The 288,358-nt window shown below is 40.9% G+C and overlaps 10 protein-coding genes and 1 pseudogene across 19 annotated transcripts; 9 read left to right on the plus strand and 2 right to left on the minus strand.

The window, feature by feature from the left end:
- Positions 1 to 4,481: 4,481 nt before the first annotated feature.
- On the minus strand, positions 4,482 to 184,509 carry DHRS3 (dehydrogenase/reductase 3). Of its 4 annotated transcripts, XM_031042445.2 has the most exons (13): positions 184,412 to 184,509; positions 128,861 to 128,928; positions 126,152 to 126,400; positions 124,669 to 124,822; positions 65,172 to 65,296; positions 63,714 to 63,770; positions 49,040 to 49,110; positions 41,514 to 41,632; positions 16,460 to 16,603; positions 16,053 to 16,172; positions 15,281 to 15,519; positions 14,132 to 14,257; positions 4,482 to 12,992 (listed from the first exon to the last, which is right to left on the minus strand). In XM_031042445.2, exons 9-13 carry the CDS (start codon positions 16,544 to 16,546, stop codon positions 12,908 to 12,910), a joined length of 657 nt encoding a protein of 218 aa, XP_030898305.1. In that variant the 5' UTR covers positions 16,547 to 16,603; positions 41,514 to 41,632; positions 49,040 to 49,110; positions 63,714 to 63,770; positions 65,172 to 65,296; positions 124,669 to 124,822; positions 126,152 to 126,400; positions 128,861 to 128,928; positions 184,412 to 184,509; the 3' UTR covers positions 4,482 to 12,907. The 4 variants fall into 4 exon arrangements, with proteins under 4 accessions (XP_030898305.1, XP_033924163.1, XP_033924164.1 ...); XM_034068272.1 differs by lacking the exons at positions 41,514 to 41,632; positions 128,861 to 128,928; positions 184,412 to 184,509; XM_034068273.1 differs by lacking the exons at positions 63,714 to 63,770; positions 65,172 to 65,296; positions 124,669 to 124,822; ... (1 more) ...; positions 128,861 to 128,928; positions 184,412 to 184,509 and adding an exon at positions 89,886 to 89,958.
- On the plus strand, positions 44,814 to 54,637 carry LOC101879519 (arylacetamide deacetylase-like 4; annotated as a pseudogene).
- LOC101879687 (arylacetamide deacetylase-like 4) lies at positions 60,712 to 65,957 on the plus strand. Its single transcript, XM_013130835.3, has 4 exons — positions 60,712 to 60,867; positions 63,299 to 63,515; positions 64,294 to 64,357; positions 65,180 to 65,957. The coding sequence occupies exons 1-4, from the start codon at positions 60,712 to 60,714 to the stop codon at positions 65,955 to 65,957; spliced, it is 1,215 nt and encodes a 404-aa protein (XP_012986289.3).
- Positions 74,687 to 81,132, plus strand: LOC101878489 (arylacetamide deacetylase-like 4). Of its 3 annotated transcripts, XM_031042440.2 has the most exons (5): positions 74,687 to 74,742; positions 75,197 to 75,264; positions 75,515 to 75,731; positions 79,114 to 79,177; positions 79,449 to 81,132. In XM_031042440.2, the coding sequence occupies exons 3-5, from the start codon at positions 75,560 to 75,562 to the stop codon at positions 80,221 to 80,223; spliced, it is 1,011 nt and encodes a 336-aa protein (XP_030898300.2). In that variant the 5' UTR covers positions 74,687 to 74,742; positions 75,197 to 75,264; positions 75,515 to 75,559; the 3' UTR covers positions 80,224 to 81,132. The 3 variants fall into 3 exon arrangements, with proteins under 3 accessions (XP_030898300.2, XP_005141742.2, XP_030898301.2); XM_005141685.3 differs by lacking the exons at positions 74,687 to 74,742; positions 75,197 to 75,264 and adding an exon at positions 74,899 to 75,149; XM_031042441.2 differs by lacking the exon at positions 74,687 to 74,742 and having other exon boundaries at positions 75,132 to 75,264.
- Positions 82,693 to 87,212, plus strand: LOC101878656 (arylacetamide deacetylase-like 4). Its single transcript, XM_005141686.2, has 4 exons — positions 82,693 to 82,869; positions 85,017 to 85,233; positions 85,631 to 85,694; positions 86,438 to 87,212. The coding sequence occupies exons 1-4, from the start codon at positions 82,693 to 82,695 to the stop codon at positions 87,210 to 87,212; spliced, it is 1,233 nt and encodes a 410-aa protein (XP_005141743.2).
- LOC115945249 (arylacetamide deacetylase-like 4) lies at positions 89,612 to 92,249 on the plus strand. 2 transcript variants are annotated; one of them, XM_031042447.2, is made up of 4 exons: positions 89,612 to 89,677; positions 89,914 to 90,130; positions 90,535 to 90,691; positions 91,320 to 92,249. In XM_031042447.2, the coding sequence occupies exons 3-4, from the start codon at positions 90,663 to 90,665 to the stop codon at positions 91,918 to 91,920; spliced, it is 630 nt and encodes a 209-aa protein (XP_030898307.1). In that variant the 5' UTR covers positions 89,612 to 89,677; positions 89,914 to 90,130; positions 90,535 to 90,662; the 3' UTR covers positions 91,921 to 92,249. The 2 variants fall into 2 exon arrangements, with proteins under 2 accessions (XP_030898307.1, XP_033924165.1); XM_034068274.1 differs by lacking the exons at positions 89,612 to 89,677; positions 89,914 to 90,130 and having other exon boundaries at positions 90,466 to 90,691.
- Positions 90,192 to 97,449, plus strand: LOC101879851 (arylacetamide deacetylase-like 4). Of its 2 annotated transcripts, none has more exons than XM_031042444.2 (4): positions 90,192 to 90,456; positions 95,215 to 95,431; positions 95,632 to 95,695; positions 96,380 to 97,449. In XM_031042444.2, the coding sequence occupies exons 1-4, from the start codon at positions 90,424 to 90,426 to the stop codon at positions 97,152 to 97,154; spliced, it is 1,089 nt and encodes a 362-aa protein (XP_030898304.2). In that variant the 5' UTR covers positions 90,192 to 90,423; the 3' UTR covers positions 97,155 to 97,449. The 2 variants fall into 2 exon arrangements, with proteins under 2 accessions (XP_030898304.2, XP_033924161.1); XM_034068270.1 differs by lacking the exon at positions 90,192 to 90,456 and adding an exon at positions 93,437 to 93,610.
- CFAP107 (cilia and flagella associated protein 107) lies at positions 97,819 to 100,759 on the plus strand. The gene is made up of 4 exons (XM_013130833.2): positions 97,819 to 97,953; positions 98,745 to 98,858; positions 99,657 to 99,834; positions 100,458 to 100,759. Exons 1-4 carry the CDS (start codon positions 97,819 to 97,821, stop codon positions 100,757 to 100,759), a joined length of 729 nt encoding a protein of 242 aa, XP_012986287.1.
- Positions 126,842 to 140,529, minus strand: LRRC38 (leucine rich repeat containing 38). Its single transcript, XM_005141693.3, has 2 exons — positions 139,905 to 140,529; positions 126,842 to 128,928 (listed from the first exon to the last, which is right to left on the minus strand). Exons 1-2 carry the CDS (start codon positions 140,527 to 140,529, stop codon positions 128,648 to 128,650), a joined length of 906 nt encoding a protein of 301 aa, XP_005141750.1. The 3' UTR covers positions 126,842 to 128,647.
- PDPN (podoplanin) lies at positions 157,125 to 172,459 on the plus strand. 3 transcript variants are annotated; one of them, XM_031042448.2, is made up of 6 exons: positions 157,125 to 157,336; positions 167,800 to 167,879; positions 168,459 to 168,591; positions 170,278 to 170,313; positions 170,685 to 170,796; positions 171,371 to 172,459. In XM_031042448.2, exons 1-6 carry the CDS (start codon positions 157,261 to 157,263, stop codon positions 171,375 to 171,377), a joined length of 444 nt encoding a protein of 147 aa, XP_030898308.1. In that variant the 5' UTR covers positions 157,125 to 157,260; the 3' UTR covers positions 171,378 to 172,459. The 3 variants fall into 3 exon arrangements, with proteins under 3 accessions (XP_030898308.1, XP_030898309.1, XP_005141751.1); XM_031042449.2 differs by having other exon boundaries at positions 170,685 to 170,790; XM_005141694.2 differs by lacking the exon at positions 171,371 to 172,459 and having other exon boundaries at positions 170,685 to 170,842.
- A 103-nt stretch (positions 184,510 to 184,612) lies between the features above and the next one.
- On the plus strand, positions 184,613 to 240,456 carry PRDM2 (PR/SET domain 2). Its single transcript, XM_013130834.3, has 9 exons — positions 184,613 to 184,670; positions 192,079 to 192,152; positions 200,837 to 200,954; positions 202,216 to 202,319; positions 206,085 to 206,237; positions 211,221 to 211,347; positions 232,074 to 232,181; positions 232,611 to 236,979; positions 238,879 to 240,456. Exons 2-9 carry the CDS (start codon positions 192,144 to 192,146, stop codon positions 238,889 to 238,891), a joined length of 5,001 nt encoding a protein of 1,666 aa, XP_012986288.3. The 5' UTR covers positions 184,613 to 184,670; positions 192,079 to 192,143; the 3' UTR covers positions 238,892 to 240,456.
- Positions 240,457 to 288,358: the final 47,902 nt, after the last annotated feature.

Below are 288,358 nucleotides of genomic sequence, written 5' to 3' on the forward strand. Positions count from 1 at the left end.
TTCACTGCTTGACCAAGCCACTAGCACTCTCTTTCATGTTTAGTCTTGGACTCCCAAGAATCAACACACTTCTACACTCACCTGCTGGCACTCACTGCCTCTATAGTGAGTTAGGATGCTATTAGTAGAGAAGAATAAGTATTTCCTGTAAACCTTCACTTCTACTTTACTCTTTGACCCACAAAAGGCCTTAAGGCTGTTCCACAGCTTTGATACACCTAAGCTGCTTTAACTCATGTAGAAATCCTCACTAACAGATTATTATTGTTACTAAACTGTATCACCACAGTGCCCCAAAACCCCATTACAGTATCACTATATACATAGAGAACAAAGCTGCTGTCCCACTGACTGAGGGAGCAGACACAGCCTGACAGCTTTACGTCAAGTGGAAATTCCTTGTGGTCTAAGAAAAATATTAAACTTGCTACTCAGGATCATCAGATGGCCTAGCCTTGACATATGGTTTAATTTCTCTGGAAGCAGTGCAAACCAGAGTAGTTCTGATGTGGTCACTAATTTAGCGATACCATCCATTTCAAACCAAGGTAGCAAACTCCCACACCAAGGTAGCAAAAGACCAGTTAGCAACAAAGGGTCCTTGTTACTAAAGGAATCCCGAGCCCTTATTACAGAAGGTGATTCAGCATCCCCCACGTAACTCCTGCATATTTTCAAGGCATGAAAACTTCTAAGAAGAGCCAAGTGGGGTTGTCAGGAAGACATCAACCTTCAGACTGCTACATAAGAGAACAGGGGATACACACCAAACTCTCAGCCCACACTGCATAACTCAACAGTACCTGCGTTTCTCAACAGCAGGACCACAGCAGACACCCACATATCACTGCAGCAGAATAATTACACTATTAAAATAACAGACAACCGTCATTTCTAGACAATGAGTTCTTTGTGCAAAATTTCAAGGCCTTTGTTAAGAGGTTTTAACACCTCTTCCAAACTGTTGAAACCGTTCACACACAGGTAAAAAGGCAGATCCAGTAGATGACAAAGACAAGGCAAAAAATCAACCTCAAGAGTTCAAGTGCTACATATGCCAGTCTTTGGCTCCTTCCCTCCACCACAAAGGAAAGCAAAAATACTCCAAAAGATACCACACCAGCATGGGAAAATTACAGACAAGCTGAACTACAGTGCAGCTCAGATAATTTACAACTTGTGGTTATAAATTACCTCTTTAAATAAAAATATATAAATAAATACAATCCTTGACACAGCGATTTTAAACATTCAAGTCAACCCCCAAAACCCAGCGTTTGTTAACAACAGAAACAACTTGTGAAAACCCAGGTGTTCAGGGAAACAGCTTTCACCCTAAAATGACAACATACAGGAGGCCAATTAACAGGTAGAGCATTAAAGGAAACAAATAACCTCTTTAAACGCTTCTACAGTTTGTGGGGGAAACAACGAACAATCAAAAATCTCAGAACAACCAAACGAAGCAAACCCAACAGCTCTGCCCCTTCCTTTCAAACTCTTCTCATTATGAAAACGTAAGAGGGCAGAAATCAGAAATTCGGCATTTTGGGATCTCTGGTAGATTCTTTTGTCCTCGCAAATTTCATCAATCAGAGGAAATGTTTTCCCCTGCAGTCGCAGACCTGCACAAACATAAAACCCTCCGCTTAAGTTTCAATGCCCTTCCACTTCTTGCTTCTGTCGCGAACCCATATCTGGATTAACAGCAGACCCTCGTGCTTCAGACGAGTCTGATTACCAGGAGCTTCAAATACAATGCTTAAAATGAAAAGGAACTAAAGCCAAAGACATAGAAATCACACCCCACCCCTCCAGAGCAGGGCTCCCACCAAAGCCCTCCCCGGCAAGCCGCGGCTCAAGCGAGTCACCTGCGGCTATCCCAACACATCGTGGTGCTGATGCACCTTCACAAGCTGATAACGCCCACTGCGCCGGCCCCGGCAGCGCGGGCCGCTCCAGCCAGGCCGCGTTGCCCCGTGCCCTCCCGCCTCCCACCCCGCTTCCCCATGGGCTCCGCTGGCCGCCACGGCACCGCCTCAGGGGCGATGGGAACAAGGAGTACGTGGTTTTCCGGGTGCCGGGTACGATGAGGGGCATCTTCCACAGCCTCCGCTCACCTCACAGCCGCCTCTGGAAGGTTCTGTGGCGCGCGGGCACGTGACCCTTGGGCCCCGCCCCTCACGGCTCTAACGGGTTTGACTGCTCATCCCTTCCTCTCCCCTCACCCCAACGCTGAGGCAGCTTCCAAAGTGTGCAGCCTCGGGTTTGCTGCCTACTGATCAACCCCGATATTGGCAATTGCCCACATGTGGGACCCATTAGGGCGCTCAGAAGGAATTTGCGTTCGTTGTTCCACTTGAAATGCAAAGGTTATAAAATTTAACGGCCGCATGACAAGGAAACTATATGAAACACTCGGAGATTTACACATTACATTCTTCAGGCTTGTGGGCTGAGAATCGCTTTGCAATAGACGATGCAACCTGTGGTTTAGAGCATGGAGGTTTTTCTGGCAGTTTCCTTGTTGTCCTTTATTTCCCTTTATTTTTCGACCTTGCAGCTTGGTATTCAGTTACTGCGGCAGCTCCGAAGTAAAACAGAAACACAGCTTGTATCTTCTTTCAAGTATTTATTTCTTTTGTCCTGTTAACATGCAATAATGAAAGGAATTGCAAGGATTTTGGAGGGGAGGGGTAAAAATGAAAGCAGGAGAATGGAATAAAACCTCCCAACATAATGGCTTGATTTCTCACAGCATGTGCAGCACAAATGAACAGTAAACACGTAACACAGAAAAATGCAAAGGCAACATTTGCTAAAAGTTCCAAGGGAAAAAACCCATCATGAGTGCCCCTGAGCAAACTTTGTGATTAAATCCTCAGGGCCTTCACTTTCCTGAGCCCGTTTAGCACAGCAGATACCTTCCCCAAATCCACCTTGGGAGAACAAGGCCGCCTTGTCCAGCGTGGCTTGGTTTAAGGCATGGAAAGGCTGCAGTTGTGGCCCTGAGGGGAAGCTGTAATCTGAGGTACACAGATCAAGTAGGAGTGGGAAAGCCCCATTACAAATTTGTCACTGGGTTTGTGTGTTCAGGGCAAACTAAGCAACAGTTCATGGGCACCTAATTTTGTGGTGCTTGTCAGATCTCTTGGCAGTGGCAGAACTTGCCTTTGATCCATAAATTGGGAGCTTCCTTTGCAGACTGCTATCATGCAAAGACTTTAGAGTGACCCTAAGGGTTGTACCATCAGTACAACCATGTGTTGTCTCATTCTGTGACACTGCAAGACTGCACAATTTTCTGCTTCACCCTTGCCCTGTGCATAGAATACAATGGAAATACTCTGGGAAGGGCAAGGTTGGCAAAGGTGTCTGTTAAGGTACTGTCCTTGAGGTCTGGAGAGATGGGTTTCAAATCTGTACCCCAAAATCAGAGTGAAGAGGGTGAATATAAGCATCAGATGAATGGAGTTATGCTCTGCAGCAAGCACAACCTTCTTCACCAGTGTTCTCACTGCACTCAGACTGCTTCTTTTTCTGCATTTGCTCACTTTCCAGATTGGAGTGGCAGATTTATAACATTTGTGGATTCATTTTCTGAAATGAACTAGGGGTGAGTATGCAGCAAAACAAATCCCAAGGAATCCTAATGTCATTCCCCTCATATGGATATGCCATACCCTGATGTCAGGAGATCACTTTTATGTTAATTAACTATTTGCAGGATCATCCCTACACATCATTCGCTGATGATCTGAGGCTGAGAGACATGAATCCAGTGAAAGAAACAAAACTGAACCGTGAAAGTAAAAACAAATGCACTTTTGACAGTATCCCAAGTTAGATATTTCCCTTTAAAATGTCTGTAAGCACATTTTTGATCACAAGATTGGAGTATGTCATGAGAATGCATTCAAGTATGCATTTGCATTAATTTTGCTGCCAGAAGCCATCTCACAGTCATCCCCAGACATACTGGAGCCCCTAGAAAGCTTTCTGTGGGATTGGAGGACATCCAGCCTGGGGAAAGCAAAGCCACCATGGGATGTGGATGGCCAGTTCCACAGCAACACTACACACTAATGAATGGCAAGTGCTCAAAGCAGTAGTTATGGTGAATAGCTTGCAAGAAAATCACTGGTTGAGAATTTTTAAGTCTATAAATGTTTGATAAATGAAAATTTGAAAGAAGTCTGTTAAAAAATAATTCACTGAAAGCAGGTTTATTTTGTAGCAAGATTTTCCATTGCACACAGTAATACTAGCTATAAGGATCACAAGAGTAGGAGCTGCCCATCCAGCCGTAAACAGATCCAAGATGATCCATACTTTATACTGCAAAAGGACACTTTTAGGAATCATCAGAAAATCTGTGTTCATATTCCTGAATGGTAAATTGTCAGAATGAATCCAACAGCAGTGCTTACTGTGGGTAATGGAAATACAGGGCTTACACCTCAATTATTCAGACCAATGGAAAAGGTTCATGTGTCTTTATTTTCTGTTGAGTACGGATCTATAAATGCCAGTAGATCTACAGTTTGAGTCCTTGTCACAGAAAGTAGAGATGTTGCACTTACACATACCATTTGCACCCTCTGGACTTTTCATGCAGATACTGCCCATTTCAGCAAACCTTCCTGCTTTAATGGTTTGAGAATTATAGCTCATGATTCCCCCTTCAACCATAAAGTGATGTTCTGGGCAGCCACTATGTAAGAGTCTTCCCAGTTCAAACTCAGATCCTGTAGGTATTAAAAAGAATGTGCAGTTCTCAACTTGTTAGGTAGAAGTAATGCTGGCTTGCTGGGATTTTTGTACACTTCATGCTTTAAAGGAAGCTAATCTCAAAGATACTTAGGGCAGTTTGCAGTATTAATGCATGAGAAGGTGTGAACACCAGCACACACAAGTGAGAGACTTCTTGGAGGGAAGGCACAGGGATGAACAACCTGCATGAATAGCATTCTGGCTCAGAAAATCTCAAAACACAGTCTTCCCCAACAGGAACAACTGGAAGAGACAGCCAAAATGCTGAAAAATGAAGGAATCAGCAAAAATCAGACCTAATATAAACCCAGCTAAAATAAACTCAGCATGGCTCCTGTGGCTCATTCAAAAGAACAAATGCCTTGTCTCCTCTGGAAGTTCATTTACAAGAACTCAGTTCACTGAAGAAGACAGGATATAACTTGTCTTTTCTATGCTGTGAGGAGCCATTGGCAAACCTGACTGACAATATGAAGAAGTTTTAAAGGGAAATACTGAAGATTGCAACACTACCTACCAGGTTGCATCATAGAAAATGTGACATCTCCAGCCAGAAAGCCTCAGTGCTCCTAAATACTGGGCTTAAGAGTTTGACAGAATTAAGATTATTTTATTATTTGATGTAGGGATTGAGAGCTGTGAGGAGTAACTGCCTGAACTGAAAAACAACTTATAGTTTTAACACAGGTAAACTTACAATTCTATAATTTGGTTGAACAGAGGGGATGTGTATTAGGAAATCTGGTTTTAACTGGAATGCAGATGCATCGACTCTATGTTTAAACCAGTCAAAGGGAGGTCAGAAGGCTCAGTGCTATAACCCTGTAATGATGCAAGTTGAGTAGTCTATTGAATGTTTAAAAACAGTTGTTGGTACTCAACTTCTTTGGGTTTTGATATATATAGCAACTTTTGCTGCAGGACATCAACGCTTCTTGTTTTCATTACTTGTCTGTTTCAGCATCAAGATGCTTCCTAAAGAAATTCAACACTGTATTTCATTTGATGTTACACTCCAGAGTTTAACCTCACACTATGTTAAACCTCAGCTACGTCAACAGGACAACAGAGAAGCTGAATGTTTTAGGGTTCAAAGGTATTATAATAGTTGATGTGGGTGAAGGAGAGATTTTTGCAATAGCATACAGTTGAGAAACATGTCAGATCACTAATACTGAATATTCAAGAATATTAGAATACTGAAAGTTAGAGACTATTCAGCTGCTAAAGCACATGCACTGTTGCTTGCCGGTGTCTCTCTGCTGCCTTTTGCACAGCCCTTAAAAGAGTGACAAACTATTGCCCAGCTCTGCAAGTATTCTCCATGAATTTGCAGCCCTAGTGGGAATCCAGAGAAGACCACAAGGTATTTTGTTGCTGGGGAAAAGAAAGCTAAGGAATAGCTCACAATTGTGATCCTGTTTAATCCTGTTGCTGATTTGAGTCAATCATATTCTTCTCACTTTATTTATTATTTCCCATAGGGAAAATATGGCCTAAGAACTCAAGGAATAAGCTAAGAGCTGCTGTAGCTTCTCTTTCTGGTATCTGAGCAAATTTTCTCCATTTTCTAAGGCTGAGATTGAAGAGTTGCTCTGTTCTCTGATGGATTTTTTTTAAATAAGCAATTATTTTGCTATATTCAACAGTTGAGTGAGCAGGGACTTGTCACCTCTGCTCTTACTTGTAACATGCAGAGTTGCAGGGGGTGTAATGACCATGTGAGGGAACTGACTTCAGTATGGCATGTCTGCATGAAATTAGCATTCCCAGCAGGCTCAAGGAAGAGGACCTGTGTGTTGCACTATCACTTGTTTTCCATTATGACCATTTCCATCTTCTGTTTATGTTCTTCTGAGATGAGCCCTTTTTATTATAAACTCCAATTTCATGTGACAGGATATTTCATATAGCTAAAATATTCCAGAAACAGTATCGCCCCTTCACTTGTTGCAGTCATTTCTCTGCACAAAGGCACTAACTTGTCTGGAATAGATGGCAATGAATTGTCTCCTTTTCTTACAGCTAATGTTAACAGTGTAATGTGGCAGAGCAGTACCTAGGAACGCTCATCAGATCAAGAGCAATGCCCAAAGCAGAAGCCTGATGTTGAAAAGGAAGATGAAGCAGCATTTTGGTTAACATATTCACAATGCCCAGTGTTTGCACAGAGTGGTTCAAGGGAAGGATCTAGTCAGGGTTGAAATCTAGGGCAGGGCTTCTGGAAGTCATGTAGGCTACTCTCAGACACCCTTAGGTGCCTGACCTCAGTGCAATACTTGGTTCTATACTGGCTATCACATGTCATCTCATTCTTTAATCTGTGTTTTTAGAAGCATCTTGTGGGACCACAAGTTTAAATCCATTTGTTCCATGCTTCTACGTACTGCAGCTTTCCATGCCCTCTTCCTCTGTATGAGTGTACTTTAATAGGGTTTGATCAGGTAACCAGTAGCAGTGGCAAACTGCCTCAGAAGATCTGTAGGTAGTCAATTTTAGAAGCCAGGGTCACTTTCAGTCAGAAGTCAGAAGGCTTCTGACATGTCCAGATTTAAGGCATTGATATTCCAACAGTTATTTCCTTCCAATAATTCCACATGGCTTTGGGAATGAGAATGCTTGGGGAAGATGTCAAACAACAACTTTTCACTTTTGTATTCTTTTCATTATCATTTGATTAACATAGACAGAGAAAATTCATGCCTAGGATGCTTGTCTGTGAAAAGCCTGAACAACACAGAGGCAACTCTTTCAGATTAATAAAACTTGAATTAAAAAAATGCTTTTGAATAAGAAAAAAAAACAGGAAACTGAACCACATCTACTTGGGAGCATGTGGTTAGAATGAGTATTAACAAAAGCCAGAGAACCGCATGTCCTTGTAATACCTGGGCATGATGGATGGCACAAGAGAGCAAACAGTAACTGGCTACGAAGCTAATGAACTGCTTTTTAGGGCATGATGACCTGTAAGAATGAAGAGTAACAACGTGCCGCTTTTATAGACTTTGTGTTTGGATGGAAATCACATGCCTTTAGTGTTAGCTAACTTCAGGAATACAAGGTGGCGTCTCACCACTGTCTGTTTAGGGCCATCACACTCCCTCTAGAATTGTATCTATCCTCTATTTGGTTTTCTTGTATGCTTACTCATGCTCAGCTCAAACTGGAGTGTTCTTCTCTCGTTTAAGGAGGAACTGTTCTTTTCTAGATTTATGCACAAATCAACATATACATTTGTCTCAGGGTTTCTTTTCTGCATTAGTATGTGACAATGCCCATAGCAAAGGTGAGCATACAGAACTATTAAGTTTGGACTCTGTGCCCCCAAGGGTGTGAAGATACAAATTGTTTCCTCAGAGGTCTAGGCTTGTCAGTTGTACTCAGTCCACACTGTTTCTGCTAAAGCATTAGAGGCATCTCTTACAGAAGCAAAAGAGGGTATTATGTTTCAAGGAAAGATGACAGAAGCAGAGGAAACTCACTACCTGCCATGGTACTGGCAGCACTCAGGTCATCCATAAATAGTCTACAGGCTAGGGTAGCTCAGACCCATCAAAGCAGAGCCTGGTCTCCTTCACACATTACCTTGATGATCTGACTCTCCTCAAGAATACAGAAAGGGTTGTTTCTGCTGAAGCTGCTACTCCGTGAGAGGATTGAAGAAAGGTACTGAGGTGATTCTAGTAAATTAGAGGGTGAGAAGAGGGGCAGTTTATCAGTCAGAAAAGTGACCAAATTGCCAGCTTCTTGTAGGAAACAGTGGATAAAGGAGAATGACTAGCAGGGAGAAGATGAAGTTCTGCTTTTCTTCATGTCATCTCCAAGTTAGTTGCTGAAACCTGTGAGAGAGCCAGAAAGCCTCAGCAATCCTAAATCTGTCATTATTCACATCTCAAATCCTCCTTTAGAAAAGCACTCTAGCAAAGAAGATTCTGTTGACTAGAGAATTAACTGCTGCTTGTGGCTGACAGGTTTTGCTCAGTCTCCAAACTCCAGCAGGGTGAGAAGCTTGGAGGATCTTAGCACCAGGGAGGTGAGCGATACAAAGCCAGTGCAGAGTATTCTGATTCTTGGGGCGGTTGGTTGGTTGGTAAAAATGCAAGATGACATTTGGCATACTCTTGCTTTACCCCCAAACTTATGAACAAGTTGTTGTCAAAAAAGTTGCTGTCACCAAGATTAAGTTTATTAAAGCTACGTGAAAACATGAAACCAAAATAGATGATCCAAGGTCACTCTGTATTCTTTTCTCAACAGCTGCAGTTCAGCTCAAGGAAAGCATGGGTCCACATTAATGTCTGCTACAAACAGACATATTCTCTTCAATAGAAATGCACCCATTCATGCTTTGCCTGTACTGAGTCTGTGACTGGGTTTTTATGAGATTTGGCAAGTGCAGCACTATCTGCTAATATCTGAAGGTGGGAGTGTTCAGGGAGTTGTCTGAAAGGAGATGGGATCATACCCACCCACACTTATTAACACCTTACATGAAAGTACAAAGTTCCTCTTTACGAACATCAGAATCGCTTGCCCAGGCACTTTCTGTGAAGTTCCCGTCTTCAGGGCTTCCTTCTTTTCTTCATCCTGCTAAAACCAAGCTATCAGCAGGGATATGGCTGGAAGAGCCTTTTAAATTTCACCAAGGTTGCATAAGGGAACATGATTTTTGTCTTTTCCTCATTAAAACCAAAATACATACTCACATGAGGAATCAGATTTACTTACATAGGACTCCTTCTCTCCCTGCCCTGCCTCGCTGATTCTGAAAAACACTTTGTATGAACACCAGCCTGTGAAAGCACCTGGAACTTAAAAATCCTCCCATTAAAACATGGTGTCTGAAATCAAGAGAATGTATGTCCCAAAACAGCTAACATTTCTCTGTAGTTCATACCTTAAACTAGCAACAATCTCCTGAATAAAAATGATGGTAAGAGGTCTTCTACTTCTTCACAGATTGGAGCAAGTAAAACTAATTTCATATGAAACTTAAGTGACATGTTCCTACAGCTTCACCTAGACTCCTCCAACAGGATAATAAATACATACAAGGATTTCAACTTACTCCAGAGTCTTTGTATGACATCTGGCTTCAAGATGGTGGCATGGAGAAGTGCAGTGATGACACAGGAAAACAGAAGGGAAAAAACCTAGTGCAGTGGAAAGCAGGAGGCAGTGGAAAGAGCAGGGAAAACCAAAATTAAAGTAAGTCAAAGGGCGGAAATTCCTCTGAGAAGGCCTTAGGCTTCAACAAAGCTTGTGGACATTTGTAGCACTTTGAGATTACCCAATACTAACCTTATGTGAAGGGGAGAGTAGACCTCAGCAGGCATTCCAGAGGAGCCTTTCTATAAAAATCAAGTCTTCAAATGTATGCATCCAGATTTGCAAGTAGCTCACTGAATGAAGAGCATTCTGTCTTGCAACACTCACAAGAAATTCTCTTACCCAACTCTTCCTTACTATTTGAAAAGCAAAGTCAATGTTTTCCTCATTATTTTCTGTTTGCTGCATACCTCTCCCCCACTGTGACTGCTATTTGACCTGCTGTCCGCTCAGAGACCCTGAGGGGAAGAGAGAGGGAAGTTTGTGTGCATGTGCATGAGAGGAGTGAGATGATGAGAGTCTCAGCTATGTTCTGACTTGTTTATATTCATTAAAAAGAAATCAACAGCACTTGGTATGTAAGACAACCTCTGATGATAGGGAATGTCTCTTATGCAGCACAGGAAAAGAGCAGATTCATCTGAGGATTTGGGAATGTGTGGGGACTTAATTTCAGTGTGTGTACCAGCTTTTACCTCCCTTTTGCATTAGGATGTTATCAAATAATAGAATCTCAGCATAAAGGTTTAATTAAAGGAAGACTTCACCCTCTTTCACCAATTCTGTTTGCTCTTGCATCTACAAGTCTGGCACACTTGTGATTAATGAGAAACCAGTAAGGATCAGAGTGCAGAAGAGTAGGTATGTCTGATCATCCCTTCCCAAGTGCCTTGTGATAAATATGGTACCTTCAGTATTCCTGGCAGATCCTTGAAGGGTTCTCCCTTCATTGCACTTGTGTTTTCAATGAACTGGGTTTCTTCTCAAAAAATTGACAAAAAATAAAGCTGAAAGAGTCTATGAGGGTGGGTGTCAAAATCACAGATCAAAGTTACTTTTCATCCTCTCCAGAGAGCCTCAGACATCTAGGAATTCAAAACAAAACTCCACTGTAAGAAATGTTTCCAGAGCCAGCACAGTGCTACAGCTTGTATGTTCTGCACTTAGAAGGGAAGCACTGACCCAGCCAGGAGAGCTCCTCAGAACACCCCCACAAGCAGCAGGGCTTGTATCAGTGGCACCTTGGGTGCTGTCTTCCTCTTGAACTGCTCAAGAAGATACGTAGCTACTAGTTTTTAACATTCAATTCACATCATTGTACCTAAATCACTGATCTTCCATTCTCCATGGCAGAACCAAAGGAGTATTTCAAATACAGCTCACAGCTTTTCTGCTGTAAATCAGGTCTCTCAAAGGAAATTATATATTTAGGCATATGAGGGTTTTCCTCTTCTAAACTTCTGTATATAAGCTCTGGCTTTATGAAGAAATACTTTTCCTTTCTAGAGCATGTTCAATTTGAATTTGCTGAGGTTTTAGCAAACATTTAGGTAGTCAGACTTTCAACTTTGAGGTAGGGACACACTAGAAATATCTGCTTTGCAGGTCAGGTTTGAAATTATGCAGTTTGCCTCAGGTTACAGAGGACATTTACAGAAAAGCTTGAAATTCAGCTCAGGAGACTTAAATTCATTCCTTTAACCAGGTGGCCTTCCTTGAGGCACTCATTCAGGTGTTCTCCAGTTGGGTTTGCTCCTTCCTTGTATTGCAATTATATTAATTCCTCTTTTAGCAGTGTTCCAGCTACATTACTGTGCCTAGTGCTGCACACTGCATCTGGCAATGGAATGCAGTGTTGCTCTTACTAGGCTGTCAAAGAGAATGTATCACCACAAAAATAAATAATGTCTAGCTGCTTCTGGCATTTCAGTCCGAGCAGTATTTATCACTTCTGGCTGATCCGTGCCTGACTCAATGCCCCTAACAAACAATGGATATAGTCCCAGTCGAATTCAATGTGCATTTAATCAGGTCTTTGCTAACTGTGCTTCCAAACTTCACATTTCATAAGGACTAAAGTACTGTCTCTTTTGGTTTTAGACCATTATTCAACTTACTTCACTGCTCAGATTCAAACAATGGATTTTCTTCTGCATGGATTAGGTCAGTGAATGTATGTTTGTATAAGCAGATTCTAGTTTTAGTACTGGATTTAGTTCCTCCCCAGTGTGATGCTGCCTACCTGGCAATCTGGGATTAAAGCTGAAAATATGTATGTATTTTATCATAAATGAACAAAGATATCCAGAAAGACAATTAAATTTCATAGATGAGTTCAGTGACAGAAAGAATCTTCCACTATTCAAACTGTCTGCTCTTTTGACTGAGCATTCCCCTCCAGCCTTCTCAGGTGAAGTAAGACAGCTTTCCTGAGCCCAGCACAGTCCTTCCAGACAGAAGTCCTGGGTGGCCCTTATCAAAGGAAACATTGCCCCACAGTTTGTTCCTTCCCTGATGTGACTTGGGAACAGCTTCATGAAGGGATGTAAAGTGAAGGAAAGGAAGGAAGCTTCCATTAAATGTCCATAACTTTTAGTTCTTCAAAGTATTTTTTAAATTCCTCATTGAAAAAGCTGAAATGAAACCAGAAGCAGTTTGTAATTGCAGTTCCTCTGAAGAGGGCAGAAAGAATGCATGGGGTGTGATGTGCTGAAACAGCCTACAGACGCTTTAGGAACAAAAATTACATCTTAAAACTATGAGTAGATTTAACAATTTAAAGAATTAACCATCATATAAACATTTCACACTTTTTGTTTTTCTTTCCAAGGGTCCATAGTCTAGTTATTCAATCTTGTGCAAAGGTCATGTTACTATGGATATGACCTGCAAGAAATGTGTTGCCTCAGAGCAGCGCAAGTCACATGAACAGGCTGAAAGCCAAGACTGCTGATTCACAGCCTTGTCAGGATTTTCATGCTTGTGCTGGTTCCACTGAAGAACAGTCCTTGCACCATTAAGTCTATGTTCGTCCTTTGAAAGTATTCATGCAGGTGTAGCTCCCAGAAAACTTGTGGATTTCTTCAAGTGCTGCCTGAGGGAGAATGCTGCAGGAGAAGCAGAAAGAAAATAAGCAGACCAGACAAACAAACCTCTTAGTCTGTTCTAGTAAGAGGATGTGTAAATATGCATTTATGTACACACATACATAAGCATACTATTCTCAAAATGAACCATTGAGGGTGCACAGACAAAACATGTTGAGTAGGTCTAAAGGGAGAAAGTTCTATCAAGTTGCTCTTTCTCTACAGAAATATTTATCCAAAAAGGTCTGTAAAAACTGCAGATTGGAAGATACCATCATGTTTTATTCCTCCCCGCTTCTGTGTAGAATCTTGGACTCTGAAATATACAGATTTAACCTGAATGCTTTGGTTAACCTGCCATCTGTTTGTGCTAGGCATGTGCCCTCGTTATCATAAGGCATGTGTATAGATCTGATTCCTGACAACTACTGTAAAGGAAAATGGATTATTAATTCTTACATTACAGGAGAAGGAGAATGGCCTTTGTTCAGTCTGTACAACTTCTGGGAACTTTTGAGAGTATCACAGAGCAAAGCATTTATTGTGAATTACTTTTCTTGCTTGCAATGCAGTATTGTAACTATTTTCCACAGAAATCTCGTGCCCTTATTTCAGTTCCTGACTGAAGCAGGTTTTCCAAAGGCTTTAATGGAAAATTTCATGGAAATAAAATTTTAAATGTCTTTTCTCTTTAGTTGTTTCAGGATATGAAGTTATGACTTTCTTTCCTTGGGGACTTTAAAATTCCTGTCCTAATCATACACAAAAATACTTTTTTTTAACAGTTTGATTGCTTTAGCACAGGGAAAGACAGCTGTGATGTACATATCTTGTTGCGCAGAAATCCTTTATAACACAGAGCCTGGAGCCCAAACAGCTCTGTGCACATGTCAAGTGTTAAGAAATTTCCTAGATACAAATACTAGTTCAGACCTCAGGAATTCAAATTTGGGGAGTGAAACTTGTTTCATAAAAGGGTCATATCCAGGGAAAACATCTATGAAGGGAATCTCAAGACGTTTTATGTCTTTCTTGGGAAGGGACGAACAAATCTGATCCTGGATACTGGGTTACAGCCAAACTGTTTGACAGACATAGAGGGACTGTAAGCTAGTCTTGCCAAATTGGTGAGGCTATTGCTGGGCAAAGGAAATATTTACCTCTTTAGGATGACAAGAACATGCATTGTCCATGGAAGGAGCAGGAAGGCTTGATTCATCTGAACTGCTTCTACTGTCCTCCTAGCCACTGTCTCTGGCTTGAGAGGAGGAAAAAGGTTAGGGAACCTAAGTAAATAAAGTAAAAAATAAAATAATTATTTGTTAACCAACCTCCTGCTTTAAGATATCACTGCCCAAGTCCTGTTACTCACTAAGCTATCGCTGGTTTCTGGCATTCAAACATGCCCCAAAGCAGGCTGGAAGAAGCAGAAAGTTCCAGTTTCAGCCAGAATGATGGAAGCAGAAAGCTCAGTTCCAACCAGTACTGCTGGTTTAGCTAAATGTTATGAATGTACATGTTGGTGCCTTCAGGAAGAAGTGGCAGAGTGTGCTCAGAACCTTGATTCAGGGATTTTCTTAAACTGCATGCAAACTAATCCCAAAATGCTGTCATTTCAGTATTGTCCTTTTTCCTCTTCTTCTCTATTGCTCTTTGCTCGATTCAAATTCTTGACAGGTGAAAGGCATTGCTTTTAATACCAAATAGAAGGCTTTTCCCAGCTCCAGCAATAGCTTGACACTGCAATTTTCTTGTCTAAGAGAACACTAGCACTAACTATATTAATAACTTACTTTGTCCATTGTAAAAGATTAATTTGGTCAGCTTTTAGTCTTTGAATTTAGCTTGTTTTCTTAGATTGAGGTTGAAAGGAGGTACTGACAGCTTTACTTCAGGAAGTGGCTGTCATTCCTTTCAGTGGAAAGAATTAAGAATTTCAATGAATAAAGAAGGAATTTGTACTGTTAATTCTCAAGTAATTTGTAGACTGCGCCTCTTAAATGACCTCAGCTTTCAGATTAACTCCCTTCCCTCTGTGGTGACTGCATATGGCCTAAATACACTCAGGGAAAATAACTTTTAGCTTTCTATGCAGAAGCAAATGTCTCACTCAGTAAGACAGGTTGTGTGAATATGACAGCAGCTGAAGGAACCAGTCTGATGAGTCCCTGCTGGCCTAGAGTGACCCTCTGTTTGCAGGCAGCCAAATGAGACATCAAATTCTCTTAACTAAATAAAGCATTAATTAGGAGTGTATTGTGATGATTCATTTAAGATGAGATGCTTTATTCTAGTTCCCCTTGACTGACCTGATTCTCATGCCCTGAAACATCTCTGTGCTGGTGTGGAAGGGCAGGACTGTTGTGGCATTCACTCCAGGGCAGTCGAGCAGCCCTAAGGTCAGGCTCTCCATAAATGCAAAGGATGAGGCTTTGGAGGTGCAATAGTCAATGGCACCAGGGATGGCTGACAAGGCCAGGACAGAGTTCAGGCAAACAATGTGTCCCTTCTGCAACTCCAGCATCCTTGGCAGGAATGCTTTGGTGGTCTGAAGAACAACAGCGTTAAAAAAAGAAAAAAGTTTGTTCAGCAGAGATACAACAAAAACAAGAGTTACTTTAAAAAAATAATGTGACAGAGAGAACAAATTGTGCTGTTCACTATGCTAGGGAGAGTGGGGCAGGACCTTGTTGCTTTGTAATTCTCTGAGATTCTAAACAGGCACAGTTTGTATAGAAACAAAACAAAATCTCTCTCCTCTGATAGTCTACACACATCTCTGTACAGGGCACTATCCTCTGAGAACTCAGGCTTTCTCAAAAGAAATCAGATGTTTTACTGGAAATCACAGAATGGGGCTACAAGAACATCAAATACTGTTACTACTGGGAAAAATCAAAATTTTAGACTTTTTTTCCCCTTGGCTTTTCCCCTCACATTGTTTTTTCTGTCTCCTTTTCACAACAGACTCATTTTACCAAGCATTGTTTAAAAAGACCTAGTAACAGCCAAGTTTTTGCTGGCTCCTGTCACTCACTCCCAATTCCAAAAGCATGTGATTGGTACAAGAGCTCCTCTTACCCAGAACTGTCCCAGGGTGTTTATATGTTGTGATTTGAGCAGTGCATCATCATCACTGTCCATCAGGCTCTTCCCATGGACCACAGCAGCATTGTTCACCAGGATAGTGATATCACCCACCTGCAAAAAAACCCAAATTCCTTCTTACAACTATCTCTCCTTGTGAACTGGCAGTTACTGCTAAATCTCAGTATCTATTATTACCTAAATATGTTATTATTTTCCTAGCTTTCGACATTCTTACTTATAGGGCTTGTAATCACTACGACCAGTAGCTGGACTATGTACAACACAATCTGGATGGTCACCCCTCTTTTTTTCCCAATTTGCCAATCTATTTTCTTCCTTATCAGTCAGAGTCATTACTCAGTGCTGTCCACAAACAGTGCTTCTACACAGACACTAACCTTCTCCCGCACAGCTTTGGCCTGCCGATAGACCTCCTCTCGATTTCCTACATCACAGATGAAATAGTGACATTCTGTCCCCATCATCCTGATTTCCTCTGTGGTCTCCTTCAGGCATTTCTCAGTTCGACCCCACAGGATGATCTGCAGCAAGAAACTTTTGTTAGAGTCAAACTGCTTCTGCTTCAAATCTAAAATAATTAAAACATGCTTTCTAACTTCAACAATTTGATGAATATCTTTGTTGTGTTTTCACTGCCAGCCCTTTGCGTTGTTTCATTTAGAACTAACAATGATCTTCTATTACATGGGGATGAGACTTGAGTATCCTGGAGGTAGCTGCATCCCAGTGCTGATACACTATTTCCAGGTTCTTTGGAAGCAATAGAAAATGCCACATCTTTAGCCTAACATGACAAATCTATGAAACACTTGGCGAATTTTCTGTATCACAGAATTTCAAACCTATCCCTGATTCAGCTATACACACACAAAGATAAATTTCTTCTAAAATCCCAGACTTTCCTATATATCTGGTATGTCATCTGCTTCTTGTTCTACATTTTGAGACAGCATCTGCTCTGCAGTAAAACATGATTTTTTCAGCGTATCATCTGTAACTGCTTGCAGTGCTGTTTGCAGGCTGGTGTCCTAACTGCAGTTCAAACAAGAGATTCATCCTAATACATATATCTGAAGTGAGAAATTTCAAGCACAAATTTATTTTGCAACTAATATATGCAAGATCCCTCTTGCCACTCCCATTTAACATAGGAAAGATGATACAATACTGCTTGTACACAGAACAACTGTGAATATCCATAGAAACAAAACATTTGGTGCTTCCAGCACTGTATTTCAAACATTCATCTACCAATAAAAATATTCAACTGAAACATTTTTTCCTGGTATATAACCTTCTTTTCTATTTTTTTTAAGGTTACTCAGCTGGGTTCTCAACCCTTTCCTAATGAGTTAAATTTATCATTTAATATAAATCATTATTATAAATAATAATTTAATCCCATTTATAAGTCATTGCCACATCTGTGATCATAAATACATACAGACTGATAGTTATAGTCTCAAAATCACCAAAGGGCTAATGAGTTGGTTAACTAGAAACTTCAGAGCATGTATAAATACGCCAGAGCCACTTCATGGGAAATCTTATGTCAGGTGAAGTAATTTTCAAGGAAAAGCCCATTAAAACCATTCAAAACTGCAGAAAACATCTGGCTAAAAATGGAGCTTGTGTATTGGCCTGTCCTCGAAAGCCTCAGCACATCACCCGTAGCTACCAGGCTTTGGCATCTGCACAGAGCTTGTAAAACCAATGGCTATTTACTCACTGCTGAACTCAGAGCTAGACTGGGGGATAATTCTTATGCCTACTCTGCAGACTTGACAGGAAACCAAGAACATGTGAGAAATTTCACAAGTTTTCAGGAAATATTTACAAAATACCATTCAGCTACAAGCACACACATACTTGCTCTCTCTTTCACAACCTACACCTCTGTTGGAAAGGGAAGAAAAAAACCATTACAAAATGTCAACCTTAAGCATCAAGTCTGATTTCCACTCTGAGTTTGCAACAGGTTGAACTTCAGCCTCTTAGGACTGGATCAGTTAAATGAGACAGTAAAAAATGAACTGACAAGTTGAAGACTGATGGAAGGTAGGAGAAGAAGAGAAAGAGAATCAATGTGGCAGACAAGGCCAGATTGGACAGACATGGGCAACATGGTCTAGTGTGAGGCATCCCTGCCCATGGCAGGGGGTTGAAACTGGATGATCTTAAGGTCCTTTCCAACCCAAACCATCCTATACTTCTATGATTTTATGACAAGGGGAATGAGGCAACAAACAGACCTCACATACCCAGCACTCCAGGTTTCCCACTGCTATTGCAAAATAAAAAGTAGATCCCTCACTCTTCACTTTAATCTGTTTCAAACATCCACACAGCCTCCTATTCCCAAGAGCTGCCACTGATGCACCGAATGTCAGGAAAGATACATGGAAGAATCGTAAGCAAAGGACAACCTGTCAAAGGAATATCTGTCTAATGCAACTCTCGGACATAACAATTTTTATGCCCCAACAGTTACTTTGGGACCTTTAATATCTACAGGCAAGTCTTGTGAGGTGACCCCATTAAAATCTGGGCCTTCTGGGGAAGACAGGATTTGCTGGTTCTCCTGCTGACAGCATTAACTTCAGCTCTGATTTTTTTTCCATGGGAAGTTTTTGTGTCCTTGATATTGTTCACACTAAGGTGAAAGCTTCAACCTGAGTAAGAAAAAAGCAGCAAATGAAAGGACATTCTTTAGTGAGAGGGGAAAGTTCCCCAGTGACACAGGAGGTTTCCTGCCGTCACTGCTGCTACTTTTTACAGATGGATAAAACTCAGAACCCAGTACAACCTGCTTCTGGTCCAAATTCAAGCTTCCTACAAGACGTATAAGACTTTTAATTTCTCTCTGACATCTCGCCAAATTAAATTGTCAAGAGCTTCCCTCTGGCTTCTGAGGATATCACATCTTACAGAGAAACGAGACTTTTAGTTGCTGCATTAGCCTCCTGAGGTTTCTGTTGCTCCTGAGCTCTGTCTTTACAGAGGGCTTTGGCTTAGCGTTTGTTCCTGTGTAGGCAATACTTGTCTCCTCTTGCCTGCAGCAGTTTCACCGAGGTTCTCCTAGGTCTACTACTGTGGCCTGAGATTTCCTACAAACCTCCCTGCTCTCCTGAATTCACCTCCTTCTGCAAAACCTGCAATTAGGTGAGTTGCTGCTTAAGACTTGGAACTCATCAGGTTAGATTATTTGTAACATTCTTACTAAATTAAGAGTCAGGGATAATTGTGCATGTTCCCAATGCTCCTGAACAAACCCTTCTGCTCACTGGAGGCTTAGGAGAGAACGACTTACAGACAAAGAAATTCTTGCTTGGGACAGAGGAAAATGCGGAGAAATAAAGGAGAAAAGAGACCACGGTGTCCTCTTTACACAGCTTGTCAGGATGTTGCACAGCCACCCATTCACAGTTAATTTAATGGTGGATAGAGAAATACTGAATTTGTGTTTCGGGTAAATTCTTGGACAGACAGTTTTCCGCTCTGGAAAGAATCCAGCCCCCATTTCTTCTCCCCTTTCAGCTCTCATCATAGTGTCCTGCCAGCCCCTCCCTACCACACTAGACACGCTCTCCTTTCAGAGAGTTACTGACCAGAAAATTGCAGAGGGCAGGAGCCCGGGGAGGTGGTTTAATCCCCATGGCAGCTCCTGGAGGCTCCCTGCCCGCTGGTTACCCCTGGGTGACCTGGGCGGTTGGCAGCCAGGGAAGCAGGTGGAAAGTTACAACAATCCCTTGTGCTAAGGCTGTGATAAGAGTGGGGAAGCAGCAGCAGGGCAGGCATCTTCCTACTGTTGGGTGTAGGAAAGCAGAGATTTATGGTGACAGAGGAACTTAGCAGGGCCTCCTCTTCATTAACTTCAAAGTAGGCAAGGGCTGTGACATCACATCTTAGTGCAGATTTTCCCAGGATTTATTCATGAGTGAAGTTTTGCAAACCAAACCTTATCTCTAGATCTTCTCCCCTCTGGCAAGTCACAGAGCTCCTTATCTGGCTTTAGGAAAATCATTTCAGCTGGAGTGGCAGGCTCTGTAGACACTGCATCCTCTGCTCCCGGAGGAATCGTTTAACTTTGGACTTAATCTGCTAATGAGACATGCCCTGAGGTCGGAGGGGAGTCAAAAGGAAGGTTTTAGCTGCTGTTGCACTAAGGGAAGGCTTTCTGAGAGAGGCCTGCGTTGGCTCCTGGCCAAAAGCCCCAACCCTGACTGTAGGTTTAAATCCTGATTTGCACCGTAATAGAACAGTTACACTTTTGAGTGGCCACAAAATCAGATAAAGCCACTAATTTATATAAACAGGTCTAGACTGAAGTTACTATCAACCACAATATACACACATGACCTATGCTTCCAGAGTCTTAAGTATATTACTGGTGCCGGAGATGAGGTTAGAGCTAATTTTACATCATTTACAAGGCTATTTAACTTGTTTGGTCTGATTTTATTGCTAGCACAATTCATGAGCAGCAGCAAAGGAATGTTGCCCTTTTACATCGTCAATTAATTTGGCACTGTATCTTCAGCAAACCCGCTGTGCTTAGAACTTATCCCTCCAGTGAACTACACCAGTATTGGAAAGGTGTCCCACAACAAAAGCATGTCTGAGACTGAACATGTGCCATTTCTTGATACTCCCCTTAGATTACCTGGGTTGTACTTCAGTATGGACTTGTTCACTCTTAGTCTTTTCCAACACAACAACATGTGTTGTGATTAGCAGATAAAAACCTCCATTCCAAAAGCTTCTGCAGTTTATGATTCATGAAGCAAATTTGTATCAATTTGGAGACACTGAAAGATGAAAGTGTTGCAGAGACACTGCAGTGCCCTTCCTGCCTGCTCACAGTATTGCTGCCAGGACAAATCAACCACAACTCCTAGCCACGGATCAGCTGAGATAAGTAGCTGGTACGTCAACACATTTCAGCCTCCTTCCTAGTCCAGTGAAACAAAAGTTGCTGTGTTTGAGCTGGTACCTGGAATTGCACAGCCACCTTTGTTCATACAGAGCACCCTTTTGCACCCAGAAAGTTCCTGCATGCTTTTAGGAAGTACAAAGTGGAGATAATCCATTGAAGTATGTCAGTCTTACTCCATGTATTTACAAAGCCTGGTGGTACCAACTCCTAGTTGGTCCTCTGAAGAAATGCATTCCAGTGTATCCCATAATCCTGGCTGGGTTTTGAGAAAAGCCTCATAATCATTCATGTGTTTTGCCTGTCAATGGCATGAGGGTTTTCTTCTCCACCTCTTCTCCTCTCTTGCCCCCAGGGCAAAGCCAGACAAGTTCTGTCAGGAGCTGGGCATGGGAGAGGCCTGAAGAGAGATGACTGGAAGAGTGAAAGGTGTGGCCATGCAGTATGAAACACCAGCCTTTGCTTTGGAAAGGAGAAAAGAACCTGAGGATGCCTGAAGTAGATCAAAATACTTAACCCAGCCCCTTAGTGAAACTTACATAAAAGTGAGCAAACAAAGCAGGCCGGTGGCAAAATCTTCCCAATTCCCACAGTGGGAATTGACAGAGCTGCAAGGAATGGGTAATAAGGAATTTACAGGTAGGCCTGGGGGAATCAGGACAGTAAGCCTGTTCTACCCACAAGCTTTTCTAGGTTAGTATTTAGAGGCTGTAAAGACATTAGACTATAATAATTGAATTTAAATTTAATCCTGTCACCATGGTAAACACAAAACACAGACCTCATTATAAACTGCTTTGAGTTCAGGCTGGAAGTAGTTTTTAAGAGAGAAGTGCTAAATAATTACTGTTAATATACAGTAATGAGATTAAAAGTTAGGTCTAAAGACACTTCAGAAGGCGAGTAAAAGCGTGAATTCCAACTCCTTTAGTCTAGAGTCATACCTTTTATTACTTTATATGTTGACTTAGCACTCAATGGGATTAACATTATTCACCTAAACCACAGCCAGTTCCATTTGTAGCCCAGCCACCCCTTTCTTCCTCTGAAGGAAACAAAACAGCATCTAAAATCAGCAAAGTATGTGAACACCTGCCTGCTATTCGACAGAGACCTTCCTTGGAAAGAAAATGTGTAATTTGCTGTCTGCATTGAGGTATTTAAGAGCAGCTCCCTCTAAAGAAGCAAACAAATGCCTACTGTTCCCACAGTCAGGACTACTTAAGGACAGGTGGCCCCATGCTGACTTTTTTCCAGTGGTTTTTCCAATTGCTTTGGTCTGCAACATGAACTGGGACTCCAGACTGCCTTGGGAGCAACACTTCCCAGCTCTGTTGTGTAGAGCAGTTGAGGAAGGGGCAGGGTGAGGGGTTGTTTGCAAGAAGAGGTCACGCAGGAGTCAGCCTTTACAATCCTATTAACGCTGGGACAGGGTCAAATGGAGTGCACGTTCCAACCAAAGCACCAAGTGGCCACAAGCTGTCACCCTGCAAAGGGTCCTGGAAGCTTTTGTGGGGAAAAAAAAGACAGATTTTTAATGGTGAATGTCTGCCACAGCACGTGTTGGAACCGGCCTCTGCTCCAGGGAACCAGAGCACACAAAGAAATACCCAGCCATAAAATCCTCTGCTACAAAGCAGAAAGAAGTGGCCTATCTGGGGGATGGGGAGAGGGGTAAGGTTTTTCAAGCTGCATATTTGAGGTAGGGCTTTGTAGATATCTACCAAAAGAAATACAATACTCCACCCTGCAAAAATAACTAGTGTGCAGCCGCCTCCGTTTGCTTGGCATGCCATCCAAATAACCCACTTCCATATGAAAATGTCCACAGAGATCTCAGGAAATTGTGGGGAGGGTAAATATGCAGGTGCAGAAAGGCCTTTTGTACTGGGAACACAGCAGACGGGATGAAGGGATAGAAAGCCAGTAAATAACATTTCAAAGGGAAAAAACAGAAATAGCTGGATCTCTGTAACAGAAATGCCATGGTCCAACAGGGTAGAAGGTTTGCACATTTCAAATGCAGCAGAAGGTTTGCACATTTTCCTTCCAAAAACCTGCATTATTATTTTTACTTACTGCATACACTGCTCAGGGTAACTGGTTCATAACACAGGGAACCTTAAATGTTCATGTAATACAGTTAAACATTTACTAGGACAGAAAGTTATGTTGACACTGAACTGTAAGAGTGTTTGTTTTTGAGAGCTAAAAACAATCAGAAGTTTAGATCACAGGGTAATGTTAGAGGTAAAGGGACGTGTGAAATTAAAAATGTGGATCCAATGCAGTGTTATTTCCATCACCTGAGTGGGTGAAAATAACTCCTAAAATTGCCTGGTTCAGCCAACGGTGAACTGAAAACTGCTGCATTTTAAACTAACCAAATGGAAAAATCAAGATCTAACATAACTTTATGGAAAAGAAGAATTAAAGAGCAACAAAAAGGGTGCCAATAGACCTGGACTGTTAGAGTTTGCCTTTATATTTCTGAGATGAATTCTGTAAGAGGGGCCTAATCTTAATCTGTTAAGTGGTTTTAACTGGAGTGGCCACTGCATTGCCTCCTTGGAGACAGCACTGAGACTGTTGGGGCCAGAGCCCTGGGCAGCCTACTGCAGGGTCAGTGGTGCTGGGTTCCCACTCCAAAATGGGCAGCTTTAATTCAGAATGGGAAATGCATTAGAAGCTATGAGGAAAGCCACAAGGAATGTTTACAAGCCTGAGGAAGACCTAGCAGCCAGACAGCCCCAGCTCTTGCAGGAACATCACAAAAAAGGAAGACAAGGGGAAGTGTTTCAATTTATTAAACTGAAAGAAAACAGACATGGAAACCAAAGGATGAATAACATTTCTAACACTGTCATTATAAACTACCCTCCAGGAAGGTCTAAAATATGCTCCAGATCATTCACGTGCATAATATGATGCAGCTCTCGACTGAAAAAATAATTTCTCCCACGAGGCTACTGGAGAAGTATTAGGAGTTAAAATAGCCCACATTAAATTCGTACATAAACTGAACACTGGTAACAGCTCCAGACATGCTCCCTAACACCCTCCTGTCTTTGCCTGCAAAACAGAGAACTGCTTCCATTAAAAAAAATCTAAAAGCTGTCAAAAGGAGCTTTTCTTATAAGTATTTTAGTCAAAGAAATCAAGCATACTGCTTAGAAGAAAGCAATATTTAAATGCTTACCAGTTTCCTGTCTTTTTATGTACCTTTCTAAATGTTATTTTTAATGGTGGCTGTTGCTATGCAACAGGGCAGAATTTCTAAAATCTATTCATTGTACAAATGACAGTTTTCAGCACAGATTTAACTCTCTCAGCCTAATAACTCAAAAAAGAAGGATGGAGCCTGCAAGCTCCCAGAGTATGTTTCCCCAAGGGGTACAGCAGGGTGATAAGGGTCTTTCACTTATTACTACACCAATTTTGCCAATACACTGTTAAAATGAAGTAGCTACCCTGCTTGTAAAACATGTAAACAAGCACAGCTCTAGTTAAATACGATATCAACATGTAGAAACAACAGTTCTCACCATTACTTTTGCCCAGAAATGATCAAGCAATTCTAATCACATTCTGCTTCAATGACACTATTTAAACTGACTGGGCAATCATAAATCAAGCTGCAGCATATCAGTAAGTTACAGTTCCCAGGAAGTCACTATCCTTCAGATGTGGCTGTCTATCACAGGTGTGCTTTTTAGGCCACTGCAATGCAAAATGAAGCTAATTCACTTTAACATGAACATAAAATTAATTCAGGTATCACAGAACATGAGATATTGTCCAGTACAATATATAATGTAACCTGGTCAGTACCTAGGATTTAGCTGAGGAGGCAGTAATATTATATTGAGGCACAGTAATTCCTTGTGTTCAAAGTCAGTAACAAGCAGAGCTTGATGCTATGAGGGTTTTCTGCTTACCAGGAGACTGTAGAGCACTGGGGATCTGTAAACTACCTCAATGAAGTGTGCAAAACTGATCTCTAAAAACCAGGCCTAGTTTGGGTTGACTTGCATTCACTGTAGAACAATCTTTACTTCCACTGGAAAATATTTATAGGTACACAAAAAAGATAGACACAGATGACCTAAATGACACAATTTGCAGGGGTGCTGACTGACAGCAGGCAGTGGAAAATCTGGACCGAATTGTCATGGTTAAAATTGCCCTTAGTGCCTAGAACCAGAAACAAGTAACACTACTTGGCCTAAATTTGTGACTCAAAAGCAAACTGAAAATACTTTAACTGGCGTTACTGATTCTAGTGGCTAAAGCAGCCATTCTGACTTCATGTACTGCAGCACAGTTCATCCCCATTACACTGACTGCCTTTGACAGGGATCTTTTTTCAATCTACAACCAGTGTTCCGATTATTGGGTTGTACAAACAATCTCAATGACAACAGGAAATCCTGTTCTTGTAATAGAATTTCAATGGTTAAGAATTTTCAATCCATTGTTTTCCCTTTTAAGCCATTCAGGAAGAGAAACTGAAAATTACTTTACAGAAGGACACTTTTTGAGCTTTCTGGTTTTGCAGAACTGCTGGGCTAAACTAAGACGAGGACAGTGGCTGAAGCCCCAGCACAGCACTTTCTCTGTGAGAGCAGTAAACAAGTGCACTGATATCACGAGGAGCTGGCTGACCCAGTGATGGAACTCAGGGCTGTAAAGGAGATGCAAGGTGCCAGATCACTACGTGCACAAGCTTCCCACACACATGTGGACACACATGCACATCCTCACAGCAGAAAAGGTGTCACAAAGTAAACTGCACTGGTTGTATGTCATCATCTAAGGAAATGAAACCCTGAAAAAACCCTCTGATGGCTGAATGTTCTGCTTTTGAAGAGGCAAACCTCTTGCTTCCAGAAAGTGCACATTCAAATCTAAACACGACATAGACAATTGTCTCCAAGGGGCCTGAATTAAAATCAAATAACAAGCAAGACAAAGAACTCTCTGCAACACTGCACAACCAGCGTACCTCAGAACCCCAAACCAGACAGCTCTGTTCACTGAGACAGGGCTCCTGTGTTTCCCAAGAGTCTTGGAAATGTTCTTACATCATTTCTGACAGCTCACTGTGGTCGGAGCCAGCCCTGTTCTATCACCACTTTGGGAAAGAAGCACTTGTACCAGCTGGATGTCTTTAATATTCTACTTGGAAGAATGAGCTCTTCTCTTTAAAGGCAGTAAGCTGGGTTTTGTCCTCACTGGTAATGGGTTTTTTTAAGAGGTGGGGCTTACAGAATTGGAGTTTGTACTCAACATAAAACCAAGCTGCTGGAAGCAAACATCAGGATTTCCTATCCCTGCTCCAAAATGCCACAGCCAAGTCTCACCCAGTGAATATGCTGATCAGAGAGACAACTTGTCTCTGTTTACTACTAGCAAAGAGATTAAAATGACAAGTCTGAGACAAACACTAATTTAATCTTCACATTGAAAACTTGTGATTGTCTACTGTCATTGTTGATCCATTCTTTCTAAGGGCACTTAAAGGTGAACTGTGCAGTATCTTTACAATATCCACTCCCATTAAGTTATTTTAACTCCAGTATATTTGAGGTTTTCCTTAAGGTCCATTTAAACAATTGTCTAAAAATTCCTGCTTTCAGGTAATGTGGTGCAAGTCTGTACACTTAGGTGTGATTCAAAGGACAAATGGAAAAGAAAACCAATTATAATTACTTAAAATACTGTGCTTTTGTTGAGTGGTAACTCCTGATTTCTTAATGTAGGCCTAGCTATGCAGGAACCATCTGCTGTTCAGTGAAGCTTCTAAGAAACACTGAAATGAGGTTTTGTTCAGTGTCTGAAGTTTGCACCTGATACAAGTCAGCACTCACAGACATTTGGCTCACAGTTTCAGTCCAGGACTCACTAGGAAAGAAGATGCATCTAAATGACAAACAGTACTTGTTGATGAAACTGGTGGAGCCTGGTATCTGTGCTGACCAAGAGGAGGAATGCTGGCAGTCTAGCCTGAACTCCATTTGCACCTCTTTTAAATGGCTGCTTCATTTAGATAAGGGATGAAATATATTATCCAGGTCATACAGCTACCATCCCACCTTTATAGCTTACATAGACTCATCCTAACCTGTGGCTAAAAATATGTTATATTACAGGATAATCACGCTGTATCAGGCCAGGATCTTTCTGGGCATCGTTTTTACACCACCTCACAAGATGTATAATTGTATGTTGTTTAAGTGTACTCAGAGGTCCAGCTGCCACTGATTACATATTGAGAGCCAGCTGTATCTCAGTCACATACATAAAGCATAACTGATTTCAGCAGAGCTGCATTTGTGCTTTCAAACACTATTTTATTGCTATAAGTGGAGCACTGCCACATCTGTTCAGGCAGTGTTAGAAAACAGAAACCCCAATATTACTCAAAACAAGCTCTGTGGCACTGTATTCAATAACTTGTAATTAAGGTGGCAGCATAAGGGTGGCTGTCCACAGAATCCTTCTGTAATTATGCACAGTTTATGCCTAAGCTAATAGGATGAACAGTTTAAATTCTGGCAAGGTACCCATCTATTCCCAAGTCTATGAATTAGAATCAATTTAATCTCCACTGGAATAAAGGTCAAACAACGTGGATCTGACCCTTTTCTGCTGGCGTCAGTGTTATCAGCCAATGGATCTGGCAGTGCCTGGGTCTGACTTGTTTGACTCTTTAGCATGTTGACATAATGCTTTGAAGAACAGGGTCTGGGCCCAGCTAAAAAGATCTCTCTAATAATTTCTGCATTATATTCCTGATAAGCACACAGGCTTATGAATTCCAGTTTGCTCTCTCTTGGTGGGCAGCTCTGAGGCTGTTCTCAGTCTCCCTTTCCTAGACAATACCTTACAGGAGCAATGGTATTTGATTTATATGTTCAATTCAGTCCAGAAATCAAAGTGAAAAATGAACATTAAAAACTAACCAATATTTGGTAATGGATCTTACAGCAAGCACTCAAAATCAATAAGCATTAGCTGACATTTTCAAACCATCCAGAAGGAAAGTTACAGAATTTCTACATGCTTGTCCAACTTTTGTGGAAGGAAACTGTCTGTTTTATTTCCCCCATAGTTCCTGTAGAATTCAGTGGAGTTCATCATCATCATCATCCATTTGTCCTAGTTCTGTTGGGAAAAATGTCCTAATACTTTCATACCTCTCAGCTTACTACATGTAAGGCTGTGTTCCTGGTCTGGCTCTAGGATGTAAAATCAGCTAGCTCTTGATGTCCTAACCTTGTGTCTGTTCTCTTTGAATGCTGCTGATCTGTTTGAGGAATGTAATCCAGAGTCTCTTCAGAGTTTTCTAAGTGGATTTGTACTACCCACTGTATAATATCACCCTATCAAGACAGGTTTCCACAGCAAGGTAATAAATAAATAAATACATCTACCTTTGATTCCTTCTAAACATTTTAGTCAGAATGCTTAGAAATGTGCTCAGGGCTTATGGTCACACTTAAAGCAAATTGCTCTGCCAGACTAATGAGACATTAGCTCAACAGCATGTTGAATTTATTTTATAATGCAGTAAAACCTACCTATATAAGTCAGTGCTTCAGATGGAGATAGTACTACATATCTGAGACAACTTCTTCCTAGCCTGTGCCAGACTCATGACAAAATGCAACAGAAATACAGCAGCACATTTACAAGCCACAGTGGTGATGAAAATACACAAATAAAAGAGGAATGGATCACTTCAGGTAAGCAAGGTGAAACATCATAGACCAAACCCATCTTGTCAGCCATGCAATTCAGAAAAGCAGCCTTGTGCTTTCTTGGTACAAGTAAGATGAAGATCACAGAATGACAGAAGGGTTGAGGCTGGATGGGACCTCTGGAGGTCATCTGCCCCAACGCCCCTGCTCACAATCCCGAACCTAGATCACTGCTTCAACCAGGTCAACTCTCACTTTCAATCTCCCTGCCTCCCCCTTTAAGCTTTCCAGGTCTAAGCTTCTGTATTAGCTTTCAATGCTGCTATCCCCACATTCCTGATCACCTTTCATTTAGCATCAGATCTCCTATTGCAGGCTTTACCTCCCAGCATTAACTTTTAAAAACCCCTTTGTGTTTTCCACCACGTTGAAAACATTCTCCAAAACTCTTTGTTGTTGCTCTTCAAATCCCACCTTAAAACTTCTATTCTGTGATGCATTTCCAAAAACTTCAGAACAGCCAAATGAGTGGTGCTGAAACCACCATCAGTACAGATTCCTGTGTTTGTATTCAGTTGTTGCCTTTTGTTTCATACCTGTGTTGTAAATCCTGAGGTAAGCATCTTTCTAATGTCCTTATACAACTCATTTAATATCTTTATGCTAAATAATTTCTGGTGCATGCGTGGGTTTCTGAGGCCCTACAACAATGTTAATATATGACCTCATCTTACTTCAGGATTTCTTACAGCATTGACAGTCCTTAGCATTTGTGGGAAGCCTCATTTAACTGTCTTGGTGCCAGCCCTTAAGCATTTTAAGAAGTGCTGGCTTTTGGTGTGCCAACACAGCACAGTCTCACTGGGACAATATTTTCACTTGACATCACTGTATCCTGATGTGAGATTACAAGCCTGTTACTCTGTAAGTTCTACTTCTTGTTAACATTATTTATTCTCCTTACAACATACCCAGTAACAAAAGACAGGTATGTTCTAAATTATAAACCAAAACAGCTCTGTCCAGAACACTGCTTCAGAGACATCAACAGATCTGATAGCAGATAATTTCTGGCTGTACTTGCCAAACAGAGACATTTTGTGAAGGTGTGATTCAAAGGGATGGCCTTGGCACAGGCACACACAACAGGCTCAGTGCCATCTGAGCCCGGGACTTGGAACAGGGGTTCTTCTGCCCATCCTTAAATTGAATCAACAAGGAAGCATGCTGCCAGCAGGAAGCTGTTAAATAAAGCTGCTGTCAGTATAGAATCTTTATAGAAAGAAAGCTTTTCTAGAGACCATAAAGCCACTCAATCAAATCTATGCTCTCACAGTTTACCAAATGTTCCAAGTTAATACATTATTTGCATGACATGGAAAAACATTCCCTTCCCAATTCTTTTCATGTACTTCTGCTTACTGCTATGTTATGACATGCTCTAATAGCTCAATGTAAGATTAAGTGCTTACATTTAAATAAGATTAAAGTAACCATCATTAAAATATGCCTGAAACTGTTCAGTTCCTCTGTTTGGGGGTTTTTTCAACCACACACATGACAGGAGAGATTAATTACCTAGAACCTGATGTGTGCACTACTGGTAAATATTCTCTTACTACTACTACTACTATTTTCTTACCTACAACATAGAAAATGCAAAATTCTCTTTGAAATTACAATATTTTTCAGTTTGAGACATGTCAGATTGCCTTTTCAGATGCTTATTTGCATCTCTAAATCACTACAGAGAAATCCATTAGCTACACAGACTGTATGTCATTCTGGTATCTCAGCAGGGCATAAAAAGCATTCAGGATGTGGACAGATGGTCTCTTGACAACACTGTCTTAGTACTGGAACCTAAAAATACATATGTAAATTTTATGCTGAGCCTTTTAGAAATGATCATGCACCAGGCCAACTCAACATCTGTTTGTGCAGCACGTTCACATACTGCATTGGCATGGGGTAAAGTACATTGGAACTGTGTCCATTTCTTTTAACATACTTTTAAAGGCTTTCTGATTTCTTTACGTTACAGCATGGTGCCTATTAAAACCAAGTACATGGGGATTAATTGTCTCCCAGGAAAAATCAGTTTCTCTCAGCTCTGAAATGATGCAATTTTAAATCAGCTCTTTTCCTTCTATCAGAACTCATCTCAGGGTAGCCAGATCAGGTCTATCCATGTTCTGCACTCAGAATGAATTGCAAAGTACATGTCAGAAATCAGTTAGTACTTGCAGAACACAAGTGTCTACTTGATGGCTGGCCCAGATGCACTACATTTAAAACCTGACAGGCAGCAAGCAAAAGGGCTTCCTGAGTTCACTTCAGGTATGCTCTCCTCTCTTCCCAGCTCCATTATCAGCAATGATACACTCTTGTACATGACCAAAGAAATGTTTTTAGGTTTGTAGTCCAGCTGGATGGAACTCCATGGCAGATTCAAATTCCTGGGCACTAAGAATTTGATGTCAGGTTCTTATTTAAGCAAGAGCTAACTCTCAAATACAGTATAGTGAGAGTATTCTACAGGATCTGAAAGTGAAATCAGGGATGAATGTTGAGAATGACCAATATTTTAAAACATTTTAGATTAAGAACCCTTACTGAAATCTGTGTGAGATGCTGTTAGCTATTGTCCTACACATTTAAAAAGGTCACAACTCTGAATGACTTTGAGCATCAGTCTCAGTATTTTGCCATCTCTTCAGAAGATTAGTGTTCATTTCCTTTCCAGCTCTAGTCAGAATGCAATTAATCTTTCATCGTATAGCATTGGTTTAAGTTATAAACAAGTATTTGAAACTTGTATGTACTTATACAGACCAGGACAATGTCAACATGATTCATAAAGACCAAAGTGAAATATTCACTGAACTACAGATGCTGTGTAACTAATGTGGGAGGAGCATGCCACTGGAAAAACTCGCTTCAAAACTTGCCACATCTCCCATTACTGGGAATACAAGGCTAACATCTAAGACTCGATACCATATTTTACATAACCTCTCTGCAATACTCTCATCCTAACCACCATTTATAGTAAAAAATCTCAGGTAGCTAAATCTCTCCAACTATACAAGACTCTCAAGCACCTGCAGCTCCACAGTCCTGTTGAATTCAGTGGAACGCTGTGGGAAACTGGCCCCATTTCAGCAGTGGTGTGGGCTTGCACAGCTTTCATCCCTTCCATGGTGTTCCTTCATCCACTGACTTCTTATTACAACCCAGTTGTAAGTGAACTGAAAGAGGACAGCACACTCCAATGACAAAGTATCTTCCTAAATGAAGACATTAAGGTCTGACTTTAAAAATGTTGTGGAAACAATGACGGAAGGAACAGTTGAGATTTCAATTTGGGTTGCTTTTTTTTGTAGCCTGAACAAAATCGGGAGTGATAGAAGCACAATACAAACCAAACCACTGCCACCAAAAATGCCTGATCGCTTTTCAAGGCAAAAGTTTAAGAATTGCCTTCAGGATCTTTGTTTGCTATCCCATAATCATCACTGATTATTGCATTTGTGGTGTGCTACAGCTGCTCATCACATTGCCATCCTGTTAAAAGCACCTTGCAGACAGAACTGTCCAGACTGCAGTGATGACAGAGCAGGGTCATGGCTCTCAAGCAGCACATTCCACATGAGAGTGAAGCTTCTATTTGGTGCTGGTAGTGGTGATCCCAGCTCTCTGCCATCCTGCAAGGGTTCCTGGCTGTGCTGCTACTCCAGACTGCTTACCTTATTACTGCACAGGCATGCAAACCCTCTGGTCTCAGTCTCCTACAGGACAGGAAGTGGATGTTCAGAGGACAAACCAGTGACAGATCTTCCAGTGTATTTATGAGGTAATTTCTTGCACAGCGAGGAATGTGAAGAACTGCTCAGCTCCTCTCTGCACTACTGTCATGCTGACCCAAGGGCTGCCCCTAACTCATTTGGTATTTTGGAGGCATCTCTCATGCCAGAACACCCCTGATTCCCTAGAAGCCCTCTGTTTCATTCAAGATCTACAGCTACCGAAAAGCTAAACATATCACAGCTGGAGGGCAAAAAAAGAAAGCCAAATAGGAGCACAGAATATACAAGCTGTGAAAGAAACTGAGACCACAGAAGTGAGCACAAAGGAACTCTATGAAAGTCCTGCTGTATAAGATCCCTTGTAGATATGCTGCTGAAGATCCATACTGCTGATTTCTGAACTCAGAGCCCTCCATGTAAATAAAAAACCTAAGGAATTTTTGACCAGTCTCCCAATAAGAAAGGCCTAAGAAACTCTTCCAAAGTCACCGTCAGATAACTTTGAATACTAAAATACATACACACATTGCAAATCTGTTTCTATCCTATAATTATATATGTTTCAGTTACTTTTTTAGGTTTTGGTGACATTTAATAACCCAGAATGTCTAAGAACCAAATATCTTTTTCCTGTTCAGCCAGACCTCAGATTAAACAATGTGTGAACAAAATAAGTAAAAATTACAAGGAATGTTTTTAGACCTCAAGGAAATGCCTGAAAACCTGACAAAGAGCAAGACATGCAAACGATACACAAAGGACACACGAATCAAAATTTCATCACTGGAGATCATCAAAACCAGGGCTGACAACTCTCTGGCAAAGAGTCTGTAACAGAAAATGCTGTAGGAAAAGCAAATGGCTTAGAGGAAACCAGAATTATTTTTCCAACACTTAAGCACCAGTGAATGAACCCATTGAGCCCCTACGTCCCTCTGTCTACTTACATCTGTAGAAGGCTGTTCTTCTACACAAGATATATTGTTCAAAGGGGCCAGTCTTTCCAACATTAACTCATTTATGCAGTATATTCTTTGCAAAACACCATTAGGCTTTGGAACTGGGTTTTTATTTCATAGGCATTAAATCATAAACTCATAAAAATCTCTCCTTCTCTTGTTTCATTAACACTGGTCTACTCTGCCATTTTGGCTCACCACAGAAAATCAACAGGTAAGAGCTTTAACAAAGCTCCCAATGTGTAAGCCTCAGGCAGAGACTGTTCATCAAGTGCTTTTAAGGTGTAGCCAAAAAAATCTCAAGAGTTAAAGCCTACAGTAGTGAAGATCTTGAATGCTGCAAGCAAGCAAGAAGGTACCAAAGGCAGTAAGTACATTTCTCCAGTAATTCACCCACAGCAAAGTAGCTCCTCAGCAAGCACTTCTGAATCTGGCCACATCTCTGAGAAACAGCATGAAAGCTGAATTACAACACTTGAGTACTTCCAGAGAGCATTCAGTGCTATCCATCCTTCATAATAACACTAACATGTCCCCTACCATCTGTAAACCACTCTTCCTCTGCATTCAGCAAATTTGCATGCTTTTGGTTTTTGCTGGAAGTGCTGCAGGAAGCATTTAAATACACAATGCCTCCCATGACCAAGGAGTTTCTGGAAACTTCTACCTGAAAGTAAAAAGGGAGCTCTGGATCCTTTGAGCTCTTAGTATACACCTGCACAAGGATGATCTAATGATTAAAGTTGCTCATTGCCAAAAAATCACTGGTTGTTTTAACTGAAAACAAAACAGAAGACATACACTTTCAAAACTGGAAGTACAACTGCTACCAACCACTTTGTCCCCTTGCTGACCATCTCATCAGTGAGGCCAATGAACAACCACGAGAAAAGACACAGCACCTCAGAAGGAAATGTCTCCTGGACATTTCTCTGCCGAAGTCTTATTGAAGTTACAATGGCAGAGCAATGGATTAAAGAACAAGATTAGAGAATGGGAATCAAGATGGATTTGCATGATCATGCCCAACAGACTTCTGTTGGATTGAGAATTTCAGTCTCCATGCTCAACTACGGAATAACAGAATGAACCAATTTGGAAAAGACTTCAAAGATGATCCAGTCCAGCCGTTCCCCAGCCCTGCCAAGGCCACCACTGACCCATGGCACTGAGGCCTCATCTCCACGCTGTGTGAATCCTTGCAGGGACAGTGACTGCAGCCCTGCCCTGAGCACCCTTTGGAGAAGGAATTGTTCCTCAGCTCCATCTAAACCTGCCCTGGTGCAGCTTGAGGCCGTTTTCTCTTGTCCTATCAAGAGGAGGTGGCTGGGAGAAGAGATCAGATACCTGAAAGGAGGATGGAGCCAGGAGGTATCTATCAAGCAGAAGACACTGTATTTCCATTTATATGAACTTTTTTGGAATTTATTTCTTGCCATCTTCACAGCTTTAAATGCAGGATCAATTTTTACAGTAAAAAAGTAGCAGATGTGACTATTCATAATCTTAGTCTGATACAACACTTGCCATCTGACGCAAAAACTGCTCAGATACACCCCATTCACGATTAACAAAATCAGCCTGGGAAAACAAAGATAGAGTGCAAAATGTGATCCAATCCAGTCTAATTATCAGAGGAAATTTCAGATGCTAACAGCCTCAACTAACCTATCTTTCAGAAGATTCTAATCTCAAAAATATGGTTATATATCGCCGCCTACCTCCAAAACTCTGTCACTATGTCTGTGTGCGCAAGCGCATGGTGGGTTACGCTGCACACCCCCTATTAGAACCTGAACCTATATGTTCCTGTTTCTGCTCTCCTCTAAGTAACAGTGTGCTTGGCCTCAGAATTTCACGCCTTTGGTGTACATGCTTTTTTAAACTTGGAATATTGTGACTATGAATCTGCCATACTATGAATCTGCCATTAATCATTAATGATGCTCAATAATTCAAGCTTTGCTGTAACTGGAAAGCAACCATGTAAGAAGACAACAGAAAAATACAATAGTGACTTTTGACAGGCCTCACTGAGGGATGACTTGCTAACCACTTCAAGCCTTATTAGTTTTCTTTTTGATTGTCTAAGGCAAAGCATAAAATCAAAGAGTAGCGCTGAACAGAGGTCTTGTGTTCTACGTGGAAACTGCAGCACATTCACAAAGTCAGGGCTGAGCACAGAAGGCAAGAAAGAAATGAAATCTCAGCACAATGGGAATGGAAGCTACCACATCCAGGTAAAACTGTCCTTAAAAATGGGAAGGAAGCCAAGAATAAGCCTACTTTAGTGTTGCAGGGAGAATGTCACTACCAAAGGCAGAAAGGTAGTGCCACTGCCAGAGAGCATCAAAACTTGCTGAGTGCCATATTTGACTTACTGGATAGCCATGACGGAGCTGAAAGGAGAATCTAATCTCAACTCAGTAAATGCAAATACTGGATCATCTTGATGACAGACATGAAAAAAACGCATACTACAACCCCCTCTAAGTTCTAAATAGTAACTAGGAACCACACAGCATTTGACAAGATCACAAGACAAGTACAGAGGTTCCCAACAATCATTTTCCTTTATCTTTCCTTCTAAGATACGTAGAGATGTTATAGATAAGACATACAAATGAACTACAGTCTGTAGTTGTTTACAGTCATTTCATCCTCGGCTCTGTATCTTGAAGAGCTCCCTCTCCTTTGGCCCATGTCACCAAGTTCATTAGGGATGATGGCTATTGTTCAGTGTCCAGCTCAACTGCAGCTAAAACAGCTCTGCAGCTAGCTGGAGAAATGGTGGTACTTGAGTACCAGAGCTCAGGCTAGCAACCAGCCAGGCTAAATAAATAATGAAGCATGGCATTCTAACAGATAATATAAATACACCTCCAGCAAATTGCTTGGGTCCAAAGGTCAGGCAACTTGTTTGCTCTGTCTTCCAAGAATTTGTAAATCTCAACATGATGTTTAAACACAAACATCTACAAACATCAAAGTTCAATGCTGACATATTTTACACCTCAAAGTAGCATGCCAGAATAGCTTTATACCACACAGAGAAAACTGCAAAGCATGTGTAAGGAACTGACAAAACACTATGCAAATTTTTCTTTAAATATCCTCTCATTCTGTATTTTTCTCCTTCTTTATTCTCTCTTGACTCTCATTCATCCTTTCTCACACAGGAGTATTTATGCAGCCATCTAATTTCATGATTCCTGTCTTTCATTTCCATAAAGGGGGAGATGAAACTTTAAATCTCAAGCTTTGTCTCAGGGTATGTGTGGGGTTTGTATTCCTGATTGAGACACACATATGGAGACACCTGTACTTATGAAAACACAAGGTTTGAAGGTAAACCATCAGTTCCTGAGCTAGAGAATGGACACACCAGCTACACAGGCATTTCCAGGCTGTTGTGCAGACAGACCAGGCTCTGATACTCTCCTTTTTCCTCTTCCCTAAAGGAAACCTGCAAGCAATCTCACAGCTCCTACTTACATTGTGTTTTTCTTCCTTGCTAGGTTCTCATTCATCTTATTTTTTAATAGCTCTTGACTGGCCAAAAGCAAAAGACTTCAGAAAGCACAAGAAATTAGTCTTGCAAGTGGAAAACCACTGGGGTGAAACTGAACCCTTCTCCCCATGTTTGCAAGAGCCAGAGCTGCATACACCATCTGCCCCTTTCTGAGTCAAGACCCCTTGGGGGTGACAAACATAGTGTCACATTGGGTGACAGGCAGTGGCAGTCTGGCTGTGCCCAAGGAGAGCCTGAGGCTGGCACCAGAGATCAGCTGCACCCTCCCTGCTTGCACCCAGTCTTAGCAACCAGGATTGCCAGGAAGCAGCCTATGAATAGAAATGCAAGTGAGCACTAGCTTCACACTTGGGGATCACCTAGCTCTCCTCTCCCTGCCACAAGAAAACTTTGGCTGGAGCAAAACCCTCCACTTTGTCAGCAGAGAATCCACAAGGGAAGCTCTTTCTCACAATCATATTTTCTTTGATGAGCTGGGAAAAGAGAGGGTGCAGGGAAGTAGGACAGTGGGCAACTTCTGAAATGTAAGTCAACGTAATGGCTCAGCACGCTGGGTTTTCAAAAGATTAGTGCCCCTTCTCCCCTCTCCAAGGTGATCCCATCAATCCCACCCAGAGAAAAGGCTGTTAACCTCTGAGTGGAAGGCTCTGGAGCAGAGCAGAGCAGCAGGTGGGAGCTCCCCTCACACCCATGCTCACCTTCCTGGCTCCTCGCTTTGCGAACTCCCTGGCCAGATGCCGGCCGATGCCTCTGCCGCCGCCGGTGACCAGCACGTTCTCCCCAGACAGGTCCCGGAGCTTGGGTGGCAGCACCATGCACACGGCAGCTTTCACCACCAGGTAAACCATCTGCACAGGGAAAAGCAGCAGAGCGCCCAGCCACTTCCAAATCATCCTCTTGTTCCAAGCAAGCCAGGAAGGCAAAATCCTCTTCCAACCCTTCACGAAACCAAGTTGACAGAGAAAGAAATCCAATACCCTTCCTGCACCCCCAGATGGGTGACAAGTCTTCCACCCCCTTCCAAACCTTGGGGGACGAGAGATTCCTGGACTGACAAAAAGCCTTCTCCCCCCTAAAAAAATTGGGGTAGGAGTAAAGTAGTACAGAAGACCAAGTCACTCCCCTGTTTCTTGATGAGTGTCCTCTGGGATTGTCACATGCAGGTAAAATGGTTTCCTTGCTTTTTAACTGGAAGACAGGTTTTTTAAATTAGAAGAGAGGAAAAAAAAGTGAAATTAAAACTATCCATCCCTCAGCTTCAAGGACCAACACAAAAATCCAATATCCAAATGGAAGGCTTTTATATTTGGAAAAATAAAATAAAGCAGCCTGTCTCCAAATTTCAGCCTGCAGTGCCTTCCAGGCAGCTCATTTCTATTCTTAGACTCAGGAAATTGCTTAAATAAGAGAGAATTGCCAGGACCTTCTTTTTACGAAAGGCTCAACTCAGAGTAAGGTTGTTGGTTTTGTTTTCATATCTATAAATATCTGTAGCCGTTCTGTCCTGAGCCGGTTGCAGAGGTTGAGCTGATAACCGCCTCTCGCTGCCCCCTCGCCTGGTTTTTCACTTGGAGTATCTGAGATCACAGACGCCGTGCACTATTTCAGCGCTGGCTCTTGCTCATTTCTCCTTATGGCGCTCTCTGGCTATCACAGCCGCGGCGCTGGGGAGGTTTTTATACCCCATTAAGCCTGATTGACAGTTGAAGTGTTGGGGAGCTCTCACTACTGTTGCTGTGAGTGGCTGGCTCGGCTCTCCCCTCCCCCGAGCTCTCCCGCAGCCGCCGCACACCAGCTCCAACACGCAGCCCGAGGCGGGCGCTGCCTGCGAGTCGGGGCTAGCTGCGTGCTGCCGCGGTCCCTGGGCTCCGCCACCCGCGCAGGCAGCCCCTGTCCCCCACCCTGACTCCCTGTCCCCGCTGCCCTCCCCCCCGGGACCCCCTGTCTGCAGCCAGACCCCCTGTTCCCCCACCCGGACCCTCAGCTCAGGAACAGGCAGGGTTAAGGCTGAGTTCAAACCTTGGAGCTCGGGTACAGAAGTGTTGACCCAGGATAAGCTGGTGTGGAGGGGAATGGTTCCTTCAGCGCCGGATTGCCAGGCTGGATCCAGCTAACCATCAAAATCTAACACTAGACCAATGTTTTTATGAACAACACAACTCATGGATTTTCCGTGCTGGAAGATGCTTGCGCTGCTGAAAACTGGTGCTGGAGTAGTGGGACAATAAGCGGCAGGCTCGGTATGAAAGAGGGAGACACTTCCTCATAACAAAGGATGTTTTTTTTTCTCTGTACTTTTCCAAGCCCTTTTTGTCCAGTTAGGAGGGCATAGTTGCAACACAAAAAGAACTCCGTAGCACTTTGGACTCTGTTGTAACAGGAGAAAGAGCAAAGGTTCTTGCAACACTGCCCCCCAGCTTGGTTGTTGGCACTGTAAAGTACGAAGCAGGTATGATTTGTTTTAGCTGTACTGATGAAGCCTTTCTGAGGATCTAACTGCACATCTGAACTGAGAGTGCTGCTGGAGCTTTGACAGCGACCAGAAACAACCTGATAACCCAGTATGCAAAGCTTTGAAGGTGTCACAAAAAGCTCAAAGGTGTCAAACCTCCATTGCTGTCTTCACAGCTGAGCTGGAAAGAACTTAGACTTTATATCTGTATATACTATTAAGAATGTGCTAAAATGAATCCAATCCCACAAGTTAATTCAGGAGGTCGGGTCTATATCCACTGTCCTGGGAAGCCATCTAGTGGTAAAAGCTACAGTTGCTGGAAAATTACACGTTTGAAAGACACCTTCCAACCTTACAGTTACTAAAGCACCACTGCAGTGGAAGTGTATGATCTAAGCACTTACATAGGTAGCCAAAGTATACTACACAACCAATAGAAATTAATTAGGAAGCTGAGTCTCTTTGAAGAGAAATTCAATTTTATGCCGTGGAATCAATCACATTTCTGGAAGCAGGCATTGTTCACAGGGGCCACAATGTAAGTGTTCAGGGGTTATTTGTTCTCAAAGAGAAGAGCAACCGAGTTTCTGGTGTCACCCACATTTAAAACCTTTATCACACACAAGATTTTTAACATAAAATATGAAGAAGATGTAAATCCTTGAATTTCAGCTCTGTTCCACCAAAGTTTTCAGAAAAAAAAGAAAATAAAATTTAGAGAGAAACTTGCAGAGTTCTTACCTTTAAATGGCAGGTTTCCTCATAATAAATAAGCCATATGACTATCACTGCATCATCACTGAGTGTCAGGAGAGAGCTTTTTGGAGAGAAGAAGATGAAGCTCCTAACCAGAAACTGTAAGTCTGGACAGATTGTTGGGATCAGGTGGTACTCCCTAACTTAGCTGCATCTGAAATAACCGGAGCTCAAAGACTTTCCATTGCTGCTTGGCAGCATTTAGCACCTCTGTGTGTTTTTACAGTAATACCTTTGGAAACGGAGCTAGGGGAGGACCTGTCATTCTAATTTTCCTCTCAGTCCAAAAACTCCGTGGAGGAGAGAGAAATTACACAGACAGCTTAGTGTCTGGTTTAGACTAGAATGACTCAGTGTCTGGACTGGTAACAAATATAACAACTTGCTGGTACGGACATAAGGAGCAGTGTACAAAATGAAAGGATATGAAGTTCATAAAAATAAATCTGATTTTTTTGATTCCTGAGTTCAGTCTCTTTATGCATAAACCACCGCAGACACATTTAAAATAGGAAAGTCAGTAATATTACAATTAACCTGTTCATATTAAAATCAAAATTCAGTGTTTAAAACATTTGCAGATCCTTTGAAGCCAGTGGGAATGGAATAACCTTGTGAATATGGATTTCAATCTCTTTCCAGCTTCAAGAATACCTTAAAATGCATTGAAAGTATTTTTCATTCATTATGATTTTGGTTTATTGAGCTATGTGCGAAGTTGTCACCATTTGGAGTGGAAGTAAAAAGACAGTTCTAGATATTTAAAATTTTCCTCTTAAAATTCCTTGGAAGTATGAACTATTTTACTTCTTTACTACATTACTTTAGATTTACCTTGAAGCACTGAAAACCAGGAGCCACTACCTTGTACAAATGTACAAAAGCAAGAAGCAAAAGCAAGACTTCTAGCAAAACTGAAGTTGCTGCATCTTGTCTGTAATAAATGTGGTGAAATGTACATGCAAGTTAGGAATTCACCTACTTTGGCCCACAAGTCAAATAGCTTCAAATTCTACACATAGTATGCAGAACACTGAGAACAGCTGAGGTTTGTCCCTCTCAATTACAGTTCCACTCTGAAAAGTGGGGAAAAATAGTATTGTGGGCTTGTGCTCTTTTTTGGCAAGAGGACTTTTCCCAAACTGTCACCTTTACAAAACCAACATTGCTTTTGTTCAGAGTTGATCTTTGGTTGCTTAACCCCCTAACCAGACCTCCATGTAGGTTTGGTTGTCTAGACTCCTTACAGGAAACATCTAGTGCAGACAGCGAATTGGTACATACCTTTGTTGATAACAAGGATCTGTCACATCACAGCAGTTGTTCCTAACTGTAAGTTAGAAGTTGTCCCAAAGTGAATTCCTTCATGTTTCTGCTCACAAGTCTTTCACCACTGCACTGGCCTGTTAATTTTGTAAAACTGCATCAGTTGCTATAGCTTGGTTGCAGAATTAATTTTGTACTTTGGATAATTGCACAGTACTCAACTATTTGTTTCCTATACAGACACAATGAAGCATTAATTGAAAAATAAAAAACAACCCAGAAACTTGGTTTAAGCCCTTTTCATGGCACCTTATAAACTACTAAACTTTATTCCAGCCAGCAACAAGGGAGTCATAATACATCTCAGCAGTAACTCATTCAGTTTTGGCTTCCACTTGTCTGTTTAAATTTCTGGGCTTGTACTTCTTAGGAGAAGTGTAAAGGAATACAGCTTTAACGGAGTTTTATAAATCTATTCTGAATTAATAAGTTCAAATTTAGATTATCCCTGAATGACCCACACCTGGGACCACTGCTCAAAAGATGCCTTTATGCTTTCTGAATATTTAACCACAGTTGTGCCTAATTGTAATAGCTCAGTTTAAAAATAAACCTGTTGTTCACGTATAGGCAAGCTAATTTACAGGGAGGTTAGGAAGGTCTTTTGTAACTGAAACCCAGCTTTTGGATCACAGTTAGTGTAGATTTACTCATACTCTCAATGAGTCATAGAAACCTACTTCTTTTTACTTTCCCAGTCTTGAAGGAAAAAAGAGCAGTGAAAAGGTAACATTTACTTCTAAAATAAGTTGAAACACTCTCTTGCATAACACACTCACATAACATACATATCTTGCATACACATCACTTGCATACACAAAGGTCCATTTTTGCAGAACAGTGTTACATGGATCTATGAAGAGGTTTGGGTAGAACATCTGAATGCTTATAGCTTCATGTTGCACCTCTGTATGTTGGCAGAACTCTGCATTGGCTCACAAAGCCTTTGCAGCCAAGTTCCTAGCAAACTTGAAAATCTGTGCAAATCAAGTTGCTAAACTGCAAGAACTTTTGACAGTAAAAGGAGCTGGAAATTAAAAGCGTGCTCAATGCATGTCTGAAAGCTATTTGGGCTAAGAATTCCGTGTTTTAAACTTTAAAAAACTGCACCCAAATATATATAGGACATTGGTAAGCAGACGGAAAAAAAATGGGAACACAGAGCAGCACTGTCACACAGTGGAAAGTCTGCTACTGGTGTGTTAAGAAATAACAGTTTTTTACATCACTGCACAGTTCTTTACCATGGACAATCTATCACAATCACAGGTTAAAAGTAAACCTGCTTTAAAAAAGGAAAACCTTTTGCCAAACTGGTCTGGTTTTTGTTACATGAAGCACTGCTGTCAGATTTGGATAAATCAAGAGCTAATTTTTTTGCTTGTCAATTTCATTCTTCCTTTGAGTTCACATTTTCCATTTGAAATGTGTCCCAGTGGTTCTTTGATTTCACACTGGCCCTGTGTGTGCTATTAAGCATTAAGAGTCTGATACTGTTGCCTTGTGAGTGGAGCTTTGCCATGGACTAAACTCAAATGAACACATTTCTGTTTAACTTTCAGCCTTGACAGAGAAGTCTCTGTCCAGCCCTGTGTGAAAAGCTACATGCGAATGTGTCACTACTCTTCCAGGGTCTCACAACAAAGCAGTATCATGAATAAAGACATAACAAATGTCTGACTAATTCTAAATTCTAGATGACATCCCTTTCTAGATTCAAGATGTGCTACAATAATTGTCTTTATAAGCAGTACAGTGTTTTCAAAGTGTACGCAGGTACTAGCTGGAATTCAGACAAAGGGATGCAACAGCAAGAAAAGAAAACATCTTTCAAATTCTTAGTCATCTTAGTACATGTAAGATTTTGTCATTTGCACTAATTGTCCTTCTTTTTTCTTTAATGCTTTGATTAGAAGCCAAATCTGTCTCAATCTGATATTCTGCTTCACACTGGGAGACAGAACAGTGAAAATACCACATGTAAACAGGAATGGAGTGACTACATTTTGTTAGACTGATTGACTCATTTTCTCTTTATTTACCATTCCTTCTGACTAATTCCTCACTCCTGACAAAACTTCTAAGACACACAAGGATTGAGGGAGGCAAAAGAATAAGTCCAGAAGGCCTTCAAAATCAAAACAGCTTATTGTTTCAAGAGTCTGACTTGAAATCCTACCACACCAACATGATATGGATTTTGACAAGACCAGGACAGGAGGTTAATGCCTGCAGTAAATTTGCACTCGAAGCCTGTAAACTGGCTTAGGAAAAAACCTTCAGACAAAATGTTCCCTGAATCCTTTCTATCAATCTGTTTCTGAAAAAATTCATTACAAGCAGCTGTAATTTCTTTCTGAGCTACTAGTTCACTACTGCAGGCAGAGGTGAGATAATTCAAGTCCTCTAACTGTCACAAGCTTCTTCAAACTTGACATCTCTAGAAAGGAAGCCCAAGAGAGGAGGAAAGTTAGGAAAAGAATGCTGTTGTCAAAGCCAAATTTGTTTGGTTAGAAGGCTAGGAGAGGTCAGCTTTAGGTGTATGAATTGTTGGGATGGAATAGAACCACAATGTAGATTGAGGACGGGAAAAGATCTCTGGAGAGATTCAGCTGAGCTAAGGGAAGGCACAGAGGGATGCTGAGTTGTTCATTCAGACAGAACCTACAGTACTTTCACTGATGGTCTGAGCAAAAGAAAGATTTGGATTTTTAGCAACTTAATCTGATATCTCTAGAGGTTTACTCACTGTTAGCAGTAAGACACTTTGCTCTTGCTGAATCACTGCCATTACCCCTACAGATTGGTATCACTGAGCTTTTTAAGGGACAAGCAGTTCTGGAGAAGGACACTAGAGCAAATGATACATGGGGTAAACAACATAGGGCTTCCAAAGGTGGCTGATCCTTCAACTCATTTATGGCGCCTGCTGCCTCTTAAAAAGTTGTTTTATCTTTCCTGACATGCACAATGGCACAGGGCAGTGAAGATCAGCTGATTCTTTGGAGGAAAAAAGATCCATTGTAACAGTAGCATGCATAAATCCAGATGTTTCCTAAAGGCTGACGTATAAAATAATGACCGGAGATGCTTTTTTTCAGAACACTCTGCCCTCCCTTCCAATTAATGACCAATTAAAAAAACATCCCTTATGTGAACCAACTAACCAGGAAGTCCAAGACCCCTCTTCAGAGGCCTCATACCTCCCCTCCAGTTTTTCATTAGATTCTTGGTTGCTGGTCTGAAAGTCTTGACATCATGGAAAAGAAACCCGTATATATTGAGAGCTCCTAAGTGATTTGGGGAAATCTGGATATGCCACAAGCCACAGTTGATAATATATGGGGAGTGTTTAAATCTACCACAAAGAAACTAAAAATTAATAAAGAAGAAATATCCTTGTCCTTTCACTTGTCCTATTTAAAAGTATGTTTATATGGGGACGTTCAGAACTTAAAACCTATTACTTTTAGGAAGTATTAGTAAAAATCATTAAGCTGCAACCCAGATACTCCTTCTCAGAATATAAAAGGAGACTTAATTTTTGCTCTAACTTACATGGTTGGTTTTTGGTTGGTTGGTTTGGGTTAGGTTTTTTAATCATTCTAGTTAGTGTACCCCGTAGGTCTGGATGGAGTAAGAAGTTGGAAGGGAGCAACTAAACATCCTGCACCCCACGATGATGGAAGAGTTCCATTATTCCCCAGCTTAGTAAAACAATTTGAGTCAGTATTAGATTTATATTCAATCAGTTGTACTTGCTCACTTCCATTAAGTTACAGATTAGACCTATTCTCTTTAAAACCCAGCCTGGTCTCTCATCATCTGGTACTTTCTTTTGGCTCTTCTTGTTTATTCTCATTCCACACAGGTAAGTATTGGTTTACCTTATTGACTAATTCACATGAATGTTTCTCACTCTTTTCTATAATGCATATTTCAAAAAAATGGGATTTTCCCCAAGCAGATACATTTTATCTGCTTCTTTTAAGGGTATAAGAAAAGCTAAAAAGGTCTCACCAGGTTTTGAGTCAAGATCCTACTTTCTGAGGGAATACTACTACAAGTCTGTTAACCAAATGCAGAATCTTATGGCTCATAGAGAGGAGTATTTCTCTTCTATGACCACAATTACAAGCTTTTAAAAGGGTTTTTAAATGGACTATCTAAGAGATTAGTGGGGATGAAGAAATAGTTCAGGGTATTCAGGGGCTAAGCATAGGTTGTACTGCTTATATCACAATGAGCTGGTGTTTCTTTGCTTTTTACTTTTATCCAAACAACTTTTTTCCAGTCACACGGTGGACAGAAATACAGGGAGTTACACCTAGTCACACATTCCTTTGCTATCATCACCTCTCTTGGTACAAGCATTTGGCTGGCAATGTGGCCTGATCACAGCCTAAATAACAGCAAAGGGTAACATTGAGTTGCCTCAGCAGCAAACAGCAAACTAAGAAGGTGTAAAGAGATCAAAATCCTTTATTTAGAATGAATCAGAACAGAGGGTTAGGGCCAAAGTTCTCCAAGTGAAGGTGAAGTTTCTCTTTCATATCATTGGTAAGCCCAAAGATCTCTGGACAGGGAGTTTCCACATAACTGATAGCTCTATGTGAATCTGTAAAATCTAATTCTTTTAGAGGTACTTCACAATGTCTGTTCTAACTGTTGTGGCCAACAGAACAGTTATGTTCTAAGCTCTCTGTTCGAAGCTGTCTGTCTCAGCAACATAGCAGGGGAAAACATGATCAGCACTAAGCAAAAGCCTTAGAATCATACCTCAGATCTACTCCCAACACCAGGACTGTTACAATTTCTGCACAGGGAGACTGGAGTTCAGTCTTTCACAGGTTCTTAAGGAGGGGTGGTATCATTCTGTACTAACTAGTACACTTGGAAAAAATTCCACCTAGCTTTTGAGGCACAGAATACAATTAAAGCAGCTAAAAAATACAGTTGTTTTGAAATTTTGGAATATACAAAATAATGACATTTCCTGGATGTGAGTCTTCTATGTATTAACTCTGACCATGCTAAAGGAAGCTATAATAGCCAGACGTTTGGATGCTGCCAGCATCTGGCAGCTTTGTAGAAAGAGGGTGGAGGAGTTCTGGAATGCAAATGACTTCTCTGTGGAGTCAGATTGAAGGATATAAATATTGACAGAATCACATCACATCACTGACAGAATCAAATAACACTGTTCTCTAATACATTATTCCCACAAAAGAAAAATTGAATCCTTTTATGTGTTGGCTTTAATAGCAAGAATTCTGGTTGCTTTTGTATTACTGATTTTAATTGAAACTTGTAATTCCTTCAAGGTAGATTCCTCCTGATGCTGATCAGCCACTAAAGCTCTGCTTCTATCATTACATATATATTCTGATGGGAATTCTGGTGAGTTTATCATGCTCTGTGATATTGTGATTTTCAGGAAGAGAAAACTATGAAGATATGCATCTAAATATTGCAACTGTGTGTAATGGGAACCACACAGTAACGCAGATTTAAAGATCAAGGCCAAGGTTTGAGTTGGTATTCTACACATAGAAGCAGCCAGTGTGAGGTGAGTTCTTTTAAATATGGAGATACGTATTCTTATACTGCAATTGTAATTTTGTTGCCTTCTACAATGAAATGACTGGTCCTCTGGATGACAGGAGGGCTGTGGATCTAATTCACATGAATAGTAATAACCACCCTTCTGTATCTCAATGCACTTTGATATATTTAAGGTGTTTTCATAAATTTTGAACTATCTGCAGTAATTTTCTTACCAGTGATTCTTTCCGCAGTGACTGAATTACTGTGTCCTAGTTATATACTTTAGAGTGTGTATACATATATATATATACATATATATGCATATATATATATATATATGCGGTGTCCTAGTTATATACCATGGAGGTTGGAGGGCACTTCCAGAGGATTATCTAATCTAACCTCCAGCTAGAGCAGGGTCAGGTAGACCTGTTATCACTTATTATTTAAGTACTTGTAAGCCAGACTCACTGTGCCATGTGCTTTGCCATCAGAGAAAGAAACAGCTTGTGCCCAAAAAGCTTTCAAAGAAGGCAGCAGGAGTACATAAAAGCAGCCTAAGCTGCTCTGCGTTGTCTGGCACAAAAGAAGAGTCTGCTGTCCTTTACGTATCTCACACTGCTTTTCATGTTAAGCTATATATAAACTTAATATAATAATATGACTGTATGTTATTAAGTTCTCTATGTTCCCATACTTGGTTGAATGAAAAGATTCTTTCAGGTGATTTTTTAACCCACTTTTACAGCTTCTAAGTGGCTGTTACTCAACAGTACATACTCTATCTTCATTGATACGTTCCAGAAAATTCAGTTTCCTATTCCTGGATGGTTTTAAAGATGCATTTTACCATTTGCTGTGCACTGAATCCATTCAATACCTGATTTCCTTTCAAAAACCTTTAGACATCTTCTGGTACTTTTGGTGAATTTCTGGCTTTATGTTTCTTCCACAGAAATAACCGTCATAGTGATGACTTCACAGGGTTCCATAAAGGAATATGTGCACTGAACATGTGCAATCAACATATCCTGCTCATTCTGACAAATGCTGCTCTTCCTGTGCCAGTGATGTGTCTGTTTGTATGGTATGTTGCAGTGAAGACCTCTTTTAACAGTCTTTTCCTTTTTTCTTTCACTGTATTTGTGATGTCACAGCAAAACTGCATCAACAGTTAAATGTGTGCCTTCTACAGCGTAAGTATCATACATGCGATGCCCCTGCAGAATCTATCCACGTACTCTGTCATAAAGACATCAATGACAATCTCAAATGAAAAAGATGAGAGAAAACCTCCTAGCTCACATCCTAGCTTTTGTTTTAATTCGTTCATACAGATCTGCATTTAGACTAACTGATCATATTGCACTGTGATATAAAGCTTTGATGATAATTATTATTAGTGGTGGACTTGGCAGTCCTGGCGTAAAGGCTGGACTTGATCTTAAAGGTCTTTTCCAACACAGCTGATTCTACGGTTCTATGATTTTGGCTGGCAAAGCATAACACTTCAAAGTGACTGACAGAAAGACTGTCTAATGTAGTTTAAGGTCAATGAAGTTCAAATTGAGTGTTTTTTGCTGGTTAGTATGTGATTCTGTAATTATTTTTAAAGTAAAAATCTGGTCCCCATATGGTTTTCCACATAAAATGCCAGTTTGTGCCAGAATACAGGAGTTCCAGCAAATAGTTTTTCAAAGACCCTATTTCACAAGAAAAGGTATGCTGACATAGTGATCTAGGTCCTCTTTCTCTTACACAAGTACACATTTTAGAACCTGGCTTATATAAAATGTTTCACCTACTACTGATCACTGCAACACTGAGCACATTTGTCTAGGAATACTCATACCTTTCATTTTCTGAGTGCATTGCTATTGGTTCTGAAGTGCTTTCTAATTATTAAACTTAAAGAAGCTTTTCAACAGAATACATACCAAATTCTCTGTTCTTCTTCATGACAGTGTTAACTCTGAATTTGGAGATGCCTCTGTGATGTTAGGATCTCCTAAGAGAAGGAAAGAAAAGAGGATATTTAGATAGAATGCTCTGATACCAAGTTTATCATGTATATTAATGGAATCTGAAAACTCTGTTAAAACTCAGGGATGTTCAAGGCCAGGTTGGACAAAGCCTTGGGTGGCATGGTTTAGTGGGAGGTGGGGGGCTGGAACTAGATGATCTTAAGGTCCTTTCCAACCCTTTCTATTCTATTCTATTCTATGATTCTATTTTAGAAGGTATAGATGAGAAATGGCAGTTCTGCCAACTTCAACCATCCCAAAATCACAACTCTGAGAAAAAGACTGACTTAAGAGCCATGAGAGGTTTTGGAAATTGCCCTTTGGTGAAGGTCATATTGACCCTGTGGTTTCTGATACAATTGCCTTGGCTCTTACATTTGTTTTCCCTTTTGCCATGACAACTACAATAAGGTTTCTAGGCAAGAACTGTATCTATCCATTTGTCTTTAGGAACTGGGGCTTAAAATACCCCAAGACTGCTGGCAGCTGTGGCACAGAATGTTGTAAGAAAACTGCAGATCATGTCTACGTTCTCATGTATGTTTCTAAATGATCTTCTAGAGAGAAGATCATGGCTCCATGGCTCATGGTGGTTTCCTTTATTACTCCACACCCAACTTGTACACTGTAGCCTGGTCTAGATTATTAGGAAGACAGCTTCTGTGTTGATTGAGAAAGGCCTTGGTGAGGAACTGGGTGTTGAATATACTTGAACTACATGACATTTGGCCTCCTATGCACATGATAGCTGGGTTCATGCACCCCAGGAAGTTCTACCTCCTTGTCTTACTCAGGCATTCTTTCATGGCAAAATCACCAACTGTTGCTCAGGAAAGAACAATACAATTCGCAAATTGCTTCTGATATTGTCATCATTCCAGAAGAATGAATTATCATAGCCTGTAAGGGCAATTAAGTCACCAGTTAATGGGAACTGTTGTCCCTAGCAGGAAATGCATCCGTGACAACAAGTGTTCCAACTAAAGGGGGATTCCAGTGTGATCTTCAGGCTCTCTGATTTATCAGCAGTTGACTAGCCTTAGATAAGAAAATATTTGGATACATGTGACAACCTCCTCTTCTTCAGAACATTTGTTTTCCTTGATTAGATGTAAGAGACTGACTGTTGAGCCATTCCATGAATACCTATGAGATCTTTATAGAGACAACCATTTCACTGACGGAGTTAGGATTCAGAACCATTCTCATCAGTTATGCATTTAGGTAAGCAGCCCTTCATTATTGATTATTGGCACAGTAAGCTTGGTTTCACTGATCCTGTGGCATGGGGATGACCCAAGACCAGTGAGTTCCCAAATCTTGCACACCAGCACGAGCCTTTTTCTCCCAGTATACTAAATGCAGCCATGCTAGGAACATGTTCATGACACCTAACCTTAAATACCTTAACTGAGGCATCTGAAGTACACAGGCTCCCTTTCTAATCAATGGAGATGAACAGACACCTCCAGAGCATGACTTGACACACCTGAAATTTGAGCTGTCCTCAAGATATGCGTCTTTCTTTTCACTGATTACAAAAGGAGCCTCAGGCCTCATGACTCCTGACTTCCATACCTCAGCAAGTACCTGATGTTGCTCGTGGTAAATCCAGATCATGGAAATTAGAAGGTGTTTATATAATACATCTTATGGAACAAGTATTACAACATTCTCCCAGAAATAATGGTGCCTCAAATCATGAAGATGCACATTTTTCACTTTCATAACTGAAATCACAAAGCCACTAGAGTTACTTGTGATAATCCTGTAAGGCACCAAATAACCAATACAATTATCCTAAATATAGTATAGAAAATGTAGCCTGTGGCATTTTTAGAGTGGGAAGCCCTGAATTCCTAAAGTAATTCCAAGTTTTTCCTGTTATATCTATCTATGCAAAGAACTTAGAAAGTTTGGGTGTCTTTGAGGAGCACAAACTTAGAAGGTTGCTTGCTGCTGGACTGCCAGCATGCAGGGATTCAAAATGCTTCATAAAGGACCTGCATTTTGATGAGGTGCCAGTGAGGATTTACTGCCCAAGAGCACCAGCTGCAAATAAACGGAGAGAAGTCATCATCTTCCATGGAGGATGTGGGATATTCGGAAGCATAAGTAAGGAACTGAGAGACAAAATACAATTATTTAGGATTCTTAACTCAATTTTTTTAATAACTCTCCTGAACCTAGGAAGTGACTGAAGATTAGTTTGAGGGATTGAGAGATAGAAAGTACTTACTGTTTATTTTACTTTTAAAACTCTCTAACCTGCTCTTATTTTTGTAGGATATTGCACTCTTTATAACATATATTCCTTACAGGAAGTGGTGCTGCTAAAGAAATATATTCTTTTTTTTTTTGAAAACTAGACAGAAGTTGTTAACCTCTGCATTCCTCCCTTTGGTCTCTAACTGCAGCATGTTTACTGGGACTTCTGTAGTGCTCATGGCAATTCAGATGGTCTGAGAGCAGCCATTTAAAAACATGTGTCCATGATGCATGTACTTCAGTTGTCTTTCTTCCCCAGTTCAATTTATTAGAGAAACCAGATAACTGCAAACATGTAATTTAGAAAGTTACAAAAGATCCTGTTTCTACAGGCAGGAGACATGCACACATATTAAATGGCATTAGAATTCTGTAACTGAAAGAACACATCACTGAGCATATACCTGTAAACCATATCTTCTAAATGCAACACACCCACAATTAAGGTTGAATTAAAATTCAGTGTATCTTTAAATACATTAAAAGAGGCATATTTCTGCCCACAACCTTACCATGGAATAATTCTATTAGACAATTTACAATAACACAATGTGCAGGTCTCAGATTTCTGCCTGAATTAGCCACACAGAAATGTGCTGACTTCACAGGGGCACATTAGCTGCACCCTTCATTCTTCAGCAAACAGTCAAATCTCTGCTTCAAAATTCATTTAGACTCAGCTACAGTACTACAATTAACATTTCCACAGCAAAATGGTATGACATACCTACGCCAGCCTCAGCCTTCCAGTTACTTAAAACAATGTAGAAAGCTTTTACAAGGATCTCAAGCTATTTTAGCCTTTACAACCATCCTAAGCAACAGTGTGTAATAATCCTCCAATGGTTTGTGTTGGAAGAAACCTTAAAGCTCATCCAGTTCCAACCCCTGCCACAGGCAGGGACCCCTTCCACTGGAGCAGCTGCTCCAAGCCCCTGTGTCCAACCTGGCCTTGAACACTGCCAGGGATGGGGCAGCCACAGCTTCTCTTGGCACCCTGTGGCAGTGCCCCAGCATCCTCACAGGGAAGAACACATTCAACTGTGGCAATAAGTCATAAAAAAAGAGATGATATTGCTTAAAGTATTTTCAGATTTAATTACATCGACAACATTTGTTCTTCGGGATATGCCGGTACATAGCCAGAAAGTCTGATTCAGTGGTTGTGTCTGTTGCGTAAGTAACTTCCATTCAGTGTTACTCCCAGGATTAGTTAGTTCCCTCCAACCCCCCCTTAATGATACTCATTTTGTATTTACATTTCTTTAAATATAAGAGAAGCTGAGCTCTAATGTTGTCTACCCCTATGCTGTTAATATGTGTGAGCAAGCATGTGCCATGAAATGGCAGTGAGAAATACCTGACACAGGTTCATAAAGTTACAAAAGTCATATGTATGCCGGCTCTTTTCAGAGAAGCAGATCTGTTTGTTTTGTCACCACAAAAAATCATTGCCTTTGATAATAAGGAATTATAAGGCGTATTCCTAATTTCAGTTTCTAATATCTTTTTATTCCCTGGTTATCAGAATGCTGATTAATCCATTGAATTAATTTCACAGAACAGTGAAAAACCAGAGAAGCAGAAGCAGTGTGCCTCTGCAAACAGTGAAGGGCTAAGAGAGAATGCCCACACTGTTACCTCTGTAGTATTTACTTTCTTATTAATATTAACCTTCTCCAGAAAGCCATAAAACCATGAATACAGAGAATAAAGAAGTATGCCTATTAAAAATTTAGTCTCAAAGTATACTTAGATGTCATTGAAATCAATTTACAACACTTTAACTTGCTTAGGTGTCTGACTGTTACATCTGCCTTGATTTTTAACATATAAAGTAAGTTAGTAGTTAAGAAAGAAGGGATTGTCACTGTAACATCCCCCTTTTGTAATTCACTTGTTCCAATTGATACCATAAATAAAAGTATTGTCTACAGGAAGCTGTTTTGTCACCACAGTACATTTACTGTATGGTGGTTTATAATGTTATTAATCTTTCTATATTAAAATGTGGTAATAATATACAATACTGTACCAATATAGAATAACCTAATAATCAGTGTCCCCAGTGTAAAAAGCTCAGGAGCCACAACTTGGCTGGATCTTGTGGGTTTACACAGGATTACTCACAGCTATACATACATCCAAAGTCAGTCTGAGTGGGACAACTGCAGACTTCCCTGCAGGCATGAATCTGGATCCCAGGTGGATGCACCTGGATCAGGAAGGGAGTAAATGTAAAATGTGGGGAAATCGACCATAAGACTTAATGCCTCACACATTTAAATTACACAAGAGCATAGCTCAGTGCTGATGGTCTTGGGGAAGCTCTTCTGTTTGCTTCAGCAAGCAAAACTTTAAAGGTAATACTAGTTTGGGTGAGTTTTGCAAATGCATGGGGTGCACGTAAGATGAGCCATTCAAGCCATTTGCAAGTAGATGTCTAATACTAGTGTATGTGTAATACTAGTTCTTTTATGCATTTCAAGTATGTTTTATCTCCTGAGCATGAGTATCCAGTCCCAACTCTGGACTGTCCTACTGCTATCATGCACTTCTTGAAGACAGCAGAAAACTATGGGGTGGATCCTCATTGGATTATTGTTTCTGGGGATGGTACAGAGGGAACTTTTGTATGCCAAGAACTAGGGAACAGAAGAGATATCCCAAAGATATGCACGCAGGTACTGATCTATCCATTTCTCCAAGCACTGAACTTCAATCTGCCATCTCATCAGAAAAATGCTTTCACTGCCTTCCTGTCCTGGGAACATAGTCAAGTTTATCCTGAAGTACCTGAAGAAGGGCTGCTCTATGAAGGAAGCGGTTTTGGCAGGTTCTCGCATTCCTGAGAGTATGAATTTGACATACAAGAACTGGATAAATCCAGATCTTATCCCAGAGATATATAAGCTGGGTTATAAACAGTTGTTACCTGCTTCATTTCTACCTCAAGTCCATGAAGAAACAAAGGAACTGGTTGAGACAAGACTGTCCCCACTCTTAGCAGAAGATACTATTGTTTGCTGCCTCCCTGATGCTTGTATCATCACCTGCGAGCACAATGTGCTCAGAGATGATGGACTCTTGTAAAAGAAACTGTTAGAAGAAAACAATGTCAAAGTTACTTGGTTCAGCATGGAAGGTGGTTTCCACTGTGCACTGGGATTTTTTGGTTATGGTATTTTTCCACCACCAAGTAAAAAAGTGAACCACACTGTAAACTTAATAAAAGGCTATTAAAATGTTTTCTCCAGTATAATGTATTGGTATGCAAACAGAGGGTGTTCCAATTAACCAGCTACTAGCTATTTGTATGTTAGAACATTAGAACCTAGGTAACAAATAATAAAATTAGCATGGTCTGTTGAATTCTGATTTTCAGTTGCTATTATTTGGGAGCATAATTTATTTTTTATCTTTTCCCCCCTTTTTTAAAAAATCCCATTATTTGGTATATCTGTTCTGCTGTTCTCTTTTTACATTGTAAGAAGAGGCATTCTCTTATGTCAAAGAATAAAAACTCAACATAGTAAAAGAACATTTTGAAGCATGCCATTAATGAGTAACTAGCAATGTGCATCCACATCGTCACGTAATACACACAAAATCAGCACAAAATGGCCCCCCAAAGCCTCTGGAGAGTAACAACACCTTTATGTCCAGCACTTCTGAGACGAGTAGTAATCATTGTCAAACTACGTGTCTAGGCAATCAGTAGCTTTGGACATGGTTGTAAGATCTGAACAAGGGAATTGGGTATATTTACAAATCTGATTTTAAAAGGAAATGGGTGACACAGAGGGAGTACAGAAATGCCAGTTGTGTGAGACGGGTACCTGTATCTGAGACTGGTAGCATAAATGCAGTGCACAAAAAAACCTGAATGTCCTCTAAACTATTCTATAAAGTTCCTTTCTGAGAAGCAATTGGTTGTATTCAGGGAAGACAGAGACATAGTGGGTTTTGCCTTTTTGTAATCAGACACATCATCAACTATTTTACCTGGAATTTGGAGAGAAAGTATTAAAACAGCATGGAAGGTGCCCAAATAATCTCATAGAATGAATCCTCCAATGGTTTGGTTTGGAAAGGACCTTAAAGCTCCTCCTGCTCCAACCCCTGCCACGGGCAGGGACCCCTTCCCCTGGAGCAGCTGCTCCAAGCCCCTGTGTCCATCCTGGCCTTGAACACTGCCAGGGATGGGGCAGCCACAGCTTCTCTGGGCACCCTGTGCCAGCACCTCAGCACCCTCACAGGGAACAGCTTCTGCCTAAGAGCTCATCTCAGTCTCCTCTCTGGCAGGTTAAAGCCATTCCCCTTGTCCTGTCCCTACAGGCCCTTGTTCAAAGCCCCTCTCCAGGTTTCTTTTAGCCCTTTTAGGCACTGGAAGCTGCTCTAATCCCTCCCTGGACCCTTCTCTGCTCCAGGCTAAACAATTTCTGTGAATGAACTATTGAACTATTTCTGCAAAGATACAAAACACAAAGGAAAAGAAAAATGTCAGCTGAGTTGTTACATTACTCATTAGAACAGATCCACCTTCACTAAACACAGGGTAACTGCCATTGCATGTCAAAATAGCTGGTCATTCAATGCCTACGAATTGTAAAATCACTCTTAGGCAACCACCTTGCACTTGCAATACCTGAGCACACACAAACATGGAAAGAGGTTACTCCCTATCTTCATTCTCTGTCAGCCAAACAGTGAGTAGGAAGAAAATGCTGGGTTAAATTCTTCACGTTGTCACCATGTTAATTAAATATGACGACAACTTCACAGGTACACATCTCTGCAGCAACAGGTTGTTACTTGTGAATTCTTGCTCTCCAGTTCCTTGCAGCAAAATGAAATGATGTTTCATCATGCTCTGTTAACACAAGATTGTTTTCTTTTTCCTATTGCAGGTATTAGCAATTTACACTTCAAGAAAATAAATACTTCCAGGGGTAAATAATATGAATAAATTCCAGATATTCCGTGGTTTGAAGGTTTCAGGATTTTCCTCAGTTATGTAACCAGATGTGAAAGTGGGGATTAATTGTGGTTTCTGATCTCAACATGTTGGTAGCTGAAGCTAGGCCAGCAGAGTAGTTGCAGCTAGTACCTGCTGCAAAAGCTGTGCAGAAAGCTGGCTAGTACTTGTGCAGCCTGGTGTTCTGCCTTGAACAAGCTGGCTTAAAGCTAGCCTGGGTACATCTCCATGCACTTCATCAAACCTGTGACAGTTATTAAGCTTATCTTTATTCCGGGTCATTTTTATCCACATTTTGTTCTTGTTTGCATTTTTAGTACCAAGCTTGTTCTTTCGATGATTCTTTGCAGGTAGAGATGATTGGAAGTGCTAGAACTAAGGATGCCCGTACAATTCCACCTTGTATGTTGTAAGTTATGATCTCATACTCTTTTACACATACCTCATTCAGCACAGCATGTATTATACTCTTTGTCCATTCAGCAACCCAATACTTGTTTTCTTTCCATTATTCACTTTCTGGATTTATGCCTCATTTATAGGCCAATGTCCAAACTCTTCACTGATCTCCTCCTGAGATTTTTCCATGGTCCTTTATCCGTAAGTCTTTATTATATTAGAAATATTAATAAAATTATAATACATCAGCAGTATTATTACTCTCTTGAAGACATACATTTTAATATGCATTGAAGGTTATAACCATGGCAGTGCAGATGGGTGAGTACGGAACAGCAAGTCCTAAATTCCCCTTTTTTAATAGTGACTCCCATATTTTCTAAAATTTAGGCAGTCACAAGATGGAATTGTCTCCATGGAACTTCCTGTCCTCTACTTTCTTTGAATTTATTCCAGCTCTGCTGTGTTTTGCATTGCTAAGTTAGGACATTTGTTCATTTGAAGATATTTTATACTTTCCAAAGCATGGAATTAATTTTCAAGTACTTAAAACACAATCAGTGATAAACATGCTACAGAATTATGCACACCAGTGACTTTCCACAAGGAGTTATCCATACGGATACAAGTGTGAACAGCCAAACTAAGCCATTAACGGATCTTTTCAGTGCTTCGGCACTTTAGCTGATAGCTAGTGGCAGTCAGTGTGTTGGTGAGGACTAATCAGGGTGCACACTACAAGCACCAGATGGCCCTCCCGTTCTGCAGAACTCACACAGGGCCTCTCAGGACAAGCAGCACCCTTTCTGGGAATGCTTCTAGATATCCAAGAACAAGCATCAATTCACACCTGCTGTGTATGAGTTTAAGCAGGTCAGTACCTCGTTAACACCTAATAAGCACCAGATACAGGCAGAGAGTTCTTGGGACTGCTTGAAGACTAGGTGAGGAAATAGTTCACACCTGAGCAACTGGCTCAGTCTATTTCCCCTACTACATGTAGCTACACTAGAGAGGAAAAGCTTAAGGGTGCCAACCCAGTATTGACAAGGTTTCAGGTACAACATTTAGCTCTTCACTGGAAATTAAGGCAGTTCCTGGAGCAGGAGAATATGGCAGTTTGTCTTCACGAGCCAATTCCTTTGTTCTATCTCACAGAAATAAACATATCTCACATATATCAAGAGATAAGGTTAAAAAATCAGAAGCTGGAGAGAGCATACATTACAAAGATTATTTAGGGAGTGGTTCTCCGTCCTGGGATTCAAGCAAGCTTGTAAATCCCTGAGACTATGCTTTTTAAAAACATTAATAGTTACCCTGTACCTGTAATGCCCAAGGAAAAAAAAGAATGTATTAATTCAGGAATCAACTCGTTTGTTTCTTCTATGGCTGATAGCAGATTCCAGCACATCCAGTCTTTCTGTGGAGCCTCTTGTGCTGGTGGTTTGGCTGTGATGTCTGGACCTAGTTAACATGACTCAAAGATCTTGTCCAAGACCGGTTGGTAACTGGTTACCTCAAGGACTGGCACCCAGAAGATTTAGAAAACAGATCAACAATAGGTGCTAAGAACCTTAGCACAAACAATCTGTCACAAATGTCAGAAGACTTCTTAGAACCCCAAAGGCACCAGATCTGATAAGCATACTTACAACACAGCTAACTTACTAGGACAGCACAGTTTAGCATGAAGTTGATTCCTTTCACTATTAAAACATGAAAGAAAGGAGCTGCAACCATGTTTTGTGTAACAGTATTTCCTAATGATCTTGTCTGAACTGTAAGAGAGCTGAACCTTCTATGCCCCTTGGTGCTGACAGGTTTGAATTCACCCATTACGTTTTCCAAGAGTGGCCCAACCACCAGCATGCCTGTCACCGGCATCCATCACCCAGCTGGGCAATGTACAATTGCCATAAAGAATAAACCAAAAGGAAGCAAACTTCATCCTCAGCATGTAAGCAACCCTTGGAAAGGCAGGGAGAGGGAACAGGGTCATTGGGTGTCCTGGGTTCAGCAGCAGCAGTAATTTTTTTCTCCTTCTTAGTAGCTGGTGCAGTGCTGTGTTTTGACTTTCAGGCTGGGAACGGTGCTGATAACACGTATGTTTTGAGTTACTGCTCAAATGTTTACTCTGGCCAAGGACTTTCTGAGCCTCATGCTCTACCAGGGAGGAGGGGAGGCCGGGAGGAAGGAGAGACAGGACACCTGACCCAAACTGACCAAAGAGGTATTCCATACCATAGCACGTCATGCCCAGGATATAACTGAGAGTTACCCAGAAGGGCTAGGACTGTGGGGGGGTTGGTGGATGTATGGGTCGGTGCTCAGTCTGGCCAGGGTGGGGTGAGTTATCGGTCAGCGGGTGGTGGGGTGTCATATTCTCTTCACTTGTTATTTCCTTTATCATTATTATTATTGGTAGTAGCAGTAGTGATTTGTGTTATACCTTAAACTGTTCTTATCTCAACGCGTGGGAGCTACATTCTTTGGATTCTCCTCCCCAGCTCTCTGAGAGTTGGGGGAGAAAGGCGGGGAGTGAGTGAACGAGCTGAGTGGGTGGGTTTAAACCGAGACATTGGGTCAGGAAAGTCTGCAAAGAGGCATTGGATAAAACAAAGAATCAGTTTGAGCACAGGGAGCAGGACATGGGATCAGCTACTTCTCAGAGAGTGTGTTACCAGGCTGGGAAATTAAGTTTCTTCCTGTTTATTCTAAACAATTAATTTCTGAAGTCAGGAACCAAGCCTGAGGACATCTTTCCTATGCAGGTCATAGATTATGCATTGTAAAGCTATGAGGTTCTCTGTACTTAGTTTCGTTTTAATATACATCTCCAGGTTAGCTCATTCCTTGCACTCAAAGTGTTACACAGTCACTTTACCCCTATGGCTATTTTTCAGAGTAAGAATTTGTTGCCTTCACATTTTGAGCTGACTGGTAAAAAGACACCCAAAGGTAGTATCTTATGAGCTGAAAAAGCTTTGCTTTACAGATTTTTTTGTTTCAGGTTAAATCTCATCACTAATAACCTGTGTACTGAAAAATCTGTTCATTCCAGAGGCAAGCAGAGATCTTAAAACTCACCACAGAGTACACAGAAAAGAGTAGGCTACCAGCACTGAAACTATGAAGTCCAGCTCTAGGCTTCATCAGCTGCAGTCACATTTCTACCTGGAATGACATCTGCAAGTAATGTACTCATGAGAAGGTGGAGACTGCAGTACTGTAAGGTTCAACCAAGCCAAACACAAACCAACCAACCAACCAACCACAACAGTTGGTTACAGGCTTTCACCTCCTGGAGAAAAGCTATCAAGGAGGATGAAGGAAGATGCAAACCACTGACACTTCAGGCTGCAACTGCTTCTGGTTCCATTAGATTCAAGAACATAAGAGCATAGCAGGGTGCAGAATCAGTCATCAAAGGTGATTAAACATGTTTGTGACACTGAAACCTTGATTTCACTAGAAGTCTACAGAACTAAGGAGTGGAGGCGGAATAAATCAATAAACTGGGCAGCTCTGAAGATAATTGCTAAGAAATCCTGTTCAACAGGAACTCGAGAATAATACAGACCTGAGTGCATTCAAGAACTAGGGAGAGATGTAACAAATTCTTGTCTTATAAAACTGACACTACAAATGATACACAAAGCACTGGTTCTATAGTGATGGGCACAGACCCAAAACATGTTCACTGCAAATCCAAAAACCTTCTTATGCAAGCTTCTGCCAGGACTAATTGTTACTGTCTAATTGTATGCTTTGATTGCCACATATTTTCATCTTCCTATTGGCATTTTTAAAAGCTGGATGATGGGATATGAAAAGAATTGCTAATCCCGTGCCTTTAACCTTCAGAAATCCTTCAAAAGTCAGAGGGGGGAGGAAGCCACAGCTGGTTCTTCAATTTGGCTCCTCACAGTACACTGCGATGGGATTGCTTCTAGTGATTTTTCTTGCTGTTTTGACTTTCTTCGTGGCAATGCCATTCTACTATGAACACCCCAAAGCAAAAATCCCTCATGGATTTAGTCAGCGCCGAAAGCTTTACATTTTTCATTATGCCGTGAACTTTGGGTTTGGCCTCGTAAGTAAAACTTTATTCAAGCTGGAGTTTTTAATTTCATTTATGATAAAATGTTAATGGATTAATGAGGGGGCTTCTTTTAGAATCAGTGTTTAAATACATTGCAAATATGCAACTGGATTAATTTGGCAGTTGTGAGCACCATTGAAGATACCTTCAGCTCAGCTGGGTATAACAGACCCTGCTGCTTGCTTTACAGCACCAACGGCAACAACATGGAAAATAAAATCCTGGAAACTCTGTAATTCCTAGTTTTTAAGTATGCTTTAACTTTCTGATCTGTTTGCCCTAGTGCTCAGTGCAGTGCTGGAAGGCTTAAGCAGCTTACTGCACTGTGTATGTGGAACTTTTGCTCTGTGTAACACTGTGCTTATTTAGACAATGAGCAACTAAATGATGTCTGTGATCTCAGTTCTCTTCTACAACTGTAACTCTCTACTCCTGAGCCATCTGAAAGACATTGTCTTTTGCCTTTCAATATGTCTACATGGCTCGCTTTTTTGAGAGAGTATACATATGAAAACTTTCTTTCTGTGTCATCACTTTCGGCACATTTTTGATCCTCCCTTGTTTTTCACCTTCTTTCTTTTCAAAACTAAAATGAGATTTCTACTTGTCTTACCGCTTCACCAATTATCCTTTCCTGGATTAAGTGTTGCCACTACCATTTTAAAAACACTTCTTCTGTGAAACCTAAATCAAGCTTATTTTCTTTTGGTTGTTTAAACTGAAAAAAACCCTTCAGTTTCTTTGGCTTGTTCATTGTTTCACCTCAGCTCCACCCTCCAGCAGTTTCTTCCCTCCCTTTCTGTGCTACACTGCTTGTTAAGCTTTGTCCAAGCAAGCCAGTAAACTCCTAAGAATGTGACTCACGGGTCCCTTGAGAGGTGCCTCACAGAGGCCTCAGTATTGCCACTACACTAAAGCAATGCAACAAAACAGGGGAGTAACAGAAGTCAAATTACATTTTCTTACATCTACTGTACAAAGTGTACTTCCACCTTTCCAAAACAGTGTATGAAGACTCCTTATCCATCAGACCAAGTTTTATCTTTGTATAATTCATTTGTAAAAAGCTAACCTGCAGGATTTTAAAATTTAGTGGTGATTCAGTATCCTTTCTGCTGGCCAGACAGAGGCCAGTGCTGTACCACATTACCTCAAAGGAGCACAAAGATAAGAATATTTATAGAATAACAGAATCATTGAATCATAGAACAGTTTGGGTTGGAAGAGACCTTAAAGTTCATCTAATTCAACCCCTTGCAATGAGCAGGAACATCTTCAACTACACCTGGTTGCCTTGAACCATGTCCAGCCTGGCCTGGACTGTCTCTAACATATGGTTCTACGAAAGTTTAAATGCCAGTAAGGTCTGAGTCATGAGGCAACTCTTGGTATTGCTGTTAGGCCACTTACTTGTGCCTACATAGCCAAACCCTTTCAAGGGATGACAACCCATGATGTCAAACCTGCAGGGGACATTAAAGTTTACCAGCATATCCGGTCTTCAGCCAGGACAAAAGATGCATGTGAAGTCACTGGAGACAAACCAGTTAGAAGTATTTGTGCTTAAGGACAGATTTTATGAAGAAATGACTGCATTCACCTGTAAGGATCTGCTTCAATAAAACCAGCTGCATCTTAAGGTTAATAGAACTTCTTCACTGAAAAATCTATTAACTCATCTTTCATTTTTTCATTTAATTTCAGCCTATAAGAAGCTACACAATAGCCAGGGGACTTATGACTGATCCTGTCTGGGAAATAGGCTCATTAAATTATGCTACCTACTGTGTTAATAGTTCTGTGAGCTGCCCGTACCCAGCATTTAGTCAGGCTGGCACAGTGCAATTCTGTTGAGTTCTGGGCTGTACCTGTGTGAAAAGCACAAAGGACCCCTAACGCCAGGGATATTTTCCTGCTGATAAAAACTAAGCCAGACTTTCACCACTGAAGAATTAAATCGTTTGCAAACCACCATGCTCTCATCTAACACTTTTAACATAACCTAGAAATTACCACCAAAGCTAACCCTATGTTCTTCCACATGGCACTGCTAACAGTTTTGCTAGAGACCTGAGATGGGATTAAAGCGCCAAGTTACTGTACTTCTGTGGAGGCAACCCTCAGGCAGGCTATCCTACAGGCTCAAAGGCCTTGCTTTTGGAGAAGCATGGACACAAGGCAAGTCCAGAATATAAAATCATCTATTCCTCTCCAATCTACTGCTCTTTGAACTTCAAATGTTGTTAGGTATTACCTTACAGTTGAGATCTATCCAGATCATCTCCGTAACTGGCCACTTCATTGTAAGAACCATCAGGAGACAAAGTCTGAACTAACCATGGAATTGTAAATGTTTTGCAATCAACCTCCAGGTAAGAAGGAAATGTGCACTGATTTATGGTTTCTTTCCCTTTATGAACAGGCAAAAGTTTTGGAAAAAGTAGGTATCACTTCAGAGGTGGGTTTCCTCAGGGCTGCCATGGATGGAATACCACCATTAAGAGATAAACAACTTTTTGTCAGGGACTTAAGGTTTGAAAAGGTTGAAGTAAGAATTTACCAGCCAAAATCATCAACTACTGGCCAAAGAAGAGGAGTCCTGTATTTTCATGGAGGAGTTGGACTGTTTGGAAGTATTAGTAAGTAACACAAATATGAGCTATAACTACAAATAGATGTAGTTTCTGATCTGATACAGTATTTCTTAGATGACAAGAAGAGTTATTAGGTGAAGCATTACATATAATAAAATTAATTTCAGGGCAGCAGAGTAATTTTATTTTCATGTAGTAGGTATGTAAATTAAGAGTTAAATTGTCTTTATGCAGGTAGCATACCTAAAACATTTTTTCTCTGGTCATTTATGATTCCTGTTTTCTTCCTTCTTCTCATTCCTGCACAGAAGAAAAGTTGAAAATCTCATTAGAATTTTATTTTTTATTTTAAATAACCCAATTTGTGTTGACATGTGTGTGCAAGCTTGTGTGTATGTGTGTATACTGCAGTCTGTCTTAATGGCAAAACAAGGAAAAGTACATTTTGGCATTTGAAATGGAAAAGCATAAGGGATTAGACAGTGGCTCACGCACAAGAAAAATCCTTGTGCTGGATTTAGCAGGGGGTTTGGTTTTGTTTGAGGTTTTTAAACAGCTTCTCACTTTCAATACTACTTTAGAAGTGGCAGCATTCATTCTATTCCTTAACTTCCCAAAGAGGAGAGTGAAGCAATGCATTCGTGTAAATTCCAGGTTTCTTACTGCCAAAAGATCCTACAGATGTAATATTGTGAACCATGTCCAGATCAGACCATGCCACAATAAGAGAATCACAATAAGAATAGAGATAAGAATTTCAGAATACTTGTATTCTACTCATTTTTAAAGTAAGCTATAATTCCACTGAAATACTGTTTTACAGGGGCCTATGATAGAACATGCCGCTATTTTGCCCGACAAAGCAATTCGGTGGTGGTATCTGTTGGGTAAGTGCAGTCAATCCAGACATACAATGTGACAGCCATTCACGCCTCCTTCTAGGCTTGTAAGTCTAGCAAACTGCAGCTGAAAGCCAACACTGTGTTTCCAAGTGTCACTGCTTTTGCTAAAAGCACAGTTGCCCAGAGTACTAAATACTCATCTTAGTAGGCGTTCTGAAGAAATGGTGGGGTATATCCACATGGATATCCACATTTAACCTGCAATCAACCTGAGATGAACATTCAGTCTTTTTCTGATGAGCTATAATGCAGTTTTAAAAGAACTGATTGGTAAGCGTTCAGGAAAAGAGTTGATGTTTTGGAAATGCATTAAATTCTAGCAATTACTGTTTACATCCTAAAATACTTGAGGAATCATTAACTTTCACTGATTCTGTATATAAAGAATTCAGCTTATAGAAAACCACTGAAAACCTTTTGAATTTTCATTATCAATGTTCTGTGCTGATATTCCCTAACAATTTGTTGGGAAATGTTCACTTGAATGTCTAAGTGGAATTGCTGATAACTGATTCATGCATACATCAGATCAGGTGCCTTGCCACCTAATCCTACAATAACTCAGCACATGCCTAGAGTCAGCTAAAACATAAGTGAAGATGTATTCTGTAAAGATAGAATAGTGGACTAACTCCCCAAACATTAACAATAGTAGTAAATAATCCATTAAAAGCAGTAATTATCATCAATTCCATTGCTGTAATTATTATCTCAGAGTACTTCCTATCTTCAGAAATACATGAATGAAGAGATGACTAAGGGACATTCACTAGATATGACCATGTCTGAACACTCTCACCCGTTTAGGTATCGCTTAGCTCCTGAGCATCCATATCCAACACAGTTTGAGGATTGCCTTGCTGCCACCATCCACTTCATGAGGACTGCACAAGACTACGGAGTAGACCCTTCTCGCATTATTATCTGTGGAGATAGTAGTGGAGGTACAATCACTGCTGCTGTGGCCCAAGCACTGGTCAACAGACAAGACCTCCCAAAGCTGAGAGCGCAAATCCTAATATATCCCTTTCTCCAGGGTTTGGACTTTGATTTGCCTTCTTATCAGCAGAATGAGGGGGTGCCCATTTTGTTAAAGGAACGAGCCCTTTCTCTTGGTTTGAAGTATCTTAATATAGAATTGCCTTCCACAAAACCAGTATTTAAAGGCAACCATGTTCCAGAAGATTTGCTACTGAAGTATCAGAAATGGGTGAGTTCTGACATCATCCCTCCTGAGTTTAAAAGAAGAGGCTACACACCGCGTACAACATATTCATTCTCAGACGAAACCTATGCGCTGGTCAAGCCTATTTTTGACACTGTTTTTTCACCACTGCTAGCTGAAGATAGTGTTGTTGCTCAGCTTCCTGAGGCTTTCATTTTGACCTGTGAATATGATGTGCTTAGAGACGATGGACTGCTCTACAAGAAGCGATTAGAGGATCACGGTATAAAAGTGACCTGGTGCCATTTGCAAGAGGGATTCCATGGCACAATACTATTAGCTGTTTGTGGTGCACTTTTGGCATTCCAGTCTGGAAATAAAGGCCTGGAAAATATAGTACATTTTCTAAGATTGATGTAAAATTCCACTTCTTGCTTTCCTTTCCTGGTTCAAACGATTGAATCTTTTATTGCTTACAAAGACTTTTAAACACATCCTCAATTTTCCTTTTCTTAAATCATAATAATGAATTTCTACATTGCATCTGTCCTTTTTTTACCCAATAAATTGATTTGTTGATGGCTTTCACTTAATTTTCTCTTATGAGAAACAAAATCAGATGAACTTTCCTTTCCTTCCTCTACCACTTCTTCAGCATTTTCTCCTATACCTGTAAAAGGTCTGCCCCCATGGCAAGTATTCTCCAATGCAGTTTGCCTCAGCAAAGTTCTGGTAATATTAAAGCATGAACTGTGATTTGAGGAGAACTTGGGGCAGGTAACAGGGCATGAATCTACAGGTTAAGTGTGTAATGAGCATGGTCAATGATTTACAGGTGAAAGCTGATGAAAGCTGAATTTGAGGCAAGCTTAAAGAGAACTGAATGCAGCAGAACAGATTTGAGCTAAGACAGAAAGAAGAGGAGGGAAAGGGAAAAAGGTCAGGAAAAGGGAACTGGCCTGAAACTACACATATGATGAAAAGTACTGTTTAAGGAACACAACATCCATTAGAAGAATCATGCATACACCTTTTATATATAGATGGGAATGCACAGTAATATCAGCTTATAAAGAGTTTGTATTAACTGGAGGCCCACACTGTCTGAAGCAGGAAGCGCTTTGTTATAAAGTACTGTCATGATTTAAGCCCAGCCAGTAGCTCAGAACCATGCAGCCACTAGCTCACTCCCCTGCTTTTTCCTGCTCTGTTCCCCGAGGGTTGGGGAGGAGAACTGAAAGAATGTAACTTCCATGGGCTGAGACAAGTGCAGCCCAGTAACTAAGGTATAACACAAAACCACTACTGCTACCCCCAAAAACAATAATGATAAGGGAAATAACAAAGGAAGAGAATATAAAACTAAAAAGGGAAAAAGAAAAGAAAACAACAAACACAAGTGACATACAATACAATTGCTCAGCACCTGCTGACTAATACCCAGCCTGATCCAAGCAGTGACCTTCCACATAACTCCCCCCACTTTCTATAGTTTACCAGTGCTGCTCTCATACTAAAGTTGAAAACACAGCACTGTACCAGCTACTAAGAAGGAGAAAAGAACTGTTACAGCTAAATGCAGGACAAGTGCCATGGCAGAGAAAGGAGAATGAAGGAGAAAGAACCCCCTCACAAACAAAACACAAAAATGCAAAGTTCACATTGATCTTAAACTTTCTACAAGACGAGAGTAAGGATTAAGTAAAGCAGTACAAATAAAATGGCATAATAAATGTCTGAGGCTTTTGTCTTGGAAATGAAAGTAAGTTTTGCCAAGAAATATCAGTAACTGTTTTGATGACACATTTCTCCTGAGGTGAATGTCTGACAGTGTAACGGTTTCCTCTGTTTTACTGTAATCTTTTAACCTGCATTATAATGATTGATGTCATTAGATACTAATGCCTTAAATTCTTCACTGAGTTATACTTGGAGGCAAGATGCATTTACATGCAGAAATGGGAGCAGGGCAAGGAAGCAATCTTACAGTCAAAACTTCTATCTTTGCTTAAATTAATACCTGGAACACCATGAATTAGTTTTGTTCTTGTCAGAGAAATTTCTAGCTCTGGCATTTAGAAATAAGAATCTTTTTGCTGATATTATTGTATGTGTTTTCTGCCCACCACTGGCTTATTTAAGCTATAATCAAAAGCAAAGCATGCTGCAGACAATCATGTAAGGCAAGTGTTCAGACAGAAGACACACTACAAAGGAAGGATGCTCTGTAATGCTTGGCACGCCTGTGTTAGTTACATTCAGTGTATGAGAAAATAAAGCCTGCCAGAACACTATCAGTGACATCTAGTCACACTTATTCAGTATAGGCAGGAAAAAGAAGTTTTACAGGGCTCTTCCATGTGGCTTTTCTGTATGAATACAACCTGAATAAGCAAAAAGCCCCCCAAAAGTCTTCCACAGTATTTTAGAATCATAGAATAGTTAGGGTTGAAAAGGACCTTAAGATCATCTAGTCCAAACCCTCCTGCCATGGGCAGGGACACCTCACACTAAACCATGCCACCCAAGGCTTCATCCAACCTGGCCTTAAACACCATCAGGGACGGAGCATTCACAACCTCCCTGGGCAACCCATTCCAGTACCTCACCACCCTAACAGTAAAGAATTTCTTCCTTATATCCAATCTAAACCTCTGCTGTTTAAGTTTCAACCCGTTACCCCTTGTCCTATCACTACAGTCCCTCATGAAGAGTCCATCACCAGCATCCCTGTAGGCCCCCTTCAGATACTGGAAGGCTGCTATGAGGTCTCCACGCAGCCTTCTCTTTTCCAGGCTGAACAGCCCCAACTTTCTCAGCCTGTTTTCATATGGGAGGTGCTCCAGTGCCCTGATCATCCTCGTGGCCTCTTCTGGACTTGTTCCAACAGCTCTATGTCCTTTTTATGTTGAGGACACCAGAACCGCACACAATACTCCAGGTGAAGTCTCACAAGAGCAGAGCAGAGGGGCAGGATCACCTCCTTTGACCTGCTGGTCACGCTCCTCTTGATGCAGCCCAGGATATGGTTGGTTTTCTGGGCTGTAAGCACACACTGAAGCTGGCTCATGTTCATTTTCTCATTGACCAACACCCCCAAGTCCTTCTCTGCAGGGCTGCTCTGAATTTCCTTATTGCCTAGCCTGTAGTTGTGCCTGAGATTGCTTCGACCCAGGTGTAGGACCTTGCACTTGTCATGGTTAAACTTCATATAAGGCTGGCATCAGCCCACCTTCACAAGCTTGTCGAGGTCCCTCTGGATGGCATTCCTTCCCTCCAGTGGATCAACTGAACCACACAGCTTGGTGTCATCGGCAAACTTGCTGAGGGCGCACTCAATCCCACTGTCCATGTCACCGACTGTCGTGGTTTAAACCAAGTCCCCCAACTCCCGGAGAGTTAGGAAGGAGAATCCCAGGAATGTAGCCCCCACAGATTGAGACAAGAACGGTTTAATAGCTAAGGCATAACACAATAATAATGATACAGCCAATAACAAGTAAAGAGAATACAACACCCCACCAGCCACCGACCCATAACTCACTCCACCCTGCCCAGCCGAGCACCGCGTGCTCCCTCCTCCATTTTCCTCCAGAGCTCCACCCCTCCTGCTCTCTCTCTCCCAGTATGCATCCTGGGCATCACGTGCTATGGTATGGAATACCTCATTGGCTAGCCTGGGTCAGGCGTCCTGTCTCTCCTTCCTTCCGGCCTCCCCTCCTCCACCTGGCTGGAGCATGTGCTCAGAAAAAGCCTTGAACAAAAACACCCCCAAAACATGCTCGCTATAAAGCAACTGTTCCCAGCCCAGAAGTCAAAACACAGCACTGCACCAGCTACAAGAAGGAGAAAAATGACTGCTACAGCTGAACCCATGACACCGACAAAGATGTTGAACAAGACCAGTTGCAACACCGATCCCTGAGGGACACCACTCACGAGAAATTTTCCTCATTTACAGGCAAACATGCCAGTTAACATTGATTTTTGAATGTTACCTGGTTTTCATATGGGCAACCTATGCCATGAATGCCAAGATTTACTCACTTCATTGACATTAGGGGCAATTTGTCCATAAAGTGATACAATGTTACATTCTTAACATAGGTGTTATCAGTGCTGTTCCCAGGCTGAAAGTCAAAAACACAGCACTGCACCAGCTACTAAGGAGAAAAATGGCTGCTACTGCTGTCCCATTTAAGGAAGCATACTTGTTAAGATTGTATTTTCCTAAGTTCTTCATAGGCAAAGACTCCTTGATAACATTTAAAAGAGAAAGATCTGCAGCATCTTCAGCATGTCTTTTTGAGGGGGTTAATACCCATGAGAGATTTATCAGTTTTAAGACTTCCTCTTTGTCTGACTACATCTGCTCGGGTTGGGCTGGGTATCAGTTGGCGGGTAGTGAGCGGTTGTATTCTCTCCCCTTGTTATTTCCCTTATCATTATTATTATTGGCAGTAGTGGTTTTGTGTTATACCTTAGTTACTGGACTGCTCTTATCTCAACCCACGGAAGTTACATTCTTTCAATTCTCCTCCCCATCGCTCTGGGAGCAGGGGGAGGGAGAAGAGGGGGAGTGAGCAAGTGGCTGCCTGGTTCTGAGTTACCGGCTGGGCTTAAATCCAGCAGGCAGTTACTTACCACCTTGACAAAAACAGCTGCTTCTTTCCAAAAGGGAAGGTGAGTATGCCTGAGGCAATAATTTACTCTAGAGTTTGCATCCTGAGTAAAGAGACAGACCATGCTAGACCATCCAGGCAGTAACAGGGTGTGGACAAAGCTAGTTAATAAAAGCTGGTGCTATTATTAACCCCAAATAATGTGGACATGAGCTGTTTCTTTAGCTGGTCTCTATGCTTTGGCACAAAGGCAGTGTGACACAAATAATATGATTCAGAGCAGATCAGAACACTGTTAAGACCCAAACCCTAGTGAAATGCTGGAAAGATCAGTACAGCTGGAAAGTCTTAACACTATTTGAGCAGCTATGTGTTACAGAAGAATCTAAATGAAGGGAAAGCAAATTGCTGTGCACCACCACCATCACCAGATGTCAGTGCACAATTGAGTTTTTAATGCCAGCAGAATAACCTGGTAAACTTCTCTTTGTTTAGGGCGCCAAATCTGAGTGCCCAAAACACATTACAGCATGTTGATCTCTGGTTTAGATCAGTAAATATTTTAATATACTAAATATTTTTACTGAATCTGTTGTTATGCCTTCATAGACTAAAGCTGTATGTTTAATAATAGAATTTTAAAGTTAGGTTACCTGTTCTACACCAATCATGTTACAATTGTCTATTACAGAAGTCTTCAGTTATCTTCTCCTTTGCTATCTTTACATCACTTCTTTGTACCACTTTAGTTAAAAGTCAATATACAACAGCAAGTTGCGTATTTTTATTTTTTAAAATAAGCAGGCAATCAGAAAATATTCCAAATTATGTAACTATATTATTTATAAATAATATTATTTATTTAAAAGCACTTAACATTATTCTCTGCCTATGATGCCCATTCTCTATACCACTCCTGAAATAAACAGACATAATCCTGCAAACTATGGCTGCTTTTAATCCTGTCAATCTTCTTTCTCTAATTGCCAATTTCCTCAGTGATTCACTATGTTTGCTGGCACTCTCATGAGCATGAAGAAACTGCTAACCTATATATTTGGTGTAATGAGTCTCAGACAGATCTGGCCACAGCAAATGAAGGTCAGTTGCAGTTTTTATATCCACATTAAAACTACTTATCATTTAATAAGAATACACTTTGGTGTGGTGACCTGTCATGAAATCCCAGGTGGATGTTCCAGAGCAGCTTATCTGGAGTCCATTTGTGTGGAGCAGAGTTTACCCATTCTTAGGAACAGAACTGCACAGTTACCAAGACGCATCCAGATGTTTAATCTAAGAGTCATTTGGAAGACATACACTTCAAAAAATAACTTAGAAAGGAAAGGTTAAAATAACGATGCATGGCAGACTAAATGGAAGACAGCTTTTAGTCATGAGTAACAGCAAAATGCATAGGGAGTAGCTACTAATTTGGGTGGGGAGATGGAGATAACTAATAGGGAGGAAACTGAAAGGTAGGTAGGAGGCTGGCTAAATGGAGAAGGAAACAGATCCAGCAAATACCTACCACCTTTAAAAACTAGTATAATAGAGCACATATTAAGCTGTAACTATCACTGTAAAGGGCACACTAAATCCATTTTATGACACAGATCAGGAGATCAGGAGACCAAAGCTTAAAGGTATGAAGAGGTCTGAGGTGGTTTCAGTCATTTGTTTACATAAATACAAGAAAGGAAATGTGAACTAGAGGACTATGATTTTCTTACATGCTCCACTTGGTAATACCAAGTTAAGTTGCACTATGGACTCTACTAAATTACCTAGATAAATAGTAGCACATGACATTCAGGTAAGTCATTAGCTCCAACTGCCCTGACACTTTTGCCCTGATTAATGTTTGGTTTGAAAGCTGCCCACTTCTGCTGATAAACAGTTTACGCGACCTTGATGAGTTTTACATTCTCAGTGTGCAAAGAGGTCTGATGCCACAGCTACATAAGCCTCTAAAACCTCACAGGCTAAGCCTGGGAAAAAACAGCAAATATTTATTTGAATATGTACTGTTATAATACTTTGCCTTCCCATCATTACTATAGCCATTACAAATAGACTGAAAAATTAAGAATGGATTTTAGAGGTGACTAACATCTTGCATAAAGAGAGGCTCGCTGATGAGAAAATGGGAAGAATTGCCTCAATTATTCTCATTCTGGACTCAGCAACTGATAGATTAAATAAATCAGTTTCCAGCAACACTAAATTCAATGAATAAAGTATCAGTTTTGTGAGCTATGAGCTGCCTGTTTGATAAGAATAAAGAACCATAAGTATATCCACAGGGCACCTTATAATGCCGAATGTCAAGCTGTGTTCATTTCCTCCAGTTTAGTGCAATCTCCTCAACCTTTCTCAGCTAATGTAAGGCTGTTCTTACCTATGGACAGGCAAAGACTCTGTGGGAGCTGGGGTTTTGCACTGAGCTTGCTGAAAGAATAGAATGGATGTAGCAAAACACATCAGCAAACATCTACAGTTTAAAGAACTACTACTAGTAGCTTTGTATCTGGGATGGATATCTATCTACTGCCAGAAAGAGAAGCCTTTCTGTTTGCAAAGCCATGAAGTACTCACTTTATGGAACGGACTGAAGGGAGATTAAACATTTTTTTCCTAACAATTTAACATGTTAAAACCAATTAAAAAAGCCCACCCAAAGCCCCACTGACTGTTAGAAATGTGCCAGTCTGACAGTGATCATATAGATATCTCTACCCCTCTATCAGCAAGAACAGCCTGACCAGGCTGGAAAGACTTGAAGCATCTCAGAATAAGCATCAGCACAAAAGTGACATGCAGCCACAGGAGTATAGGAGTTGCAGGAGCATTTTGGAACATAGGGCACTGAGGATCTTAAAACAGTTGTGCATATGAGCATCCCAGAAGGACTGCACAGCAATAAGACTGTAAGATTTGCTTGATGATGGAAAAACATGGAAACTGGACAATAAAGAAGGAGCTGATTTAGAAGACAGAATATGCTCCGATTAGGCATACTCAGAGTATGGTCTAAGAGTAAAATATTAGGATATTAAGAGATTAGAACTAAAACATGAAGAAATTATTCTGAAACATTACTTAACCAACATTGCTTTAAAGGGCTATAATGCACAACAGAAAGATTTTTGTTCAAATTGGCACAACTGTACAACAGATACTTCCTGAAGGCAACTGCAGGAGCATGACATCAAAAAGCAAATAAAAAAACCACTACAAACTGTCTCATTCTCAGTCTATTTTTTAAATAAAAAAGACAGTCAAAAACTACTCCTTACACTCTATCAGATCCATCACAGTTTCAAAACAGAGGTGGCATCTCTCAGGTGTTTTGGTTTTGATTAATGGTGTTTAATTATTGACTCACTGAATACTGTGAGGAAAAGGCTCCTGCCAGTAGTGTCAGCAATAGATTATCCAGCTCCAGCAGATACACATGTTCTCCATGGCATGAGGCTTTCATAATCTGAACTGCTCTATTCCAAACATCAGGTATTTCATTACATTGTTGTTGGTTGTTCTTAAGAGTGTTGTTTACTGCCACTGCAATAAGAAGTGCCTCTGTGAGTTTACTATTCTTGATCACAGATCACTCTGTGCTCCAAGGAAGGGGAAAGGCAGCCCCAAACCAGCCAACCTCAGCAAAGAAAAAGCCCTTACTGTGAACAACTGATGATTTGCCCATTTCACAAACTTTGGTGTAAATTTACATTGCTTTATCCCACTGTTATCTCCACAAGCAAAAATTGTGCAAATCAGCTGTCAGGATTGCTTTGTTTTAAACACTTGCCAATGAAGCTAAGGACTAAAGCAGTTTTCAGCCTGGATTTCCCCTGTAAAAGACAGGTCAGGAAAAAGTCTTGGGAGCTGTAACTTTAAAATTGTGTGGAAAATGAAATTCCAGTGAGAACAACATAAGCCATAAAAATTATTTCACCACAAACTGCCATCAACTTCAATCAGCCCTTACTAATACACATGTATTCATCATGCCTCTACATTGAGCTACAAAGAATCGCAATCAATATAAAATTCTGAGCGTTTAATTGGTGAGAAACTTTTACCAGAAATAGTCTCCAAACACACCACTCTGTATCTGAAGAGACCTTATTGTACAGTAAGACACACATTCATGCTTTAATTTTGGTTTAAATGAATACCTGTGCTCAGTGTATAACCTGTGATGTATGTACTACATTATATTAGCTGCACAAGATGTTTTATGCACAGATATCACTCTTCACACTGGAGTAGGAGTACAAGTAAGATCAGTGATAGTGCAAATCTTAATGTACAGTATAAAACAAAGTTTATTAAAAAATATTATTTTTAATGAATATTTTTCTTCCCAGAGAAGTACACACCTTGATGACAAATGCAAATAGCCCCACATCACTACAGTTCAACACTGCAACAGGAATGTCCATCCGTAATGAACCCACAACAAAACAAACATTGACCATCTTTAAATAAGGACTCCTCTGAATTATCGTTTCTCATTGCTAGTGAACAGCATGGTACAAGTCGATTCCATATACTCGGAACTCCACCTTTTGTAAAGGGTAAACTGTCCCCCTGCCCTTTTTTTAAGTATAACAACTTGTTGCCAGCAATATCATTAGCAAAAGAAGGGTGGAGAAAAATAGGATGTTGCAACATTAATAAACTTTTCATTTCTGCTTATGAAGTGAGTGCTTAGTCTCCTGTGAAGACACATCAGAACCACTTGAAAACAAGGCTTAAGGCAGCACAGGGTTTTCTTAGCATCCACATCTACTGAAGTGAAATGGCATCTGTTTATGTGACATTAGCAACAATAGGGATGGTTTTCATCTCTCCTGTTATAGTACCAGCATTGTTTTTCTGGGGGGTATTTTATGATCTTTTCAACTCAGAACTGCCACTCGGAATTGACCAACCTCTAAAGCTGCGGTTTTATCATTCAGTGATGATTACAACCATGGTCTTGGTAAGTGAACTTTCTTAAAACTGAGGATTTTGCTTTTATTTTGATAGGATAGTTTGGAGCTGGAAGATAACGGCTTAAGAGAGAAAAGAAGAAGCAATTCACCCCCCTGAAACCTGTAAGCATAGTTGTATGAACCACATTATATTATCTCATAAAACTGATATGACTAAAAAGCTTACTTAGATTTTTCAGTGCATCTGTCAAACTGCAGCCACTTTACATTGGAAAACCATTTCACACGAAAATTAAACCCCCCCAACTATATGTATACTGTATCTAGTGAACTGCATGTATATATAATGATGCTGTCTATCAGAAGCAAGCCGACATTGCTCCTCTTCTTCAGAGTTCATTCTTTTCAACAGGGAAAGATTTTGCAGAAGCTGGGAATCTGCAGTGACTTAAGCTTAATGCGAACTGTGCTCGATGGAATACCACCATGGAGAGATTCAACACTTCTTATCAAAGACCTCAAAGTAGATGAGGTACCATTGAGGATTTATCAGCCCAAATGGCCACCTACCGGCAAAAGAAGAGGAATACTGTATTTTCATGGAGGCGCTGGCACATTTGGAAGCATTAGTAAGAAAAGAGCAAGTTTTATTTTTAAAATCAAATTCAAACCTTTACATTTTTACCTTCAGATGCTGTCAATATCTCACCTTCTCTTCCTACTGACAACAGCCTTTGCAATCTCACTACTAACTGCCTTGCAGAATTAATAGCCTAGTGCATAGTTAAGGGGACTCACATTTCTGCTTCCTTTGGGCTACAGGCTAAGTTGAAGAAAGCAGATCTGAGGCTTCTAAATCCAGAACTGTGTTCCAGAACCCCCTGGGTCAGCTGTCAGCTAACAGCAGAGGGACGCCACTACTCCTCCTGCTGACTGAGGAAGATTCAGTTTGCTGGCACAGAAAAAGAGAGACCATTGAAACAAAACTCATAGGTCACTGAGTGGGAAGCGGAGCTTACAGGATGTTCTTGTAACTTAACTAATGACTAGCTGAAAGATACAGCAGCATCCTGGAGTAAGGGTTTCAATCAGGTCTCTTCCCTGTTCCTCCGTTCTCCATCTTTGCCAGAAATGCAACCTAAAATCCTTTTAGGCTGATGCACAAATGAACCTAGATTTACTTTCAGAAATTATTACATGATGAAAATGGCAATATTATTGCTAAAAAATACATTCTGGCTTAACTCTCTGGAGCAATGCTTTGGTTATTTCCCAAGGACAAACTTTTAGGTTTCAATCTCAACTGGACTAAAGCATTTTCTCTAAGTCTGGATAGGGCCTCAAAGTGCGGAATTTAAATACACTTCTGTGCTCAGCACACATCTTTCATATAGAAATGCTATGAAACTGTTTCTCAACTTGCAGTCTATGCATCAAAGGAAAGTCTAAAAGGTATAACATTGCCCAAGAAAGAACTTAAAGGATACATTAAAAATATATCCCCATTCAGCAAACAAGGAATCAAAATCAAAGAAAATATAAATAATAAATAAGCATCAAAAATAGAACCAATCTGGGGAAGACCTATCCTTGTGGTAACACTGCATAGAATACATTAGTTCTTTTTCAGACAGGAAGACAACCCTTTGATTGTCTCAGTTGCTACTCTCAGCCTCCTCTTATCTATTCTGGATCTCCTCCTGAGCGGCCGAATCAGTGTGTGCTTTGTCTGAAAGCCAAAGTACTTAACATGGAAATGCAGACTTCATTCCAGGGGTCAGACAGGGAAGTTTGTGGGGTCTGACTCCTATACTATTTCACACAGTAAGTCTCCACTACACTCCAGGCAGACTCCAGTTATCTGCAAATGAGTTTGAGAGTCTACTAAGTTTTGCTTAGCATCATGCATAAATAATAATGTAAATGCCAGGAACTGAGGTTTCATTCTGCACTGTGCAGAAATAAGCTACCATTGTTTTACTGCAGAGCATGTTAGTCTGGGTGGAGTGTGAGACTGGCACTACCTGGGACACTTCTAGTTCTAGAGCTACTTTGGGTGGCACTGAGGACTCAAGATAAGCTGCTGTGATCTAAGTGAAAGGTGAATTCCTTTCAGTGGCAGAAAAACCCCCACACCATAGTTGTAGTTGCCATAGTGTGGTGGCATAATTATTGCTGTTCATGTACCATTAAGATAATAACCACACTGATACACTGATTGTAGAATGTGACCTTTCACCTGAATTCACACTGGTACTTGGCAAAAGGAGAGCAACTAACATTGGTTCTTCCCTGTGAGGGTGCTGAGGCGCTGGCATAGGGTGCCCAGAGAAGCTGTGGCTGCCCCATCCCTGGCAGTGTTCAAGGCCAGGTTGACAAAGGGGCTTGGAACAACCTGCTCTAGTGGAAGGGGTCCCTGGCTGTGGCAGGGGGTGGGGACTGGATGAGCTTTAAGGTCCCTTCCAACCCAAACTGTTCTGGGATTCTACGATTCTATGCCAAGCTTTTTAAAGGACTTGTGGAATCTATATCCTAGTAAGCCTGAAGTCTGCAATTAGCAAATTAGCAAAAGCTACAATGAAGAACAAAATCAGTGGACAGGTAAATATGGCTTACTCCTTAAAATCCATACAAATGGAAGTCATACTTCACAAATCAATGTAAGCTTTTTTAAATGAGTCCGTAAATACAGCAATAAAGGAGACTGAGCTGATAAAACCTACTTTGATTTCCAAAAGCGCCTCTTAAAGAGGCTATATACCCATGATACAAGAGGGAAGGTCTTTCATTTAGATAAAAACTGATTAAAAGAGAGAAAAAAGATGAGTTCTGGGATATTCCTGGGAGATTCCCATAAGGAGATCTGTGCTGGGGTCAGTGCTAATCAATTTAGTCAGAAAAAGAAAAGATGCTGAAAACTGATACAAAGTCCTCTGGGCTAGTAAATGGATGGCTGAAAACCTGCAGAGTGTCTTTATGATAGCAAAGGATTAGACAATAAAATGACAGGTGAAATGGTGTGTAGAGAAGTCAGACATGAGCACAGCATCCTACCTTAATAAATAAACCAATGGGCTCTAAGCAGTCTTTTTCCTTGCAGGAAGATAATCTTGGGATTATGGTAGAAAATAGCCTGAAAATGTTGAATTAGTGCCCAGCAGCAGTCAGAAAGCAAATAAAATGCAAGGGATTATTATTAGGAAAGGTCAAAACTGGGAACTTCTTTATACCACTGTAATAATTCCATTGTGCATGTAAACACAAAATACTGCTTATAGTTCTGGTTCCCATACCTCAAATAATATACAGCAGTATCAAAAGAGAAAAGTGCTGCTGTACAGAGAATGAGTAGACTATGATCGTTCAGGCTCAGATAGATAAAGACAGATGCACTAAATGTCTACAAACCATGAGACGGAAGAGAAGTTAAACAGGCAATAATTATCACCATTTCATACAGCACAGAAGTGAATGTCATCAAATGGAAGTAGTGAAATCCAGGCACAAAGTGAGCAAATAGAAATGGTTTTTTACACCTTTGTAAGCAAGCCATGGAATTCTTCACAAAGTTGTTAATGTTCAGATCATGGCTTCAGGAAATGGTTTAAGTAATTCAGGGAAGAAACATTAACCAAGGGCATTTAATATGAAGACACAGTTTCTGTCTCAGAGGAGTGCCCTGAGCCTCAGCTTCTTGTATGCTTCTTATTACTTATAGATGCTTGCCCTCAGGTTATGCTTCTCCTTAGAGAACAACATCTGAGATGTGATACCATCCTAGACAGACATCTGTTTGTCCTAGTACAACCATTCTTAGGTGCTTATATTATGCCCTAACAGCCACCAATCAATAACCAGAAAATACATTAACAGGTAAAGACTTGAGCAGAAATTACTCATGGGTCTCACGTTGCAGTGCCTTTCACAAAGCTTATGTTCAAGGATCTAAATTTCCATTTCAAAAGGATATTTGATTTTTAACATATCATTTCTGATTAACTTTCCCTTTAGGAGCCTATGAAAGAATATGCCGCTATATGGCCAAAAAATGCAACTCAGTGGTTGTGTCTGTGGGGTAAGTGCTACTTTTACATCAAAGTATTTATGGTAACACAGTGTACAGCTGAAACCTATCTGAAACCTATGCTGAAAACATTTACTACTGTAAACTGTACTCCCTAATTCTTCACTTTAGCCTTTCATTCCATTGAGAAATGTGATTGTAGGACCAGTATTCCAAAATAGCTGTAATACCATTAGTTTGTCTTTCCAGTCTACACTGATTAAAACTAAATTACATTTTTATACTCACTTTGACAATAAACACGGTATCTTTGACATTCCAGTTATCGTCTGGCTCCTGAACACCCATACCCAGGGCAGCATTTTGATTGTCTCAATGCCACCTTGTATTTTATGAGGAATTTAGAAGAGTATCATGTGGATCCTGCTCTCATCATCCTTTGTGGTGACAGTTGTGGAGCCAATTTTGCTACAGGTATTTGCCAAATATTGCTGAATAAAAGAGATCTCCCAAAAGTACGTGCTCAGATTTTACTTTATCCAGGACTGCAGGGCCTGGATTTTCACTTGCCTTCCTACCAGCAGAATGCTTCAGTGCCACTGCTGTTTCGGAAGTCAGTTGTCTACTTCTGCTTTCGCTATCTTAATAAAGAACCATCAGTTTTGGAAGATGTTCTCCAAAACCGACATGTTCCTGAGAGTATGAAACAGAAGTATAAGAAATGGGTAAGTGCCGACATTATTCCTGACAAATTCAAGATGAGAAACTACGTACCTCAGAAACCCACCTCATATAAACCTGAAGTCCATGAAGCAATCAAAGAAATGTTATCAATACCATTTTCCCCACTCTTAGCTGAAGATTCCATTATTTGCCAGCTCCCGGAAAGCTACATCTTGACCTGTGAGTTTGATGTGCTCAGGGATGACGGGCTGTTATACAAGAAGCGCTTAGAGGACAATGGTGTTCAAGTAACCTGGTGTCATTCTGAGAGTGGTTTTCATGGAATTTTGGCCTTTTTTGGATATGGGATTTTTTCCTTTGTAACTGGGAAAAAGATAATGGATAGTATTGTGAATTTTATAAATAACTTATAGAAGTGTTTTTCAGAACAAAGATGCAAATCTTACTTTATCCTTGGTGAATTTACACTTGGCAAAGAATGTAAACACATTTGACACCGGATTTTGACTGCATTTTCCACTTTCTAATTTCTGCTTCTGCAGTGGCTCTCAAAGAAATGTAAAAATTATTTAAAGCATCACCATTCCACAAACCATGATTAGAAAACACCACCATTAAGATCAAGATGCAGAAGTAGGCACCTGGCACATACTGTTTCACTTCAACTCTAGCAATTGTAGTGTCTTTGCATGCCTGGCATGCCTTCAAGAAAAGCAGCAAGAACATCTCTTCTTGACGAATGCTGAAGAAAACAACCAGGGTCTACTCTGGCCTTTGCGAATGACAGAAGGTGTTCAGGGTATCAGATGAAGAGCCAAATGATTCAGGTTCTGTGAAGTCTTATGTCTTGTAGTGAAATTGCAGCTATGCATTTTAATTCCTAGGCTTAGTTTGCAGAGACTACACTGTTCTTGAAAGTTTCTTCCTTCAGGAGAAGCGTAGTCAGAAGAAAGGCTTCTGTCTGAAGTGGAAGTCCTGAACTGGAACTAGTATGCAGTTGATTCTGTTTGAAATCTGAGAAATGATATTTCATTTTGGAACTTGATTCTTGAACTGGAATCCCTAAACTGTAATGAGTGTGTGCATGTTTCAGAAGGGCAGAGGCAAGACTTGGTTTCCTTTCTGTACTCTTTTTCTCTTACGATTATGCTCAAGAGGACCTTTTATGTTACCTGTTATGCTATGTTTATTGAAAAAGCTCTGAAGATCACAGAGGTAAGAGAGAAGAAAAGCACAATATTGTATTCTCTTATCACTGTAATAGTGTGGCAATTGTGATGTTTTCAGTAACAAAAAAAAAATAAAAACTAGCATTTCAAGTACTTCTATTACAACAGCAAGTTACCTGCTAAACACATACTCACTGATAAACCTAAATGAACACCTCGTGGTAAGAGGAGCAAAGCAACACTGGCAGACAGAGACCACACTCTTGCTAATCCTACAAAATTTCATTTTAGAAAGTTTTCTGACTCAAATGACATGGTACTTCCCCTATCGCTTACAACTTAACATAAAAAAAAACCCCAACAACAAATTATAACATGGCTGCTTAATGAAGTGACATTTTTACCTTTCATTTCCCTGAGAATCTGCAATTTCAACAATGTTCTGACTTCCCAGTTGTTTGAGGAATTGCAGACTTAGATTCACAATTAGTATCTCAAGCATCATTCAAACTACAGCATCTCTGCAGTAGCATGATCCCATTCTACATTAGCAGACCCTTCTACCTTAGCACAACCCACCTCTACATTAGCACAATTCCATTCATTTGCACAATCCATCTCTACATCAGCATACTCCCATTCTACATCATCACAAGCCACCTCTATGTCTGCACAATCCAATTCTACATTTGCACAATCCCATCTCTATATCAGCACAATCCCAATCTACATTTGCACAATCCCATTCTACACTAGCACAAGCCACCTCTACATTTTCACAATCCCATTCTACATTTGCACAATCCCATTCTACATTAGCAAAGGCCACCTCTATGTCTGCACAATCCAATTCTACATTTGCACAATCCCATCTCTGTATCAGCACAATCCCAATCTACATTTGCACAATCCCATTCTACACTAGCACAAGCCACCTCTACATTTTCACAATCCCATTCTACATTTGCACAATCCCATTGTGCAAGAAGGTAAACCAGTTTGATCTGAAACTCTTTAATCGCTGATTACCTTAAGTCATTTTACATGCTACCTGCTGCACACTGAGAGTTACTGAGGTTATCTGGCATGAGGTAATCTTGATGATGAATCGTATCTTGATGATGAATCTGAACTCAACCTCCTGTGGGTTTTTTAACTATATTCTCCTTTCAGAAGAATACACAAATACCAAAAAATCTGAGATTGAGGTAATGACTTGATTTCACAAGTGTACCTTTCCAAAAACACATTGGTGACAATCCATCTGTCCCTTTAGAGTAACAATTACCATCTGCAGGATCCTGTCTCTGCATAACCCTAGAGAAACACAGTTGCTTTATAGTATCACAAACTCCAACTACATAAATGCCCTGTGTCCATTTTCAACCTCTAATTAATTTAATATTAATACAGTTTATTCCTAACACTCATCTCCCAGCTAAGGACTGCTTTCTTACAACAATTCCAAGAGTATGCTGGCATAGTTCTCTTAACGAATTCAGGAGTTTCACCAACTTATCTTCTGTGAAATAAAGGGACAAGAGAGAGAAAGTGGGAGAGGGCAAGATACCAACCAAGGTATTTGTAAAAAGGGAGGAGGAAGGTTTTTACTAGAGCAACCTTATGACGAACACAGAATCAGGAAGTAACAAGCCAAAGATATCTGGGAAAGTCAAATCAAAGACATTTCAGACCACTTGGCTGCTCAGCAAAATGGCTGTTTTATACATACTGCTTGTACTGTTCTTGGCAGTTTTTGTTGCTGGATTTGTACTGCTGGTCCTGGGAGCAATGAATTTTGATCTCTCCAACTCAGAAATTCCTCCTGGAGTGAATGAGCCGGTAAAGCTCCGAATCATCCACATCATGTTAATAAGCAGAGCTATGGTGGTAAGTTAAGCTGGTGCGGTTTCTGGTGGAAGCATGGTGAATCTGCAGATCTGAAACTTAATGCAATGCTAAAGCCCTTCTTGGAATTAGTTTCTAGAGAGGAAAGCAGGGCATTGTTATCATGCTGCATGCTAGATTTAAAAGCTTGGTTTTCCTAGGGAAACCTTGACCAGATTTTGACACTAAGCTACATTATTACAGTCCTGCCTGGCTCTGACACTAGGCAGGATGTAAATGCTGCCTAACACAGCATTTGAAAAGTCTGACTGTGTCTCTACAATGAATTATGCTAACCTAGCAACAACCTGATTAAGACCACTTCTGCATGTTGGATCATTTGTGTTTCCAATATGGGATCAGAATATAGCAGATGTCTTTGGACCATGCCTTCAAGCTTTCCTTAGACATGGGAATGAGGAGTCATCTACTTGAAGATAAAATCAGAAACTGAACATTTAAAAATCGTTTTGGGAAAGGGGTATTTTTTGTCACACAAGTGACAAAATCAGGTAATGTTGCCCAAGAGGAGGTGGAAGAAGTCCATCTTCCCTGAAGATATATTTGTAACTCCTGCAGCAACTGAGCAGGCTTCTCTGATAGGAATGAGGGGTTCTGGCCAGCCCAGCTGCTTCAGGTGGACAGGTCTGGAAGAGAGTGGGAATTGGTCCACAAGAGTTGAAGCTCTTGTCAGCACTCAACTTTTGGTGATTTCTGCTGACATAGGAGCCCACTGAATCAGGAGAATTTCATGTAATGATAGGTATATAGATGCTGTGGTGACAGAAGGTGTTAGAAACACACAAGATAGAACAGAAATAATGTATTTAATAAATCATTTAAACAACTCCAAAAGGGAAAAACTATTTAAAATGTTTTAGAAAAATGAAAAATCTCTGTCAGATATATTCTAGATTACAGCAGACCACAGTAAAGAATTATAGATCCATGTTCTCATGCTTTGGATGCACAGAAGTTTTGATTAGAAAGAGATCACTTAAGCAGCTGGAAAAGCCAGTTCTCTCCTTATATTTATACACTGCCCATTAGTAGCATGAACCAGAATTGTATGCTGCAATGTCAACAACACAGGCAAAAAACCCCAAGTAAATTGAATGTAAAGGTGATAATACTCTTTGTAGTTATTTCTCCTTGGAAAATAGCAAATACCAAAGAATAAAGAATAAATAGTTGTATCATGTTTGTACCCAATCAGAGATACTAAGACTAGTTTCTATAATTAAAATCAGCATGTTGCAAAATGCATTAGTTTCTTTATCAAAAATATCAGGCATAGAGAACATTATAAGGACTTGGAGTCACTGTAGAAAAGGTCTTTCATAAGTAAATACACTTCAAGTCACAACACTCTGCTGACAAGCCACACAAATGTAGTCGTCTAAGAAGAAATAGTCGTAACAAAATACTGAATAATAAAAGCTTGATCCAAATCTTTGTAAGGACCTAAGTACTAGTCTGACATAACTAAAAAATGTATTTCAAAACAGAGGTTATGTGGTTTTTCCTATTTTTGCAAATTTATATTGTACCAGTAGCTCTCATTTGTATTCTTTTCATCTTCTGGTGCCTGGCATGAGTATCATGATGGCATGGAGGAAGAACAGAAGTTTAAGCCTACTAAATATCTCAGGATGTTCTTGCTAGTGCATTGCACACATCAGTGAAGATCTCTGACATAAAATCAAAAAGCAATTATCAAATATATTTTTCAACTTAGTCAACTCTACTTTGGGCAAGTGTCCACATGATGAAAATGAGCACCAGAACTATCACCTTTCACTATGGTTCCACATCTCCTCAGGGGCAAGGACAGAATATTCAGTGAAAAGCAAACTTGTTTCCAATGTTACCTAAAGGATCCGCTGAGAAAGCGAAGGGATATATTTCACCACTGTGTTAATGTTGCATTACTTTGAGATTATGTTCTTCAGTGAATGCTGCTGCTCATGCGTCCTCTCATGATGCTGCTATTTGTTCAGTCGTACTATACCTGTACTACTCAAATATTTTATGGTTGCCCTGAAATATACAACATAAAGATCAGGAGTATACTGCCTCATACAGTTTCTTTACTTTGGAAAATACAGAATCTCTTGAGTGAACTCCCTATTCTCCTTGCCTTTGAACAGGGAAGGATTTTGGAAAATATTGGTATATGCAGCCACGTTAACTTTGTCCGGTACATGCAAGATAGAAAGATTCTACAAGTGGACCCAAAGCTCTTAATCAAGGACCTATGGTTTGAAAAAGTGCCTGTACGAATTTATCAGCCTAAGGCTCCATCTGCCAGCCAAAGGAGAGGAGTCATGTTTTTCCATGGAGGAGGATGGGTATTTGGAAGTCTTGGTAAGATATCTAACAGAAAAAAGATATTATAATGTAGTTAAAGAAGTATCTACTTCATAAATGGTGAAGTTGATTGTTGTTTGACCTATAGCACTTATGAAGTTGGGAGTATAACGACAGATGCAGCCTCCTTGAGTCTGCCTGTGAGAAGAAAGAATCTGCTGTCCATTATGTGCTTTTTCTTAAGGACAATAAGATATAAGGGGGAAAAAAAACAAGTAAGCAAATACTGAAATAAGAAGATGAGGTGGTGCAAAAGAACTGAGAAGATATGTAGGAGGGGGCAAAGAAACTTAAGAGTATTTTCTTCTTGCACATCTTTGACTTATGCAATAGACAGAATTAATACTCTGGCAAACCAAACCAAACCAAACCCCACCAAATCTGTTTCTTTCAGAGACTCACGAAAGGCTATGCCGCTCTATTGCCAGAGAAAGCGAGTCTGTGGTTATATCTGTTGGGTGAGTCTCTCCTCATGCTGTTCATTATAGATTATTTCCTACAGTGTAAACATAACCTTACAGCTTCCCTAACCACAGCAACAACCATTCTCAGAGAATGTTTCTGTGGGGCTTGTCAAGCATGTGATTTACAAATTCACTCTGTTATTGTTTGGAGCCACTGAAGAATGACTCAGGCTAAGTTTTCACTGCCCGACTACATCACAAATAATGTTTTGGGATACCCACCTGGAAAATAATGTTTTGAATCACTGTTTTCAAATTCCAAACTCAAAACTGATAGTAAATCGATAGTAAGCCATATATCCTACTTAATCTGTATTCGAGGAAACTCTGATGCTTACAGATGCACATTATGAATGACAAGCTAATATCATCACCAATATACTGACATAATGATTTGGATTATGAGGATATAGTTACACTATAACAAAGTCATAAAGCAGATGTATTGTCATTTCTATCTGACCCATGGAAAGCTAAAGCATATAATGACTAAAGGATTGCTGATAAAACATAAACATAGCTGGCAGTGGACTACTATTGTGTTGTCAAATACCTGGGAAACGCCCTAAACAGATGATATCCCAACAGGTTAATCTGCACCACCTGGTCCAACAACCTGCAGTTTATTTTATGATCAAAGAGAAAATCCTGCTGGTTGCAGGAACCAATGTTTTCAACAATACATTTAAAACTAATACTTCCTTCTCTTACCTTTGTTGTCTCTTCCTGTGTGCTAGGTATCGTTTAGCCCCTGAACACAAATACCCTGCTGCGTATGAAGACTGTCTTAATGCCACCGTACATTTCATGAAGAATGCAGAGCACTATGGTGTGGATCCTGCCAACATAACTGTCTGTGGGGACAGTGCTGGGGGCAACCTGGCAGCTGCTGTTAGCCAGACCCTTGCAGGTAGATCAGAGCTCCCCAGCCTGCGTGCCCAGGTCTTGATCTACCCAGGTCTGCAGGCCCTGGACTTCAATTTACCATCCTATCAGCAGAATCAGGGAGTCCCTCCCTTATTCCGAGAATGTGCTGCTTTCTGTATGTTACAGTACCTAGATGGGCATGCGCTTCATATGCAAGAGGTTTTGGAGGGCTCCCATATTCCTATGGATATAAAATTAAATTATGGGAAGTGGGTAAATCCAGATCACATCCCCCAAAAATTTAAAGTCAGAGGCTACAAACCACATGTGCTACTTGACTGTTCAACTGAGATTTATGAGACAGTGAAGAGATTCTGTGAGCCCAACCTGTGCCCGCTGCTGGCTGAAGATGCTGTGGTTCAGCAGCTGCCTCAGTCTTTCATCCTGACTTGTGAGTATGATGTGCTGAGGGACGATGGCTTGCTTTACAAGAAGAGACTGGAGGACAATGGTGTTCCAGTGACCTGGTACCACCTTGAGGATGGATTCAATGGAATCATAAATTCATTTAATACTGACTGGTTGTCATTCCCATCTGGAAAAAGGGGTCTTGACAATATTGTGAACTTTCTAAAAAGCTTATAGAAACAATTTTCTTTCCTTCTGCAAGAACTGCCAATTTGCTGTAGTCTTTTATGCTTCTAAATTCCATATATAAAGTTCAGATAGGACTTCTATAAGCAATTATGCCAGTGTGACCACTGGAAAAGATATTTCAAGAATGCTATGAAAGTTTCTTTTCAGGCTGTTTAAAGTACTCCACGTAAAGTCTGCCTATTTTAATGATCTATTTGGACTAGAGGCTTGCTATTCTCTTAGTAAATATTAAAGATGAAGTAAAAATTTTAAAATCAGTCTGACCCATTTTATTATATTCTGATCAACAGCTTAATTCTTCTTAGAAGGCTTAGTATCTTTCTCCTTTGCCAAAGGTTTATTTTGGCAAAGGAAAAATATACTGATACTAAAATGCTATAATGCAGTGCCTGTGATATATGCTACATGTAGCATCTAAGATTCCCAGTCTCCAGCTATGTCTATGGGCTAGGAAACTGGTACATTAAATGAAGTGAAAACTGCAACTGTCCACAGCAGCTATGTTTAAATTATAATGGAAGAAATTATGTGTTTTCCTATGCTTAACAAACTTAGAAGTATGTTGAAAAACTTGTCCTCTGCTTAAATACTCTAATAACAAAATAAGACTGAAATATTTACTTTTGTAGAGCAGATTAGCTTCCCCACAACATGTTAGTTCCCATTTTCTTTTCTAGATGTCCTTGTTAAAATTATATACTCTAAACCATTTAAATAATGTCCACAATACAGGAAGCAATATACTGTTGCTGCAGATCAACCAAGAGATAATTTATGTAAGATGCAAGAGACAATTTAACCTCCACCTTAGTTGGCTTTTATTGTCAATAGCAACCCATCATAAACTAGACCTTCCATCAGTAATTAACTGCTATCTCTGAACAATCATTTGTATCATCCGCATTCCAAGAATAACATAGAATCATAGAATAGTCAGGGCTGGAAAGCACCTTAAGATCATCTAGTTCCAACCCCCCTGCCATGGGCAGGGAACACCTCACACTAAACCATGCCACCCAAGGCTTTGACCAACCTGGCCTTAAACACCACCAGGGATGGAGCATTCACAACTTCCCTGGGCAACCCATTCCAGTGCCTCACCACCCTAACAGTATTTCTTCTTTATATCCAATCTAAACTTCTGCTGTTTAAGTTTTAACCTGTTACCCCTTGTCCTATCATTACAGTCCCTCATGAATAGTCCATCCCCAGCAGCCCTATAGCCCTGGAAGGCTGCTATGAGATCTCCACGCAGCTTTCTCTTCTCCAGGCTGAACAGCCCCAACTTTCTCAGCCTGTTTTCATATGGGAGGTGCTCCAGTCCCTGATCACCCTCGAGGCCTCCTCTGGACTTGTTCCAACAGTTCCATGTCCTTTTTATGTTGAGGACACCATGTAGAATGCTATGTAGAATACCTGGCTCTGCACCAGTCCCACAACCAACATAAAGGATATTAAATACATCCTCCTCTTGACTCTTCCAATGTAACGCATGCAGGCACCTTACACAACGTTTATAAGGACCTGAAGGTGTGTGGAACCCAAGAGATCAGTTGCAACCTGGACTGCTCTAAGGCTTACTTTCAGCTGAGAACAGTGCATCAAAGACAGGCATAAAGACACCACACCTATAGTTAAGCAAAATGGCTTTTTTTTATATGCTGCCAGTGATACTGCTGGTGGGTTTTATTGCTTCATTCATACCAGCAATTAAGGGAACAATTCAATCCAATTACTCAAATTTCAGTATCCCTCCTGGAGTGAATCATCCTGGAAGACTTCAAATTATCCTTGCTCTTGTGACTGGTACATCAGCTATGGTGAGTTACTCTGCCGTGATTTCTATCAGAAATGTGGCTTAGGTGTTATTTTTGTAAGCTTATGTGTAAATACCAGAACCCTGATGGCTGCATCAATACTTAAATGATGGCTTCCATTTTTGGGGGGCTGACTTTAGAGGACAATTTTGGTAAAATCATTTGTGCTACACCTCAAAGAGTTTCAGTCAGGCTTTCCCTGTTACATAGGGATGAAGTCAACCTTAAGTGTTCAGCAGAACCAGCTGGCCTTCCTTAATTAACTTTAAATTGATTATTTATAAAAAGTGAGACTGGTTTGAATTCCATTTCAGCTAAGCACAGTGACAGTTTTAGGCCATTCCTGGGGCTTTCCAGTAACACTTCAGCAGATAAAACCAGAGACTCACAGGAAACCTTAGAGGAATGACTTCTAGGTTGTATAAGGCTGTAAGTGATGGGAAGCTGCTAGGAAAGCACAGGACTTGGTGACACTGAGATGGAAACTCTTCTCCCCTAAGCCATTTTCCCTGACTGTGAGTCGGACGCGTGACCCTATCTCCCCAGGCGCACAGCGCCACTGCAGCCCTGCTCGCCCAGGCGCAGCGCCTCACAGGGGACCGCCATGGCTCCATCTTCTCCTGTACCAGCTTTCTGGTGAGGGCTAAACCAAAGCGGCCGCTAAAGGCCAGGGTAGAGGCGAGAGGCTCTGGAACAGGTTGAGCCCCATCAACACGAAGCCCGGGTGCTCCTCAGGCCTCGCCAAGAGCAGGGTCCCCCCCAAGGCAAACAGCCTAGCGTGGCCTGTGGCAGCCTCCCCTAAGGCGGCTGCTGACTGTCCCCGCGGAGCCCGCCCTCCGCTCACCCGGACTCTCCCCCTTCCCTTCGGACAGGTGAAGCTGTTGAAGACTGGGCTGTGCAGTGAGATCACCTTCACCCGCTTCGTGGTCTCCGGGCGGAAGCCGGGGCCGGACCCACAGCCGCGGCTGTCGGACGCTCGGCTCGGCCGGGTGCCGGTGAGAACCTACCGGCCCCGCGCGCCTCCTGCCGGCCTGCGGGCAGGCGTCACCTTCCTCCACGGCGGCGGCTGGCCGTGCGGCAGCATCGGGGGTAAGGCAGGGCAGGGCGGGCCGCGCCGCAACGCTCGCTCCCCGGCAGCGCTGCTGCAGGCGGTGGGGATCATTGTACCCCGAAACCTGGCGGCAAGTCCTGCATCTGGGGGAGCATCGCCCCCATCCGCGGCCAGCCGAGCGCTCCCGCGGCTGCCGGCCCTGAGGGGAGACGGCGTGCGGGGGTCGGGAAGCGCGCGGCAGGGCGGGAAGAGGAGGCGCCCGCCTTTCTCTGCCTATGGCCTGTGGAAAGGGAGCGGGCACACAGCGATCCCCCGGCGTTTGCAGCTTCCCATGGAAACATGTGCACGTACGCTGCCACAGAAGGTAACTCGGTGGCTGTACTAACTGGGGGAGTCACGCTGCTATAACCCCATGGAAGTCTTTCTGCTTCTTTTCGCTTAGCACCACAGCGTTACGCATACTGTGGGAACACTGCCTCTCCTCGGTAACCGTTTCCCCAGGATCCCAGATGGTCAGACAGAATTCCAAGGGGATAGTTTTAATTTCTTCCTCCCCACACCAATCTGCTAATGCAGGGAGAGTGCAAAGAGACTCCAGGGTAAGGTTCGTGTACTTTCCTGCATGGAGCTATGCTGGCAGCACACGAAAAGAGGGAATCCTTTCCAGAAGACTTTTGTAATGTGCTGAGAACTAAGAAACCGACTTCAAAGGTTCATTCAGTGATCTGTTTAGGTAAATGTAATCCCTCTATAAACTTCAAGGTACTTTCTAACAGTAAGAATCAATTACTAATATATTCTAATACTAATAGTACTGAATATCTCTGTCCCAGTTACTCAAACACAGAAAAATAGAATAATTCACAAGGGGAAATATCCTAAATACAGGTGAGGTACAGATTGGTTAAATTACTTCATCCACAAGCCAAATGCAGTCTACACCAGAAGTATAACAGGAACCTGTATAGTTTAAGTTCTGATCAGAGCTGTTCTGAGAAGATCCCAGCTATGCCATGTCCTTGCAACTTCAGCCTGTAGGCTATCATTTATCTGTGATAACCTGCTGGACAAATACCTATTTAGCTGATAATAACACAGGTGTTTGTTATTTTCCTGAAGATGAAATACTCCAAACATCACAGGGAAAGCCACTGTGCTGTAGGAAAATTGTATTTACAGTGATGGAGTTCCCTTCTCTTACTTTTGTTCTCTCTTCCTGTGTACTAGGTATCGTTTAGCCCCTGAACACAAATATCCTGCTGCGTATGAAGACTGTCTTAACGCCACCATACATTTCATGAAGAATGCAGAGCACTATGGTGTGGATCCTGCCAACATAACTGTCTGTGGGGACAGTGCTGGGGGCAACCTGGCAGCTGCTGTTAGCCAGACCCTTGCAGGTAGATCAGAGCTCCCCAGCCTGCGTGCCCAGGTCTTGATCTACCCAGGCCTGCAGGCCCTGGACTTCAATTTACCATCCTATCAGCAGAATCGGGGAGTCCCTCCCTTATTCCGAGAATGTGCTGCTTTCTGTATGTTACAGTACCTAGATGGGCATGCGCTTCATATGCAAGAGGTTTTGGAGGGCTCCCATATTCCTATGGATATAAAATTAAATTATGGGAAGTGGGTAAATCCAGATCACATCCCCCAAAAATTTAAGGTCAGAGGCTACAAACTTGACTGTTCAACTGAGATTTATGAGATAGTGAAGAGATTCTGTGAGCCCAACCATGGAATCATAAGCCTCTATGATTACTGTGGTTTGTCATTCCCATCTAGGAAAAGGGGATTGGGTAGAATTGTTAAATTCATAAAAGGCCTGTGAAAACAACTTTCCTTTTTTGTACTTTTCCCACTAACTGTTTAGGTTCCCAGTCCTCTGGTAGCACTTGTCAGCAAAAATCTGATACCCTTTGATGTGTAAGAATACTTATGTTCATATTCATGAACTTCAGATCTGGTCTTTGTCCTCGTGAGACTCTTGTCAGTTCAGTCTCTACAGCTTTAGTGTTTTCTACATACTGTGTTTCAATCTCTTTTCTTTCAAATCAGTATCTGTCTGATTGATTCCTTGTATTTCATTACCAAATTACGTACTTCTATATGAATAATGTCCGCGGAATGACTTGGATTAAATAACTCCTGTGAATTGCAGCCAGGGTCTTTGTGATGTCCATTTCATAAGCTCCAAAGCAGGACTTAATTTTATTTAGCTGAAAACTACAAGGTAGGCACGTAGTGAGCTGTAAGAAAGAGTTAGAGAAAAGCTCTGGAAATACAGGCAGATGAAGTCTTGGTAAGGAAAATCAGCAGATTTTCAGTGGGCATGACAGATCCACATCTGCAAGAGCACTAGAGGCCTGAGTTAACTGAGGACACCTTGCATGAGGCGAGTAAGGGCTGCCCTGAACTTGAACTAATGTTAGCTCTACAGACTCCTTAACTTTGGGATGTTTCTATTATGCCACTGAAGCTCAGGACAAGACATACTGGTTGAGAGGGACACAACACCGGTTTTAGAAAGACAGTAAGGGTCAGTGAACTGGACTCTTGATCTGTGTATACTGGAAGGTTTAGCTTAGAGACAGAAAATAAGAAGCAAAATGTTCTCCTGTTCTTTCAAATAACGGTTCCCCAGTGTTATATTTTTAGAATTTATGCTGTGATGTTTTTAATACTTTGAGTTTCCATTACAGGACAAGGCAGTGTATTCCTTGACATGATGTTCCATTATATTCTGCTGATAAAGCAAGGAGAAACAGTCATGAGCATACTCAAAATAGTAAAACAGAGAAATTAACAGCCTAAGGAAAAGATAATCCCCAAACTGAGCAAATCAGAAAATTCTTACAAAAAGAAACGTTGTCACAGTGCAGAGCAGCCCTTCCCTCAGCTTCCCGCACGCTGCTCTTAGACAAAGAATCCCTAAATTTAGGGACAAACTACAAATTACCTACTGCGGGCGGTTTGACGATGGATCCGTCAGGGACACAGGATGCCCTGCAACCCGCTGGCGCTGCTGGCTCCCCCGTCTCTTTGGTAACGGCAGCACCGGGCAAAGCGCCAGTCCCGCTCGCTGCCGGCCGCACGGCTTTGCGGAGCGCCTTTGCCGGGCGCGCAGGTCACGCACCGCCTCCTCCTTGAACCGAGATTACTGCGCGGCTCCGCGCGGCCTCCCCCCGGGCTCGCCGCCGCCCGTACCATGACCCCGCGGGCGGCTTTGCGGAGCTGTCACAAACGGCCCGTGACGCCGCCGGCCCGGGCCGCGGTTCGGAGGGGGGCGGGCGGGAGCTGCCGGGCCCCGCCGCGGGCCGTGAGCCCCCCGGGGCCGCCGCCGCGCCATGGCGCTGCTGCCCGCACTGCTGCTGCTGCTGCTGCTCCTGGGCCTGGCGGCGCTGGCAGCCGTGCTGGCCGCGGTCCTCCTCTCCCTGCCCAGCTACGACATCCCGCCCGGGGTGAACCAGCCCGCCAAGCTGCGCCTGGTCCTGGCCGTCCTGCTCGGCACGGCCGCCCTGGTGAGTCGCGCCCTCCGCCCGCTGGTGGTTCCGGGGACCGGGGACTGCTTCCACTGAGCCCGGGGGGGGTCGCAGGTCCGGCCCCTCGCCGGGCATCCCCTCGCGGGGAGGGCGGGCAAGCCCAGGCCCGCGGGCTGCGCAAAACCCCAGGAGGCTGGGTTCAGGTCCGCATGTCCTGCTCTGGCTGCGGCTCCCCGCGGGGCAGCACCTCACCGGCACCCACCTCCCGGTCGGAGCGGCGTGCTGAGGCGCGTTAGCGGAGGTTGCCTAACGGCGGGGCTGATTGAAGTCTCCAATTGAGAGCTGAGCTGGCGCTTGGGCTGATAACTGCCCTCTGGCTTTAGGCGAAGTCACCTTGCACAGAGAATATTGCAGCCCTTCAAGGGCTCCTGCCGCGGCTGACATTGATGGTACACAATCCGGTTAGGGCTGCTTTACTTAATCCGTGGACTCCCTTTTACAGCATTGCATAAAAGGCATTAGAGCTCCCCTAAACTCTTCTCATGTCACTAGTTGTATCTTTTAATGGTTTTAAATCTTCAGTTTTCTCCTTTAGCCAACACATCACTTTTGCTATTATAAAGACCTTGTTCTCCATGCTGTTTCATACCTACACCGTTTACATCCTCTTGAAATACTGACAAGGTACCTAGCTCTCCTGAATCCCACTACCAGGTGACAGTAAGGGAGTGGATAAAGACAGACTCTAGCTGAGTATTTAAAATCTTTTAGTAACTGAACTGTAACAGTTTGTTTGATTCCATTAATTAATTTGGTTCCCAGTTTCTTGTTTCTTCACTTTTCACATAAGATTTCAGAATACAGTGTGGAGTAGCATTGCAAGAGCATCAGGAAAGGAACTTGACAGTGCTCAGTAAATGTGCAAATAAAAAGTGGTAACTAATTTGCACAATGCAACTCAGTACTTGAGATTTGCAAATTCATTGAGTTTTATGGTCTAATTCAGGAATATTAGTTTATGCAATGAAGAACTATTAGAGGTTTTATTGCTGTTTCAACATAGGACACTTCATTGTTGTTGTCATGTTGCTAACACAAAGGTGTGCAGGACAATGCTGACAATTGTGTTCTCCAAGGCAGCCACTTTGAATAGCCTGTATCAAATTTCTGATGTGACATAGGACTTAGGTAATGCAAGTAGATTTTTTACCGTCTGAGGATACAAGAGCTTGGGAAAACTGTTGTAGGTTTGGATTTTTTTCTGAATCAAAGGGCTTTATTTTTATCAGACAAGAGAAATCAAATTACTGTATGTGAAGACTAGATTTTTCAGTCTGATTCTTCACATTCCAGTGATTCTGATATGATAGAAACTAAAACTAATTGAGGCAAACTTAAATACTCCTTTCTGGCTTTCTCTCTGGCTCCTCTCAGTGAGGAGATCTCTTACTTCCATAAGATTGGACATTCCTACCAAGAAAACCAACTGTGGAGTTACTTTTCCTCACTGATTTACAACATTACCCTTCTTCTGTGTTTAAATTTTCCCTCAAATACAGTTCAATATAAGTATGATGCAGGGTTTTTTAAGTTGGCTAACTCAAGACTTGTAAAGAAGCCTTAATTTCTTTTACCTTTAACAGGGAAGGATTTTGGAGAAGACGGGACTTTGCAATCAAATCACATTTGGCCGATACGTGCGGCAGGGACGGAAACTAGGGGTGGATCCAAAGCTCTTGATCCAGGATCTGCAGTTTAACAAAGTACCTGTGAGGGTTTATCAGCCTAAAGCTACCTCTGATGGGCGAAGGAGAGCTCTCATCTTCTTTCATGGAGGAGGCTGGGTATTTGGAAGTCTTGGTAAGATACTTTCTGGAAGGACTGTAGTAATGTAGAAAGAACATTCTCATCTTTCTATAAAATTGAAATAAGGGGAGGGTTCAGCATGGGATTTGGGAGGAAATCTGAAGACAAATGCATGCCTTTCTGGATGAACATTCCCCAGCTGTCCCAAGGATTAGGGCAATAGCACAGCACTAATGAAAACATTTCTTTTCCAGATACCTACGAAAAAGTATGTCGCTACCTATCGAGAGAAAGTGTCTCAGTAGTTGTATCTGTTCAGTAAGTGCCTGCCCTCTTCTACTCTTTGGAGGTGATTGTTGCTGTGGTGTCACAACAGAGCTGCACTGGATTTGGAGATGTGCTTTTTTTCAGAGAAATTTCTATTGAATTCCAAGAAGTCCATAAAGAGAGAAATAGTGATAATGGAGATATCACAGCTCGTGACTGTTCAGGCCCTGATACACTCAGAAGAGACCCAAATGGAAATATTTGTCACGCTAAGAAAATCTATAAAAGTCAATCAAAAACATAGCAAAAAAAAAATCTTCCTTGTGCTGAATGTATGAATAAGGTCCTCAAAATAATTGTATTTATAGAAAGAGAATAATCACACTGCATTACTCCCACTTTACATATAGGAAGCAGAGGCACAAAATCATTACATTATCTTCTCAAGGATACACAGGGAGTTTTCAGCATGACTAAGCAATGTACAAAGTCTCACTCAGACTTGTTATCAAAAGAGAATCCTACTTTACTGAATCCTGGTGATTGAGTTTATAGTTTACAGCCTACCTGCAGTCACTAACTGAGGAATGCCTGCTCAGGGGGTAATGAGTATCCTCACCTAGAGGAAAAACACCCCAAAATGATAGGGCTGGAAGTCAACATAAGATACAATTTTCTGAATAATGCCAGCAACACTTCCTTCTCTTACTTTTGTTCTCTCTTCCTGTGTACTAGGTATCGTTTAGCCCCTGAACACAAATACCCTGATGCATATGAAGACTGTCTTAATGCCACCATACATTTCATGAAGAATGCAGAGCACTATGGTGTGGATCCTGCCAACATAACTGTCTGTGGGGACAGTGCTGGGGGCAACCTGGCAGCTGCTGTTAGCCAGACCCTTGCAGGTAGATCAGAGCTCCCCAGCCTGCGTGCCCAGGTCTTGATCTACCCAGGCCTGCAGGCCCTGGACTTCAATTTACCATCCTATCAGCAGAATCGGGGAGTCCCTCTCTTATTCCGAGAGCGTGCTGCTTTCTTTGCTTTGCAGTACCTCAATGGGCATGCACTGCATATGCAAGAGGTCTTGGAGGGCTCTCATATTCCTCCAGATATGAGGCTGAAGTATAGGAAGTGGGTGAGTCCAGATCACATCCCTCAGAAATTTAAGGTCAGAGGTGTGAAGCCACGTAAGTCCACTGATTTTATTGCTGAAGTTTATGAGACAGTGAAGAGATTCTGTGAGCCCAACCTGTGCCCGCTGCTGGCTGAAGATGCTGTGGTTCAGCAGCTGCCTCAGTCTTTCATCCTGACTTGTGAGTATGATGTGCTGAGGGACGATGGCTTGCTTTACAAGAAGAGACTGGAGGACAATGGTGTTCCAGTGACCTGGTACCACCTTGAGGATGGATTCCATGGAATCATAAGCCTCTATGATTACTGTGGTTTGTCATTCCCGTCTGGGAAAAGGGGATTGGACAGCGTTGTAAACTTCCTAAAAAGCTTATAGCAAACATCTTGGATTCCACGAGTCTGTTCATGCCTCAACTTAGGAAAATGTCGTTTTAGGATATTGAGTATCAGGTGATCGCTAGTCAATCAAGAGCAGCACTAACAATGACATACAAGGCTCATCAGAACCTCATTCCAGCTCTTAGTTGGAACATGGAATATGCAAACCTTCTACAAGCTTGTACCACACTGCAAGCCCTTATCTTTAGTTATGTCAATAAACAAGAATTTAATTTTGAATGGACATCCTGGTTTGTTCCACTTCTTTAAAATAAAATTTGACCATGAAGAGAGACTGTGTGTGTGCAGGTGTGTGTAGTGCGGTCTGTAGAGGAGTATGTGCTTTATATCAGGGTGTTGAGGGACAATACACTGTGCTCTGATTCTGAGCTGTATTAGAGAAAATATCCAGGTGATTTTTCTGGGTTAGGAGCCATTGTTTTGGTCAACAGGAAGTAGAATGTGGTTACTGGAATGACAGTCTCCATGGGGATAGCAAACACAAATGGTTCCATGGCTACAGGGTTCCATGCCTCACTCACATCACCCAGCACATGGGCAGGCAGAAGTTGAGCCCCTTTCTGCTCTAGTTTTAGTGCTGGGCTACTGAGTAATCTTTCACCCACATAACTTGAAGGACAATTCCAACAACCACTGCGGTGATGCTGTTGAGACGAAGACGTGTGATAGCATCACAAAACGACAGCCGGGACTGGTGGAAAGTTGAACCCAGATATTCCACTAAAGTTCTCATTGGAAACTGGCTGGAAGAGAGGAAAAGGGAAAGATCCAGCCCTGTGGAGGTAGTGTACTGCTGCGGTCATGAGCTGCAGCCCAGGCTTATCTCGGAAGAGTAAATGAAAGGGAGAGGGATGAGCACCTTGCTTGGCCTACATCATTCTGTTCATTATCTGCCATTCTTCTCCCTAAGTCAGGACAGAGCAAAGCCTGAACACAGGTTAATGTGTGGTTCCCACTGCACGTAACCTCAGCCAATTAAAAATGCTGTAGTTCTTTTGGCAGTCACTTCAGGCTGCTTTACAGCTTATATACAACAGCATATATACCAACATTACATAAAAAGGCTTCATTAACCTGTAAGTTAATACTTACTATTACTTGTATCAGAGAATGCTGAATTTCAGCATTAGACATTTAACTTTGTCAAAACATGTCAGTTGGATTCAATAGTAGAGCTGCAGAGGGCAAATCCTCCTGACTCTGCTAAAATGACTTCCTTTAGATTTTTTTTTCCCCTGGAGCAAAATGCTAGACTGTACTGCAGAGGCTGAGCTGCTGGAGCAGAATGACAACAAAGGGACAAAACAAAATTCCCAAAAGGGTTTATTAGTTCATGTGGCAGGGGTAAGTGTTTAACACCATGAATAATTCTTCCAGAGCTGTGCAGTGTCTTCCATTTACACCAAGGAACCAATCAGAATTTTACAGTGGTGGGTTATACCAGCTGACTTTACCCTCTGAGAAAAAGAACATAGCACAGAACTCTGTCCAAATAAGTGTTTTTTAAATGCAGCTCCTGTAATTATCAGCTTGCCTTAGCTCTACTGAGTGTCGTGTATCTCTCTAGTTCAGGAAAGACACTGGGAAACTGAAGCACAGCATATACAGAACAGACTTCGTTTACTTCCCAGATCATAAACCGGACCAGACACTAAGGAAAGCCATGGTGGAAAAACTGGAGGTAAGGAAAAGGAATAACAAATTAACAAATTCACATTTTCAAAATGTGTAAAAGAAGATGCTGCAGCTCCATGGCCAGTTCACAGGACCCAGAGCTCCCTCATATGTTTGATTCAAGCAGTATGCCTTCCAGAGGTAGCAATGGCACATGCTTCTTGGTACTCTGGTTGTTTCCCAGCTACCTTGGTGGGTAGCCAGGGGACATGAAGAAAACCAGCACATTACTACCACCTAGGACTGGGGATTGTGTCTTCAGGACATTCCCTGGGCTTTAATATGAGCTTGCTGATAAAAGAGGATTATTTCCATCAGCACACCTCCACTTCATAGGAACAAAGTGCACTTAAACATGTCCCACATCTTTCACTTTTCCCACAAGGATCATCTGCTAGAATGTGCCTTTCCTCCAAGGTGCTTCTCCATCACCAAATATTCTTACCATCTCTCCTGGCAGACAGTTGGAAGGCAGTAAACGTAATGCTAGTGCATACTGAAACACTTAAGCAGCACCAGACAATCAGCTTTTCATTTGCAGGCTTCTTAGATGTATCTGCAAATCTATGATGCATGTGCTCAAATGAGACCAATCAGTTCTCATTACATACCGATGTGGTTGCTTAATTTAACTGGAAATTTACTTTACTTGAAATGCAAATGCCATTACTTTCAGGGATTAAATTCTAAGTAATGTAAGTACTGGCCAAGTTTTGTGATATCATTGGGAGGGTTGTCTGCCTCTAAAGCATGCTAAGCCAGCTGAGGCCTGTGTACAAAACCAATCAGTGTGGTTTCATTTCAGGGCCTGCCAAGGCAGCACCTTTTCACCCATCATGAAGAGCCAAGGAGCCGCAATTTAGTATCAGAGTATGATGATAAATACAACAGACACAGTTACAACCCTGTGCTGCCGCCCCTCCGCAAGTGGAGTGGACCTAAGTCTTCCTGGGTTCCTCAGAAAACAGATTTCCCCATTACTGGTAGGTTTTGGCATTATTAATTCAATCAGATGGAACATGGTGCAGTAGTCAATATATAGACTTGGAGCCAGGAACCTGTTTTAATTCTGTAATGGATCTTGTGCTGAATTCTGGCTGATTTCTTACCCAGTCAATAGCTTGTTTTTTTGGTTGATGAAGTGAAAATGTTGCCCACACAATACTTAATCACCACAGGAAGCAGTGAAGGGTAGTGCAAATGAACAGATTTCTCTCCCTTATTCAATAATACAAGACATCAGCTGAAAACAAGGAGAGCTGTGAGACAACTAGCAGTAGAATTCACGGAGTATTACTATGTTTCTGAATTTAAGTGTACGTTAACATACATCTCTGTTAACTTTTTAAGTATCTACCCCAGAGGCTATAAAGAATCAGGACCCATTTAATTTATACAATTAATGCTGTCATATCAATATTTAAGAGTGATTTTTCCCTTCCAGCTGGAGGGTAGGCACACATGCCTGAGGAACAAAAAGATCTGTTTTGTCCTTAATCTCCTGTCCAAATAGTACAAGTATTCCCTATGGCATCTGTGGAGTAAAAACACCAGGATCAAAAGTTTTATTCTATCATTCCTAACATTCAATCATTTCCTGTCCCAGAACCACCCACTAACTACGGCCTTCTTGAGCACCTGATGAAAAAATGGCACAAGAAAGAAGCTGGAGTGATGAACAGTGTCTACACTATTTCCTATGAAACCCCACCGATTCCTGCTTTTGCTAATCCTCATCGGAGACGACCACCTAAAACCCCTGGTCTCCCTTTCATCCAGGGAAGTCCTCCCCAAAATGTTAGTGGAATCCTGGACTATGAAAGGCTTAGAAATATCTGCAAGTCATCAGCTGAGACTGGTGAGAGCCAGCAGAGCAAAGGATGCCTCTGTCTAAACTGCTTAGGGTGATCTTAAGTACTACTTAATATAGCTTCTCTCATGGACGTGGGAATGATCTGTTCCATGCAGAAGCAATGAGAATTAGGTTATCTAGGCGGAGGGCTGTCTACTAGTTAGAACAAGTTGCTGGCTGCATTCTGACCTGCAGATGGCTGGGAAATTTTCAGAACATATTAAATCACTAAAAAAAAATCTAATCTGTTGGTTTCTAGTCAATTAATAGTTGCAGAAAGGAAAAAACCAAGAACAGGACTGAACTTGAGAGGATATAAATCTCTTAATTGCTTTGTCCTTAGCTGTGTTTTCCATTTTTACACAGCTTGCTATCCACTTGCTTAAAGAAAGGGCAGAAAAGGAACTTGTATTATTCCATTATGTGCCTAAAACATCGAACAAAAAGTAAACATATGGAATGGCTGCCTGCCTAAGGACAAGGGGAACCAAGGTTTCTCCCACTGCATAAACAAGCAGACCTTGATTGCCCTTGGCTTTACATCCTGAATGGCACTTAGTGGTAGATAAGCTGCAGAGTGAACTGCGTTAGCCAACCTTACATTAGGAAACAGCAAACCTAGAAGAAATTGCTGTGGGTGTCTTTTGTACTGCTGGATGGGCCACCCCGACACTTTACTCAGTTGAGAAAGCATGGGAAGGACCTATGTAGAAAATGCTGGCAGAATCCAAATTCTTATTACACTGCTGTGCAACTTCTGCATCTAAACCACATCTGGTCCTGAGGAGCTGTCTGCAAGGTTCAGCTACTGTTGGTCTGAGGCTTAATTAACTTGTAGCAAGTTAAAGGCTTAGATTAAATATATCTGGATTTAACTGAGTACGTATTTATCTCTTCATCAGTTTTGCTCAAAACTAGCTGTTATATATTTATTTTTAGTAGCAAGATAAAGCATATACCTTAGTCTTGGCACGGACAAGCCTCTAGCCATGGTCTGTGCAGTTTTACTTCTGCAACATTTCAGTTACTGTGGTTAAGGTTTGCTTTTTCAAGGTTGAATTTTCAACTGAAGGACACTGATGGTTCAAATGTGTGTGTAGAGCAACAGTGGCACCTATTGGCAACGTGATTCCTCACCAAGCTGGGAGAGATCCCAAACTGTCTACGGGGCCTATGAATCACAAAGCAGCTTTGGTAATGAAGTCTTCTAGAGATGCAAGAGCCCTGCTAATAGCAAAGCATTATCTGGCATTACTTGGGCTTCAAAGCCCCAGGGAGATCAAAGACAATGAGGAAAATCTGAAAGCAAAAGAGGTGAAAGCAGCCATTGAAACTCATCCAGCTATTAGTGCTGTGCTGCAGAAAACATGTTCTCTTGACAAACAGCTTTAAAATCCATAAAGAAGGCATTCCTCACAATGAGACAGAAGTTGGCAACTATAGAAATTCTTGTAGCCACAAGGAAGTCCATCTAGATTAACTTCATCACTATGGAAATATGACAATTAAAAATGTATTTTTCTGTTTATTGCCCTCATGCTAAGCTTTTAAATTAAAATACCACTCAGGCATGCATCCTAATAACACAACAAAGCCCATATGATATGTAGAATACAGCTTAGAAAACTACACAAGGATAGTCTTTACTTCATTGAACTCTCAGTTTGCTTAAAAATCTGCTCATCAATCATTCATAGTTATTAAATATTTACAGTAAACTGTCCGTTTATGGTTATTACCTGCTGTGCTTCTAGAACCAAAGCTTATGTATGGAAAGAAATGGCTAGATGATGTACAGGGAATTACTGAGATGCACAAGTCCCACCTATGAAATCTCTGCAAACATTAATTCCCAATCTGGAAGCTGGGCAGTGCTCCCCAGTGCAGGGCTAAGCTGTTCAACTGATGAAGCATTTATCAGTAAAATATGAAACTAAAACACCCAAAGGGACCACACCAAGCTCAGTAGCTAAATAGATGAAATGCATTTTGATAGGAAGCTTCTTAGACAAATGCACAACTCCACAAGACATGTCAGTTGTGATTAATAACACCTGGGAGCAAAATATCCACTTTGAAATGTTTAACTGATCAGCTGTTGTCACCTCAGCAATACTGAGCATCCAGCTCAGATCTAAATCTGATGAGGAATGGCTGAGGGACCTGGGGGGGTTTAGTCTGGAGAAGAGACGGCTCAGGGGCACCTTCCCACTCTCTACAACTGCCTGACAGGAGGTTGTAGTGTGGTGGGCTCCATCTCTCCTCCCAAGGAACAAGAGATGGGACAAGACAAAACGGCCTCAAGCTGCACCAGGGCAGGTTTAGATGGAGCTGAGGAACAATTCCTGCCCCAGAGGGTGCTCAGGCATTGGAACAGGCTGCCCAGGGCAGGGCTGCAGTCACTGTCCCTGCAAGTGTTCACACAGCGTGGAGACGAGGCCTCAGTGCCATGGGTCAGTGGTGGCCTTGGCAGTGCTGGTGCAAAGGTTGGACTGGATGAACTGTAAGGGCTTTTCCAACCTGGTTGATTCTGTGATTCTATGATCTCTAGTGAGCTTTTTGGTGACTCAAGCCTCAAGTTGAACTGATGACCTAGTTCAGGCTTCTCCTTCTCTTATCTAAGTTCAGTGAAGGAGGAATCAACCACCACCCAGCCAATAACCAAAACTGAATGAATGTATCTCAAACACATTGCTCAAATATTCTACAAGACAAAATTTCAGACAGAAGAGCACTGATAGTGAAGCTTCTTCCCCTTTTTTTCTCCCTATAAAAGGTAGTTGACCTAGGTTATTCCAATCAGAACACCCCAAAACAGTAAGGTCAAACCATTGCTGAAACCAATGCTGCAGACACATGGCTACACCAAGAATACCTCATTGATATTTTCTTTCTGACCAATTTTATTAGGTCGGTCATAGAATCATAGAATAGCTAGGAAGTTAGGACTGGAAAGGACCTTAAAGTCATCTAGTTCCAATTCAAGGGTCTGATCCTGTATGTCTGTTTTATTCCCAATTGGTAGAGGTAAGAACATGCGCATTTTTTTCCCAACTATTATATTGCATTTGGCATAAGTGCATTGAAGTAGGAAAGGCAGATAGAAATGGACATCTACACCTATAGATAAAAATGAAGGGTATCTAAGCTAATTCTTGCTGAGACAAACAATGCTGTTTTAATCAGTTACAATATTGCTGTGCTAGAGATTCCTTCAATAATAAATACCCTTGTTGTGTCTAACACAAATGTGTTTCCCAACTCCCTCAAATGTTCAGAAATTAAAGACTTTTATTCAAGGTAAACCCTTGATGATATTCAAGGGTAAACCCAAAATGACAGAGGTCATTTTGCCTGTGCTTCAAAAACAATTAAAATGTTCATAGCTGACATGGAAAAGAGGTGAGAAAATGTGAAATGTCATCAGTAAAAACCTGCAATAACTCAGAAATCCATTTACTAGTAATTAGAAAATGAAGCCAACTACTGACAATGTACCACACAAATGGTGGGTTACACTATGATGATGCACACTTTTCAGGAGGAGGGGATATTAATGATGAAAACAGCATATCCTTACAAAGAAAAGAGATCAGCTTGAAATATAGACCTGGTGATGAACACTCTTGAACTTGGAGACCTCTGAACTATGGATCCATTTCAGAACATAAGTATATTTGTATCAGAGAAGTAGGTGATGTTTTTACAGCATGCTCTGATGCTCTAAAGCATAATTCACTGCTGTACAACAAGCACTCTGGGATTCCTGGGAATTGTTACAATATGTTAAGGACTACATTTTGCCAACACATCAGATTTATCCAAGCTTTTTTTGAGGAACTCTGGTTTATTCTCAAAGCCTTGTGGTCCCTTGTGACTGGAAAGAGTGCACCAGTCTCTTCAGGTTTTCATGGAGTAAATAGAGCTTTTGACACAACCTTCTAGACAGTCTTGACTGCATGAACTCAGACTCATATTTGAACTTCTGTGACATTAAAGAGGCAAAGTGGTAGCTGGAATTGATGCACATCTCTCAAAGCAAGCGTGGTTCTTGCCTTGGAGGAGAGCGATGTCAGCCTGGATGAGCTGCACAAACAAGATGACAGATTATTTGGACTGAGCATCTCAGTCACAGTCAGGACTCCAACAAAGAACACTGATTCTGTCTGGCAAGGTCTGCAGTAACTGGGACTGTGGGTGCCAGCTTAGGAGGGAGGGTGGTCACAGAGAGAAAATGGCAGGGATTCAGGGAAAAGAGAAACAGGCCATTGACAGGAGGGTGTTTGCATGGTCAAGAGGCCTCTTTCAGAAAGTTATAAATATTCTTTTGGAGGAATATTTAGGTGCTCATAAAGAGATATCCAAGTCAGTTAACCGGTAAAACAGTTTCACTGGTCTGAATCCCTGTAGTGATGCTGGGGATGGACTATTCATTAGGGACTGTAGTGATAGGACAAGGGTAATGGGTTAAAACTTAAACAGGGGAAGTTTAGACTGGATATAAGGAAGAAATTCTTTAGTGTGAGGGTGGTAAGGTATTGGAATGGGTTGCCCAATGAAGCTGTGAATGCTCCATCCCTGGCAGTGTTTAAAGCCAGGTTGGACAAAGCCTTGGGTAGCATGATTTAGTGGGAGGTGTCCCTGCTCACGGCAGGGGGGTTGAAACTGGATGATCTTAATGTTCTTTCCAACCCAAACTATTCTATGATTCTATGATTCTATGAATTTGAGCACTGCCCAACAGTGACAGAATGGCTGCCACATTCTGTCCTCAAATCTGCCTTTTCCACTGCACTGATTTCTCTGAACAGTACATTTAAGCACACAGAGCACCTGGGATTCAGGTTCACCCAGCTCCCATAAGAACATAAAAAGCTTTCTTTGATGGCAGTTACACAAGGCACACATACCTGGCAAAGCTTGTTGTATATTTAGACATACAGTTTTCATATTGGTGATGAAAACATCAAATTGCCATTAATGTAACTAGTCTTCCCCTTGTTTAAATTTTTTAGTTTGCTGAACTGAGCTGAACTGATCAGTTCTTAAAATGCACCATCATAAACCCATGCACTGATACCCTTTCCTTCCCCATAGGGCTAAGCATTCTAAACAGATGTCATTTGCAGTACACATATGATAATAATCATTTACTGTGAGGATGCTGAGGCACCGGCACAGGGTGCCCAGAGAAGCTGTGGTTGCCCCATCCCTGGCAGTGTTCAAGGCCAGGTTGGAGCAACCTGCTCTAGTGGAAGGTGTCCTTGCCCGTGGCAGGAGCTTGGAACTGGAACTGGATGAGCTTTAAGGTCCCTCCCAACCCAAAGTCGTCTGTGATTCTATGATCTTACTGCCCAATGGGGTTGTAACACTTCAGGAAAAAAATTATTTTAATGGCTTGTAAAAATAATTAATATTTGGTCAATCTTTTCTAGACAGCACAGCTTTCCTCATAGAAACACTGTTACCCATTGACAGGAACTACAGCTCCCATCAAGACTTTCATCAAACAAAACAAATACCTGAAACCAAGGGCTGTGTTACACCGCTCTTAAGAGTGTCAGAAAGGACCACATAGGGGCACAGTGCCACTGATTTCAGTAAGACTAAGTTAAGCATTAAGCAGGTTTAGGTCCTGCTTACTCACCCCAACAAGAGTGAATAAACTTCTAAAAAACCTGAGACAGTCTTTGCAGAAACGTCTTACTTGGTCTGCACTCCACAATCCTGTTTCAAAGGAGCCACTTGTCCTCAAGGAGCAGCTACAAGCCACAGAAATGCAGCAGCTTGTCACAGATGCAATCTGTGCTATGAGCTGTTTCTAATAAAGACATTCCCTGGGTTCTTTTTTTTGGTCTTATTTTCTTATAATTTAAAATCTACACAAGTTTTAAAGGTGATTTGTGGGAATTCACAAAGGAGTAAGTTTGGGATATTGAAGAGCTGTAGAACAGAATTCTATTTGTCCCTACGTAACTGTGAGTAGCTCCTAAACTGGCTGGTGTAGAGAAGAACTCTGTCCTGACAGCATATAAAGGAAAACATTTTGTAGCTGCAGTGATGGGGGCATTTGCTCTGGGCATGAAAGGACACGAGTTCTATTCAGCAATGACCCATAAGGAAATCATTATATAAATAATATACTAGTTGTTTGGGGGCAATAACCCAAACAATAACTCCTTTGCTAAGAAGGAAAAAATCTCTAAGCACAATTATTTCATAAGGAGTTGCTCTTTATTGTCACATACATCTATTCTTGCAGCTGGAACAGCCCCCAAGGATACCAGTGTTGGTGTGCAGGACTTGGATGTAAACAGACCATACAATAGACAGCCCCAGCCCAGAGAGCTCCCAAACCACAGCCTGTTCCATCAAGATCGCAAAAAATACCTTGAATAAGCTAATCCACTTCTTTAAAATAAGAACTCAGGATTGGCTGCACAAATATGTACTTGCTTCAGCACTGGAAATGTGTGACTTAGGCTGCTGCCTCATGACATATTTAGTGTCTAATTTAAGGAACTGTATATTTGGACACAAGGGGCTGGATGCCTGTCAGGTAAATAGTACAAGCTGCAAATTTTCACAGGAGATTTAACACTAAATTTAGTCAGCTCTATATATAAAGAGAACATTGACCTGGTGGTAGCCCTTGTCCTTGACAGTGGCTGGCCTGAGAGGTAGTTAAGGATCCGTAGAGGAACGCTGCTCAAGTCTCCCTTAAGCTCCAAACAGCTACATTCTGCCATGGCAACCCTGACATCCTTCATGTCAAGGACTTCAGCAGCTTCTGCTGGCATGGAAGCTTATAGCTGTGTCCTCCCTAGTTCACCTCAAGGTGGGGAACACTCATACAGGACAGGGAAAGGCTTATGGAGAAGAGGCTTAGAGGCCTAAGCTTCTTGTGTCTCAGCCTAGAGCCAATGAGAAACTCTTGGACTTTTGAAATTAAAAAATAAAGCAATTTTGAACTCCTACAGTGAGACAGAAGCTGTGGCTTTGCACATTGCTGATAACTGCCCACAGAGCAGGCTGTCTAATTTAAGCTCTTTGAGATATCTAGAGGAAGGCTATAAAAATCCACAGGGGAGTCTGCATTTTATTTCTGTTCCCTCAAACACTTGAGTTTTGAAAGCAGCTTCAGCTATGCCAGTGCTCCCACTGGACAGCCCACTCCTCATCAATATTCCTGACATTTTGTGCTATCAATAACTTTACTTTTAAATACATACTTAGCCCAATCCAAGTGTTATTTTTTGTAAGAGATGTGGACATTCTTCACCACTTCCATCACTACATACTCCATGGTCACAACATTACTGCTGTTACTTATAAATATTGAAAGCAAATCACTTTAATCTAGCCTCTCACGTTTTGGTCTTAAATACAGAAATCCCACTGGTAAACACAATCTCAGCACAATCTCCACCAGTTTAGGACAGACCAAGGCTTAGTGTGTATTGACCTGAGGGCACTGCAGGCCTGCGGGGAGGCAGCAGGTGGCACAATTCACTCTGAGACTGCACCAGGGTTCTCCGGCATCTGATTCCTGGTGAGGAGCTGCCTCCTGGCCTCTGAGCTGGTACCCAGACCGTATGCAGGCATTGAGGCTCACTGCACAGCGTGCCAAAGTCCGAGTGCCAGCCGAGAGCTGCTGGCCAAGCATGTCCTGGGCTGCACCCCCACAGCGTGAGCAGCAGCTCAGGGAGGGGATCCTGCCCCTCTGCTGTGCTCTGGGGAGACCCCCCCTGCAGCCCTGATCCAGCTCTGGGGCAGCAGCACCAGAGGGACCTGGAGCTGTTGGAGCGAGGCCAGAGGAGGCCATGGAGCTGCTGCGAGGGCTGGAGCAGCTCTGCTCTGGAGCCAGGCTGAGAGAGCTGGGCTGGGGCAGCCTGGACAAGAGAAGGCTCCTGAAGAGGAGACCTGAGAGCAGCTCCAGTGCCTAAAGGGGCTGCAGGAAAGCTGGAGAGGGGCTTGGGACAAGGGCCTGTAGGGACAGGCCAAGGGGAATGGCTTGAACCTGCCCGAGGGGAGACCGAGATGAGCTCTTAGGCAGAAGCTGTTCCCTGTGAGGGTGCTGAGGCGCTGGCACAGGGTGCCCAGAGAAGCTGTGGCTGCCCCATCCCTGGCAGTGTTCAAGGCCAGGTTGGACACAGGGGCTTGGAGCAGCTGCTCCAGTGGAAGGGGTCCCTGCCTGTGGCAGGGGTTGGAACTGGATGAGCTGTAAGGTTCCTTCCAACCCAAACCAGTCTGGGATTCTATGATCTGGTGTAGTCACCTCTTCTCAGTTTAAGGTACCCCCTCCTTCTTATTGGGAAGGAATGTCTACATGATCCTTAAACCAGTTCAATATATCTGTTCAGAGGACGTATCTTTTCCAAACGTTTCAAGATCCCCAGAGATGAAAGTGCCACTGTTACTATTCTTTATTTCTACTAGATTACAAATGAGGTCAAAGCAGGGTTGGCAGTAAACTGTGCTTGATTTCATGCAGTCAACAGAAAAAGCAGACCTTGGCCCATGTAGTTATTGCTTGGTACATGCCTGATAGACAAGGCAGCAAGAGGTCTTGCTCCCCCTTATGAATAATCCTTGTTTTCTGGAAATAGTCTATGCACTTACTTAGAGAGTACATGGATGACAGAAAACATTGATGCAAATCAGCCCCGAATGACCTGCACTGTTTTAAGATGAACAAATTGCACTGCCACACAAATCTATGTGGTTTACACACTGGTCACCTTCACCTTTCATACACCATGATGTGATTTCTGAAGACTGTATCCGAGAAAATCGCTTTTCAGGTGGAAACCAGCCCTTTGTCAGTGATTACACAGAGGCAAGGTGATTTGCCTGCAGCAGGACGGATGGAGAAAACTCATAACAGGGATTTTGATCCTTATTTCCATATTTTAAACCCTTGACTAACCTTTCCAAGACCAGGTTGGATGAAGCCTCGGGTGATACGGTTTAATGTGAGGTGTCCCTGCCCATGGCAAGGGGGTTGGAACTGGATGATCTTAAGGTCCTTTCCAACCCTAACTATTCTATGATTCTCCCTACAAAATGCAAGTGTAGCCCAAACTGTCCTGCCTGGCTGCCCAGACAGTGCTGTCAGCCCAGTGTTAGGCAGGTTATTGGTCTGTACCTGTGTCCCTGATTCATGACTCTCTAGCTGGTCACTTCACAGAAACAGCTTTTTATTTTCTACTTATAGGGACTATTTGCAAAGCCACCTCAGTCAGCAGCACAGAAATCCCATGAGCATCAAACTGGTACAAGGAAAAATATGTCCCAATTAATATTAAATGTGAAATGTGCTATTCCCCCTCCCCTTCTTTCCCCCTTTTTTGTTTGCAGAGCTGCTAACAAGAAAAATCAAAATGGCATTTTCCAGTGCACTGATGACAGATTGAAGGTGTTAAAGTTTAAATGTGAACACAAACAAAGCACTCTCGTGCCCCCAAATACTAACCCTGTTAATGGAAAAATGTCAAAAATGCCTGTGAGGTTTCAGATGGCCTTTTCAGAAACCAAACACTGGCACCAACCCCCTGAAATAATGGCCCAGCTTGTTACCAAGCTGGAATAAACCTCATGTTCTTCTGAGGTGAATGTAGTTTTGGCTGATGGTGTTAGTTCCACAGTCTTAGAGACAAGTCATCTGCTTCCGCCTGGAGCTATGACAGCAGGCGCAGAGGCAGGGGGAATTTATTCACAGTGCTCTAATTTTGTTCACATTTCTTAGAATAAAAAGTGTATTTAGCTTCAGAGAGTGAGAAATAGCAGCTTTTAAACCCTGTCTCGCCCAGAGCTGAGTGCTGTGCAATAGAAACTGTGCAACTTGCCAGCTTGAGAGTTAAAATAATGTTTTCCTTTCCTTAAAACACAGAGTCACAGCAAAGTCCCAAAGGCCTATTTTATGGAGTCCCACCACTTCTAATTATTGTCTTCCCCTTCAAATTCTGCAACAGTAATTTCCTTATTTTCACATATTTGATAGAGTCCCTGTATCAAAAGCACAACAGACTGCCTATATAAAATAAAGAGACATACAGATTTACTGTAGTATCAGCCACTGTATGACTAAGTTGAAATACTTAAGCAAAAATTTACTGTGAAACTAGAATTTAGCATCATAAGTCTTTAAACTCTGCTGGAAATGGCATCATCTATATATAACACAGCAGGGACTTAAATTATATTTCCAGGGGGAAATTAGGAATTCTGCAGCATGAGGTGCATTACATATGGTCCTAAGTAAACTGAAAACAATGGAAAGATTTCCAACTGTTGTAAACACTTGGGTCAGGCTGTCCTCAGAACTGCAGCTCTTGGGACTACAAATAATTCTATTTCTAGACTGTGATGATTCACAAGAAATCCCCCTTTTCTTGTGTTCAATTGTACACTTGCACTTCAAAGTCCTGAGGACATTTTTCACCCTCCCCTCTTTCTTTATAGATTAAATCACACACTGTGCAATTAACCAGCCTCAACCTTTAAACAAAGAACAGTCATGATTACATTATGGTGGCCTGCACAGAACCACCAACTGTTTCTCCTTTGGTTTCAGAGAAAAAGCTGGATACTCTCTTTGCCCTCTTATTCTCCCAGAATCTTGGGACTTTCCAGAAACAACCACAAGATATTGTAACAAAAGATACTCACTGCAATTCATCTGTGTGTATGGAGGAAAGCACATGGTGGCATTGATGTAGACAAGGGTGGGTCTACAAGCAAGTCACTGGTGTGAGTAAAGTATTGGGAATGCAGCAAATTTAAGCAGCGAAACAAATAAGCTTCTGTTTTAAAGAAAAAATCCTGCAAGTCTCCAGCTCCTAAAACCAGGGATCAATTTTCTGCTTGTTGCACACCAGCTGCAGTGCATGAAGCTTGACTCTTGGTGGGTTTGCAGCTTGTGCCACATGCTGCAGTCAGACAATTCCTTTGCACCAAACTAGTTAACACTGCAGTTGCAGCAGTGGGATGTCTTTGATCACTGCAAATAGTAATAGCACTTAAACTCCCAGCTTGTAACACAACACAGCACTATCAACTTCAGCACTAGCTTTTCTTCTCCAAAAACTTTCAGGTGACATTCTTGCCCCTCTAAAGTCAGAGGCAAAAGTCTTATTTATCCAAATGCATTAGACATGCAAAAAGATCCTAAATTTGCCATTATTTCCCTTTCAGCTTCGCCTTTCAGTTCTGGGTGCAGCAGCACAAGAGGGACATGGAGCTGCTGGAGCGAGTCCATAGGAGGCCATGAAGATGCTGCGAGGGCTGGAGCAGCTCTGCTCTGGAGCCAGGCTGAGAGAGCTGGGCTGGGGCAGCCTGGACAAGAGAAGGCTCCTGAAGGGGACACCTGAGAGCAGCTCCAGTGCCTAAAGGGGCTGCAGGAAAGCTGGAGAGGGGCTTTGGATAACAGCCTGTAGGGACAGGCCAAGGGGAATGGCTTGAACCTGCCAGAACAGGGGAGACTGAGATGAGCTCTTAGGCAGAAGCTGTTCCCTGTGAGGGTGCTGAGGTGCTGGCACAGGGTGCCCAGAGAAGCTGTGGCTGCCCCATCCCTGGCAGTGTTCAAGGCCAGGTTGGACACAGGGGCTTGGAGCAGCTGCTCCAGTGGAAGGGGTCCCTGCCCGTGGCAGGGATTGGAACTGGATGAGCTTTAAGGTCTCTTCAACACAAACCAGTTTGGGATTCTATGATTCACAGACAGGGCAATACTGATCAATTCACTTTGTACCAAAGCTTTGCCATCATGAGTTTGATTTCAGAGGCAATTGCCTTCAGGTTTTACAGCAAAGTGCAAAATACGTGTCTGAAGATATTCAGCTTCTCCATGGTACAAGATGTCATGCAGGAAACAAATTTCAAGAACGCATAACTTTAAAACATAACCTTTTATCAAGACTGTTGATGCTACACATCTAACCTCAGACAATTGGTCGCTCAGCTTAAACCCAGGACAGGCTGTGGCCACCTACACATGGAAACCGTATCACATCATCAGCAACATGTGTTGGTGTTACAATAGAGGCAGAATACAAATCCCCTTCAAGTCTCCTCTTACTAAACTAAGAGATCAATTCCCTAATTCAGCTAGGAATGGTAATCAAAGCAGACTGGAATAGTCACATTCCAGCCAGCAGATAAACAAAACTCTATTGTTTTTCCTAAAATAAACATCATGTGAATGCTCTACTTGCCAAGAAAATGAAGATAATTAGGAAAGGGAATCGCCATCTTTTGTATCTTGATCTATTGATTAGCATGTTTTGCCTTAGCATAAAAGTGTGCTAAGAAGTGACAATTACATGTGTTTGGGGGCTTTTAAGAGACAAACTTTTCATCTTTGCCAGTTCAAAAGCCTCACACAGACCTAAGGGGTTCTACCTAAACTACATGTTGTTATATGTTATATGTTGTATTCATACTTACAGGGATCAGGTGTATTTCAGCCAATGTTTAAATAATATTATAGAATCATAGAATAGTTAGGGTTGGAAAGGACCTTAAAATCATCCAGTTCCAACCCCCCTGCCATGGGCAGGGACATCTCACACTAAACCATATCACCCAAGGCTATGTCCAACCTGGCCTTGAACACTGCCAGGGATGGAGTATTCACTACCTCCCTGGGCAACCCATTCCAGTGCCTCAGCACCCTAACAGTAAAGAATTTCTTCCTTATATCCAGTCTAAACCCCTTACCCCTTGTCCTATCACTACAGTCCCCCATGAAGAGTCCATCACCAGCATCCTTGTAGGCCCCCTTCAGATACTGGAAGGCTGCTCTGAGGTCTCCACGCAGCCTTCTCTTCTCCAGGCTGAACAGCCCCAACTTTCTCAGCCTGTCTTCATACAGGAGGTGCTCCAGTCCCCTGCTCATCCTCGTGGCCTCCTCTGGACTTGTTCCAACAGCTCTATGTCCTTTTTATGTTGAGGACACCAGAACCGCACACAATACTCCAGGTGAGGTCTCACAAGAGCAGAGGGGCAGGATCACCTCCTTGGACCCACTGATCATGCTTCTTCTGATGCAGCCCAGGATACAGTTGCTTTCTGGGCTGCGAGCACACACTGAAGCTGGCTCATGTTCATTTTCTCATTGACCAACACCCCCAAGTCCTTCTCTGCAGGGAGTGCCTCACCTATCAAATTGATTTCTCTCCAATTTAGAGACAAGGATGTCATGTGGGACAGTGTCGAACGCTTTGCACAAGTCCAGGTAGATGCCACCAACTGCTCCAACCCTGTCCATCATTTCTGTAGCCCCATCATAGAAGGCCACCAAATTGGTCAGGCAGGATTTCCCCCTAGTGAAGCCATGTTGGCTGTCACCAAGCACCTTGGTGTTTTTCATGTGCCCTAGCATGCCTTCCAAGAGAATCTGCTCCCAGGTTTTGCCAGGCACAGAGGTGAGACTGACTGGTCTGTAATTCCCCGGGTCATCCATTTTCCCCTTCTTGAAAATGGGGGTTTTATTTCCCTTTTTCCAATCATCAGGAACTTCACCTGACTGCCATGATTTTTCAAATATGATGGCCAATGGCTTTGCAGCTTCATTCGCCAGCTCCTTCAGGACCCGCGGATGGATTTCATCAGGTCCCTTGGACTTGTGCACGTTCAGGTTCTTAAGATGGTCTCGAACCAGATCCTCATGTACAGTGGGCCCAAGGTCTAAGTTTTCACAGACCCTGCGTCCGCCCTCCAAGACTTGGGTGCTGCGGTCAGAGCATTTGCCAGTGAAGACCGAAGCAAAGAAGCCATTCAGAACCTCAGCCTTCTCCAAATCCTGTGTAGCCAGTCCCAAAAGCTTCCAGAGGGGGCCTACATTGTCCCTAGTCTGTTTTTTAGCTGCTACATACCTATAAAATCCCTTCCTATTATCTTTCACATTCCTAGCCAGGTTTAGCTCTAACTGGGCCTTAGCTTTCCTAACCTGGTCCCTAACTTCCCAGACAACATCCCTGTATTCATCCCAGGCTGCCTGTCCTTGCCTCCACCTTTCATAAGCCTCTTTTTTCCCCTCTAAGTTTCCTCAGCAGCTCCTTATCCATCAAAGGGGGTCTCCTGGCCCTCCTGCTGCACTTCCTTTTAGTTGGGATGCAACACTCCTGAGCTTGTAGCAGGTGATCCTTGATTGCTCTGCTCTGGAGCCAGGCTGAGAGAGCTGGGCTGGGGCAGCCTGGACAAGAGAAGGCTCCTGAAGGGGAGACCTGAGAGCAGCTCCAGTGCCTAAAGGGGCTGCAGGAAACCTGGAGAGGGGCTTGGGACAAGGGCTCAATTGGAGGGAAGGAAGGAGTAAGATGGAGATATCTGAATTTGCCACACACCTAATTTTACCCATCAGAGCAAATGTGTTTGCCTGAGCAAGGCAGACAAGACAACTGAAATCACTGCTTCACTGAATGAAGTGCAGGGAAACTGTTACAACTGCTAAATCTAGGGCACATTTACTACAAACTTGCTTAAAATAAAACCAATTTGCCTCAATATCTGAGAGCTATAGTCCATATCAAAATCAGGGACACTTGAAAAAAGATGTTTTTTTTATTGGGGTTTTGCTGGTTGTTTGTCTTCCCCTATTCATCAACCTAATCAGATTCTTATACATGCTTAGCTCTCTTGTAACACCTTGGGTATAATACAGAACAAAGAGCAGCTCCAAAAAAATGCTAAAATATAGCAGAGACCAATATTTCTGCACTTAGGAAGGCAGGATATGCTTGAATTGTAATTTAATATGAATGCCAAGTCATCCTTAAGTCTACATGAAAAAGAAGGCACAGGCTTTAGTTAAGCAGTCAGAACATTGCTTATGGATGCAGTAATCACAACCTGCTGCTGTTACAGCTAATAAAAGCAAGAAAAGCAATTAGAGGTTTACTTGGGTTATCATAACTGAAGACTTTATGGACAAAGCCTAGAAAAAGCAAAGTACTAATCATATTTATTTATTAGGATATAATAAAGACTCATTTCCCCATGAAAATACCTTGCTGCCCATTGGTGTGATGAAAATCCTCCTGTAAACCTGAGCATTAACTGCTTGCTCTTTTTTACTTTGCTGATTGCATTGAAAGGGAAGGTGTTTGGAGCAGGGACAGTTTATCGCTTTGTTTTAACACAGCCTTGGATACTGATAATAATTCAGCAGCTGGGTTACTGCTGTCCTGTATTTTACAGATGTGCTTTTTCTGGCAACTTCCATGACTGCATAGCTCACAAATCACCTGTTTCCCCTCCTACTCCTGCTTTTGTCACAATTCTTTGTATGACTCTTACTCTGCTTTTAACTTGGGCACAGTGCAGACATAGGAGATCCTGAGTTTTGACTGGAATGGGGAGACAGAACTCCTGTAGCCTCCTAAAGTGAAGTGTTAGAGAGGAAGGACAACCTCAAGTGATGATTCCTTTTGAGTGAATCACTGGCAATCATTCCACTGAGTCACCCGAGAGGGGGTGGGGGGGTGGGAACCTTAAGAATTCCTGCTGAGCATATTTTCCCCTTTCATTTTAGAGAAACATATAATGTTTGCTCGGATGTACTCAGCCAAATGGCTTATGAATTGGGAATCTCCCAAGCTTTTTTATTTAAAGAACTCTTGCTACTTTTTTCCAGTAAGTCAGCATTACTGCAGTAAACATTGAGCCTTTCATAACCTTCCTGAGTGTGAGCCCTTCTCAAAGTCACTCTGCAATCAAACACATTGGGATTTCATAATAGTAATTTGCCATACTCAGAAATACACTTAATCGTGCTGGTGTCACTGGTATCATGTGAACATCACTCAGTATGCTGTGCCCTTCAGATGAAAGCCAGTGGTAGAGAGAAAGGACAAAAAAAGGAAGAGTAAGAGAACATTAACTCTTTCAAGTCAAGTACAGCCTCAGTCTGAAGGAGGAAGCTGCACAGCTGCTGTCTATGGTGTTCAAACATCAGGAATATTGACTAGGCGATAAAGTCCACCTGAAATCTCTGATACATCTCCTGTTGTCCCTTATTCTCTGGAGTGAGGCATCTACTAATTTCCAAAGCCACAAGAAATCCATCATCCCCAATGCCCACAGGCTGTTAGCAGATCTTGACTAGTTGGCCAGGTTTAAAAGATTCACTTGCACCCTTTTCTGCCTTTTTGCAAATGATTTTATGAGGAGTTTCTTAAGCTTTTCTTGTAAAAGGTCTTAGAGATCTGGAATTCACAAGAAGAGCTTTAATGAAAGCACCAGTGGGCAACATCCTTTAAAAGTGGTTCTCACCCCCACACTCACACTGCTGAGCGCTCTAAAAACCTTATCCTACCAAGTCACACCCCCAGTAAAGCCTTTAGTCATTTCTATGGTTGTTTCAATGAATCAGGGAAAAAAGAATCACCATTTAGCTGAGATTGACCAAACTACCTTGAATTATAGGAACTTGAGTGGATTTTTGCTGTGGCGAGTGTTACTGATGATATGATTGCTCTTAAAGATTATCCATGATAATAAGTCCAGTAAATCCAGTAAATAGAGAGAAAAATATTAGTTTGGTCAATTCCACACATTCTAGCAATAAGCATAATCTACAGGCTTAATACTGCGGGGTTGTTCCAGCTATGAATTAGGTGCATTGTGTCTCATGAGGATGTGTCTTGGAGGATAAAGCTTTAACCTTTGCAGCTGTTCAAGGTATTTATGAACTGCATGGGAAAGAAAAGGAAGAGGAAAAAGAACTCACTAAATCAACTAAATCCAAAGCTGTAATATTGGAAATGGCTCTAATGTCTTAGGTTATATTTTAAATGCTTTTCCCAACAGAACTCATATTATACAAGAGATCAGGTCTTCAGGTAAAGAGGCAATGCTAAATTTCAGGTTCAGGATTTTCAAACATACTGACATTATTTGGATACCTCCAAGTTTTAGCATTTTCAAGGCAGCAGGAGCTCAGCACTTTAAGGTCAAATTCCTCAGGATATCTCAAGCTGCACACTCAGAATCAGTATTTTAAGTCACTTGGTTGTTTCAAGAATTCATTTCATAAATTGTCTGAGAAATCCACAGTGATATTTAGCTTTGGGAGGACTTCACTGTGAGTCCACAATGTAAAATAATCAAACTAATGTAATATCCTAGTTTTGACACCCAGTATGGATGTCTCTCCCAGTAATGCTTTTTGTCTCATTCAACCCTCTCCAGTTTTTTATCAGGAAAGTCTAATTTTCTAAGTGACTCCAAAACAAAAGAAACAATAACATTCTTGTAAGCTAATGCATGCACCCCTATAATAGCTTCATATCCCATTGAGGTGTGTGTTCTTCATGACCTGACTTACCTACAGAATCAAGAATTTGGTCTGTGGAATCTTCAGGCTGTCCTGTTCTCCATCCTCTTATAAAGGAACACATGTGGTGGGAGGTCCTGAGATGGCACAAAGCAGGAAACCTCACAGAGCTTTGTGTGCAGTCACTTCAGCAACGCACTTCAAATACTGCACCCCCACTACTGGGGAAGTGAACAGTAATTCGGGGTGGGGGTGGGGGGGTTTGCCTGCAAAGCAGTGTCAAATTTGCTTAAAATAACAGGGAAGATTTGCATGCTGTGGAATATATTAGTCAATCTGTTCAAATATAACTAACCATTGGTTTCCATTTCTGCTGGCTGTTAAACATAAGCTATTATGTTTTATTATAAACCTAACTCTTGAATGACTTGGGTACTTTAATAGTAAAAGTATTTTTATCATTGCTTTTGAAACTGTTGGAGGGCATAGGAGTGAGAGATATAACACAGAGAATGATACCTGGTCATATTCCATGGACAATCAGCCTGAAATGTAATGCCAGGGCCTTCTACAGGAATTATTCATAACCAGCTCCTCATGAAGGTGTTCCATTACTCCCTGGTCTCTCTTCTGGACCCAGGAAATCTGTTGTGTTGACAGTAGTCTCCTGTGGTTGTTACAGAAATGCCTTCAACTATGTTGTCCAGCTCCTTCTGATCCTGGGGTTAAATTCCTTCAAAAGACTGCCTGTCTGAGCTCGTGTCAATGTGTCTTTAGAAATGCATTAACAAGTTGCTCCATATGTATAATTAATAAGGACAAAGGAACCCTAGACTGTCAGAAAGTCTGTTCTCCATCGCAGAACATCTCTTATGCTTCTTGATTGTCTCTTTTATGGTGTTATTTCTAGAACATGATATAGTTTACCAATTATTATTCTTGGAAACCTAAATCTTACAAAAGTAAGAATAGTGTAATAAAAGTGTTTTGCCTCTCCATGAATCTTTTATGCAATGAGCTCAAAGTGTTTCAACAGAGCTTGATTAAAAATTAAGCCTCTGTACAGCTGCATCAGGCAAGTAAGTAGTATCATATCCATTTTACAGATGGTTAAACACACAATAGGAAGGTTAACTGCCTTGGCCATGGCTGCTCACTGAGTTAGCTGCAGTGTTGGGAGTGAGAACCCAGACCTGAATAAATAATCAATAAGAAAAATGAGGTTTTTCAATTTGACTAAAGCCCATTTTCTCCTAATGGCTCTTTTAACCAAGTGAGATTAAATGAGTCAACCAAAAGATTCGGTTTCAGCTGAAAGGAAATAAATTGAGACCTTTTGCTAAAGCTTTATACAAAGCTTAGGTAAAAGTCAAAGAGAAATCTGTCATTTTGAAACCACAAGTTGCTTTCTGAGATGACTTGGAAATAATCTGTGTTTTAACAGGAGAAAGTTGGGGCTGTTCAGCCTGGAGAAGAGAAGGCTGCGTGGAGACCTCAGAGCAGCCTTCCAGTATCTGAAGGGGGCCTACAGGGATGCTGGGGATGGACTATTCATTAGGGACTGTAGTGATAGGACAAGGGGTAATGGGTTGAAACTTAAACAGCAGAGGTTTAGACTGGATATAAGGAAGAAATTCTTTACTGTTAGGGTGCTGAGGTACTGGAATGGGTTGCCCAGGGAGGTAGTGAATGCTCCATCCCTGGCGGTGTTCAAGGCCAGGTTGGATGAAGCCTTGGGTGATATGTTTTAGTGTGAGATGTCCCTGCCCATGGCAGGGGCATTGGAACTAGATGATCTTGAGGTCCTTTCCAATCCTAACTATTTTATGATTCTATTCTATGAAATGGCAGGATTCTGGAGCTGCTGTGAATAAGTCAGCAGTGATGAATTCCTTTTTTTCAAAGCAACATATTGAAATATATTGAAATATATATATTGATATATATTTAAATATATCTGACATAGTTAATATTCAATCTCATACTGAATACAGAAATTCCTTCTTTCTGAAAAACAGCACTACGAGCAGCAAGCTCAGAGGAGTTCAGAGCTGCTTTTCCAATATCTACACAAACAGATCCCTAAAAGCCCTGCTTTGCAGCTGTGAGGTACACAGCAATGCCCTCAACAGCACATTCCTACCTGTGTCTTGCATGTAGTAGGACAAAAGCATGTACATATGTTTAAGCCTGAGCTCTTGTTCCTTCCTGATTTGCGGGCTTTAGAAAGCATGTTCCAGGTAAGGCAAACTCAGCTGCATGGTGCATGCTGTGCTGGCAGTGCTGAGAAAGAGATTTCTCCCTTGGTGGCTCTGGCAGAGTGAGCTGCGGACCACAAGAAAGCAGCCTCTGTTGGGTTGATGCTGTGGCTTTGGTGAAAGGGCAGAAGCAGAGAAAATGAGTGCAGCACTGTGGAAAGTGGGATTTGACTGAGAGATTAAGTCGCAATCCATCTGGTAGACACAACATCTGTTACTGTTACAGTCCTGATAGCATTTCATTTATTTTAAACCCCTATCTTAAAGCTTTAATATCTCATCCATTTAAAATCACTTCATCTGAAGGTGGCAGCAGGGGGAATCATCTAGCAAAGAACATGGAAAAAAGAGACAGACAAGTCTTACACATCACTTTGAGACAATGCTTCTTGTACTTTTCCATTTAAGACTGGATGCCCCTAATTTTCTAGCGCTGCAATAGAAGACAGACCAAAAGGTTCATTTCAGCTAACAGTAGGCAGTGCAAAACAATTTTATAACCCCAAAATTATTTCCATTAATGAAGTGAGTGCCCTCACTGACACTTTCTCCAAATGCATTTTACTTGATAACAGCCTGCAGTAGGGGGACGGGGAGAATCTTCTCTTCCATGTGATTTACATCAGGTTCTCAAAGACACAAAGAGGTAATAGGTAAATTTAAAATCTATTGTTTTCTGATGAAACCCAGTTTTGGAATCACTTCCTGTGTGACCATGGGTTTTAGAGAGAAACTGTGCTAAGCCTCTATTTCTGTGCCTGTAATACAGTGAAAGGGGTATGTAAAGTACTGCCTGTTAAAGCTTGTGTACTGCTTACAACTCACATGTGTAGTGCATACAAACTGCACGCCAGCAACACTGCAGGGATGAAAATGAGGTACACTAAGGACCCTGTATCTTAAAATCCTTTCCACTTATTCCTATTAGATCAAAGATCATCTCAAACCAAAACCAAGCAATTAGTCTAAAATTCCTATCACTGGTTGTAACATTTGGAGAAGTAATAAATTAAACCAGCATGGCAGAGATGATTATCCAACAGCTTAGACTTGGCAAAGTTATCTGGTTTTTGTTTTAATCAGATCAATCTTATGTGCAAGAAAATCCCTCCTTCATACACCATAGGAGTTAAACACCCCCATAGCTAACACATTCAGTGTGTCATCTCTCTACAACTCAGCTGAGAGCAATAGTGCTCAAGTTTGGTTCCTGTGTTCAGCAATATACAGCTCTGAAGTCTGCAGTAAGAGGAATGCTACAAAATAGGAAACATCTGACTTCTTTGCCCTCTGTATTTTAGGAGGGCTCACCAAAAAATGTCTGCCTATCTCTATGTAAGTGTACCACAAAGGAGATTCTACAAACCAGAGTGTTTTGTGAAGGATCTTAAAGCTCACCCAGTTCCAATCCTCTGCCATGCGCAGGGACACCTTCCATTAGATCAGGTTGCTCCAAGCCCCATCCAACCCCTATCCAACCTAGCCTTGAAAATGTCTAGGGATCCACAACTTCTTTGGGCAAATGACCCTGCACAAACCTGGCTGATGTAACCACTACTCCCACCCCTGTGGCCCCTCTGAGGACAAACATACATTCACACTACCTGTTCTGATAAGCCTTTATTTTCCTCAGTGCAAAAGTTACTACTGTAGTTGACTATGGTGCTCTTTGCAACCTTGTCCTTCCATTCACACCAAGATAGGTTATGATCTTACTTGATTCTGGTTGGAGGAAATGACTCACTATTTGTTCTGTAAGACTACAATGAGACACCTTGAAGCAAAAAATGGCTTTGAAGTGCCAGCTTGCTTCATAGAGCAGATGGCTGGGCTAGGCTGAGGTTAAAGATGTTAATTATAAATCCATCTTCAGACTAGGACATAGATGGACAATGATTACCAGATTGAGGGAATGTGCTTAGAATGGCAACTTCTGTGCTGCTGCCTGAGCTACAGAAGACTGTAATCAAGTTTTGGTAAGTTGGGTCAGATCCTCCTTTCAGCACAATAGCATTGAATCCAGAAAGAATCTGGAAAATCTGGAGAGCCTCTCTTTGCACAGGGTCTGCAACCTCCAAATAATGCCACCTATAAACCTAAATAAAATTAGCATTCACCTTCCAATGGAGAAACCACAGACTCAGTTACTAACGTACATAGAGATCACCCCTACAAAAGGCCCACATTGAGTTATTTTCTTTCTCTCTGTACAAAAACATAGAGAATAATCACCCACATACACACAACTGCAGTTTTCACTGTCCAGTATCTTCATTAGGTAAATGAGCATATCACAGTAGTAAAGTTAATGGAGTCCTACCAATCTTTGCAAGATAAGGACTGGATAACAATTAATTTAGTAGTGAAATCTGAATTGAAGCCAACACCCAAATGCCATATTTATATGGAATCTTTTGAAGTTCAGAGACCTGTTTTCCTATATTCAAGTGTACAGTTCATATTGTTAATAAGGGCATCTCAATGCATTTGCTGAACTGACTAAAATGACCTTAAGGGATTTATTCTGGTCATTTCCTCCTCTGACCCAAACTCACATTTGAATCCAGATCTTCAAAGGATCAAGGGAGTAATACTTCAACCCACTGTAGATTGCAAACTTAATCTACTCTTGAGCCACAGTTTCTCAATTTGAGAAAAACTGATGGCAAAAATAGGTTAGGATTGTTTGTCAAATACATTCACAGTCATTTCATTCCCTCTTAAACACCATGAAGATCAAACTTGATTTCTACTGCAAAGTCTTTCAACACTTGCCCTAATTAAAGAGCAAAATCTCCACACAGCAACAGCAAGCTATGCCTTAGAATGTCAGTTAGCTGGACTGCATCACAGTTAGGTTTTAATCAAAGGTCACAGAGCTGCTTTCCTGATCAATTCACCATTCCTTTTTGCTCATTCTTCCAGCTAAGGGGAGTTTTTAAGGTGTTGTTCAACATCTATAGCCTGGTCTTTGCTTAACTATTGGTGAGTATCATCACCAGGATAGAAACAACAGGAAGAGTCAAAATGATCTCACATACTGAAACAACTGAAGCACATCTTGCTCCCACCATTGTCTGGAAGGATGTTTTAGACTTTCTCAGTTGAGCTGATAGAAGATTTTTGTACAGCCTACCGAGTGACATCTGCCATTCCAGATTCAAATTAAAGCTTTTAAATAGGCAAATGGTGCTTTAGATGGGAGTGGTAAGCTTTAGGAATTGAACTGACATCAAATTCTGCTTGAAATACTGTACTGCTTCATACCTGGGTGCAGACTCACTGACCTTGAGACTTCACCACTGCTGACAAACTGGTGAAAAGGCAGCTCTGAGACCAAAACAATGTTGCTTTGAAGCAAACTTGTCTCTGCTGAACAACCCTGGCCCAAGCTGTTCCACTCCTCATTTGCTGCTTACCTCCCTGCAAACTTTTCACTTCCCACAAGACTAACAGTAGAAGCCTGCTCTCAAGTATTTACTCGTATGTTTTTTGACAACTCCCCAAAAAAGCACATTTGCTAAGCCAAAGTTACACAATCTCACATGGCTTCATGGAGCTCTGGGTGCAGTGTGGGAACTGATGGGAACTGGAAAGACATCATAATTCAGGCATTCTGCTTTGCAACAGAAAGTCTCCTGTTGCTCTGTCAGCTTAAAACGCAATAGGTTTTTTTTTCCCTGCTAGCACTTTACTTAGATGGATGGCTGGTCAACACAAATAAAACTGTGTTTGTCCTGGTCTGCTGGTTGGTTCTTGCTGGTGATTAATTTGTATTGCTGTACACTGCAGAAACAGTACCAAACTGGGATTCTGTTGTTCTAGATACAGTCAAGATATGAAGATACAGTAACCAAGACACAATGGAAAAGATGATGGCAAGATGAGAGTAGGAATCTGATTAGAAAACCAAATATCTTTATTACAAAACATCATCTATCCTTAGGTGATGTACCTGAGGTTCTGCCATACCTATTTTCTACACTTCTATGACAAGGTTGTTTTGCTCTATGGTTAAACAAAATAAATGTTATCTTACTAAATGTTTAACCTTGATAAATGCTTAACAAGGTTAAACATGTAGTGAGGGCTTCTGGTGGCTCATGCATATTACAGGCTGCTTGGCACTTCGAGTCCATGGCAGAACTTAACTCTCCAAGAAATTTAATTCCCTAACATGTATTTCTGGTTTCTTTTTGCACAGAGTATGCAGGGATTCAGCATTTCAGTATCACCACAAGGAATCACAAGGACTTACCTCCACAGCAGAGCATCCCAGGTGCCACCAGAGGTCAGTAAATGAGGTTCTCATTCTCTGAGAGGAATGGTCAGATTTGGAAGATATCCAAACCCCTGCTCCTTTATTTTGGGGGACACGAGCTGAACCTAGAAACACACCAACTAGCATCCCTGGAAACTAAAGCAGTTTACTCACATAGCAGGTAGGCAGCTCATACTGATCAGGAAAAGGTCCTGCATACAGTCGCTCTCATGGGTTTGAAGCCAGCACAGAGGAATCTTCACTAGGGATGAAGGACTGTCTCAAGTTCAGCATCCCCATCAGGCTTCAGCTGTTCCACTGAGGCTGTCTACAGGGGTGATAGTTACAGCAAGCTCTAGTATTGTTATACATACAACCTTCACCCTACTGCACAAGCGTGCCCACCCTATCCACACATATAGGTGACTGCACAGAATTCTTCCCTCTGCTGAAAGACAAGACTATTTCTGATCACCTCTGTGTATGCCAGGCTAAATTTTCACTGTCAGTGTACACTGGCTCACTCTCTGCTATACACCAGAGGTAGACAAGCAGTGTGCTCCTCTTTAGGACCTTCCAGAACCATCCCTTCAAGGTACTTTCCCAATGCATTTTAATGCTGTTCTAAAAACCAATCCATTAATATTCACATCTGAGTAAGACTCACAGCAGGACTGAAGCTACCCCAAAAACATGCTGGCTGATGGATGAAATGCTGGGTTTGGACAGTGCCTTCAGGTGAGCTTCATTTTAATACTCTGTGGATTAAAGGAGGTTTTATTTAAACCAAAGCACACATTTCCAAAAAGTCAGACCCCATCTCAATTACACCATGCAGATTTGCTTTACTGCACAGTTTTTGGATCCTCATACATACCAAGCTCCAGCATTTCATCAAGGAGACATATCTGCAGGCAATGTGACAGCTGCTTCCTGGCTCTTTGAGCCTGCAACATTTTATTTGGGTCATGCAGAGTATTTTTCCTCTGCTTTGAAGCAGGTAAAATGTCTGCTCTTTTCTGACAGCAAAAGATATCACCACTGAGGTAAAGCCATTTTAGAAGGAAAACTGGAAATTAAGATAAACTTTCTGCTCCACATATAGAATCACCTCCAGGCAGTGCCTCTCGAACTAGCAATGTACTGCACAAGGAGCTAAATTCAGCTCTTACACTTGGCACCACCGTAGCTTCACTAATCTAACAGGGGTTACCACAGACTGAGAAGGGAGCACTGGATCCCACCCACAGGAGCATCCTGGCATGGGAATGCTTCTCACATCCACAAAGCTGGAGATGGGATTACCTCCATGTTACTACCTTTGTGGAGCTAAACCTACAGTAATAATGCAGCCTTTAGGCCACAAATTTGCTTTCAAAGTTTGGCAGGGATCATTATGCTGATCACTGATTCTGGCAATGTCCCAACAGGAGAATGTTTTGCTCTGATGATTACATAAAACAAGAAAACTCACAGTAAGAACTAAATCCAAGTTGTGTCTCGCTAGCAATGAGAACGATGCAATATTAATAGTAGGTAACTGCTGATGCTTGTGATGAACAAATACTGCTAACTGGATGAGTTCAATACTTATAAAATATACATTACTTAATAGGGGAAAATATCATTAAAGTTTCTTATCTGGAAAAAAACATACATTGCAAAATCACTTTGGTGTGATGGAGTATCCAGAATGGCAGGTTCATAAGTAAAGCTTTACTAAGCCTTGCTCTTCAACTTGCACTGGATTATGTGGGTGTCAGCTTGGTCTGTTCCTTGCTGTTCTGAAGGGTGCTACGTTCCAAATATAATCAGTGCTTTCAGGGCTTTATGATGGGTTGAACAAAAAGCTACAAACTACAAACAAATCTAGATCTTCATTTTGAGGCACCACGGTAGGATGAACCTGCAAGTAAGAGCAGAACCCAGTCAAAATAGTAGAGTTTGAGATGTGACCTCTGCAACATTACTCAGCCTTATGAAACAAAACCAAACCCATAAGTTTGTTACCAAAGGAAGGGTAGACACTTGCTGAAACATTCACTGTTGTCTCACTGAGAAGTGTGGTAGGACAAATTTTACTAACTGATGACAGGTTTTGAGTTTGTAATAAAACTTACAAAAAAGTGTGACCCAGTTTCTTTTCCATGACTGGACAATTTGCACGGCTCTAAATATAAACTGTTGATAACATCTGTATTTGTTGCCAAGGCACACACTGCACAAATTGCATCAGGCAGCAAGTTGTGGATGTCCAACCGCACAGCAAAACCCCGCTTAGAAATGATGAATCAGGCACAGTTTTTCTCCTTTTTTTTCATACCCAGGTACAAATAAACATGAAAGCCCATGTTGAAATTATAAATATATTTGTGTTATTTATAGTCATGGCACTACACAGTGAAAATCATGTCATTTCATTCTTCTGGAGAGAATCAGAATAGAATAAGCCAGTATCGATTCAGAACATCCTCCCACTGCCCTGCTTCATTCTGTTGCAATGTGTTTGCAGAAATAACAACCTTAACAGCAGTAGCATTAAGTGGCATTGAATAAGCTGTAGAACTAACAGAAATAAACACTCTTGTCCTGGTTTTGACCTCAGCATGGTGCAAACTCCATTGCAAATGCAGCTGGCCAGCGGATTAACTTCATTGATGGCAGTGAAGTCACCTTGATATGAGATCAGATTAGACCTACTGCATAACATCTGCTTCAGCCTAATGCATATAATACACATTGCCCCAGTGTATGGTGTCCTCCCCCCCGCATATCTCAAAGCACTTGAGAAAGCAAAATAATAATGATCTTTGTTTTATAGGTAGTGGAACTGAGGCACAGGCAGATAGGGAATTGCTGGAGTTCTCCTACTTGATGATTGTTAGATGGAGACAAGATCCCAGAGTGCCACATCCTGACCTTGTCCCTAAGCTACTGGGCTGTATTAACCCATAACACACAGTGTGATTAACTCCTGTCTGCCTGAACAATATGCACAACAGATAGAAGAGATTTGGAACTAACTGTCCATAAAAGACCATTCATATTAGCTGAGCAAGGCAATATTTTGACCAAAGAGTGTTTTAGCAATTACAGTGGTTAAACAGATGCTACGTTTTATCAGATCTAATTCTTTGATAATAGCATACAGTCCTCATTTACTACTATGTTAAGCCCTCACAGCTACTCTAGATATTTAAATACACAGAGCTTTAAAAAAATATTTCCATTACAAATATTTTAAAAATATACTTATCCTAAAAAGCTGTCCAGCACTATTCCAAAAATCTCATGTAATAAATGTCTTGTTTTAAATTCTAACAAAAATATCTACCCTTATATAGAAGAGCTCAAGTTTTGACATATCTATAATACAGTCAGAAACATCTTGGGCCAGATTCCACTCTTGTTTATACAGTTGCCAATTTGGACCATGGTGTTCATTTCAGTTGTGCTACTCTAGTATAATCAGGAGCCAAATATAGCCCTTGGTATTTTAAAATAACTAAATGGACTGAGTACTGCAACAGTTATTTGTGTCTGGCATTACAGGGAATGGAAATCCTTTACTTCATTGCATCTAAAAATGCGAAGAAACGTTAAATTCAGTCTTTGTGCCATAACCAAAGAGGTGCCAGGCAGCTGCAGTGGATGACTCAGACACAGAATTGTGGGGTTTATAGAAAAAGTGTTTTTTTTGGCTGAATGATGCCTGCAACTGCTGTCACTAAATGGAGGATGAATACTTATAAAGAACATTTGTAGAGAGAAAATGCCAACCTTCCTCTAATGCTTTCTCTAACTCCAGGAATCCTTTTAATTACATTTTGTTAGTTGTGTGAGCTTAAGAGAATCTCTCATTACTTAGGCTCAGGAAGGAACTTCCTTATTTTGCAGCTGAAATGCCTCCATCTCACCTATCTTTTTCAAAGTGTGATTAGAACACATTCTCAAGCCCTTAGAGGGCTCTGCATCTCACCAGAAGGATGAGATGGAAGCCGAGAATTATTAGTCTTTTAAAACACTGGAGGTTTGGTTTTTTTTAGCCTTTACCCCTTTTTTCCTCCAATCTTCCATTTGAAATGCAGCGTTTGATTAAGGATCACAGAAATTGAGCCTCTCTCATTGCACCAGGTTATATACGCAAGAAAAGCTAACAGTCTTGGATGCAAGCTCCAACTCCATCCTCACCGTCATCTTCATCGTCATCGTCATCTTTACTGGGAGCACATCTTTGGAAGCAGTGTACTAGAGTTGCTAAGAAGAAGCTTGAGAGAATAGCAGCAATGGAGACTGCGACTCCAGAGAAGATGATGAAAAACAGGTCTGTCAATGACAAACTAAATTTGCATTCACTAAAGCTGACCTCAGATAATTCATTCAGAAAGATTCTTCTGTTTTCTACAGGCAGGGAACACTGGATTTCATGGAGACCTGCAAAGAAGAGGAAAAGGGAAACAAATCAGTGGACTATTAGTGAAGTCCTCTGTTGCTCCAGTCAGAGACTGAATGGCTGAAGAGAAATTTTAGGGTTAATTCTAGGTTTATGAATTTGTACAAAATTCAGGAAAACAATCACTTCCCAAAAGCCATTACACAGCCCCCTCAAGTGGATAATTAAGTTAGTATTAAGTTTATTTCACCTTCAGTCTTCCAGCAGGTCAGGTGTGACCTAGGACCAGGATCACTGAGATAAAAAAAGCCAATATTGAACTCTGGATGCATCTAAATCTAAAGACCTGGAAGCACTGCCTGGCTACTCCATCTGAACACAAATTCTGACTCCAAATAAGGGTAACAAGGATACTGAATTTCCTTCCACACCACTTTTTTCCATGTAGTTCCAAAATTACAGTTGTATTTTTCTTCTGGTCAAAACAGAGGCTTATGTTCAATGGATGCTTGTCTGTCTATGACCTGCTTTCACCTTTTCTCTCTGCCTGTCATAAAGAGATGCAGTCTGGCAGGTGTTATTCCTCCATGCATTACTGAAGAATGCCTAGAGCTGGGCTCTTCATAGTGAAAGTAAAGAAAAAAATCCATTTTTAAAACCTTTTTTGCAGTAAAAGCTTACAGTTCACTGCACAGAACCATCTCCCTCTTCATTCCTAATGGGAAAATCAGGAGACTGTGTTAAAAGGGCTAGCATGGAACAAATAATGACATGAATTAAATCTGTGTGGCTGTTGGCAAGATGGTTTTTATCTTGCTGCTAAGGATATGAATGCAAACGTAATGTTGTGCATTAATGCCGGGAGAATTGCTGCTGGTTTCCTTAATACACTTTCACTCTTTGCTAGTGATCACAGGAGGGATCCAAGCATCTGACTCTGCACTCCTGTGTGCACACATTCTAGAGGGTGTTTCCGTCACACAGCTCTACGGTATAACCAATATGTCACTAAATAACAAATATGTGGCAATAAGATTTCCTCTGCTTTTGTGAATCTCATTTTTCTTGTGGCTGAACAGCTATGGCATATGATATTTTACTATTAAACCCAGGGTTTTAACTCCTAGGGTTAGTGGTGCAAACTGGTCCAGCTCAGCTGTTAGGTTGATTTGAGAGGGAGTTTTAGCTAAGTCTGCTATGGATCCAATGACTTCCTTGACCTTTTAATGATGATTGTACTAAATTTTAATCCCTAAAAGACAACCTGTATCTGTCATATTTGCCTAAAGCTCTGTTGTCTTTGGTCTTTTTCATGCTCCTCTTGCTGACAATGTAATAAAGGCTACCAGCAGAAGAGGACAAGTCAGCATGCTCAAGGTTTCTTCTAGGCAAACTGCCACCTGAATACATGCTACATTTTCCCTGCTGAGCCTGGAGTGCACTGGGGACGTACACCAGATGGTGAGGCAACTTCCTCTGCACATCTCTGAAACCTCCTATCTATGCAATGGGCCTGGAAGGTAAAGAAGCCACACTGTTTCCAACATCCTCTGAGACACTTGGAGATCCAGAAGCTGCAGTATTCACATAGAGTGTGTCTTGTATACAAGCTGACCTTACAGGAGCACTTGAGCGTGCCTTTGACTGCACAGATGCCTAGGATACTATTGCATTCTCTAGCTTGTGACAGAGCTCTTTGCACAAACCGTTCTACTGAAAGAAGAGGGAGTTGCTCACCAAATCCGTATTTTCTTCTCATCAAGACCTGAGAATAGCAACCTTTGGGTTAATGGGAAGAACAAGCAAAAGGGGACACAAATAGATATCCTTCCCCATTCAAACCCATGAGATCTATGGGAGGAGTGAAAAGCCATGGGCTGGAATTCCAAGCCCTGTGTCTTTTTAATCAGAGTTTAAAAAGCAGTTTGAATAAATCAACATGATGTTGACAGTAATCAAAGCAGTTGCTGCTGCTGTATAGAAACAGCAAGAAAATAAATGTAACATACTGCAAATTCATTCAAAGAGGAAGTTCCTTGCTAACAGAAAAGAACATTGCAGTATTTTGGCAGAAAATCATGGTCCAGTTGAATATGAGACCTGAAAAAATCCCATTTTTCCTGTAGCAAGCACAAGATAAAACAAGTTTTTTCTTTTTCCAAACTTTCTATTTCAGACCAAAGCAGAATAAATTCTTTGGTGTTCTCACATGCCACCTTTTAATGTGACCCCTGTGCTGGAGGGGCCTTGATGAGCTGGAGTATGAGACCTAAGAAGGAAGTAGAAAAAGGATATATTATAGTTGGGGAAAATGACTCCAAAAGATAACTCCTGTTCTAAGTAGTTCTACAGACTATAGCGCTTACCTCTAGAAATATCTTAGCATGGTAATATTTGCCCAGGATCCCAGAGATCGAAAACTAAGAGCTCACTTATTCTTTACCATTACTATCAGCAGCTTTGCTATAGATCAAAACTGAGCCTGCAGACTGTGAGCTCTATTCCCATTCCCCAGATGCTTTCACCTAACAGCACAACACACAGAATAAATAATAGAACCTGCAATAGACTAAGTCACTTAGAGAGTATTTCTTGTTATGTGCTGGGATGATTTTGGGTCTGATTATACAACAATGAGAAATACAGAAGCTCCTCCCCATGTAGCCATGGGTAGTGGAATGTAGATCATGTTCTCAAAACCAAATAGATTAGATGGGAATTTCTTACTTGCTTTACCCTGTGGCACGCCGGTGTGTTAGCTTAGCCTTAAGTTTTTATAGAATTCTCATGTCATGGATAGTAATAGATGTCACTGGGCAAAATATATCACCACGAACCGGGGCAGCGCAGAGGCCTTGCTAGATCCCAGCTCTAGTTTCAGCCAACCTGTGCTTGCACCATCATTGTCAACAAGACAGGAAGTAACTGACCTCCTCTATCCACAGAGAAGGCAGTCAGCTAAAATTGTGCTGGAAGCAACCTAGGAAGACTGCAGAGGTGGAAGTACATGGCAGCGCCTGAGGGAGGGAGGAACATCCTGCTCAGTGAATGTTTCTCTTTGCTGTGTCCTGATGCTACTGCAAACCCCAGTACAGTTAACAGTAGCGTTTCTTTCCACTCCCAAGAGGATTTTGAACAGGCTGTTGGTTTGTAACAATAGTAAGACTAGCAGCTGTATCTCTGGTGGCACAAGGAATTTCTTCTCTCCAAGCTAAAGCAGTGATTATTGCACCAGAGCTCCTAACTGCTTACCTGAAAATGTCATCAATAAGTCATCTTAATGCATATCTGCTTAAGAAGGCTTACGAACAATAAATACCATTTCATCTGTTTTCTTCCACATCAATACATGGTTTTTCATTATTTAAAAGTGGGTTGTCCTTATGACATAAAGATCCAATGTGAATGGAGAACTGATGTTCTGTACTCCACCTGTGCAACAGATTCAGTTTTGTTCTTTGCTTGGGCAGGACACAATCCCAGGTCATCACACACCCTCTGCACAAACAAAAGAACAGCTTCTATAAAATGATCAGTATTCATTATAAAGTGTGGGGTTTTTTCCCTCTGGATGATTCTGCTGTATACAGACTGGCTCAATCAGATCACCTGTCCACACACACAAGGCTTTCAAAGGACAGGAGAGTGCCATTTAACCTCAGTGCTCCACTTCTACACACTTTAGCCACGGGAATGCTATTTTCTTCATATACTTTGTTTTTTTCCTGTTTGATTTGCTTTTGTTTTTCTGTGGAACCTGTTCAATATAATCATCAAAAAAGCAGCCAACCTTCTTGAAAGGGTATGTCAAAGGTATTTAGTGCTTGGCTGCAGCAAGTAAACCTTTGATGATAGTCATATATATACCTCATTGCTCCCACAACATGTTCAAAGAGTTGCTTCTTCATACCAAACAAATCTGTAAATGAACTAACAAGTGTGAGTGTTATAAATATATAGCTTATGTTATTTTGGTCAGGGCAATCACATTATCTGCAGTGACTCCAGCTGGCCCAAGGACAATGTCACACAGGCTGTAGCTTTCTGCTACATCATCTGAAGCAGCAGATGTACTTTCCTGGCAGGCTGTAACATATTGTTTACTTTTAAAAGGGGAATGCTATGAGGTGCCAGTGAAGGGACGGGTGCTAGATTCTATATAGGCTTGTCTCAACACGGAAACATAAAATGAGATGAAAATATGGGGCTATACCCTGAGGAACAGATCATCTGAGTAACATGGCAAGTATGAAAATGCTGGAATTCTAGAACCATGACATTAAAAGGAGAGAGGTTTTTAAGCAAGAGGTATCACATACTCCAGGTCTATGTAAACTCTGTTTTAAAGGACTCCTTGTGTATTTCTGTCTTTGCTTATTTCTAATACCCATGCTAACTATATCTTTCATTGAAGAACTTCTGAAACTCATTATTACTTGAACTTTATGGTCTGTTTACCCTCAGAGGGAGATCTCCCAGCTATAATTTTGGATGCTGAGCTTAAAAAGAGTTCACAAAAAACAGGTATCAAAATAAAGAGTTTCCTACCATTCAGCAGTATACAACAGTATGAGATCATGAAAATGGTCACCCATACATACACTGGCATGTAGAAGAAATATACACAGAAAAACACCTGAAGCCATAAATATCTAAGTGAGCTTCATGCACACATGTTCACTACTATCTATGCAGTAAACGTAAAAACATTATAATATGCTATTTATTATTATTTTTAAAGTAAAATTTATATTTGCTCTTTTGGGTGGAATTTAGCTGTACTCTCATGTTGCTGAATGCAGGTGACAGAGACTGAAATGTTTAAATGTGGCATTGTATTTCTCATATGGAATTTTTCCTCCAGCTACAGCTCTCTTTTGTCTACTTAAACACTGTCACTATCGCATTAGATGTATTAATAAGCATTAATAAAGACAGGCATTGCCTCTGAAGAGAGATGAGTTCTCATTGGAAATAGCCTCAAGCTATCAGAACAGGCTTAAAAAACCCACAGCCTAGATTTAGATCCTTAAAGCAATTTTTTTATAGCCAAGTGCCCTACAGGCTCACAGATCTACATCAGAGGGTTTGTAACAGTTTGTCTCAATGCCTAAATATTAACATTAGGTGTTCATATCTTCATATGCTGTCCTCACACCTTCAAGATGGAAGTACTTCAAATAACCTTAAGGTGGAAGAAACAGAGTGAAAAGCCAGTTGCAGTCAGATCATTTTACTGAAAATGACTAGGATAGCAAATCATGTATTTATATGTAGAAACAGATTTTATGCACTTCATAAAGAATCTAATTTCTGTTGGGAGCTTCTGCTTGAACAGAATAAAAACTGCTGTGTGAAATGCCTTAAGGCTTTTAATTCCTTTCCATAAAGACAGATATTATGTTCTGTACCAGTGATGTGCTAGCATGTTCACAATGCTCAGGGAAGAACTGAGTGGCTGTAATTGACAGAACAGCTTGTCCCTTTTAGCTGAAGCTTGCTCTGGTCTGTATTGGTACATGAAGTTAAGGCAGCCTTCTCTACATAGCAGATAAATAGGTACTGATAAAGAATGCTAAGTTGAGATGACTTACAAAATGCTCAGTTGTTTCACTGAGTTTTAGTTAGATAGGCAAATGAAACCCGTGCTCCCATTTAACAGAGATGCTTTGTTCTGAAGACAATGGTTAACATTTTCAGTGAGCCCAGGGCTACTGTAACAGCCTGGACCAGTGAAGTAAGATGTTATTTTATTTACAGAATAAGTTAAGTAATGGATCTTCGATTGGAATGGGATTATAGGAAGAGCCAGGGAAGCAAGAGATGATCACCTCGTGGCAGTCTTTCTAAGCAGGCTTACACAAAACCTTCAATTCTTCCAACTACACTGATTCTCTTCTGAATGTCATGTTTTCTTTTAGGACTGAATTCAGCCCAAGCCTGTTCCAGAAGGCTGCTTATATTCTGTCAACTGCTCTGGCTTTTTTCCTGTGCCCTCTTCCTGCCATCCTTCTGTCCTATTCTTTCCCATAGATAGCTTCTACCTGGAAGTATTCCACTTTACCAGAATTTACCTATCTACCTATATAGGTACTAGCTACAGAAGTCCTTAAAGTAGCTAAACAGCATCTGTTATCAGTATTATCACTACAAGCCCCTCTCAGTATCTTAAAAATCTGCAGTCTTGTGAACAACACTTTCCAAAGTGGCATGACATTTGCCCAGATGAAGAGGGAAACATGGTCCTAGCTACACATTTGTGTTGTGACACAGGATTTGCAGCCACTAATGAACTTTGTTCAAATAAAGTTTAGTGATTACCTTAGTTTTGGATACAGCTCTGCACATGGAGCCAGTTCTGTCTTCTTTGGGCTTCTTTCACCAGTTTGGCTTCTAGTGGTGTGAAGGTAAGTGTTAGCATCCAGGGGGATGGTGCACTGACACTATGCTAGCTAATCCCATCTGCAAGTCTAACACCGAGCACTGATCCTCATGTTAAACTTGCACTACTTCAATGCCAGACATTCAGAACATGTTTCCTTTATTTATCACACAGACAGCACAAATCTATCTGGAATTCTATCACTGACCAATTCTGAAGGAATTTTTCAAAGCCACCAATGTTCAGTCTAAACCTCGTCAAACTGCTACAAACTGATACTCTTTTAACAGAGGGCAGCAAAGTTTTTCATTATTGCAATGGACAGTGGGAAACTAGATGCCTGTATTAAACACAAAGGGTTGGGAAAACATCACTGCATCCAGCACGGAAAGCACAGACACTGACTATTTCTTGCAATCCCAGAAACTACACAACTTCCCAAAAAGGCTTTTCCAAAGATAGAGAGAAGGACAAAAGTAAAAAGCAAAACGAGGGCAAGATGACAGAAAGGAGACACTGGAGTCACCCTCCCGGAATACTTCAGCTCTAATTAAAAGTAATGTTAGAAATGCATTAGTCATTAGCAAACAAGGTCACAGGCATGGCTGCCCAAAGCATGTTCTCAGCCACAGATCTCTCCAAAGCACTTCAGTGCAGCCACTGCAGACTACTTGCATGTCCTTGTTACATGCATTTTATCTGCATCCAATCCCTTCATCAAGATGGGATCCTGAGAGGGATTCAAGAAACATTTTTCACAGTGCTGTGCATTAATTTTAACAGCACCTTCCACCATAAATTGATTCCATCAAAGGCATTTGCATTTAAACATAAATGGGAGCATTCATAAACCTCAGTTCTGTAGGTCATGTGCACCAGTGACAGCCTTTTGCTGGATGAGCCCCCAATTTCAAGCAGTTTTCTTAAAAGTAGGTTAAGAGATGAGGTAAGAAAGGAAAAGTGCATTTTTAGCCCAGATAAAATGTGATACAGAAAAAGCTCTGAAAGCTGAAGTAAGAGAAAGTGAGTGCATTTCTGCAGGATTTCCAGCTCTCTCTGAAGTAGGAAATGCAAGAAATCTCAAAGATGACTCTTGAGCTCAAAACAATGAATCCTAGATTTCCTTAGACTTGAAACCTTATGCCCTGAAATTATTTAACTCAACCTCTAACCACCCAAACTTTATTCAGCACCTCTCTTGCTTTTAATCATATTTTTCTTCATTTCTTCTGTCAGAGCCCAAACAAACTCTTCTTCCTCCTCCTCCTTCTTCAATTCTCACTTGACTTGACAATTGCTTTTTGCAATACTCAAGATGGATCAAATATAATCAAACAGAGAATAGAAGATCTATCATGTCTAGGAGAAAGAATAATAGTCTCCAATTATCACCTTTGGTCTTTACAATTCCTTCTCCACTTTCAGTTTGTTATTAATCAGTAACCAAATCAGAGGGAAAAGACTGGTCTGGTTTTGGAGTATGATGAAAATTCTTGTTTACTATCCCTTTATAAGTAGAAAAATGTTTGCTCTTTTAAAGTGCTGGGTTCGATTGCAGGTAAAGTGCTGAGTTTAATGGCAAAACTTTCAGTGCAGTTTCTTTACGAAGTCTGCCTGCAGATGTGGCATGCAGAAGCATTCACTCACAGCCAAATTAAGCCTTTAGTCAGACATTTAGGTTAGGTGAATAAATGCAGGGAACTGCAAAATGATTCAAACCCCAGCTGTTTGTGTAAAGTGACAAGTCAGATGTGTAAAGGCAGCTCAGCTGAGAAGAGGCTTCTCGGTCAGCAAGTCAGACAGGTCAGTAGAAGGTACAACTCCACAAGCTATTTTTTGGGAGCATGCCAGAAAGAATAGACCTGGCTTTTGCGAAACTAAGGAGCTGAAGTACAGCTTTTCTTCAGAGACCTTATTGACAGAAGCATCCCAAGCCAGTGTAAGACACACGCCAGTGTACAGAGCCTTTAGTTTCTTTGCAGTGTTTCTCATGAAAGGGCTGGGGATCACCACTGTGAGTTTACTGTCATTCACCCTTCCACAGTTTCCCTTCTCAGTAAACCCAGGTTACAAAGTCTGCCACTTACAGGCTGGGGAACTTCCATCTGTCATGGAACCATTCTGTACTGCTCATCACACTTTATTCTTAAAGAACACAAGAGAGGGAAAACACCAGCTAATTCCTTTTTCCTTCCTTGATTTCCCATTTGTACAGGCCATGCAGTGCAAATGCTTAAGGAGAATTATAAAGGAAAACCATGTAGCATTGATATATGAGCTCATCTCTTAGCCCCTGAAAATGCACCCCTTTTGCTTTTGCTGTATTTCTAGACATAGCGTGTGCTGCCCTACTTAGTTTGATGTGTTTGCTGCCAGAGTACTTCTGTCTCCAGCCTTTCAGCAGTACCCTGAGGAAGCCAGGGAATCAGAATGCTGGATCTTTCAGTGAGTTGCTCTTCCCACCCCTTATCAGAAAAAGCCACACAAACAGGGCTGTGGACAAGGTCAGCCACACAAACAGTGCAAATGTGATTATTTCTTAATGGGTATAATATTGTGATACAATTAAAACCTAAAAACTGGATATCAAATGCAATCAGATCATAATTCTAATAATTAGTTTTACATTGACTTGCCAAAAGTTGGTTTGAAAGGTACTGAATTGTGGCCATGTGGTTTTAGAATTGGCTTTGAGACAGTTTTTCTTTTTTTGGGTTAATTTAGCCCTCTGTGAATAATGTTTTGCGGGTTTATTACAGGAGACAGCCAGTATGTTTGTGGCAGCAGCTTGCTGACTCCACAGGCTTTTCTGCATACATGCACTGGAGCTCACTGGCTGCAAAGACATCAGAAGACTTGCTCCTGGGAATAAATACAAGTCAGGGAGCAAGTCAGGGGGACAGCTCTGATTAAACCAACAATTTGTGTATTTGCTCCTTCCCTCCTTGTCTTCCCAAATAAAATCTAACTGAAAGTTTGGAAGATGCAGATGAGGGAGTAATTTTTTAGCTATTAGGCTGAAACACAACTATGGATGAGAGAAAATGCCATGAGAAAGCATCTCAAAGCTTGCGAGACACTGGGAACACTGTTAACACTATAGGAGAGCTCAGTCACTTGTAATTTCTACACTTAAGTTCAGAGATGCTTTAGAACACTGACAGGGCTGGGACAGACTCTCAAACTGAACAGACTCTGTCTGGATAAAGGGGAAGGAGCAGAAGCTTATTAAAAGAGACGGAAAGCACAGGGAAAGCGAACGGATGTTTAGCATGAGAGGTGGGCAAATACTTGGTTCAAATAGAGAAAACTTCATCTAAAGCATCACGGGAAGTGTGAGAACAGGCCCAGGTTTGGTTCTGAAAGAACAGAGATGAAAGTTTCAGTGAGGGAGAGGGCAAAACTGCAACACTTTTCCTCAAATGAAAAGTGAGGAAGCTGTGCTTTTCCTCAATACAGCTGCTTTAGAGCTGAGGGTATTGAGGGCAACCTAGATGAGTATATGAAAGAAATGCTGCCCAAGGTCAGGAGCATAGGAAGAACCTGAATAACTGACTACTGATCAAGAAAGGGGAGAAAAGACCTCTGGAATTTGTAGCCTCACTGTTTTTCTTCCTTTTTGTCTGAATTCAAAGGAACAGTTACTGGACCACAACCCATTCTCCTGAGCTCTTCTCCCCCAGCCTTTTAGTTCTCACCATCTTCTGCACAGATATCCCCCCTCTGACACACTGATTTCATGTCAGGCAATGCCTGGTCAGTTTCTGTAGCTCTTACAGAGGTGCTTTGCTTCAAGCAGTTTGCATCTGGGCAGCTCAATGATCTAAGATTATACCCTGGTGCTTGTTCAGAGGCATGAACTGGGAGATGATCTACTGCTAAAGCTGGATTAAGAGAAGCTTTAGGGTCGGGTGGATGTGTAGAGCAGGAGTCTGGATTCCCTATGTTTCCAGTCTTAATACCATTTTTTCCCCTCCCATGCTTTTTTGAAAATTACTGGCCCAAATACAAGCATTATATTTGGGGTGTCCCAGAGCCAATTCAATTTATTCCTAGTATGGGAAGCATCGCTATTTTAATGAAAAAGAGCCCAAATCAAGCTACAGAGTTTCAAACACAGAGTATCACAACAAAATACATCCAGGAAAGGGTTGACAATCACAGTTGCATAAAATGGGGATTTAATTTTCTGTAGCAGCTTTAGAGCTGATCAGCAAGATGAGAGGAAAATCACTTTTCCAAAGGAGCTGCCACAGAATATTTAGCTGCTCTCAAAGGGTTTATTGTAGAAAACATTTTTTAGCAGAGAGAAAATGAAGTCTGGAAGAGAACCAGCTTAGGGCTGAATGAATTTGAAAAGGTTCTTTCATTGCCTGTGCAAGCTTAGTCTATAAATCAAAACTATTAGGGCTTAATTTCTAACTTGTATTTATTAACTGGGAAGAGGAGCTGCTGCTAAAAAAGCCAACATCATTTTAAGGGACTCCTTGCTGAAAGCATGCAATTAAGGCTGGACCAAACTGCAGTGTGGGACACTGCAAGCAGCACACAGACAACCTGACCAAGAACCCTCCTGCCCTCCAAGACAGACATATAAAGAACATACATGCTGTGCTGTAAGGCACCGAGCTTTACCTTTCTGGAGCTTCGATGCATTGTCCTGTATCCAGCTGAAAAGACTGGCAAAGTCACAGTCACAGACCCAGGGGTTGCCCTCTAAGCGTATCGTCCGCAGGGAGGGAAGCGCTTCTAGGATTGCCACATTGAGGCTTTGTAAGTTATTGTCATTCAATTCTAACACTTGGAGCTGTTCCAGGTTCTCAAAAGCAGCCTCATCCACATCCACCAGGTTATTGTTGCCAAGGCTCAGTTTTACCAGTTTTTCTGCTGATTTGAATATCCCAGCATCAAGCTGTGTTAAATTATTGTAGCTTAAATCTAAATAGAGCAGTTTGGTAGACCTGCTAAAAGTGCCCTCTTCTAAAGAGGTGAGGGAATTATTCCTGAAATCCAAATAGACCAGGTCTCCATAAAATATAAAGAAATCAGCTGGTATCACCTGAATGTTGTTATCAGCTATGAGAAGTTTCCGTACATCCAATGGAAATGAACTAGGAACACTTGGGAGTCCTTGATCCCGGCAATCTATGGTGTGGTAGTCCATACAGCTACAGACAGCAGGGCAAAAATGACCCACGGGTAAGAAAATCAGGCAGACAAAGAGAGAAGGCAGAAGGCAGAAAGGAAAGCATGGCAACATCGTCAAGGATCTGCAAGCTGTGATGAGCACCACTTCTAAGAGAAAGACATTTTGCTCAGCTGAGCAGTAGTGCCTGGTATTTGTGTGTGTGTGTGACTGTATCCAGGAGATCACATATCATCATAGATCCGATAGCAGCACAGCCTTGGGAAGGGGAGGGAGAATGACTGAAGGAGGGAGGGAGGGAGGCAAATGTGAGGATTTACACTGTCAGAATGTTATAATGCTGCATGGTGCAAGGGAAAGCGATGATTGGGCAAGCAGTGGATCTTTCAAAAGGGCTCCCTTTGCTTCTGTGAGCTAAAAAAAGCCGAGAGCCTGCTCGCATATTTGCTGTGTATTCCAGCAAATGGGAAATCACACCTGATCCTGTGACTCTGACAGCAACAGCTTATGCTTAAAAAGCCCTCCAGGTAATAAACCCTAATGAAATCACTAACTTTGTTTCTTTGTATGAGCCTATCTCAAGGTGAGCAATGCCCTATAGAAAGACAGGTGAGGGTCAAGGAAGCATCCTGGTTGACTGCTAAGGACTGCTCTCCCTTTCCTTTGTAAAACAGGGAGCAGAAGAGCAGCAAAGGGGGAGCCCACAGACAAGGAACTTGTGCTGTTTCTGGATATGACTCATTATCTTTTAACCAAGAAGATTAGCCTCCTATAGCAACAAGGAATATGGTCTCAAGAGTGTGGGGTTTTTCCTTCCCGTTTTAATGACAAAACCAGCTACTTTCTAATACAGCACCAGTGATGTCTGTTGGGCCACACAGAACTGCAAATTGTGGCTAAAATCTTCAGTGAGTTAAAACTGATTTTCTTCATTTTCTGGGGTTGCAGTATTTGACCATCCATCTGCCTGTCTCCTATGGGCCAGTAGAGATGATTTTGCAACAAGGTATCTGTGTTTTTCTGACATTCCCAAATCCACACCCAGAAAGGCAAATCCTCTGCCAGCTGCAAGTTTAACATTTAACTCTTTTTAACTCTGATTTTAGGGAGAAAATGTATATACTGTTCTTTCTTCTCCTTTCTGTATACAAAGCATGTACCCTCTCTCCTCATGCACATCGTGTAAGCAGACAGAAATGGGACTCTGGTGCTTGGGCCATACCTATGCCTATGGAGGAAGATTTTTCTAAACAGACAGGTTGTATTTGTGTCCATGTGTCCTGAAGATTAGAGCACAAACTCAAACACCTTTGGAGAGCTCATTCCTATGTCAAAGCGAGGCCAGTAATCTTGATTTAAGGTTGTATTTCACCACTGAATTCAGTATCTTTCATCCAGGCCATGGTATAAAAACCGTTCTAAAATAGCCTATCCCCCCAAGATACTGCACTTAAACTCACATGAGAAAGCAGGATTTATCAACCTCTCCTTCAGGAAGGACGTACAAACACTGAATTGCTGTGAGGGAACAAAGAGGGAGCCAGACTGTTCTCAGTAGCATCCACTAACGGAAAAAGAGGCTATGGGCACAGATTAAAAACCATCTGAAGAGATGAAAACACTTCTCTTTTCCTGTAAGGGTGGTGAGACACTGGAACAGGTTGCCCAGAAAAGTTGCAGAGTCTCCATTTACACAATATCCAAGAAGAGAAATCTCTGCCATGTTGTACATGGGGCAACCTGCTCCAGCTCTGCTTGAGCAGGGGACCAGACAAGATAATTTCCAGAGATCCCTTCCAGCCTCAGAGCTGTCAGGAAATGAACGTGCCAGGAAGAGTTATACCTTTGAGCACCTCCCACGTTTTGCAATACCTTGTTTTTAATTCATAAGTCTTTCAACTAAACCACCTGGAGCCAGCCTCTACATCCCTGCCATAACCACAGATCCTGCTTCAGGTAGTTTTCATGTCTTGAATCACTTTTAAAACACCACCCACAAAGAAACGGCCACAGCGGCCTCCATAAATCACCAGGGCAAAGCCCAACTGAATTCCCAACATCATCATTTCAAACCTTTACATTACAGAGGAAGTTTGATAGGCTGCCTATGAATAGAAATAATAAAACCCCCCATGCAAAGTAACTCTCATGATCAGGATTCAATGAATCAGCATCAACAAGTAACTGCATCTGGTATTTCTCATGCAGAAATGATGTTTTTAAACTTCCAAGGCTGCATCTTGCAAATACTCTGCTCCTGCTGTAACTGACTGGTTTTCTGCCTCTAATTTAGTGAAGGCTTTAGGTCAAGATAAAGCTGTTCCTAACACAGGAAAGCAGATCTGACTCAGTAACTTGTAGTAATGATAATTTTACATAGAGATCTAGCTCTCTATTTAGTGAGTTTATAATACACAGGACTTAGGGGTCCCTATGGCTCCTCCTATGCAGATCCACCTTTCCCTATAAAATGTACAGAATCAGACTCTGCCATTTTCTTTTCCAAGAGGACTCAGTGTTTATTATGCCTGTTCCACAGATGGGAGACTGCAGACAATAAGGCACAATTTGTGAAAGATCCAAGAACATGTTAGTGGCACGGGTAGGAGCAGGATTCAGCTTCCTAAAAATTCCCCCAGCCCTTGCTGAAACCACCATTCTTTTCTGTACAGAACACACCTTCCTTTTGCTCAGGTACACGTGTGTTCTCTACATCTTACACCCTTAGGGTAAGCCCTGTGAGCAACAGCATCTTCACAGCTTATCCTGCACACTTGCATGCAGTTTGCATTTTCTTTGTAGAACCTGCGGAGCTTTCCTGTCTGAGAGGTTTGTGAAGGGGTTGGCAGGAGACTAGGGATTACTGGCTCTGGATATTTTGGGATAGGTATCCTGTAGGTTTGTCAAACATCAGCCCTGCTCCACAGCATCCAGGCAAATGAAGTGTCACTGCCAACATGTTCCAGCTACCCAGACCAGGCGCAGTGCCTGCTGTCACAGGCCACCTCCATGGTCTGGCACCTTTCTCCTGCAGTCTTTGATTCCATACAGCTTCTTCCTGAACTGTCTTTCTCTGTATAACATTCCTGTTTCATTTTGTCCGCTCAGCTTTATTCACTCCTTAGCTACTGCTTATTTCTGTATCTATTTTCCTCACAGTATAAATATTCTCTGGAATCAGTCTGAAGCTTCATTCACTTGCCAGACATTTCAGGCAATTTTGGATAGCAGGAAGGAGATCCGGCAGCACAGCTTTCTGTCTAATAATGAAAGCTTTACTTTTGTCATCTTTATTTGCATCAGTCAGTCACGGTAACCTGCTCTGCTACACAAGGGGTTAGCCTGCTCTCTGCTACGTGCACAGCACCCTCTTGTGCCCTGCAGGACAGCAGTCACTCCACAGCCACCCTGGTCTCTTGCGATGAGCTAGGAGCAAGTTTTACCATACGCCTATAGCTTATCTATGCTCCGAGCTTCACTTCTTCCTCTTCCAGTGGCCTATTAAGTCACTCCATGCAAGAAAATAAGATATAATCCCAGTAGTGTTCTTATGTGCTAATTGGTGGTGTTCTTTTGGCTACTTGTTACAGTAGCAGGGTCCCTAAACCACAGATTGCCAATCACCTATTGCATGATTGCACTGAGAACACTTTTCAGTAGCTCATGATGTATCATGCATATCAGCATTTTGTCTGGCTTCACCTGCCACTGTGGTAAATACAAAACCTGCGATTCTGCCCTTTAGGCTCCCCTAAGGCGAGAGGTACAGGATGAGCTCAAGGAACACGCTTGTATTTCAAACAGGGTAACAGTTTCATAATCAAAGAACTTTGGAGAAGTTTGTGACAAACGCTTTTGTGCAGAATGAAGATGCAAAACCAATTTGTCTCCATACCTTCCAGTTGTAGGAGTTGAATAAACAGAACAGTAACAGTCGGCAGGCTTTGGACTAAAACAACAAAGATCTGGCTTTTCATTCCTTCAATTTGCTATTCAGGATACTGGTAAGAGAAACCTCTAAAATAAAATAGTGATAAGCCCACACTGGTCCTGGATCTTTGGTGTGCTTGTAGCACTACATCATGGCAAGCAGGAGGAACCAAACAAAACCCATTTGCTTCTCCATCTAGTGAAGTAAGAAATAGCTTTACAGGAAAATGACAAAGATTTCACCTTAGGAACTTCCAGCTCTCCCCTGAAATGTGCTCAAAACTTCCTGGAATAATTTGAGTAATGTAAGAAAAAAAGAAAGAACATGAAGGAACCCAATCTCAGCCAACACATCCTTACCTAGAAGAGACTGAAAATGGTCCATCCCCACCCACATTTTTAAAGAGCTCGTTGAGCATATTTTCCCATTGAGAATGGAAATTTCCTCCTTCCATGGAGGAGGTTATTATTCCAAACTTATGCTTCATTAAGGCACATGTCGTGTCCAACACTGCTGTACCAGGTGCACACAAGGACTGCAAACATTTTCCTTCCTCACCCTCATACATTAGCAATGTGTCATGGGGAACAGTGTTCAAACTTGAATGATTAACTGCATATTAATCCATCAAACACTGAAATAAAGCACCAAACAACAGTTCTGAATACAAGTCCCATTTTTCTTCAGATGTTTACAATTTCGCTTCCAGGGCTTTTTTTCTTTTGGGAAAAACCTTCCCCTGCAATGACCAGGTATGTTGTATGAATGCAGTCAAAGGGCACCTTTGGACAGTTCCCTCTGATCTTACATATAAGTGCTGAAAAAGCAAAAGATTCCTTTGTCTTACAATTCCTGAGATGGAAGAAACTGTGAACTGAAACTTGTGTTAGACCTGCCCAGCCTTTCTGCGCTGCTGCCATGTCACTGGGAGGGAAATGCCATCAAAATTAATCAATCTGGCAGCAGCAAGGATTGAGTTTGAAAACTTCAGACACTGCAGTTCAGAGCCAAATAAGACCAGTCTAACCCCATCAAAAGACTTCCATCATCTGCTCTAGAGAGCGTGGATCACACAGGTATGTGGTCACTGCCTTACTGTAAACCACTGACAATCTCTAAAAGCATCCACAAGAGATGGAACAGTGTAAATTATATTTTCTTTTTCCCTCAGGAATGAGTTTGCATCCAGCCACTACAGTGTAGTCAGCCCCATGCCCTCTGCTTAGCTGATCCTGAATTACTGCAACTTTAAAGCAAATTAAAGATGACTGAAGGTGGAAGTTCTCCTAAGCACAGAGGTGTGCTCATGTATATCCACTGCTAGTCTTGTATGTAATAGAGTCACAAATAAAGCTGGACTCCAGTTTCTTCTCAAACACTATTTATCTTGGCAGATTCACCAATGGGTCTGTCAAGTTCTGGAAAACCTCGAGGAGATCAGAGATTCTTTCAAACCTAAGAGTTTCTAAATAATGACATATATATATATAAATTCACCATCAGAGTTGTAGGGGAAAATTTAGGGTAGTCAATGACTTTAAAGTAGCTGTTGGAGTAGAACATAACTTTCATATCTGAAACTTGTTTCAACTTGCACCTAAACACAGAAGGAAGTTGGAGCAAATTCTCAAAGCCCCAAGACATGACAAAATTTAATCCAGCTCCGATGTAAAGCCAAGCACATTGTTATTTTTAACCCATGACCACTACTATAAAGCGAAAGACAGGAAGCTAGTAAGTCTTTTGGACTGATTTCCTCCAAGTCATGCCCTCCATACTCATCCTTTCCAGCCCCCCTCTGCTGAACACTCTATCAAAGCACTGAATGTGCCCCTGTGCAATCTGGCTGAGCAGAGGGTGCCATGTGACAAATGGTGCATGTTCTAGCAGAGAGGAGGGAAGTTATCTTTCAAGGAAGGAAACCCAGAAATTATTCTGAAATATCTGGGAAGCAAATTTATGTTCTCTCAGTAGGAAGCAGATAGTTCCTATGTGTGCCCTGTGCCACCTCAAAAACCCTTTGGAGAGTTCTCTTTGTTCTAATGAACAGCAAATGCATTTATAGCAACTAAACTAATTGACAGCTAATGCTTATTAAAATACTCCCTATATATTCTTTGAGTATAAAACCTCTCTGGAGGTCAGCATGGTACATCAGAGAAAAACAAAAACAACAAATCACAAAAACAACCCTCCCAGCAACCATAAAACCTCCCAAGGACACCTCACACTAAACCATGTCACCCAAGGCTTCATCCAACCTGGCCTTGAACACAGCCAGGGATGGAACATTCACAACTTCCCTGGGTAACCTATTCCAGTATGTTACCACCCTAACAGTAAAGAACTTCTTCCTTCTTTCCAATCTAACTTCCCCTGTTTAAGTTTTAACCCCATACCCCTAATGAAGAGTCTCTCCCTAGCATCTTTATAGGCTCCTTTCAGGTACTGGAAAGCTGCTATGACGTCTCCACACAGCTTAAATGGATTACCCTCATAGATTTAAATGTGCAGAAAGTATATCTGTGTCAGTGAGAATTCCAAGCATCAGCTGAGTAGTAGAAATCATGGAAATAATTATTAAACAGCCCTCTGTTGTCCTTTTCGATAAAAATATTTCATGATGTCCTGGTTTCAGCTGTAAGAGTCATTTTTTCCTCCTTCATAGAATCCCAGACTAGTCTGTGTTGGAAGGGGCCTTAAAGCACCTCCAGTTACAACCCCCTGCCATGGGCAAGGATGCCTTTCGGTAGACCAGGTTGCTCCAAGTCCTGTCCAACCTGTCTGTGATTCTATGGTAACTGAAATATCCACAGTCCTGTTCATGGTAGATGATCCTCATCAGTCACTTGTCTTCATTCTGAAGTGAACTTTCTATCCTCTCACAAGTCGCTCTGGCTATACACAAATCCAGTGTCCCTTAGGGAATGCGGCATATTTTGACTTGATGCCTTCTGACATATCACTCGCCTTGGTAATAAGTTGAGTAAAATGTCAGGTGGAATCATATCAGGGAGTGCAGCCATCCCTGAGCACGAGCTGTTTTGGAGCCTTGTAATGCTGCCTCTGGATTTGCTTTTCAAAAGTATGTTGATAGATAATGGTAATTATTACAATGACTAGTTTCAGAATTGCTTCAGGAATTACTTACCTCCCTGACAATGAACTGGGGGTACTTCTCTGGCACCTAACCTCCACAAGTCTATTACAGGCACACTTTGAATGGTACATTAGCAACCATTAGCACAGCTGATCTCTTAAACACAACTTCTTTCAGCCTACATGCTGATGTAACATACCATACAGGTATATGTACTCACAGTGGTACATATAATTTTAAAACTGGAACTTCAGTAGGACCCTTAGTGGTGGGAGTTAGAGGTGCCTTACTACTTGTTTGCACACTTCAATCTAAACCCCAGTGTTTTACCTTTACTTACAGCATAATACCTCAGGGCATCAGTTTCCCTTTTTTAAACAGGGGAAAGCATAAAATTGCTATAAGGATTACAGGATGTACAGGGTATAAGAGATATGGGTCTAAACCTCTGATTTTAGGAAGGATCTCTTTTGCTATGAAAGATGCTGTATTATCAATAATGCTTGCAAGCAACTGAAATTGTTAATACTCCTGGTATTGTACTTGGTGTACAGCTGCTTACACCTACAAAGACATGAATCATGGTCCTCTAATACAGTTTCCTACAGTGAAACCAAGAAGATATTAACATTCCAATAAGGAAAAAACCTCTTGATTCACTACTTCCATTGAGTGAAATAATTTATAGAATAGAGACAGTGTGGGCACTGGAAGGAGATTCTGTAACACTTATTTCCACGCTGACCAATTGTATAACCTTGGAAAAGTCACTCTGGTGCTAAGTGCCTCGGTTTCCCCACAGTTTCATATGGAAATAACAAGAAGCAGCAACGGGATGGAACATTAAAATTGGATGATATTCACCTCAGAAGCTTTCAGCATATCAATTTTAAAAGGCATGGGCTTTTAAATATATATATTTTAACAACATGATAGTGCCTTGATCTGAAGACACATGGCTTGAAGCTACTGAAGTGGTAAGCAGGCCTACAAGAGAGAAACTCTCTCACTCTCCTTTGTGTATAAACTAATTCTAGAACAAGACAGGTCTTGCAAATAGAGAGCAAAGCATAAAACATTTATTTCCTAATTTAAAGCATGACTGAATTTACCTCTTAGATAGGAAAATCCTGCATTTGAACTACCTTCCCTTCTCTCCCTTGAGTTATTACTGACAAGCTAACATCACAAAGCCTGAGCTCATGCAACAATTTGTGTAATGCAAAGATAAGTTCTTTCTGTGAATTCCAGTTGAATCACATTACTTTAGGTCCACGTTCCACATTCAGGCTGGGACTCCACTCTCCTACACAGTCCCGAGTCATCATTTAATCCAGACATTCATGATTTATAGCAAAGTTCAGAGAATAAATCAAGCCCTGAATTTAACAGTTGTTTTAACCATGCTAAACTTGCTTTAGATTTCTTTTGTGTCCTCTGTTGCTTTGTCTCCATTCCTGTGATACTTATTCAATTTATTTTTCAGGAAAACAATCCAGTATTATAACCTTTTGGCCAAAATACTTATAAAGCCATGCTATTAGTCTGGTATTTCTCCTAGACAAAGCATCAGCATTTGCAGCTGAGACCCTTTATTAAATTCAGTGGTATACTATTTCATTTTAAGAGACTACATGATTCATGTCAGTGTAATAATATGTGAATGAATCCAGTTTTTACAAAATAACTGAACCATCCAGGATCCCTGCCCTGATTTCAGGGCTTGGTTTCATTTTCAGTTGAGGTATGCTTTGCCTCTTAATACAGTGCTTCAGATTGCTGCTAGCTGTTGAATTTGCTTGCTTGTCAGAAGGTGAGCTGGGGGTCACCACCACAACTGTCATTTCAAGCAAACCCATGGTTTCTACTGCTGTAAGATCACTGTGCCTTATTTCTCTAACCAAACCTTCCACAGAAGCATGTATTTTCATACCCATTTGGACATGTAGCCACGGTGAGAAGACATGCTGCTGCTTGAAGACATGGCAGAAAGGTTGCAGTACAAAACCTTGCTTGTCTGGAGCATGTTTGTCTGCTTCATCTCCTCACTGGGACTAGGGAAGTGAGCACATTTTAACAGTACGTGAGAGCAGATCACTCCCTCTGCTGGCTGCAGACATGGTCTCTTGTTTATTCACTTACATTGTTTCCAGATAAATCCCAGTTACATGAAATGTGTCAGTCAGGAAAGGTTACCGGAAAACATCACTCTGCACTCCCACCTTCCCCACATTAAGTACCCCTTCACACACCAGTCTGTGTTTCTGCCCCTGCTTGCCCCCCCACCATCTGAAACAACTCCCCGTCTTTGCACCTCCTTTATGAAGCTGCTTATTCTTGGGAACATGCTTTGTATACAGAAAGGAGAAGAAACAACATTATATACATTTTCTCCCTAAAATCAGAGTTAAAAAGGGAATTTTGTCATGGAACTTCATGGAGGTAGTACTTCTTTATTCATCCATGTGTATTTCATTTATTCTAGAAGACACATAAGCATATTCAAAGAGGCAGTTACAAATCTACAGACCAGCTGGCTGCATCCATATGCTGTGTGTGCCTCAGTCCACCTCCTTGTAAACCCGAGCAGATCCTGCTCCATGCTGAAGATGCCCAGGCTGCTGGGACACAGGATATTCAGGGACCATGCTGGGTTCTGCCTGCATTCCAAGCAGTGTGATCTCAGCCACGTTGTCAGGATTACATCATTTCTCAGTGCATTTCCAGCACAGTAACACAGTTTTAAATGTGTATTTAAAGCCATTACAACTTGTAAATTCCTAATGAGAGGGACTTGCTTTACCTGTATAAACTCACTATGAAAGCAATGAAAGCCTTTGAAAGTATCAAGAAACAAACTCACAGAACCATTCTGTAATAAATGAGACTGAATAACACAGTATTTGTGTGGTTTTTACCCCCCTTTTGGCTCCATTGCTGTGTTGCTTTCCTTATTTAACTGTTCTAGTTAAAAGAACACTCCTGACCTAAGAAAACCTATATCAACCTTATAATTTTTTGTTAAATACCTGGTGGTCATCCACAGGTTTAAAAGTAGTAAAGAGTGGGCATTCCATATTTAACTCTGAGTCACCCCATTGTATGTCACGTAGAGACAACTGCTGGCAAGCCTCTGCAGGGACTTTTTCTGAATAAAATGCTTATTGACAGAAATCCCAACTCCAGTGAGCCCTCAGGAGTGTGCCCACTCCCTACACCATATGTAACCTGTTGTATCCCATAAAATTTATGTTTTCAGGACTGTTCCTCCTGAGAACTTCACTTTGAAGAGAAACCTTTAGTAAGAAAGCAGATGAGCAGCTCTGCTCCAGGGGCCTTTATAAGCAGCCAACATACATATCTATCCTCCTGAGAAAGGCAGTGTCTACCAATTGTATCCTACTCAGGCAATGGTGTTACTCTTACTTAAAAGATATAAAGATTATAAATCATGCTTTAGGGTTAAACAGCCCAAATTCTACTTCCAGTGAAGAGCCTTACAGTAAAACAAAAAACCCCAAACCCACCAACAATTTACATTTTGAAATTATAAGAGGAAATAAATTCACTTTAACATCAAACCACAGTCTTTGAAACATCAGAGAAATATTGACATTTTACATAGATCAACTCACTCTTACATGTAACTATTGTGTAACCCTCTCTACCCTTTCCCTCCCCCTAGCCCATCTGAGTCAAGTCTTTTGAGGACTGACTGAAGGAGCATCATGGAGAAAAGCACCTTGTACAAAGACCAATTGCCCTTAAATCTCAAATGAAACTATTGCAAGTGTAGGTGCTTGTTGCTTTTCTGTTAGATACTCGTTTGAGAGTCAGATGACTACATTTTGATTTCCTGGCTTAGATGGAACCTGGCTACTTCAGAATTGCTCTATCAACCATCTTGCTGTACAGCCCAGAGGCACAAGCTCAGTCTGCGCTCATTTACCAGATCATGAAGTATTTTAGTTTGCCTCAATGCCACATAGATTGGCACACTGGTTGTGAACACTGGTCTATATTGATTTTGGTGAAACTGAGTTCTACCAGCTGAAAATCTAGCACCATCTCTAAAACTGACTAATATAATTATTCTAGCTTAAGATCTTCTACTATCATGCACTGTTGCCATTTTTCAAATCAATAATCTCTTCTGTACATCTGACAGCCAGGGCTGCTCACACATCTGTGCATATACACTACAATCAGGAGCACAGATGGTGAAGGAACAGGATTTGATTTATAGTTGCTTATCTTAAGAATTAATGCATAATACGAATATTTGAGTTTTGTTAATACTAATACCAATCCCTTTCTACAGGACATGTTTTACTTTCAAACAGTGAATTCTTGTATCTTACATCAGCTGCAAGGCTAACTTCACATTAAAAGTGGTGTTCCTGCCAGTCAGAAAAGGCTGCCTGAAACACAGATAGGTCTTTAAGTTCTCCCATTCCCTGACAATGAAAAACTTCTAGATTGCCCTTTTCTCACATCTTGCATACCAAATGCATTTCGAGACATTAGGAACTAAAAGCACACTGACTCTAAACCAAAATCTACCATAAAGCTATGCCTGTTTAAAGCCTATGCAAATCAATTAAGAGGTATTATGGATTTAATCTTTAACAGTTTGTAAATAAGGGAAGGTAAAGGCCATTTCTGAAGGCAAGGGTATGTATTTCTGCAAAGCCTTTTAAGAATCTTTGACTTCCATGTAAATAACCCCATAACATGGAACATAATCATCCATACTCATTTTCAAGTCCACTATGTAGACCTGCAAATGTATATAGAGAGATGACTTCTCTCTATATACACATGTAAAAAGGCAACACAAATGCCTCATCTTTTGAAAGAGAAATATCCAAATTACCCCTCTACTGTCCCAAAGTCTCACAAGTTGTCAGAGACAGGACACTGCTGACAGGTTTCAATGTCTGGGTTTGCGCCTGACTAACCCTGTTTCCCATGAATATGCAGCTCACATGCTGCCAGAATTTCTCCTCCCACAGAACCATGACCTGTACAAGTCTTCTGTATCTCCAGCACATAGAAAATAAACCAGTATTTCCTACTCTTTCACTAGAATTACACTCAAAAAGTGGAAATTAAGCATTCTATTAGATTATATCCTTTGCAAATCTGCTCTGGAACTGAAAAGATACCGTCTCTTTCTGTTGCCAGATTTCCTGTTTCTGTACCCCAGGGGCAGCTGTGGGCCCTGCAATATTTGGTCAGAAGCACAGAAACTGTTTTCTGCAAGCTTTATTAATTTTCAAGCTATTTCCTGTTTCCCCTTTTCAGCCAAACCCACCCCTTTTGGCAGGTACTGACATACACAAAAACACACAATTCAGTTTTAAGAGATGTTCTATGACTTGGAATAGGAAGAGACCAAGAATGACAGCTACAGTTTTTCAACTTTGCTTTACTGTCAGGTAACCTTTGAGCAAATCCTGCTGTACAGAATTGCCCATCTCCATTTTTGAATCCTTTACGTAATAGATTTACTCTTTGAAAACATTAAATCACAAGCAGAGAGTATCCACAAACCAAATTCTTCTGGAGGTGGAAATCAAAAGCAAATTCTGCCCATAGGTTGTTTTTTTCTTAAGTGATGTTTAGGCAGCTTCTTGTGATACATAACCAAACCTGCAGAAACCTCCTGTCCAGTTTGAGACACTAGAGCCTGGTCAGGCATGTCCAGGCTCAGTTTACAGGAGCTCTGCATGCTTGGCGCTCCTGAACTTCCATCCTAAAAGACTCAGGTGTGCTCAAAGGGTTTCTAAAACAGTCAAACATAAGAAAAATCACATATCAGTTCTGGTAACACAGCCCTACGAAGTTTAGACCTCTCTCTCACCATATATATTTCCTTGTGGTTTTGAGGTAGCTGTAGTGAAAAGGGGAATTATTCCTGAAGCATCTCAGGAAAATAGTAACAAGTTTGTTGTCATCTGAGGCTAAGTACAATTAACAGCTTCATGCAACGTCTGGAGCTGCGTTACAACCATCCCTTCTCTCCAGCCCGTTAACCTCAGGAGCTGAGTCAGCATTTTCCCCAGAGCTTATTGTCACACTCTGCCCTATGGAGCATTCCTTACTTTCTGGATCATAGTGTTTCCTTGCAGGGAAAGGAAATCTGGAGCTAGATTTTTACAGTGTAGATGAATTAAATGTACATACACAGATTATTTCCATGAGCAGCAAAATGCAATCAGTTCCAGGATAAACTGCCAAATCATTGCCAATTATAAGGCCAAATAATACCAGGGAAGAGATCAACACAAAGCACTGCACTTTCAGAAGGGTGTATGTAGGTAGATGGACCAATGCTAACATAAAGCAGTCCTACAGCCACAGAAATTGAGCTGACTACATTTACACCCTGCACGAGAAGAGTTACACAGGATCAGAGGACAGCTGTCCTCACTCATATCAGAGCTGCTCTTTAAAGGCCCATTTATGACAACAGGGAGTCTTCTATTGACTTCAGCACTCCTGGGTTCATATTGCAACATTGATTCAGGGAAAAACATCATCCCACACTTCTGCCCACTGAGGCATAACACTTTGCAGGATACAGTCATTACTTTTCTACTCCTTGAGCTCTGTTTCATTCTTTGCTCTTGCTGAACTAGAGACAGACTAAGCCTCTCAAGGCTGTGCACATGACTGATACAGTCAGGCAGAAAGGACAGATAATGAAAAGAAAACATGAGGGCTGATTGTACTCAAGACCCTTTCCACCTCCTCCCTTAAACCACCGTGATTAAAAACACACAGAGCTGGCTGGCCAAAAAATTGAGGAAAACAAAAGGAGGGCTCCCATGCACTCATATCCTGGCAATTTGTGGGAACTGTCAGAACACACCCAGAACAAAAAATACCAAATTACAACATCTCTTCATAGACCTAAACCTCAGTTCACTGCAGTGGTGGAGCACATGTGCAAGTCCACTCCCAGAGACATACACTTACATAGAGTAAGTGCTTAACTTTCATTTTGAAGCAAGCGGAGCACATAGTTCAGTGCTGCTTTAAACACAGATGAATTGTTAAATCAGAACCTAGAATAATTCCTTCATTTTCACAAACCCTATTGACTTAAACAAATTATAATATGTTAAACTATAGTTTCATTAAAACCCATTGATATGTTACAGTTAGAGGAAAACTGCTCCTTCCTCTCTCCCTGGCTCCATACTCTCTTTCGAGGGTATATTGGCTCTTCTGAAAGAATTTAGTTGATGGTTTAAATCAGAGGGCTCAGCAATGGCTCCCAGCCTTAATCTCCTTACTCAGCAGCATGCTGACCCCACTAGAAGGCAAGTTCCTATCACTGTTGTCCCCAAGGAACAAGCAGTTCAACACTAACAACTACATTGTTCCTTAAGGACAATTAGCAAGATGACAAATAGTAAGACAATTCTAGCTTTTTTCACCAACTTGGTGGGCAAATTCCTTTCCTTTCCTTTGTATACCTTTGATATACCTATATTTGTATATCCATCACTTTGATACCGTGATAGAAGCCACTTTTATTGAATTCTTCATAGTTCAGTAAATTTATCTAAAGAGTATTTCTTTGAGCAGCAGCAGAAATAGCTGCTATAGGAGAGACTATTCCTTTTTGGGAAGAATACTAAAAAATGTTAAAAAGTATTGAAGCAGACACTGGAACTTGGACATCTACAATTCCTGAAAGCTCAAGAGCTCCAGTTCTATACCCAGAATACAGTAGTGTTTAAAGGAAAATATTATTTCATTCAGCAAAGAGCTTGTCCTTCCTTAGAAAAGCTTATTCTTAAACCTGAGGTAGATTCATTTCTATGAATAATCATAAATGTGACATGTCTTCAGAGCCCCTTTGGAGGAAACTGAATGAAATCCTAATACCTTCTATTTTTTCCTACTATAAGAAGTCACTGTTCCAGCTTGTCTTTCATAGTGTACTACATTCAGTTTTGGTTCTGAAAATACAGACAGAATTCCAAATACTCTGCTCTGATATTGTAAAAATTATTTGTTTCCATTTTTCAAAGTAAGTTTCATTAAAACTGACATAATCCCCCAGCTTCACATGATGGCATTGCCTAAGAAGCAAACATTCTTTAAGTAAATCTGAAGCTGCATTATAGAGGAATAATTAACCCCAGATTTTAAGACCCATGACATGCTGAAAGTTAGTACATGGCAATATTACACTGTTTTTCTAAAGAAATTAGCCAATATTGCCTGTTGTTTCTTTGCATTAACATTGACTGCTTGAAATCCTGCTCTCCTAGTCTGCTTCAATCCAACGAGTACAGTTATAGCACCATAACTTAGATCTATAGCTAACAAATTCCCTTGGCACCTATCACTTTCAAAAGAAAAGCCTTATGGAAGGTGTTGTGTTTCCCACCTGCAGCTTTCTTTACATTACTGCCACTGCTTATGTTAGGACTTGCTTTGCTCCTTCATAGTGCAACAAAGCATTGTGGGCTCAGCTCTGACTATCACTCACTGAGCAAAAACAACATAGCCATGTTTTAGTTGTTTTTTAAAGTGCAAACCTCTTCCGTAAGTGTGCCCCACTCTCCTGCAGAGGTGACCTCCTCCACAGCTCTCAGCAGAAAGAAAACAAATCTATGCTTCAGAGCCTAAATGTCCTGGCACCGCAGGACTTTGAGGTATAGAAACCCAGGAAGGTCACATTCTTCCTCCACTCAGCCATGTGGCACACTGGTACATGTGAACCCTGATTAAAACTCACCAAATTGCTAAATAGATGTCAATCATTAGATTATTACTTGCCCAAGCCAAGGGAAGATTCAGAAAAGGATTAATATAAATCATTGCTTCCCAAGTGTAATTCAGTCCCAGTTCCTGTCTAACAACCATGACTTGTGAGAAGTAGTGTCTGTTACAGATGTTGGTAGGAAGTTCATCTAGTCTTGCATTCATGCCATAGAATGCTGATGGGCAGAAACATACACAAGAAAATATATCTAGTCTGTACAGACCATTGTGCAGCTTTACTACTAATAGCTACATACTTTCCTTTAAAAAAGGGAAAAACCTCCACCTCTGCAGGGTTGTATTAGCATACCGACAAGGCCAGCAAGCCTGTGGGCAGAGACTGATGCTGGAGGACAGCTAGATGTCACTTGAGGACACAAGAGAGGCTTCAATATGCAGAAAAATTCAGACAGTATTTACTGCAGAATTAAATATCCTGTCCTAAAACTATTTCAGTCTCCCTAACTGCACATTCACTACCACACTTGCTCAGATAAACATGGGCACTCGCTTTGAAATGAACAAAAACATCAGTTCCCTGCTGGAAATAACAGGAAAAATGTCCTTAGTGCTGTTCCTTAAATATTTCTTAAGGGCAGTCTGCAGAAGGGAGAGAACTCCCTGAACACTTCCCTCTGCCTAAATACCCTTTCCCCCTTTACTAAGTAAGAGTCTTCTGAAAGCCACAGCTCCTGTAACTTTAAACCTAGGCTGAGATCATCATTTTAGTACTGACCAAACAGAGTGCAGAGGGCGGGCCTGGCCCTTCTTTGAGGACCACCTTAGGCATGCTCCCACCCCTTCACTAAAGCAAATAATGCTGACTCCAGTCAGCTTTCCTTAGTTGTATAGTTATTATCTGGGAAAACCTTCCCCCTCTAGACTACAGCAGTTAAAGGAATATTTGGAATACCAAAGTATTTTTTGCAGCGATTTCTTTTTTGTGATCTCAGTTCTCCAAAAATTGACCTGAATTTGAATCCATCTGGTCTCTGGATTGGAAAACTATTCTCAAAGCACACCAAAGATGTTTATTATGATCAAAGTTCAATTCTTCATCTTCGTTCTAGGCAGAGTACCTTTCATAGCACTTGCTGAAGAAGGTAAGAAGAAATGTTGGTTACAATGATTTCCAGTTAATTCCTGTAATGTAACAGTTTGTGTCCTTACTACTAGCCAATAGAATTGCTCTGTCCTGTTTATGAAACTTTCCTTCAAAACCTTAAGGTACTCCTCGGCATCTACTAGGGCTGTAATTGGGAAAGAAACACATCCAAAGTTTTCAGATGAGTTATGCTGTATTAGAAAAGCATTTTCTATGTGTCTGTGTAAAGGAAGAAGGGTATAAGCAGACAGGGAAGGCACAGCATCAGCCCTTGGAATGTTTGTAGTTTCACTGTATATATGCAAAGACAACTACAAGCAATAATTTAGTGGTAACTGATATTTAGGTTAATGTCACACATTAACTCTGTGACAGTAACTTGTAAATCTTTCCATTCAAGAGTTTAGCTTCAGTACTTTGAGGCACTGCAACAGCTTAGAATTTGAGCCTTATGGAGGATTTTGCTAATACTAACTTAGCCGTAAGCAATGTATACAAGAGAGGGAAACCAGGAAGAATTATTACGCAAGATAGATTTAGAAGAGCATTATGTATCTACTCAGAAAGTTCATTGGGCAAACTATATATTTATTTATAATTTTTTAAGAAAAATAAACCACACACTTTAAGGTAAAACAGATTAAGTCTTTTTACAGCTAAAGAAGTCTGATTAACAGTAAATAAGAATTACCTTGAGCAGTACTTGATTCCAGGAATTTTGCATTCAAAAAAAAAAACACTCTTTCTGCATAGTATTTGACTCATTATGAATGAATTGGCCATCAGGCAACATGCCTGATGTGTGAGGTATGTGCAAACAGAAAGTATGCCTGTAGTGGTAAAATACAGCTGCTGTTGCTATGGAACATGTCCCAGGTCCTAGTGCTCTGAAACAATAAACAGAGACTCAGCCTGCTTGTCTTCCAAAGCATAAATCTACTTGTCTGACTTAGAGCTAGGGACCCTAACTGAATGATGCGAACTAATTTTGTCTTGGTGTCAATCTGCATCATTCTGCTGGAATAGCGGGGCTATGTCAATATACAGGATGTGTGAATGTTGGCTTGAGACTTCTAATGGTAATTCCAGGTGCTCTGGACTGGATGTCAGAATGTGAGGCTGGAAGCTTGGAGTTGTATTTCAAAATTTCACAGAAAATGTAAAGTCCACAGAAATTAGGCAAATCCCAACTATTCCTTTCTAGGCTTACCGAGCTAGCTTACCTGAAAAAGTATCAGTATTACGTGGACCAAAGCTTAAAGCCATGAGAAATAAGGAAAAACCATCCCAAATTGATAAAATTCTCTCCAGCAGTTTCTAAGATACCAGAATACCAGGTACCTTTTCTTGTAGGAAAAGGTCTTTCATCTTCATCACAGGCTTTTGGGGAATTTTTAAGTATATTTTCTTTCTCTCAGCCCTAAGAGAAGGAGCCCAGCAATGCCCAGGTTAAAATCTTGCCAGCCAGAATGTTGAAGTATTTCCTGAGCGCAAGATTCTACTTCTATTTCCAATGTAGTTCGCACTGAACTCCACACTTGGATCTAGAACACAGTTCACAATATTTAAGGCCTTCTGTGTCTGTTTAGGTTTTATGACTTTACGTGGAACAAGTAATTTCAGATGACCTCCAAAGGGCACACTAGGAAAACAGACTCCAGATGTAAAATAAGCAAGTCTCAATTATTTAGCACGTGTATCAGTGCTGTTTACTGATAACCATTAGCAATTACAAGTTAGACTAGACTCAGAATGACAATTTCACCCTGGGCCATCTGTGCCTGCAGTGCTAGTGAAAATGTAAGTTTTTATGCTTGTATAATACTCAGGGGTGTGGGTATGTTCAGATACCTGAACCTCAGGCGTAGACAATTTGGCCTGAGGGGTTTTTAAGGAAAAAAGTCTACAGCCATTCTTCTGTTATACTTGGACACTCTTTTATGGATTGAGACTGACTCAAGAAAAGCAGGTTTGTTTCAATCAGGAAGCGTATTTCCAAAAAGATTATTAGGTCCAAATTCCTCCTTGAACTGCCAAATAAACTGAATTCAGCTGTTGATCCTAGTTTAAAGCATAACATTTTTCACCCTTCAAATAAGGGATCCACAATCTGAGTAGTTTCATCAGTATCTGTTGATGGATAACACTATTTGTGTTATCCACTCATGGTTTAAATCCTCACTGAAACAGCCAACTACTTTCTTGTTCCTACAAGCAAGGAGAGCCCTGAGCACTCTATACAAGCTGATGAATCTTTAGACTATTATAGGCTAAATATTTCCTATCCAATGATTAGCAGATAATTTTTGTCCTGTGATCCTGTTCAGCACATAAGAACTCGGCCAAGCCTTTGCACACAGAATCAGACCAAACGAGTTGAAATGGAAGTTAACCTGATTCTTTCTGGGCACAGCATTAATCAAACAATTAAAAGCACAAGTGCTTTAAGGAGGTGACATTTCCTAGTCTGAAACCTTGCCCCTGGTGCAGGTATCATTGCAAGGAAGGAGGTGACTCTATTGGCTGTCATATAACATGAATAAAAACTAACGAGATTGTTTAACAAGTTACCACATGTCACTTGAGCTGCATCAACTGTCCACATGCCTGATCTTACCTAGAGGCAAATATTAGATTATATCTCCTTATGCAAGTCTCAATTAAACAGGTTTATACTAGGTCACATTACATTATATTTCTGTTGAACTGTAAGTAAACACATAGGGTAATTGAGATGAAAAGTGTTTATATGGTAAGAGGAAATTAAAGTTTACAGTCAAATATGAAAGACTAAAAAGTATTTTATATTTTTGAAAATCATGAAGACTGGAATTGACAAAATAACAAGGAAGGATTGTGTCAAACAGATCTTGGTTTACTCCAAACGCTTCTGAAAATCAAACTGGGTAACTGCTGGTAGTACATAAAATGAACAATCAAAATGAACAGTCAAATGTGACTCAGAAGAATCAGTTTTGTACTCAGTAAGCATGACAAAGCCTTTCACTCTACATCTGGCTGCATCATGAATGATGAGTGCATTTGTGTATGTGTTCCCACATAGACCTCTGGAAATCTACATTAGCATGAGATGAATCTAGCTCTTCATGTCCAATACCCAAAACTTATTCATCACAAAGGGGAGAAAAACATCTTAATGGATCTCAATTAGTGAGTCCGCAAATTAGTGACTCTGTTTTGTAGCATCTTGGTAAAAGACCAGCAGAGAATAGATAAAATTTGTTTATCCCTCTTCACAGGGAAAGCACAGAGGCTTCAGAGAGGCTTGCCCATCCCTATGGCAAAAGATAGGTTTTGAATCTGTGTAACTTTACAAGCAAAAGATTTGTATTTAAAAGCTTACAAGTGGACTTTAACTCAGGCTGCACAGTGAAAACTGAAAAAAGGCACCCAGATTCTCAGCTCCTGTAATTCAACAGTTTCCACTGAACTGATGCATTTACCCAAGATCTAAAACTTGAAAATCATCTGCAGAAACCAGCAGCTGAGAACCTCAAGCATGTTTTAATAGAAAATAAAATGCCAGTAAAGGATAACCCACAGCATTCAGGCTGTTGGGCTCTGAGAGAAGCACGCAGTGTTTCTTCCTCATGTCATCTGAGGCAAGCCATACATCCATGCAGACCACAGAAACTACTGTTTGCCCAGCTCTAACACATGGTCTGTCTCAGTTGCACGTTTGTTTTGTTGGTTTGTTTGCTTTTTGTCTGGATGTGGTTAGGGACTAAAGGATGGAACCCAAATGCTGCCAGGTCTTACTATTCACTGCATCCTGGATTCATGCTGCAGACAAGGCAGCCTCGAAAAGGGCCTCCTCTAAGCTGTGTGCACACATACCCAGCTTGAATTCATGCTACAGCAAAGCCCCTATGGCTGTGTGGGGCACAACATGCTGCAGAGCATTTCAGAAAGAGATGTAGGATTGGGAGTATAGGTATGCTGGGATGTTCTACAGAGAAATAAATGAGAAACAATGAGCTCAATTTACTATTGATTTTAATTCACTGTCTCAGAAGCTTGGCCAAGATTCTCAAACCAAATAGAAGCTGATGCTGAACAAGTTCTCATGTTGCTTTAAGACTTCCTCGTGTTTTTTTACATCTTTGTATTTGTTGGGTACAAACACTACAACATCCAGCATAAACTGCATTAGAATATTCCTTTGCGAGGGCACAATTCAGCTGTGTACACCATTTCAAGCAAATACATATTCTCTTAGGAGAGCTTTAGTAGTATATGAGATACTGTGAAATCTGTAAAGGGGACACACTTCATTCCAAATGCATATTAAAGTGTTTTTATGACTGTGAAACCCATCCAAATATTAGTTAGTTTGTTATTAGTTAGTATCAAAGTCAGACTGAACATACTTGAATGAATCTTGTTGCAGGGTGGCAATATAAAGCAGCTAACCAAAAATGGCTGTGTGAACAAAATGAAAGCTTGAAAAGTTTCCTGTTTAGTATGCATATTTCAAACAAATGAGTTAGGAAATGATCATGCAAACAGTTCTGCTGGCAGACACAAGGGGTTAGAAACCTTCATCAAGGCACTGTGAAAGGGCATATGGTTATAGTCTTAGAGTTTGGGAAGGAAGTGATTCAGAGAAAAAAAAAATTAGTTTATTACTATATTAGAGGTAATTTCCTAATTCCTTTCCTCTCCATTTAAATATGCCAATATTTGTACACAGATTGTCTCCTCTCTGCTGCACATGGCCTCAGATTTGCTGATCCGTTACACAAAGTTTTATACTTTCCTCCTTGTCTTAGCTGCAATGCTCCTTGTCAGCAATGCAGTGATAAACACAGTGCTCCAGTTTTAGGTGCCACTTACAGAAAGATGCAGAAGACATTTACATTTGATCACAAGTCCAGTGTTGTTGCCCCAGTCAAACTCTTACTGCTCAGTTGCTAGTAAGACCTCAACCCAGGGCCATGGGGCAGAAAATACTGTAAAAAGTGGTTTTACTTCACATTCATGGGATAACAACTCTGAATTCAGTGTAATTATCAGTAAGAAATCAGAGACTGACACAGCAACAGTATTAAACCCATAAATCTTAGAAGATTCACTTCTAGTTCTCTAGTTCTCCAAGGAATACCCCATAATGGAATTAAATATTCTTTTCCTTTTCAATGCCCACAGCTCTGTGGTCAATTTTATCATGCACAAGAAAAGCTTAGTAAGTTACCAGCACTTCCTCCTGTGGCTTTGTTTCATAGCTCCGGTTGTGGGTCATATACACATCACTGCTCTTCAAGTGCTATTTTCCTCTCTATCTGCCCAGCTAAAATATACTTTATTTTTCTTTTCTGTGGGTATTAAATATAGCCATGTAGAATACTGTAACATTCAGAAGCCATGTGATTTCCTTCAGAAGCAGCAGAGTAGCTGAACCCAGGACATAGTTCTTTGTCACTTGGCACTGCAGAATTCAACTCTGATTTTGTTCCTTTGGCTAAGCCAGTCATAGCAATAGAAACCATCTGTAGTAGGGTGTGGTGACCAAAGGAAATGTTTCTGACAATTCAGCAAAACACTGTCATCAAGAGCTACACGGAATACCTGAACAAAGGCAGCCATGCTCTGAAGAAGGCTGAACTAAATCCTTTCTTGTGCATCACTGCTGCTTTTCAACTGCCAGATATACGATTGTGGTATTTTGTCATCCAGCTTCCTTAATTACATAAAACAAAGCTGTCAGTCCTTGTGAAAGAAAACTGTAGTAAGCATCGCAGGATTCACACAGACAGTACATACTTTCTCCTGAACAAGAAGCCTAGACACTTAAGCATACATCAGGGCATTTCTTTATTATGGCATGATACATTAGCCCAACTACCAGAAGGAATTACACAAGATACGCCAATGCTGTGGCCCCAAAGAGGCTAAGGATGCAAAGTGCTCAGGGTACTGCAGATGTTATGAATAATGCTGGAACCAGAGGTACAATGAGAATTTCAGTTTCCATTAAGAACTTCCTTTCTAGAGCCTCAAAATCTTAACTGTCCAAAAACTCAAAATCCAGAAGGTAAAACTCAGGATAAACTATATTATATTCCTCAAATCCTCAGATTTTCTAAGTGCAAAAAGTTCTGTAGCCTGAATTTGGCAGCATGAAACTATTTCACACATACAAAGACAACTATATGCTTTTATAAGTCCCAGAAAATACTTAAGCAATTATAGAGAAATAATGGAAAACTCCTACCAGAGAAGGTTGGGCTGATGAGGTTGGCTTTGGACCTGACTCTGGAATATATTTAAATTGAGGATGAAGCCAAATAACTGACAAAACTGTTTTTGAAAATCAGAGCTGCTGCTGAGACATACTGTATTCTGAGGGCAGATACCTTATCAAATCACACACTTTTGTTCAGCTTCTACCACCATTAATAAAAGTTTCCATTAAACTAGACCTGAATTGATTCCAATAACAAGATACTGACTCTAAGACTCACTTTGCTCAAATCTGTGAGTGAAGAATATTTCCTCAGAAAGGGAATTCCTGTATCAGGACAAATGCTGAATAAAATGTTGGCAAAACAGGACAGCCAATACACATGTACACACATAGTCCTTCAACCACTACTTGGTCTGTAACAATTCAAGAAGCAGATATGAAAAACATCAGTAAAGTCCAGATGTTAGCTCAGTAATATCTCAAATAGAAGAGTGGTATCTCCCAAGTGACCTGTCCCACTAAATTCTTTCCCTTGCTTCTCTAGAGCAGCATTCCCCAAAGCACATATCTGGCACAGCTGGATAGGATAAAATATGGTATCAATAAGATACACATAAAAATAGAGTTGAACTCTAAGCTCAAAGCTTTAGTTTAACAGTTCACCTGCTGATTTTTTTTTAGCTGTTATAAATAACTGAAGGTGCTTTTATTTTAATAGGTGCAGAGAGGCAATGAGCAATAAAGGTTATTTTAGTTCTTGCTAGAGGGAATCCTTTAAGGTTACCCATTTTTATCTACTGCTCTCTTATCACAGAGATGGAAACATTCTATTTTGAGGGCTTCCTATTTCAAGGACTAAACTAAAATACAGGCTTACAAATGCCTTTGCCCACTAGTGGCTGGGTTTATTCAGGCTGCCAGGAAAGAAACAAGATCCTACAACATTTTTCATCTTCAGAAGATCGTCGTTGGATTTGGAGATACCTGAAAGAAATGCTAATGAACAACAGTTTTACCACTCACTTTCCAACACAACCACTGTGCTTTGAAAGCAACCCTAAGAGGTTTTTCTAGTAAACTGGCATTCCATGCATAACAATGAGCAGTGAGCTCATCTTCCCCTAAGTGGGTCATGGGATGCTTAACCATGGGATGGTTTCAAAGCAGTATTAAACTTTTAAAGGCATCCCATTTTCTCCTGGTGTGAGAAGCTGGCAGCCTGATAGCAGCTGAGGACTTTGAACTGAAACACACCCAGCTGGAACTCTGGCAGAAAGAGATGCAATAATTCATTAACATCTGCAGCAACATATAGCTGCAAATAGAAGAGACCATAATGCTGGTTGGACATAATCACAGCACTGTGAGGCAATGTTTTCATTTACAGCTTTCTCGAAGATCGTATCAAGAACATATGCAAAAGCACTATTTAACCCTATGGCTCTTGCTACACTCATCCACATTAGAAAAAAACAAACAAATAACTAAAGCACATACAACCTTACATCCTATTTACAGTCTCTTTGATGTCAGTGATATATGTGCCTTGTACTGGGTAGAAGGAAAGACATTTCAAGTCCAATTGCTTCTCTCAATTCCAGTTAAATACTTTTTACTTTATTGCAACTTTCTGGGACAAAGAGTTGTCTGGTATTAGGTATTCCTTCTTACAAATGTAGTACACTGCTAAGTTACATCCCAGTCTGTCTTTTGGTCAGTTAGTAGTGTCAGCTTAAATACAACCCCCACTGTCTCGCCAGAAAAACAAACTTAGAAATACAGTCAGGGACTATTCCCCAGCAAATCCTGGAGCTGAGCTTGAACACAGAATTATGTGGATTGGACAGGATTGGGACATGATGACAGAAATCAGTAAGCTTGAGGCATGTAATAGGGGAGCCATATTATTCTCATTTCCCTTTACAGTAAAGGCAAGGCAGCACTACCTAGGGTGACCCAAATCTCAGGTGAGCTGAATTACCTTCTAGATTTATCTTTCCCTACAGACTACGAAAGGAGATAAGAGCAAGCAAACATTTTATTTAGGCCCCTTTAAGAACCTAAAATTAGGCCAGATTAATCTGGGCAACCTCCTTTTATCAATCACTGTACCCAGAGGGCAAATGTACTGAAGGAGATTTTCTACATTTCATTCACTGCCAAGAATCTGCAACACCTTTATCACGCAAATAGTGATTTCATGTTTCTTTGTGACAAACTAATTCTTTCCACCTTTGTTGTGTGACACTGTCCTACGTTCACTGTCAGGTAACTCTCTGGGGATGAAAGCTACTGGCATGCCAAGAGTATATTCAGAGGAGCTGCTTGCTAATATACGAAGTTAACTTTGTATATATAAAGGAAAAACTCTGGGTACAATATCGTACTTTAAAGACACAAAAATTATCATAAAGTAGTGCCATATCTTAAAAATGCCCTGATAGGTGGCTAAAGCAACACACCTAAATCAGGCCCTTCTATGCTATCTCAGCAGAAAATACGCAAGGCTGCTCACCTGGGATATTTCAACCAAAAATGACCAAAACATCCTATTTCTAAGCTAGATGGTAAAAATAACTTACCTTGGCCTGTTCTACACTTTCCATGGATTAGAAGATGATTTTTGGGAAACGCACTGACTTAATTAGACCTCATCTTGGCATAATATGAATATACTTTCTTCATCTGTTTGTGTCTCAAGTACTTCGTGCACACCCTTTTGGCTCTTCAAATGAAAGTGCATCTGCATTTGGGTTTATAAAGGTGTAAAAATATAAAACTCTATTTACTTGGGTAAACCAGGAATTAGAAGTTTAAGTTTAGACCAGTGTTTGGGCTCCTGGCGATGGGACAAAGCTCTCAGGCTTACAATGCCAGAGAGAGATGAAAAAGCATTACTTTGGTTCAAAACTGAGTTTTGGGAGCAAGGAAAAATATTTGCAAGTTTCCAGTAGAATTCAGGTGAGAGTTTCAAGCAAAACCAGAGATTGCTTTTTTCCAATGTCAAATCATTCATTCTCTGTATGAAAAGTTTTCTTTAAAGTGCTCAGTGTAATTTTGTTACTTATTTAAAAACTATATATTGTCTTTTTCATTTGAAATAACATTTTTATTTTAACCTTCAGCCATCACTGCAATTATTTCCTGGCAACAACTTACCTGGACAAACTTTTGCTCAAATTACTGAAATTAACATTAGATGCAAAATTTGAATCCAAGAAAGAATTTTTCAGAAGCTTAAGGGGTTTTGCCACTAGTTTTCGCTCAGGACAATGGCTATTATTAGCTGTTTAAATTTAAAACATCGGTATCTGGAGTTAGCAGAAACCCTTATACTCCAGGTAGCAGCCTAACAGCAGCCTCACCAAGCTTTATAAGCACACTGAATTAGAAGCTCCTAAGAGATACCATACTGCAGTAGCATCATACTGTGTATGGTCAGAGTTTTATGAATCAGCAAGAAACTTAGATTATATTTATGTTTAATATTGATATTACCAGTTGTCTTCATATATCCATCTTTAATGTTCTACCTTGTTCCATCTTATTTTTCCTATTGATGAAGTCTGAAGTGTTTGTAAAGAAAACATTGTGTAGGTCAAAACTTGCATGTCTGTTACATGAAAGAACACAGGTGACATACACAGGTCTGGAATGAAAAGGGAGACCTTACACTGTTGCATAAAAAATCCCTATTCAGCAATATTCAGCAAGTAATATGTTTAACTTAGAAAAAAAGCTCTGAATGGATTTGTGTAGGAATATTTTCTAAACTATAGCTACACCCATAAACATTAAAGATAGCTCTAAAAATAAAGGTTGCAGCTGGGACTGAGCTGAAAAATGGAAGAAAGCTGTTATTGTTTTAGAAAGTGGAAGATGCTTGAAGTAATTTATCAAATATATAAGTTAATGCCTAACTTTAGATTTGGAGTGGTTGCCTCCATCCAGAGGGAACGGGAAAACTTTTTCCTTAAAGAAATCTCTTCTTAGACAATATGTTTAGTAACCAGTAAGCTTCAAGGTTGTGCCAGGTTTAAGTGATGTGAATTTCAGCTCTTTATCATACAGCTTTGCACGAGACTATAGCAGAATTCAAAGGTAATCTATATAATTTTGCAAACCTAAGTGCACAGGGAAAGGAAGATGGAACACTACTCAGATCTCATGTTTAGCACAATTTCCATGTCAGTGTAGGCAGGACATCTGATTACCAAGTAAAATGCTAACTCATTTCCTAAAATTTTATTCAGCAAGCACAGTTGTAGAGGGAGAAGAAAGTGCAACAACAGATTTCAGAAATGACACAGAACTTGAAGAATCACCAACCCTGGTGAGTATCGTTCTGAATAGAGGTCCCTTTAGGGTACCCTGATTTCATATTCCTGCTATTGTCTCGTGTCTTACATTTTCAATAATCATTATAAAGAATAATCTTGAGTTCTAACATAAGAGCTCTAACACCAGTATCTTTGTTTTGCAAGCAATCAGGTTGAAGGTACTAAAGTTGAAAACACTTTTTTTGACAGTAGTTCTGTGCTGTAAAAAGCATTCATAACTGCTTCTGTGCTGCCATTTACCTTTAATACAGTATCTTTCCATTAGCTTCAGTGAAACCAAACTGACAATCTCTAAAAAAGTAAACAATGAAAAAGGCAGGTCTGCAATATTCTGCAGTGCTGTCCTACACCTTCCATAGTGCTACTGAGAGGTCATCCCATCTTGAGAGCCTCTGGCTGGGAAGACAAATCACCTTACTTTTCCTGTCACTGTACACAAATCAAAGATGACGTATGATAGCTAAGAGATCCTCCACCTGATAGACCAAGAGATTTAAAATGCTTATTTCATACATACAGAGCAAACATACTGAGATTTTCTTTTCCCTCTTTCTCCCCCCAAATTCTTGTAGTTGCCCACAAGACTACAGAGTGTAACCAATCTCTTGCAGTTTGGACAACTGATGACCACAGAAAGTGCATTTGCCCCAGTTGAAGACAGTGATAATTCTACTGGTTATGAAGTCAACACAGAAAATACTGATGGTAAATTCTTTCATTTGTTTTATTATATCAAAGTTCTACTGCTACCTACTAAACAATACCTGGAAAAATCAAATACTAAGTTGAAGGTGGTCTCAAAGGTAGCTTTGCTGAAAAAAGATTGCTAAAATTACTCAATAATCACTCTGCATCCTAACTTCATCACAGATGTGAACTGATAATAGGAATAAGTAGCTATATCATTCTGTTCACCAATGGTTGTTCTTGTACTTCACTCTCCTACCAGTAAAAAGGGAGAGAACAGAAGCATCATAATTTCTGCTCTTTCAGTCATATAACAGTACCAATGACTTAGTCTTAAGTTTAATGAATCTCACTTTAAAGTGGTCAGATGAACCTTTATGAGAAAAGAGATGGTTTTGTTTCCAGACCAACTTTCTGATAACGAAATGCAAATTCAGCAGAGTGTCTAAGAAAACTCAAAGAAACCATTCTTCATTTAATGTGAACAATAGCAGCTGTTGCCAACAGATGCTCAGTGTGAACTCTACCTCAAGTACAAGCTCAACAATCAGATTAGAAACACTGGAAGTCAATCAGGTTCACAGATATGTCAGGTTGCCCTATCAGAATACATTAGTGATAAACCCAATTCACATGAATGGCATCTGTCAACTGCACTGCAAGTCAGCTTGGTTTTAGCATATAGGCTTTTCTTTGAAACAAGTCAAATCAGATCTGGTGGCAATTGGGTTTCTACAAAGTCTTGTAGGAGATATATTATTCACTGCTTCTCCCCAAAGTAGCCCAAACCAATTACATCTAGACAGCAGCTATGAGCAAACACTTCTCTGTTTTGCTAGCTTCTTTTTGAAGCTTTCATGTTCTACAGCAGTTTTATGTCCCTCAATAAATCAGACACGTTTGTTTAAAAATTGTACATGCTTTTATCTCCTTTCCCAGCCTACTTGTCTCTGCTGAGTGTAGACTTCTCAGCTTACCATTAAATAACAAACTGTTCAGCAGATTTGAATTTTATGTAGAATTTGCAGATGTTTCTAAAAGGATACATGAAAGATTAGGGATTAGATACTTGTAATGAATTCAAAGCAGCATTTGTGTTTCATCTGTTTCTCATGAGTTCTCAGCTACAAATTCCAGGATTAGAGAAGTATACTAAACAGATTTTGTACAATCTTCCAGACACAAAAGACTACTTAAGGAACTTGAGGTTCTTTCAAACCGACAAAAAAGCCTTTAGTAATAAAGAGTAGTTCAGCAAATAAAGGTCTGCCTTGCTGTCAGCATATCAGCATAAATTCATCTCAATTAAAATCTTATTTCTGTCTTAATCATTTTATACCAGGTATATCCTTACTGATCTTGATGTGACCACACTTCAGCTTCACTAGTATACATTAGATCAATCAATCCCTTAGATTTTAATTTCTGTTACTTCAGAGATCTCTTTTCATTCATTCTCTCAAGCTTCTCATTTGCTCACTTTTACAGAAAGAACAACCTATTACATAACCCCAAACCACTGTAATAAAAGTTTGATAAACTTTTTCCTTGGATAAGTAGATTAGTTTTCCTTGGATAAGTAGATTAGTTTTCCTTGGATAAGTAGATTAGTTTTCCTTGGGTATAGCATTAAAAATTGGGAAGGAAAACTCCATACAAAGCTGAGCAAGTAATTAAATAATTGTTCTCTCTTTGGCTTTACAGGTGGACTGAGTGGCGAGCCAGAGAAAACTGAAAAAGGTATGAACAGAAGTAACCCTTACAAAAACAAGGGAGAAGTTAACTGCTGGGTGATACCCTTCAAAAAGCTACTAGTGATGCCCATGCTATACTTAAATAAAAGTTTTGGCAGGAGCCATAAGCTCCTCCCCGAACTCTTCCTCTGTTTCACCCCACAACTGTCTCCACAGCCATATCTCTATGGAGCCCCCAATCCCAAAAGCACTTTTATAGGTTACAAAAAGCCTGCTGAACTTACCCAACCTAATTCAGAGTTCATAAGATAACTTTCCCCAAAGAGTGGGATACAGCAGAACACTGTCAGCTCTATCAGTAGCCTCCTATCAGTGGTCTTCATCAGAAACATGGTAACATTCCTGACTTTCTTTCAGGTGGTCTGGAAACAATTGCACTGGTTGGAATAATTATTGGAGTCATAGTTGCAGTTGGAATCCTTGCAGGAATCATCATTGCTGTTGTAAGGAAGATGTCAGGCAGGTACTCGTAAGTAAATTGTTATTCAGGCTTTTCAAACAAGCACCATCCTCTGAGCAAGGTCACAGGGATTGCTTTTGGAAATTTCTAATGCTGTTTTGGCACAATAACCTGTTTCATGACCTCACAGCACCAATGTGAGGTGGGTGATCTAAACCCACTTACACACCTCAGAGAAGTTAGTCAGACACTGTGTCCATGCAGTTATAATAGTTATCAGGTGCATGGGTTTTGGATTACTCCACTGCACAAAGGTAAAACCCAGTATGAAGTATTACAAGCCCAACTTCTGGAAGTGCTGGATAACATGTGACACAAGTGATCTTTATCTTATTACTCTAGACATTTGTAGAAGCTGTTTTGGTATCAACAAGATTCACTGGTGCCATGTAAATCTGAAGTGCTTATAAACTCCAAACTAGTAAGAAAACCACACTACATTTCTTGAGCACTATTGATACAGCATTAGGATAAAGCAAACTATGAACTGGAAAGTGAAATAAGACATACAAGAAGAGGGAGTAAAGACCACATAACATTTGGGTAAGTATGAACATAAGACATCTGGGTTTTTGTCCTACAGGCCCTGAAAATAGTTGAAATAAGCAGTCACGCTGTTCTACACCAGAAAAATACAAGTGCTTCTTATAAGAACTAAAGACTATTCCTGTATCTGTGTGAGAAGATGATCCATGGAAAATATGGTTGAGAAATTCCAGATCTATGGGGATCCCACACAACTCTACAGACTCCCACTGCCCCAGACTACAGAGTATGGAATATTTCATAAGGTTTTTACTAACCAGGAGTTTAGTAGAAGCACAAAATGATTATGCAGTAAGAAAAAACCCATCAGCAATGAGATTTACATCTGAAATGTGATTTGCGAGTAATATATATATATATCTCCTAGCTTTATTTTTAAGCACTACCAAAGATTATTTCACATTACATTTTATACATTAAAAAAATTTCCAGAATCTTAAGTGGTTTTGGCTGGTTAAGTGCTTGTGGCATGTTTATCTACCAAATGATGTATCAAAAAGAAGGGAATGGCTTCAGAGAGACACAATTATGTACAAGATTGATACTGGAAGCTAAATCTTTCCACTACTGATACAGATTTTCTGCTCTTGATATTTACATTATGTGGCAAAACATGGTAGGCCCAGCTGGAACTGACCTACCAACTGAAAGCTTGCTCTTCTGACTGCTGCACCAGGAATTTCCTGTCTTCTCCTGTTGCAGAGACATGCAGGGATTGAAATACACATCCTGAATTAAAGGGTGCTTGGAAAATACCCAGTTTTGATGGGTCACTTTAACCAGTTACTCAGCCCAATTTAGAGCTGATATGTAGAAGCTTTTGAATTAGCATATACATTTTTTTTTCCTAACTGTATAGTTGGCTTCTTTGATAACGTGTGCAAAACAAGAACAGAATATGTTAGTAGGATATGAAGCATCTTTGGAATCCACAGCTTTTCTGTGGCATGTTTAGTGCTGCAGTACCTGAATGCACAGAGTGCAGAGCAAAGGCTTTGTATGTCAAGTGATATGCATCATGTTTTTCAAACTTTAAGGCACTTACGTGTTTGGTGTAAAAATCATGATAAACCATATGGTCAATAATTGCTAAACATGTCAACTATATGTGCTTTTGTTTCATTCATGTGCCTTCAACTACCATTTCAAGCTTTGAAAATAAAGATTATAATGTAAACTGTCTTATTTTGCAATGTTATTTTCTTTTAAATAAATAAAAAAATGTTTTAAACTTCCCTCAATTTTCCTGAATGATTTTGTAACTTGTCTTCTGTGGCTTATTTCTGCTTACACTCAAAAGCTGCATAAAACTAAAGGACAAATTAATGATACCACTGTACAATGAATGCACTATATACAAACTTGAAACAAGTTTAAGCCTAGTGTGTATCTTAAGTCAGCCCTTTACTAATGCAAGTTGGTATTGGGCATTTTTAAAGTACAACATTCAAGGGTCAATGTAGGCTTGAAATAGGTTGAAAAGTTTTCACAACTTCTATGAAAGCCATAGGACCTCAGTTTAGCTTTTTTAAAAGAAGCTGTTTAACTTCAGCAACAGTTGATTTTTTCACCTCTGACTCACTGCACTGTGCAGCATTACTCATGTAACAAAGTCATGCAGTGAGGGTAAACTTTCATTTTTGAAAGTTCTGGTACATCAAATAAGTTATCTTCCAAGAAAGCACATCTGAAGTCTTACAGATGAACACACGAGGTCCCATCCCTGAAATACAATTCACACACACCTTAATCAACTTCCACTTCCAGTGACTCAGTTCAGTTGAAGACTGAACTTGGCTAGAAAAAGTCTAATTTTTCATATTAGCATCCTTTGCCCCTGTACTTTTAGGTTATGGTACTTAAAGGGGACCAGATTAGTTCAGGTATCTTGTTTCCAAGTGTCCACACATACCACTGGTTTTTCAAAGAGAATTATAACGAAGTTTCACACAATTGTTTTATGTGCTTGTTTGATGTATGTGAATTAGCTAAAAATGCATGTAAACTCATACATGGGCAGGAAGATTACAGCTTTTTCTTATCATGGCAACATAAAAGAATAGGAATTTCTGTTACTCTAGATTTAACAATTTCTTGTCTGTAATGGACACTATCCAGTAACATGCACTCGATGTCTGACCAAATGCATGCCTCATGGAATTACGAATTATTCAACCACTGGAGGAAACAGCACAGATGTCACCAGTTTCTTCTGTTAAGCAGGAATTTAATTTCATGATACAAGCATTCTAGAAATATTGACTCAAAAAATCCATGCAGAGGTCTATATTCCATATGCAAACTACTGCAACCTTCTGTGACTGAGCTTTTATTGGCTTGGATGATCTATATTCCCACTACTAGTTCAGGACTTCAGAGGTAGATTAAACATAAGCCATGTTTTTTGGTAGAATCTGCATGGAAGATGGGATCTTTTCTGTTTTACAAGAAGCCACACAACACATTATCCTAGGGCAAATACTTCTGTAAGCCGAAATGAATGATCAGTACACGTGTTTGCAGAATCAAGGCCCAAGGTCAGGAGACTTCCTATGCATGAGGACACACAAGGAAACAACAGCTCCATACTTCCAACAGCTGGTCAGGTTTGATTTTTATTCACAGCGAACAACAGTAAATATATCAACACTTGCTTTTAACTTAAAGCCATTAGTCCTGATTACATCCATTCCTTTATGGTTACTAACAGTAATGTTCCCTTTTGCAACTTGGCTTGGAGTCATAAATGTAGCTCTCCTCAACAGACAAGCAGGCACCAGGCTTCCTGTGAGAATGCCAGATGTCAGTAGAAAGTATCATAAACATAGTTGTCCGTTTGTGTCTGTGGGGAAGATACACATCAGTATACTATGAAAGCAGTGACTTGATGCATCAGTATTTATAATACTTCTAGACATTCATACAGCTATTATTACAGGAATTAATGAAAGAAGTTTTTACTAAAAGATCAGAAAATGTCAGAACAACAAATTCAATAAAATTAGCAATAATTAAGTATGAACCAGAAGAATCACAGAGATCGTTACTCCAATCAATTTTCAAAGTGTTCATTTATAGTGAAATATGAATTAAAACATTCAGCAATTGCTTTTAATCTATTTTATCTGCACTATGTTACTGAAAGTATCCTAACCACATACTATTTCATAAAATACAGCCTGCACATTAACATTTGCCAAACTCAAAAGCACTGATACATCATTCACATGAGGATGGTAAGTACCTCCAGTTCAGGAGAGAATGATAACACCGATTATGTGACTTGCCAAGGCTTACAACCACAGGTAAGGGAAGAGTCACCAACCCAGAAATGTTTAACCATAAGTCCTGTCACAGGTCCATACTAGTTTAGATGAAGCAATGTTCCATTATGATTTATTTTAGCATGAACTTTAACGTTATTTAATATCAGATAGCAACAATGGGGAGAAAAACTTACTGAATCTACCAAGAACCTTCGGGTCAGAAATATGCTGTGCTGGTTTTGATCAAAAATTCCATTTAAAAACATCTCCACCCCCTGAAATTTTGCACTGTAGATGTTACTGAACTGCTACAATTCAAAGCTTAAGTTTTCACTGGCCTACACCATGTCTCAAGACACTGTTATACCTGTTTGTCAGATCAACCACAGCCATCCTTTTTCAGCCAGCTTTTTAATCCTAAAGCATTAATTATAGTGAAGTTCCCAGCATGTACTTTTGTCAGGCAACTACTGATGGATACAGAAGTTAGTAGTGGATATGTAACTTAACACTAGGTGCCATAATGAGAAGGTTGAATTAGGGCTTTGTATATTTCTCACAGCTGCAGCATTAAGGCATTTATGTATAAATAAACTCAGCATCACATCAGCCATGTGTCTTTGTCCAAGCCTTGTGGATTTAGGCACTGGATCAAACCCACAGCTCCCCCTACTCTGCAACAAACAGTTGGACAGGAACACAAAAGTCCCCATTCAATCATGCAGCTTGGAAGGCTCTTCCAGGCTGTAGGAGTCACATTTTCAGACTCTGGTAAGTGCTAAATTGGCAAGTGTCTCAGAAGGCAAGGAGTGCTACACATTCCATGCATTTTCAAGGTTGCAATCCATTTCCAGACAGCAGTTGGCAAGGATGATTGATTGAAAGCTCAGAACCAAAAGCAAACAGTGCCATCCACAAAAAAAAGTGGAAAATGTGTGAGGTGAAAGTGGAGAACTGCAGAATATTGTCTTCAATAAACATTGAATTTTCATTCACATTTCCAGAATGAGCCAAAATAAAACAAAGGACTTGCCCACTTGCAAGGGATGTTTCAGATGGGAAGACACATCAGTAGTAAGATAAAACTTGTATCAGGAGAAAAAATGTTTTGTTCTGACAGATTAGAAGTTTGTCTCAAACACATCTGTCCAGGGTCTGGCATACACAGGCTCTAATCTTTTCCTTTGCTACATTTCAGGTTAACATAGAACCACAAATCTAAGTGTCCTCTGGGATCCCACAGCACAGATATAAGGGTAAGGAACCACTCAATTCATCTTGGGCTGCTCTTGCAGTATTAGAGTGTTCCACTGCATAGACAGACAATATTCCTTATTGTTATGTGCAATCAGGATCCGTAGAATTACCAAACATTAAGCCTTGAAGTTCACTTAAATGCACTTGGATATGGCTGGATATATTTTTCCACAACTGCCCTTAAAATCTTCTGAAATAGGTTCTCTGAAGGATAAAGAAGGTATTTCCTTACATTAAACCACCACAAATCCTATCCAAGTTGAAATAAGGAATACTGGGACAAATGGGTAGAACACCAAAGTCAGATCTTCCCTCTATAGTAAGTGTTGAATGGGTAAGTGCTCACATACAGATTCTTCCAGAAATAATATCCTTTTAAGTTTACTTGTTCCTTAATCTAGAAATCCAGAAGATACACCTCAAATGAAACTCTGGTGTAATGATTACACAGCTTTCAATAAAACTGGCTTTTGAAAGATTTCTATGAAGTCCACCACACCTTCCAGCAAACCGTACCAATACTGAACTATCCTGCCAGAAAGGTTCAGCTTCTCTAGGTACATGTTCCTGAACCATGTGCTGGTTCTGCTAGACTAGACCTGTACTCATTAGCAAGCTTCCCACAATACAGTAACTATAGCCCATTAAAAAGTCAGATGGATTTGATGATTTCTACTGAATATTTCCTGTTTTTTGACACAAAGTATGGACCAATCATGTGTAGTCTTGTTACACTTCAGGATGCACATCACTAAGAGCTTTTTTGTGTTTACAGTTACAAGCCCCAGGATGCACTTTTCTGCAAAACAAAGAACCGCTTTTAGTCAATAAAGATTGAGTTTCCAACAAATTTTTGCACCTCTCTCCTCCCCACTGCTAAATCTACCTTAGCAAAATGAAAAGGGAGTAAAGGATTTTTCATTGCTTACCTTCCTGAAAGCATCATTAATTATAATGAAGTCTATAAAGAAAACTTCAATCTTCCATGCTCTGCATCTAATTTAGAACTGGACTGATTTTCTTCTGAAATAGTACAGCAGCACTGGTATAAACCAGGTTTTAGTTTTCCTAACAGTATATAATCTAGGAAGACACTGCAGCAGAAGAAAGTAACTGAAGTAACTGCAAACTTATCTTCCAATAGGAAAGGGAGCACAGTAAGAGCAATACTTATTCAGTACAGCAATAATTCAAGTAAGACCCAGGAAAAAAAAAAAAACCAAGAAGAAGCCAGCAACAACATCAAGCCAGCAATAACAACAAGCCAAACAACCCAAAAGAACACACCTCCCTCTCATTTTTGAGGTGAAAATGGTAGGAAGAATCTGTCCTAATCTTCAGAGAAGCCCTCTTTCTCCTGTGGAGAACAGGAAACTACTGACATTTTAAGAAGATAAATTTTTCTGGAGTACACAAACCCTTTAATTTTTCCTAAAATAAGACTACCACCTGGTAACAACTTAAAGGTAACACTGACCAGCAACTGAGTTAAATAATTGACTAGAAGTGGATGAACCTAAACCCTTAAAGCACTTCCTCCTTACCTCTGAAACTATTAAACATTTTTAACAAGGCAATTTTAAATGCACTGATGTTTGCCTTAGTTAACTAGTAATGTATGTCTCATTTGAACTGGGAAGCAACTCGATTTCCTGCTCTTATCAACCACATTATCATCACATAACACATTCCTTTAGAGTCCTGTGGATATTTTTCCTTGCAACATTTTTGATTCATCCTGTGCAGGAAGGAATTATCAGCTTCAGCAGGTGTACTCAGGGGAAAAGAGATGGGAAAGTCAGCTCTTCCTCATTTCCTGTATACCATTTTGAAAAAAACCCACAAAAATTTAATAAACAGCAATAACTGCGCATAGCAAAACACACACTAGCTTCCTTCTGAAAGGAATTTCCTCTCCTGTGCACTTAGTCCTGATGCAATAAAGATGCACTAAGAAATACTAAGGGACAGCCATTTGCAGAACTGTATTTCCCTGCCTATACTCATACAAACCACTTACACCATGAGAATTAAGTCTGCTTCTCACATCTTAGACATAGCTTTAGAAATTGATGATACAAGAGACTGACCTAAACCAGCCCTTTAAAGGCAATTTGCATAGTAAGATACAGCTTGCTTTAACAGGCAGCCTTTGCTTTATCAGTAATGTAGTAAAAGAATTTACATAGTGTAAGTTGCTGCGTAAAGTTATCTCTGTGTTCCAGAGCTGGACTTAGTCTTAGGAAGCTACTCCTGGCACTAAGATCTGTAAGAGACAATATTAATGAAATTATGAAAACATACATTGCTATTAACCACAGCTCCCAGGGGAGCAAACCCTGCCAACTGTACAAGTGCTGAATTTAAATGTTTAACTCCAGAATTATGAAGTCACTCCTTGAAAACAGTTTTCCTGACTGCTTTCTCCAGCTCATGATTAGCTTACTTCCACAATAAGCATGCTTGACTGACTGAGTGGAAATTAATAAAGTCTCTGAGAAGGTAAGGCATGCTTGCATTTCATGCAGAAAACTAAACCATCACCACAAGAACAACTTGTAATGTAAAAAGAAATACACGAGCAGAACACTGGAACAAAAGACTCGGTCCACACCATAGGCTAGTAATGCAGAAGCACCATAACTGCACACAGAAAACCGTACCCTAGCACCAGCTAGTGGTAATAATTATTGAAAGCATTTTTACAAGAAAAATTAACATGTTCAAAATAGAAAAGCTTCAGGTTATTATATATCGCCTCCTAGCTGTCAAGCCTGATTTTAGTTTTAAAATGCTACTAAGAAAACCAAAATTCCTACTGGTGTCACAGAGCATGCCTACCCCATCTATACAGCACCTCAAGTGGTTTTGATTGTTCCAGTTGTTTGAAGTTGAAAGCAGCACTAGTACAGACAACAGATGCTTTCTCCATACTCAGTGCTGTTTCACCCTCGGAACCAGCTTATCACTACATAAGTAGCAGGCAGCCAAAAAAATAATTAAACATTAGTCTTGCCACACTTCCCCTTCCACAGAGTATTGTCAACATCTTCTCTCAACATAAATACTTGTGATGAAGTTTAAGTGATTAATTCAGCTAAGAAACTTGGCTGGTCATCCATTTTTGGAATCCAATCCTGTAGTGTCTGAATCAGTTTACAGAGGCAGCTCTACAAGATCTGCTCTAGTTTGCAAGCAATACCATCATATGCCACTTGATAAACCTGTATTTATCCAAATTTAAATGGGCCTTATCTTCATCCCTGTATCCCTGTTGTTGTAATTGACACAGACTCATTTTAGTCAGCAGGAATAGTACACAGGTAACGGCTACTAATCCTACATAACTTACCTGATGGACTGAAAGTGTCAGCAGCTGTCAAGTTCTGGAGAGGGCAATGTTTAAGTGAAGCATGTCTGTTCAGCCTTAGAGAGAAGCCATCTGTTCTGCAGACTGAGAAAAACATCTTAGGTTCCACAGCCTGTGACCAGGAGGTAGTGAATTGACTTTACTGACCTGACACCATTAGTCTGCCGATCAGATATGCTGGTTACCTTTTTACTGAAGTCAGTCTTATAGGACTTTAGGAAGGCCACTTGGAACTTGCATATGGAAGCCAAATATCTAGCTAGTTAAGTTATGACCATATCATCAATTCAATAAAGTGGAACTGAGAAACTCTCAATAACTATAGGAAAAAAAAAAGCACTTGTCCTAGCAGAAGAGCTTGCGTGCAGTATAACTGACAAGCAATGAACTCTGACAAGAATGACAAGCAAACCATGAGACATTTGTGAGTAGTGGAAAACTCCATTGGTAAGCTTGGACAGTGCTTTGTGTTGTGAAAAATTAGATTTTTATAAACAAAACCTGCTACTGGTACAAATTCCCCAGGCTGCAGAAATCTAAGACTCTGAAGGACCTTGCGCCTAAGTCAGAAAGAAGAACATAAACAAGAATGAATCAAAGCAGCAAGAATACTTAAGTGCTTGAGTTTTAAGAGTCTCATTACCTAGGACATCTCAAGCACAAGCTAAGTAAATATCTTAATAGTTCATCCAATTCTTTGTTTTACCTGTAAAAAGCTCTTTAAGTAATATTACTTTTTTTTTTCCTAAAATTCAGACCTATTAAATGACCAGTAACCCCAGCAGTTCAGCTGTGTCAGTCTCTCCCAGAGAAACTATTAGTTTAAAACCACAACATGTAGCAGCACACTGTCTCCTGTTTTTAAGGACAAACTAGAATGGCTGAGAAACTTCGTAATAGAGACCTTGTTTGCATTAACATGACAGCAACCGGCCATACTGGTATCACTTGGGGCTGTCTGGTTTCAAGGCTGCTTTAGACTCTGATGAGAAAAATCTAGAAGCATTTTTTCCTTCCATGGATCACTAGGGCTTCTACACACAAGAATTTCCTTGTCCAAGCAGTAAGAGTCACTTTTTCAGTCATTATGAATATATTGAGTCTGATATCCAGATTTACAGGAGTTTTCACTAGTATTTCTCTCTACTGTGGGCTGATATGTGTCTGTGCTTATGCACACCCAGGCAACCTGAAAAGCCAATTCGTACATTTAGACAGCACAACAGCAACAATATTGATATTTTCACAATATAGAATGTTAAGTGTTCAGATCTTCAGCTAAAGACTTGTAGAAGCTGACCACCAGAAATAGTGTGAACAGAATTACAAGTCAACTGAACATCATTAGGTGGTATATATTCTCAATGCAAATGCAGGGAAAATAAAGATGACTTGTACACACATAGCCAAATGTAGCTAAATTTCAAGCACAAATAAATGACTACACTACAATCAACAAAAGCAAAACCCTCCAGGCAAAGAAAACTGAGAGGTGTATCAGGCAATAAACAGAGCAAGAGATGAACAAAGACCAGCACAGACTATGCCAACAGAACAGCTTGTTCTGTTCAGTGTGATTGAGTGACAAGATCTGGAAAAACAGGATTAACAGTCACAGATGTGCTTGAATACAAGTGAAGAATACCACAAGGAAGCAACTGAGGTATAGTACAAAAGAGTTTGAGACAAGGTTGATATTGGAAGCTGTATTTTTATTGTAAAAATAGATGTTTCCTTCGTGTTTCCCTGACAGCCAGTCAAAATCTGTCACCTGCCTTTTTAATGCTGCCAGTCTGTTAATCTCGCTGGTTTTGGACAGCTCTGAAAACAAGGAATGGTTGGCCTGCTGTAGCATTTCTCACTCCGGGAGGGTAGCATGTTGCAGTAAGCGTTGTAAAGACATTTATAATTTAAATGAGCAGCCTGAGAGCCCTAGGACTCATACACAGAACTCCTCTACATCAAGTGCGACACACTAAAATATTAATGTGAGTTTCTACTATTTAATGACTCTAAACTAGCAATATTAATCTCAGGCTAGACAGAAAACTTTATCTTGCTTTTCTACATCCTTTTTCACCTTTTGCAAATAAGCATACAGTGACACTCTTGAAATATAAATCCATTTGTGTCAGTACTTTGGTTATCACAGGTGAACGAAACACTAATGATTTCCAGAAAGAAATGCAGCCTCAGACTTTGACAAAAAATCTGCCCTCCTGGAGCCTGCCATAGCTTTAAAAACATACTGTCCATACTACACAGGTCCTCAAAGTTTCCTCTCAACTGTTAATAATACCTTACAGCAACACAGGAATGAATCTCATCCATGTTTTCCATTTGGTAGTCCTCTAACTGAAGTATTGAAATAACACGTAACATTCTATATATGAAAAGCAATAGATATTAAAGAAATATTTTTAATCAGAAGGACATATGCCAGATTCAACTACTTCACAGAGCTCCTGCATTACTTTAAAAGAAAGGGTGTTAAATACTAGTGTCTTTCTGGTCCACCTTTCACTTTTAAATCTATATATTAACTGAATCACAGCAGCACAGAAATGTGTAAATGTTTTGGAACTTGGACAATCAATAAGAAAAAAATACACTTGATTACAGGATTATGTGTCTTCCTATATTAGAAGCATATGGAAAAAGTACTGAAGGTACAGAGATACTTTACTCACACTAAAAGAATGTAGATTAAATATATAGAACTTGGTAAAGTGACAGCTAGTTGGAAAACTATAGCATCGATTAACACTTCAGCAAAGCACAGCTGCTTAGAGTGAAAGTAATGGGATAAACCAGAAAATACAACAGCTGAGAAACCCCCAGTGAGGCCCCTAAGGTAGAGTAACTGGAATCCCTTTAGTTCAATAGATGTAAAACTGAGCTGACAAAGTATCTCCCAAATTTCTTCAGATCTTGAAGCCTGCTTCCACAGATAAAGTAGAAGCTCATGTCTGTGGGTACCACATGACTCTCTATTCTTGTGATTCAAAAGGCAGCAGACATTTATGAAGATGATTTTAGAATTTAATCCACTACAAGTCACTGTGTAAACAATACAAGATTCAAAAAACAGCTTTACTACCTCTTGTTTACCCTCTTTTGGGTAAAGTTAGTAAAATAACCAGGAAGTGTTAGAAGCAATATGGAGTTAGGTAGTCTTCATAAACAATATACAGGTATAGAAAGTATTGCATTGGTTTAGAACTATATTTCTACATAATAAAAAAAATATGCTTTGAAGCAAATAGAAATAATTTAAGGTTTAAGCTCCATTCACTGGAAAATTGATTGAGAAAAAGCAAATATAAAAAAAACTTTAAAAATATGTAATTAAGGCAAGAAAACAAACTCAGCTGTATGATATCCCTACAAAAAGCCAAACAAAATCAATAGGGAAAAAAAAAACAAAATATAATCAGTCTCCCTGAAAACAACCTAATCTCCATGCTTTAGTTTTCAGCATTAAATTTCTTTGCCCTTCCACCATGTCTTTTAAAGGGACATCCTCCAATCAGTAGCAGGGTGAGCCTTCAAATTAAGAACTTGAAGAACCAATATAACTTTGATGAGAAAGGAATGGAAAAGTAGCATCAGTCCTTGAGCAAAAGCCTGTACTTCTATAATCCTTAAATGAGTAAGCAAACAATATTGTGGCAGTTAAGTCAGACAAGAAAAGAAAATGAGGAAGCTCAAAGAAGATGTTAAGAATACTAGTGTTTTGTCATTAGTGCTGCAAGTTGATATGTACCTTGTCTCATTTAAGATCTCAATAGCAATGTCTCTAGAACACAGAGGGGGAAAAATTAAAGAAGTAGGAAGTTAATAGATGAACGTATTTTTTCAAAAGAGGAGGTCTGAGCTCTTTTGGAAGCTTTTTCTGGAGCTATAAACATGTTAAGTAAAGGAAAGTTACAATCTGTGCTGCTTGTGATACTATTGACAAAACGTACACTTCATTTTGAGGGTAGAAAGTTTCATACTCTAACAGATGTGGTACGTGTTGTGCTCTTGGTTTTGTTTTCTTTGTTATAAGGCTCTAACATGTCAAATAAGAGAAATAAGAGTCTTGGCTTTTCTTATAATTATCTCCAAACTTAACACAGGTGTAATTAGTCAGGCTCACTTATGTTAATACAGCTAAATTAGAACTAATTTAGCCTAATAAGCTAATTTAAACATGCTTCTATGAAATTTCTTTCCATTAAAATCAGAAGGTTTAAAACTGATTCTGGTATATCTAAACAATGTTTTAAAATTTAAACACATCCTGAGTATTCCAGGTGGGAAGATCACTGTGTCCTGTTATTTTTCAGCCTGCTGCCACAGAGGCATTCAAATTCTCTGGCTTCAGAGTATTCATCTTCCCGATACTTGAAATGCTGTCACTGTAGCTATTTTTCTTTTAAATATGGTGGATTTTAAAAAATACTTCTGTTTGACAAGAGGGAGTAGCCAGGGGACTCACCTGGCTACTTGTTAAAGAAACCTTCTAGCTCATGGAATGGGATTTCTCCATCCTGGTACAACATGAGTACTTTGTCCAGGCTTATTGCCAAGTTTTATGTCAGTTTTACACTGAATATGAAAACAAAGCCATGTAAAACACTTCTGAACTTTCAGTTTCTAATCGGTAACTGTACTAATGCCTCCCATTCTCCTACTTAAGTCAGGGGCTTTTTCTCTGGAAAAAAGGTCTAATTCTTAACATTTCATTGTGAAAAACAGACCTAGCCAAGGAGCATTGCATCTTTTTGGGCAGTATTATGAATAGGGAATTTAAGTAACAGGTATTCTGCTTTCCAAATTAAAAGAGACACTGTTATTCCTGCAGTACACATACAATCATCTCTCAGGAGGTGACTAAGGGTTGTTTTTTATTCTTCAAGGTACTTGCTCAGAAATGAGAGTGAGAAAAATAGGGTTTATCTAGGACAGCACCAAATATGTGAGGCAAATAGGTCTTGGCCTGTCACAGAGCGCTGGCCCAGAGAAACAGCCCACACGTTCTCAGGGGTGAGCATCTCTCCTCACACCACCTCGTTATTCAAATCATTTCCCCTCAGACACCTCGTTTGTAGACAGAGGCGAGAAAACCACCACCCTGCAGAGCTGCGTTAGTACGAGAAGGAAAAAAAACGACGAAAAACCAAAAATAAGGGAAAAGAACCTGCTCTTCTCCACAGTTTATGGTCTGGGATGAGAGTGGTGGACGGAGGCCGCGGGATGGGCTGAGGGGGTCCTGACGAGCCCCGCAGCAGAGGCTGGGGGTAGCGGGCGGGAGGGGGTCCCGCGGTGGGGGACCTGCCCGCTGGCCTCCCCCCAACGTCACTTCCGAGGCTGGAGACAAAATGGCGCCCGAACGGTGCCGGAGCTGAGGCCGCTCCGCGCCGCTCCGAGCCGGGCCGCAGGCGGCGGCAGAGGCGCAGGTGAGCGGGAGGCGGCGGGAGTGGCGGTGCTGCCCGCGGGCGCCGCCGCGCCGGAGGCCGGGCCGGGCCGGGCCGTTCGGGCGGTGGGCAGAGCCAGCAGCGCGGCGCCGGGGGCGCGGCTGAGCGGGGCCCGGCGCGGGAGGAGGGGACCGCGGCGGCGGCGGGCCCGCGGCGGAGCCTCCTTCGGGGAGGTGGAGCCGTCCCGAGGGGAACCGGGGGAAGGCGGCGGCGGCGGCTGCTGCTGCAGCTGCAAGTGCGGGGAGGGACTGAGGGACTTGAGTTCTATGGAGAGCCTGATGGCGAGCGGGGGTCCGGGGAGCGAACGAGAGGAGGGGGATGGCGGTAGGGGCCACCGGGGAGAAGGCGCTCCATCCCTTGGGCTGTTATACCATGCTTTTTCCTTGAAATCGCTGCCTCGGAGGTATCAGCTCGTGAAGCAGAGCTCCATAACCGCTGCCAGCCCGACGCTGCGAGACAACAGTTGTCTTCCCAGTAGTTCGCAGTACACCGTCTTCAAAACTTTTGGCAATTCACATGCCTTAAAGCTCGCTGCAGATCAAGTGTCTGCCTTGCTGCGTGTGAGGGGCTTGGGGAAATGGATTTCAGGATTGTTTTCCTAACTGGAAATGTCTTTCCTAGGACATGTCGCATAAAGCAGAAATTTCTTCATGATGGTGCAGTAGTACCATGGGGAAGAATGTTCCATGTCAGGGCAGGGGTTTGGGACTAGATGATCATAAGGTCTTTTCCAACCTAAACCATTCTGTGATTCTGTGATTTTGTGGTTGGGATGAGAGACTAAGTTTAGAACAGATCAAGAGAAGTATCTTCAAGTAGGTTTTCTACTTGAAGCCAGAGTAGTGTGTGAAGCTTTGCAGATAACTCTCAGGAGTAGGTAGCTGAAGCCTGCACTGAAATTTCCAGTGGTTTCAAATTCATATGAAGTTCAACAGTTTCCTTGTGAAATGATAAAAGTTTAAATTGTTTTCAACTGCTGCAGACGGAAGAGAAGGTTTTGGGGTTGCACATGATATCTGATTGTTCAGTGCCAGTATCAGTCCTTCTCTTGTTTTGCATTTGAGAAATCAACAGTGGACAGCTCTTGAGAACAGGACTGGTTGTGTTCCTCATGCTGCTTGAGTTTGCTGTTCCCAGTCTAAGCTCTTGACTTCAGACATGTTATTTGGATGCAAAGTCTTTTTCAGTTTATTCACACATACGAAGTAGATCAGGAGAACTGGAGGTGCACAGCAGTGTGGTATGAAATTATTGTGTTGGCTTAAGACGCTATGTTTTAATGAAAACTAAGTGTGTGTTAAGGATTCAGCTACTGTTTCCTTGGTATAGAGAGGCCTCCAGGTGTTGAAACGTATGATGGTGAATCCATGAGAGCATTGACACTCTTCAGATAGAGAACTGCATTATTGATACAGTGGCTTTTAAGAAATAGAAGAAATACTGGATTTGTAGGGACAGCAGTGAGAACCATGTTCATGACAGTCTTCAAGCATCTAGCTCCCAGGATTTGATAGGGTTGAAGTGTGAAGAGCCCATGGATTAAAGCATAAAAATGACGCTAAAATTCACTTGCAGTGTTACCCTACTTATGCTAAATAAAAGGCAGATCATCACTTTGGATAAAATGTCATGGGTAGAAATGTCCCGATGAGTGTGGTGTTTAGAGATTCCTGAGCTGATCCCTGTTTACTGTAGGTATGGGGATCTGAAGAATAGCCTTCTTCCAGAGTAGCATGGAAGAGGGGGGAAGGATGTTGGAAATACTTATGTACATTTGTATAATCTATCTTTATTTTTCTACATGAGCATTTACTGGAAAATGGAAGTAAAGCAGAAAGTCAAAGTGAACTACTGTTTTTCCGTAAAAAACTAAACTGGCTCTTGCAGTCCATCTCCAGTGCAGTGATGTCCTCATTCTACTCTTTTACCTAAAAGGTTTGATCCTTAGGGGTAAACAAGTAGGAGCATATAAAAAAGAGATTTGAATATTGTTGCTTACTGGGTGTCTGTTGAAAACAAGTTCAGAGTGATTTAGAGCTGACCACTGTGGTAATGTTTTTCCAGTTAGTATCCAGTTGATAGTGTATGTACCTGCAAGACCTTTGATTGCAGCTCTGAACCAGAAAACAAAAGCAAAAATAAGCTTCTGGCTTACAGGAATAACGCAGTACCTTGGCCACTGTGAGTCACTTCGTTACTGGTGAGATGGGAGACTGCTACTTGTATGGTTTTTATCAGGGATTTATAAACAGCCGGAGTTCATAAAACTCATGTGCCAGATATCTGTGTTGGCACACCTTTTTAAAGTGCAATATATTTGCTGTTATACTTGTTAGCGTATTTATTTCTAGCAACGTGGGTTTTTTTTCTGTGGTATTCTGAAAAAAATACTTATTTTCTGTCTCTCTATAAAAACATGCCTATAGACAAAAGTGGGTGGCTGAGGCCTGTATTGTGAAAAGGATAGACAGAAATGGATGTTTTCACGTAGTAGCAAATCAGCAATGTACTTGTCTTGTAAATTGAATTGTAAATTCATTTTCATTTGAATTTACTGTTAGAAAGTAGAGTTAAAAGTGTATTTAGGTCTGAAGACTGGAATGGTATTTTTCTATATTTGCAGCTCTTGGAGACTTCTTGTTTTCTGCTGGTTTCTCTTGACTAGTTACTGTTTAATAAAGTCAAGTTTTTGTGTTTGTGATTTCTTGGCTTATTTTCTCAGTTATCTGAATAAACCTTCCTATGGTATAGCAGTTTATTTGATTACATGGAAGTAGGCAAAGCTTTTTTTCCTAATGGACAATAGGTAGTAGATTTTTGTGTTCAGAAAATCATTGTTTGCCCATTTTTTTTTTCTCCTGTCTTATTCTGTCAGTCTTGAATAACTGAACATGTTTTGCAATTAAATGCCCACAGATAGTGCTTTTATTTCTATCAAAAGCATATTTTAATCTTTAAGAGTTAACATGAACTTTAATTATTTTTTTGCAAGCTTTATTTCACCAAATACATTGAAAATTGTGGATTAGAGCAAAATACTCTAATTACCAGCATATCATTGAATTGGGAAAATGTAAGTGCCCTGATGTTAAAATAAAACCAAAAAATGATCTGTTCAACTAAAAACTAAAACAAAGAGCCCTGCTCTGCCCCAGCCTGTGCCCCTGGTCATTAGGAGAGCACTGTTGAGACTTTCAAGTTTTGTTCCTGGTTCTATAATGAACGTGTTTTTACTGGAGCAGTGACATAATGCATGTCCCATTTTCAGCTTCCAAAAGAGCGTTGATGCTCTTATGTCTGGTTTTTCTTTTTTTCTGAACTGGAAGCAGCAATTCCAGTTCTCATTCAAAGTGCTTTTTGATTCTGAGATTTTATTTTTTTTAAGAAGACATCTATAGAAATTATAAATGTGGTTTATAAAATCAGAAGGTAAAACCTAAAAGTACCATTGGATTTAGTTTGAAAGAGATGATCTGTAGTGTTAGCTTTGTGTACAACTGCTTGCTTTTGTTTGCAGGCTTTATTCCCAGCAGGTGTCTTTGTTTCTTTGTAAGGGAATATTTAAGAATTCTGAAGTGTAGAATTCAGAAGTAAGGTTAAAATACTTTGTTTCAAGCATTTTATTTTACTGTGACCACAGTATTTCCTTAAACACAAATGCCTCTTATATTCTTCTCTAAAGAAATATCTGTTGCTTAACAGTGCCTCTAAATACACTTTTCTGTCACTCTTAAGATTATATGATGCCGTAGATCTTTTTTCTTTTGTGTTTGTTTCCCAGATGCTTTAATGTCTTGAGAAAGAGTATAGCATTTTTGTACTCATGAGATAAAATAATAGGTAGTGGTTTGAAATGAATGTGACTTTGCTGTGTTTTCTGGAAATGAATATTAAAAATTCAAGTTCCTGTACTTGTGCTTCATAAAGGCATAGAACCTTTATTTAGTTTTTCTTATGTACTTAGTGAATCTTCAGAGTTTACTGTGGTAGATGTTACTAACAGTATTTAGGTCTTTCACTCTCAGATGCAGATAGATGTTGCTGCTGAGTTAGGAGGAAAGGTTGAATCAAACCAGTTGTTACCTCCGTTTGATGGAGCTGCTGATGTGAGTTTTTCCAGAGTACTAACACAGTTGTAGGCTATTGCTACCTTTAAAAATGAACTAATGTGGTCATCATCACTTCTTTAAACTTCATATATCATATTTCTCTGGCTGACAAGTCAAAGCAGTAACATTTTCTTTGGGGCTTTCCTGGAAGATCTTCAATTAGACTTGTCTGTGTGTAACTAAGAAGTCATTAGCTTATGAAGTGAAAGCTTGTTTCTGCTTGCAGAGACAAGAGGGTGTACATTGTTGGTAGTTATTGATCATAGGTGCACTAATATTTGTGCAGTGGTTTCATATTTTTCATATTTATTTCATATTTTCTTGGTTTTGTTGAATGTTGTACTAGAAGTTAAAGTGCAAGTTTAGCATTACAAATACTTTGTCTTTTTCTGTCATCTTCCATTTAGGTGGCAAGAAAACTAGTGATTATATGTAAGGCTGCAAGAACTCTTCAGTTCTGGGTTTTTTTCCCCAGTGCGTTAATCTTGCTTTCCACATCATTGAGTTCATTGTTAATAAAAGTAGGTAACAGAGGAAGGAAGAAATGGGGAAATATTATCAGTCCCTTTTTCAGTTACAGAGCTCATATATGAACTTGTCAGTACTGCAGGTATAAGTGTGTTTTTAAATTAATAGCAATATAAATACTTGTTGAAGCTTTTGCTTTACTGTAGCTTAATTTCTCACTTAGTTGTTATTTTATGGTTCCTCCAGTAACTTGTAGCTGCAAGTGTACAGAGTAGCACAGTAATCTGCCTAAACTGTATTACGTGCATGTGCAAATACATCAGTATGTTAAGATTTGATGTAATCTTCTAAGAAATGCTATTGAGAGGTTTGACTATAACCAGTTCTATTAAAGCTGAATAAAACCTTTATAAAATTTGTGAAAATGATAGGGTTTTTTAAAAAAAACCCTCTTTAAAAACAATATTAATTTGAAGCAAAATAATGTTAAATTAGTCTATGAAATACAAGAAAAGTGTATTCTTACTGCTCAAAAGAAACAAAAGTTTTGACTGTTTTTCAAGTCTGACTAATTTGCTTAACTTGGTGAGAAAGCCCATCTGAGAGGAGGCTTTCAGCATGACAGCACTTTAGCATTGAGCCCTTCAACCTATCACTTAATTGATATTTACTGGTTGTGACCCAAATTCTTTATGTTTAGTGGCTGAGTAGCAATGGTATTGAAGAGTTATGGGTTAAATGTCTTCCTCTTTTACTCAGTGTTGAAAATGATGTGTGTACTTCAGATGACTGTCATTTACCATCATGTAGCATATGTGTGCTTCCTCCAGGAGGTTTTCAAATGTTTTTCCAGTGTTCAAGGCCAGGTTGGCAGAGCCTTGGGCAACACGATTTAGGGTGAGGGTTGGCACTGGATGAACTTGAAGTCCTTTCCAACCCAAACCATTCTATGATTCTATTATTCTAAATCACCTTCCAGAACTGTAAAAGCAAATAGTTATGTGAACAGTTAAGCCCTTGTCATTGAGGACCTAATAATCTTCACTGTGAGGGAGGAGTAAAGGTACAAATAGGCACCTGGAGACAATAACAACTTAAAACAGGCAGCTACAGCCATAGTAGCTCATCAGGCTGGGCTGTCAAATCACATCAACAAAAAGCTCTTGCTTTCCTTGTCTTTAGGTGAGTAGTAATTTTTTGTTTTGTAGCCAAGTATAGCAAACCAAGACATTTGCTACTAAAAAGTTGGGTTTCCCACTAGAAAATGTTTTGATGCCTCTTCTGCTATCCAAAATATTTCATTTATAAATTGACATTGTGTGGGTATTGTCCCAGTGAACAATGAGTAGGAGCACTGGATTTTTCTCTGTTACTCAGGCCTCATCTCAAGTACAGAAGTTTTTGTCAAGGCAAGATTTAACTGTCTCATAAGTGACTGTGATTAGTAATGAAACCTGTAATTTCTTACTTGTCATGCTTTAGTGTAGGCTATGTTCTCAGTAACAGAGAAAATCTTAGAAGATCAAATGCTTGGGATGTCTTATTCCTAGGAATTGATTTCCTTCAGATGTTTAAAAGCTGTCCAGATGGAGCTCCTTTATCCAGCAACTGGTCTTTGCTGGCATACTGTAAAGCCTGCTGAACCAGCTGAAAAATTGGAACTGAAGTACAGATGTTTCGGCTTTTTATGTAAATGCTCATGCAATATGGAAATACTGGGACAAAAGGGAGTTAATCTTGGAAGAGCTGTATACAACTGAAATATCCTTTTCAAGGATTTTTTTCCTTTGCTTAGGAATTTCATAATGTAATGTTTCTAAGATGTTTGGCAGTATTTTCACTGTTATGCAGTATTAAGAATTCTTACAGAGCAAAGATGTGAAGGATTATATGAAATTCATTTGGAGTATGTATTTCTGGAGTATGTTTTCCTGGAATGTATTTTAAGTTAAATGTTAGTATTTATACAAAGACTTGGTGAAGAATCAGTTAATTGTTGTTACTGAAGAGGATGAATAAATAGCAGTACTTGAATGAAGTGCTTTAAGTGATTAGGTACCAGTTAACCTCCAAAAGAGGGAGTTGTTCCTTTATTGAAAATTCTGTGTGTCACTGGGAAGGATGAGGTTTCCAGCCTCACTGACAATAATGCTTTTATGTAGGTATTAAAAAAAAAAGACTAAAATGAAGGAAATGGGTTGATGTACTAGACTTCTAGGTACAGCATTGTTCTGATTAGTTTTGTATTGAGTCCTGCGTTTCCAAATTTGATGCCTACTTGATCTGGGAAACTTTATGAAATCTCAGGCTTCTGCTAAAAAAGAATGCCAAATGCATTAGTGTAACAAAATACCTCAATAAAAGGCTTAATTTTAAACAAGATTTTCCTGTTTCTAATCCAAGAGGTTGGAGATTCAAATGCATACACTCTGTTAATTAAAAAACCATTAAAGATGTTTAATAATGCTTTGATACTAAATTCTGACTCCTAAAATTCTTAAAAGTATTTAATCTTGACCAAGCTCCCTTGTTTTTTTAAAAAAAAGATGAAACATTCAGGCAAGAGCAGGTTTCTGTTGCTGCATCATTTAAAACTGGAAGAAAGATTAATGGGAGATAATAATCTTGAGATTATTCATGTTCATTTGAGTTATAACAACAAATCCGTAGCTTGGAGCAGATTTTATTGTTTTCGTAAAGCAATATGCACCTTTGCTACAAATGCTTTAGGAAGGGATCCTCCAGGTCTGTGTGTGCTTGCACTGTACATTTGTAGGTAGGTACATGTTACAATTGTCTGTTTTTCTTTTTAGGGCTCATGTAATCAAAGGAGTTTCTTTGTTGTGTGTGTCTTTTCAGAACACAACAGGAATTCAAAATGAATCAGGTGAGTATGAATGCAAGACTTTATCAAAATGCTTAGATGTTAGACAATAATAATAAGAGTAAACTATCCACTATAATAGAAATGTGCTCTAAAATCTTTAATGTATTTAAATTTCATAATCCTCCTTTCCACAGTGTTTGTGACATTTATTTCATTTCATGATGTAAGTTTTTTGTGTATGAGTTGCCTTTAGCAGCATGTAAGTTACTCCTGTTGGCACCTCTTGTAAAAACACTTTTTCCAGAAAAATCCATTTCATCCTGAGGCTTTTTGTAATAATTCAGCTCCTTATGAAAGTGCCTTGAAAATTGAAGGCTTCCATTATTTTTTTTTAAGCTTTTCTAACCACTTTACCATTTCAAATGTGCAATGAACAGTCAGTCACAGAAATTGGTTGATCAGAATGTTTCACCCTAATCTTTTTCCCTAGAGTCAAGTGAAAAGACTGGGGAAGCATATTTTGTTTGTGTTGTGCCTATAGGGATGCACGAATATCCTGACTGAAGGGTGTTGTTTTAATCGGTGCCAAGTGTACATGATTTTACTTTGCATTTGTCTCTCCAAGTAGGAATCACACATCTGTTTGTGTATATTGTGCACAATTGTATTCTTTAAAGATTGCTTACAAGAAAAGTACATCTTGCCTTAATTTTCTCTTTGGATGATTTTACAAAGTCTTTTTGGTCTACGAATGTGAACATAGGATGTTACATGAAGGAATGCCATTTTGAATTTACTAAAAAAGTTGGTTATGTACAAAAGTCATATAAAATGCTTTGTATACTTTATTGATGCCTGTGTCTATTTTAACATGTGCTTTTATTACTCTTTATGCCCTTTTCTGATCAGCAGCTAGCGCTTTGCTCTCAGTGATGTTACAGGAGTACATACATAATACAGGCAAATGCAGTGTGCAGTGGGTTGTTAGGATGTTTCCTTTTATTTTTATTTTTTCCTTCTCATTTAAAGTAAAAAAAAACCCTTCAATATATATGTTCATTAAAAAGGTAAAAACCAAAGTATAATCTCTATCACATCTTTGAAATATGTATTGTAAATATATATATTTGTAAAATATACACAAATAGAAATTATCATACATATGTATATTAAAATTAGATTTGCTTTTGCACAGTTGTAAGCCATAGCAGTCTATTTTGTGGTAGGTGGGTTGACTGTTGCTTCACAAGTTATTTCTAGAGACTTGAAATCTTTACACCTGTAAGGTTTGTTTTGAATTCACTCAGTGCCTGTTGCTCTGTCTGCTTAAGTAATAAATCTGCTCTAAGAGTCATTCTAATAAGCTTTGTATTCTGCTAAAGTTCTGAAAGCTGTAGATCCTCATATTAACTGTTATAATTGACTGTTTGCTTTCTATTTATGTATCTGTGTCCCATCATGTCCTATCTAGTGTGTTTCCCTGCTCCCAAATTGTTCCTAGAATTAAGATTTCTGAATTGAAACAAAGCCTTCATCTTTATCGGTGGGCTTTCACATTTAGTTTCTGAAGTGCACAGAGCTCATGTTGCTTTTTACTGTTAAATTACCATTCATATTGTTTGTATTTAGCATAAACCCCGACGTGTTTTTCTTGCAGTGCCCTTGTAATTTCATTCACTGTTAACAAGTTGTGGTGCCAGGTCTGTATGAGAAATGTTTTTGTATGATACCAAACATCTTTCAAGTGTTCTTTCGTCTTATCTCTGGTTTTGGTGTGATGTCAGTGACCCTGAAACTATTTGGTCTATTGTTAATTGGCTTTATATGAAAGGACTGTTAGTTTTGTTGTTTATCCCATAGAAATCTTGAAGAAGGGAAAGAAACCCTTTTCATAAGTACTTCCATATGACCACTTTGTAGTAAGGAGAAGGCTTAAAAAAGCAAGCTGTTGTTGGAATTAGTATTTTTAGGTTTCTAGGAAGACTGCTGTCTCAGGATAGACAGGATTTGTTTTCCTATCTGTTTTTAAAAGAGGCCTTTCTTTAACATGTAAACTCCTTCACTGTATATGCTGAATAATGTATTTTAAAAACCCCAAGCAAACATGGGTGCTTTATTGCCTCTCAGACTGCAGTAAGATAGGATAGGAAGAAGGTTGTGTGCTACCTGGAAAACTACATGGGAACTTACTGAAAACTGGGGTAGTGTCTGTTAGGAAATGACACCCACTTGTACTAAAGCTCCCTCCCCACATTCTTTCTGATTTTTTTCAGTGATTCTTTAAAGTATTTCCAATACATCTTTAATTTTCAAGTACCTACAGTGAAGTTGTGGCTGAGGGGTAGCTAGGCAAGGGTCTTGGACAGAGACGTTTCTGCTTCTGACTTCCCTTTCTTGTACCGTCTGGTTTGTGTCAGCAGCCTTAGTCCCTTCATCTCCTGTTCACAGCTACCTCTTCTGCCACCTCCTTTTCACAACTACCTCCTCTGACTTCTCTGCCCTTCCTCTCTCTTGCAATAGGTCCTTTCCTTTTCGTTTATCTTAATCCTCTTCCCACCAAAACATGACACTGACTGGCTGTTTGTCATTGATTAGGCTGTTCAGGATGATTTTTTTTTTTCCTTTATGCTCTGATTTCTGGTTATCTGTAAACATCTTGTTTACATGTACTGTTCCTGCTCTGCTTAAATACTGTTTGTAACATTATAGTCTAATTTGTGGTTGCTCCATAGGCACAGTTACGTTGAAAGTGGTGTGAAAAATTGCTGAATGTATTGAAAGGTACTGTCAAAGTGATTGGACTCTGAATTTGATGAAGATAAGAGAGTTCAGTTAAGGCACCTTCAGATGATTTTTGGCATTGTTCTTAAGTTGCTTCACTCTGGCTGATTTGATTGAAGCAATGTAATATTCCTGTTGATCTTCAGAGTAAGAAGCTTGAAAGTGAAATAAGCCTCAAGTGCTTTAGTAGTCAAAACTGCAGTCCTGGAGTGGGTGAAAAATACTGTATTAGGACTTCAGTTAAATGCAGAATTTGGCTGTAGGACATGCACCATCCTTATCAACAGGAGATTTCTTCAAAATGCGATTAAGTGTTGGTGGAAAAGCAATTGAAATACGGTATTTCTTCTTTTGGTAGACAGACATTCCTTGGGGACAAGCTGTGATTTGGAAAATGTTTTAAGTAGCTACATTTAAATTGCAAATAAAATGAAATTGCAGTGATTTGACTAAACTAAAATTGTTGTTTATTTTACCTTTCAGTATTTGGTTACTTATTATCATTTGTTTGAGATGTGAAATGTATTATGTCCTAGACCATAGCCAGTTTTCTGGTACTTGTGAAATCCTTTAATATGGCAGGTGTCGAAGGAGTCTGAGTGTTGTGTTCTCTGAATGTAGCTGCTAGTCTTTGATTTATGTAGGCAGGTGCAAAATAAAGTTCTGATTCTGAATTACTGCATACAAATAAACTTAAATGATGGAACAGTTTTGGAATAATTATGGCTAAACTATTAAGGAATATGCCAGACATACCCGAGAGCACAGTGCAGGTTCTTTCCAACCCTAACTATTCTATGATTCTTTGATTACACTTGTCTTAAATCAGTTGAGTCTAAATTTTAAAGTTTTGGTAGGGTAAAATCCACAGGCTTGAGATTTTCAATTGCTTGCCTGGCTATGGTTGTAAAACAATCCACCCAAACCCCAAAATGAAACCCAGCTAAAAACACTACCTTGCTTTTGTTAGCTTGTGACTAGAAGTGCATTGTTCTGATAGCTGTCTTGTTCCCTCTCTCTAGTCCCCCTCATCTGTGCCTAGATGTAATTTATTAGAAACCACAGTGAAAAACAGGCTTGGTTCTCCCCTCATGAAATCATGGCATAATGAGCTGGAATGATGTTTAGGTTTCTTTGATATGCTGAGAAAAGTATGTTTCTTTTTTGTTGGAGACATGGCTTCTTGCATATCAGTTCAAGGCTAACAGATGTCTGAAAATCAGACTTCTTTCATCACTGTTTTTCCTTTTGGACTGTTGGAAGAGCAGGATAATACTTAGCTCTGCTTTGAATAGCCTTCAGCTATTACAACTAAAGAATAAGGATTTATTTTTATTTCGCCCCTCCTGGTCTCTTCACTCTCTTGGATGGGATGGGATTTCTGGCATTCTGTCTTTCCCCCCACAAATAGCTCTCAAGGATGTGTCTGTGCAGCTGTTAGGGCTTACGAAGGCAGCAACAGAATAACCTTGCTGTGACTCCAGTTTTATCATATTTCTCATTGTTGCTGTTAAAACTGGCAGAAGACATTGTAACTGAACTCAGTCAGAAATGCGGCCACTAATTACCATACACAGCACCCTCACAAAGATGGGGTGCCAAGTAGAACTGAGCTCAGTTTTGCTTTAGACCTAACCCCTGAAATTGGATAGCATGTAGAGATGCATTTTTAAATGTATTTCAATAAACTTTCAGCATAATGTATTTCTGAAGTGCTCAGTGGACAATGCTCTGAGTACTACTCTGTACAAAAACTGCTTGCATATTTATGGCTAGAATAATTTCCAGAAAGCCAGGATTTACTTGGACAGCTGTAGTGTTGCCCAAAATGTTGTTACTTCTTAGTTTTAACACCTCCTAAAGCTTGCTCAGATCTTAAATATAACATCCTTCATTACCACCAGGAACTGTTTCTGACCAGAATGATTGAAATTTAATTTCAGGGGACAGGTACTTTAGGGCCATTGTATGTGGTTCAACATATGACTTAATTCTCACCAAGCACGATTCTTTCAGAAGTAGACAGGTTTTATGAGAAAATACATGCTTGTAATGTTGAAATACTGGTCATTTTTATCAGGAAGAGTGTTTTAGTGATTATAATTAGGTAATAGAGCAAATTGTTTAATGACAAGTCTGAGTAGCATTTATTGTGTTCTACAAAGAATAGTGTGAATGATATTTTAAGCTGCCTATTGAACCTTGTAGGCTGCTTAAATTGGAACTAGTCACTTACTAGACATTCATAAATCATTTATTAGCTTTCTGTTGCCTTTCAAACTTTAATATAAAAATACCTTAAAAACTTTAGTATTAATTACAACCTGCTGGCTAAGGATTCTGAGCGGTTGATTTATTTAGGAATTATGATTAGCAGGATTCAGAAATAATAAGCTTTACGACATTGTTTAAAACCCTTTATTATCTAGAGATAATAAATCTAGCTGCTTTTTTAGCTTATTCTGTTGTTTGCAGAGCAGTAAACTTGACATGCAGATACTTTAATGTCAATCTGTGGAGTGAAATGGCATGTTCGTAGGTTGTAAATAGAGCAGTAGAAAGACAACAGCAGACACAGAGTAGCTCTGTGAAGTACATTAAAATAAAAGCTTTGCAATGTCTCTACTGTGAGAGTACTACGCACATTACTAGCCCCCAGGATGTGCAGGGTAGCTTGTCTCTGTCACCTAACATTCAGTACTGGGTAGTACAGGGTACATCCATGTTTATGGCTGAGTAAATGGTGTATCCCAAGTGCAAGTTCTGCTTTGTACATTGAAGTAGTTATTGTACTGCAACATCCTCAGTTCAATAGGCAAAGCTTCTCATTTTTATGAACTGTATGTACTTCTTGGAACTTGGAGCATGGTGTTCTCTGTAAGTTACAGTTTAGTTTTTGTCACAAGTGATACATTTTCACATAAGCCAATACCAGAAACTACTTTGAAATAAAGACATGAAATTATCCTCAGTGCAGTGAGTCGCTGATGTCCTGGCTTTGAGCTCTATTTCCAAAGGCATCACTTCTGTGTTTCTCGGCAAGTTATTCCTGTTACTGATCCTTTACATAATTTTTTCCTTTGTGCATAGAGGCATACACAGTTGTTTAATTGGGAACTTTAATGTGCATGTTTAAGAAATGATTGACAGAATCAGAATGGAAGATCTGGAGCTGGAATTGCCCTTTGGTTTGAAACGAAGATGTCCTTTTACTCTAAGGGCGAGTACCAGTTAGCTTTCATTATGAACACGTAGTACAACACAAGGGCATACTCAGGCAAACTGCAGTTTTCCCTTGAAAGAATTGAAGGATTCCATAACAATTATAGAAAAATGGAAAATGCTTAGAATTGTTTAAAGTACAAATAAATACTTTTCAAATTTAATAACTTTTAGCATTTAATTGCTTACTTTTCTATTAATAGACATGCCTTCAACAGTTAAATATATTTTTTCCTTCCTGTTGGTTGCCATTATTTTTTATGGACAGATATTTATGTTAAACAGAAAACAAAATGGCTGGTCGATAAGACATATGTGTGTTTTAAGTCAACCTTTTCATTAATGCTGTCAATTCTGATAAAGATAAGCTACATATAATTAACTGGTTTGGAAAATACCTTGAAGGTTATCAAGTCCAACTGTTACCTTACGACTGTGAAGGCCACCACTAAACCATGCCACACATCTGAAGGTGATCCAATCAAATTCATATGATTTTACTAACCTTTATTGAAAGCTGCTTGCTAAGAAATTGCTTTACTGGCTCAAGCAGGCGTATTTGATCCACATTTGTTCTACATTCTGTAACAGAATTTGCAGATGTTCAGGTGTTAAGAAAGGTGACAATGCAGGTGGTGGTGCTTCAGCACAGAATCAGTTTACATTATACCTCTGTTTTAGGGACTTCTACCATTTTATTTTTAAAGAAAAACAGGATTTTAGAAAACTGTTAATAGGATGGTTATAAAATAAAGTGAAAAACCTTTTACTCCTCCTGTGCTCTGGCTGGTTTGCTGAATACTGTTGTAATCAGTGTACTTCAGAGTGGCAATTCACTTGCCTCTTGCTACTGCAATTGTCAGTAACGTGTTTCAACAGTATAATTTGGACAAATGATGTGTATGTCCTGAAACACTTCTAAGAACTCTCAGCTTCTATTTGATATTCAGAAAGGACACAGCTAAAAAGACTTCCACTAAAAGCGTTGTGTGTTGCTCCTAAATATGCCAGCCTTTCAGAAGCAGGCAGAAACATTTTGTAGCATAAGAGGTTGTATTTAAGATTTAGTATACAGCTGAAACAGAAAATAATGAAAACTTTTGGTGTCTTAGTATCAGAAAAGTTTAGGTCTGAATGTGAGATTAGGTTGTTGTATCTGTTGGTAATGTCAGGCTGCCCTGGTTTCAGCTGTAACAGTTATTTTTCTCCTTCCTAGTAGCTGGTGCAGTGCTGTGTTTTGACTTCAGTCTAAGAATGATGCTGATGGTGTAGCTGTTTCTCAGTTCTCTTATCAAGGACTTTTCAGTCCCTCGTGCTCTGTCATTGGGGGGAGGGGGGAAGGGCACAAGAAGCTGAGAGGAAGCAGAGACAGGACACCTGACCCAAACTAGCCAAAGGGGTATTCCATCCCACAGCACGTCATGCCCAGTATATAAACTGGGGGGAGTCACCTGGGAGACCCAGGTCACTTCTCAGGTTGGGCTCAGTATCGGTCAGCAGGTGGTGAGCTATGGTATTGTGCATCACTTGGGTTTATTATTTGTTTTCCTTTCTGCTTTCAGTTTTATATTCTCTCCCCTTGTTATTTCCCTTATCATTATTAGTATTCTCTTGTACTTTTATCTCAAGCTATGGGGTTTACACTCTTTCGATTCTCCTTCCCATCCTGCAGGGAGGACAAGGGGAGGTGGGGGGTGAATTAGTGGCTGCGTAGTTCTGAGTTACGGTCGTGGCTTACATCACAGCACAGGGGGAAACTAGTCTGCCTCTTTTACTTTTTAACTGGAGTCAGACTTCCCAGGCTGATGTGTTATCATGCTGCGTGTTATTTTGTTGAAAATTTTGAGTTGCCTAAAACCAGAATTAAGCATATTGTTTACAGATCTGTTGTATAATCAGCAATTCTAAGGCTTTAGTGGAATACTTCAGCAACTGGAGGTTTTTATAGTGATAACTCAGACTATATCAAAACTCTTGGACTGTTTCTGTGAACATTTATGTGATACTTCTCTGAAGGAAATCTCGGCAGGTAGATGAATTTACAGTGTATTTTATCTGAAATTTGGAACAACTTTAATCAGAGATAGTACAAAGGAATGTAGTGTGTATCAACGCAGTGTTACTGACGTAATTACTTGTTAAATGTAGTTTCTTATGGCATAGATGACCAGTAAAAATAGTGCAAGTGAAAACTGCTCCATGGATGAGCTTCAGATTACCATATTAATGAGCATTTTTAAGACTTAATAGAAAGCCTGAACTTGTATGAAAACTGTATTCTGAAAAATGCACATATATCCGTGGTGTAGGACCACAGTACTTTTCTGTTACATCTTTAGGTATAATATAGTAATACTGTCAGGTAAGTCATAATCAGACGGGAAGAGGAAAATACCTTTAGTTCTGTTCTCCAAATAACTCAAAGGAGAATCTTTGTTTTTAAGGAGAGGCCAGAGGGAAATGAATGTTACTGCTTATGATCAAAACACATCCATTAACTAAAGCAAAATAATAATTGCAACAGCTTTAGTTATCATTGTTCTGTTTTATCTCTAATGTGGTCATAGAACTCTGCATTAAAGCATAAACAAGTGTAATAAAAATAACAGTGAAATGGCAGTTTGGAAATTTTGCTTTAATACCAGGTCAGGGTTTTTTACATCTTGTATGAGCTGACAATCTGTTGTGCTACTGTTTTTACCTGTTAATGGTTGTGGCCCTTCTGGGTTTTTAACTTGTAGAACACAACTGAAGCTACTGTCACTGTGGAGACCTTGGATGATGTACCTGAGCATGTGCTTAGGGGGCTTCCTGAGGACGTGAGGCTCTTCCCATCTGCTGTTGACAAGACACGGCTTGGTGAGTGCTGCAGCTGTGAAAAGGAAATGAAGAGCTATACACTAGATCACATGAATTACAGTTGCTATGAAAGTTTGGTGCCTTCCTGTGCTGGGTAGAGATGATGTCTGGTGCACTTATCTCAAATAATTTCTGTTGGAAAGAATGGACATCTTCCAAGTTTCTCCAGCATTCTAAGATGATGTTCCTGCAACATCAGAATTGGGGCCTAAAATATACCAAGATGCAAACAGATTAGATTAGGAAAATATCTATATGTTCCTTTACTGCTGTGTTTTCATTTATAACACTTTAACTGTTACCAGCTTTGTGTTTTGCAGCTTTCTGTGTCTCTTTAGAATGCTGCATCTTGTTGTCCAATCAATATAAAAAGTTTTATTTAGAAGAGCAGACTCAGTGCAGACTTGAAAGCTGCTGTGTGGAGCAAAGTGGTGTTTCTGTAATATATAAAAAATGCTTGGCTGCTTTTTTAACACAATGGGAGTACTTTGATTGAAGTCAGAATTGCAGACTGGGTACTTGACGTTGAAAGCTGGTGGTCTGAAGACTAAGCCTAACAATAGATGCATTGCTGTTAGTAACAGGCTGTAAGCTCCTTGGAGCAAGGTTAATCTTTTCTAGTACAAACCTTATCTAGCATAGTCTGAATGACAATGTTATGTTTAGTTATCAATTACTTGTCAATCTGTTCTTAATTTTCCTGCTGTAGATATGAAATGCACACGTCCATTTTCAGTTCAGTTAAATCTTGTCAGTAAAGCTTTGGGCAGATGCACATATTTTAACCAGTCCTAGATGTTTTTTCCTTTAAAATATAGTATCCATTGGTTGTAAAACTTTTGTGAGGGCTTCATTTGCCTGTCATTGTTTCAGAGAAAGCAAATATAGTTTTTGTTTGATATTTACTCAGCAAAATGGCTGAAATCTGTGACTTTACAATGTAAAACCTGAAATGCTCTTACGATATTTTCAGTATCACCTGAAGTACAAGAAAAAATGAAGATTGTTTTTATTTTCAGAGCTACAGTAGCCCATGAGCAAAGAGTGAAACTAGATATATGCTTAAAGCTTTCATGGTTGAAATGATTTTTTGGAGAGAGGATTGTTGGAATTCATTTTAGTGAACTTCAAATTCCTTACTGTGATCTTGATGTAGAATGCTCCCCGGTCTGAGACGGACTCATGCGATGTTCTGGAGAAACATGAAGATTTGCTCAAGATAACTTAGATAAGTTTTAACTACCGGTATGTGTCTTTTTAGGTGTCTGGGCAACAAAATCAATTTTAAAAGGCAAGAAGTTTGGACCATTCATTGGTGACAAGAAAAAAAGATCTCAAGTTAAGAGCAATGTGTACATGTGGGAGGTAAGAAACAGTTTGTCAATGGGAAAAGGTATCTGTCACTAGCTCAAGATTTTGTTTAGCCTTTATTTTTTCCAGAGATTTTAGAAATAGACATGATGGGAAATAATTGCCTTCAGACTATGTCTACCATTAGTTATTTATAGACACTTGGATTGAACAACCTTTCTTTATTACTTTTAAACTACTGACATAGTTTGAAACTGCTGTATTAATTTTCCTAGATACTGTCTCTGGATCACACCTCCCCTTAAGAGTTTGTTGCTGCTAAAGCTTTGCTTTGTTGGCTTGAATCCTGAGTAATATCCCTTCTGCAACTGAGTACTGTCAACTGCTGATGAAATTAGGAAAATCGGGAGAATTTGGAATCTTCTAAGGGAGCCCCAGCACTGCTCTTCATTTAGCTCTTTGAAAACCAGCTTCGTTATAGGAATTGGTTTTGCTTTTGGAACTTTATAAAAAGTTCCTGCTTGTGCTGCTTGTGTTTGGGCTTGTGTTAAAGCAAATACTATCTGGACAGTGGAATCACACTTTAAACTCTGCTGCTAGTCATAACATTTTGGATATTGTGTAGATTTCAAAATGTAGGTGCCTTAATCTGGTCTTGAGTCTTATCTACAGTTTCTTCAAGGCAGTTCATAACTACTTCTAAAGGCTGTTTTAATCTTTCTGAAGACACATAGAGCAAATGGCTTTAGCAAAGTGAATGGTTGAGGAGGGGAGGGGTTGAGGAGCTGTGGCATAGCATGATCTGGGGCAGTTTACGGCTTTCTAGGCCAAAGATACTGATAGAAGTCATCCTTCTGGCCCTTGGCGTGCAAAACTTGAGCTGCATAAACCACTAGATACGTACAAATATGTACAAAACTTACTGTTAACTCTTATCAGAGGAATTAATTTAGAGCAACTTCCCATAAATGCAAATTCACATTCAGGAAAGTAATAAAGTGTTCAAACAGTGTTTGTTTCATTGGGCTAATGGTGTCAGAAACTCCACTGCATGAGGTAACTCCAGTTTTGATCAGATGCAAGAACACTTGGTGAGATTGAATCAGCCAAGTAAATTACTGACCTTGTGGTGTTTTCTCTCAGTGCTGGAATTTGAGTGTTCTCAGTGGATATGTCTTAATATTTTTTAAATTTATGTTGAGAAATGATAGTTGCAAACAAGCTGCTACAGAATTCTGTAGTTTTTCAATGCAGGTGATGGTGGGAACCTTTGCTAGATGGCAAAGGAATCTTGTGTTGATTTAAAACTGATTTTAGAATTGAAAAAAAAGCAGCTAAAATGAGACCACAACAGTTGGCCCCATATGCTGATATCTGAAACCACTGCAGAATCTTCTCGGTTAGAAAATACTGTTTGTGAAAGGATGGTGGTGTGTGGGAGTAGTTAGGTGTATGGGTTTCAGTTTGAACCCATCACCCCTTGTCCTATTGCTACAGTCCCTGATGAAAAGTTGGTTTGAAAATAATTGCTTGTAAGTAAGTATCAGAAACCTCCAACTAGTAGAACAACATTTTTCCACAAGAGCCTCATTTGTTTCTCTAATGAAGTTAAACTGAAGAATAAGTAAAGCTTCTCAAAGCTGCATCTCTAGTGAATTTTAATAGTTTATAACTGTTGTGCTGGAGGATCCCTCTGAAAACCACAAGTTCTGTGTGAGGGCCATGGCTGAAGAGAGAAACAGAGACTTGAACATATTTTCATTCTCTGTCGGCGAAAAGCCACAGGTGAGAAAATGACATTGAGTCACTGAAAACTGAGGGAACGCCACCAGGTGATTCAGGATTTGGGCACTACTGTGCTGAGGGATCATTATTGTGGTTTTCAGGAATTGCTTAAAGTCACAATGTTCTATAGAGGATTTGGAGCTGGTTCCTTTCTCATGGTGCACGAGTCCCGTAAACAATAATCTGCTAGCTTTAACTGCAAAGTAACGAAGTATTTTGCTTTGTACAAAAATCATAATCAAGTTATGTGACAATTTAATAAAGTAATTCATTAAAAAAGTAATAAGTTGTTATGTTTTGCCAAATATTGCATATCTGCTAACTCTTCCACACAACACTATTCAGTTCTCTTCTTCCATTTTAACCAAAAGAGTAGCTTTTACAGTCTTGATCTGTGCAGCTGTTTATGCTCTTTCATATTGCAAGGGCTGGGTGTGCTGATGAGCATTCTTTCAAAAGTCAGCTGATGAAATGCATACTGGAATAGTTTAAGTAACTTTCTGTTTGCTTGGAAACTAAGATTATTTCAGAGTGTTTATTGAAGCTTTATTACTAAAATCCTATTTTATTAGACCAACAGTTTATCAACACAAAAGAAATTTATTGACTTATTACTATAATTACTTATTACATCATGAAATTAAAAATTATTTAATGTTTCTTTTTTTTAATTGATTTAGGAAATTGAAAATGTAAAGTCATAGAATCATAGAATGTTTGTGTTGGAAAAGACCTTAAAGCTCGTGTGATTCTAACTCCCTGCCATATGTTGGGATGCCTTGTTCTAGACCATGTTGCCCAAGCCCTGTCCAATCTAGCCTTGAGCACTGCCAGGGATGAGGCAGCCACAGCTTCTCTGGGCACCCTGTGCCAGCGCCTCAGCACCCTCACAGGGAAGAGCTTCTGCCTTATCTCAAACCTGAACTTCCCCTGTTTCAGTTTGAACCCATCACCCCTTGTCCTATTGTGATGGTCCCTGATGAAAAGATGGTTTGAAAATAATTATTTGTAAGTATCAGAAATGATAAAAAGCTACAGCATTGTGTAGCAAAATATGACATTTACAGTGGAATCAGAATTTTAGTGTATTCCTTATGTGCAGTGGTGCTGTGAATGTAGCAGGAGGTTATGAGCTAGGGAGGATGCGTTTTGAAAGAGCTCCTCCAGGCAGAGGCTGATGTTTAGATACTTCATCAAAAGGGAAAAAGCAAGTAGAAAATACAGTAAAATTATGTATATTTTTCCTTTCTTGTTCTTAAAACATGTGAGTACTCCTGACATGTTATGTACCTGTTAGTATGTCTGTGTTCAGAGAGAAAGTGATGCAAGAAACATACTTCCAGTTGCCAAAGTGGGATGTTACTTATTTGGGGAAAAAAGCTGTATCTCATCCACAAATGGCTCTTCTTATAGACGTTTAACTTGTATTAGAATGAGAAGAGTGGGAGATGCAGAACATGTCTTGAAAGAGAAACAGAGTTGCCTGTCACCAGGAAGCACTGAAGGTGGCAGTAACTTTGCTTTAGTGCAAGCGGTCTTGAAATGTAAAACAGGAGTAGGTGTTAAATTTTTTTCTCCAAGAATGTAAACCAAAGAATTTACACATCTTGGAACATGCAGCAGTTCATTGACATGGACAGTTTTTTAAGGTGATCACAGGGTTTCTGAAAGGTAAAGATCTTTAATACCCTGAAAAAAGATCAAGTATAAATTACGCTTTTCTTTACCTTCCCAAATAAAGCAAATGCTTCTAACTACTATATACTTTTCCCAATTCGTAAGAAAGTAAAAATAAATCCTTCTTGCCTGTAGATCTTAAAATCAATCATCTTAGTAAATGGAAAATATACAGGATAATTTCAGGCTTGATGAACTGAAACAAAAGCACGAAATGTTCCAACCCTGCTCACATCCTTTGTGTTATCTCCATCCTTAGATGATAACTACTACTTTGGATAGCTATAAAGTACATAGAGTTTTAGTATGTGTACACTTCAGTGTTACATCACACTTAATGCCATTTGTGTCTCACAGGTGTATTACCCAAACCTGGGATGGATGTGTGTCGATGCAACTGATCCAGAAAAAGGGAACTGGCTGCGGTACATAAACTGGGCACGGTCAGGAAAGGAGCAGAATCTGTTTCCTCTGGAGATCAACAGGACCATATACTACAAAAGCTTAAAGGTACTGATGTCTGAAGAATCACTTATTGCTCTGTTACCTTTTATTATTCATACTTTTAATTTCCCTTTATTCAAATCCTACTTTTTTTTACATTTATGTTGAACAGATTTTGAAACATTTTATGAAATATAATTAAAACATTGCAGATGTCACATTTCATCAGTCTAAATTCTTCTGTGCCAGTACAGTTAACATTAAGATCTACTGTTAAAATACAGGATATGTATGAACAGTAAATCTTACTTGTTAATGATCTGCTGTAGCACCAAATTTGATACAAATGAATGAAGAACTATAGCAGATTACATAAATGTTTTTTCTATTTCTGTAGATACTGAGACACTTTCTCCTGAAGAGCTTTTGCAGAAATCAGTTATTTTTATGGTCTTTGCATCAAATGTCAAAGATTGGTTGTCAAGACACTTTTCATAGGTAGCTCCATAAAACAAATTTGCCTAGTTTTATACCATTCCAGTTTTATTCAGGGAGTGGGAGGCAGGAAGAAGGGTGTAATTCCTGGGACGTTATATCTCCCAGACCAAGAAAAAAAATGTTTAACTAATGGTAGAGTGTGTTAGTTTTAGACTATTGGGACTGTAAAGTGTTATTTGAATCTCTGATCAAGCACCTCCTAGCAGTTAGTAGATAACTAGTAGCTCAACATTGTTTCTGTTTAAAATGCTTTAGTGGTTTTTGGGTATATTCAGACTTGCTGTTAGGATGTTGCTGTTTCTTACATTTGTTTGTGAGGCTGACAACATCTATAAGTAACTGATCTTCGCTTAAAAAGAATGAGTTTGATATCATGCAGTTTTGAAGCTGTAGACAATGCAGCAATATGTAAAACTGTTATATTTTAGGTCACTCAAACCACATTGAACAAAAGTCCAAACTTCTAAACAGGTTCTGAACTAGAGTAGCTTTGGGGTAGCATTCAGGTAAAGGTTTGCTGTTGCCAGCCAGGCTATTGACTTCAGTGTTCATCTACTGAGGGCAGGCTCGCAGTGTGAATCTGTAGCCAGCTGAGTTTTCTCTGAACACTTTATCTCAGGTTGCCTCTGCCTTTGCCCATAGTCACACTAGTTCACTAACATAAGTGCTCTTTTGGATTCACTCTGACATTGTAAATATCTCTCTCATTCAGTGTTTTCAGCAGAGGTTTTAGTCCTGATAAAAACAAGCATTTGTTTATTCCAGGTTTGTTTTCTGATGGATAATACTGAACTTTGGAAAATAATTGTACCCCTAAAGAAGCCGACAATAAGTACTTTGCCTCAGCATGTGAAAGATCCTTTTGTTCCTTTGCCTGTCTTCCTTGCGACCTGATGAATTTTATCCTAGTAGGTCTTGCTAACAAGATCATGCTGCCAAGCAGCTCTTTCTGAGGATTGTTAGAGCAGCCTATAGGGATCAGTTTTAGTGTTTCAAAATCAGTCTGGGATTTGTTGCAATGGGAGATTTTGAGTTTGGGATGTGAAGGGGTTCTTCAAAGAATCATTTTCAGCAGAGGTGTTGTTTGTAGAGTCCATATCGGGCTTAGATTCATATCACATCTTACTGATGATTGATACAAAAGAAAGCATATAATAACAGCTGAGTTTCTGCATGTGTTCTGTGGATGTGCTGCCATTTCAAAACTACTGCAGATTTACCAGCCTAAGTACATACACGTGGTGCTTTCCTGATCTTTATCATGATTCACAAATTCAGGGGAATTCCATTTAGTGATAAATCAACAGCACTGTTTTTATTTACCCCAAAAAGAGTATTTGAGTGGCTTATACTTAATTTTATTCTGCTTTACTTCAAAGTACTTAAAATATTGTCATGCCTCTCTATTTATCTTTTTCCCGAGGTTTTCTTAAGCTTTTTGTGGCTTGCTGATTTGTAAGTTAAACAAGCTGATCTCCAAGCTTCATTGCTGAGATGAGCAAAGTCCAAATTTGCTTGGTGAAAAGAGCCTTGGAACTGCACAGAGCTTTAACTTCCCTCTTCTCTGGCCTAAATTAATAGTAATGGGATAGAACACCTAAGTGAGCATAAATACCTTTCTCTTCCATCTTCTCTTTATCCTTACTGAAGGACTGAAGATATTTGGAGACAGTTTTGCATATGATTCCCCCAGGATGCGTATATGAGAGTTGTGTTATTTTGATGAAACAGCTTAAACTCATTACAGAGTTTCAGAATTTCTTCCTGCCTCTCCTAACGAAACGAGCCAGTTGAATAGTGTTGTTCTGCACAAAGCACAGGACTTTGTATTTCCTGAAGAAGCAGATTTGGAATGAAAAGTCAGTTCCAAACACACATACTAATGCCACTAGCTGTCTGCTTTGATGAGATAAGGCCACACTGAGGTGCAAAAGCACAGTATGACAATAAAATGTAATGTCTGGGGTGAAAAATATATATTCTAATAGTAGATATTTTATATAGGCAACTGCCTGTCTCTGTACAAGACACATTGTGGTGCTTGTGTATGTAGAGTGAATTGAATTTTAGATGATCTGTGCTAGAACTTCTTAGGATGTGACTCGTTACAATGTCTTTGTGAGGACTTCTACGACATTCATTACTGTGACCAAGTCCATCAGTTAAACACGCAACTAGGACTTTTTATGTGGTAGGGACAGGGCAAGGGGGAATGGCTTTAACCTGACAGAGGGGAGACTGAGATGAGCTCTTAGGCACAAGCTCTTCCCTGTGAGGGTGCTGAGGCGCTGGCACAGGGTGCCCAGAGAAGCTGTGGCTGCCCCATCCCTGGCAGTGTTCAAGGTCAGGTTGGACACAGGGGCTTGGAGCAGCTGCTCCAGTGGAAGGGGTCCCTGCCTGTGACAGGTCTTTCCCAACCCAAACCATTCTGTAATATTTCTCTTGAAAATAATAGGTTTTAAAATTACTTAAAACCTTTTGAACAGAAAATACTTGGATTAAGAAATGCTAAATGTTGCATTAAAGCACAAAAAAGTGTGGGGGGGGAATTATTAACGTGATGAGCCTTTTCAGAATCCTTACATTTTCTAACTAGGTTATGCCAACCTGGCGTGGCTACTTAAACAATCTGTAGGTAACAGTTTGGAGGAGGTTGGGTTTTGGGGTTGTTGTTAGAGGGTGTCATCAGTAAGAGATATGTGCTTTCTAGTGTTGTATTAGCAGTAGAAGTGGCACTTGGTCAGTGTAGTCCTTTTCTCCTCTACTGAGCTCTATTTTAGTTGGTTGGTTTTGAAGCTGCTGCTCCATCTCATTTCAGAAGCACTACATTAGAGACCTTAATTTAGATTCTAAAGTAGTTACACCAGAACTAAATTCACCACATTGAATGTTAGCACCAGCCATGCAGCTAACAAATTTTGTGTTCCTTATCGTCCTGTGTTTGCATTGCTTACAGTTTCTGCCAGCTCTTTTCTCCAAGGTTTTGTTTAGATGATAAGTTGTTTGCATTGGACAAACTCTTCTTCATTCCTTGCTGCTAAACAGCTGTGAAACGGGACCATGCAAATGGATTTACCACTATTTACCCTATCAGGCCTTCTGAAGTATTACACAAGCCAAACCGTAGGCTGTGCTTATAATATAACTTAAGGTTGTAGGGATCTTGCACCTCTTGTTGTTCCGGTATCTGGGGCTGTAAAGATAACTATCACCTTTATCAGGTGCTGTGAGACCTACCAAAAATAAGTGTGTTAGAAGAGACAAATATTACTGTTACTATTGTTCTTGATACAAACTTCCCTTTGGCTTGGGACTTGAGATAAGTCAATGATACCCTTTACTTGAATGAAATGACTCATCTCCACGAGCCTGTTTGCCAAGCCCTTGGAAGAAGGGAATTGTAGATCAGTTAAAGGAAGGCATTTTAGGTGATTTTTCTTGGTTTTGGATAGAATGTTTCAGGAAATGGAGAGAGAATGGAGATTAAAAAAAAAAAAAACAAACCAACAACTTGTTCATTATTGTAAGTGGATCTGTTAAACATATAGTAATGATCTTCCCTCTGTATTCCCTTTAACTCACTGCAACAGCCTGTGCCTGTACCTTTAGATTTTGTTCCAAACCCCAACATTAGTGGGTGACTGAACTTAACCTCACTGTTTAATGCTTTGTGTAAGGTAGGTGTGTTCAGCCTGAATCTTGCTGGCAGCTCCTTGGAAAGAAGGACCCTGTGCAGAACACTAGTGGCACACACTAAGGGTGCACTGCTGTGTTTAATCATAGAATCACGGAAAGGTTTGTGTTGGAAGTGACCTTAAAGCTCATCCAGTATCAACCCCTGCCCCGGGCAGGGACACCTTCCACTGGAGCAGCTGCTCCAAGCCCCTTGTCCAACCTGGCCTTGAACACTGCCAGGGATGGGGCAGCTACAGCTTCTCTGGGCACCCTGTGCCAGAGCCTCAGCACCCTCACAGGGAAGAGCTTGTGCCTTAGATCCAACCCGAACTTCCCCTGTTTCACTTTGAACCCATCACCCCTTGTCCTGTTGCCACAGTCCCTGATGAAGAGTCCCCCTCCAGCATCCTTGTAGCCCCCTTCAGACACTGGAAGCTGCTCTGAGGTCTCCATGCAGCTTCTCTAGGCTGAACAGCCCCAATGTTCTCAGCCTGTCTCCATATGGGAGGTGCTCCAGCCCCTGAACATCCTCGTGGCCCCCTCTGGACTTGCTCCAGCAGCTCCATGTCCTTCTTGTGTTGTTACATTTTAGACAACCCCACACTGAGGTTTCCAGGTTATTTAATGGCCCTGTGCTGTTGTGCTGGCCGGAGCAGGGTGTTCGGCGCTGCTCACGCTGCGCGTCCTCCAGCCGCCAGGGGGCGCACTCTGCAAGGGCCCCCCTCTTGCCTCCTCCGCACGCGGGGCGCCGCGGGCTCCGCGGGGCACCACCGCCACTGCCGACGGCGCCGCCGCGCCGCTCCCCGCCCCGCGGCCCGCCGCCGCCAACAAGCCGCCGTCTGATTGGCGCCTCGCCTCTTTCTTCTTTCCCGGCAGCCAATCGCGCCCGGCGAGGAGCTGTTGGTGTGGTACAATGGGGAGGACGACCCGGAGATAGCCGCCGCTATTGAGGAAGAACGAGCCAGCGCCCGGAGCCGGCGGCACTCCCCGAAAGCCAAGAAAGGTAAAGCCCTGGGGGCCGCGCCGCCGGGCCCCGCCGCCCGCCCGCCTTGCGGTGGGGCGGGGGAGACCTGCAAACTTTTCCCGGGTGGGCAGCGGGGCCGCCGTGACCTTCCCCACCGCCGCCTCCTGCTGGGCCGGAGGGAGGGCCGCGGGGCGGAACGTGGAAGTTGTGCTGTCCGCGGCCCCGCTCGGAAAGTTGGCGGCGGGGCGGCCGCGGAGGAAAAATGTCTCCGTGCAGCGCGGGAGGGGGGGCAGGGAGGAGCGGGGCTGGCTGCGGGAGTGCGGGAACGGCCTTTGCGCAACAGCACGCGAGGCCGTGTCAGCCTCCCAAGACTGTAAACTTTGTGTGTGGGTGCGGCCGCCGCTGCTGGGGCCGTTCGCAGGCTGTGGGAACAAGTGGAGCCGCGGAGCGGGGCTGCTCCGGCGCGGGGGGGGTTGTGCACTTCGCTCGGTGCGGATGGAAAACTTGAGGCTTTGTTGTGCTCTTTGGCCTTTAATTTCTTCTTGTTTTGGGGCAGCGGCGGTCTCGTGGCGGCTGGAATCCTGCAGGCAGTGTGGCTGACTGCTTCTGGCTGGCTTTGGGAAGGGAGGAAGGATGAGAGAAGGATTTCGGGGGGGGGGAGGTACACACATATTAGTCTTTACGTAAATATGTATGTCTGACCAGACATCCATTATTTTTCCATGACTAATTCAGTAGCAATATGTTTTAGAGTGCTTCTATTTCCACGCATGGCCTTATATAACTGACATTTTGACTACCGTTTTAGGCCAGAATCGCAGTAGAAGCTACCACTTGGAGAGAGTAAATAGCAAAAGGAAGTATTTACAGTCGTAGCAGAAGGAAATCGATTCCTCTTGTATGTGAATGTGTGTGTTGGAATTCTCTGAAGGTTACAAGTGAACCAAAGAAAGGAGATAATACTTCAAGTGGCATCGTTGTGGGTTTTTTAAGCTTAAAATTTTGGGCCTGATCTTCCTTGTAGTGTCATTGAGTGTGGAACTCACACTGGGAACGAGCTTGGATGTTTAGGAAAACAATTATATAAATTTTTCTGTTTTAGAGACTGGGGAGGGGTTTGGGGGAAAGAAATGGTGCAACACAGTTTTTCTTTTCAACAGTCATTTGTAGATTAAGTGAGAACAAACTGAAACACAAGCCCCGAGTTTTGTTTTCTGCCTGTAATGAGAAGCATATTTAGTACGTATAGAAGAAATGGCTTGGTAGATTACAGGCTGTTTTGTGCTTTTCCCTGAATGTGCATTATCTTAGCAAATAGAATCTGTGTGCCAGTGATTTACCTGAAAGGCTAGAAAAACAACTTGAAAGAATTTGATTATATTGCAAATAAGAAAAGCCAGACAGAGTAATTGCTAAGGTAATTTTTTCATGGCATAGAAATTTTATTTGCATTCATGAAGTTATAGATCAAAATACCAGTGAAGTAATTTGGTGGTTTAGGGGTTTTGGTTGTGTGTTATTTTATAGGTTTAAAGTTTAAACTGTTATGGAGTATACAGATTTCAGACTGTCAGAATTGGCCTTTCCCCCTATTTTATAAACATAAGCTCCTTACCAAGGCTCACAAATACATAAAACAAATAAAATACAAATCAAAACCCACCCACCCCAAACACAATAGAGATGAAGCATTTGAGAATAACCAAGAGTAATTCATCTGTGGGATTATACTCTTGTATCATGAAGCAGAAAGACCAAATTCTTAATATTTAGTTGAACTGTTGTGATTACGGAGTCCATATCCATGCTGTAAATGATAAGGCAACTCATAGCATGTGCTTTATTCTTTTCTAATACATGCATATTTTGAAATGATACAATTCTAGTTTCTTTAGGTTTCATCAAAATTATTTTTACTCTTCTATATTTACTCTGTTATTTTAGTATGTGTTGTAACATCTGCTAATATTTGCCATTCACAGCAATTTTCTTGTAAGAAACATGGTATTTTTGTGCTGATCCAATGGCAGTAGCTGCAGTTAGGATTCCAAAATGGTTTCTACTGATATTCCTTCTTTTGCAGATTCAGCTGTTTTTCTTGGATATGGACGTTTCTTAGCCCTGGGCTTTATGGCAAAATAAAGGAAATTGTGATGAGCAGGGTTAAAAAGCAATTAAGAAAAACTAATGTAGCTGTAAGAAAAGGGGGGTGGCAGGAGAAAGATGTGGCTTAAGTTTATGCATGTGAAAAATCGGGATAAGAGGTAGTATTTTAGATTAAATACCGACTTAAACAACTTGCTGGAGAGCAGCTTCTCCAGAGGGCTCTGAAAGTTGAATTTATTGGCTACCTAATCAGATTGGTCCTTTTTTCTTACAAACTTTTCTTTGGCCTGTGTTGCAGGTTGTTGTCTTGCACACTGTGGAGAAAACAGAGCTAAGTCAGAACTGCCAAGTTTAAGCAACTGTGAATGAGTGTGTCCTTTAGAAACACATTTTCCAGAAAAGTAAACTGACAGCTTAATACCTAAGAAATGACTAGACATTATTTGAGAAGTGTATTAGAATTTAGTTATTTAAAGCATGTAATTATTAAATAGCTCATAATTATTCTGTGTTCAGTAAAACAAATATAATTTTTAATGCATCTTAGGCCTTGTCCTTGGACAGTTAAGATATCCATCCTTTGACAAAGAATATTTATTTAATGAATTCTGGTTATATCTGAAAAGGTGATTTTTTCACAGATACTAAAAATGTGATGTGCTTTGCCTGATCGATTGAGGCGTTCAGTATTGTGAAACTTTCCACGTTGCAGTAGGAGTACTCTTTATTTCTGAGTAAATCCTCACGTGGTATCAGTTCAGACTGACTTGCTGTAAGAGGTAGGCTTTCTTAAACTTGAGAAGTTGAGATGGCATTTCAGGATCAGCAGCTGACCAGGTCTAGACACAAAGTACAGATTGAACTGTTTTCCTTGCCCTTGATCTGACCTCTGTTTGCAAATGATTACTGACACAAGGTTCATAATCTCCTTTAGAGCATGTTTAGGATGGCATGGGCATTCTCCTCTATGCACCAGTCTTCTCTGACATGTTTGCCTGACAAGGTGTGTTCTCACCAAGAAGGTGGGATCTTGGTTAGGCTTCAGATGTGTTTCTCAAAGCTCCCTTGCTCTTTGCTTGCACAGCTTCAGCAGTTCAGTGTCTTCCATATTTTTCTTCCTGTAGTGTGCATTCAAATTCCTTTATATCTCCCAGGTGTTAATTTTGGTAGTTACTGCCTGGCTTGGTCATAGGTTTTCAGAGCTGGAATAAATCCTTTACATCTTCCTTCAGTCATCTGCAGTAGCTTAGGAGACCTTGAGGAAAAGAGGCAGTTCTTATTTATTTTTATGCATTGAAATATTGAATGTTGTTGTTAAGCTGATGAGTGCATTTGAGAATTAGAAAGAAATGTAGTAGGATAAAAGGATATGGGGAGGGGTGCAGGGGTGGTGTGAAAAGAATTCAACAGCAACTTCGTGAACTTGGGTAGCATCAAAGATTTTTAACAGAGCCAACCCAGTCCAGTGGTTTGATCAGGCTATAATCTGCTTTAAGGTGCTCTGTAGGCTCTGAAGTGCAAGCAAACAATGCTAAAACAATCTAGGCAGTTTCAGTTATGGACTGGGTGGCAGATTGAAAGTGTTTTTGAAGGAAGAAAGATAGTGATGTTACACAGGATAAAGGTTTGCTCTGCTACATGCTCGTGAATAATACCTTTTAGAAAAAAACAACAAATTTTTTGGGGGGGAGAAGAGGGTGATGTTTTACTTTTCCTGTGCTTATTTATGGTAGGGGTTCCATGCAGTGCTGTGCAGCCGTAGTTGTGTCTTAGCTGTGCTTCACTTTGCACTTTATGTAGGCAACAAACCTCAGTGGCATAATCTGTACTATTGCCTGGAATCAATACTGCATGTGCCTTTCATATCTTCTCTGTACTAAGTCATGCTGTCAAGAGCAGGGGAGAAAAAAGTCCTTAATTTCATTTTACCAAAAGCATATGCTGCATAAGGTGAATTGAGTAGGAGTCTGTCACGAAACCAGAACACCTCTTAAAAACCCTACCTCTTAAAACAGAGTCTTCTGTTATAGTGAGGGCAGAACACCTGAATCGGGTTCACCTGTATCATGGACAGCCTCTGGTGATTATTTATGGTAGCGCAGTTTCGAAGTCTGAAGCCATTGCTACTAAATCTTTTCAAACTTTATTATCTTCAGTGGCTCTGCTGCCATCATAATGTTGCTGTTTCCCATAGTTCTTATCAGATTTCAGGGAAAGCTTGAACTATGGGGTAACTCTTGGTAATACTGTTCCAGAGATAGTGTGAGGTCAAGGTGGGTGAATTATGAATCAATTCTCACCTGCTATAAATGATAGAATAGTTAGGGTTGGAAAGGACCTTAAGATCATCTAGTTCCAACCCCCCTGCCGTGGGCAGGGACTTGGTTTATACCAGTCTGAATGCAAAGTGCAACTTCAGGTTTTGGCTTCACAGCCAAATGCTTAATAAAATAAATGCTGTCATAACAAAAGTTACACTGGATTTTCTTTTGTCTGTAAGCATGACTGTTGCTGAAAGAGCCTTCAATCGCTGCTGCAGAAAGGGGAAATTGAGAGATGAAATAAGTAGGTTAAATTCTGTGGTGGTACAAATCCTCACAGGTTTTTTGGTGAACAGGCATTCTCAGTTCCAAATAATGAGCTGTACTTGAGAGTCACATATATAGGCATCCTGTTTATAAAAGGTAGGCCTTGGATTGCCGTGTGGATGTCATCATAAATGGAAATCACGGCCATATGATGTCTGTTCTTTAAGTTACCTGAATTTATTAGACAGGCTTGTACTTGGAGTAGGTTTAGAAGTTTATTTCCAAACACCAAAGAGCTTCTGAGAAAAATTATTTTTTATTAATTAGAATGTAGCTTATAGAAGGGTGCTAAAGTTTGGTGTGTTGTACACTTGTAGCAAGGATAACATGAAGTGATATTCTTATCTAAGCTTTGTTTCCAATAGATTTACTGAAAACTATAGTTTAGAACTCAAGGCTTCAAAATTTCCTAGCCAGTACTGAGACAAGGCAAGGGCAGGAGGGGGGAAAGAGAAGGTCAACTCTGTCTCTCATGGCAACTTCTGTCTGGTGACTATCTTAATATATTTGAGGTCATCTAACCAGTGGAAATTCTCTTTTAGCCCTTATAAGTGAGGCCCTCTGAATGAGAGGCTCGTGTTACTTTAAATTCCCGTCTCACTTCTATAGCAATGCCACCAGTTCCTAGGAGAGTTTCTGCTCTAAGCTTTCCCAAACAGCAGAGTGCAGTGATTCATTCCAGCCCTGCTTCTGCCTACAGGCTTAAGAATAGAAGATAGGTCTTCATTTCAGAGGGAAAAAATAAGTAATCTTTATTAAAATAAGTAAATGGTGAATCTTCACCAAATTGCATGTATTGACCCCTTAAACTCCGTATTTCTAAGTGTAAATTTTTAGACATACGAAGCCTTGGCACATTCAGATGCTTCCTGAGTTACTGAAAACCGTCAGTGTTATGGCCTTAGTCAGATTGTGTTGTATTTATGTGAACATTGGGAAACGTGTTTACTTACCTGCTGTAATTACAGGGGTAGGGGAGGCTGTGTGCTTTGTTTCTTCTTCAGAAGACTCAGATGTACTATTGTGTACACACTCCTTTTAGAAGTTTCCACATGTGCAGCTGGGGATGGATCCCCAGGTGCTACCAGAGCCTTGGCAGTGGGAGACTCAGCAGGGCATCACAGTATGCATTTGTAGGAGCAGTGGCATCAGACATCCTCATGTCTGCAGTGGGAGCCTCTGACCAGTGATGCCACCAACAAAGCAGAATTTCCATAAGAAGAATTCAGCAAAGGGCTCGAATGTGGTCGGGAATGCAGTGTAAGGACTCAGTGCTGACATCAGATCTTTGTTAATTAAGTACTAAGAGCACCTTCCATGCTGTCCCTGTTACTTTATCTCTCTGTTTCTGTGTCCTTAACTTAAAATAACAATATGGTCTTCATGATTGTAACAAGTTGGCATATTTCTACCTACTGAGGTATTTAACCTTAGAGCAAATAAATATATATATCTAATGTAATAAAAATATTTGTCTTGGGTTTCCATGTTTTTCCTTATGCTTTTGTTTCTTTCAGACACTTTTACTTGTATGATTTTTTCCAAGCTAAACAAAAATACATCTCAAACACATGCTGTCTCCAGTTACATAACCTACAGTGGGAAGTGCAATAAGGCACTAGGCAGCTTTCCAGTATTAATCAATTTTTTTCTATTGATCAAGGTTATGTTTGAAACTGTGTGTGACCTGAAAGAATAGCAGATGAATATTCCACTGCTGATTCTTTATTTTAGTAAAGACAATGTGTTTTAGAGTGATTCTCTTCCTTTCTTAGGAAAATACTTTTTTAATTTTCCTGAATTAAATTTTCTGTTGAAAAGCAGCTTTCCTTGCAAGAATATTGCATTATATTAGGATTTTTCAAAAGTTTCTTAGAATCACAGAACTGTGTAGCTGTTTTTGCACAGGAAACCTCATGATTGCTGTTTTAGGGAAGAGCTTTGAGGTTAATGTATTTGGAGGTTATGTTCCAAACCAGAGAGGGGATGAATTCCTGCAGAACAGGAGAATAGCCACTGTTTTCCAGAGTGAAACAAATGCTTTTCCTTTTTATTCCAGTGTGTCTTATTTTGTGATTTTAGAATTGTCTGGTTGTTTACTCCTGTACAGGAGAGCAAGCTCCATGAGTCCCTGATTGCCTTACCTGGTTTAAAGCATTTGGGTTTGCTTTCTCCCATAAGTCTGGATGACTTCTATTCACAAGGGGGGAGTGAGTGAACGAGCTATGTGGACTTTGTTTTAAACCACGACAATGAATAATCCTTTCTTGAATTTCTTTGCATTACCTTATGCTAAGTCAAGGGGTTTACCAGAAATTCTATGGTTTCCTTACTCTCCTATGCAATCTCCTACTTACTTTTTTTGTTCTATATTTGGAGACTCTGACTTTTATGGTGGATGCAAGGTAAAGTCAGTCATTGATTTTAAGTGTATTCTCATTCTGTTTAGCTTGAATTGTGTCTTTAGCAAAGACTTTAAGCTCTACTTGTAATGAGAATCTTCCTTACCTCTCAGGTTTTTTTTTACTGCCTTTCTCTAGTTGCTTTCTTTTTAGGTTTCATCTTTTCAAACCTATTTGAAAAATATTATTGACATTGATTCTGTATCATTCGTGACGCTAAACTTCAGTGCTTGTTTTTATTACAATTTACCCTAATTTTGCATCAACCATTTATTTCACTTGAATTGTTTACGGGGATTGTCTTACACTGAGGGCCTACCTACAAGTGCCTTGTGTAATTCACCATGCAGTTCTAAACAAGCATGTTTAACCTCACCTGTGTGCATGCAGAGTCTTGATAGCTGGTTATTTCTGAGGAGAGATACAGGCTCCATCTGTGTGTGTGTGGCTGAGAGCTGTTGCATTGTGAGATCTCTGCAAGGTAATTTGTGTTTGTGAAGTCTCTCTGCAGATTCTCATGTCACTGGATTATGAAACTGCAAAATATCAAAGTAACTTCATAATCCACTTATTAGCTCTTCAGCTCATTTTCCAAATCAACAAAAAGGAAAAGCAGTTGTCAGACTGGAGTGTGTGTATTTTTTTAACATGTCAAACCTTCATATTTGTTTTGTTATTCTTGCCAAGAGCCTTACACAGGCTGACAGGAATGACTCTGTTCTGAAGAACTGGCCTTCACTTGCTGTGTCAAGTTCCTCAAGGAAATGTTACAGCAGTCGGAGTTTTTACTTGGGTTAGTGAAATAAGACTCGCTAGTATTTCTACATCTGTAGCTAAGAAATCAGATAATGTCTGACCATCAGGTATTCACTGACAAATATTTACTCACCTTTTAGACACTCTTTCCCCGCACTAAGCAAGCACAATATTTATTTGGATCACCTTGGATCACCTGTGCCTGGAAGTTGTTTAGGATGAAACTCTGAGGAACATTTAGGAGATTACTAGACTTGCTGTTAAGAGTTAATTCTGTTGTCACACTTCCTATCAGAGTTCTGCAAGAGCATTTGATATACTGTGATTAATGTTTTCAACTTCAAAGAAGCAGTATTATTAATGTAATGATTGACACTAGTGAGAGTATTAATAATAGCTGAAAATCTATCATCTGGTTTATTATTACTGCAGAATGCCATGGATTACTGAGTGGTAACCATCAGCTACACATCCATCCAGCTTGCATTGAAAGCCAGATGCCTCACTTGAGTCTAGTCAGATATGAATCTTGTTTTATTTGGCAGTTGAAGCAATTTGATTGTTGAATGGGAAACGCTGAATGATTCTGGAAGTTACTCAGTTCATACAGATTTTGGTAAACTTTGTTTCACATTGCTGCTGCTCAGAGCTGAGTCCCATGCAGACTTCCTATGCTGGTGTCAGTGACGTTAGGAGCCAAGTGTCTAGGGAGTAAGCTCTGGGGTAGAACTGCTCGACTGCAGCGATAGCTTATCTCTCTTTAGCACTAAGTTTGTGTCAGAATGTTAAAATACACACTTTTGCCATAGAGTTGTACTCTTGAAACTCATGTGACATTGCTGCCAAATTAGAGCTGTGTGGGGCTTTTACTGAGTAGGTCATGCTGCATTTCAGTGAATTGAGTGAAAAAATTGACTTGCTCACAGTGTTCTGTTTCAAGCTGCAGGTGAAGAGCACAGAGTCCAGTGGTTCCAGTTTTATGGACCTTTGTCTCAGGGGATGCAAAAACCAACTAGATTTTGTGCCACAACTTCACTCACAGCTACCAAATCCTTAACTGTTCAGTGTCAGCCTCCACTCTCTCGGGCTCTCTACACTCTTAGTCCAGAGCTGTGGGTTTTTTCCAGTTCCTTGCCTGCAAATGAAAAGATGCAGGTTACTTTTCAGTGAAGTTTTCTTTCCTGTTGGCATTTTATGCTATGTAAAGATGTGTGCCAAAAATTTGTCCAGCTTAAATTTGATCTGAACAGGTTAATCTTGAATGTAGCAGTTAACTGAGCAGAAGACACATGTATTTGTGCTCTGACTGTGAGTTCTTTTCACGTTGTTTGAAAAATGGAGGAAGTTGCCATTCCCTATAGTGACTTTGAGCCTGTAGATCTTGCTTGGTTTCAGAAATGAAGCAGGTACCAAATTGCTGTCACCTGGTTTGGGGAAAACAATTTAGTAACTTCTGTTGTTGTCCCTGTTAACTTAAGCACCAACTGTTGCTGTTGTTCTGTGGTGTGCTGTTGTGCATCTTGAGACATACACTGGTTGGGCAACTGGAGCATTACAATTTGAGTTCCTTTGGAAGTGTAATTCAATATCTTTTACTATCAGAGAAGACTGAAAAGCATTTCTCAAAGGAATTACCAGTGAGCTGTAGCTGAAGTGAATTAAGAGCTTGGCTTCACAGAAGCACCTGAGCACATCTCAGTTTCTCTGCAGATAAAAATGGTTTGGGGTCTGTATTGTACCTTAAAATAACAATTGTACATATTTACCCTCTTCTTTTATCTATTTGTATATATTAGAAGGAACCTCCAGTGATATTCTGCCTTATGTCCTTGGATTGTCACTCTGAGGTTGGGAAGTTGGAGGGACATGAGTTTTTTTCCAAATTTAACAGATGCAGAGAAGCAAAATTTTTCATGCTGCAAATGTCATGGCAGCAGCTTCTTGTTAACAGTTAAAGATGTTTCTTCTTAGATTGGAAACCCAGTTCATTAAATGCTCTAAGGTTTTTAATGGGGACTGATGGAAATGCACTACATATATAGTGTTAGTTGGTAATTCTGTTATTGTCATCTCTGCTGAAGTTGGTAATCATGGTGTTTTCCTTGTACAAATCTGAGCGTGTGTCATTTGACATGCTTTTTTTATGTCTCTGTTCTTAGTGTTTGAGCAAAACACTCAGGGAAGTTAATAATGCTGTACTTGCAGTAAATAATAGCCTTTAAAACCGTACCGAAGAAGAAATGCTGTTTAAGGCAGGCTTGCACTGCATGCCAAAGCTGATACTTTGGCACTTTGGGGTGTGCTAGTGACAGGAGGGAAGTAAGGGGGTGTGTGCTGTGGGGAGTACCACTGAATATGGTTTCCAAAGTATTTTTCCCTTCTTGAAAGACAAGATAGGATTCTATTACAAATCTATTGGATTGCTGCTGATAGCAGTAAAAAAAGATTTACCTCAACAAAAACTGTGTTCTGTGTTTTTCCCTTTTGAGTCCCCAAAGTAGAGATAATGTCTGCAAGTTGTACTGAGTTAAAATAAGAAAATTAGGCTAAAGGAAAGAAAAAGGGGAATGAATGCCAAGGAGGGAACAGAATACATTGTAGAACAGAAGGGGGTAATTTCACTGAGAATATTTTACTGTATTGTTGGAGGAAGATTTCTGACAGATGACATGTGTGTCTGATAAACAAAAGGATTCTTTTGGAAAAAATAACAATATAAAAGGACAAATGTGAGAGCATTTAAATAGAAAATGTTGAGTGTGACCTTGTAGCAGTTCTGAGGGGTTTAATTTTATACGTAGAGATTTAATCTGGCAGTAGCAGCACTGTCTGGATCCTGCATCTGTGAGAGGCTTTGCTCTTGTTTCCTCAGTGTTAGAGGCTCCTGTTGTAGTAATCCGCGTGCTCCGGTTTGATACAAAGGCAGTTTTGTTTCCTGGGAATTGTAGCCCTTGTACAGCTGCATTCTCCCAAGTAAAGCCACAGCCCATGTCTGGACAAACGTTTGGATAAACTGCACTTTTGGTCTTCCAAGCAGTTGCAGCTTTTCACCTTTCAAGAGTTCTGTTTGGTGTGGTGGAGTGAAACTGCTCTTCATAGCAGAAGGCCACCTTTAGCAGCAGTGTCTGAAGGGCATCAGCTTTAGGGTCTGCAGGTGGACTCAGCAGTCCTTTCGTTTTTCTTTATTTTTTATAAGTATTTTCTCTTTCTAAATGTCATTATTGGTGTGGCCACCACTGTTTTTGAATATATCCAGTGTGTCAAATAGCTGAGTAAAATTAAAGTCCTAAGTAGTTACTGCTAAAGATAACTGAACTAAAACCCCTGGGTATTTTTAATCTAACCCTCTCAAATGTTTAGTGATCCAGACAGAGCCATGGCAAGTATTTGTGTTGTTACAGATCAAGGCAGGCTGATCTAATAGTGATCCTATTAAACTTTGTGATGCAAGTTTTTGTGTGAGGTCTTTCATTTGCATTATCTTGTAGATGATTCTGTCAAATTGCATGTTATTTCTTAATTATCAGAGTTTAGCTTCCTGTCAGGGGCAGAAAAACATATCAAGGAGAGCTATAGTGAATGCAGAAGCACCATTTTCTGGATTCAAGTAAAAGCGCACATTTGTTGAAGCATAAATTCAACTTTTGAGTAATTCTCTGTGTTTAAATGCGTACTTTGGATGCTCTATTTTTAACTGAATTGTCCATAAAAACTGGCTAAATATAGAGAACACTAGTTATTTCTGGAAAATCTGTATGCCAGCTGTCATTTCTTTCACTGCTGCTTTTGTTTTAATGCTTAGCAAACTAAAACCTAATGGAATATACTGAAGGAAGGCTGTTGATCACATTTTCTGTGAGGGTTGGCTGTGTCAGTGGTGCCTGTGGCTGGCTATCAAGTGACTTACTAGGAATTTGTAGTGAATGGTGGGAGGTTGTGTTATTGGGGAGGGTAGGAGGTAGAAATACACAACTGTGTTGAGTGATGGAGAAATTTTAGGGCAAGTCTGAGCGCATGTTTATGTGCTCTGCTAATTTAGTTTTAGAAATATTGGCATGGGGCAGGGATAACATTTTAAATCTTGCAAAGATGAAAGCTCCTTGTTTAATTATTTACATTTACTAGTGTCATCACAGTTCTCGTGTGGGTTAAAACTGCACAGAATTAAACCCTGTAGATGTTTGTTTGCTGCACTTGGTAGTTGTTAGATGACATTCTGTACCGTTTAAGTCATTATGGATGATGTCTAAACCATGACAGATGAGTAAGTCTTCTTTTCTATAAACTTAACACTTCCTATGATTTATACTTAGCTTAGTCAAAAGTCATATCATATTAGTGATTTGCACGAGATGCTGCCAATGTGGATGGCAAACAGATGTGCAAAAAGATAATATAAACTTTTTGCCCCTCTTTCTGTTACTGAGGAAAATGGCACATAATTAACTTAAAAACCAGGAAGTGTAGGAAGACTACTGAAGAGAATTCCTATTTCAATATTTTGAGGACTAATATAATATCGCATATTTAATATTAAGATTTTCCCCTATAGGATTTTTCAGGCTAAATGATTCTTTACATCTGAATTTTGTGAAGAACTTCAGCTTAGCTTTTCTGGGCTCTTGAAGAACTCCACATAATGGAAATATATTCCCTTTTGTTTCTTGCAAACTGCTGCATCATTTCTTTACGTTGGCATGGCATACCCTATGATGCCATGCTAATGTTTCTTGTACTGGTTATTATATAAAACAAGAAGTTTGTGGTGAGATACAGTGACAGGATCTTCAGTGCTATCACTGGAGACTTTGCCAAACACTTACAGAAATTGGTGTTTTAAATAGCCCAGCTCAGAATTTTCTTTGCTTTCCATGGCAACAAATTCATCTGTTATGCAAATGTCATATTAACAGTCTCTGTGAATGCATTACTCCATTTCTTTTCTGCAAAATGGATATTTAATGATTGGTACAACCATTTCAATACGTATACACAGTTGGGTGTATCTGCAGCTGTCTTCAGGTGTTCTGAAATATCTTCTCAAGGCAAGATGTTACTGCAACTTTCATAATCTGGTTGGAAAATGCAGTGATTAAAATGCTACTGTTTGTATGGGAGGTGATGGTTAATGTGTAGCAATGTGTTTATATAACAGGCAGTTTGATATTAATAGAATTACTGTGAAGTTTCTCTTCCATGCTTATTTGGCTCCTCTTTTTCTGCTTCTACTGGGCAAGGTTGAAAGTGTCTTTTTAAGGAAGAGGAGACATGCTGGAAAAAACTACAGAAGAACCTTTGCTCACTTCATTTGCCTTTATTCTTGTCAAGCAGCCCTTTATCACCGCTGCTGTTTGTGATCTTCAAACAGAGGTAGTAGTACTGGCAATTGTGTTTCAAATTACAGTGAGGAAAACAGATTATCTAAAACAACAGGGCATGCAGTTTCTCTTCAGAGACCTCGTTGCCTTCTCCAGCTTTAAGTTATTCTCAGGAGTCAGAAGTTAAAGTTACATTGTGGTAGTTTTTGGACACTGAAACATCCCATGTCCCTTTCAGTGTTTCATTTGCTTGACAGTACCCAAGATTATATAGTTGCATGAACTACTTGTATCTGCTACTTTTGCAATGGTGTTGCAAGGAAAATGCTCCATCAATTCTTTATCATATAGACTGAGGAAACCAGGGTAATAACCACATTGAAATTTTGCCTTTTTCTGCAGGTTTTTGTACATCTTTGATAGCATTGTTGAAATAGGCCTTGTTGAAATTGGCCTCTTGATGATCCTGTGTGTAGCCATTCAGATTTGACATGCTCTTTTTAATCAGGCATTTCAAAATTTGATCTGTGCTTCCTGTAGCTTGAATTTCACCCTTAGAATTGCTGGAATCTCAATAAAAATGTGCTGCTTTGGTGTCTTTTTACAACATTTTAATTTCCGTTTTAGAAAGATTTCATCTTGAAGATGGAAAAGTCAGTTAATGTTGTCATCCTTGGTCTTGCTTTTGAATCAGAGGGATGGGTACCTTCCAACCGAGGGGAAGAATTCTGTTGGAGGATGTTAGAAAGGGTTTTATGTGTGCATGCAACACACATGTGTAGCCATACTGGAAAACATTACTTATACAGCATCTCTTACACTCACAACAGCATAAAAATAAAGGGTTTTTTATGCCTTGACTCCATACCAGTTCAGCCTGTGGAAAAAAACCTACCATCAAAGCTGTTCTTTGGCATCACTTGAGTATCTGAGCCTTGGGGTCTCGGAAAGCATCCTGGTGAGTTCTCTACTACTTTATCTTGCCAGTACAAGAGCATTTTTCCCCCAAAGCATTTGGTGGGCAGTGGGATCATGTTCTGTTTAATTTCCAGTTGGAAGCTTTGAGTTCAAAAGACATTCTCCCCCCCAGGTAATAACGTGTGTGTGTGTGCGTGTGTTCAGAAGTACACTTCAGAGTTTTTCAGCTCAGCTTGTTCTAGTCAAGTTTCAAAGCAATATGTAAATGCAAGTAGTTAAAAGGAATTTTGGTGTATTGTTGTATTAACAATAATATTATGTAGAAATATTGAAGGTTGATGTTATAACACCTCAGTAACTTTAACAAACTAGAATTGCTGAGGTTTTTTTTCAGGGGTGTAACCTTTTCAATCCCTACCCTAATATTTGCTAGCTTTGTGACTTGTCCCTGCTATTTTGTGACTTATCCCTGCTACTTTTACACTCATTTCGTCTCTCCAGTAATTTGCAGTGTGACACTTTGAACAATGGAGTGGATAAACTCACCTATCCTAAATCACTTTAAACTTTGGACAGCATTTTAAAAATGGATGAATTGTGAGATGGTGAATACTGAAAGTCAGATACTCTTTGCCACAGTAATGTGGTAGAGGTGTAAGTCTGCAGTGCTTAACTCTTCAAATGTGGATGTGGAACTATGCAATGAGCTTGTGTCTATTTTGACGTGTGGCTGTTGGCTTAGATCTGGAAATAAAATATTTGCATAACCTTGTGAATTTGAGGTTGTGTTTTCAACATATTTCTGTAATCTCCATGATAATGTGAATAATTCTCATATATATATATATATATATGTATGTATGTATGTATATCTCAGGCATGTCATTTGTACCAGCTTTCCTAAATGTTAGGAAAGAGTTCTTCAGTCCTCCCAGTGTCTGTAAGCAGCTCTTAACACACAGGTATGTTGCTATTTAGTCAGCTAAGTAGTTCATGATTTGGCTTTGCTGCCTGAGCAGGTGCTGGCAGATAGTAGGGGAGGTTTTGTAAACAGGATTTCACTCTGTGATGAACTGTAGCTAATTGGAGGACGAAAAAAAATACCCAAAATGAAGACACTTAAAAGCCATCAGGGGAAAACATGTTAAAGGAATAGCCTCGGACTTCACAGCTTCATGATGGACAACTTGAATTCAGTACGTTTTTTTTTGGTGCTTACTTTACTGTTTAATAATTTCCATTTATTAAATATGTAAGGTCTTTAACATTGATGTGCTGTAACATTCACAGTCAGACAAGATTCTAAGAAGTGACTGCAATGTGTTTCTGTGTTTTTTCATGCTCCTGCAGCCAACACAACTTGGGTTTAATTTTTTGGAGCCATTTATGCTGTTAATTTAATATGGCTTCTTTTGTGTGCAAAGGGCATTGATATTTTCTAGCCTGTTTTCCAGAACAAACAAGTAGTCAGATTTTTACAGATGCCTGAAGGTTTAAGGAATGTACTTGAAAAGCAGGACATCTACCAGCATTCTGGGTATGGAAACAGAGGAATTCTGGTACACAACAAGAGTTTCTCAAATTAAAAATCAAGCTGCATCAGTATTGTAGAGTTCATTAATCAGAATAATGTTGAAATGATTATGCTGTTGTCTTCTGCTGAATTTTCCGTAGGACTTCTTAGCTTGTATATAGGCTTATCCTTTATTTCATTCTCTTCAGTGCCAAAATACTATTCTAGAATGGGATTTATGCAAACTCTCACTAATTTCAACCAGTCCCAAAGGGATTTGACTATCAAGTTTATGTCATTACACTGTAATTTGCATCATGAAACCGTGTGAAGATCCTTGTTTGCCAGAATATAACAAGCAAATTTGTCCTGTTCCCTTTGGCCATACCCTTTCAAGGTGGCCACACTCAGCTGTGCCCTAAGAATGCATTTTAAGGGGTCTCTTCTGCACTGTTTTCCTGGAGGCTTGAGATTTGGGCAAGTGTCTGTGATGCTTTGAGACAGCACAGGTGGGGTATGAGGTAGATATGTTACTGGGCTGCAGTTAGTTGTTGGCTACAGATTTCAAAGAAATACTAGAAACTTAGAGCAATGATTCTTTTCCCTTAAACACAATCTTTTTGGGGAGGCCATTGTCTGTCAGACCTTTTGGAAGTGATGCAGAACTGCTTGAGGTCACGTGTGAGTGTCCTTGCGTTATGATTGTAACTGTGAACATAGGATCACAAGCTGGTTTGGCTTGGAAGGGACCTTAAAGTGCATGCATTTCCATCCCTTGCCATGGTCAGGGACACCTTCCACTAGAGCAGGCTGCTCCAAGCCCCATTCAATCTGGCCTTCAGCGCTGCCAGGGATGGGGCAGCCACAGCTTCTCTGAGCACCCTGTGCCAATGTCTCATGGTGCTGCACTTAATGGTTTTTAAAGATAATAGCATCTTGTATAGTTCAGCAGCATTTAATTATAGAATTCAGCTCCAAGTGTATAGAAACACTGTGTTTAACTTCTTCCCGCCTGTCGTCTGAGTATGCTTATCCCATCCCACCAGAAATAACTCTGGTTTCACAGTTCCTTTTTCATTAGTATTCTGGTTAAGAGCAAAAATACAAGCACAGCTAACTGTAGGTTGCTTTGAGGTCTTGTTTGATCAATAAAATAAAGTATGATCAAATAAATGTTATTCCTCTCTCTTGAATTCTTACTCTATTGTCATCTGAACTCCAGTAGTAAGTGGGACTTAATGATTATCTGGACATTGGCAATAGCATGAGATCACCCATGGCTGTTGCAGTGTTTGGGCTAAACGTTATACAGGTATTGTGAAGGTTTAGAGGCAGATAATGCTTGTGCTGACCTATCTGCAGCATAACTGAAAGGAAAGGGAGAAAAAGGACCATATTTTAAAAAGAAGTTGCAAGCCAAATTGATGCATTCCTCTTTCAATCTTTGTCACTGTAGACAAGTAGCTTTCCATCTGTTTCTTTCGCTCATTTTCCTTTGCATCTTTTCTTTTGCAATTCTTTTAATGCACGTGCACGTATATGAAGTTCTGCCCTTCATTTATTCTTTGTCATTGTTTCCATTTCACTTTCCCTGTGTTTCATTCCTGTATCTTTCTTGTTTAGACCAAGTGGAGGATCCAGCTGGCAGTAGCAGCCATGTAGGACCCTTCAGGAACCTGATGGTAAGTGCACGTGTGTACTTATACTCAGGCTTCCACCAGGTTCTGTATTCTGAGGCATTTTTCCTCTCCTGCAGGCTTCTGTTAGTGCTTGACATCTGAAACAGTAGGAGAATTAAGGGGCACACCTTCTTGGCTACTCCCTGTGATACCCTTTATATCAGAATAGTAGGTTCTGTTATTCGTTGAAAATCTGCAGGAAGAAAATTATACCAATGTTTCAGGTGTACATGGATGTTGGGAATTCATGCAAGAAAGTCTAGCAAAAACTATTAAACATCTTCAGAAGTTCCTGAACTCATGATCTGTGAAAGCTGGGAAAGTATATCAATGACTTACCACTTTACTATTACTCTGGTCTTAAATTCTCTTCCTGGGCATCTGCTTTTGAGCATTCAGGGCCATGAAGTGGACCCATCTGGGACAGTCATGTTTTGAGTACAGTGGATTCTTTTAACCTTTACAAGAATGCTGCAACCTATAAATGAGCAAGCTAAGGCTGGTCCAAGGAAAACATCAAAAATTGTTGGCTGTCTCTAGCTGATAACTGTCAGACACTTAACTGGCAAGTTTGCTTGCCCTTCTGAGTAAGGGCAGCTAGGTGCTAGATGAATCTTCAAATGCATTTATGCTTCAGGGTCAAGAACTTGAACCATCTCCAGCCATATGAGTGAGCAGGTTGCATCTTTGGTTTTTTGGAGTGTGGAAGGAGAACTTGCAAATGATCTTCTTTCCATAGTGTAAGGAAGTATGTGAGTTGAGTAACTCAGTTTTGCTTACATATCCTGCTATTCTAGTGATTTCCCAGATTATAATAGGATTTGAAGTACTGTAAATGTTACATTCTATAAATGGACAGTGCTTTGGAAAACCTGTGCCCACTTTAGTACCTATGAGTGGTTTTTGTTGTTGCTTTTATGTTCTTGACCTTGCTTTTTAAAGATCACAATTTATTTATAGTCCTGTTAGAACAAAGAATTGGGTCTGGATTTGAAGGCTTTAATGGTAACATGTCATTATGCTTAAATTCAATGCTCTTCTAGAATCAAATGTAGAATTGCCTTGTGACTTCATCTGCAATACTGTCTGTCATATGCTGCACAGTCTACTACAGCACTGTCTAACCATAGCTGAGTTTGGCACAGATGAGAGGGGCCTGTGAACCCATCTTTTCCTTCTTATTTCCACTCTCACTTGTAGAGATGAGAGAGAAATCTAGGATTTTGTATTTTAAGTCACTTGAGATACTGATACTGGTCTTGAAATGCTGAGCACTCTGTAGAAAAAAATGGCAGCTCTTAAAGGGTTCTAGCAATTGAATACGTTTTGTTAGGTTGGTCCTAAGGTGTATCGTGAGACATGTTTGATTCCCTCAGGATGTATTAAAGTTACATATTTGGATCTTTTACCTAGTTTTGGCAGGTTGGTCCTAAGGCGTGTTGTGAGATATGTTTTATTCCTTCAGGATATATTGAAATTGACACATTTGGATCTTTTACTTAGAAATGGAACTGTAGGTTGATTGTGTTACTGTACATTTGTCATGGTTTAAATCCAAGAGTGATTTCAGCTGACTTGGGCAAATATTTCTGGAAACTTGCTTGAAGTACTTCATACTCAGGCTTGGTACTAGCAGTTGTAGTTACAAACATTGGTGGTGCTGATACCAAGAAGCTCTGTTCAAGTTGGACATTCAGTAGGCTCTCACAGAAAGATGCTCTTCAATTCCTTATGCCCGTGTGAACACAAAAATCCATGCTGCATATTCTTACAGCTTGTAGGTGTTTGGTATAAAATACAACCAAATGTTGAATCATCAGATAAAACAGTATTGGTTCATTATGGGCTGTTTGGACAGAGGGATTGTTATAATATCTGAGGATATGATGAGATAATTGCTGGTTCACTTTAGGAAGGGTGTGTGTATTTTGCAAAGGTGACATAAATCCATTCTGTGACTATTGCCAGTTTCTCAGGCTAAAGGCCATTGAATTGAAATTAGGAAATTAACACAAGGGTAATTGCATACATGAAACGGAAACACAGCAGAATGTGGGGAGAGCCTCTGAAATCTGAGCTCCTTGAGAGGAAATCCAGATAATTACTTAGATAGAATAGAATGTTCAAATAAACCCAAGCATTTCCTTTTAAAGCTGACCTGTCTCTGATCTGTTCTGTTGGAGGGGTACATACTTGAACATTTTCAGTTTGAATAGAGGAACATTTTTTAAAAGGCATTTCAGTTTCTTGGCTCAAGATGTGAAAAAATATTTTCAAGGAAAAAAAGAGGAGGAACTTGTTGACAGGATTGTGGGTTGGAAGAATGTGCTTCTAAACAAGAAATGGGTTTGGGGCTGTGATGCACACTTCTGATTACAGGGAAGGGTCAGTGCGTTAAAGTAGCATTTTCAGTGTTAGAGAAGGAATTTGTATTAGAAGGAGGAATTTTGGCTTGCTGCTTCTGAGCAGTTCTCACTCTTAAGAGGTACGGTGTAGAAGTGTGAGGTTTCAGAAGGGGTGGATGTCTCAACTGCATTGATGTATGTAAAATAACCATTCTATATGGAGAATGTGATCTTTGCAGTGAATGAATTGGAAGACCTTAAAGCTTCATTTGTTACTGCAGTTCTTCCTATAATTTCTATATGATACAGGACTGAATTTTTAAGATTAATAGAAGAAATTAGCAGATGTAATGGTGTAGTGCATTGGTAAAAGAAGTTACAGTGTCTGTGCGTCTTGCGCCACTGATTAAGTCTTTGCATAATGCTATTCTCCCCATATCTTCCTTGCATTCAGCATACTGTGCAACTAATCCTACCTCTTAATTTTGCCAACAGAAAATGTTAGAAAATTTGTTTGTGTTGGTGGACATGATGAAATAGCTTCGTATTGTACTGTTACTGAGTTCTATCTGGTTTGATTTTATTGCCTATGCCTTTTTGGTCAAGTTTACTCTGCTTTATTTTTCTCATGATGTTATTACTTCATTGCTTTTATTACAGCTCTTCAAGTCATTATTCAGAATGTTCATACAAGCAGGGAAGCCTCCATGTGTTTCACTTCATCAGATCTTCCAATTAGCATTGTATGAACACATTTCACATTTTCCATATGCTTTTATGGATACAGTAATTCAGTAGCCATATGGAGGTATTGGGTAACAGTATGGTTTTAGCTGGTTAACTCTGGACAACATATTTTTGTTCTAGACTGTTCTTGCTTTGAAAGTGAGTAAAGTATTTCAGAGTCGTAGGGTTTTAGACATTCACTGTTGTCTTCTAATTTCTTCTGGGCTCTGGGGGTTTGTTTCTTTATCTGAATGTTGTCTTTTTTATTGATCCATCATTTGTATTCCTCAGGAAAATGGTGTTTCTACAGAAGTGTTATATTCCAGAGCTGGGGGGTTTAATTCTGCCATTCAAATATGAAAAGCAAATATTGTTAAGCAGGAATAATGAATGTTGGTCACCTCTTCTCCTCAGGAAAGAAGAAGACTCAGGAAGGTAAAAAGGGAAAGAAGGCAGTGGATACAAAACAGAAAAAGGCTGATTTGGATTCTACTGCTGCAGATATGAAGGACTCTAAAGAGGGTGAGTTCTTAAGTATTTTATTTTTTATCCTTCTAACTATCTTTTTGAACAGGGGGTGCTTTTTGTCCTGTTTAGTGTGTTAGCATGTTCTGTTAGCGTAGCAAAGTGAACATGTTTATATCATTTGCCCAAACTTTTTTATTAATAGGGAACTTTGGTATCAGAAGTATGTCATTAAGCATGCAGGACTGACAACAGGAAAACCAAATGTGCTGTAAAACTTAGACATAAATCCAGATTCCTTAGAACGGAAGAGTCTTTGGAGCTTAATTATAGAGTCAGTATTTATTGTTATTTAATGGAAATTGGTGTCATAATATTAACATTGTTTCTGCTATGTTAGAAGAAAAGGCAGAAGAAAGGTGTGAAGTACTTGGAAGCGTTTGGTAAAAATGTCTCATGCTTTTCTTTTCCTACTCCGTGTGTCAGGTCACAAAGAGGAAGATGAAGCACCTTCTGTTTCTGCTGTACTGTCCCTGGAACAAACAGCCGTAATTCAGGAAATGGTTAGTCAGGATGTACTTCCAAAGCTGATGATCCCCAGTCCTACCAGTGAACCACAAATAGTAACTGAAGAAAAACAAGGAGAAGCAATAAACTGTGCATCAGATGATTTTGATGATGAAGATGAGGAGGATGATGAAGAGGAGGAAGACGAAGAGGAGATGGAAGATACCAATATGTCTAAAGAAAATGCTGAAATGCCTTTGGTATGTGAAGAGAAGTTAGACTGCATGGAAGAGCAAAAGAGTACATCAGAAGAATCTCCAGAAAGCTCTCCAAAGAAAAAACTGGTTGTGAAAATTCCAAAAGCAAGAGGTGAGTCAAATGGGGACGTTCCAGAAACATTCATGTTTCCCTGTCAGCATTGTGAGAGGAAGTTTACAACAAAGCAAGGACTTGAACGCCACATGCACATCCATATATCTACTGTTAACCATGCTTTCAAGTGTCGATACTGTGGGAAAGCTTTTGGTACTCAAATTAACAGGCGAAGACATGAGCGACGCCATGAGGCAGGTCCAAAAAGGAAACCATTCTTAACACTAACATCCTCACAACACTTGGATAATGTTGCTGATAACCAGGTAATTGTGGATGATGGTCTTAAAGATGACCTGAATGTTTCCAGTCTTGTGCAAGACTCTCTTGTCTTGGATTCTGAGAAGGTTTCCCAAGAAATGTCAAACTCTGCTTTTGCTGAGGAAAATAAGGAGCCCAAAGAATTACATCCATGCAAATACTGCAAAAAGGTTTTTGGAACTCACACCAACATGCGGAGGCATCAGCGTAGGGTTCATGAGCGTCATCTTATTCCCAAAGGTGTCAGAAGAAAAGGATTCTTTACTGAAGAGCCACCGCTTCAAACAGAGCAGGCCCCGCCAGTCCAGAGCGTATATATAGCAAGTACAGAAATAGAAGAGGAAGGTGAAGTAGATGATGTCTATATTATGGATATTTCCAGCAATATCTCTGAAAATTTAAATTATTACATTGATGGTAAAATTCAGTCCAACAACAGCACTAGCAACTGTGATGTGATTCAGATGGAGTCCAACTCTGCAGAGCTGTATGGGCTAAATTGTATCATCAGTCCAGTCACAGTGGAAATTTCCCCAACTTTAAAGGTTACACAGACACATGTGAATGAACCTCCTAAGGATCCCTCTAGCAATGGGAGCAATGAATCCAAAAAGAGGAGAACTGCCAGCCCTCCTCTTGTACCAAAAATAAAAACTGAAATAAACCCAGAACCTATAACTCCTACTAGTTCCTTAAATCTTCCTCTCAGCATTTCAACAGAAAGCTTACCTTTTCAGAAAGAAAAAGGTGTTTATTTGTCATCAAAATTAAAACAGCTTCTTCAGACACAGGACAGTAAGAAGATAACTCCAACAGGAGACATCCCTAAACTAGGACCTTCTGTTACATCATCACCTATTTTGCCTTCAGTATCCAGTAGATTTAAAAGAAGGACCAGCTCCCCTCCCAGTTCTCCACAGCACAGTCCAGTACTTCGAGACTTTGTCAAATCAGGTGAGGGAAAAACTGTGTGGAATGATAATATTCGGGGTTCGAAAATGCCAAAGTTAGAAAGCCACAGCAACTCGCCTGCTTGGAGCTTGACTGGAAGGGAGGAGAAAGAGACTTTGAGCCCTCTTTGCTTTGAAGACTATAAAATATCAAAAGACTGGACAGGAGCTCCGACTTTTGGCGGTGTGTGCAACCAGCAGCCACTGGATTTATCTAGTGGTGTGAAACAAAGGTCTGATACCAAGAATAAGAATCAGGTTCCCTGGGAGTCTGTTTTAGATTTAAGTGTGCATAAGAAGCCTTGCAATGATGCTGAAATTAGAGAATATAAAGAAAATTCCATACAGCCAACCTGTAGTGGTGTAAAAAAGAAGAAACCAACCACTTGCATGTTACAGAAAGTTTTGCTGAATGAATATAATGGAACGGATGCAGCCACAGACAGCACACTCGGGGTAAACAGGAGTGTGAGTCCAAGCAAATCCCTGGAGCCTCAGGCAGAACCTGACATGGATCCCAGTCTGTCTGCATTGTCTTCTGTTGACACTCAGCCCCTTAGTTCTTCCGTTTCCCCGGTTCCACAGGCATCTGCTGTACCTTCCATGTGCCAGCTGCCTCCTTTGTTAATACCAACCAATCCTCCTTCCCCACCTCCCTGTCCACCCATGTTAACAGTTGCTACATCGCCTCCTCCCCTCCTTCCCACAATGCCCTTATCAATTCCAGAAGCCTCTGCCAGTGCCACTAACACTTCTTCTTGTCCATCGCCACTTTCTAACACTACTACCCAATCCCCGCTACCAGTTCTTTCACCTACAGTTTCTCCTTCTCCATCTCCTGTTCCTTCTGTTGAACCTCTTATTTCTGCTGCTTCACCTGGTCCTCCTACACTCTCTTCCTCATCTTCCTCCTCATCTTCCTCTTCTTTCTCCTCTTCTTCATCTTCATCATCTCCATCTCCACCCCCTCTTTCTGTAGTTTCTTCTGTTGTGTCCTCTGCTGATAATCTGGAAAATACTCTCCCAATAATAAAACAAGAAGAAGCTGAAACTGAACAGCAGAAAGCAAGAGAAGATCCTCATACTTCAGGCGAATCAGGAGTAGTGCAGGAAACATTTAACAAAAGCTTTGTGTGCAATGTCTGTGAATCACCTTTTCTTTCCATTAAAGACCTAACAAAGCATTTATCCATTCATGCTGAAGAATGGCCCTTCAAATGTGAATTCTGTGTACAGCTTTTTAGGGATAAAACAGACTTGTCAGAGCATCGCTTTCTGCTTCATGGAGTAGGAAATATCTTTGTTTGCTCGGTCTGTAAAAAGGAATTTGCTTTTTTGTGCAATTTGCAACAGCATCAGCGGGATCTCCATCCAGACAAAGAGTGCACACATCATGAGTTTGAAAGTGGAACTTTGAGACCCCAGAATTTTACTGACCCCAGTAAGGCAAATGTGGAGCACATTCAGAGCCTGTCAGAAGATTCTTTGGAACCTTCTAAAGAGGAGGAAGATGAAGATCTAAATGATTCCTCCGAAGAGCTTTATACTACTATAAAAATAATGGCTTCTGGAGTAAAATCTAAAGATCCAGATGTTCGTATGGGCCTCAATCAACACTACCCAAGCTTTAAACCACCTCCATTTCAGTATCACCATCGTAATCCTATGGGGATTGGAGTTACTGCAACGAACTTCACTACCCACAATATTCCGCAGACTTTTACTACTGCCATTCGATGCACAAAATGTGGGAAGAGTGTTGATAACATGCCTGAGTTACACAAACACATACTGGCCTGTGCATCTGCCAGTGATAAAAAGAGATACACACCTAAAAAGAATCCAGTACCGCTCAAACAGACGGTGCAGCCCAAGAATGGCATGTTGGTTATAGCTGGCCCTGGGAAGAACGCCTTTAGACGTATGGGTCAGCCTAAAAGACTTAATTTCAATGTTGAGATTAGCAAAATGTCCTCAAATAAACTCAAAATCAGTGCATTGAAAAAGAAAAACCAGCTTGTCCAGAAAGCTATTCTGCAAAAAAAGAAAGCTGCCCAGCAGAAGGCAGACTTGAAAACTCATCCGTCCGAGTCAGACCCTCACATCTGCCCCTACTGTAATAGAGAGTTTACTTACATTGGCAGTTTGAACAAGCACGCATCATTTAGCTGCCCCAAAAAACCCATCTCTCCCTCTTCTAAGAAGAATTCTTCCAAAAAGGGTGCAAGTCCTTCACCTGCAAGCAGTGAGAAAGGCAGTAACCAGCGCAGGCGGACAGCAGATGCAGAAATCAAAATGCAGGGCATGCAGCCTCACTTGGGCAAGACCAGAGCGCGGACCTCAGGACCTGCCCAACTCCAGCTTCCTTCTGCATCCTTCAAATCAAAGCAAAATGTTAAATTTATACCTTCCATTCGCTCTAAAAAGCCAAATTCATCATCGTCACTGAGGAACTCTAGTCCTGTGAGAGTGTCCCGAATGTCCCACATTGATGGGAAAAAGACTAAGGGAGTCGGTAAGAACAGTTCTTCTGGAATCTCAAGCAAAGCCTCCCGGAAATTGCACGTCAGAATACAGAGGAATAACAAAGCTGTTTTGTCAAGTAAGTCTGCTGTGGCAAGTAAGAAAAAGGCGGACAGATTCATGGTGAAAGCTAGGGAGAGGATTGGAGGACCTATTACACGAAGCCTACAGCAGGCAGCAAATGCAGAGGCAGCAGAAAACAAAAGAGATGAAAGTGCAAAGCAAGAACTGAAAGATTTCAGGTAAGCATTTAATTTGAAGTTGAAACGACACAGGAACACATTGCTTGCTGGTTTGCCATAATTTGTGGTCTTTTTTTTTTTGAGTTTCTCATACTTAAATAAAACAGAAAGTTGTTTCCTAAACCATGGTTAAGTAGCTGTAATGCTGAGGTATGATGTACATACTGGATGCATTCTTTCATGTTGTCATGAAACAATACATAGTTTGTATGGAGAATATCTTTAATTATCAACTGAATTGAAAACTCTGGAAAAAAAAATGTCAGTACCTGAGTGCAAATAAACTGATGTCATTAAACTTAATGGTATGGGAGACACTGAGCTTGTATTTGATACCTGGCATATATGGGGGCCTAAAATCTTTCTAGATTTAGTTTATGGTGGTTGGCTAAGCTAAAAATAATTATTGCATTTTTTGCTCACTAAAATTACTTGCATTGTTGGTCTTGAATAAAAGCATTCTCTGTATATCTTTTTAAAAACCAAACCATGACCAAATACTTCAAAGATGTATGTGCATATTGAGTCAGATCAGTGAATACTTAATAGAAGGGAAGTAGATGTGTAAGAAAACTTACATGAACATGTAAATTTGTTAGAAGTTTCATGCTCTTATGTTGCAGTATAAACAAATTTTATAATGAAAGTTCTATTTCTTTTTGAGAAGAACCATTTTAATCACAAGGAAGCGTAATACTTCAATAAATAAACTCTTAATCTACATGCCTGAGTCCCGACTTACATCTTCATGTAGTCTCTCAAATCAATAGGGTGCTTTCCAAGCTGTAACTGCTAGTAGCATGCTCCTGGCCTGCTGGAGTTGAATAGAGGTGTGTGATTTGCCCAGTAACCTCCACAAAACTCACTGGTAGTTAGGAGTTCTTTTGGTTTTGGTAATGGCAGTGTGTGGCTGTGTTTAACACTAGAGTTATGGCTGAAGGTAGTATTCTTTTAATCAAAGTAATTGACAGCGGAGGAACTGGCAGCCTCCTTCAGAACAAGGAGAATTTATCAAGTGTCAGAATCCAACCTTTGCAGCTTGTGTGTCTTACGGTGAAGACCTAGGTGAAGATATTGAGGAAATGCTTTGTAAAGTAAAGGTTCAATATAACAGAATTGTTTCAAAGCGCTAAAGGGGAGCTTGACTTAAAATAGTCAATACCCTAATTAGGGCGTGTTGAAAGAGCAAAATGTTACTGGAATTTGGAGACTAATGGGCTAAAAAAAATGCCTTTAAGGAACAAGAAACATCTACCAGGCCTGTTCTCTTGGGATGTAAACATCTCTGTTACTTAATTCTCATCAGCTGCTCCTTTAGTGTTGTGTGAACCTCTATTTTACGTGGTGCCAAAACAGACCAGTAGAATTTGTGGCTAAAATGACACATCTTTCCATCTAAATCATTTGGCCTTGGGCAGAATAATGGAGTACTTGGAAATCAGTTCATATGGAAAGTGCTCACTAGTATTTGGGGTAAATCACAGTTGACCTGGGTTAAGATTTCCTTGACTCTCTCAAATGTTAGTTTACTTTGGCAGCTTACAGCCTTGATTGGTTTAATGAATAGTTAATGCTAGTAGAATTCTTGCATTTTGTTTCTGCAGTAAATAATGTTCATAGATCTAGATTGTGTAGTCAACTTTGGTTTTCTATCAGGTATATAGTATGAAGAACTTTTTTGCCTTCATACACTATTGTCAGCACAGGCTTTGATTCTGCTCTGTGTAGGCACTGTATTTTTGTTTTCTTCCAGGAAATCTTAATTCTTCAACTTTTTTTCATGTAATATTTGTCTCCAGATGTGTTTTCCACCTTTTGGTTTCTCTGTGTAAACATACTCCGTTCACAAAGAGTTTGTTTTGTCATTTATCTTCAGTTTTTTTGTCTTTTATTTTCTAGGAATCTCCTGTAAAAACAAAACAAAATCCCTTAATGACATGGTAGAGCTGTTGCATGCTCAACTTAGGATAAGCACTACGCCAATGGATGTGAAATCCACCAAGCTTGCGAAACCAGCTGAAGCTGACTCACAATCGTAAAATTGCCTTCAGGCTTCTTGCTAATAGTCAGGGTCAGGCTTAGGTTGTCTTACTCCGTGCCTGACACACATGGCTGGGCTCCGGGATGATTCAGTTAGAAGGGTACTATTAAAAATAAAACCCATGTGAAACCACCAAAAAAAATAGTGGGATTAACTAAACCAAATCTACCTTTGTGTTTGCGTAGATCCTGGAGTTGTCTGTACCTTCATGAGTGGCATGCAGGCAGGTCAGTGGTGTATTTGGCAAAGCAGGATCCTTGATTTTGTTGATAAGTCAGTGTAGATTCAGGGACAACAGATGTTGCTGCACTCAAAGTATTTTTGTCATGTATTTAGTCTCTTTCGTCTAACTGAATCAGTAGAGGCCAACCTAGCATCACAAAATCTACTTCCCACCTCCTCCTCTTTGCTTTCTGAGTCTTTTAGATATCCAGTATACAATGGGGGGAAAGCCTGATTTGGCTGTTTTATGGATTTTTTCCAAATTCCTATTTATACATGCAAATGAAACTTTATATAGCAATGAAATACTGATATCAATTTCTAAATACCATATATATAATGAATGCATTGTATCTTTTTATCGATAAGAAGGCTATAGACCAGGACTACATACCTGTATATTTTGAAAGTTAAATATATAATTACTCAGAAAGGTTGTACACCTCTATCTAATAACTTAAGACAACAAATTAGTTTGTTGTTGATAACAGCTTTTTGTGGAAATGCTGTTTCTCATGTATTCATACAGCTTTCAAGATTAATGACAGAATGGATGGAAAAGTGACTCGTTTCTTTACACAGACACCCCTTTTATTTTTTGTTCTTGACTTAAAAAGTAATCTACCTCTTAAAATTTGTAGTTTAATACTTTGTTTGGTGAATTTGTGCCACTTTAACTTTCACTTTCACTATCATTCCCATTTTGTTACATTTCTGTTATGGGGACTTTATGTTGAAATACTGTATAAAAGCATTTGTAGCAAGTTGAAAAAAAATAAAATATTTAAAATTATTTAAATTGTTTTGGACACTTCAATTGTACTATATGTGATTTACATTTTACATCAATTTCAGTTTGTTTTCCTTTTGGGTTGTTAATCTTGGAGCATGTTCCTGTATGAAAGTTTGCTGTTAGTTATATTGTTTCTTTTATTGGAGAGTGATATAAAGACTATTCTAATGAAAACATTAAAAATTACAACTTGACGTAAAAGTGGGGTTGTCATTGCTTTTGAACATTGTGGCCTTGCTGAAGGTACTGTAAATGCAGGTAAGCAACTGAAGGGGGATTTTCTCCTCCAGCACAATGCATCAAGTGAGTTGCAGATGTATGTAAGTCTTGGTGGTGTTGCAAGCACTTAATGACCAACTAGATGGAGCTATCCTGACACATTTTTATATAACTGTAACCAATAAAGTCAACTTTTTACAAACTTGTGAGAAACTTGCCTTTTGTATGGAAATGATATGGACCAGGAGCAAAGCAGCAGTGTACATCTAGAAGGAATTAAGAGTGCTTGCATTCCTTAGTGGTCTACACCCACGTCACTGGAGCAACTTTGTAGCAGTTTGACACTTGATTTAGGCCTGGATTCTTACGTTTAATTGAGGACACAATAAATTTGTATTAGCTAAAATGACACACTTTAACTTTTTTTTTGTACTGTACTGTTCTATTTGATGTGCTTTAAATGTGTGAAATAGTTTCATTTATAAGGTACATGTGAAGAGTTTTGGTTCTGAGAGTTTTCGATTGTTGTATTCCATCACCAAGATGTACATTCTGCCTCCTGCAGTGGAGCTGGAAGCATCTGTGTCCATATTAGTGTGGCAGTTAGATGGAATAATATAGTATCATTAACTATAGTATCATTAACACCATCAGTATTACAGTAGCCAATTTCTTAATATATTCATTACTAATCCAGTAGTAAATTAATATTTTATGCAGTTGTCTGTTCAAATTAGTACTTCTGTTTGAGTAAGATTCTTTGGCAAGAACTCCTTTGTTATTTTCTGATGTGACATGTCATTCCTTGAGCACATTATCCTCTCCAGAGCCAAATCTTCCTTGAATTTTAGCAAAAGGAAAATTCGGGTACAATGAGACAAGAGTTCTAACTTTTTTCCCTGAATGTTTTTGCAGGCACATCTCTGTTGGGATACACTGCTGTTTGGTAACTGCACTGTGATGGAAAAGATGCATTCTAGCCTAGCTCACAGTAGTGTTTATGTGGTAGGACAGCCACAGTAAAGGGTTTTTATATTGATTAAGTTTTGCTGTATTTGCTTAAGTGAAAACATTTTGTATACCCATAGTTGTATTTGGATAGATAGAATTAGGAAACATAAAAAGGTAAAAGCTCTTCCATAGTTTTGAAGTTGCTGAGGATGGGGCCTAAACTTCCCCTTACCTGCTTGTTACCACATCTTTCATCTCTCTTGCTGACAAGTGAAATACTAGTTGGTGTTTGATCTTGCTGCAGTGTTGGTGTGTTGATCACCATGTAAGGGTTTATTAGAGATGTCTAGCAGTGAACTGATCCTAAATAAACCCATTTCCATCCTTCATTCCTTAATATGATGGCAGAGGTTTGTTGCCATTGTCTGTGTTGTTTCTATGCTGTGATATTAAATCCTGTGGTGACCCAAGGATGCTACTACACATGGATGTTCACATGTGGTTGTACATGCCAGTTCTCAAGAGGAGAGCTGTATGATGGACATATCTATTCCAAAGTGAGAGCTAATAATCAGGGAAGAAGTTTCAATCCTAAATAGGCACCTCATCGTGGATGGGAAATTTAGAACTTTATAGTTACTGTTGTATCTCATCTACGTAGTTGAATTTTTGTGGCCTGTGTAACAGCCTCTTTATGATCTGAATGCAACAATAAAGCTGTAACGATGCACACGAAGTGCTGACGTTGCTTGAAGTGCATCCAAACAGGCACTGAAAGCAATTAAACTTGTTCACAAGACTGACATGCTGCTGGTGACCAACTGTCAGTTTAATAAAAAGAGTAATGCTGCAGTGTATGTGGAGATGGGAGATGTATCACATTGTGATTACTCATTAGCCAGCTTACTAGAAGGAGTTAAAACCAGCTCATATCAGAGAATGTCTTGAATGTGGTATATGACACCCTGCCTACAGTGTTTCCTGCCTTGGTCTGCAAGCTCCTCACCCTTCCTTTGTGTAAGATACCTGTAGTGTATTTCTGATCCTGTGTTTTGTCCTGGCAATTTGATGTGTGAGTTTTCCATTTCAAGTGCAGAAATGAATAGTATTCCTCTTACTGAAGTTTGGGACTTCATCCCCAAAATTATGGGGCCAGTTCCAGCTTTTTCTGGAGTCAAGTTCAGCTGAGTTGCAAGTGCTAACCTGTGACAAACAGCTTGTGAATTACCTAAAAAATATAACTTGGAAGACCTCACATACTAATTCTAGCTTTTATTTACTGCATGTGTGATCTGAATGAGTCATATGATGTTCTGTTCCTGCTGAAAATGAGCTAAAGGATAGATTCTGAGCACCAAGTGCATGCTGTCCTGGATCTGAGCTTTGTGGTGAGTTGTGAAAAAGAGGTAAACTTCTACAGCAGCTATTTTGTTAAACTGGTAAAGAACTAGAAAGAAACTCTTGGGACTAGCTTGAAATTTCATAGTAACTGAAGATACTTTGATACCAATACAGAGCAAAGCTGATTTGGGGTTACCCTTATGCAGTATTTATAATAGAGTATCAATCCTTGTAGAATTAATGCTACATTGTGTTGGGTGGTTTTAGGATATAGCTCGAATTTTGAAGAGAACAGCTAAGAGCTGTTGAGCTTAAATCTCATGGATGTCTAATGGGAACCCTGTTAAGCTTCACCTACACAATAATCTGAGTTACTTTCTGAAGCAGATTGCTTCATCTAAGCTTTGTGGATGGACAGTTATCCAGTAGTTCTCACCTGCTCAAGAGATGTCTTAGAAAACACTTGGGAATAAAGTACAAATTAAAATGCTTAAGAGATTTCAAAAAAGCTGATATTCTGATAGCATTGAACCCCCCCAGTGTTCTGTTGATGTATGGGGTGGATTTTAATTCCAGAATTGTACACTGCATTTTGGGTAGAAAACATGTCACATAACACAGGGCAGAGCTGCTCTCTAATGAATAGCAACTCTTTAATAAAGGGGGGTATGTATAGGACTTCCCAGTAGTGGAAGAGTGGGAAGGTGAGGAAAGTAATTCTGTTTCAGAGCAAGGGGCAAATAAAATACTTTGAGAGGTATGACACAGTAATGGTCTATTACACACACCAAATAAGACAATTAGAAATGTTAATGTCACTCAAGATGGATCTTTATGCCATATATATGAGTGTCTCAATGTTATTTCTTAAACTTGATTTGGGATATTGACTTCACAATGTTAGTTAAGGTATTTTTTGAGTGAAATTAATACTGAGTTAACACTTCAGTGCAGCTGAAGTCGGTGCTGCTTTGTGCTCATCATTTGCAGACAGGCAGAGGTCACCCCCAATGATTAAAATGAAAATAGATATTGGACCCAATAGTGGGAAAGGAAACTTGGTATAAGCAGGGTCTAATGTGAGATCACTGGTGGAACTCAGAAAGGAGGTACCAGGGTCCTATTGCTCTGCACCGATCTCTTCAGCCACTTATAAACCTTCCTTAGTTCAGAGGAAGCTTTCTTGCTATTGAGGCACCTCTGACTACTACTTCCCATGCGTACTTCATCGCTTTGCATTCTCATTTTGCAGCTCCTGCATATTTACTTCTATTAAGACTTCAAAAATTATTTTGGTAGAGTGTACTTTTGAAAGCATGTGTTTGAAAAAAGCATTGAGATACTGCTGGGGGATTTTTTTCACAGATACAAGGCAGTAAAACACTGGAAAAGGGAAGATAGACCAGGCATTAAGTTGGAGGGAGGCTCTTCTGTTAAGAGATATGTATCTGCTTCATCTTTCCTAATTTATTCATAGCTGGAATGGTTTGTGGGACTTAGTATAGTCAGCAGCGACATGCACATTGTGTATATGTGTGCTTATTTTTTGTAAGACTTGTATGTTTAACAAGCCAAAGAGGGTCTCTTGAGTCCTGGTTTGGATGAAACTGACAGAGGGTTGTGAGAAACAGCTTTGGTTGTTCAGTGGGTGATGTTCCATTTCTCAGAAATGTGGGCTCAGCATTCAGGCCCTGTGATGCAAGGTGGGATCACACGCTGTAGGTGTGCTGCCCTTCATGTGAGCAGAACTGAGACTTCCACTGCTCCTAATGCCCTGTGTCTCTCAAGAAAAGGAAACTAATCCCATTTATGGGTCTGTCTCAGCAGAGCCTGCCTCAGGGCCTTTTGCAGTATAGGCAGTGCTGATGCCGAAATGCCAGTGGTAAACACAAGGACTTTGTTTCAGGGAGGTGATTCTATTGAGAGAGCGGTGAATGTGCTGCCTGCTGAGGGTATTTGAAGGCCTGGCAGCAAGTGGGAACAGAAGAGTTCAGTCAGTTCTCACTGCAGGTTGAACCATGGGGCACAGGTACTGCTCCATCACGGGTCCTGGGGGCAGTTCACATTGGGAAGTACTCAGACTGAGCAAACCCTCTCTTGAGCATCTCGTGAGTAGCAGTTAGTCATGATCCAGCTGTGACCTGATGGTAGAAGCTCTGCTGTCACTGGAGTTTGAAGGTGTTTTCCTCATTCATTACAGCAAATGCTTTCACTTGTCTCCCTTTTTAAATCGAAAGCATGTTTTGTTCTGTGGGTTCTTTATGTAACAGGATGTGCAGGACTGAAGGGTCATTGTAGTTCTGCTGCTCTTCAGTGATCATTTTGAGCTCATTCAGAGTAACTATTTCTGTGTAAAGCTAAATAAAATTTACTTCAGTCTTCCCTACATATGGTAAAAGTTTTCTCATTCTTTTGCTGACATGAATGTGATTCAGTAGATAGAATCTTTTAAACAAATGATTAGATCAGATTAGTTTGTTTGACAGTGTAGAACATGTATTTGAGTACTGCTATTTTTAATGCAACGTTCTTCGCCTTCTGCCTCGCACAATGCTCTGTGCTGCTTTAAAAGTGCAGGAAGACGAATTGAGGATGTGATACTATTCATCTAAATTTATAGATCTAGATTGAGATCTCTTAAGGAAACTAATAATGTCTGAGCTGAATTTGAGGTACCACCAAGGAGACTGATTTCCTGAAAGCTCCGTAGCTGAATCTCTGTAAAGTGACTACTGTAGATCAGTAGTTGCTTTTGAAAATCTAGAGATGCTTAAATAAAATGCTACCAGTTTGAGGTATTTCCATAGCTGAGTTCAGGCGTGGTGTGAGATTTATTCATTTCAGCAGTCTCAATGTTGGCTTGGTGTTTGTCACTGCAGTCAGTAGTGGTCTGAAGCAGGATTTTACTGGGAGTGGAAGTCAACAATGAAGAAACTTGAACCCTAGAGCACATGCATGAAACAATGCAATTCTGGAGTTACAGTAAGGGAGCAGTGGTGCTTTAAAGGTCTGAATTTCTCTGAAGTGCTGTGGTTAGCATGCTGCTAGGAATCTTCTTGAAAGCTGAGAATGCAAGGGATCTCAGTAACAGGTTTTTCCAGTTTAGATTCATGAAAGGCCTGACCATAAAATCATAATATTCATGTTCTGTCCTTCAGCATCACCTGACTGCAAGATAAAGTCTGACGTGTTCCAGCTTTTTCACCCGTTTCATAAATACACATCTCAAAATAGCTGCAGTACAGCACGTTAAGGTCCTTTCAGCTTAGTGCTGCTCCCTCAGTTTTGGTACGCAGAGGCAGGACATCCTCCTCCTCCAGGAATTCTATGGACAAAACTTTTGTTCTGCTGAAGAGTTTGTTTCACTTAAATAAGAACAAGAATAATAATTGTTCATGTAATTGGTGGTTGATGATTTTCCAAGTCCTTGTTTTGTGTATTTACTTTCCCATTAAGCAATATGCTAGTGCAAGAGAGTACATGCCAGTGGTGTTAGCAGCACCATGCTTCAGTTCTTGCTGAGAGCAGAGTGCTCAGAGCTCTGTTATCCAGACTCTGAACTCCCTTCCTTGCCTTTGGCCTGTAAAATTGCCTGCCCTAATTCTGCAAAGCCAAGAATTCAGGCTCAAGTGTCCAGATCTCTTTGTTTTCTCCCAGGTTGTCTATTTTTGTCTGTGTCAGCTTAGATGTAGTTTTATTTAAGAGTAGGAGACACTTTTGATAGACCATGTCCCTCTCTATTTTTGTGCAGTGAGTTGGAGTGCATGTCTGCAGTGTTGGAGCATATGATTGGGTTTTAGAGTGTAGAAGCCCTGCAAGAAAAGCACATTTTAATTGAGGTAAAATGTGAACCTCAATTACCTGAGTGCTTTATGCATTGACTTTCCCTGAATGTCACTGGTGTGACCAGCAACATCAGATCACTCCAGCCTTCATTCCCACTGGTAGTGTGGCCTATTTTTCTGGGACATTTCTGGTGACCTAAAGTAGAAACTGGGAAGAACATTGATGGCACAAGTGTGGTAGGAGAGAAAGTGATCTGCATGAAAAATACCAAATGTGTTTTGGGAATGGCTGAGGGAAGGGGGTGTGCCGGGAGCTGGCAGTTTCAGGGCTGCACACTGTGTGTGTGTGCCACTTGCTTCAGTGGCCTGGGAAGGTGCATGGAAGTAGGAATTTGGTTTAGACAAGTAAGGTGAAACTTAAGTATTCAGTAGGCGGTTTAACACCGCAGATAGTAACGAGGGTGGTAGCAGAACCTTCACCTTTGTTCCTGCCTCTGCTTTAGGACTGCAGATTTTGTGGGCAACCTTGGCAAATCCCTGTCCTTCTGACTCAGTTCTGCAGCTTTAAAATGGGGATTATAGGACTGACTCATACAGCAAAACTCTTTTAGGTCCAAGGATAGGAGACTAAAACATGGGATTTAGTGTATTTTTATTGTACTGAGTCTCACCACATTGAGTGATTTGTCTTTAGTTGGGGTGTACTTCCAATTGAGAGAGAAGCTTGGGCCCTATGTTTTTAAATAATAGCATCATTTAACTTTTGGTTTAGGTTTACCTTATGGCATAGCTACTGCATTTACCAAAACTGTTTATCCTAATTTAAAAGCCATATTGACAGGGAAAACTTGCTATAGATGAGTCCTTCCTGCTGCCTACCATTGGGTCTCTGTGCCCTTGTTAGCATAGCATGTTTTCTGATGCTGTTCCTTTGTTTTCCCACCCTTTTCCCCCAGTTTATTCTGGCTAAGGCTGTTCCTGAACAGTGGCCTTGGCAAAGCTGGTGTAGCGTGGGGTGTGCTATAATGGTACACAGTGGGGCTGAGGTACAGCCCCTCACCCCTTCCCGATAAATCTTTGTTGCTCGGCTGCATCAGCACAGGGTGCCCAGGAATTCCTTTTCCTTTGCCTGTCTCCAGTTGCCCCGCACGGGTGATGGTGGAAGCAGGTGCAAAGTGACACTGCTAAAATTAGTAATCTCAAGAGCTGTTTCTACATGTGGTGGGGGCGTTTCAGCTCCCTCCCTGCTCCAGGATCTGCTTCCCTGGCAAACCCTGGGAGATCCTCCTAAACCAGCAGGAATCCAGCGTTTCTTTAAGGAGTCTGTTTAAACATGGAGTTTTCAGTCCAGTTTAATGCCAGGACAGAGCAGGGAACCCTTTTCCCCACTGCTCTGTAAAGCAAGCATCACTGCTCTGCCAGTGCTTTGCCATGAAGAAGTCCAATCTCTATCTAGAAAAACAGTCCCTCTTTGTCTTCTTCCTCTAATCCTTGACTTCTAAGCAATAAACCAATGATTTATTTGCTCTAAAGCAAGATGGAATTAGAGGATGAAGGATCCCTTGGTTTTGGGAGAGGATGAGGAATGTGCATCTGAAAATCCAGGTCAGGTTTTCTCTTTGTCTCTTTGGATTTGCAGCTTTGATTTTGTTTTGGTTGAGGTTTCCTACAGGGTCTGGTTGCATGCAGTAACACATGCATGTTATTGGTGGTAGGACTTATACAAGTCATAATGAATTTTGTGACATGAAGCATTACTTGAATGGAAACCAAATAAAAAGAACCCAGAATTTCTCTCTTGTAGTTGAACTGAGGCAAAAAAAAACTGACTCATTTGGGATATTCTGCTGTGTCCCTTTGTAACTGCCTTTACAAGGGACAACAAAATCCAGCCTTTGGTGACTTCCTTGTTACCACTTTGTGATTCTTGCTCTCTAGATGGATGCTTCAGTGTTCCATTCACAATGGCTGCAGAGTAGGATGTACATATAACAATAGCAAAACACTGGGAGAAGATTTTAACCACAAACTCTGATTTGGGAAGAATGGAAGAGCTTAATCTTAAGAACGTTTGTGGTTTTGCTTCTCTGTCATAATGGGAAAGGTTGCGCTTTGTGTAACCCAGGTGTAAGGACAAACAACTGGAATCTCCTTGAAAGGCTGAACTCTAAAAATAACTGGGAGAAACCCCCTGATTTTTACCCTTGCTTTGATGTGGTGTTGTGTAATGAAATGATGTTTCAGAGCTGTTTCTTTGGCAGAACATGGGTAGTTGGGTTTAGTGGGACTTCTAAAGGATTTGTGTATGGAAGGCTGGGATGAAACTACAGCAGGTTTGGGTGAGGGGGGAGCTGATGTGTGTCTGCACGCACCAGAGAGGAGCAAGGGTATGCAAGATGGCAAAAGATGCTGAATGTATAAGCAAATAGGGGGTGATTTTTTGTATCTTTTAGTGTAAGAAGTTGAACTCAGGTATGCATTTGAGCTGAGGTTGTATGTTTAGAACAGCACCATAAACCCTTCTGCTTCCCTTGCTTTGACTCATGTTTTCACACTTATTAACATCACAGTCAATGGAGATGTAAGAAGCTCAAATAAAACCTCTGGTTTTCACTTCCCCTTTGGGATTCTTGCAGTTAGTTTTAGATTTGAGGTGAAATAATAATCGTGCACTAGAGGCCCTGGGGCATTGCTCACTGCAATGGCCTCTGTGTGTCAGCATCAATTCTGTCAGTGCTGTAGTGGCAGAAGCGTGGTGCAGGCTTTAACCTTGGGAAGAGTGACCAGCTCTGGTATGATGCTTATGGAAAGTGAAGTTTCTTTTATGTAAAACTGTATTTTAAAACCTGCTATGGACTGTCCTGAGCAAATGGACCGTGACTCTTCTTGTTGCTCTTTACATCACTGTGGATTCATCAGTCCCAGTTGGAGGGTCTGGGACATGGGATGGGAGCCTGGATGCTGCTTCCAGTTGATTTTATGTGTTTTGTGCTTAAAAAACTTTTATCAGGGTAAGTTAAGAACAAGGCAAAACCTCTTCTTGCCTTCAGATGTGGCTCTCAACACTTGCAATGTGGGTGGAGTGTATGGTTTTTACTTACACCTTAGTAGAGCCCCTATAGGGCCGTAAAGCAAGTCTCTGCTTTATGCCCCCAGTACCCTAATGCATGTGTATGGGTTTCTTCTGCCTCTCTGTACAGTTACAGGCTCCGCATGGCCTCTAGATGTCCTTCCTCCTCTTCTCATAACACCAGCAGCAGGCAATGCAAGAAATCCAACTGCATCGCACCCCAGTTCCTTAAGGAATAGACTCTTCTGCATGTCCAACCACTCCAGGTAGGGCGATGCACCTGGGTGCTGCTGTGGGAGGATGCGTAGGGCTGCTTGTCCTGTGCCTCTGTGGGCAAGGAGATGCTATACATGAGATACCAGATACATATATTACCTGAGCCTCAGGAAATCCACAGTGTTGTTGCCCTTGCTGTAAGTGGTTGCTGATGGGAAAGGAGGTGTAAAGCAGGAGAGCTGTGTCAGAAGTGGGGCCTCTTGGTTAAATCCAGCACAAGGGACACAGTCTTTGCTAGTGACGTGTACTTGTCACTGTGTGTGTACTGGATCAAAAGGATCTGTTGGGACAGAGTCAGCTCTTTAGCCCCATGGAAGATGTGGGGAGAGTTTTAATTCATTTACAAGCTTTTAAGACATGAGGTGTTCCGTTGCTCCTCTGGATACTGGAGGGGGGGGGCTTGAAGATGGTGGTAATTTTGGTAAAGATGAGGTTTGTCCCCATATTAGAAGAAAGTGCTGTTTGTATCTGATGGTAGTACAGAGTAAAGTGCTCTGAGATTTTTTAGGCTGAATGTGTAAATGCTGAACAAACTACTAATTCTGACCAAAAAAAAATGTATGCCTGGGAATGTTGTTATGCCTGGCTGCTTTGGTTGGATGCCAGAAGCTCCAGGGCCACTATTACCATGCAAATTGCACTGTTACAATAACATACAAAGACACTAGCTGGGACTGTGGTGAGATAAACTGATGTAATGAAGCTTATAGGGGCTGGGACAAATTAACAACCTGGTCCCATCGTGTTGGTGAAGCTGAATGAATTTGACTTTACACAAGGCACTGTCTTCTACTGCTTCATTTCCCTATCTGTAACACACAGATACCTCCTTTATACAGCGGTAACAGCTAAGGAACATGATACATGTGTAAAGCTAAAACTGTGTCAGCAAAATCAAGATGCTGCAGCCTGAAATTTATTCTTTGTTAAGTATGTTCAGAAAAAATAAGTTTTAGGGGACAAATAGTGAGATTGTGAAGTTTATTATCTCCTGAATGGTGGGGGTGTTTGCTAATGAAATGTTAACATCCCTCCCTGAGGCATAGACCATTCAGTTGTGGGAAGCCTTAACACAAAACTAACTTTACACAAAAGTGAAATCGTGGGCATCTTCTCCCAGCTCCCAGCTCAGTGTAACAGGGCAGGCTGTCTGGCTACTGATTCTTAAAGCTGACACTGATTAAATGCAACTCTCTGTGTTTTCAGGTACTAAGAACTTGGAAAAGGTGAGGTGAAGTGATCCTCAAGCATTATCCTTTCCTGCTTTTTCTCACACGAGGTGAGACAGGTTCCTCAGCAGGTAACAGGGACAGTAGTTTCTTCTGCTGGAAGCACTGGCTCACTTGCTGTCACATCGTCCTTCCTTCCAGAGGGAGAGAGAACAGAGCAGGCCTCCTGCCTTCTCCAGAGAGTGATGATCTGTGGCTGCTGGTGAGGGGTGATCTCAGGGTCCCCTGTGCATGGAGCCCACATGTCCACATCCAGCATCGAGAAGTGTTCAAACATTTGCAGGCAGATGAAGCGTGTTTGGAGGGTTGAGGGGTCTGGATGAGTCTCCTCTTCCTGATGGAACACAGAGGGGTTTAACATACTATGCAATTCAATTCTGAAAAGACTGTTACATCCTTTTAGTTCCTACTTTACATCCTAAATGGGTAAAGAACGGGGCATCCCATGGAAATCCATGAGGGAAGTGGTAGGTTTTACTGGGGTTTCCACATCTGAAGTCTGGGGGTATCCCAGTCTCTTGACTTTGTACCATTAGCTTTAATGGGCATAATGCCATTGCTTTCCAAGTGGGTCAGGACCCACTGGTTTTTGGGAAGTCCACCTGTGAAGTGCACTGGTTGCCCAGTTGCATAAAGGGATAAGCATTCATTTCTCAAAAGCTGCCATTACATTTGTTGCCAGCCTGGTGCTCCTGTCATAGTCAGGATTGATGTATTTAGTGAGAGTATCAAACTTGCATGTTGCCGTGCAGTACCAAGTGACATTTCTCCTTAAATACAGATCTTGTGTTTGCAACCCTCAATGCAAGCATGTTCTGTTACAGTGGTCCAGCAGAGAGGACATCCATGAAGGTAGCTGGCAGCCAGGATAGACAAGTTGCAGAAACACATGGATCAGTTGGTAAAACACAGTGCAAAAAGGTCTCTTACCTCGTGTTCCAGAATGGTGACAATCACACATTGGTGCATCATCTGCCAGGGGTGCTTCTCCAGGCCCCTTCATCTCAACACAAGATGAAGGGTTCCTTCTGTCAAGATAAGTTATTGCAGGATCCCTGCTAAGGTAGCATCCAGGTTTGGGGTTTTTCAAGGAGACCAGGGGGGTGATTGCCCTCTTTTCCCCTATTTCAGCCAGTTTATTCCTCTCCTTGCCTTTGCACTCCACACAGATAAGCACACATCTGTGTATGCACAAGTTAGGTAAGAAAATACAAGTGCCCAGTTGATACTCCTTCCCTGGAAAAGTGAAAAAAGAAAGATCAATTTTAGATATATCTTCATATGTATATGATGTATATATTAATATGTATGTATGAAATTACTGAAAACAGTTGATTTTGTATAGTCTTGTTAAAATCAAATTGTTCAACATGAATCCAGAAGCTTTAAACAAGAAACACTGGGTTTGTGCATCATGAAATTGTTTTAGCTACATGTTGTTTGAGTTGGAAAGAAAAGGTCTTCAGGATCCTCTATTACCCAGCTACAGCTTTTTTTGGATAAACCCCTGCTGGAGGCTTTCTAAGTGCAATTGTGGTTTGGGGGAAGGCTGAGCTGCTGAGAACTACATGAGCCATAAAAAGCTACATCCCCTTCCATGTTGGAAGTTCCAGACTGATACCATTGAGTGCAGGCTTTGTGGGGAGAGCTCATGGCACTGCTGGCTGCTCTGGCTCTAGGATTTGTCCCCTCTTGAGCTTTTTTTGCTAGCAATAATTTCCCTATGTGATGTAGCAATCCCAGAAGAAGGCTGAAACTGTTCACAGTAGCCTGGCAAGACTGAGATTCTCATTATCCATCCAAACAAGTTGGAAGCGAGTATCTGGATCTGCTTGGCAGCTTGGTAAACCATGGTCAAATAGCACAGAAATTAAGTTCCTGGCCTTATGTGTATCTCAGAGAAGCTGGTGTGTACATAGAGCTTTCTGAACACTTCAGCTCACTTCAGTTTTGCACAGTATGTCTCAAGTTTTAATGTATTTTCTCTCCATATTTTCTCCTTCCTCTCATCATCTAGTACTAGTATGGTAAACCCTGTTATTTCAAACAGGAATTCTCTTCCTGCATGTCTGGACAGCATCTAGATCATCTAAAAACTGAACATACAGAGCTAATAAAATCTAGCTCCAATCTCCTCTGTCTTAAAGCACCGGTATGATGTTCCCTTGCTTTCCTGAGTGCAGAGATCACCCTGAGTGTATAAACGTTCCCTGGTCACACAAGGATTGTTTGCCAGGGAAGAGCTTTCTTGCCATGCAGCCCAAATCCTGCTTTAAACACTCCGTTCTTCCGAGATCCCCTCAACTTCCAGCAAGTGAAATTCGGTACAGTTTCTGGCATGGATGCTGCTGAGTTTAGTGCCTTTAAGGCATACCAATGAGGTTAGAAGAGGTCGATTTTGTGCAATTTATTATTACTGCTTTTTTTAGCGCAGTATTAACTACAGTAATGGACAAACTCAAGGAGAGAGGTGTGTAAATAGTTGTGATATAGGAGCATTTTTTCCCCCAGAGGAATTCTGGTTTCTCACATGAGCCTGTAAATATGTATTTACACTTTTCAAAGCACATCTTTATGTCCTCCCTGGTTGTAAATAGTCTGTTTTTAAAGTTTTATAATGTGTGTTACTCAACCAAGAGACTGGAGCACACAGCTTTAGATTGTACTGCTCTGAGGCGTCAAAGCTGTGGCACAAAAATATCCACGCCACTGACAAGAAACACCCCATGGTTGCACCAGACTTTTCCTTGTTTTCCCTCAGATAACAAAAACAGGAGGTTGGGGAGGGGGGAAGTTACTTTTTTTTGCAGAAAAAAGGATCAGTTCCAATGGTGTCATTGCTCTGCTATTTATCCACAGTCAATTCAGGAAAGTTTGCCATTTTTGTTGCCCAAGGCAGAATTTCACAGTTTTGCAGCACATTTTTAAGCTCCCCCGTGCCTGCTGCTGAAACATGGAATTTTGCTCTTGACCAATATCCCAAGTTCTCATGAAAATCCAAGGAGAGGGTGGGGAACAAGCTCAGGTTTTGCATGTAGGAATTAGTGACACCGGTAGCTCCGCAGTGCTCTCGGGACAAGGCTGATACTGAGATGCTTACACAGAATCAACTGTGTGGAGATGTGGTGGAACCTGGTTGGTTTGTGGGTTCTGATCATTCCTCTGAAGGCTGAAAGCTCTGTTGTCTGTCTGCCGTGTAAAGAAAAAGAACAATAAATTCATGTGACAAGCATTATGGAAATAGTGACGATTATTCCAGCAAAGGAAGTGTTCAAAATGGAGATTTGATGTATTCCTGTTCTGAAAAAGTGGGATGGGGGGAGTCTTCTGACAGGTGGCAGGAGGGGAGGAAGGACATAGAAATGTCACCTTGGTCTGTCAAGCTCCAGGCATGTGATTACTGCAGATTGAGCTCTCCCAACAGCTTCAGACTCTGGGTCTACATGCTTGGATGAGCAGCACGGAAGCTCTTTGTAGTTTGGACTCTCCACTCAAAGCCCAACCTCTTATAGCGTTGTGGGAGCAACACAACACTATGAACATCAAGGGTTTTCTGTAGTTATGGGAAGGTGAAGGTTTGAGCAGGTGTGAAGTGGGAGGTATTTCACTTCCTAGAAATGATCCCTCTTTCATTATCTTGGCTCAAGGATTTGCTCCATCACACCTTGAAGGGAATTCTACACCTTTCCAGGGCTGTGGAACTTAGCACTTACTTGGGGGACTCAAGCCATTCATCACTGCTGCATTAATTCAGCTATTAGAAACAATAGCAGATACAACAAACAGGTTTGGGAACAGATGAAGTGTAGGTATGAATGTTAATTTCACATATGCTAAAAGTGGCTCTTTCACCCCAGAAAATCTGAAGATTCTTTATGCATTATAAATGTGATCTGTGGGTAAACGATCATTGCTGCCATCACTGCACCCTGCTGCCTCGCCTGCAGCAGCCTCGCAGCTCACAGTGTTGCAGCCTACCTGATCTTTATTAAATGTCATTCAGCTTCAGTTACTTGTGAGTCATCAGATTTTGCTGATTATTCCCTGCATGAGGAGCTTCTGAAATACTCTTTACCTAAATAGCTACATAACTTCCATTGCTCGGAGCCACCACAGAAAGCAGCACAAACTACTCCTTTTTGTAAGAGCTGTGGCTTTTGGGGGAGAAGACTACCTTCAATAACAGGTAAGGAGAAAAGCCTGCAGTGAAGTTGCTGCCTTAGTACTGCTTTACTTATACTGTGTGTATGGTGCTGCTTGCAGCTGCTGGGAAGCAGGAGGATGCAGAGAACAAGATGCTGCTGGGAGCAGAGTGTCCAGGTGAGGCTATTTGAGACTTTGATGCTGGTGCCAATTGTAAATGGTCTTTCAAGGCGATAGGACACCCAGAGTATTGTGTATGCTCAGGAAAAATCTCCAAACCAGCACTCAGTGGACATGAAGGAGACAAGTACATCACACTTGAGATCCCCAGCATCTTGTCACCTTGGATGTGAACTGTGGAAGAGCAGTAGCAATGGAAATGTACATCAGGCCCTGCTGAGTAATGTTTTCCTGCACTATGAGCAATGGAGCCTTTCACCTCCTGGCCTTTGGCTTGCTCAGAGGTGGTTGTGGCTGGTGATGAGCAGCCTGGGGGGAAGGAGCAGTGATACTCCCAGCCCTGTCCCACAAGGGCACAGAGGGCACACACAAATAGTGCTGTGCCTTCTGATGTGAGAGACATTCTGCTGGGTTTAGGGATGAGCCAGCCTGGGAAGCTGACAGAGAAGCACGTTCTGGCCTCCTGGTCAGGAACAAGCACCACTTATTCTCCAGTGAAGAAGATGAGGAGGACAGACAGGTGCTGGGGGTAGGAGGGAATTTCAAGCTGTGCTGCATTTGTTTTATGACTTGCTTTGCAGCTGCCTTGGAATGAGAAGAGGCAGTTGTTAAAGATTAGACTGCTCTGGAAATATTCTCTTAGATATGAGATGCTAATGCAAACAGTCTCTCCCCTTCTTTCACTGCTCTGTGAAGTTTTGGGTCACCTTGACTTCCACAGGGCTTTGAATAGATTTCTCTCTATTCATTTTCCTCTGTGCCATTGGCTGTGCACAGAACTAGGCAGGAGGGTGCTATCTCCAGGCTCATCCCCTCCTCAGCCCTCCAGCAGGAGGGTGTTCCACACCCTCGGTGGAACAGACTGTTTGGGAACAAGCATTACATCAGAAAATTGTCACTATAAGACATCTTGCTCACTGTTATACTCATCTTGTCATCTACATAATGTTTATACATACAATCTTCCTACAGCTGGAATACTTAACCGATACTCCCTGAACTTCATCCTCTGATTTCTCTAGGAATTGCAGTGATTAGGGCTTACCTGGGGTGCATTGATTTAGGGTTGCGTATCAGTTTAACCTTGGGATGTGAAATACCCAGATGATCTCCTTTACTACTCTGTCCTAGTAGATAATGTCTGTCCCTGAGTTCAACTTCTCTTTGTGCCTAGCATCAGCTAATTAGGGTCTTTTCATAGTTAGTATTTCTTTTCTGCAAGGGTGTTTATACATTAAATAAGCCATACTTCAGGCTTACTTTGATAAACTACCCAAAGAATTATTTAAGTCTTTTAGAGTTTGACTTTTTCTCTGCACCACTTGCATCATTTCCTTCTGTGCCATTCCAGCTTTTATTTTTTGGAAAGAATAAAACCCAGCCAAACAAAATTCTCTTTCAGCCAAGAACTAATGGAGATGTCATCTGAAGGAGAGGGGAAATACTGCTGTAACTGATGCCAGACCTTAAGTGTATTGTTTCAAACTCATTACTCAGTTTTCTCTGCATGACACAGGCATAGGAATTGCATAAATGTTTCAGACCTGGTTTCAGTAGTGTTGTCTGCAGAGGAATAGTTGCATCCATACCTCCCCATGCATCCAGCAATTTGGCCAGTCCTCCTTGTCACAGTGTGTGCTGCAAGCAGATGCAAAAATCCTTCTCATTTATATTTGGTGTCTGCTTTGTAACAGTGAAACACTGATTTCCGACACACAAGAAATGAGTTCTCACTTGTTACCATTCGTTGCTGGTGACATCTCAGTAAGTAACATCTGAATTTGTCCCTGTCCTTTCCTGAGTCCTCCTCTATTCCACAATCCTTTGCTACTAAGAACACTGTTGTGAATAAAGCCCCTTTCTCACACAGGGTGTTTCTAGAGATGTTAAATATCACTATAACAAAATGCCCATTCTATTGGTGTAATGAGTTTAATCAGGGTTCTTCTTTCCTCCGTTTTCACATGGCACATTGTGGTCTGTTCAAGAAGATAATTAAATATGGAAGAGAAGCAGATACCCATCAAGCTGGCAGTTAGCAAGGTTCTTCTGTCCCTGTGTCAACTGCTCCTATGCTGCTGTCACTGTGGGCTGGGTGCTGGAGGTGCACAAAGCCCTGTCAGCATCAACTGATCATCAGTGTGGAGAAAATGAGCTGCTACATCCTCATAGAATGACATGGGGACACTTGTAAGCAAAGATGTTGGTTGTTCCAGGTTGAGTGCTAATAAAAGTGCTTTAGATGGACTTTCCATTGCACATGGTGATTTGACGGTAACTCAGCTGCAGTGTTATTAAGTTGCTTGTGTTACTGCATCAGAGTGAAGCCCCTGATCAACAAATTTGGCTCCATCAGTGAACTACTTTGCTAAGCAGAAATGGTATAACCATATTGTCTCTGATCAGGACACTGACATCAACCTGGGGCAGAACAAGGCTCTTCTAAGAAGGGATGCTATTGAGTGATCAGGTAGATCTGAGATTAAAGGATTAGACCACTTAAAGTCTACTGCAATGTTATTTGCACAGATTTTTCCTTTGAAAAGGAAGTGTATGCCCAGCTGAGATCATCTGTCCCTTCTTCTTGGTAATCACAAGACTAAAGTTGCCCCTTAGGTAGCTAAGGTGCTATCTGAGACAAAGCTCCCAGGAAGCAAAGGCAAATAAAGAGAGTGAATTCTTACTTTTAGAGATGGCTGTCAGGGTTTTTTTTGCTGCCAGATATCTTTTCATACATATTTGAGAATGCTGCCATTGCTTTTATGTCTCACGAAGCTTAAAGAAACTGAAATTTCCTAGTTTAGCCCACAGCTTGTGTCAGAAAGCAGAAGAGCAGAATAAGCTCCCACTTACTAATGGGTAAGGATTGACTTCCCTCTCCCCTTCACCTTCCTTCTGTGCTCTCAGGGCAGTGCACGGATGGGTTCCATCATTGCATGCAAGCATAGCACCTCTTAAACTGAACTCCAAGTGTCATAATAAGGGTCACATTGTTCCTAACACTATTATTTTTTTCCTTTCCACCTAAGAAGATAAGCTTTGAGTCAAGTTATCCCTTTTATAAGTAGTTATTTTCTATGTGGGATCAATTGATGTAGCTGATGGAGTTAGCAATGACACCTGCACATAGATGGCGACCTTATGGAACCTGTTTGTTAGGTAAACCTCAGATGTATGCACAGAAACCCAGAGGAGGAAACCTGGCATTGGATGCTGCATGGGTCTGGCCCAGGAGCACAGCTGGCAGCTGCAGGGAAGTAAGTGGAAAATTTCTGTACCTCATAGAGGGTCATTTCTTAGAATCAAAACACACTGAGCTGAGCTGGAGCATCCCTTGGCTTGCTGTTCAGAGCCCAAACAAGAGGGCTTGTTCTCTTGCTTTTGCTCCTGAGGGACATGGACTGACTTGCTCTGAACAGTGGTGTTAAATGAAACATGATGGGTTGTGTAACAACTGTGTGGCTGTGCTGGACACGGTGTCCCACATGGAACCACCAAACCCTGCAGAGACAGGAGGCATGAGCCCACTGTCCCCTCAGCACTGTAGCTACAAGGTGTGCTCCAGAAATCAAATAGCAAACAGTCTTTAACACTTCTCCCTTTCTCTATTTCTATTATGTAAGAAGCTTTCTTACAGCCAAGGTGCCCACCCTACCAGTGCCAGACTCCTTAGCACCTGCACATTACCCATTTTCTAAGACTTTTGATAGTTGTTTTTGGCTTTTCAGTAACTTTCAGTGTACTCCTCTAATGCATTTTGAACTGGGGAAAACTACCTGTGAATTGCTCTGCAACACTAAACTCCCGAAAATCTTGAAGAGCTGGAAAAGTTTATTAAGAAAATAGGGAAAAGGGACCTTCAGGCAGCCTCCTGAATAACCTTTTTGTTTGGTTGGGTTTTTTTAAGTTATACTTTAATATTTCAGTCCTAGATGCAGCTGTGTGGTGGATTTTGCAGATACGTGATACATGATCAGGAGTACATGTTGTGTGAGATGATGCCGAATGTAGAACTGGTTCCCTTTGCTCTTCACTTACCACTTCCCACCAAATTAAATGCTGCTAAGGCATTTAATGCCAGCTTTTCCTGGCATTTTGCATAGTTTTAGAGCCTGCACTTGTAGGCTTCAAGTATCAGTAGGCTTTCCCCAAATGACAGCTTGTTCTGGGCAGCTGGACACAGTCACAGCAGGCAACAGAGTGAGAATGTTGAAGACATTCAGACCCTGCACTTATCCTTGTTGAACCTCATGAGGTTCACATGGGGCCACTTGTGGAGTTTGTCTAGGTCCCTTTAGGATGGCAACCCCTCCCTCAACTGTGTCAACTGCACCACACCTTTTGATGGCATCTGCAAACTTGCTGAGGGTGCGCTTGATCCCACTATCTGTGTCACTGATGAAGATGTTAAGTTACAGCAATCATTACAGAAAGGTGCAGCCTCATGGGAGGCAATAGCTTTCTCAGCACAGAACTGGGTTAGGCAGCTGTTAAAGTGCTACATCTACCAGTTTCTTTGGACTATGAGCAGAAAGGAGTAGATACAGTAAAACGACAAAGCCGGATTTTTAGGGCAGCACCAGCTCCTGGCTGAGCATCCTCCCTGTGTGATGACATTGCTGGCTGCGCTGCGCCTGCAGCACAGGCCAGGAGACATGACTTCCATTCCCCACTGCTAAAACACCCCCAGGTGGCCCTAGGTAAGTCTCTGCCTCTCCCTGCTGCAGACGAGGGGCTAAGGACACCTCCCTGCTGCATCGGGGGCTGAGCTCCCTGCAGGCGACTCTTCCGCTCCGGCTGCTGCTGTAACCCGGCAGTCTTCCATCTGCGCTGCGTTGTCCCAGCGTGCCGTGACCTTCCCCCCGCATCCCTCCTGGAAAGCACCCGTGACTCAGAGGGCTCCTGCAGTCAGCATCCTCTGCACTAGCAAAGGGAGTTTCTAAAGTGAAGATGAATCAGCTGAGCCAGACTTCCCCGGGAGCTAACTCCTGGCTTCTCTTCCACACCAACCACCTTGGCTGATATTTACGTGCCAAGAGGCGCAGCAGCCCCAGCCCTGCGGGAGGTACAGCCAAGGGCATCCATGGGCAGGTTTTTGGGTACCTGCGCTACCTGCTCCTTTCCCTTGAGTACCTCAGGAAGCAGGCGTGAGGGGGTTAACGCTCCCGGCTGCCAGGCTGAGTTAGCACTTCCATGTGCCTCCAGAAGAGCTCCCGGGAAGAGCCGCCGCATCAGGGCAGAGGAGAGGGAGGGACACTGCAGCAGGGCAGAGGAAACGTTATTTAACGGTGGCTGCAGTCTCCTCCCCCTCGCCTCTTTCGCTGGGGGAAGGGGGGAGCGGGCTGAGAGGAAGGAATAAACCGCGCGGCACCGGGACCGCACCGGCTCCTCCGCGGGGCTCCTGCGCTGAGCTCCTAACGTGAAGGTTGGGCTCGGAACCCCGAGAGCAGCAGGCATCGCTCTGGTGCTTCAGCATCTGCTGTGCTCTCCTTCAGTGGCTGCTGGAAGGGGCAGGCCTGAGGTGGGGGCCTGGCAGGGCAGGCTTGAGGTTCGGGGTCCAGCCGTGTCCAGGGTGGAAAACTCCTCGTGTTCCTCGAAGGAAGATGTGCTGAAGATCATGGGCAAGGTAGCTGCTGGGTTTGGATGTTTTGGCTCCACAAGAAGAAAAGAGACTCATGTCTTTGCTATAACTATGGATGATACCCTAGAAGAGGTCAACCCTTGTTGCTTAATGCTTGTTTGTGCCTGAGGCCACCAGACCTGCCTGGGACACATCACAGGACTCCTGGAAGAGGCAGAGAGGTCTCAATGTAAATACCAATGAGAATCCACTGAACGCGTTCGTGCTGCTGCTCTACCTTGAACAGGGAGAAAGGAGCATCCTCTGGGTTGGGGAAGAGGCACCATTGCTCGGGGGGTCTCCTCCTGCCCGCTGAGGGGGGGGCAGAAGCTTCTCAGAGCTGCTGGGCTCAGCCCCATGACTAACAACAGGAAGGACTCAAAGATTGCTATGGACTCCCCTCCGGTGACCTCCAGCTCTGCAGGAGGCCCTGTTACCTTCTCTCATGTTTTTGGGCAGCAGTGCCAGCTTATGGAAGCAGGTAAGAGAAACATGTGCAAGTACAACCTCCTCATCCTGCATCTCATCTCCTGGTTTGCAGGAGATCTCTTCCCTCCCATCGTGTTTCCCAAGTTCTTCATCAGACCTGGCCTTATCCAAAGGGAAAGTTGGAGTAACTCCTGTCACATTTGTGTACCTCCCTCAGCTTCTCCCCAAACTACCTAAAACCTCTGTGTCCAAATAGTTTAACTACGAGGCAAGGGTTGAGTTGATTACACATTTTTGGGTTAATGTGATCTGAAGCAAACTGCTCTTCGCCTGGCAGAGGATGTTCCCACTCTGTTTGGATGTGTACACAACATGTATAGCAATTTTCCCAATTTCAAAACAATGCCTTTCCAACTAGAGGCTGATTTGCTGTTTTGGAGGGTGACTCTTGCAGTACAGAGCTTCTCGAGGTGTTTGAATCTTTACTTTGGTATTCAATTGGACAAAGGACAAAGTGTTGGTTGTTTTCCCTTGCTTCTGGCTGTTTGTGTTACCGTAGCACCTAAAAGCTCTGTTCCCTTTCCCAGTTGTTTTCATACACTTGTAATGTCTCTGCAGATGGGCTTGGTTGCATATTGTCTGTGGTTTTTGGATATTAAGGATGGAGTGTGTAACATGACTTACCCCAAATGTTGAATTTTTGCCTCTTGCTTTGCACTAGCATCCTGCATCCTCTTTCGTACTTGAGTACCCAAGACTAACAGATTAGTACAATGAAGCTTTTCCCTATCCCTGCTTACAGGTAGCTTGGAGAACAGATGTATTTATCTGCAGCTGTGGAGAAAGCCTGGGTTTTAGCAATGATCACATCTGCTCTGAATTTCTAAGGCTTGTTTCACTGAGACCTGATTATTACAGTTTGATGGTGCATGTATCTTGCAAATATGTTCTCCAAAGTGTCCCATGCCCTCTTTCTCTTTCCTCTTTTTCTCTCTTCTCCCCAACCAATTCCGTGTTTAATGAGGTTTGATTGTAACGTTGCTGTTTCTGTGGTGAGATACAAAATATTACATATTGGGGATTAGCTGCAGATCTGTGGCTGGCTTCTGTTGTGCCTCTCATAGTACTTTCACAGGCTGAGCTTGGAGAATGACTCCTTAGCTGACATATCCTCAGCTCATCAGGCCTGTGCCCATGCTACTGCCTCCAAGGAAATGTCAGGCAGTTTTTCAAGAGGGTTTGGTGCTAATATTTTGTATTATACGGCCTGGGATCAGTCCAAAGGTGCTGGATCTGTTGTATTGGATGTTACACAGAGAAGAGATGTGTGAAAAGCCCTAGTCCTGGCTGAGCAATTTGTTTTGCAAATTGGTAAGATTGATCAGCTGGGAAAGTGTAAGTGGTCATTTTAGTTTTGTTTCTCTTTCCTATAGAAAGGCCAGAGAGGAAACCTGTGATTCCAGGGCTGTTGAACCCCACCTCAGGAACGCAACCATAAGATTTTCTCTGTTTTGTGGATCATTTTAGTAGGATTTTCTAGATATGTTCTCAGGCATGTGCAGCCTGCAGGCACAAGGTACAATGCAGTGTAGAGGTAGCTGCTATGAGAGTTACTGATATTCAAAACAAATGGGTAGATATACATCTATTACTATTCCTATTCTTACGACAATATAAGCTCAACATAACTACAAGCAGCATTTTGGTTGATGTGTTTGTGGATTTGCCTGTGTTCATAGGGCCTGTGCAAGCTGCCACTGTACTCTGGGATTTTAATGTGCCCTAAGGAAGCAGGAGTGGGTACAGGTTTGGGATGCCAAGCTCCAATAACTTAGTCATGTCCTATGCCCAAAGTGACACTTGGGGTGAGCTATAAAAGGTCACTACCTCGTGTAGGGCTGTGCAAGTGCCTTTGCAAACCATAAACCCAAGATCCTGTGAATCTTTTGCAGTGATTTCTGAGGAGCTATGTGTGGGGTCAAGTTCTCACTTCTACAGGCCAAATTTCATGAGCAAGACTTGTAGGCACTCAAGTACCGCATCACTGCTGATGGTGACATTTGGGCTGTTTTTAATAACTGTGATGTGCTTGAATGTTAAAGGTTCTGGCCTTAATTAAATGTCAGGTTGTGTGCCTGGAGAAATACTGAACTCCAGATAAATCACAGAATTGACAGCGCAGCTTTCATGTACCACCTGGAAAGAGCTCAATTTTCTATAGCTTCTGCCTTTGTTATAAGGACTCTTTTCTTTCAAGGCACCTGCAAGGAGAGCTGGGATCTGCTTCCAGAATATGCTTTGGGTTTGTGTAGCAGTGTCTGTCCTTGAAGGAGAGAGCGGAGGGTGCGTGATGCTCTTGCAAATGTGTGTCCCCTTGTGCCAAGTGCTGCTCTTCAGTAACTTGCTCTGAAAAGCCAGTACTGAATGCCTTGAAAGTTAACTTGTCTCCAGCCAGCTGCACGTCTTTCCAGTTGATGGAAGGCTTGAAAAGTTTTTTGTGTGCCTCATTCTGCATAATTAGCTGATTATTCAAGCGTAGCTTTTGTAGATTTGCATAATACCCTGGGATGTAGTATGGTAATCACAATATTAGTCTAAAGAGCGTGTTGTCATATGGGAGCCGTGCTCCAAAGCTGTTTCGTCCTTTGTGGAAGTACTTGATCTCTATTTAATCTCTGAAGCACTGTTTACTTGTATATTATATAGGGTGCTCTCTTGAAAATTAGTTTTCTATCTTTCTATTCTACCCCACTGTACTGTTGTTCTTACTTTACCAAGTTTACTCTGCCTCCATAAATTTGTTTGGTGGGATGTTTTCCTTGCAGTTACGTAGGGTTTTATGTGCACTGAGCACAGGGAGTAGTGCAGATTGGAGTGCCACAGCTGGCTTAACTCCTTTGGAGCTCGCTGATAGAGCTCCAGTTTTCCTAGGCAGGCAACTCTTGTTGTTTCAGGCTTTAAATGTGCCTGATGCCTGAAAGATCTGTCAGTGTCACCTGGGGACATGGTCACCTTTCAAGAGAGTGGGATTTCAAAAGAGGGGCTGTAAGTCCTATCTAGAATTGCTCAGAGAATAAGGTTTTCATTTCATGGGCAAGCCATGCAGGTTGATTGGTTTTTCACCTGGTTCAACATAACTCCAAGGCTGGTGATTTCCGAAAGGAGTAATTGGGAAAGAAGCTGTCTTCATAACTTGATCCTAAATCTTTCATATCTTAGCTGGAAGTCCTGTCTGCCAGGGAATGAAGGAGCATCTTTTGTGTCTGAAGCATGAATTCGAATCTGGCACAGATAAATCTACAAATATTGCCAATACTGGGATGAAAGGGTCTGAGTTTCTCCATTCGGCTATTTCTGAATTTAAAAATAATAATAAAAAACTGGTAGCACCAATTATAAATCTTTCAGACTTAAAAATGAGAGAGACTGAGTATTTGAAGGGTATTTCCCTTCTGCCCTCCCATGAAGTATTGAATACATGGAGTGAGACCAGAGCTCAAAGAGAGCTGAGGGCTCTCTTGAAGAATTAGGCTTAGCAGAGAAACCACTTTATACACAGGCAAGTTCTAAGCAACTTTTTCTGCTTAAACCACAACCATAATGCAGTTTTCCTGGACTCACAACCTTGACTCACTGCTCCATTAGATTGTCCTTTTCCATATATTCTTTGGCTTGCAGATGCTGCTGGTTTGTTAGGCTCCAAGTTGGTTTATTTTTTATATCTCTCCAGTTAATTTTCCATTGGCTATGAAATAAGGAACTTGGTTCAAAATGGACCAGAAAGAACAAGAAAGCTTTAGGTGATTTGAAAATCGTTGAGGCTTTAAGATGTTGCATTGAAACTTTTACATGTTATCTTTCAATTATACTGAACACTCACTCAAGGAAATGCCCTGATTTGTTGCATCGGGCACTATAGGTGCACTGACTTGATTTTAAGCTATTATAAGGTGCTGAGCTCACAGCACTGCCTGATGAGAAAGGAAGCAGAGAGTCACAGAGCAGACAGATTTGGTAGTACACAAGCAAGGTCTGATGACAAACCAGCCCTGACAGCTTTTGAAGGAGCAGAGCTGCAGCAGGGCAGCAGGGTTATTAAAAATAAACCCTTGGATCAATGCTTGTCTGTAACTTACTGCTTTTCCATGTGGGACACTGCTCTGCCTAATAACTCCTTTGTAGCCAAGTCCTTTGTTAAGAAAGCTTCACTAATATTGCTGATCTAAATCACATATCAGGCACATGGGAAGAATTTATGGGGAAAATCACAGCCCCTCATAAAACATTGAAGAAAATCTCTGACCTTTCAAAATGAAGCTGAGGAGCTGAGCATTTGCCATCTGTGCTCTCATATCTTTTGTCCTTCAGTCCCTTGTGCATTTTTCCATGATTCAATTAAGCACCAACCAAACAGGATCTGGTTTCAAACCTTTTACCTGCAGCTGAAACAGAACAGAGGTGATCTGGTTTTACCTTCTTCCCAAAAGCAGAGGCGAGGAGTGCCTGTCAGGCACTCAGGGAGCCACATGGCTCTCATCTTCTGCCACATATATGTGATGAAAGATGATTTAACAGGTTCACATCAAAGCCACAACCCTTTCTGGCCTTGGGTTTCCTTAAGTACAACCCTTCAGTGAGCTGGGGCTCAAGCTACGAGAACATTTGAGCTAAACCATTGTGACAGCTCTTCTTTCCTCCAGTGGACAACAAGAGAAAACAGCGTAAAACCTGCTTGGGTCAGTTGGTTTGAGACCACACAGAATCAGGGCTAGAAATGTGTTCCTTGGCTCTCAGTGCATTAGGTTTCCTACAGGCATTAGTCTGTAATAAATTTTTAATGGTAACAAGTTTCATTTGCTCTCCCAAGAGAAGACCCTGTGTGTGTATGCAGAGCAAAGAGACTTTGGTTCCAAAGATGACTGTGACAGTCCTGATTAACCAGTGTGCCATGGGTTAGGTCTGTGTATGAGCAGCAGATTTCCTGGTTTTGGGGACATAAGAAACAGAAATATGTATCAGTTGAGTGAGGTGAGATGAATTCAGTGATCCCAGAGGCTGGTCATCCTGGGCGATAGCCTCGTGATGCTCAGTGCAGGTATCAGAAGGTTGGACCTGATGATCTTAAAGGTCTTTTCCAACCTAGTTGGTTCTGTGAAGCTGTTGGACTATGGGCCAGCCCTGCAGACACCTGGAAAGAAAATGTACTTTAGTGTTACAACATGAAGGCCTGTTATGCTGCTGGCATTTCATACAGGGATGGCAATGGTGTTTTTTCCCATTTTACTAGATCTGCCTGCTCTTGAAGATTGCTGTTTTCCCTTGGGGTGGAGCTGTCACATAGCTCTACCTCCTGGTATTATGGCAGGCTTTAACAGCTTGAAAGCAACCAGCATAAATCTCTGTGCTCAGCACTATGGTGCTTAACAACATGTAGATGAGATCCCTGCCAACTTTCCATGCATGATATTGTCATGCTAAATAACCTTGTGTGTGTTGCTGTAGAAAGAGGTGTCATTTCTATCATAACCAAACCTCTGTTTTTCTGAGATGACAAGAAAATGTATCAGAAACAAACTACTCCAAAAGCCTTTTGTGTTTTGGGGAGAACAGGATAATCTGATTCTCTCCAGGGCCAGCTCCAGCACTAGGAGGGAAAGTCATTTACCTCTCCCCAGAAAAGCAATAAGTAAAAATCCTCCTTGACAGATGACGTGCTATTCAGCCTGAGCTGAATAGATTAAGGGGCCACAGAAATGAAATGGGAAGATCACAACTATTTTTCTTTTCCACCCAGTGGAACGAGCTGTTATAACGGATAAAAAAGGTGACTTTTATCTCTTCCTTCACTTTGCTAGGTAGCACTGTGCTCCCCGGGAGGAAAATGGTGATCAGTGCCTTGCTGTTTATACCTTCTATTGCTTTACAGTGTTCTCCTTTTCATCACAGCAATACTGTGCTGTTGTTACTTGCTGCGGAAGCTGCAGGTTACCTGGGAGGTGCTGCACAGGGCTATGAAGGACAGGGGCACAGAAGACAATTGCTAGCTAATACTCTAGAAACATGCTTGTGAAGTGCATTGGTAATCAACAGAGATGGCATTTCAGTGATCAAAATGGGGTCTAACAGGTTGGAGGGTTTGTTATGTGTGAGTGGGTTTCCTGGTTTGGGTTTTTTGGATTGGAAAAGCTTGTGGGAATTGCGGCACAGGGGTGAGATGATGGGTCAAGGGTCTCTTACAGCAGAGCTTATCTGTTTCTAATGGCCAAATAGTAGCTCATGTCCAGAGGGCGATGGATTGTATCTGCTTTGAAGAGGGGAGAAAACCACTGTTTTCCAAAAGCATGACTGTAGGGCATCTGGGTATTAAGTGAGGAAAGCTGGACTTAGCCTGTGGCTAAATCCACATTTCTAGAGATGGATTTGATGCTATACTCCCCAAAGTAGTGCTCTGAATGTAGCAGCAGCCAGGAGCTGAGCAAGATGCTCAGTGCTGTGGGTCTGCTTCTCCCTCTTGCCATGGCCACATAACTCATGAGGTGTCCCTTGTATATCGAATCATAGAATAGTTAGGGTTGGAAAGGATCTCAAGATCATCTAGTTCCAACCCCCCTGCCATGGGCAGGGACACCTCACACTAAACCATGCCACCCAAGGCTTCATCCAACCTGGTCTTGAACACTGCCAGGGATGGAGCATTCACAACCTCCCTGGGCAGCCCATTCCAGTGCCTCACCACCCTAACAGTACAGAATTTCTTCCTTATATCCAATCTAAACTTCCCCTGTTTAAGTTTTAACCTGTTACCCCTTGTCTTGTCATTACAGTCCCTAATGAAGTGTCCCTCCCCAGCATCCCTGTAGGTAGGCCCCCTTCAGATACTGGAAGGCTGCTCTGAGGTGTCCATGCAGCCTTCTCTTCTCCAGGCTATGTGGTTAACCTGCCTAAAAGCAGAGCAGCACTGAATAGTCACTAGAGGGAGGAGGTGGCATGTTAATAAGTATGAAGTGATGTATATGTACCCACATCTCTCTATATAATTCACAACAGAATGGATTTATGCTTCAAACTGCAAGGCTTCAAACTTTTCCAAAGTACTAATACTGCTGTAGGGCATTAGTGTCTGACAAAAAAAACTCCAATGTAACAACAGAAAGCAGAAAGAAATAATTGAAAATACATATAATATAATAATAATATAATTGCATGAATTAAATACAGATTTTCCCTTGTCACCTCAAGGGAGAGATTCAGTGACACAGCACCTCTCTACTAACCTGCAGCTGATATCCTCCTGATTAAACCATGGATAGTGCTCATCTGCACTCCTGACAAATTTGGGTTTGTCAATGTTCATGAACAGCAATGTAGAAGGATATAATAATTCCTTCCAATTGAAAGCAGCCATCATATTTTTATGACACCAAAATAATGAACTGGAAACATGCATGTGATTAGATTTGCAGCTGCAACAGGAATTAGTTATCCTTTCTTTCTTTGGGGGTCTCTGAGGCAATTTCAATGGCCATGCATTGTTAAAAGGAAAGTGGAATAAATGGCATTAAGCAAGGTATTTGCCTTTACTGTGCTTTTATCCTATTTAATGGTAGGTGGGGATTTTTGAGAATCATGGAAATGAACGTTTTGCCTGAATTCTGATATGAGGTGTTTTACTAAAAATATAATTTTAATTGGGAAGCAGGGAACAAGGTCGAGGTATTGCTTTTGTATTTTATCATCCTGGCTAACGCAATGGCTGCAATGATGAAATTGAAAATGTATGAGCCTTTCCAAACCAAAACATTCCTCCTGAGCCAAAATACACTACTCCTGAAAGAGCCATACATTATCCTGGCTTTGAGTGAAATCAAGTGTATGAAGTCATAAGAGATGGAGAAACTATGTTCGAATTCCATTAGTTTTGGGAATGCAAGTGTAGTGCCATCGAACCTCTGTGCAAAAAGAAAACAGGTTAGGATAGAGAAACTGATGTTTTTTTCTGGAGAAGAGAAAGCCAATCCATGTCCTAAAGCTGGTGGCAGAGGGGCTGCCAATGAGGAGTACTGCATTTTTGCAATATCATTCTATAGGGCTTGGTTCAAAAGCAGTTTTTAACAGCTCCCAGTAAAAAAGCTGGAGATAGTGACATTGAAGCAAATTGCCAGCAGCCTGGTTAATGGTACAGTGTGTTCATCTTGGTACAAGGTCTGCCATTTGGGCCTCATGGCTGAAACTGCTGCCCTCACTAAATGGGTAAAGAAGTAAGTTAGATTTCAGGAAATCAAAATTGTTTGTAAAGGTTTGGGAAAGCAAAAGGCATCTGATGCTCTGAGTGTACACCGAGCTTGCAGCAAAATGAAACTTCATTCTCCCTGCAGCATCTTTCTGCATGGGTAAAAACAGTTTCTGTCTCTCAACTGAGCTGCTCAGGTTATCTTCCAGAAGTGCATATTATTAGCTTGCTTTTGCAGACAGTGAAACAAAGGTACAGCGTGCTTCAGTGGCTGCAAAATTAAACAGCTCAGCTTCAGGTTTGCCAAATAGCCCTGAGGATTGCTGACTGCTGCTGTGGCTCTGCAGAAAGCTCCAAGAGAGGTGAAGCAGCAGCAACGCAAGAGCTTGCAGACGTCAGGCCACCCCAGAGTGATGGGATATTCTCTTCTGGGCAGCCAGAGAGGGGAGAGGAAAACAGGTCAGCTCTGCCCTTGCTCTGAGCATGAGCCTGGCCTGAGTTGTGCACAGCCAGGGACATAAACCTGCAGAACTTGTAGGAATTCCTCTCATGTGTCATTCTCCATCTGTCCCATGCCTCCCATGGATGTAATTAACTTTTGTGTGCTGCCTCTCCAGAACTCAGTTTTGTGCCGCTTTCTGTAATGCTTGATCAAAACACAGCTATATCTGGAGAATTACAGGTAAGGGCTCTATGTTCCAGCTGCAGTTTGCCTGAGTAGAGGAAAGCAGGACAATTCCTGCATGACCCTCTAACCCCACCTATGTCTTCCAAGGCAGTGGTTGCCAGGATTGCTTTAATACCTGGAGGATCCCTTGGTTTTATTGGTCTATGTTCAAGGTTCAAGGCTAGTTTGACACATGCCTAACACAAAGGCTTCATGTTTCCATGATAAACAACCCTTATGTGTGCTTAATTGGGGGTGTACCTGTAACATCTGTAGGCTTTAAATAAGGTTTAATGCATTCCTAAATGGACTGCAAGCGTTTCAGGGCAGGTGCACTCTGATTCCAGTTCCCTTAAATCATCATGGAATCATGGAATGGTTTGGGTTAGAAGAGACCTTAAAGCTCCTCCAGCTCCAACCCCTGCATGGGCAGGGACGCCTTCCACTGGAGCAGCTTGCTCCAAGCCCCTGTGTCCAGCCTGGCCTTGAACACTGCCAGGGATGGGCTGTGGCAGCTCTGAACAGCTCAATTCACTCTTTTTATCCTTATTTCCCAGCTAATGCAGGTGGAGCTCTGAGCACCCCTGGTATGTGCACTGTCCCTGGTGTGCAGATTTGCACTCTAAGTTCCAGTCTGTTTGCAAAGTTACCTTTTCATTTGGAGGTAGAAAAGTCATTCAGGCCATTTCCCGTGGATATTCCTTCCAGTAACTGTTATAAAGGGTTTCAGCCTCACTAGGTATTCCATTAACAGGGTGCCAAGAGAGGTTTTTCCCTGTTGTGTTAAGGATCTCCAGCACAATGTGCTTGAAGGGCTCTGTTTAGTCTGGGAAGATTCCAGTTATGTGTAAAACAGGTTAAATCAATGTAATTTCTATGATGGCAAGGGAATGGAGCTTCCTCTTTCTTTCACCTGCAGGCAGGTAGGATGGCAAAGAACTTTTAAACAATAGCTTTATCCATGACTTTGAACCAAATCTTACTAAACAATCCAGCCCCTCTCTCAGACACAGCTCCCCATCAGCCTGTTCATGGCTCAGGCCCATCCCCACAACCTGAATAATCTGCTGTGGTGCTGACCCCCGGTGGCTGCTGTGCTGGTGCCTGCTTTGCAGTGCTGAGGGGTAACAGTTGCTTGGGTATGACCCTGACTCCCTGTCAAGTGCTCGTTTTAAGTAAATTAAGTTTTTTGGGGAAAGAAGGATTATATTCTGAGAGACAGAACAAACGTTTTCAAAGAACCACAAACTTGCATTTTAAATCTTTTTTCCTTGTTTTATTCAGTCTGGAGAATATATTCCCAGTGGTCTACTGCAGAACTGAGAGTAGTTTGTTTGTCACGAGCTTATCTTTCCATTTTCTGTCTGTTAATATGCTGCTAACATGGGCTTGAAAACCAAAGAGCTATCATCACAAATCCATATGGATTTGAGTCAGGCTGCTGGTATGGGCAGCCCCAGCTGAGTTGGTTGCTTAGAAATAAGTAGGGAAAAGACTTTTTGGGCTTGGATTTATATTTCTACATGTGCTTTACAAATAATTACCTAACCTAAAGCTGCGAATTTCTTTCTGCTCCCCAAGAAGAGTTAATCATGTGGGAAGTACCACAAATAAATCAAGAGTTATTAATGCTGGCTGCCCAAATTGATAAGCGAGGATTTGTTTTCTGTAAACTGCAAAGTGCTGCTTTTGCAGATATAAAAAAGCTTGTATCTTCAAGGCGAACAGTAAATGAGCCAGAAGGGTAATTTAACATTTACATTTTAACATTAATTTAACATTCACAGCTAGTTAAACTGGATTAACTCCTGTAAAGATTTCTGCACAGGTAGGAACCCCAGACAAGGCATTACAGAAGTGACTTTTTTCCCCTATCAAGTTCTGCATTTTCATTATAAGTTTGATATTCTTTTGAGTCCAAGGTGGCAAAAGGGAGTGCCATGATTTTCTGAGGGTCTTACTACCGTGGAATATCTATTGTTCAGCATGTGGAAAACGCTGAAGACCACACACCCTCCAGCTTTGATGGCAAAGTACACACAGGAAAGTTTAAAATACAAATTACATCCTTCTGAATGTAATTACAGGGATCCAATGCTGATTACCCTATTGATCCTGAGTATTTTACTGTGTTCCAGATACACCTAAGAGTCTGATAAAGCATTGCAGTATATTCAGATATTGTCTCTCTCTGTCACAGAATCACAGAATCCCAAGGGTTGGAAGGGACCTCGAAAGATCATCTAGTCCAACCCCCCTGCAAGAGCAGGGTAACCTAGAGTACATCACACAGGAACTTGTCCAGGTGAGCCTTGAATATCTCCAACGTAGGAGACTCCACAACCCCCCTGGGCAACCTGTTCAGTGCTCTGTCACTCTCACAGTAAAGAAGTTCTTCCCGATGTTAACGTGGAACCTCCTATGCTCCAGTTTACACCCATTGCCCCTTGTCCTGTCACTGGATATCACTGAAAAAACCCTAGCTCCATCATCCTGACACCCACCCTTTACATATTTGTAAACACTGATGAGGTCACCCCTCAGTCTCCTCTTCTCCAAGCTAAAGAGACCCAGCTCCCTCAGCCTCTCCTCATAAGGGAGCTGTTCCACTCCCTTCATCATCTTTGTGGCTCTGTGCTGGACTCTCTCAAGCAATTCCCTGTCCTTCTTGAACTGAGGGGCCCAGAACTGGATGCAATATTCCAGACGCGGCCTCACCAAGGCAGAGTAGAGGGGGAGGAGAACCTCTCTTGCCCTACTAACCACCCCCTTTCTAATGCACCCTAGGATGCCATTTGCCTTCCTGGCCACAAGGGCACATTGCTGGCTCATGGTCATCCTCCTATCCACCAGGACCCCCAGGTCCCTTTCCCCTTCACTACTTTCCAGCAGGTCAACCCCCAACCTGTACTGGTACATGGGGTTGTTCTTCCCCAGATGCAAGACTCTACACTTGCCCTTGTTGAATTTCATCAAGTTTCTCCTTCAAATATTGCCGACAATTAAGCATTCATTTACATTTATCTACATAACTAACTCAGGCTGGAGCTGCTGTTCTGCCTCAGCAGTAAAACAGGGTGTTTTAGCTAGTTTTCCTTTTTTTTCCCCTTTCAGCTTTCCTAACCCAGCCACCTCCAGTTACTTGGGAGTTACCTGGGAATGCCCCAGTGCTCTTTAACTCCAGGAAAATTATGCTCTCCCTGTAGAGAGAGGGATTTTGTTACACTTAAACTTTCATTGAGCTTGATAATGTTTCACTTGAGGCTTTCTGCTTTCATTCTTGTTGATTGAATTAGGGAATCGTGGCTCAAGATAGATGCTTCCTCTTTCCTCCCTTTTCCCTTGGGGAGTGCATTTTGTATGAAGTTTAAAATGATTAATGGGAGAGTATGATTGTAATCATTTCTTCTAAGAAAGGCTGAGTGGAAATTGTTAGGCTTTGATACCCGTGCTTGTGATCTTAAACAGGGATTATTGGCTTGCCTGTTATCTTGCCTTTTACTGGGCATTTGTTACAGCTGCCAGGCCCTGGCAAAACCTGGTTTTGCAAGTATCAGCACAGGGTCGGTAGGTTAATGACAGGAAGGATTTCCTCGGGCTCCACTGTTCTCATCTATAGGCTTTGAGCATTTTAAATGGACAAATCCTTATCTGGCCGGTACTGCTTTCTATTAACTGCTCATCAGTTTCTCATTTAGACAATGCACGGGAACAGGCCAGGAGAGGGAGGCAGAGTACGCTGCAAAGCAGGGTCCAACTCAAATGCCTCAGAGTTTATGGGTACAAAAAGGTTTGTGCTGCATCAAACCCACAACTGCACCATGGGGATCAGTGCTGGGGCTCTCCTGCAGTCCTCACCATCTTAAGCCATTGCTAGTGGCCATACACTCAGGACATGAGAAGCTTTCAGTATCAAGTGAAGCTGTTCTGTGCTCCAAGTTGCCTCTCATCCATCCATCCATAGATCCTGCAGTAACACCAACTCTGCAGCTCTTACAGTCAAATTCTCCTTTGCTGGTAGCTCACGGTACACCAAGGATGGAGGGGGATGGACACTGCCATGTGTGAATGGGTCTGTCAGGTCTCAGGCTGAAACCTAATTCCATGAGGTGATTACTGTTTCAGGTTAGCTAAACTGTTACAGATTTAGGCTTATTTCAAGGTAATTTGGCTAATTTAATGTCATTTGATGATTACAAGCAGCAGCATTTGGTTTATCAAATAGGCCATGTTTGGCATAAATTGAATGTGTCTTGATAAATTCTAACTCAAGAAATGTTCATCTATACAAATCATGTGGTGGGACTTAAAATAGTAAAAATAAGTAAGAAAATAAAAATAATTTAAAGAGAAAATAATAAAAAATTGGAAATCAGAGCTTTTGTGCCTGTGGCTTTCTCTATTGTGAGAATGTTCTTAGTTTCCCGAACTGAATAGCAAAATCCCAAAGGAAAACTCAGTCTTCTCTCAGCAGCCTGGCTGCTATCTGCCATTTTCCTGTAAAAAAGGTGTTTCAAGGAAATAAGAAATCTTTTGGGAAGCTGTAGCTCTTACAAGAGTCACATCAAGGGCCTCTCGTGCTTCTGGGGATCAGGCCAAATTCATCAAAGAGTTTTTATAGAGTTCTGCCCTGTGTAAAAGTTTTATTGGAGGTCCTGGGCAGCCTTCAAAACTCTTCTGGACTGCATCAGTTTGATTTAACTCAGCTTCATATTAGAGCAGTTGATCTAAAATTAGCTTGGAGTATGGGCACTCTTCTTAATACAGGATTTTTCCTGGTGCATATTTGGGATTGACACTAGGACAGTGTGACCAAGGATATGACAAAAGCCTTTGCATCATGGCTAAGTGTGAGGAAAGTTAAATTACGGCTTGTTGTTGCTTGCAGGACCCCAAGGAAGCATGGAGTTACCCAGGTCAGAAATAACTTACCCTAAAGTGATTGTGATTGAAGCTTAGGACAAGCTGCACATTGAATTTCCTGTCAGAGTAAAGCTTTTAGCTAAATAAAGTTCTGGTGAACATTTACTGTCATAATTCAGTGGTAATCCTGCTGGGGAATTCCTCTCAGTAACTCTTATTATTAATTAGTTCAACTAAAATAGGGATTGGACATAAGGAGGAAATTCTTTACTGTGAGGGTGCTGAGGCACTGGAATGGGTTGCCCAGGGAAGTTGTGAATGCTCCATCCTGACAGCATCCAAGGGAAGGTTGGATGAAGCCTTGGGTGCCATGGCTTAGTGTGAGGTGTCCCTGCCCATGGCAGGGGGTTGGAACTGGGTGACCTTAAGATCCTTCCCAGCCCTAACTATTCTATGATTCTATTAATAAATATTGCAGCATTCCCATTTTACACATGGCATAAGTGAGGAACAAAGGCTTTTCCTCACTTTTGGTAGGTACAGAATTAGGGATAACGGGAATCTTGTGTGTGAGGCCTTGGTGTCTTCTAGGTCTGGACCAGCAAGGAATAGTATTGAAAACCTTGAAAGTAAGGACTCTACCAGCTAGCTGGTCTATCCCTCAAAACCACAGCAATCTGCCTGCAAACCTGAGCATGGTGATGCTCCTGCCACACAGGCTGAGATGTGGGTGCTCGTGCAGCTTGCTCCAGGCTTCTGCTTCATGTAGAAGTCCTGAGTGGCAGCACAAGGGGTGGTGGTGGGATCAGCCTGAGAACAAAGTAAGCTGGTCAGCCGAAGCTTTTTTGATCTGTTGGCTATTGACTTTGCCAGCAAATACACCTGAGGCTGGGCTAACCTTTCTCCGTCAGCAGCCTGAGAATTAGTGATGACATTTATTGTTAGGAAATAAGCTCCATGTACCACTTTCTGCTTATGTTACCATGGTTTCCCCCACCCTTTTACAAGTCTAAACCATTAGCACTCTAATGCATCATCTAGATGATGATTTTTCATGGCTTCATGGTCTACTCAGACCTCTCTGGTCTTGTCACTGAGACATGACAGCTTTTTTGTAACTCTCTTGCTGACAACAGCTAATGGGAGTGCTCAGCAATTGAAAGGTCAATGTGATAAGGAGTGTTCCCCTTAGGTACCTGCATTCCCGTATCAAAGCCTGCGTGAGGAGGGAGCATGGCACAGTATGAACCTGACTTAGTGACAGACTACAGCAAAAATGAGGAAGGATGGGTGTTGAAGTTACTCTTGTTACTCATAACCTGGAGTTTCTTGAGTGCTGGAAGGGGGTCGTTAGGCTGATGACCAGCTCCTTTAATTTATTTTACTGCATGGAAAGAAGCATGTCCACTGTAAGATGTTTCCCTTCAGGGTGCATTTTTTGCATGTGTTACAAAATGGTTTTTAAGTATCCGCTGTGGTGCCATTATTCCCTTTAATAAACAGAAACAAGAATAGGATGAGAGAGAAGCTGCTGGGGTTGTTGCACTATAGCATAAAGTAACATGTTTGAAGACAAGCATTTGCCATATTTACTAGGGCACATGTAGCTAATAAATGGATGAATAATTAAGTGAACTTATACATAATTAACTCTGCAGTCTGTGGGCACAGGACCAAACTGGCATTTGTCAAGGCGCATAGGTAAGCTCAAATCTCTATGAAGAGCAAGAGGCTTTGAGCAAGTATTAGCTGTTTTCCTGCTGAATTTCCAATTAACCTGACTGGGGTTTATTTTGTTTGTATTTATTTTGTCAGTATCTTTTATTGTTCTACCACACATATCTCAGCCCTACAGCTCATCATGTATGGTGTGATTTATCCCTTTCTGTCCAATGCTTCAAGCTTCACTGTGTTATTGTGTGTAGCATTCCACATAGAAAATGCAGAGCTGCTAAACTTCTTGATGGAATTCAGTATGTAAAGCTCACTGTGATTCAGGGAAACTGAAGGCACAAACTTCAGGTTCTCTTAAGTTTTTTGGGTTTTCTTCAGCCTGGTTTTAGTTTTTCTCCAGCTTTGACCTCAATTTTTGTTATTTGGCTTTTAAAAGCTCATGTTTTCATTCATATATGTACCCCTAAATTGATATGAGATGAATTTAAGTAACTTTGCAGGTGTATTTCACTCTCTGTGTGACTGAGTTATTGGGTAAGGATCCGGTCCTTGAAGATCCTAAAGGTATTTGAGCAGCTCTGGTTCCCCTTTGCTGCTTGGGGTGTAAATGAGTAGTGAGTAGAGCGAGTGGCGGTGCCGTCTCCTCTGTTGTTATGGGAACACCAGCAGTGGGGTGCCAGGGAAGGCAGTGGAGATGGTGTTTGCTGAATGACGTGTAAAATCAGAGCTCTGGAAGGAATGGCTCTTCCCTCCTTAGAGAAATGTATGCTTTTGTATGGCTGATCTGAAAACAAGCTGCTTGGAAGTAACACAGGGTTTGGAGGTGTAATCCATGCTAGTAAAAAAGTATGCTTTATGTCTATGTGTTATTGCTATGCAGCCATCTGCATGCTGTTACCTGTGAATGCCCATCTCCATCCTGCTCTATACTATCACAATAACTCTGTCATAGCTGCTCGAGGCATGCAAACCCTCATTCACTGCTCTCCTGAATGGCTTTTTGCAGTTTATCGAATTATTGTGTTCTTCAGGTCCTGAGGTTCAAATCAGGGTCTGCAGTGCTGAGCTACATCTATTTCACACTGTAATAACAGAGACTGTACAAGTGTTCAATACAAACCAACTTGCACTTTGAGTAACAAGTCCTCTTTGAAGCATGAATAAAAAAGAGGAGGCAAAGTCTTGAGGGATGTTGTGGTGTGAGACGATGCAGACAGAGTGGCTCCATTGCAGCTGTGCTTTGCAGCCAGCAATATTCACAGACCATTGGGTTAAAATCAGCGAGCTGCTCCAGTGGAAGGTGTCCCTGCCTGTGTCAGGGGTTGGAACTGGAGGAGCTTTAAGGTCCCTTCCAACCCAAACCAGTCTGGGATTCTATGTTGCTGTCCTTTGCCATGGCCATGTACCCAGTCCATAGGCTGGCATGGGAATCTAAGTAAAGCTTTCTGGCAGTGACTGTGCAGCTCTAAGTCTAATGTTTGGAGGCTACTTTAGTATAGATCCATTTTAGGCTATTTAGGTGGAGGATAGGAGCTGGATAGTTCTAGACTTCATCTAAAATGCTTTTTTCTACTTTAAGACAAGGTAAAGCCTTCTACATTTTGGAGCCTGTTCAAGCATGAAGTTCTGAGCTGCAGCAAAGTATTTAATTTCATTACTTTTCACTCCATCTTTCTTCCTAAAAATGTCTAAAACACACATAACATTAGAAACGCTTGACTGCCTAACAGTGAAACTGCAGAAATTTTGGCACTGGATCTGATTGGAAATTCAAATGGGCTTTGCTAGTGTGAGTCTGAATTCATCTTTCAACGTAGTACACATGGAAAAGGAGAAGGGGATGATGTTACTAGAAGTTAGAATTTATGTAGTAATTTGCATAGACGATTTGCAGCATGGAGGTGTCTAAATAGTATTAAACCTCATGTTTTAAAGAATAGAATCAGGAAAAATGAAGATGATTTTTTTTCTTGTCTGAAAAAAGTGAGTTACATTTAGTTACTGTTCTATTTTCAGAAACACTGAGCTTCCCAATCTCTCTTTAATGCTTCTCTCGAACACTTGCTGTGCCTGTAGGGGCTCCAGCTGCAGGGCCTGGATCTTGCTGGTCTAATAAGTCCATGGAAATGCTGGAAAGCTGGAAAAGGTTCGTGTAGGTTTTGGTATCCCCTGTCCCCATCCCTGGGATAGAGAGATGATGCTTACACTATTGTGTACTTCCACCAAGACACTATTTTGCTTTCCATGTTCTTCATAGGCTTTTTTAACTTGATCACGTAACTGCAAGAAAAATCACTAAAGCAGTGACCTTTCCCATAGTTTCCTTAAATATCATTATTTCATAGTGGCTATTTTTCACTTTTTCACTCTCCTCCCTGCCTTCACCTAACCAGGGATTAGAAGCTGCTGCTCCCCAATGCCAAGTTTAAATCTACTGATACCATAGGGTCTCTGGCATGTTTGAGAGAGACCCTTGAATGAAAGAGAAAATCCAACCCCACCTTTTCAGTACTGCAAATTGTTCCAGAAGGAAAAGAAAACCTGGAATGCCACAAGCAAGAAATGTAAAGGTGTGTGCTGCCAGCTGGAGAACCACAGGTCATTTCTCTCATTTGGAATTTTCTTGTTTTTGTGTGTGTATTGGCTTTTTTCAGTTCTATGTGTCACCAATAGGAACACATTGGGCCTAATGACAGTAGTAGCCTTGCAACACAGTTATTAAAGGGAATAAGAACAATGTGCCATAAATCTGTGCCTTATTTTGCAAACAAGTAAATGCTCTTTAGTCTAACCTCCGTAGTCCTACTGGAGAGAGGTTACAAATGTTCTCATGCCTTGGTTTTGGAAGGGAACAAATGATATACCATTAATAAAGATCAGTGATGTAATATTAGATAACTCAGTTTATCTTTTTTGCTGTCAAAGACTCAAACGCCTGTTACTCTGCTCAAAAGCTTACCAGAAGAAACTACCTTTCTGTCAAGGAAAATTTACTTCACATATTAATGTAATCACAAAAGAGAAACTTTCTTCCACCAACAATTCCCTCTGGACAGCCCAGGAAAAGAATCATTATATCAAAAAATCAAGAGTTTTACAATTCCTCACTGCAAATCTGATTGACTTCTGTGTCTTTGGGAAAATGCATGATTCTTCTTTTTCCTTCCCTTTCTGTAAGAGCATTTCAGTTTTAGAGGCTGTTTAGTGAATCTGAATCGCTGAGGAGCAGGTGTAAGAGGTCTGAACAAGATCTGTGTGACCATGGATGAAAACATTATGACCATTGTGGTATAATAGACAAGAATATCTTGTGGTAGATGTGCTAGAGCTGTGGGCATGGATCTCCCTGTGCATGTGCCTGTGCCTACATCCCCCTTCTTCACTTCAACAGCTGGCCTGGGAATTGCAGTGCTGTGTGTTGGCTTCTTGAAGCTGAGCTGTAAATCATAACCCAACTACACAAAAAGGCAGCTCTTTATTGAAAAGTCAGTAAACTTTGTCAGAGATCAGATCTGCTCCAGTTCCCAACAACTGCTTTTTACTGCTGGTGCAACATAGGCAGTACAACAAGCTGGGGCTTTAATGTGATGGATAAAAGAGGGAAAAGAAACCCCAAACTCAACCCTTGTCTGTGGAGCTTTGAGCATTAAGACCTTTCTTTGTGATTTGCAAGTGAGAACAAGGTATTTCTGGAATCAATTATTTTAGCTTGGAAACTTAGCAAGTTTTAGCTGAAGGAGATAGTTATGCCATAGCTATGAAGGAGAAGATATGCCAAAATAGCCAGCATATTTCAACATTTTTCTGTACTGCCACTGCTGATACTATGGAAGTATCTATACTATCTATAGTCATATCTTTACTACTAGAGCTACTCCTTTTTGTTATCAGATCCTTCTATATCCAAGCTAAGAGGTTAGCTGCAAAAGGAAAAGTATTTCAGAAGATAAAATAAGTTTTTCCTAATATTAATCCTTGAAAAATAACCAAACATATTTCTTTCCATATTTACCAGGCAAACTTTTAGATCGGATCCTTGTGTGTAGGAGGCACTTGCTTATTTTACACAATGCTTTGAGATCAGGGAAATGAAAAACAGCATAATTACCCTCTGGCCTTTTATCTTTCTGTGGTATCATCTCTAGAGAATGCCAGGAGAGGGTAGAGAAGCCTTTGCACAGTGGATAATCACAGCCATTAGAGGAAACAACACTAACTTGACATCACCTGCATTTTTCTCACTAAAGCATAGATATTGGAGTCAGTGTTGATCCATTACTGAAATCTTGCAGCCAAGAAACAGCCACACAGGAAAACCTGAGTTTTGGATATTCTAGTAAATTCTTTAAATATTCAGAGGATTGGTATGACAAAATAGGGGTGATGGACACAAAGAATGTGAACGTCTGCTTTAAGTGCAAAGTACAAGTCAGCCATAATTACAAATTTGGGATCAATGCTGCTGTATTTTGACTCTGTTGGTAAATAATTAATGAGGGAGTGCAGTACAAGGATGAAAATCTCCTTTTCAAACTCTATCTTGAGTGAAATGTAAAGCTGTGTCTGAGCAGATGCTGGTGCTCTTTAAAAGAGGGGAAGGAAAGGACCGGATTTACGATGCAATTGGAATTTCAGAAGTGAAGCAGCAGTTTTATTCAGCAGTTATATGCACATGAAGTGTTCCACCCTCTCCGGTTTGTCATTATCCCTGATCCAGAAGCAGCAGCTGAGTGAGCAGGATCTGTAATGGTGTGGGGAATATTCACGTGTCAGTAAATTCTTGACTGAATGTCACATCCACTTAGTGCTGTTTAAAAGAGAAAGGAAATCACTCTGTCTCACACCCCTGAGAAAGGTCAGCCCATCCATTTATCTCTGTTTGTCTGAAGCCAATTGGAAGTGTGATGTCACCTAAGGGGTTTTTTTATTTCATTTGAAAATGGGTTTGTTAAGGGACAAACCACCAGCAGCTCTGAATTCTTGTGCTGTGCTTCACTTTCCTAAAGCCTGCGGGGTTAAAATCCAGTTGTGGCTCCGTTTGCTGTGAGTTTTGTTGGAGAATCCCATGGGGATGCTCTCTATGCTATCTCTCGGCTGTAATATTGGGGGTATAACAGGGTAATTCTCACTAGAAAACTTGTATGTCGTTATGTTAAGTCGATTTTAATCAAGCCTACACCACCATCCTCAAACAACAGTCAGTTTCTCCAGTGCAGTTTATCTGTGGAGAAATTTGCAGTGACACAGAATCCCAAGGGTTGGAAGGGACCTCAAAAGATCATCTAGTCCAACCCCCCTGCAAGAGCAGGGTAACCTAGAGTACATCACACAGGAACTTGTCCAGGCAGGTCTTGAATATCTCTAATGTAGGAGACTCCACAGCCCCCCTGGGCAACCTGTTCCAGTGCTCTGTCACTCACAGTAAAGAAGTTCTTCCTGATGTTAACGTGGAACCTCCTATGCTCCAGTTTACACCCATTGCCCCTTGTCCTATCACTGGATATCACTGAAAAAAGCCTTGCTCCATCATCCTGACACCCACCCTTTACATATCTGTAAACACTGATGAGGTCACCCCTCAGTCTCCTCCAAGCTAGAGACCCAGCTCCCTCAGCCTCTCCTCATAAGGGAGGTGTTCCACTCCCTTCATCATCTTTGTGGCTCTGTGCTGGACTCTTTCAAGCAATTTCCTGTCCTTCTTGAACTGAGGGGCCCAGAACTGGATGCAATATTCCAGATGCAGCCTCACCAAGGCAGAGTAGAGGGGGAGGAGAACCTCTCTTGCCCTACTAACCACCCCCTTTCTAATGATCCCTAGGGTACCATTTGCCTTCTTGGCCACTTGACACTTGAGGTTGTGCCCTGAAAATCAGTTAACATTCAGTATAATGCAAGGATGCTGGTCCTCATAGGCTCAGAAAAGAAATACATTTTCCAGGTATTTCAGAAAATAATGGTAGTTTTTGTTTCCCCTCTGTCTTGATGCACCTTCGAATGGTTCTGTAGGCAAAATAATGTACTGTTCCACCTTAGGGATGGAAGGTGGGAGGGATGCAAAGGTGCTGTATTTACCAAGGGAGAAGAGGCAGCAGTGCAAAAAAGAGGCTTGTCCCTGGGTGGAAGTAGCTTGTACCTCTTGAGCTCAGTTCACTGCTGTCACTCCAGCTTACTGCTGAATGTGGCTGATGAAATTTTACCTAGAATGCATAAAATGCAATCCTATTAAATTCTAATTTAATCTGAGGCAGAAAGCAGCTACCAGTGCACACACAAATGCTGCTGTGATGAGTGATAGGAGAACAAGAATGTCAGCTGTTGCATGGATTTGCAATAGAGAGGGAATAGAGGAGGCTTTGGACATAAACATGTGGGCAATGCGCTTATGTGCTTTGCTACAACAGAGCATGGAGCTGATATCAACATCCTACCAAACACCATCCTTAAACCTTGGTAGTCTGATCACTTGTCTTAATTTTCAGGTGTCTTAAAATGCATCCTGATGAACTGTTGGTAAATCAAGTAGCTAACATCAGATGATCTGTAATGGAGCATAAGTGAAGCTGTAATAAACCAAATAGGCCCATCCATATCATTCTAGATTTGCTTTTGAACTGGTATAGAAAGTGCTGAGACGGAGATGAAGTGGCCTGATGATGTAGGAAGAAGTGGATGAGTGTCTAAATAATAAATGATCCCAGGGAAAATGTCATGTGAGAGGTTTTATGACATATGTTAATGTTGCAGAATAAGTGACATTGTCAAGGAATGGAAATATCAGATTTGTACAATACTCCATGTAATGAAGTGTTCCTTATGTGAGAGGTGCTGCTACAGTCACACCAGTTACCAAGTGACAAAATCAAGTAATTTAATTGTGATTTCACAGTATTTTTTGCATGCTGAATGAAAGGTTTCGTTGCCTCAGTTTAGTCGGTTTCACTTCTAATAATACTGATTACACCATATATTTTTCTTATGTTTTTAGGGCCAATTTCTAATCTTGGCATAAGATTCAAATTTGAATGCAGTTGACAACATAAAAGCAAGTTTATCTTAAACTTCGTTATAGTAATGATATTTCCCTGCTGGGAGCTAATGTGAATATTACATGGAAAAATACTTCCTGTAGCTGGGGAGCCAATGTAAAGGGACAGTCAAACCCCTCTAAAAATGTAGGAGCACGTTTCAAGTCCTTGGTGTAAGGTAATTTCAGTCTATTTGAAGGACTTGACACAAGCACATGCCTGCCAGTGCTGTTTTATATTTACCCCACTTCTGGTGATGAGAAACTCCCCTTAGAGATGCTTACTTCAGCTGTAACATTCTGAGAAAGGCAGTGGAGCTGTTGTGATTCCTAATCCTGGTGTAAAGCTTATGTATAATGCAAAAAAATCAAAGTAGATTGAACAAGTGTGATGCTTGAAAATCTCCATGGACTATGAAATGTGAGTGTGGCAGCAAGAGTCACTCAAATGAGTGTTTTTAGAAACCATTTCCTAAGCATCTCCATGGGGATGGCAGAGGTCAGGAGAAACAACTTCCACTGCTTTATCACTTCCACTTCAGGAGAAACAACTTCCACTGCTTTATTCTAAATGCATCAAGCATTTAGAATAAGGTGACCATGGGGGAGAGGTGCCAGAATACACACAGGCACCTGCTGAGAATGGATGGTAGATTGGGGTAATCTCTCTCCAATGGGTGAAAATGGGTTATGAAAAGGCAAGGAGTGAGGGAGGTAGGGAAGCAGAAGGGGTTGTTTGGTAGTCCCAGGAGAGGAATGGGACTGGTTGAAGCAGCACTGCAGACTCCAGTACAGACAGGAGAGAAAAGCAAAATCAATCAGGGTTAATGATGTCCATCTCCCTTCTGCCCTCCACGTGAGAGGCAAGTGCAGAATGGGGTGATAAAGATGCATGAATAATTGCAATGACAAAACACCTGCCTGCCAGGGAGAAGTGGTGAATGAATTCCTTATTCATAGCTTTAAAGCCCACATATCTAACTTAAGCATAGCTGAGTTTGGGGAATAGAAGTCAAGAAGATAAATGACTGGACCTCACTGAATTAAGAAGGATAAAATAATGCACACTGAGTATGAACACAGTACCAAATACATTCTGTTTCACAGATTACATGAAAATCAATGTTGTTCAGAAGAGTAGGACAACACCCTGCCTGTTTGTTACTGTCAATGCAGTATGGATGGGATTAGAGGGTGGTCCTTTAGGGAGGAAGAAGAAACTTCTTTTCCCATCTGAACTGGAGAAAAACCTCAGTTCAAACCGTTGCTGCAGTAAATATTAATTATACAAAGAGGAGGGATGGCTGAGGATAGAACACCCACACTGGCTGGTAGCCCAGTGCCTGGGGGACCTGCAAGGCATGAGAGAAAAAGGGAGAAAAATCCACACTTTGGCTGGTTTGGACCAGCAAATGAAACTAAATTTTCCCATATTTAGGAACTTCCTAAAGAAAGACAAAAAGCTGCTGTTAGTACCTTCATAAAATTAATGCCCCAACAGCAACACAAGAAGGCAAGAGAATTTCAATCACAGCCAGAACACAGCAAACTTGAAGTCTCTTGGGAAAACAGTTTAGCCATGTCAGCCATTCAGGCTCATGTCTTCCCATTTATATTAATGCAAAGGGAAAACCTCAGGAGGTAACTGACTGAGTTCAGTTGCTCACCACATCCTGATTTGCTGCTTATTGAAAATAACAGCTTTGCCTGTTTATGTTCACCTCCCACTAAACAGAAAGTTGCTGCCAGAAGCTCAGGGTATTCTCTCAGCAGAAAAGCATCAGTCTGGAGGGATGCAGATCTGTGTCCTGCTGACAGCTTGGAAATCTGCTATCCAAAGGCTGCATCAGAACTTGTCTTCAAGAAAAGGGAAATGAATGAATTGCAACTGAGCATCAAGTTTAGATCCTCTTTGGATCCAGAGGCCGAATAATTCCCATTGGCCATAGCCTGTTATTTTTTTGATGGAGATAAACAGAGGCCATTCAGGGGAGACCTTTAAAAGACAACTTGCCAAATTCAACCTGGGTGTTTAAAGTCTCAGAGGTGCTTCCCATCTCACTGATGTCAAATTGTCTTTTCCTTTCTTTACTATCAACATGGGTAGCTCATTTTTTTCTGATCTTCATTCCTCAGAGCTGTTTCAGAAGCCCAAATGCGCAGAATTGGTTCAAAACCCACCTAAATATCTTAAGTGAGTTAGATCTAAACCCTCCACCTAAATCTCTAAGCTACCTGAAGTGGAAGGTCTACTCAGTTCTTGTATATTGATGTATTTTAGGTTTCCTCTTTGTCCCAGTTCTGACCTGAGCTGGTTTGAAAACTCACATCAGGAAGAGCAAGCTGCACCAGGTACATGATGGGACTCCTGGATCTACATGAGTATTCTGGGCAATCTTTTAAAAGACATCCTGTGGTTCAGTGCCCAACCTATAAAATGACATACAAAGAACATGGTATCTGCCAAGGGCTTTAGCAAACAAACTCTACATGCATCCTTCTTGAAGAATAATAATAGTGAGCTCATGTGTACCAGGAATCCTCCTCTTTTTGCAACAGCATCAGACACTGCTCACTGAAACCATGAATAATAATAGCAATGTCTGACTGGGTTTTCGTGCCTTTTTTTCCTCTTTGTTATACATAGAATTGTTTTAAGGAGGACCTTTGAACCTTGACGCAAGCCATGAGCTGCCCTTGGGGTAGAAGTGAACATAGTCACTTCTATCTGTAAGTGTGGGGGTGCTAAAATCTGCTGTGGCTGAGCTGTAGAGAGCCCACATATGGGCGTTATCATCACCAGTACTGATGCAGTGCAGAACTGAGTTGCTTTTGCAGTTACCCACATTAATACCTGCATTGCCAGGTTTAGTTCAGATCCCACAGCAGTGCCCTCCCAGCTCAGAGGGAGAAAGGAAGTTTTCATATCTGCTCTTAATTTCTTTAGCTTAATCTCAATATTTTGAATCTTGTTGGTGCAGTCCTCATCACCCTGTTAGATTAAAACCAAAACCACATCATCTAAGTGCATTTGCTTGTTTCTAACAAATACGTTGCCATGGGAACTCTCTATTGCTCTAGCTGCTGTGCCAGATGCACCAGCTCTCTGTCCCTGGGCTGTTTTAGTTTTTCCAATAAATTAATTGCATTTAAATGAAACATATTAAGTGATTTCTTGTCAGTTAATTTGAATGTTAAGCCTGGTACTTGCAAAGTTTCTCTCTTCCTACTCACCCCACAAGATTAATTAACTCCTCCAGATATTGTAGTCCATCACATAAAGCTGTGGTCTTCCCAGCTCTCTGCAGTTGGAGTACTCGCTGCCTGCATGGGAAGTAATCAGTGGCCAAAGTAATTGCTTTTCATGAGTCTGTTCTCAGCTGTCCTGTCAGATTAAAGCTCTAATGAAACTGTTTCAGCTTCCAGGAAAAAATATTCAGCAGAAACGTGCTGTAATTGCAGGTGGAAAGCAAAGCTGAGAATGGAATTGGGTTTGTTTAGCACGTCAGATGTTCATTTGTTGGTCCTCTTTGGAGGCATTCCCTCAGTGCTGGCTCTGTCATGTTTCCTCCACGCTTTCCTGCTGTGGGAGGATGTTTGGGTTCCTCCCAATATTCCCATTTTGTGTTAAGGCAGTAAAAGATAGAGAAGAATTCATGCATAATGCACAGTGGGTGAAGAACATCCTTGGCACGGAGGCAGACAAATGAGACGGGGTTGCTCTGTGCTTTGCTTGTGTCCATTCAGCCAGTGGTGGGGACTTGAGGAAATACTTAAATTTGAACTTAAAAAGTAAGTAAAAAGATTCTCCAAGAGTTGTTTCTAGATCTGAACTCTGAGAACTCAGCAGTAAATGAGCTTCTTAATCTATTGCTTAGGTTTGTAGCAGGCTTCCTCCTAAAATTCAGAGGTCTTGGAGCAGAATGTTTGCTGTGGGTACATGTGCCCAGCACTAGCCTAAAGATAGTGAATATATGTAGCAGGCTTAAAACACCTTATACACTGCTTGCTGATCTGCAATCCTAAACTGTAAAGAAACTGACTGATAAATTAGTAGCCTACAGGGAAATCTTATTTACAAGGAAGGCAACAGAAACATTAATGCATCTTTATTAGCCTTATTTAGACCATATGCTTTCTTCATGGTGGGAAACTGCAGAATCCCTGCAGTAAAGCAGCAGTGGGTAGATGCTGAGTTACAAACTGCCGGTTTGCATGCTTGCATGGACCTCTGCAGCTGCTGGGACTTTTTGCTGCAGTGAGAAATAGGCTGATAATCAACAAGTAAAGGGAAGTGGAATTTTCTTTGTCTCCTCCAGGATTTCATTGAGTAACAAAGTTATGGAGAGTACAGAAAGGGAGAATGGTGATTTTATAGAGGAGGGGGTGCACAAACTGGAGTTCGTCAGCTTTGGTGAGAAAGAACACAGGGAGGTGTTTCTGTTTTTTTCCAGTGTCTGAAGGGGGCTACAAGGATGCTGCAGAGGGACTCTTCATCAGGGACTGCAGTGATAGGACAAGGGGTGATGGGTTCAGACTTAAACAGGGGAAGTTCAGGTTGGAGATAAGGCAGAAGCTGTTCCCTGTGAGGGTGCTGAGGTGCTGGCACAGGGTGCCCAGAG

Source organism: Melopsittacus undulatus, chromosome 12 (assembly GCF_012275295.1).
Source record: "Melopsittacus undulatus isolate bMelUnd1 chromosome 12, bMelUnd1.mat.Z, whole genome shotgun sequence".
NCBI lineage: Eukaryota > Metazoa > Chordata > Aves > Psittaciformes > Psittaculidae > Melopsittacus > Melopsittacus undulatus.

Coding starts and splice junctions, on each gene's coding strand:
- LOC101879851 (XM_034068270.1), top strand. CDS start 93,437: ATGGCGCTGCTGCCCGCACTGCTGCTGCTGCTGCTGCTCCTGGGCCTG. Junction 93,611..95,214: donor TGCTCGGCACGGCCGCCCTG/GTGAGTCGCGCC, acceptor TACCTTTAACAG/GGAAGGATTTTGGAGAAGAC. Junction 95,432..95,631: donor CTGGGTATTTGGAAGTCTTG/GTAAGATACTTT, acceptor TTTCTTTTCCAG/ATACCTACGAAAAAGTATGT.
- PDPN (XM_031042448.2), top strand. CDS start 157,261: ATGTTTATTATGATCAAAGTTCAATTCTTCATCTTCGTTCTAGGCAGA. Junction 157,337..167,799: donor CATAGCACTTGCTGAAGAAG/GTAAGAAGAAAT, acceptor AATTTTATTCAG/CAAGCACAGTTGTAGAGGGA. Junction 168,592..170,277: donor CAACACAGAAAATACTGATG/GTAAATTCTTTC, acceptor TTGGCTTTACAG/GTGGACTGAGTGGCGAGCCA.
- LOC101878489 (XM_005141685.3), top strand. CDS start 74,967: ATGGCATCTGTTTATGTGACATTAGCAACAATAGGGATGGTTTTCATC. Junction 75,732..79,113: donor TGGCACATTTGGAAGCATTA/GTAAGAAAAGAG, acceptor CTTTCCCTTTAG/GAGCCTATGAAAGAATATGC. Junction 79,178..79,448: donor TCAGTGGTTGTGTCTGTGGG/GTAAGTGCTACT, acceptor TTGACATTCCAG/TTATCGTCTGGCTCCTGAAC.
- PRDM2 (XM_013130834.3), top strand. Junction 206,238..211,220: donor TATACTACAAAAGCTTAAAG/GTACTGATGTCT, acceptor CTTTCCCGGCAG/CCAATCGCGCCCGGCGAGGA. Junction 232,182..232,610: donor TATGAAGGACTCTAAAGAGG/GTGAGTTCTTAA, acceptor TCCGTGTGTCAG/GTCACAAAGAGGAAGATGAA.
- LOC101879687 (XM_013130835.3), top strand. CDS start 60,712: ATGGGATTGCTTCTAGTGATTTTTCTTGCTGTTTTGACTTTCTTCGTG. Junction 60,868..63,298: donor TGAACTTTGGGTTTGGCCTC/GTAAGTAAAACT, acceptor CTTTATGAACAG/GCAAAAGTTTTGGAAAAAGT. Junction 63,516..64,293: donor TGGACTGTTTGGAAGTATTA/GTAAGTAACACA, acceptor ACTGTTTTACAG/GGGCCTATGATAGAACATGC.
- DHRS3 (XM_034068271.1), bottom strand. CDS start 37,911: ATGATTTGGAAGTGGCTGGGCGCTCTGCTGCTTTTCCCTGTGCAGATG. Junction 16,604..37,716: donor CAAAGCGAGGAGCCAGGAAG/GTGAGCATGGGT, acceptor TTCTTGCTGCAG/ATCATCCTGTGGGGTCGAAC. Junction 16,173..16,459: donor CCAAAGCTGTGCGGGAGAAG/GTTAGTGTCTGT, acceptor GTTTTTTTGCAG/GTGGGTGATATCACTATCCT.
- LRRC38 (XM_005141693.3), bottom strand. CDS start 140,529: ATGTTGCCATGCTTTCCTTTCTGCCTTCTGCCTTCTCTCTTTGTCTGC. Junction 128,929..139,904: donor TGCATCGAAGCTCCAGAAAG/GTAAAGCTCGGT, acceptor TCTTCTTTGCAG/GTCTCCATGAAATCCAGTGT.
- LOC115945249 (XM_031042447.2), top strand. CDS start 90,663: ATGCAGGGAGAGTGCAAAGAGACTCCAGG. Junction 90,692..91,319: donor GAGTGCAAAGAGACTCCAGG/GTAAGGTTCGTG, acceptor CCTGTGTACTAG/GTATCGTTTAGCCCCTGAAC.
- CFAP107 (XM_013130833.2), top strand. CDS start 97,819: ATGCTGTTGAGACGAAGACGTGTGATAGCATCACAAAACGACAGCCGG. Junction 97,954..98,744: donor AAAGGGAAAGATCCAGCCCT/GTGGAGGTAGTG, acceptor GTATCTCTCTAG/TTCAGGAAAGACACTGGGAA. Junction 98,859..99,656: donor CCATGGTGGAAAAACTGGAG/GTAAGGAAAAGG, acceptor GTTTCATTTCAG/GGCCTGCCAAGGCAGCACCT.
- LOC101878656 (XM_005141686.2), top strand. CDS start 82,693: ATGGCTGTTTTATACATACTGCTTGTACTGTTCTTGGCAGTTTTTGTT. Junction 82,870..85,016: donor TAATAAGCAGAGCTATGGTG/GTAAGTTAAGCT, acceptor GCCTTTGAACAG/GGAAGGATTTTGGAAAATAT. Junction 85,234..85,630: donor ATGGGTATTTGGAAGTCTTG/GTAAGATATCTA, acceptor TGTTTCTTTCAG/AGACTCACGAAAGGCTATGC.